Below are 232,576 nucleotides of genomic sequence, written 5' to 3'. Positions count from 1 at the left end.
TAGATCAAAATGACCAAAGCACTTTCACATCTGAGGTCAGTGTGGGTTCAGCCCCCTCAAATGTTAATATACACCAACTCAGACACATGCTCCTCAGTGATGCCGCTGCGGATGATTATGGTGAAGATGAAGGCTATTACTGTCGCTTGACCTACCTGCTTATGGCGAGAAGAAGAATCAAAGGACCCAAACAGACCCCCCTCCGCTCTCCGCAAGCTGTTTTCCAAGACGGCAGAGGCAAAGTATCCAGATTATTACAAATATCTGCTCCTTCTATAGCAGAAGAAATAAGGAGGCCTCATCCCCTGCTAATGCTCCCTGCAGAGGCCTCGTTTGTTTCCCATGAGATGGAGGAGGATCCGCTCAAATAAAAGCTGACCTTCTGGAGTTCACAGCATCCTCAGACTTTCAGGCTCCTTGTGCAAACAGAACATGAAAAATGCTTTTTGCTGGAGCCGTGCCCTAACATTCATATGCGTCAAGATTCATTTGTTATTAAAGCTTCCTTTTGAACATCTGAAAAGTCTCTTGCACCACATGAATGTAAGAGTAAAAAAAGGCCAAAGTATTAAGATGTTATCAGCTTTTATATAGTGAAATCCCCACTTTAGTCTGATTAGATCATAAATATACTTTCTCCTTTAAGAGCGTCTGAGCAGCAAATCTAATAGTCGTGCTAATCAATCATCTGTCAGCGCCAACCCCCATCCTAATGAGGTAAGACTTTCATAGACATGCCTCTCCAGAATTACAGTATATTAAATTAATCTGTCAAGTGTTATAAATCAAGACCCCTGTCTGTGAATAATGCCATGTACACTGGAGCTCCAACTCAGTGATTCACAGTCCTGCAGCATCACAACTGAAACTGGACAAACATGCCTGTTGTATGTGTGCTAACTCACTGTTAGCATGTTTCAGGAATTACACTCATTCACTTTTTCACTCCCATGCTAATACACATGCTAATGATACGCATGTAGTTGCAGCTAGAGGACATTATCTTAGCTTAGCCATAGACTGTATAAAAGAAATGGACGTAACCATCCTGACATCACATTTTGGTTTGTGGACTGTAATTCTGGAGACTTGACTTTGGCAATTTGGCCGTCACCAGAAGTGACCATATTTAGACGAAGAGGTGGAGCTGTGGAGGAGTGAGGGGTGGATCTGACTGACTGACTTAAAACAAGCCACTGAAATCGTAAACTCAACAGGAAAATGTTAACTGAGGTAATATATCAAGTGAGAAGTCCTGACATTTTCTCATAGACTTCAATATAATCTGACATCTTTTTGCAACCCTTGGATTCTTGTCACTGAGAAATTGCCAACAACATGTTGTAGGGGTTAAACAAATGATAAATAATTTATTAATTAGTGAATTCAAGAGGTGCTGGTGGGTAGATTTTTTTTTAAATTTGAACTGAACCAGGGAAGTCTTCATGCTGCCTTCATGCTAGGCTAAGCTAACAGGCTCCTGGCAGGAGCTTCATGTTTACCCTGCATTTGTGTGGTGTCGGAATAATCAGAAAAACGTGAACACCACCTCAAGTTGGAACAATAACTCAGAGAGTCAGCAAAAATTCTGGTACGAGTTCCCGAGTTGACTTCATATGTGCAGACTCATATGAGACGAAAGTGTTGGGTTGATGGTAATGAACTTACTGTGTGTCAAGTTTTGCTCACATGTAATTTGTAATATGGTATTAGGTTGTGACTGTTAGTTGCTGACCATGTAGAGTTACCTAGATTAGTTAGAAAAGGCATCTGTCAGGTAAAGCAATGTTTAGTAGTTCTGGGGGAAGTGTTGGTGCAGCAACAAGTCTGGGAGAAAATCCATTTGTAATATAAAGCTTCAAACTGTTTCACCACATTTTGGATAGCAACATGAATCTTAACTGTGACGTTAAATGCTCTTAGCGTACATAGCCTCCATGTTTTCATCACATTACGACTCAAAACCTTATGACTGCATCGTAGTCGGAAGAACAACCTTACCAACTTGAGAAATGAGACCAGTCTACAGATATCAGAGATATTGAACTTATCGCAAGTCAGCAAATAAGCCTGTTTCCCCAAAATGTCAACAGCTAAATAAAACACCAGATCACTCACTTAACTGATCAAATAAAGGTACAAAGTTTCACAAAGATGTCTCAAGTGTTGGGATATCAGGCAGATCACAGAAACCTGAAGGAGAAAGAGAAAAAGAAAGAGAGGTGAGAACCAAAGGGTGGCTTTACAACGCTCAGCGGGCCCCCTGGCACAATTGTCTGGAGGCCTGCCAAGTGCTCACATTCCTCCCTTTCTTTTGGGACTCAGAGGTCTGCGGTGGCAGAAAGTGGCTGGGCGAGCCTGGCATCAGGGTCACGGTAAATCTGCAGGCAGAGGGTAAGAAAGGAAAAGGGTAAACAACAATAACAGGTGGGAAAGCGGCTTAGAGAGGGAGAGAGAACAGAAGTAGGAGGCAGCTCAGCCCTCCCTTGCCTTCATTGTCATCGACTGGAGGGAGGTGCTCAGCTGGGAACGGGGAGAAAGACACCAGCACTGAGGGAGAGGACTCACACACACACACACACACACACACACACACACACACACACACAATGTGAGAGACATGGGAGTGTGATCAGAGCTGGAATGGGTTGGTCTGTACTGTAGGTTGCTCTGCAGACCTGTTTCTGGAGGGAAGCAGAGGGGCTGGACACAGGAGACGGACACAGGAATTCCAGGTCACAAGGGCTCCTGTGGCAGAGCACAGCCTCGGCTGGGCTGGTATTCCAACCTCTCCCTCTCACGGTCATGAGTGTGACGGACGTAGAGTAGAACCACGGAGGAACAGATATTAAGAAACAGAAAGTGGTGTGGTGTATTCTAGGGAAACTAAGAGACTTTACCTCAAGGGTCTGGACCGACCCCTCATGATGGGATCCTCTGTGGAGTTTGCCTGCTTGCTGCTGGTGGTATCCACTCTGGGAAAGAACCACTTGGTGTCTGCGGGTTGTTCAGGGAAATGCTGCCGGGGCAGAGACTTGAGCTGTCTGACCACCGACTGGAGGATGGACCGTGTGTTCGGGACATGCTTCTGCGATGAGGGTTGCGTCAGGACCAAGGACTGCTGCTTCGACTATTTCAAAGAGTGCCCAGGTGAGGGATGAACGGAGGAACCGTCGCAAGTACTGTTTGTTTTTGTGCACACACCTTGACTATACGATCCCAGCGGGAGATAACCTGTCGCATGAGATAACCTGAACTCCTGCTGAAGATAGATTATCGGACAGACGATAAAGATAGCTGAGGAAGAAAGATTATTTTCAGTATCAGGGTTGCTTATCACGAAGTGTATCTGCGATGATAAAGTTTGGGGTGGATGTGCTCCAAATCCACCCAAGGCATGTGAAATCGTCCGTGCACATTTATCACCTTCTAACTTCTAAAAACGATCTCAGCCCTTATTTGTCTTGTGCAGCATGCGACATGGCTGCTGCATCACAGGTCAGTTCGGCTCTGGGTCTAACCTCATTTCAGTGGACTGGCCCACATAATGGAATTAGCACAAATATTTGAAGAATGCGATTCTGTCAATCAGATGTAGCAATTACAGTTCCAGTCAAACAAGCCGAGCGTACCTAACGTGTGTTATAGGTCGGTCGTGACTAAATCTGCATGCTTAGCGAATCAAAGCTTGATCATCGAGCACAGACAGTGACTGAAAAGAGAAATCACAGGACTTGGAGATTGAATGGGCTGCTAACTTGGCATGCTCTCAAACCACTTGTAGTAGAGCAGGAAACACTAATTCTACAAGTCACAATCAATGCTTCATTGATCTTAAGTTATTTCCTGGATATTTAGCTCCATGACACCGTTTCACAAGAAACTTGTAATTATACAGTCTGCAAGAAGGCTGCAAGGTTTTACTGTGAGTGTCACCTCTGCACACACTGAGAACTCCAGGAATCAGAGTTAGGTTCAACATCGGTGAGTTTCAAAGCTGTTTGATTGTTTGCTACCACAGAGGATATCCTGTAACAATCTTTCTCCAATATGGGTGCCAACATCCAGCTCAGGACTGCGCTGTGAGCGACTGGAGCTTTTGGAGCGGCTGTGCCAAGCCCTGTCAGCCTTCAGTGCGAGTCCGTGTCCGTCACGTAGAGCAGCAGCCCAGTCACAGCGGAGAGCCCTGCCCCAGCCTGGAGCAACGGAGCGGCTGCAGGGAGTACAGAGACCACCAGGGCCGACACTGTGGACTCAACTCAGGTATACAGATACACAACTATTCTCTTGCTCTTCCTTTTAGCACCTTGAAAATACTAAAAGAATATTGTTTATGATCAGGTCCTGCCTTCATCACCAGCATGGAGTTTGGCAAGGGAAGGCCCAAACATGACAACTATGGAAACCCCCTGCAGCCTGGGTAGGTTTCACACCACGCTCCCTAAGTATTCTGAAACTGCACACGACCTCAGGTATCTTTAAATTCAAGAGTTGAAAAGTTCATGAATGCAGCCAGGGGTTAACCTCATTTTTGCATTATGCTGTGTAACCCAAACCACTTGGGGAAAAAAAAAGATAACTTTTCCACAGTGTGCGTGAGCCACCAGTAGGTGTTTGCTCACCTGGAGGTCTGTCTACAAAGCTTTAAATATAGCAAATGCTGAGAGACTGGCCACAGTCCTTTGAAATGTAATACTCAGACTTTAATAAGGACTGTCACATGAAAAGCACATGCACAAAAGGTCTAGATGACAGCAGGTGAGTTATTGTGTGCAGCTTACTGGGTACTCATTGGCTGAATTATTATTTTATAAGGGGCGTGTCCAAACTGCAGACTGGTGAAGCAAATTATCGCAGTCCCAAGATGATGCCCTCCTATTGTGTACATTTACTGTAGTCCTATATCTTGATTCACTGGCTCCAATATCCCAGGAGTGACTGTGACCCTCGTGACCCTGCTCCCACTCCCCTCAGGTTCTGTGTGGAATTCACACTGGAGTCCCGGACGCCCCACTGTACAGTGCAGAACCGGCCACACACACACTGGATGCGCTACATTACAGAGGGCTTTAAAGTGTGTGTGGCGTGTGAACCTCCTGCCATGCGAAACAACAGTGGCAGCTGCCAAGGAGATGGTCAGGAATCAGACAAGTATGGACCTTTGTATGTGTGGTCTCTCAGGTTCACACAAACCTGAAGTACTTTTTTTTCTTATTATGTCATTTTATCAGTCTTTAATCTATTCAAACAAAAACTTGGGTATTTTTCAACCCTATTTACCCATGTTTTTGTGTCTAAGTGACTGATGGGAAATTGAAATTGGTCCTGTGATGACACCATTGCAGCTGCAGCAGCAAACAGGCTGCAATGTAATCCTTACAGGCAACTGTGTACCGTCAATTTACGTCCATTTAAGGTTCTTGTTTTTGTCACCGACAGATTGTTGTCAGAGGTGTCTGAAAACATTACGGAAAAACCCCCACAGAGAAATTAAACTCTTTCCGTAAGAGGCGGGTTCACCCTGGACAGGTCGCCAGACTATCACAGGGCTGACACATAGAGACAGACAACCATTCAAATCTACGGACAATTTAGAGTCACCAATTAACCTCTATGTCTTTGGACTGTGGGAGGAAGCCGGAGTACCCAGAGAAAACCGACACTTAAGCTCCCTCAGCCTGGGGATCAAACCTTCTACCCCAGGGTTCAAACCAGGAACAATTTTGCTTTGAGGTGACAATGCTAACCACAGCACCATCGTGCCACCACCATGAGTCAGTTTGTTAATGTGGAATAAAAGTATTGCCTGCACACTTACTCCACGCCACACAAGTTTAATGAAGACAGTGTTTCGATCTTTCTGAGATCTTCGTTAGATCAGAATGTTTGAAAGTTTGAAACCATGCCTATATTTACACATGATGCTCAGCAATAGGCTGACAAGTTCTATGATGGCAGGTGTGGTTTACAACCAACCACTAAGGGTGGTGAAACAATTGACAATCAACAACTCAATAAACTACGTAGAAAACACATAGAAAAAAGTACATAGTGAAATAACTGTAATGCAAAGTCCATACTACAAAGGTATGAGACACATGTCTCAATTAATATAACATCATAATTTTATATCAAAATCACCTGCAGCCAAATTGTATTAATGAGTTAGAGGTGGGACTAAACAAAACTCTAATACATGCAAACATTGGGTCTAAAACACCTTTCTAAAAAAAAATAGATCAGTTTGATAAAAATTTGTCTATTTGTTACTATGACCATGTCTTGCTCTGCAAAAAGTCTCGTTTTGAAATCTCACAGGAGTTGTTGCAGGAAAAACAACAGCAGAAACATCAGTGACAGTTAGAAAGAGGAGTGCCAGGAAGAGTGTGCGTTGTTTTGGGAGTACATAAAGTGTAGCTTAGTTTCTAAAACATGTTTAACACCATGGCTGAATATTTAGCTAATTTCTACACTGTAGAAACATCAGCAAGGTTTAAGAAGAGACCTCTGGAAGGAGATATAAGCAGGATTTCTACTTTCTCTATGCAGAGCCTACGCCATCGTGAGAATTTATACTTGTGCTGTGGTGTGTTTGTGTCACTCCACGGTTACACCTCCAAAACACTCGTCAGCGGCGGGGTTTCTGTGCAGTGCTGTAAAGTTACGTTAAATCAAAACACACATTAACCATGGCTTAATAGAGACAATTTCAAATAAGTTGGTTTACTATACCTCGCAGCATTCACAGACAAAACACTTGTCTTTCGCTGGACACATTTTCCCCACAAATACAACATGCTATCATTATTAGCACAAGCCTATGGCATTTTACATTGTATAAATTAGCCTAGCTACGTGCGGAGATTACCTCTGCTCTTATGAAGCCAGGATAAATCACACACAAGACTTAAAATGCTATTTTTGTGGAGGCTTTATAGTCTTCACAATTTATTGTTTATCTGTGAAATCAAAGTAAATAAAAGCTTTGTTTCCACTGAGGGAAATGGTGTCAGCTTACAGAAACAGACAGGAGGTCTGTGTCACCGCAATGTGTAGTTACATATCTGAGGAGGTGCATGTCAGGCTACGGCGTAGGTACACCATCGATTCGACACAGAAGTATAAATGCTGCTTTAGTCACACACAGACCGGATAAGTGCAGGGTATGGAAGAATGTTTTATGTCTCTGTAAAGTCTGGTTTCTCAGTTGCAGTGGCCAGTTTTAAAATGTTTTGCCTTCATCAGTCACTCAGACACAAAAACATAAGAAAATATGGTCCAGGTTTAAAAATACTTAAGTTTCCCTTTAACATTTATAATCAAATAATCTGAACTATTGTGCTGCACAGATTAATGTATAAAACTATGCATGTGGCGATGTGAGAACCATAAACACTGGGGGCTGTGACTGTGTTGCAGAGAAACTCTGCTCCACTGGCAGGCGGTGGGGAACCATCAGTGCAGCGGGACGTGGAAGAAGATCCAGAAAACCCAGCAGTGCGACTGTCCGCCACAACACAGCTTCATCTTCATCTGATCCAAACAAAGCACCCACAGAACATTCTGTGTCCACAATAACATTTCAAAGCTGCCCTCATCGGTCAGACTGAAATACTGTGCTCGGACCAGATGCCACAACACTGCAGGCTTTCAACACAAAGCAGAGACTTGATGGTGGTGCAGTGCAATTACGTCTCTAATATATATATAAGCTACACACTGATATACAGCATGAAATCACCATGCACATTGTTCTCTATAAGTTTGCACCACACTGATGTATCTTGTACAGTATTTCACCTGTTTTTTAGAACACATTCAGCACCTATCAATGTTGATTTTGCATATTTTTATTGTAATACACCACTGTTGTGTTTGTTTTTTAACATTTTTCTGTAAAAATGTTTAACTTAAAATTCTAAAAATGTGAGCTGATTCTTTTTAAGGGTACAAAAACATGATTCCTCATCATACAAACAAAACAGCCCCGATCATTGGTCTGTGTTGAGCGCCCTCTGGTGGTGATATTTCTTTAGTGCAATTAGAGCAGAACACAACACAGCTACAATATGACGGACCAGTTTGGACAGTGGGCTGAAAGGTGTTAACTGACCAAGGTAACCAGTACCAGGTTTCATTGACAGGTAACTGCTACAATGCACAAGTCAAACATGCACACTTACAAACTTTGCAAACTATCAGAAGCATCATATAATAAAAACAACAAGCAACAAACCAAAATCACAAAGGAAATCTTCGGCAATTAGCCAACAGCTGATAACATTAATTCATTATTAATATTTACAGGTAAAGTGCTACACTGTACAAATCAAAAGGGTCGCTCTTCCCTTCTTCAGCCTACTTTATCTGCCCTCATCAGAACTCTCCAGCGGTCTTTGAGCATGGTGCCAGTGCGTCCTTCAAAGTCATAATCCTTTAAAATGCGAGACCACTTCCCCTGGCCGTGACGTTTAACTCCATCCTTGAGGTATTTGTCCAGCTGGGGGGTCCATTTCTAAACATAGTTAAACATAAGGAATTTATATTTTGGGAACCTAGACAGAAGGTAGTATTTGAGTGATGATGCATATATTCACATGATTTGGGATTAAAGCTGCAGTTGGTAATGTTTTGCTGAAACTGTCACAAAATCCACACAGTTGTACATGACACAAGGGTTGCAGCGATACACTGGTTTTAAGGTAAACCGTGATATCAGAGTTGATGGTTATCATACTGTGTACATTTGCTGATCTAGGATATTGGGGAAAAATGCAGCTGGACAAAGAATCTCCCCTTCATTTTACTTATTTTCAAAAGGAGACTTTTACACATACTTCCATTAACAAAATGGTTTTAAGTTTCGTTAGTTCAACCAAAAATAAACCTCATATTTGCATTCCTTTAAGGGTCCACAGAACAGAATTTATCTTATTATCAGTCAGAATGACTGATAATAAGATAAATTCTGTAATACCGTGAAACCGTGATCATTTCTGAGACAGTTATCGTACCGTGAAAATCTACATTGCAACCCAACATGAGACAGATGATCTGTGACCAAAATCATGTTCCTCCTCCTCGTAGTGCTTCTAAGGGCATTTCCAAGAATCCAACACAAGTTAAAGACAATAACCAATCAGAGCTGAGGAGTCTCTAATGCAGCTGTCAATCACTCCATGAATTGTGGTCAAACCGTCAAACCAGACAGTGTTGATCAAATATGAAACAAGACTGTTGCTGTAGTGCCTATTTCTCCTCTAAAATGTTTTCAGAGACATATTTCAGTGTACTGTTTAGCTGTAAAATGAGAACGTTTGTTACCAGGCTGACATGTTGAAAAAAGTTGAGCCATAAGGAAGAATTGCCCACTGGCTGGAGCAAACTTACTTATTGCCGCAGTGTCCTCTGTATGAGGTTTGCACGCCAGAAAATGAAGCAACACCCCTTTCCTGTGCAAGGGCTCCAAATTTGTTGTAGTGTTTGGTCGCTCACCTCTGACTATTTATAACTAGGCAACAACTGCGCTATTTATTTCAACCAAGGAGTTCAATAGGCAAACAGAAATCTCCACACCTCTTCAGTCATAGACCACACTCAGGGACAAATGGCCTTAAATTATTGGACATGAAAAAGAAGAAGAACATGAAATACCTCGAGTGGTGACCCCAGGGACACAAAGTGATAAATTATTTTGACTTGGAGATAAACAAGACATAATTACAGTACACAAATGAAATGTTTAGGGATACGTTGGTGTTTACTGCTGTTGCCAGGCAGCCCAGTTTTCTAGCACATCGTTCCGTGTGTACTTTGTGCTTATCTACAGAATATTTTGTTTGTACGACGCCTGGCGTTTCAAAGCACAATGCAACAAACGACACATTGAGCATGAACAGGGGTGCTACATCTATGCTGTTGGAACACGCCACAGTCTCTTGCACTATTATAAACAAAGCTTAGAGACTCCTCGGCTCCGTTTGGTTGTTTTCCTTCAGCTGTGTTGATTTCTTGCAAACACCATTAGAAGCACTACGAGGAGGAGGAGTTTGACTACATACACTACAGTGGATATATATAAAAGTTACCCACTGTATCTTTAATAAGTAGACAGTGACTGAGCTGCGTGGTTCAAATTACCTGAGGTAGTTTCCTTGTTTTCTGGATCGTTGAGGTGTCCTCTGACTTCACAGCTGTCATCTGAGACACCTCTGGTGGCGAGAGGTTTAACATTCTCTTTAGCCTTTATTCATGCTCAGAAATGTGTATGAAATATATAATGTGGTGGTGAAGGTATTTCTACATTTTACAGAAAACTACTCTTACATTAGATTAAAGCAATATACATTTAGTTTTTAGCAGAAAAATCAAAGCCAGAGAAAAAATACAACTTACCGTGCATGGCGAGTCTTTTGACAGAGACAATGGGTGTCTTGCAGCAATCAGTTTGCCATACATCTGTAATTTTAGTTGACAGTAGTTTCCGTTTTGTCCTGTGGAAGTGTAATACAGCGACAAATTATTTGTTGCTCCACAGCTTGCTGAATGTCTACCTTTACCCAAACTGACAGCAAAAGCCAAAACAATATATTTCTTATTGAAAAGACATTACTAACCTCAACTGCACAGTGCTCTTCTTTTTCCTGTAAGGACGTAAACAGTACAGTGTATTGTTCAGTACAAAATAGAAAAGGATTTGGAGTAAATTCCAATACACCCAACTGAACTGGAGGAGTTAAAGGTTATTTCATACTTTCTCTCCACCGCTGATTTGTTTTCTTCCTCTGACAGAGCGCTCTCCTCCTGCGTCACCATGTCCTCCAAGCCGTCAGTGTTCTGTGACGACTGCACCACCTTTGTGGCTTCCTGATAAATGAAGAGGCAGACAGACAGACATAAATTACCTTCCCAAATATTACCTTTTCATACTCTTCCAAAACAATTAACTTTCAGGCCTAAGTATTGCTATAATGTGAAAGCAAAACTAATGAGGCCTGTCATTAAAACACCCTTCTAACTTTAACCTTGGACGCCAACCTCTATGTAAATCACTCTTAAAACCTTCATGAATAAGCGGGTCTGTTGGACGCTGAGGAGGACTCCGCCGTATGTAGCAGTTTGCCCTTCCAACTAATTCTGATGACAAATTGTCAATTAACTATGACTGATAATGTCACATCAGCACCTTCGGTTGGTCAAAGCGCCATTACTCAGGAGGGGCGAGAGCAAAGCCGAGCAGGTCCACACACAAGATCAAGAAAATGTATTGACTGCTGTTTGTTAAACCTTGCTGTTAGCTGGAGCGAATCATTGGACACCTGATGTATCAGCCGAGTACATCGTGTGTAACTGAAGATCATCTCCTTCTCACAAACAGCTCATCAGCAACAACCTTGTTTCACTTGTTTGGATCAACGGGCAGATGTTCTGAGTTAAGATTAAGTAAACACGCCAACTATATTATTCCTCCATGAGCTAGGAGGGGACTGAACCTCTTCAGTGTTGATGTCTCGCACTAAGACAGAATGATTTATTGCACAGCTATTCTTATTCCTTTACCTTTCAGCTTTACAGAGTTGATCCTTTGTTTTACCTTGGCGCTAGTCATGCAGGGCCAGCTGTACATAAATGTTTACTCTCATCATTACCAGACTGAATAAATCCTACACTGACAGAAACTTCAAGTAAGAGTCTTAAGAGTTGAAACTTGCAGCTACTTGCTATGTGCCGGTCTGCAACGTTCTGAAAACCTGCAACTTCACCAATCCAACTACATGACACTGTGTATTATCTCGATCATTTTGAGTACAAGTAATGGCTGTCTTTTTGAGTATGCGTGTATGACCTGCACACATACACCCAGCAGCAGCGACCCACTGTGAGACACCGACATGTCAACAGCCCCCGAGATGTAAATGAGCTGGACTCAGCAGGGACAGACGTCTGTTGTCAGAGACTGACACAGCATGCAAACACGCTGTCTGCTGACAGTTTGTAACTGACTTGACAAGCTGATCGGCTGTGCTGTAAAACTAGCTGCTGGGGACTTGACAAGCAGAGTTGTAGGCGACACAACCACTGGGCTTGAGTCGAGCTGAGACTGCCAAAACTTTTCCTTCCAACATTCAAAAATGGTTTCATTTCGCGGCAATTCTTTGGTCTGATCTGGGCTTTGGATTTGTGCTTTGCCTTTCGGCTGTTGTGACCCCTGTGCTTAACCAGCAGTGTCTGAATGTTGAAAGGCTGCTCCTGACTAAGAGTTTTCCTAGTCGACCAATAGTCGTCATTTAGGGCCATTAGTCGACTAGTTGCCCGGATGTTTACGATATTAATTTAATTATTAAATGATATATTTTGGGCGGGGCAACACAATGGTTTGAGTTGAAGGTGTGAGAAAGAATAGTATCAGTAACATTGTTAACACTGTGCTACATTACAGAGAAACACAAAACCGTACTAATGAACCTTCATTAATATAGGCCTATATTTTATCTACAAGTGCACGTCACACACTGAGCGAGCCGCCTGTTAATGACGCTGTGGGCTAATGGGCATGTCGCTACTTCCATGTTTCAGATGATACGTCATGTTTGTAGTCGACCAATGAAGATGAGTTTAGTGTGGAATAACCGCAGGTACCAGCCCTGTATGATTGTACTGTATGACCTACAAATTGCGATCTCTCAGCTTTAGTACCTTGAGAAGGTAGTCACAGGGATTCTTCTCCAAGTAGGCATCCAAGTAAGACTGTATCGTTTCCAGCAAACGGCTGAAGCTGAAGCTCATGAGGAACGGGTGGTAAGTGTCCCTCTGTGCCACTACTGTCGACAGCTTAACTCTCAAGTTCTGTTGAAAAAAGTCAAAGGTTAAGAATAAATATCAATCAGTCTTGGCCACCATATATTCCTGTATTAACTCTGTGCTTTTGAAAAGAAAAGAGACAGTTTGGGACAAACAGACCTGTGGGAATTCATGGTTCTTGTCAAGCCACTTGAGGACAGAGGAAGCAGACGATCTTTGGCCTTTCTCCAAGCACACAGCCACAGACTGGAACAGGGCAAATGCATCAGACACTTAATTGCAATTAGGACTAAGCATCATCAGGACTTTAGCATCGCTTATTCTTGAACTAGTAGACTGTAACTTTGTCCAGAATTACTTTTAAATCCTTCAATCACACCAGGACACATTTAAAGCCATCTCTCCGTCGATTCTGCGTACATACACCTCCAAGCAACTTGTGCGATTACCTGGACAAGCAAAAGAATGGTGATGTTTTTGAACACATTTTCATCTGCCACAGTGTGCTGTAGGCTTGACCATACTTTGGCAGCGGACATCAGAGGCATCACATGGTCATCTTCCTCAAACAGGATATCTGGGGGAAAACAGTGTATTACGTGGAAAAAAATACACCATTAAAGTGTTTTTGAGTGTGTTTACATTTGTACTTTTGTGAGTATGCAGAGTCACAAAGCAGAGGATTCATTTTAAAATCATGAGTTTGAGTTTTGAGTTACTTTTCTGGTGTTGTAGCAAACTTTGTCATCAAATCATTGGCTCCATGTTTCTAATATCTTTGCATTTTTACGTGAGCTTTACTGTCAGCTGGGATCAGTTTTGAGTGGTAAACATCCTCAAGCATAAACTGTAAACAGATCCCAAATCAGTACTTCAGGGGGTTGTCTAAGATGGAGTCTTTGAGCGGCGGCCAGTTAAGTGTCTCACACAAGAGTAAGAAAGATTATGAAAAAGGAACTGATGAACAGTGATTGCTCATATAAATGATTTCTGTACAAAATTTACAGAGTGGTTTTAAATGTTTGTATGTATTACATATATGTTTTTTGTGGTAATGACAAATATAACAAATGGCTTTATAATAATAAGGTGTTGCTGCTGAGAAACTGCGTCAAGTCATTGTAGTTTCCATAGGAATGTACTGACCTCCCTGCAGTCCTAACTTCCACTCTGAAGAACCCACACAGTATGTGTACACAGATGTCTCAGTAGACTGTGACAACTTACCCAGTTCCTTTCCATGCATGACTCTTGCCAGGAAGGCACATATGAGTGTTTTCTCATTGTGGAGGTTTCCTTTCAGAGATGAACTCTGACAAAGGGCTAAAAAAGCAAAGATAAACAAATTCACAAAAGAGTGTTAGCCACTAAGTCTTCAAAGACTCTATAAAGATATGAGGAAGGTGTCTGTAGCAGCACTGATGTAACAAATGAACGGTTTCTTTTCCTCATTATTGATATGGCAAATTCCACTGCAGCTGGGTGACCTGTTCATTATGTATTTTAAGTAATTAATAGAGTAATGTTGTTGTAGCTGGAGGAAATAAACATTTACTTCAGGCTGTTTTGGCTACTTGGCTCGGTTTTACAATGGAGGCTAGCAACTAGGCTATCCCATATAAAGCATTTAGTTGTTGCATTAATTTAATCTTGCCTTGCCCCCTCAGCACCACTGTTCCCTTACAATTTTATTTCTACATATTTTCATTGGTGGAATGTAAGTACCTTTGCACAAGTACGTAGGTAAGGACAATTTTGAGGTAACTGTATTTCACATGAGTATTTCTACTTTATTTTTCTACTCTACATTTCATATTTGATGGATGGCAAGATGGCGGCACCTGCAGACACAGTGGTTGAGAGCTCACATAAATAGGACTGTACTCTGTTTAGTTATCATATTTTAGCCTTATCCTATCTTAATGTGTGGGTATGTGAGTGTGTGTTTGGCCAGAGTGAGTGGAACAGTTTTTTCCTTTTCTGGGAGACAGCGAATTTCGTTGTATGTGAGCGTGCAATGACAGTAAAGGCATTCATGTTTTTATTTTCAAATATCATACTTTTTACTCCACTACTTTAATTTCAAAGCTTTAGTGACTAGCTTCTGTGCAGACTCATCTTATCAAGACTACACATAGATCAACTGGGGCTGCTGTTTTTAATGTTAATTTAACCAGCAACAAGGTATTTGAAGTAATTACAATGAGCTTGCCATTTATGTGTTACAACATTAAAGTGATAATGAATACATCAATAATTATTATCCAATTATACACACTATTCTGAAATGGATTATTCTGCAAAGGGAGTTTCTTTACGTTTGGCGCTTTAGGTATAATTTTGATAATGCTGTACTTTTACTTAAATACACTTTTGAATGCAGTACTTTTATTGTAACAGGGTATTTTTACACTGTAGTATTGCTAACAAGTAAATGTGAGTACGTCTTCCACGACTACGGCAACAGCTTTGGTCCCTGTTTATTTGCTTTTTATCTGCTGCATCAACAAACATTCAAACAGGAAGTACAAAGAGACCCATTTAAAATGTTTATGTTGTCAGGTTAAGCTAGCCAACCGCCACATCTCATGACGTATGAGGTTGTTTATCCTTTGAGCACAAGCTAATTTGAGTTAACGAACTTTAAAAACTTTTACCTCTTCCCAAGATATCTCCGGACTCTGAAGAAAAGCTGCCTAGACAGAAGTACAGCAGTTAGCTAACTAAGTCAATGTTAGTTAGCTTTAAACAACTCACCCTCGAGAGCCGAGACCGTTTTACTGAACTCATCAAACTTTCCCTCCTTGAACCGTCGACACAAACTGACGAACATAAAGTCCAGCATCCAGCCTGTAGCGACGGAGCTCACACGGGAGAAACTGACACTCTCATCTACATTAATCGCAGTCGTGGCGCTTCTGTTGTTAACTTCAGGCTCCATGTTTTCAGTTTTCAGTATCGGGTCCTCCTCTGGAGACATTTCTGCTGCTTCTACTGAGGAAGTTGTTTGATTTCCGCGCGCGCTCTTTTGTGCTGATTTGACGTCATTTGAGAGCTCGCAGCGCCCTCTGGTGTCCAGGAGGAGTAACTACAAATATAGCTTTTATTCAAATCACCCATATATTAGTGACTTAAATAAATGAATAAAAAATAACTAAAAATGAAATAAAATAAATTGAATTAAAATAAATTAAATTAAAATAACTGAAAATAAAATTAAATTAAATAAAAAAAATTAACCCAAGAGTACAGAAGCATATTGCATCCACTTGACAAAAAAAAAAAATCTGTTTTATTGAGTATTTTTTTCTGTTTTTCAGAGTAATTTTTTCTGTTTTTCGTGGTAATTCTTTTCTATTTTTCATGGTAGTTTTTTTTTCTGTTTTTCGCGGTAATGTTTCTGTTTTTTTGTGGTATTTTTTTTTTGTGTTTTTCGGGGTAATTTTTTCTGTTTTGCTGAGTATTTTTTTCTGAGTTAAGAGAGCAACAGAACAACAGATGCTTTCATTCCTTTCTTGAGAGCTCGATATAATGGAAGCAAACATGACCCGCTTGTTTAGTTTAATCCAGTTTTACTTTGTTTTGGGTTTGAGACACTGGGAGATACTCTTGTCTTTAAGTCATATAGATGGTGTTATCATTAGTTTGTCGACCTTAAGCAGGCACCGGTCACTTGCAGGTGCCAGGTGGGAGCTTCTCGTGAGATTTTGAAGTATCTCGTCCCCTCGTTCAGGAAAAAAAATTACCACGAAAAACAGAAAAAAATTACCACAAAAAAAAAAAAAACAGAAAAAATACCACGAAAAACTGTGAAAAAATTACTCAGAAAAACAGAAAATATTACTCAGAAAAACAGAAAAAAGTACACCAAAAAACAGAAAAATAAATAAATTACTCTGAAAAACAGAAAAAAATACTCAGAAAAACAGGGCTTTTTTATTTGTCAATGCCAGAGCAATGACTCACAACTTTATGGCATTTTTTTCAAGTTTTGTTAATGTGTTGGGCTGCATTACAGTGAAAAAGTTAGGGGATAAAGTCTTATTTTTCAGAGAGCCAGTAGTCCACAAAATGAGATTAACCCTACTATGCCACTTGCCAAAATGCAACCCAAATGACACATTTTATGGCTTAGGGTTGCACTGCAACAGAATGCAGCTAGCTCATGTTCTAAAACTATTTTTAATTTGTTATTGACAAGGTGTCTGTACTCATTATACTCGAGATAAGACTTCACTTTGTGACTACGCCTGGATCGTGGTCTACCTGATTGCTACTGCTACTGCTATTATTATTAGTCATACTTCTACTATAATGATACACATATAATAACGATTGTCACATACATATACTATCATATATTATATATATAGTACCAAATATTCTATTAAATTATAACTAAAATAAATGTTGTTTAGCTATTGTCATAACAGTTTGCCGTGCATCTCTCTGTCTCGGTCTCTATTAATGTACGATTTTGTCATATGGATCAGCGTACATTTATAATGTTGATGTGTTCTGTACACACAACATTTATTGCACGTCCGTCTGTCCTGGAAGAGGGATCCCTCCTCAGTTGCTTCTCCTGAAGTTTCTGCCATTTTTTCCCCATTAAAAGTTTTTTGGGGGTTTTTCCCTCTGAGGCAAATTGTGATTTGTAATATTGGGCTTTATGCATAAAATTTAATTGAATTGATCCCGAAATCAGGAGAATTCATACATTACAATAGCTCAGGAGTCAGACCCTAGAGAAAAAAATAGAAAGTGATTGAAAGACATACAGGGATTTAAAATGAAATAATATAAAATCTATAAACACTGTAACATACACCTCTCACTTATACTGTATATATATAATTGGTAGTTCCACAGAATAATTGTAATACACACATGCTGTGTCGTATTATCACTGAAGATATATAGAAATAAGTAAATATTATTGCACAGTAAGAGGTAATATATTGCACATTAGGAATGTTTACCAGTGTGAATATAAAGGAATCCAAATTAAAAATGTCCCTGGTGTGTAGTCTTAAAAACTCTTAAAGATATAAGACATCCACACATAAAAAAGAAAGTCAGGACATTTCAGATGGCACCTTTCAGGCATTGTTTTCATTACATGGGGGGATGGTAACAGTTTACAGCTACACCAGAGACAAGTTTGGGATACTGGAATAAAAGAAGGCAAACATCCTATTATGTATTTACACTTGTTTTGTAACAGATACTGTAATTATAATCCTGTGTGGCACAATGGATGTAACAGATACCGTCATTCTAGCCCCATGTGATACAATAATTAGAGTGAGAATAGGCCAACACATCAGTATGATGCACAACATTGATCCTTTCTTTGAGCTTCTTGTTTTAAGGTTTAGGACGCCTGCATGGCTGTTCATGTTCAGTATCACTGTTTGGCAGCAGCACAAAAGCAAAATATAGAGATCAATTAATGCATCTAATGGAATGGAATCCATTTCTCTACAGTGATAAATGATTTATCAGCCGGTCCTGCCAGTTGCTGAGTTGTCTGCACTTTTGGATATGAAAAACAACTTTGCATACCTTCTTGCTGCAAATGCAATATCTGTATTCCTTTAAACTCATATCTGTATCACTGAATGCATCCAGGAAATGCAGATTGACCTATTTAAACAGCTCGTTTGTAGAGTCGAGAACACCAGACACACAAACACTTGAGTTATATACACATTTATTTGTTATTCTGCATATGCTAATAGACGTAATGGGGAACAATGCTCTACAGAAATGTTGACATACATGTACCATAACAAAGTGTTCTGTGGTCACATAATTGTTCGGACTACTACATGCATACAAAGATGTCGCTTTGTACAGAAAACAGTCTGTAGCTCAGAATGTGCTCCAAAGCTGAACAAAGAGAAAAAAATAAATCAAAATCTGTAAGAGGCAGAATACACAGAGACATAAGAAGAAAACAATGTCGCATTTTAGGGGAGCAAGGTTCGGTAAGCACGCATGAGTGACACGGACAGTACCCATTCTCTCAGAGAAAATAAAGACACAACCTTTCCACTCTGTACGGTATCACACATGATAATGCCATCATGAGACAGTAAGACAGAGCACGGTCCTCTCGCTGTCAGCTCACAGAATTAATTTCAGTATCCACACAAACATCATCCCGCGGGAATATAGCTGATCAATCCAGATCCCTTGTTTCTCTACCCTACCTGTCAAAACGAAGGATTACATGAGGCTAACACGGAGACATGATCACTACAAACAAGGGATGACAGTAAAGTTGAACGTACAGGTACAGAAATAAAAATAGCTTTAAAAAGAAGGTTATCATTGAACCTTCCTTTGTAAAGAAAAACCCCAAACAACAACAACAACAACCGCCGGCCTACTCTGGAGAGTACCAATCTGTTTCCAATGAGGGATCAGTCATTTCGACAATAACTCCACGAGCTCGCACGTGAATCTCTGATTGCTGAGTTAAATGATGTCGGTCTGGGCGTACGGTGTGTACACAGACAAACGGAAATATGGACCACAACGGATCACTGATGTGATGGAACCATTTGGGAGGACTCCATTTCACCTCTCCTCTTAACTCTCAAAGCTTTCCCTAATCCTGGCCTTCCTTTCACCCATTGATCACCGTGCCTGAGGGCATGCCATGGGGTTAGAGCCTCTGAAGCTGTAGGGATTGGAGCACTTGGTGGTGTCAGCATGGGAAATAATCAGATGTATCAGCTCAGTGACAGTAGGGATCTCTCGTTGCCTGCAAGTCAAACTTCTGTCCCTGCGTTTGTGCTCCTGCCTGCCTCACTGAAGACTGATGGGGGTGGATACTGAATGGTGGTACACAGATTACCCAGGAGGAGGGAGAAATATTGCCGCTCCTTACTCCAGGAGCCAAGACATCAATGTGGATTTGACAACATCACCTTTTCAAAAAGTACAGAAGGAACTAGTTGACATTAGCTGTTAAAGAAAAAACAGAGAATCTATCCAATCGGAACATCAGAGAGTTATAGAAAACCTGAGAACTCAATAACATTACTTGTATCTATTACATAAAGACCTGATTTCTCCTATAAAATTAGAATTTTCTGTACAGTGCTATATGAACAAAGCAAAATGACTTGCTACCTTCTCATAAACAGCGGTGTTATGAAAAGGCACGCATCATTTCAACCACCATATGGCAGGAAATTGTGGTCGTGCTCCATTTTGGTTTAGAAAAAATAGAATCATTCTCAACGTTAATTCACAAAAAACATAAAATACTTTGTGTGTGGCCATTGAAATTAGATTATCTTAATATTTTCCACAGACATTTGTTAGATTATCATGTAAATCCAACAGCGATATAAAAGGCCCAAAGTGGTCAATTTGGATCCCTTTTCCCACAGATAATCAAATTTGAGGTCCATTGATAAGTGGCGTTAAGCGCGAGACAGCGCAACGCCAGCCACGTAATACGAAAAAGTAAAAGTCAAATTCTCATTTGCATTGTTTGTGAGATTCTGGTAGTTGTAATACTGTTTTGCCTCATATTAAAGATATAACATTTGAAAAATACAAGTAATTTCTGCCTGTACACTTACAAATCCCATAGACAGAAAATAAAGTGCCACAATTCTTGGCCTGCATAGATTGCAGTATGCGGTATTGCACATTCCACACCTCTCTGTGAGAACAAAAAACATGATAATAAGAAAAGAAATAACCAATTAAACAAAACAAAACAAACAAAGAATTCACCCACGTACTTCCTGTCAGTACCGTTCTGGTTTGTGTGGCTTCCACAAACGCACCACTACTGTAGCACACTCGTCCAAGTGTCATGCTGAAACAATGAAACAAAATATTCCAGCAGTAAAATTGGAATCAAAGGCAACATACAACAGATATTTTCAGTCAGTGTAAAACAAAAGCGAGAAAGAAGACGAGAGAAAAAGAAAGAACTCCTTTGGGTTTAAGTTCGACTGAAAATTTTGTTCACAATTAAAACACAATAAATTACAGTCCAAGACACTACGGATGTACAAAAAATAAAAGATGCCTTTAACTTGTCAGCAGGATGGGATAAACTCGCAGTAGTATGGAACAAAATGTCAACGACATCAGGGCGCCGAGGACAGGACGATGAACACAATGCAGGTAAACAAAGCATAAGGAAAACAAAAACATAACTACTGTCATAATACATGTCATTACTGTATATGTTACTATGCAGCTGAGATAGATGAAAGCCTGTCAGTGTGCTTGATTTGGTCCATTGATATCAGAAGGAATATTGTATTTTTTTTGTGGTTATCTATCCCTTTTTGAATTGCCGAAATAGATACTGTAAAGCTTACATGTGTATTAATGACCAGATCTACTGTGCTGAATAAATAAATAGTCTTAACTCTGTTTTATGGAGTCTCACTTACCTACTGTAGAATTTATCCTACAACCAATCTAAACCTACTTATTTCATATTTTATTCTTAAAACTACTTTTAGATGTATATATCTGATGTCGGAGAGTAAATAAGATTAATTTCAGTGATTTGGATGGAATCAGAAGATCTTAAACTTTAAAACCTCTGACGCCACATGATAAATATCTTCAGTAGCGGTAGTATCTGATAGTTCCTGTCCTTACTGGTTACATACGTATTTGGCAACTACAGGTGTATGCGCTTTAAGGGGGGATCAAGGTGTTTTTTGTCCTTCTTGCCCACTGCTTTAATTCATAGACTGAATATCAGATGCTCAACTGAAAAAGTTCAACAGTCGTTATGAAAACCAAAAGCAACAATGTCAACGTTACAGTTTCGTACACCATTTGTCACACGAGAAAACATTACAGGGTCGTCATGGGAACACTTTGCATTTCCACAAAAGGTAATGATATGTTTTTTTTATAGGTCGCTACGATGCAACACCCAGTCTGAGGGCTCTCAGTTCAACCCCCTCCCCCACCCCTCCCTTTTCACATTGCAAATATTTGTACCTTCAGTGACAGTTTTCCGATGCCATCCTGTGCATTGTCATTGCCTTAGATGTCCTAGTATTTACAGTGGAGCGCTTTCAGCAAACTAAGCACCGTAAAATATCTGTCTTTTTTGAATGCATGCTTTTTACAGATTAGTCCCTCTGTGCATTTCCTTCTTTTGCTAGAAAAAGGAGACTGTCACTATGTACATTGGGAGGACCAAAGTGTCTACATAAGTTGATGAATTCTCTCTGCGTTTCAAGAGCCTCCTCTTCGAGCCCACTGTTTGCCCCAGAGTCATTCTCACATCTGCAATGGAGCACTGCAGTTTCTTTTTCAGCGATACACAACAACACAAGTAAAAGGGACTTGTCATGCCATGCAAAAATATCTTTTGTCTTTTCTTCCCCGCTCTCCCACGCGCCAGACTGAGGTTGCAGTGGGTTTATTGTCCCTCAGAGCTTCTCTTACAGTCACATGCTGGTTTCACAGGTCGGAGAGAGGCTGCCGTCCCCGGGTATCAGGTGGATATCTGTTGTAAACATGTGGTTCTCTACTTTGTGTCCACTTTGGTTGCTGTCAGCCTTGACTTCCTCGCCTGCCCCGACCACACCTTGGGTGCAATTTTGTGCTGCTGTCTTGGGTGACAAGGGCGCAACTGCGGCGCCCGCCACTTCCATCAGATGCTTCTCCTCGTGGTTCTCTGTGGCTTGATCTTCATCACCAGGTGGAGTGTCTACCACCAGCCGCTTTGGGGACAGCGGGCAGGTCTCCTCCTCTGTGACTGGGAGCAGCTTCTCTGTGCTGGGGATGAGCGGTGACGTCTCTCCATCCGGAGACTCGTCTTCCAGGATGCTGGAGCTGATGTCTCCAGGAGAGGTAGTGCTGGGCGGTGTTAGCGGGCCTTCAGCTGAGGTCTTGGTGAAGTTGACCTGCAACCCCTTTATATTAAGAGGGTTATTCCCTCTTGGAGAGCTCTGGATGTTATCCACGGCACTGTTAAAGCTCTCCCCTTCCTCTATGTGGAGCTCTGATCCATCACCTGGGTTGACGGATTCATAGAGGCCATCTTTGAGTGTGATGTGTGGAGAGTTGTCATCACTGGCCCTCAGCTGGCTAAGATCCAGAGCAGGTGGTGCTTTGGGGTGTCTGAATTGACAGGGACCTTCTTCTTCTTTTTTATCTGAGCTGGAGCCTTGCTCTCTAAAGTCTGCTGAGCAGCTCGCAAAGTTATCTGGCGAGGAGGGTTGGACCTCCTTCATCTCCAGCTCGACTTCCTCTTTTAATGTAAAGTCAGGGCTGTGGCTTTTCTTCGGTGAGACGGGGGCGGTCATGGTTGTGCTCAGAGTGCTCATGGAGCTTGTAGTGTTGAGGTTAGTGAAGGACTGTGACTTGGTCATCTGGTTGTACATCTCCTCCAGTTTCTGCACGTTAAGGTGCTGCGGGGTCCTGTGTGTCCGCTGGGGACTTCCAGTGGTGGTGATGGTTATGCGGTGAGGGGAGCTCTGCGGCTCGAGGTTTCTTTTATCTGGAGATTTCAGGTTTGTCTCGGAGGAGGCGTGCCTGGTGGAGCTGCCCCAGCGGTTAGGCAACAGGTGGTTGTCCAGAGTAGTTTTGTTGTCTCCTTTCTCCACCACCACATCCATCAGTTCCATACTGCGGGCGAAGGCATCTTTTAGGTTCATTGACACAATGCTGCCGTTCCTCTTGGCTCTCTCCAGCGCCTCCCTCCTCTTGATGGCCTTCTCCTGCCTCTTCTGCTCCTTGTAGAACTCGGAGAAGTTGTTGACAATAATGGGGATGGGCAGGGCAATTACCAGCACTCCTGCAATGCAGCAGAGCCCACCCACAATTTTTCCAAGTAAAGTCTGTGGGTAAATGTCACCGTAACCCACAGTAGTCATTGTAATGGTTGCCCACCAGAAGGAGGCAGGGATACTGGTGAATTTGGTGGCATCCTCATCTTTCTCAGCAAAGAAAACCAAGCTGGAAAATATCATAATGCCCATGGCAAGAAATAAAATGAGCAGCCCCAGTTCATTGTAGCTCCTTCTCAAGGTAAACCCTAGAGACTGGAGCCCTGTGGAGTGCCTGGCCAACTTCAGGATCCTCAATATTCTCATGATCCTGAAGATCTGCACCACGCGGCGCACGTTTTGGAACTGCAGCACGCTCCTGTTGGACTCAGTTAGGAAGATAGTGACATAGTAGGGCAGGATGGCTAACAAGTCAATGACATTCAGCGGGCCTTTGAAGAACTTCCACTTATTGGGAGAGGAGAGGAAGCGAAGGAGGTACTCCATGGTGAACCAGGCTATGCATACAGCCTCCACGTGGGCCAGCTGGGGGTTGTCGTTGGCGTTGCCAAACTCGTCTGTGACCTGAAGCTCTGGTAAGGTGTTGAGAGACAGAGCGATGGTGGAGAGGACGATGAACAGGATCGAGATGATGGCTAGAATCTGAAAAGAGAGCACAGACAGGAACAAAACATTAGCAGAATTCCAAGAAACTCAAGTGAGAAATGATTTTAATTGATTATTTATTAACTGAAAAACAGCATAAATACTAAAAACTTAAATAAATACACACTACAAATGCATGAGCCATAAAATGCTGAGTCAAGATAGAGATCACAGTCGAGCCATCACTTTGTCTCTCTCAATCAGCATCAGCTGTTTGTGGCAGATGGGGCGCAAAGTGTGAATAATCATAGGTGTCTGATTTAAGTAAGGGACAGAAAAGGTGTGGAGTATAAATTATATGATTCTAAAGGAGGGTCTGTCTTTGCATCAAAGGCACTATGGGTCTGTTCTTGAATGTAAATGAGCCGTCTTCATGCATGTCACAGTACTGTTTATAAGGACAAAGGGAGGTAACACGGTGATCTAAAATGACAAAGAATGAATGCAACATTGCAGAAAAGATTAATGAATGAGGATAAAATTCAAATCAGGGGGAATAACTAGGCCAGAAATCTATTTTGGAAGCAGAGGAGTGTGTTTGTGTGAACTCATCTACAATAGATAAAAGGATTTTGGCTCCACCTGTTGGCACAAGTCTGAAATTCCCCCGTCTCAGAATATAATTTATTGCTTTCGCCGATAAAAGAAAAGTAACTGCAAACAAGTTTTTTAAAACTCCTATTTGTTCTTGTGAAATTTGCAACGCTTTGATATAGTTTCCTGCGCCCGCTGCTCAGTAAAGCGATGGGTAAGAACATCCTGCATAATCCTATAAGGTCAGAGCAGCATGAGGCTGCGTTTCAACTGCAGCGCTTTACTTTGGCCAGGATTTATTGACCTGGATAGATTAAATCTGACCTTAGATGTTCTGACTGAGGTTTTGTTTTTATGAAACGCGAGTGTGTGAGAGTTTGACTGTGACACCATGTTATGTGCTGAGTGTGTGTGTGCCTTGTTGGTGCAGAGTGAGAAGGACTGCAGGGTGCTCTCATCATTCGGCTCTTTGCTTCTTCAGTACCTCTCCATGTTTTATCTGTGCCTCTGCCTTACACCTGAAGAGAGATATAACTCCTTACAATTCTGCAGAGATTAGCTGATGTCCTTTTTTCCACAGCTCAACTCTGTCTGCTCAGCCCAGAGCCTCAACCCATACAGGTGAAGAGTTTCTGTCCTACAAACTATAGTACCACAGCACAATCTCAACGATCAACTGGAATCAAGTGCTTTAAAAAAAAAAAAAGCATTCCTTTGCCCTCTACGACCTGAGCAATATAAAACCTATTAAAATCTAATGAACAAAGATTGAAGAGTCTGAATAAAGACAGGGAAACAAGGCACACTGAATACTAATCACAAACCACATCAAGTTGCAGAACACACTGATTATCTTACATAAATTGACACAGTGCAGTCTGGAGACAGTCGCTGCATGTCCTTTGAGACTTCCCCAGTCGAGCAAATATCACCTAACAGTGAAAATCATGCAGGGATGGAGCTCAAGGATTTTGCAGAAGTGTTCAGGGGTCAGCCATTTCTATAGTCTATCCATTAGCCTCTAGCTACAATGATACACTGGGAACAAAAGCGTCCATACGCTAGTGACACCATCTGAAAAAGGAGTAAGAAATTCCCTCTATTAGGCGAGAAAGGGAGACAGATAGCAAAATAGAGACAAGGGGGTGTCATGGCTCAGCAGAAGAAGTGTTATCACTAAATGAATGCTGCTGCTGATTAGGTTAAACCTATTAGCAGCTAAGTGAGGCAACCTGGGCCGGGCCTGGCAGCGAGCTGAAAGACTGTGGAGTCACAGTAAGGACGCACATTGCTTCCATACCCCTGAACTTTTTGGCAAGCGCATTTGACGCTCACCCCTTGTTGCCAAGCCACTCGATCAGAAGACCTTTGCTTGTGTTCCTGTTGCTGAACACCTTGGCACCAAGTCAGCCCCAATGGTAGAAGAGTAGATTAGAGCGTGAGATAATGATTTTGATCAGTTTATAAGCTTAATTGTGGTGAATTGCGTCGCTTGCGCAGCTGGATATTTCAAACACAGGTTCAAAAATAAATAAGATTTATTAAAAAAAATACACACTGAAGGTTAATCATTCTCTAGAGGTCAGCTATTCTTTATTTAGATACACATTAGCTGCCACAGAGGAGGCAGTTAATCTTCTTCTGTTTCACAGTTTGGAGCAAGCGAGCCCTTTAAAACTGCAGCTGAGTGGATGGACTTGCACACAAAGACACTCACAGACGCAGAGAGAAAGTGATTAATGTTTTCACTGACCCACACCCATGCAATCTCACCTTCCCACACACCCATGCACCCCTTGCTCACGGACACCAGCGAATGGCATTTGAGCATGAGGATGAGCAATGCTGAAGTGGCTTGCATTAACCTACTGTAATTGAGTGGGAGTAGTTAAGAAGATCAATTACTTGGACTCAGTCTTCTTTGCCCCTGATTTGCATGTGCGGTGGCATTAAGTATAGCATCACATGCCGTGAGGGCTGGATTAAAAGACGGAAACAAGCGCAGCCACGTCAGTTGACCTGGAAGTGACCCAGGGGAGGAGAGCCAACAGAGACAGGAAATGAAACAAGATATTTCACGGGACTGGACACTTTCAAATCTCTGGACAGGAGTACAAGAGTGAGACAACTGGGATAAAAACATCACTAGTGCCCTGATCATTTTACTGAACTGATCAATGCTACCTGCTGACCAAGCTGTCTGCATACATACCTACAGTGCTGTCTGAGATGCTGCTTGTATTAAAGGTTATTGCTTTAATCCTGCATAGTTAAAATAAAAAAGGATATTTGTGACTTGATTTCAAGGCAAACAGCTAAACAAATGGAAGCTGTCATAAGTCTGCCATAAATAAAGATTATATGTAAGCCCTTTCCCTCATCTTCCTCTCTCTATCTTCCCTGTTCCTGTGACGGTTTTGACCTCAGGATGCGGTCAGGTCATGGTCAGGCCAGTCATGGGACCTGATTGGCTTAGACAGGAAGGTAAAGTCTTCAGATGATTAGGCGATGTGTGACATGCTGTAGTCGTCCGTGGCTACTCAGGTGCTTTCACTTTCCCTCCCCTATATTCTACTGCACAGACAGCTTAGCATGACTGTGCTGAAAAACTGCTTCACTTTGAGACTCACAATGAGATGAGAGACAGATGGACAAAGAAAGAGAATTATCGGATGTCACATGACTTTTATTTTTATACAATACTCCCAGGATTTCCCTGGATTCGTTGGTCTTTACTCCTGAGCACATTATAAAACACAGCATGAAAAAAAAAAAAAAATCACTTGACAAATGTCCTAACAAACAAAAAACCAACTGGCTCAATCCCTCAAGGGACAGCCTAAAAAAATAGTGTCGGCAGTAGTTTAGTAAAATATCCTTTGCGCATCAGGGGAATGAATGCAGCTACAGACAACCATCCTCACAATTTCAATTCCACAACACCTTTGAGGTACTATTAGATCCCTTGGGAGACCTGAGTAAGGAGTGTGAAGTTGATCCAGAGGAAAGAACACACAGGAGTCACTGAGTTAAGAGCTCTCTCGAGGCTCTTCTCTGTGCCTCTCTTGATTTCCATCTTCAGCCACCTGTCATCTCAACCACTACTCTTGAAACTGTGAGAATCACCTTTCCCCATTCTCTTTTCGTTCCCACAGGAGGCAGTCAATAGGCCCACTAACTCCTTTCTAAATGTCCTGTCATCAGTGACAGCCCTGTGATCGCACGGTTACACCCCTACTTCTGCCTGCATTGCCATCATTCCTCAGTATGAAGGAGGAAAGGTGCTGTGGGAAAGAAAAATAACCCACACCACACCGGTGGCCCATCTGCCAGCTTCGGGGAGGCTATCGATTGTGTACACATCACATTATGGACACTGAGCCAAGACCAGTGAGCCCCTATTGATCTCCTTGCTCAGAGCTCTTATGGACCATGATCCACCTCTGAGGTCCCCACTCACTGTCCCGCCCTCCCCTTGTGTCATCAATTTATGCTGGACAAATTGAGCCATTCCTCAGGTATGATAATTTTTTGCTGCGGAATCAATCCAGGCGATTATGGCTATGGTAATGTGGATTGATCCCGGGACTTGTGCACTACTTCATCTTCTGAGACTGTATCTCTTCCAGTGGGACGACCCAATCAAAGCATGCATGAGAACTGGGTGTCACATTGCTGCTCATGGCTTGTGCATGCATTGCAACACAGGGTAAGTTGTTAATTTAATGAATTATCGTACTAAGTTTACATGAACCAGTGGGCGATTTCATTTCATTATTCAGACCACTGGCTCCATATGCTGGAAATGGCAAAGTCTTACTCCTAAATGTGCACAAATTCTGTCAGCAAGCCAATACCAGCAATTAATGAGAGCACTGAGTGAATATGGCACTTTTAAGGAACCTGGCACACACGCTTTGAGAGATTTCTAAAGCATGGGTAGTGAGGGTATGACTTGAATACATGCATCCTCAGAGAGATTCATGATTAATCAACAAAGGAGGAAAGACATCTTCCCTCCCACTCTGTCAAGATTCTGCTGGTCGAGTGCCTTTTCTATGGCTAGTTTCCAAAGACTTCAAAGAGAGAGAAAGGCAGAGGGGGAATGTGATATTTGGTGGACCTCCACTGTTTTGTCCCACAGCTCCTCCAAGGTTCAGAGAGATTTGGAGAAATGCCACCCTTATTACAATTTGGGCCTCAATTCTAAAGCCATTAGTCTGTGGACAGGATAATTGAGTTCATAAAGCACTGGAGAGAAAAAAAATGCAAAACTGAGTCCCTTGAAATGGCCCCAATATGTGTGCAATTGAAATATGTCCCAAGCTTTTTCCTATTCTTTTTTTTTTTTACAACTTCTCAACAGAATCTGATAAAACAAAACCACTCCAGTGTCCATCTGGCAAACTATTTTTGGCAACTCCAGTGGGAGTTTAGTGCATAATAATAAAGGTTTATTATTTCAAGAAAAGCTATTGAGCTGTTCATATAGCTCCGACAGCTCTCAGTGCGGTCAATAATTGCAGTGGATATAACCCATTTGTCTTGCATAACGCAGCATCATCATACTGTGTCACTTACAATTTAATTTGTCATCAGTCAGCCCCACTGTATTACATGCCCCTCTGTGCTTGGCAACCTTAATCAGGGGTATTGGCATGATGCGAATAAAGTCACAATTTCAGTGTCAATCTCGGCGAGGTGCCTTACAGTCGGCATTAGAGGCAAACTTTGTAAGTAAATTATCTTGTTGTTGTTTTTGTGGAGCGCAAACCTTTACACACAGAACTCTCCCCCACTGTTATAGTCGCAGGGAGGCATTCAACAGCAGGGGTTGTGAGGGTTTCAGCAAACGCTATATATACTGAGGGTGTGAGGTTCACTCAGCGGCCCTAAAATTGGTTGAGTGGGCTGACAGCCTTTGAAAGGAACCTTAATCAATAACCAATTCTCATCAGCAGTACTGCACGCCACCCGCACCCCTAGCTTCCAGAGTGCTTGAGTTAATTTTTAGCCACATTACTATGGGAAAGAAAACAGAGGATAACCAATAAATAAATGACAAAAATAAAACTTTAAATGGCCCGTCTACATTATTGAGGAATGTCCCTCCACCTTGCACGCATTGTTCTACTGTTCCTACTCTCAGACTGTCCTCCCTTCGTGGCTACTGTACTATGTTTCCTTTGATCTCTTCACCAAATTGTGTCCCCTTTTCTCCCCGTCTTGTAAACACATTGTTCGTGTGCAGATATTTGTTTGTGTGTTACTTTTTTTGTAGCCAAGGGGAGGAAAGTGGGCTAGTATGAAATATTTATAGACTGCGTTCATTCGTCGGGTCGGTAGTTGAACAAATGCACCTGCACAGAAAAGGCAACACGGGTGTGTGTGTCAGCTCAGATGAGGTTGAGTGATGCGTCCATGATTAGCAGACTGAAATATCATGCATACTGTATAACGTTACATATTAGCTTACTGACAATGCCCCCGTCTGTGTTTGTTCAAATGACACATTACCAGAATCCCATTAGGACTGTTGCTAATTCACTGTAACAATAACATTGGGAGGGAAATGTGCCAGCGTATGAATCCCTATGAGTCCAGAGTGTTGGCAAACATAGAGAAGAATCTGGTTTTGTTTGTGGTGCTGCAGCCACATTGTGGTGGTTTGGAGGACAAAACAGAAGTCCCTAGTTTTCAGAGGAAGAATGATACTGGTAGAAAGTGAGTTTGAGACAAAAGATACATTTTCCAAACTTTTGCCAAACTCTGCAGTCACATAAAATTAAACAAAATATGAACAGGAACTTGGAAAGTTCAGCCAAATCAATGCAGTGCACCATTTGTTCACATTTGCTTTCTACCCTGTCAAATACGAACACTAACTGAATGCTGAAAAGTCCAGCTGAGGCGAAGGTTGGCAGGCTCATCCAGAGATTCTAAAACAATAAGTCTGTGAATTCAAAAGGTTTCTCACTTCAACTTGACTTCCACTTTCGTCGAGGACAACGGTTTGCTTGCAGATTTTATTATCTGTAATAAGCTAGCATTTGCTAATTAGCTGACTCCGTGAGTAGGCTGAAAAGTTTGTTTACAGCAGACTTTTAAATATTTCCAGCTGTTCACTTTCAGACAAAAGTGCTGTAAAAATGCACCTGACAACATGATGCCCTGTAGTACAGTATTTTACATTGAACAAATATTTAATTGCAACAAAAGGTGTGCCTTGGGCTTGTCACAAAAAAACACTTCAAAATGTCCACTAAAGCCCCGTTTAAACACTTTCGGTAAAAAAAAGAGTAACCCTTCAGACATGGTACCTAGACCCTAGTGTTTCCACCACAAACAGTACTCTTAACTGTGGGCAGGGTTTTTGTCACTCACTGCTCTGTCCAGCACTCACTGTATTTCCTCATTATCGGTGACACAGATGGTCTACACCTCGTTTTATTGTCCACAGAGTTACACGCCGACGTTTTCAGAACAAAATAAAACAGGCTGCAGTGAGAGTCTCTCCATCGGATGTTTAAAAGTAGCAGGTTTGTGCATTTAGTCCTTCTCAGGCAAGCTCTGGGGTTTAGTGTTGCCGGAGCCCACAGGAACAACACTCCATGATGCTTTTTTTTCTCCAAGTGAGGATTAGAATATATGCAGTTCACATAACCCGGCCGAAATTAAACAAATGCTTGAAGATCCACTCATTACTAAAGAGTCTGTCATATAAAAACTAAAATGATGGTCAAAGTTGTTCAAGTGAAACTTAATGTGTTTCAGATTCAGATTCAGATTCAGAATACTTTATTAATCCCCGGGGGGGGAAATTGTTTTTGTTCCAATGCTCCGTGCAAAGTAGAAATAGAAATACAGTATGAATGGAAACAAGAGATAAAGATGAAGATATAAATAAGATACTAAAATAGACTGAAATAAATAAAATAAAATATTAAAGTAGACATTAAATAAAATAAAATATTAAAGTAGACATTAAAATAAAATAAAATAAAATAAAATATTAAAGTAGACAATAAAATAAAATAAATAATAAAATAGTAAAGTAGACAATCTGAAATATATACAATATACAATGAAATGGTTGTAGCGTTATAAATGAAATAAGAATGAGTAATTATATTTTGTGTTTTGTTTTATGTTTTGTTTTGTGTGTTGATGGATTCACGCCCATGGTATGGACAGTGGTTACATGAGCCTCAAAACCAGCCACAACTCAGCCCTGAGCAGAGTGACCGTCCGTTATTGACCAATCAACGGACTGCAGTGTTCACAGCTCCACCTTTTAGTACTAGATCTGTGTGCTAGGTACCCCAACAGAGGGGGGGCCAAAAATGGGGACGGTACAGAACAGTTCTATTGGTACCATCCACAACTTTTCACAGTGGAAATCTATGAGCTGCTGCCCTTGAGCTGAATGTTCATTTCACTGCCAGGGGACATCTCCAGTGTCATTTCTGTAAATTTGGCAGTACATCCAACCATCATAACAACAACGTGTAACCACACTAGCCCAAGAACACACTCATTCTGTGTATATTAAAAGTCTTAGATCTTTCACTTAAACCTGTGAAAATGGGAGCAAAATCAAAAGCGTCGCATTTAAATCTTTGTTCTGTGTAAATAAACATGAATAAAATGTTAATTTTTAAAGTAGCGCTGTGTTACTATCAAGGGGGATAAGCTAGTTATCTGGGCTTATATTAAAGCAAATAAATGCCCTGTTCTTCTTATAATTTTCCACTTGTGTTTCTTTAGTATAGATTAGCAAAAGACATGGCCCTCCAAACTCTTACATATTAATTACTGTTCTGTAAAATATACTGTGGGTCAATGTAAGTGTAAAAAATACTGAAAATATCCAATTTAATACTATGATGTTGATTTTTTTCCCATCCAGGTTTGTCAGTAGTTACTGAGACTAGTTACTGAGAATATTGTATTCATCTACATTAATAAGTAACCAGGAAGGCCAGCTGCCGGGAGAGTGACATCCATCAGTGCTGACCAGCAAAGCTTTTTTAGGCCACAGTGCAACACAGCACAACAGCACTCAGGTAAACTTAAACATTTATGAGTGGAGCGCCACACAAAGAATTCACAGTCACACTCGCATTAGCGTCGCTAAAAATGCTAAACTTCACATCACAAGCCAGCAAAGCCATTTCTGGACTCAACCTTGAGAGAAATTCCGCAACTCTCCTTCTCAATCAAGAGTATTGATGAATTTATTTAAAGCTCCGATAGAAGCCTTGAGCCATCTGCTGACTGAAATAGATACCTATTGCTTGGTCCATCCTATTGTAGATCCTGTAACATAGCCCTCTTCCTCTCTTATCAGATTTCTACTCCCAGTATAGTCTTCGGCACAGATATGATTGCAGTTCAACAATACTTCATCAGGGTATTAAAAAAAGATTTCCCACAGTGTGGCGAAGCTATTTCCGTGGACGACTCAGCAGTTTTGTGAATTAAGCGTTGGATGTAAAAGTGGCTCCAGCTGAGACCGAGCCTCCCAGGAAGGGCAGTGAGGAAAGTCACACACACTGCACCACTGAGCGTTTAATGCAAAGAACAAACTGAGATTTAGGACAATGTCTTGGTAAGTCTTAGTGAGAGCAACACTTTTAGCTTTTTTCATTTTACGCAAACTTCTAATCATGTTAATCTTTGCCGCTCCCTTTATCTGGCCTTCTCTGTCCTTCCTCTGTAATCTGTCCATCACTATTGCCCTCTTAGCCACCTTGCAGCCAATCACTGCTTGTGACTTTCACAACACAAATGTCAGGAAAAAAACAGAGAGAGCGGGAATAGGCAGTCACAGGCAGACCTGACGCTGCAGGAGGGAGCAGGCTGTGCTAACCGTAAGGCAGACACAAAGCTGTACTTCCTATTATACTGTCAAAATTACAAAGATATGGGCGCAAAATTCATTAAGGAAACAAAACTCATTTATAACAAGTTTAAAAACTGCAGTAATAAACAAAATATATTATTCCTAGTGGGAGAGAATCCAATAAAAGTGATTCCTGTAGTGGTAAAATATGTAAGAACTCGCCATGAGCTATGAGACAGCCAGAGCTGAAGGTTTGCTTGTTTCTGTGCCGGTTTGTTAACATTACTTTGTTGCTGTGTAATTGCTTTGGCAATGTCTTACCATGACGATAAATCTTTCTGATGACCTTAGTATGTATATATATTTACATTACAAACCAATTTAAACAATGTCCTTCCTCCATGTCCGCTCCCTGCCAGGAGAGGTGGTGGAGGATGTGGAAAAAGTGTGCATGTGCATATGTTTCTGTGCATGCACTGCCTGGTGTGTGTGCGTGTGTTTCTGTGGGCGTGTGTGCACGTTTCTAGAGAGAACAAGCCTTCGGCCTTTATGGCGTGACAACATTATTAACCTATATGCCTCTGACTCTCCCCTGGGAGAAGAGAACAGCAGGCAGACCAGAGATACAGCCAGTACCCTCTACACACGCATGCACATGTACATGCACGAGGGCTTTTCCACTATGCATATATTTGTGCACATTATAGATCCAAAAACATGCTCATTACACTGTATCTGCATGTGCAAAAGACGAATCTTTCAAAAGGAAAAAAGGCCACAACACCAAAGGCCAACAACATAATGACTATAGATAACTTTATGTTTTGAGTAATTTTCAGCCGAGCAGCTCTGTGTTCCCGCAGGGGTGTGTGCCTTCATGTGTGACAGAGAGAGAGCACCAGAGAGAGCAGTAAACAGGCCTAAGTGTAATTACTGCTAAGTGTGCTAGCGCCTGCGACTGAGTAGCGATCACTGTGTTAATCACCCGGCCAAGGCCCCATAATCAACACTTCCTTGAGCCACAGACCAGAGGAAGGAAGGAGAAACAAACACGCAGCCCTGGACTCTGTAGCGGTTAATATTCATGATGTTCTGAGTGCTGCAAGTAACTCGCTGGGCGTTTGGCTGCTCTGGATCTTCGCCTGTACGTATGCAGATAACAACACGGGAAGGATCTCTTACAAGCTCCTCTACCCCTGAATCTCCCGATAACATCATCCATCTGAGCTCGGAGGCTGAGAGAAGAGGCGTGTGTGTGTGTGTGTGTGTGTGTGTGTGTGTGTGTGTGTGTGTGTGTGGTGATATTCCTGAAATTTACTCAGAATAAGAATTACTCTCCTGTCACCTCTCTGGGGTGCTTTTCCTTCACAGATAAGGCTGGGAAAACCTCTCAGGAAAAACTCGTCTCTACACCTCCCACACACACACACACACACACACACACACACAAAACCTCACTAATACATACAGCACAAATGCTTGGAATGCTCCTCCATCCTCACCTCCCTACCTCCACTTCTTGCTCTCTCACAATCCATTTTCTCTCTTTCCAAAACACACTGTCACATTCAGCTGCACTCAGCAGGCTCCTATAGCTATCGGCGCTACACCCTCACATGAAAAAGAGAATTCCCCTCACTCTCTCTCTCTCTCCTCCTCTCCTCTCTCGCACCTCTATCTCTTATCCTCAATGACTACGCGTCACCTTGCTCTCTGAGTCAAACTCTGTAACCATGGAGACGTCTCCCAGCACTACTAGCGCAAGTCGAGCAGAAAGCAGCTTTGTGACTTAAACATTGTTTTCCCTGTGATGCAGAGCCTTTACCATTCAGCTGAGCGATCCGCAGAAGGCCTTTGAGCGCCGGGATGACGCTGACAGATTTCAGGGTAAAGAGAGGTTACTTGGCGCATTGGAATTCAAAGCAAAAAACTGTCAGCTTCAATGAGCGCTATCATGAATTCCAACAATATGAGAAAACATTTGCAGTTCAGGGGAAACTTTTGTTTCCCTGCTTGTGCTACAAGTGGAGCGCAGAGAGCCTCAACACATGGCGGTATGACTCCTCTGGTCACACACACTGAGCTGTAAATGACCTCAGACACATTATGACTGTTGGGCTGTTGCGTGAGAGTTGGACAAAGAGTAACTACGCCCACAAGAGGGAGCTCTTCCTCCCTGTGGTGCTGAATTAAACTAGTGAAAATGTCTTTTTATGACTTTGTGATGTGATTTCTTGCACCCCCCCCCCCCCCCCCCCCTTTTTTTTTTTGCAAGGAGGTCAGTTGGAGGTGGAGAGAAAAACTCCAGTTTCAAGCTCCTGAGTTTTGATGTGCGAAGGGGAAGTGGCCACAGAGGAGTCAGTTTATCCTAATCAAGTATAAAGAATAAAGCAGCAACCCTGAGCCCTGATTGGCATTCCCCTTCATTTATATTCCCCACCACAGCAGCATTCAGCGTTTACCTCAACACCATCACTCCAAAAAGGTGGAGTGTTTGACTAGTGGCTTCAGATGTGCACATTGTGTCAATCTCAATTGTACCTCTCACAAAGTCTCTTTTAAGTTATGTGCTTGCGGTGCAAAACTCTCCAACGTGGCTTGGGCTGATTTATTGTTATTCAGCCTCACTTCCAAGGACAGACCTGTGCTTCTATCACTGTCTGCCTTAAACACCTCACTCACACAACCGCCACAGACTCATAATATCCCTGACACACACACATGCACACCACACATACTTTTTTTTTGCATTCCCCGATGGTTTTGAATATCCTTTTCTGTCTTTCCTGCAGGAAACCGGCGTGAACATGAACCCAAACTCGGGAAACACACCAAACTGACAACATGGTTTCCTTTTTAATGAGATTCACACTGATGATGTTTGCATGAATATATGCATGAGTGAGACGGACACGGGAGGAGAAACAAGACATTCACAAGAGCAGCCAAGTAAGTGGAAACATAAATGAAGAGTCAAAGCAAAGCCAACAAACAGTAAACCAAATTAAGAAACAGACATACAACCTCCTCCTCTGAATCTTGCCTTATGTGTATTAATATATCCACGCCTAATCACGGCTGCAGATGCCTCCAATCCCGCACCAATATGGTATTTAAAGGGCCTATTTTATACCAATTACCAAACAACACCTTGACATTGCCATCTGCTCCTGGGGAAAGAGAGCGGCTTAGCGACCATGGTGTCAACAACGTATTGACGCTCGTCTCCGTAACCATAGAAACTTGTGAATGGAATCCCCGCTTCTCACATCTGAGAGGCGGCCGTCATCACAGGAAAAACTGTGATATTAGAACAAATGTTGTGCTCACCAAGGCTTTGGGGATCTTATTTTGCCAGTGGAACTTGCATAGATCAGCTGAGTGATTATCTTAGCTGGGGCAACCCCCTTACGCAGAGGAAAACATGCTGCTCTCTCCCTCGCAATGTGCCATGATGTTTACTTTAGTAATGACTCATGCTGGATCATACTCTGTGGTCGTCAGCAACAAAAGAACAGCCAACAGACCACAATAGATATGTGACTTTGGAGGAAAAAAAAAAGCACCATATGAATGACTGAGCAATTGAGCTGAGTGCTGCTTCATGGCAGAGGCAAGCAGGGAGCGCTGATAAGGGAGCTGTAATAACAGACAGAATTTCACAGCCTTTGTTCCCCTGCAAATGAGAGTGATGATCACCAGGCTTGGGAACGGCACTGGGTGACTGTTTCCATGGCGTTAGAATGAGGTATGCCTGAGTGTATGTGTGTGTGTGTGTGTGTGTGTGTGTGTACATCTGAGTGGGTGGTAGTATGTGTGTAGGTTGGGGTGGAGGCTTGGGTATTATTGATAGGTTGCCTGTCCTTGAGAAGGCCAGATTGGGACGCCCCCACTCTTCACGGGAGATTTCCTTTAATTAATCCAAATGAGGACACGCTTGCAATACACATAGGCACACACACACACAACACACACACAAACACACACAGATGACTGCATGCAATCAGCACCACAGAAGTGAGGGAGAGGATGTAAGAGCGGGACAGTATGTATGAATGTTACAGATATTATTCTAAAAGGCAAATAATGAAATTAATTATGAAGTATTTTATAACGCTAAAGCCCTATTCAGATGGGACTGGCATTAGCAGGGGACCTCATGTGATTTGGAAATTACGCCTGTGTTTTGTGCAGCGCATTCGCACAGGAAAAGTGAGGTCTGTATTTTACTTGAATTTACTGACATTATCTCCCGGATATGATGCTCACAGTTATTTGTAACTCCACTCTACACAGCACAGAAACACTACACAGCAACACCAGCAGTGATGTACAGTGTTAGCTGCCTTTTTTTTCTTTAAATGTGGCTTAAAGAAACAGAACCGATTCTACCCACGCATAATCACATTTAATCCATGTCATCATCTTTTAAGATTTAGCTCTTTCGATGGTTGTGAGCTTGCTCTCTCTGTGACAGGGTCTTCATGCTCCATGTGTAGCAGGATGAGCCTCCTGCACCCAAAATGCTGTCAAAGTTAAATTTATAATTGCCAGTGCAGCTACTGTAATTCTCTAAAAATCTAGACACAACCCAAAGTCACTGAGATGGCAAATCCTATGGGACTGATATTATCACATGACCTTTGTTTGGCTAAATATGGTAGGTAATTTGCAGTGGAATTTTTACCCCATAAACTAATGCAGTTGCAACAGATTTGTATGGGATTATAATCACAGATAACCTTTGCAATTATTACAAATTATTAGTGGTCCCTAGTTACACTATAGCAGTGTTAGCAGCTCCGTGAGGCTGTATAAGCTAAATGCTAACATCAGCATGCTCAAATGCTCACACTGACAATGCCAACATGCTGCTGTTCAACATATATTTACCAGGTTTACCATCTTAGTATGGTGTTTTGGCATGCTAACATTTGTTAGCACTAAACACAAAGTGCAGCTGAGTCTGAAGAGAATGTCATGTTTGCAGGTTTTTGGTCAAAGCAAAGTATTTATTTATTAACAAACTAAAACTATGACCTGATGATGGCACTAGAAAAAAACTAGGGATTTCCCAAGTTATGACAATTCATCCTGAGGTAAACATAAACCGAATTTCATGGCAATACGTCCAACAGTTCTCAAGATATTTCCCTCAAAACCACAACTGTCAGCCTCATAGTAGCACTAGGGGAAAAGTCAGGGCATCATCAAAGTCAGCAGGCCTCCCGCTCAGGGAATCAGGAATGTGTGCACCAAATTTAACAGCAATCCATCTAACAGTCGTTGAGATATTTCAGTCTGGACTAAAGTGGTGGAAAAAAAGGACATTGCCATCCCTAGAGCTACACTTCTAGCATGGCTAAAAACAAAACATCCTAAAAAAAACAAGTTCAAAATAAACACTCTGTAGGCGGCTGTGTTACTGTAAGCAGAGTAGTATTTTTAACATTTTGACTTTGATGAAGTGATTTGTGTCTCTTTCAGCTGAAATTTCCCATTTTTTGTCTGTGCGTCTGTGCCGGTCGCTTGTGTTGGCAAACATATCAGTGTGATGTGAGTCAGCGTGGCCATCCGGCTTATGGCCCAGTCAAATCAGGTAATCAACACAGCTGCGTCGGAGCAGGTATAGGATTAACAAATCTGTGTGTATAAGACGATAAGCCCCCGCAACATTTCCGCAAACACCAGGAGTGTTTCCATGCAGGTGAGGGGGGGTGAGCGGCTGAAAATGAAAAGCTAGGTGTGCGATCAGATTATTTGTCTATTACATCTCATGTGAGGGAAAGAGTGAGTAACTGCTTACAACCCTCTTTATATCCTTACTAAAGATAGACTTCAAATCCTATTACAATTATCCTGAATCATCCTCAGATTGGATGGTATGAATGCCCCTGTAGATTCAACAGCCAAAACCACAGGTCCCTGCAGAAGGCAGAGGAGAAGTGAAAGGACAGCCTCTGGTGTTGCACCAACAAACGGACAGTGAATTCTCAACGCTCAAGACATTTTCTTTATGCAGCATGGCTTAAGTACACTGTTGCACAGTTATTACAGCCCAGTGTGTGGGCTGATGGTGGAAGATGAGAGAATTGGAGGGTTGAACATACGTGAGCAGACACAGCAAGAGACAAAAATTACAGCCGAGCTGTTGCTGATAATAGTATTCATCGTGCCCCAGGGCTGATTTGCTTGGAGTCGTGCAAATCAGAACACATGAAAAATTGACAAGTGGTTAGTTAGAAGAGACGCTGCCCTTCATGCAGAAGACCCATTTTAAGCCCACATGTTGGCAAGCATCTGAGCTGCTGAATGTGCAAGACATCAAAACCCAACCACGGGCCAGATATATAAATGACATATGCAGAAAAAACATGTGTGCTCCCTTCCCCACACATAAATTGGTTCTTATAAAGGAAGAATGCACGGTGAGATTGTGCATACCTCATGCATACATCAGACCAACCATACATGCAGGTTTAGCTGACATAGCTGCAGGTAATAAGATAAGGAGGAGACTGAATAAAAGTAAGAAATGGGTAACACAGTTTTTTGTTCACTTGCCAATGTCACTGACTGAGTTATTTTTGCAGGCTGCACAATGTTCTGTAAAATGTCAATCAAAGGTGCATTTATAAACTTAAAGGGTAACTTTGGTATTTTTCAAATTGGAGCCTATTTTGGAGCCAGCAGCAGCAAAACAGGCTGCAGTGTAATCCCTGCAGGCAATTGAGCACCATCAATTTACATCTACTTAAAGTGCTTGTTTTGCCATTGGCAGTTTTAGATGACTATTTTAAATATCTGACAACAATATGGAAAGGATCCCTACAGAGATAGAGCTTTTTGTTACAGAGAAAGATCCGTTTGTTTGAACAGAAACAGCCCTGAAATCGCTATCACCAAACCAACCGGACTCCATGCAAATAAACAGTAGTATCATCATCGTAAAACACACTTCATTCAAAGTCAACAAAAACACAATTAAACAAAGAACATATTGGTTCTTCTTTCCACGATTCCAACAATCACCAACTCTGGTTTGGCCGAAATAAATCCAAAATTAATCCAGCTGGATGTGACAATATGCTGGTTTTATACAAGCTAAAATTACTGTTTATTTAAATGGAGTCTGGTGGCATTGGCAGCTGTGATTTTGGGGCTATTTCTGGTTAAACATAAAGAATCTTACTTCGTAACAAAAAGGTCGATCTCTGTAGGGATCCTTTTCATAAGGTGTCAGACATTTATGATAACAATCTGAGCCTGTCAGTGGCAAAAACAAGCATCTTCATTGTACAATACTGGACAAATGTCAAAAACTGTTTTTCCCTTTAGACACTTAGACATAAAAACATGTGGAAGATAGGGTCCAGGTTGAAAAATACCAAATTTACCCTTTAATTATTTATGAGGGATGAATTTAATCACTTTTAATTTACATTTGAGCCATCATCTTACTGATCCTTTAATTCAATTGTTGTAAAGCACTTTGTCAAGTTGGCTTCAACATGAGCACTATGAATGAATTTTTTATCATCCTTCTGGTGTCTGATAAAAGTTATGATTGAGAAGATGATGGTTTGTTGAAACATGTAATGAGTTAGTCCTATAGACGTACCAGTCTTGCACTTTCTTTGTCATTTTTCTGAATGACAGGTCTAATAAGTTGTGCAGCGCTCACAGGTATCTATATGCAAACGGTAGTTTAAGAGCGTTTCTGCATCAATTTATGGCTGACTGTGGGAGTGGAAACGAGGCTATTGCATGTGCACCCAGCTCCACAGTGACTGAGATTTATAAAACAGAATCAGGCGCGTGCACAGCTTTATAAATCTGGTGGAAATGATGTGTATGCACATGTCTGCCTTTTTGTGTACTCACAGTTTTAGTCATAAATCTAGAGTTTTATGCATCTGGCCCCAGCTCTGTAGCTGACCATGACCCTTGAACTCCCACAGGAGGGAAGTACAGGCAGTATTAGTGCTAATATAGTAGCATCTCTCACAGGCTGTGTGTGGTACAGTAATAAATCAAGATGAAATCCCATAACAGCCTAACGAAACAAGTCCAAACTGAGAGGATGAGAGAAGCCATGAGTACATGCAGACTAACACTGTGAAAGCTTAGTAATAACTGGTCAAAAACCAACAACAATGTGGATTATTGATTATTTTTCAAGCAAAAATACCTAAGACTCTATAGTTTCAGCTTCTCAGATAAGAGAGTTTGCTGCTTTTATATCATTGCAAATTACTATCTTTGGATGCTGGTCGGCTTTTACAATTTTCCGCTATTTTGTAGACTAAACAATTGATAAGACAAAACACAGTAAGTAGAATCAATGATGAAAACAATTTCATAGTTGCAGCCTTACTACAGTAATACATTTACTTGTCACTGCAACACCATATGTAAAACAAATTACAAGATGCTGCAGAGCAGAATGAATACAATAACACAAAAACAGAGGGTAAAAGAATAATCAGTGCTCATGCTGCTGGGAAGACACAGTAGGAGGGTGGGTGGCATATTGTGCTCATACCAAAATCCAATGAAGAGTGAACAAACAATTAAACCTTTCAACACTGACATTCTTGGATGTGTAATCCTATTACTGAAGAAACTCCTGTGCTACATTAGTGGACTGTGAAGTGGATCAGCTGTGTTGACAAAAACAATATTAACTGAGGAAATAACATTTGTACAGTCCTGTCAGTGACTGAGGGTTACACTTAACAGAAAGGGATGGGTACAGACAGAACAGAGACAGTGCTGCTGGTGGCTGACGGTGCGAAGATGAGAGGAACACGAGCTCTATGCGAGCTATTTCTAATGCTGCCAGCTAGCTCCTGAGAACCTAATGCAATCAGGGATCATTATGACCCTGGTGCTGGCCCAAGATGGCCTTGAAGTATGTCAAGCCAAGGTGTCTGCTGCTTCCAGATCATCAGGGTTACAGAGGACACCCTCTCTGTTGCTATAGAAACTCTTGAAATCCTCTCTAAGTTATGTGAATCAGCAGTTCTTTCAAGTCTTTATTACTGCTATAAGTTAAAGGCAAACTCAACTTGGACCCTAATTTCTATGGATGCACGATATGTATCAGGCCAATAGATTATTAGCAGCTAGTGGGAAATGAATATTATCATTTATTATTCCAAAACTAAAATGATAGCTGATAAATAGAGCTGATATTATAAAGCCAAATTTCTTTCATTGACTTAACTGGTGCAGCATCTACACCACCAATGAACACAAAAGAGGAAGTGGAAACGCTGCATGCTAACTGGAGAGCCAAACATGTTGTGACCAGTGTTGATTTTTTTCACTGTTTCAGAGGAAGACAACACACTTGTGCTGGAGGTCTGGTCCCCTTCTGTTGGTGCCATTATACTGGTTAGACCCAGCCGTAAAGGACTGTCCCCGGAGCTGCTGCCTTCCCAGCGAATAGTCAGTTCAACATTTGCTTGGTTAGTTCAAGCTAACACAGCAGCAGCGGTTGAAATCCAACACCGAGCTGTTTAACGGTCCCAACAAAGTACAGCGACACCAAAACAGCTCCACTTTGTCGTTACACCACTTACTAACTGTTAGGTAAGATTTCCCATATGGTGACATTAACCCATTAATAACCATTAGGTAAAGTTCGCCATATGATGTCAGTTAGCTCTATCACTGTGTGTGTGCAGGCAGACTGTGGGGTGTGCTACAGTCTTATGACATAAAGGGATTAAGAGCGGATCAAGGAGGGGCTGAGAGAATCACCACCCTGCCTGCATCCCAACAATAAAATCAGTTTACCCAAATTTAGAAAATCAAAATTTGGCAGGGCAGCGTCAATATTGCAGCAGGCACTCGCATATAAATCAGTGTATGGGAAATATGAAGCTTTTGTTTTTGCATTGGATGCACTTCCTTCAGTTGTGTATATGCTGACATGTCTAATTTGAAGGATAATGTCGAAGAATATAATTTTAAACTCTGACAAAATGCTCTACAAAAGCAAAAGTATGAATTTTTTGATGTACTTAAGAAATAAATGAACATTTAAAGACTGTTTTCTGTGAACTGTTTATTTGTGTTAACAATAGTGATGTCAGTTAGATTTGGTTAGGTCAGAGGTCAACCCTCCAGCAAAACCGGGTACAATATCACCACTTGGATCAGGTCTGTCCTTTAATTTTATGCCCATTAAAAGTGCTTATTTTTGCCACTAACAGGTTTAGATTGTTATAATGAGCGTCTTACAACATGTTACATTCTGTTTTGTGTCCAAGTCTCAAACAAGAAAAATCTTCTTGCAGCAAGAAAAAGGTAGAAGCACGAGTGAGAGTCAGTGAGAGGAGTGCTGTTAATAGTTTGTCGTGTTGGAGTACAGAAAGCGTATTATACTCTATTCTAGTTTTTAATGTCATGGCTGAAGAATCAGCTGATTTCGACAACACAAGTTTTCAGAACGTGACTTCTCCTTTAGGGAGACTTGGTCACAACACAGACCGAGAAAAGCGAAGGGTACAAAACAACGTTTAATTTCTCTGTGGGGTCCTTTCCATATTGTTGTGAGACACTCATAATAATGCCAACATGTCCCAAATGGTTACATCCTAGCCTGTGTTGCAGCTGTGAGCTGCAGCACTCTAGCTCAATATAAAATTGTTGCTCCCACTAGTCACAAAAAAAATATAAAAATATGGTCCAGGTTGAAAAACACCAGAGTTCCCCTTTGAAAAGATGTCATCCAATAGGCCTGTACAGAGCTCTCCTAACATGCTTTTTCACTTTGTAAAGGTGTGTGATATCATGATGAGCATATACATATCTCTATAAGATAGTATATTTTGTTTATGTAACGATGCACTTCCAGGGTTTGTTAATCATTCTTACTAAATAGACTAATAAAAAGCAAACACTGCTACCTTGTAGAGTATAATCACATTTTTAAAAGCCTAATAATTCCTATGTACCAAAGAGAGAAAACACTATAAAATGGGCTAATGTGGGATCAGAGGTATATTACATCTTGATTACAAAGCAGCCAGAAGCATTTCTTCTTTGGCTTGCATACTCGCTGTAAAATAGAGACCTTCTTCTGTGACCTAATCCCTTTTAAATCTGTAAGCATCTGTAAAAACTGTCCATCTCAAACGGCCATTTCCAGTGAGGTTGATTTATATACAGCAGGTGAGTTTTTGTGATGAGCATTTAATTTTGCAGCTGCTGTTTCTTATTCACATCATAATCCAATGTTTGTTTCTGATGCAACAGCTACGAGATACGTTTTAAAAAAATAAATATATTTGCTGTGTTATTAGAAAATCTTTGTGCTCTCATGAAAAGTTTAACGGTTTAGTTTAGTGAACTCTGGTATGTATAATTTATAACCATGCTCTCAGCTCTTACTGAGCATGTGAAAAAGTTGAGAACTGTTACACTTTTATAACTTTCGCACTTGCAGTAATTGGTCTGCTTTTTAAAGTTTTATTTTTCGCTTATTTGCCCGAGCCCTGCAAATCTAAGTAAGAAAACAGCTGGACGACACTTCACACTGTGAAGCTGCTCTAGCTGCCTTCGCTGGAGAAACTCAAGGTCAAAATAATTGGCCGCGTCTCTTATGGTGTCACTTAGCGTATTCCTTTTTCCGCTATGTTGCCTCGGCTGTGTAGTAGCAGGTAAACAATTTATTAGAGTTACCCCCCAAACAACAGGGGAGCTCTTCCTCCTCATAATTTAAGCCAGGACACAGGAACACAAGTCCCCTCTGTCTTACCCTGCTAGTGATCCGCATCGAGCTAACACCTCACAGAGTGATTCTTCACCGAGCAAACAAACATAACCGCTCTCCCCGACACTTAACTTTACACGATTGATTTGCTTGGTGCGAGTCTTAGGAAACAGCAGGCTTTCTCTTGCAGAACACACACAAAAACTGAATAATGTACAATATAATGAGTGTAAACCTCTGCCCCAGGCTTACAAGGTTGAATACATTCACATTTTATTATGAGAAATAGCATAGCAAAACAACTCCCAAATTACTGAAGTCATTATACCATGAGAAATACTGTTACAGGATATTTATTGAAGGATTCGATTCTGTTTCAGTGTGACTTAATCGCACAATATTTACAGTATGGTGTGGCAGAGCTGAATATATTGACAGGATCATAATTGTCAGTGTGAGAGAAGTACGTGTATATCTGCTACTGTGTTAAGGCATATGTGCGAATGACAAGGACAAACCTGCTGTAAACCACGCAGCTCTTAGCGACTGGCCCATTAACAACCAGTACTAATGAGCAGCATTAGAAGCCTCTTACTTCCTGTGTTGATCTTACTTCCCCTCACTGTTCAGCTTCATGCTCCAGTTAAAATACAAAATTTATGCTACTAGAACGGCCCATCGAGGCACAGCGTACTCTCAGAAAATCCCACAATCAATGTCAAATATTGATTCTTTTTCATTAAGTCCAGTCACAAGCCCTCCCAGTGTGCGGCTTTTACTCTGAAAAGCCCATCTGAAATTTTCATCAGAATTAATGGGGGTTGGTTGGTAGGGAAATGTGGTCGCATGAAATGGGAGGGGTGTGCATGGAATAATGGATTCAGGACAGTGGTGTGAAAGCTCAGGTGTACTACAGGGATTAGTGGTCGTACGAGTCAGATTTCTTTCCCTTCTATAAATCACACTTTAATCCCTCTTCATGATGACTTCCTCGCAAAGCAAACAAATCATGTCTTTGTTTCTCTCAGTTTGCGCCCTCTTCTTTGGTGAAGAGAAAGCACTGGTTGGGCTGTGACATGACACCGGTGTAACACAAATAACATCGACTGCACTTGTCGCACGTAAATATGATATTCCTGTAGGGATCCTGAATGCCTGTGTACTTGTGTATATGTGTGTGTGTGTGTGTGTATGTGTGTGTGTGCGTGTCTGTGGTTTAAAAGCTTTCCTGTGCATCTGAATGATGATGTCATTGCTGGCATCAGTGGTTGAAGCTTGACAAACAGCGACAGTGGATCCCATGGCTGCCAGTTTATGTGGCTAAATTAGGCTTGGGGACAGCAGACCACACATTGATGTCACTTGGGGTCTAAGAACAGTTGCCACATGAACAACAGTGGCTTTAACCTTGGCACCCAGATAATACTGCATTCCATGAATTTCCTTCGAACTATCCCCTCACTTTCTCATTCTCATTCAACTGTCCTGCTACAACTACTCTAAAAAAACCACACACTCCTCTACTTGTCCCAGATTGACTCGCTCTATGTTTCATTCTTTTTTTACACTGTGGACTGTCTGTCTAGCTGGAAACATATTACTGAAACCCAAAGAAAACATAAGACCAATGCACACATACATACATTTTTCATTTTTTCAGAATGAAGCACACTGCTGTTAGATTACCCTCCAAAACCCTGCATCCATCAAATAGCGTTTGTCTTAATAATTAATGGTCAAGGCTGTATCATAAAGGCTAAGTGATGGTGTGTCTAGACAGAAGAACAATTCGACAGAACCCTGGATTACAATTCAATTCAATACCAAGTCTTTACATCCAGTGCCAACACTTTCAAAACTCTACAATATCAACAATATCTGGCAACTACAGGGGTGGACAAAGTTAGTGAAAGATTGTGGAAATGGCAAATAAACAATAGTTTGTATGGTAAGGGAAAGGCAGACTAGAAAAAATCAACACCTTTTATGTGGATGTCCAATCAGTGTTGATGATAAATGTAACTGATTGAAACAATAAAGTCCTTAGTGCGTGCTATATTGACCGAGAAAGCAGTATAATAGTTCGCAGCTATCAGTTGACGTGACAGTGACATAGTTGGAGGCATGGAAGAACTATCGGCTATTTCAGCTTGGATTTTTTTGCCTTTGGCTGTGGGTAGCCAGGTTGTGTGCTCTAGATGCCACTCAAAAACAGAACTTCCTTGTTCTCGTCACTGGTATTGCAAACTAGCTACGTTCCCCACAGCAAAAATGGCATCCTATCCCATCCATTAAGGGGAAGGAAGTTATGGACAAAGATACATTAAACAGTGTTTTGGCTGACTTAGATATTTAGCAATGTTTATTTGAGCCCGAGTATAACGCCAAAGAAATGCAGTAAAGAGCGGCTGTGGCTGCATTAGCCATGCAAGAGAATGTGGCCAGTGAAGCCCCTCCATGAACCTGAACTTTGATTTGATAATCAGTGGCAAAGATGGCGGTGCGTATGGATGCAGCAGTTTGTGGGTCTCTCGAGAATTAAAAGCAGAACCAACAGACTTACAAACAGTTTCTCTCCCTGGGCCATCAGAACTCTTAACTCCTAAATGCCCTAACTTTCATTTCCAGTCTGGGTGACATTATATACATGAACATCTGCCTCTTATTATTATCATTTATCGTATTTCTATTTATTGTAGCTTTTAAAACATTTCATTGTATTGGTGCAATGACAATAAAGGACTTCTATTCTATTCTAACTGCCAAGAGCAAACACCCACCAATGGTGCCTTTGCCTTTGGGCATCAGAGGCTCACATGCAGCTCATCCTGGTATATGTAGGCACTGGCCGCCAGCTCCATGAGCAGGAAAACTCACTGAAGAATTTCAGGGTTTCCACACATTCATTTATCTGCGGTGGCCAGCCACAATTCAAACATCTGCTGCCACATTTTTATTCTCTACTTTTGGAGCTGAACCATTCATTAGGTGTGCTGCTGGAATATGTATACCATTTGGTTATTCACTGCCCCACAGTCTCACAGCGCAGAGCGTACTCTGGGCACAGACGGAGCAGCAAAACATTAATGAACTTAACCGTTCATTGCGCTGGATCCAAAAGTTTGCTTTTATTCACAAACACCTGCTCCCCCCGAATACACTATTTGCCCATCCAATTCTTCGTCACCTCCCTTTCTTTTACAGAGCTACATAAAAGGCATAACTTAAGTCTGCTAAATACAGATATGCTTTGGGTGTCATGAAATGAATCCCCCCCTCTAAATATTAAGGTGTCTCCTATCTTTCCTCTAAATTCAGGCCATCCTCACAGCAGTGTCCTTTATCCAACTACCAGATCATCACTTCTGTCCGATGGACTGAATGAAGAATCAACACAGCGTGACACTGTCTTTGTTTTCACCGACGTCTCCGTTCAGGACAAGAAAAGAGACAAGTTGCTGAAGCCATCTGTAGGAGGATCAAGAGCAATCCCGCCTGACAAGCAAACCCCCTAATGACTCTGTGTGCCACAGTGAAGTTTATTAACAGCAACAAGGCAGATATTGATGATAGTAAGTGGCAGCGCTCATATGCTGCATTGCGCTGGAGTGTGTGGCTCCACTGTGGGCTGCTGGATAAACAAGCCATATTCTTTTCACTGATGTGTGTGTGTGATGATGTGTGTGTGAGGCTGTGCCGGGATGTGAGGCAAGACGGAGAACATGGAACATGTGGATGCCTCCGGGGTGAAGGGGGTTGCAGCATTTTAGGGCACTTAGATGCCTCTATACTCCCTTGCATGCAAAAACACACAAATAAGAACGCAGTCATGCACACACGCAAAACACGCTAACACCATAAATATGCTGAAACATTCATTTCTTCTGGTATATTCTAATTGCTCATTTCCTTCTTTTACATTATGCTCATGTTGTTAACCCTACGGACCTTTAGAGGATCAGAAGCATATGATTGGAGACAAATGAGCAATTAAAATGGAATTGGAGAAGCATTCCTTACTCCATAATCAATCTCTCTCAATTATTAATTTGAGACGAAAACAGATGCAACTTTCTTTCTTTACCTCCCAAGTGTGCAATTACTTTGGCCTTAATGGACACCCAGACATATAACGCTGATCCCTCCTGTAAGGAAATGTTGCAAATACCCTTGACTGGCTCTATCTTTATTTGGAGCTGCCTGTTCTGGGTCAGCACTTTAGACAGGTAGGCTATTTACAGGAGTGTAAATGTTCAAAGACTTTTCATTGGTCCCAGAGGGAGGCTGTGGAGAGTGGATGGTGGATTAGGTGGATGTCTGAGGGACTAACACAGTCTGACCATTAGTTGTTTGTTAACAGTGAAATTACAATAGTTTTTTTTTTTTGCATGTATGCAAAAGTTAGCATTTCATCTATATTTGGAAAGGGGTGTGTATGAGTGACAGTGCAGAGATTTATGAATGAAGTATGAAAACAATCCACTGGGAGTGTAAGCCATCTCTAAACTCTTGAATGCTTCTGTGAACAAGGGGTGCAAGAAATCTAGAAAGGCGAGTGTCAAGAGAGTGAATCAGAGAAAGATGGAAGAGATGAGATCTTGGGCACAGCTGTGTCAGGAAATGAGTATAAATATCCTTGGCAACTCCTTCTTTCCCTCAAAAATAGGCACAACTTTTGAAGCAAAGTTCCCCAGTCTCTCATTTCAGATTCACTTCCTTTGTAAATTCCGGGGAGTACAGCCATGTGACCAAATACCTGCTAATGAAAGATCCTCAGCGTGATAGACCGGGCTGTGTGCATGCACTCACGTACACAAGTGTGTGTGTGTGTACGCCAGGAGGAGAGGGGAGTCACACGTTACCACAAAATGCTGCAGATGGGAGTACGTGTGGGAGGACCACGGAATCTCCCCAAGAGTCTGCGCCGCATCCACACCATATTTGGTGCTTCACAGTATCGCTGTCAGTCAAGCCAAGCTTCAAGTACAGTGTGTACGTCCAGTGGACCTTGGATAAAAAGCCTTTCCAAATAATTTCTGGTGTTTGTTTTACCCTGCTTGGACAGCCTGAAGGTTGGCATTTACACTATCAGCACTATTGTGATGTGCCAGATGTTGATGCTCACAGAAATGTATATTAAACTGACTTTAAAATACTTTCCAGGGATCTCCTAAACTTGCTACGACTCCAGTTGGTGCGAGGTGCCTTTGTGACAAATCCATCCCATTTGGCACGTAAAATACAACAAAGTCAGCTCAAACAAACCATAACAACCCCTGTGTGACATTAAACCACCCTCAGCTGTAAATAAGAGGCCAGACCGAGCGTGCTGACCCTCCTGGAAGAGCCACTGTCCTCCCAGCTGCTATAAGTATGCTTCAGGCATCCTGTAGCTGGGCTTATGATCCCTGACCAGAAACAAGTACAATCCCTGATATCTACTTTATGATCTACAATTCCCAGCACACACACACACACACACACACACACACACACACACACACAAACTCCACACACAGTCATCCCTCTGTCTCACTGTTTCAGAGCAATAGCTGAGTGTAGGAGCACAAGTTAGTATCTGTATGTGTGTGTATACTGCAGAGCTCCTCCTGCCTGCTGCTCTCTCTACTGATCTGCAGCAGCGTTGGTGGGGCCGCCTACACACCTTCCTCATCATCAGTTGCATCCTGACTCCTCTAAAGTAGTAAGTCCTGTGAGTGAGCCCATTACCGATGCCAACATTTTGCCACCGTAAGCCTTCACAGTGGATGTTTGGAGGGTTGAGAGTAACTTGACATCAGGGAAGCTGTTCCATTTTTAGGTACTTGCATAGTCACAGGGCATTGCTGCTCCTCGGTTTGTACCGAGCGAACTATCATTTCACACGGGGATACACCTATGCAGACTGGAACTGAAACCTATAACAGGAAAACGCCGTCTGTTCTCACACAGCAGCAATGAAAAACACCCTGAGATGGTGAGCTCTTGTTACTGCTGGCTCTAAAAGCCTGTGAGATGGAAAACATGAAATGAAAGGGGGGATCTATAGCAGCGCGGCTGCAGCAGGGGGAGGACAGATCCTGACACAGACACATCGCCTCTCCAGTGATGCATGGAGCACTAAGTCCCAGGGAACCTCCTCTTGACTTCCATCAACCCTTTATAAAGACAAAAAAGAAATCCCCCCTGGATGACCTTGCTTCCGTTACCTCCCATCCTTTACCCGTCCTTCTCCTTCCTTTGAAGAGGCCACCTTTAACCCAGCAGCCTGAAGAGGATCCATTGTTTTCCTCCCTCGTCCCCCACACCTGTCACTGCTCGTGCTTACAAAAAGGCCTCAGTGATGGGGAGATTGCTGCCTTTCATTTGTCTAGCCCACTGCACTGCTTACTGCAAAGCTGTAATTAGTGTCAAGAACAAATTTGTTGGTGCTAATAAGGCTGCAAGCTGTGGTGCTAGCACGCACAACATGGCTACACACAGAGCAGAGGGACCAGATGTAGCTACTGCTGGCTGATAAATAGGTGGGCGCAGAAGCTGGAATTTGAGGAAGTGCCATGCAGCTTTTAGCCATACTAGCTGCATGACTCTAGGAATAGCAGCGTCGGTCTGACAGTCTGATGGCTGGACTGTCGGTCCACCACTTTGATCCAGACTGAAATTTCTCCGCCACTATCTGATGGGCTGCTATGACATTTAGAACAGACATTCATGTTCCCCTCAAAGTGAAAGCAACACCTTAACTCTTTTTCCAACACCATCATCAGGTCATTTTTAATTTTAAGTTTTAATTTGGTTTATGACAGAAGTACCTGCAAAACTAATGACATTCCCCTCAGCTGTCCTTTCTCTCACACACACACCCACTTCAACAAAAACTTGTAACTTATATTATGCAGCTAATGGCACTATTCTTGTTGCAGCTGTTTGTCTTGCATTTTTATTGCAGCTGGTGGTTGTTTTATGTCAACTTTTACTTTTAGAACTTTTTTTAATGAAACAAGGAGCATCTTTACTAGTTCCTAGCTGTCTGCCTAACTTTAAAGCTCTCGTAAGTACAAGGATGAATGAATCGGTTGTTTCTGTGTCATTGTGCGTATGTGTTGTGATATTTCTGCATGTTACTGTGTATCTTATATGATTTTTATTGTGTTGCTGTTTGGCTGTAATTTTTTCGTGTGCTGCAGTCTTGGCCAGGTCTCCCTTGTAAAAGAGATTGTTGATCTTTTAGGGACTTACCTGGTGGAATATGGGCTAAATTAAGATTAAAAAATTAAATTACATGTGTGATACTTCCGTCAATTTAATACTACTCTCACTTTCCTGTCTTTGTGCTTGTTCTGTGTCTGAGTTTTATTTGTTGTCTTTGTCCTGTTTTGTATACGAAGAAACTAACAATAAATTCTATCCTGTATTTTGTGTTTAATGCTAATTAGTAAATGTTAGCTTGCTAATAGGCTTGAGAGGTAGCACAGTATTATGGTATACCAGGGTATTTAGAAATCCTAACAGTATGATTTTCAATACCGTCAAAAATGCAGACGCTCATCTTCTATTACTAAACTCATATGGAAAGGCTGTAGTGAGGATGTATTGTATGTAGGTGCACATGACGCACCACCAGAGGTCAATATCTACTGGTGGAACAGACAGCTGAGCTGACAGACATGGCAACTGGCTATGAGTGGTGGGGATAATGTTACAGGTCTGTAAATAGCTAGCCTACAAAGTCAAAGAGTGGCCACAGGGACAAAACAGCATATTTTTGGGTAGGTAGCCCCAAACACAAATACCACCATATGCTATATAACCTGGGACATTTCAGGAAGGTATGAAAAAACAGACACTGCTTAAGCCTACATGCTAACATACTAAACTAAGATGTAATGTTAGCAATGTCATCGTGGGCTTGTTAGCATGCTGACATTAGCATTTAGCTAAAAAAAACCAGCCTCATAGTTGCTAGCATGGCCACAAACTCTTAGTATTGTTTTTTTTTTTATAGATATTTTTTTGGGCATTTTAGCCTTTAATTGATAGGACAGACAAGCGTGAAGGGGGAGAGAGAGAGAGAGAGAGAGAGAGAGAGAGAGAGAGAGAGAGAGGGAGAGAGGGAGGGAGTGACATGCAGCAAAGGGCAACGGGCTGGAGTCGAACCCGGGCCACTGCGGCAACAGCTTTGTACATGGGGCGCGTGCTCTAACCACTAATCCACTGACGCCCCAAACTCTTAGTATTGTTAAAGAAATTACTGCCTTCTCACATGACAAGACACTAAATCTACAGCAGCCAACAACATAATTTTGTCTCCTATAAGATGTAATAGCCAAATTAATCATGTCCATTTGCAGTGAGATGAGATGTTTTGTTTGATCGCCTGTCTCTTTGAGCTCCCCTCCCAAAAACACCCTGTCTGCTCTGATTGGTTGGCGTTTCCACATCTTCCCCATTTCAGCATCTCTGCACTGCCAAAAAATTCACCAATTAAAACTTCTACACTAAAATCTTGACAACGAGACAAGTTCCAGCAGGGATATGTTTTGAAATTGGGTAGATATAAACAACATTAGCAACAAAGAATATATTTTCCCCTGACGGTAGTATGTAGCTACATGAAGCAGTGTACTTGCAGCCCGGAAAAAAATCACCAAATAAGCTTCTAAAAACAAAGTCTGTCACAAGCTGACATCATCTTAGTAGATACATTAGTATACTATAGTACTTACAGAGCTGCTAGCATGGCTACAAACTCTTAGGCTTGTTAAAGGAATCACTGACCTCTTACATGACAAGACACTAAATCTACAGCAGCCTATACTAGTCACAATGGGTCGCAAAGGTCTTATTGTAACAAGCATGAGTCGGATACAGCCGGAATTGAATCGGTGATGAAAGATGAGTCTTTCATTTGGATGTGACAAATACTGTACAACGTAGCAAAACTATCCAGTGTGATATATTGGACACCCCACAGAGATTTCACAGAAAGCTAGTGAGAAAAAAATAATAATGCTGCCATGGGATGAAGTATGTATATGGCTGACTTACTTGATTTAAGATTACACTGCGCTGCAGACAGGAAAGCCTTGATGAAAAGATTTATGTACACAGAGATTTTCTCTAATCCATATAATCATCCACAATGAGAACGCAGCACACACGCTGGCTGAAACCAGACAATCTTAATGGAAACCCTAAAAGGAGATTTTTCCACAGTCTGGGGCAGGAAAACATAATTTTATTTCCTATAAGATGTAATAGCCAAATCAATCATTTCCATTTGCAATGAGGAGGAAAAATACAGGCTTAATCTATCTCTCTTTAGAGCTATAAGCTCTTTCTACTCAAGAAACTCTCTTCATGCCCTCAATATAGCTTGCTCGCCATGAAAACAGATCCACCAATTTTTCCAGCAAAAGCGATACCAATGTCACACCTATAGGCCATCTCACAGAGGGACGTTATCAAAAGGGGGTATTACTCCAGCGTATTCAGAGAGAGATAATCCATACGCTGTGAGCTCTCAGCAGATATATGCCTTAGGAAAAAGCCATTTCAGACACCTATCACAATTTTATTGCTTATGAAAGAAGTACTGAAATCCTTTACTCTGGACTGCGGTATAAGCTCCTGTGTGCTCGATTGAGCAAAAGCAACATTGTTTGTGCAGCTCACTTCACCTGTTATTTGGGAGATGAGCGTAATTCTTAAATGGGAATATCAACTGCGCTGTGCAGGGTAATTCTTTAAAACAAAACCGGGCTTACTGGTTGACATAACTCAATTACTATAATTCACAAGCACCGTTAAATACATAAAAGGGTATTCATGCAATCTCTCAATCTTCTCGAATTCTATACTGTATGCTCAATGAATATGCTTGATTGTCTATTCTTTTTGCCTCCCTTCATGCCGCCCACTTCTCCCTCCTGTCCTCCTTCTCTCCCTATCTGATGTCCCTGTCAGCACTGTCCACCTGAAATAAAGTTAGCCTGTTTATCAGATAGTGGAGAGCGTGTAAGGGCTGATTAAAGCTTTGCTGAACAATCTCTATTCTCAGGAAGGCAAGTTGAGCAGTAGATTACAGCCAGACCCCCTGTCTGAAAAGAAGGGGACTACTATATGAGAGACTATATGTTAAATTACTCTGTGCATTGGAAAATAATGAGGATCAGAGTGTCCCACCTAGACACACAGTGTGGCTAATCATCTGGCATTCATCATTACTTACACAATTTTGGTTTCCTCCTGTTGATTAGAGTCTGAGATCTCTATCAGGTGAGGAAATGGACATTTTGCTTCTTTGTCTGTGCTGTGCGGTTAATTGGAGGGCTGAGGGTGTCTCAGTATCTCTTGGTTACACAGATGGAGGAACAAAGGAAAGGCCTTTTACCTTTTATTGGCAGCAGGTCCTGTAAAATCCAAGAGTTTAACCTATCCCTCAGGCTGCACTCTCCCATTACACAGAATGCTTAGTGCACAGTTCTCTTGGATAAGGAAAAATACCCATGCTATAAATGCACAGAGGCAATGAAGAAGAACATAAAAAAAAACAAAGTGCTGTGATAGTGGACGACATGGGAGGAGACAGGAGAAAAGGAGAATTTTAGTATGTAGTGAAGGTGGTTCATGAATGAAATCTGCCATCATGGTGAATGTAATTTCCATGGAGCACAGAGCAATACATTTTCCTTCAAAACTTATTTGGCAAAATCATGTACTATTGGCGTAATATTTAACAGAGTGGGCTGCAAATATTCCCAATGGCTGCATAATCACAAATTTGTAATGTGAATATGATAAACCAAACATGAAATTAGGGGGCCTATTATGCTCATTTTCATAGTTCATAGTTGAATTTTGGGTTTAGATGCTTTAATGGTCAAAAACACTTAAATTTCCTCATACTGTCTGTGCTGGATCACCTGTATTCACCCTCTATTTGAGATGTTCTGTTTCATTGCCTGTCTCTTTAAGCTGCCCTTCCGAATAACCCCTGTCTGCTGTGATTGGTCGGCGTTTCCAGATCTTCCCCATCTCAGCATCTCTGCACCGCCACTGCAGCTGGGATATGACTGTAACAGAGATTGACAGCAGTTTCTACTATGAAAACTCACCATTAAACACTTCTAAGCCAAAAACTTGACAATGCGACATGTTCCAGCGGGGATTTGGGGCAAAATAAACAACATCAGCAACAAAGAATACATCTTTCCCTGATGTTAGCATGTAGCTACGTGAGCCAGTGTACTTGCAGTCAGGAAAAAAAATCACCAAATCAAGCTTCTAAACACAACAGAACATATTCCAGCAGGAATCTTGTCTGAAAGTAGGGAGAAATTAACAACATCAGCAACCAAGACTAAATGTTTCCCTGATGTTAGCATGTAGCAGTGTACTTGCAGCCAGGAAGAAAATCACCAAAAAAGCTTCAACACAACAGAACCTGTTCCAGCAAGAATAACATCCAAAAGCAGGGAGAAATTAACAACAGCAACCAAGACCTAGGGTGTTAGCATGTAGCTACATGTAGCAGTGCACTTGCAGCCAGGAAAAAAATCACCAAAACAAGCTTATAGACACAACAGAACATGTTCTGGTGAGAATATTGTCCAAAAGCTGGGAGAAGTAACAACATCAGCAACCAAGACTAAATGTTTCCCTGATGTTAGCATATAGCTACATGTAGCAGTGCACTTGCAGCCAGGGAAAAAAAATCACCCAAAACAAGTTTGTAAACACAACAGAACATGTTCAGCAAGAATACTGTCCAAAAACAGGGAAAAATTAACAACAGCAACCAAGACCTAGGGCGTTAGCATGTAGCTACATGTAGCAGTGTACTTGCAGCCAGGAAAAAAAATCACCAAAAACAAGCTTCTAAACACAACAGATATGATTTCAGCAAGAATAATGTCCAAAAGTGGGGAGAAATTAACAACAGCAACCAAGACATAAGGCGTTAGCATGTAGCTATATGTAGCAGTGCACTTGCAGCCAGGAATTTTTTTTTTACCAAAACAAGCTTATAGACACAACAGAACATGTTCCAGTGAGAATATTCTCCCAAAGCAGCGAGAAGTAACAACATCAGCAACCAAGACTAAATGTTTCCCTGATGTTAGCATGTAGCTACATGTATGCTACATAATGTAAACACCTGGAGTTGTATGCCTGGAGCAGAAGACCATATAAAGAAATCCGTCACAAGCTGACGTCATCTTGTAGCTAAAGTAGAAAAAAATATTGGAAACAGGGTATTCAGAACATTGTGACATTTTATATATATGTATATATACACTGTATATATATATATATATATCAGAAAATAAGGAAAAGCAAAATAGATCCTATTTAATCAACTAGTGCACTCGCAAAAGATCAGAAAATTGTATCACTTAAGGCTGAAATGTAGCCTTAAGGATTTGGAAAAGAACATTTAAGATATATATTGATATTACAACCCAAGCTAGATCAATAATTCTAAACGATCAAGATTGTTAGAAAATATATATTATTGGCCAAAATATTGTTTTTGATAGTCCAGCATATATTGTATTACATGTTTATTTGGTAAGTCTCTTGATCCAGGTTGTCTCAGTGGTCAACGCTGTAAGCTGTCAAGGATGAGTAATTTTCTAGGGCACAAAGACAGACTCTGAGCATTGCTGGCATCACTGGTGAGTTATTTGTACCCCCCAGGACCCAGATGGTTGGTGTGGATGGAAAAAAACAAGAAACAGAAGCAAAGATTTAGACAAGGTGGCTGGAAGGGCAGAGCAGATTATGTAGGGGTCTGTTAGTGGTAAGTAACAACTCAGGGGCAGCGATGAAGTTCTGATTCCCCTTGTCTATTTATTTCTCTGACCTGTGCCCCGCTGCAGACTCTCCAACATCTGCCCACAGGGGAGCTAAGCAGATTAATTGAAAGATTTGGATTTCTTTTCATTTAGCTTGGCTGACTCCAAGACTTTCTCCTCCTTTCTCTCCTTCTTGCTCACAATCCCTCGACCTTTTCTCACACAGCTCTCTCCACCTCCTCCAGCTACACGTATCGCTGTTAAAGACTGAAATGAAGAAACCCAAAAATACTGTTGCAAGATTGTTTATAGCAACATATCCCGCTGCAGATTTGGAAGTCCTCCTCTGCCTCACGCTAGGAGTGGAGAATTATGTTTATCATTTATAGGAGAGAGATAAAAACAAGCTGGCAGGAGAAATTACAGGCCTGCGTGTCTGGGTGTGCGAGATGAGGACACAATGAGCTATATAAAAAATATCAGTCATAAGGGACATAAACTTATGATCAATCCTTATGTCCCCACAGTACAATGAAAAGCTAGTTTTCCTCATTGCGGATGTGCTAATGAGATTTTATACGATAGTTTCTGAAACAAAGTGAGATTGGGGTTGCAAAAAAATGACATCACTCATATGTATATGGCTCTCGACTGGCATCTCGCACACACACAGCGTCCAATGAGACTGAAGGACACAATTCTTAGGAGCATTTCCTGCTTTCATGGCTTTGATATTCCCAGACAGCAAGGGTGATGGGTGTCGAGGACATGCATGCATTACGGCAAAGGCTGATGAAAAAAGTGGGGAACAGGGGAATAAAGAGAGCTGAGGAAATCATAGGAGAGGAAGAGGCAGGTACAACTTGTAATCTGGAGTTTTGAAGGTGAACCTTAAAGGTAGCTATTACAGGCTCTGGGCACTTGGCTGAACTCTATTCTTCCTGCTCACACGTGATCCCCAGTGCCTGCGCACATACACAAATGCAAGTGCATGCAGACCTTAATGCATGCACCCACATGTGGGCACATACACACAATCACGACAACATTTAAACTATGTGTAAAGGTTCGATTTTCCATGAAAAGGTCAAGTTGCTTGCTACCGTTTCCGAGTCAATTGATTGTCATTTATTCAACATTTAGAGGGCATAGACTAAAATTTGCTGATGAACTGAAGAATGGTCTCAAAGAATGTCAAATGTTATGGCTTATACAAATGACATTTTGCCTGAAAATCCTAATTTCATACCATATTAACAGCAATGAATTCCTTGAAATGTCAACTGAGACAATCCAGCAACCTTAAACTGCCTTTAATTTGGTATGTTCTGTGTGAGCTAATGTCTGAGCAAATAATTACACTACCAAAGTGAGATATGAGCACGCAGGTACGTACAATCACACACAAACACATAAAACGCACAAACCTTGACTAACATTATGCAAAAATGCTCATATATATATACACACACAATAAACTACATCGTTCACAAAAATTTCATCCTGCATGGCACCACATGTGCAGACTCCGACAAAGCCACACACACACACACAAAGACACACACATGCCCATGGGTGCCATAATGAGACTGTCTGATTTAGTGTATTGATCAGCTGCTGTAAGCTGCAGAGGGTCCTTGGAGAGCGTGGCATCACATAAAAGACAACATTACAGCTTATCAGCTGGGGCCAAACACAAGGTGACCTCTACTTTACTGCCTCATGGTCTAGCCTGTTACAATTAGTCGCATGGGTGGAGAGATAAGTGTGTGTTCCAGGAGTTCTCTGTGTGTGCAGTCTGCACACATATGTCAGAAGCACTTTTACAAGTAGAGCTTGACAAAAAGGTGGAGCAGGTGTAATACTGAGAAAATACGCTGAAACTGCAAACTATGTGTGTGTTTTGGGAACATTTTCTACTTTTGCATACGTAGCAGGACATTTTTTTCTGTCTGAATTATGCAACCACTTAATTTTTATGGCAATATCATGCATATTTGAAGAAGAAATTGCAGGGGGGCACAAATTTCCCATTTCACCACATTTTACATTATGAAAACTAAAAATCATACAGCCCATACACGTATGCACAACTGGAGACACAAACGTATGCAGCAACACACACAGTTTCATTCTTTCATTTGTGTTCATATATTCAGGCATAAAGAACATGTATGTACATTTAATATGAAGCTACAGCCAGGAGACCACTGTCTTTACTGAGCATGCAGACTGGAAGCAGGGGAAGACAGTTGGTGTGGCTATTCAAAATTCAGGCATATGCCTACTAACGGCCCTAAAGCTCACTTATTAAGTAATTATATCTCATTTGTTTTATCTGTACAAATATTTGTGTGTATGAGAGTTATGTGCTTGACTACTTTCTTGTAAAACCACAAAATGTCATTTTCAACATATCGTCATACGTATGATATCTTATGAAAATGCACACAGGCTACAGTTATATAGGTTAGGTTTTGGAAAAGAAACATGGTTGGGCATCGGCACGTTACGTACTTAACGTAAAGATTAGTAGGTTTGTTTTAGATAAGTAAAGTTACATAAGTTCTAAGTAAGTAAGAAAAAGAAACATGTTGATGATGTACCATAAAATAACTCAAAGTTCTCTTGGTTGCACACGGGACACAAACACTGGTCTCCTGGGGGAAAGTCCGATAACTGTTGTACTCATCCAGAATCCCAACCTGCCTCCTTACACGGACTTGCTCTTTATACTACTTCCATCTTTTCTCCTGTCATCACCTTGATCACGGGACCACACCTCTTCAGATTACATGGGTATTATACAACTAACTGGTGCATTACTTTTCATAGGTGTATGTGCATGTGAACATTTTTATGCTTCAGACAGAACCATCCAAGCCGTTTCCACTTGATTTCAGTCTTTATGCTACGCTAAGCTAACAGTCTGCTGGCTGTAGGTTCATATTTCTAGATATGTGATTGTGTGGATTTTTACAACTCATTCTCTGCCAGAAAGTGAATGCTATTTTTCAAAATGTCAACCTATTCCTTTAACACTGCAGTTACAACAGGTGTGTGCACAGTTAAATATGCATGTGTGAAACTGCATACAGCAAGCAACCAGTAACCCTGACACAAAGAGAAACACTGTGCACATTCAGTTTGCACATTGTCCCAGCAAAGCACCGTGCCTGCCCTCACATCGTACACAGACTGGGCTGAACAGCTTGTCCATACAACATCCCTGCACAACAAACAGCATAAAGAAGCATCATTAGCCAGCTACTGCAGGAGGGCTGAACAGGTTTGCTTTGCAGCCTCCTCTCTTGTACTTTTAAATGACCATATGGCTTATGCATAATTGTGTATACATTTTGAATTCATCACTGCCGCAGAATAATCTTGTTCCTCTCCCACACTGTGATGTACAGAGTCAGTGCAGAACAAGATGTTTCGACTTATCCAACCAGCAACTCTTCATTCAGAATCTCACTATGTGTCACTACAAATAAACTCAATGTCAGGCACCAGAGAAGGCAGAAATATAGTCACAAATAGAATAAGATATAATCCTTGTGGCATCTCTAGTGACTGACACACTGTAGCCTATTTCCACATGAAAGGAAATATGGGGAGGAGAAATATCTCTCTTTCCTCGACCTATGCTCTGACAGAGGTTTAGATCTTCATCTCTTTATAACCCCTCCCTGGGAAAAGACAGATCTGAGCAGTCCACGGGAGAAAACATTTTGACAGGAGACCATAAAGATAAAATATCTGTGCTGCCAGTCAGAGGTTTAGGTGATTTTATTGATCATAGTTCTACGGAATATGCTGCATTTCGTGTTTGAAAGTAAATTGTGTCTGTACAGACTGCTTTAGGTACTGAGGACCTTGTTGTACAAGGAAATGATACAGCTGTGATATATATGTAATATGGTTCAAATTTATTGCAACACATTACATAAAAATCTTTACCACTTAGTTGCTGTTTCTTTTCAGCAAATTTTGTTCAAAAGTTCTCCTTTTGCTGATTTCCCTAGAGGAGTTGATTAAACTTTCATCTAATCTAACAGTGGTTGGAAATATAGACATTCCTTCAACTTTCATCCATCTTGATTTTTCCAAACCCAGTTAATTATTTATCAACTGTGCAGCAGGCTCAAGGAATGTTCCTAAAAGGAGCTACAGCTTTATATTAACATAAACCATTGACCTCACTCTGGAAGACATGAAAGCATTTACATTTGAAGCTCTCAGATGAAAAAATACACAGTCCATATTGGCGTAAGAATTTAAGTGCACATCAACCAAAAACACACGCAGCTGAAACGATTCAGATAATAGGATTCGCATCCATTTTCCACATTTCTAAGATCAAAACGTCCTAAAACGGGATGATAGCATTATTTGACTGCAGGTTTCTTTTAGCCGGTCTGGTTTAGAGGGTGAAGGCTGAAGGATGGTGTATTTTGGGGGAACACGTTTTGAGTGCTCTGTCCTCCAGAGCAAGAGGCCGGTACTCCTTGCCAAAAACGGAAGAATACCGTGATCGATACTGCCACAGCTATTCCAGGGACAATGACAAAGTGGGGGTATTGAATTTTCCGCATTTTGGTCCAAGAGAGATGATACTATTGGAGAAATATCCAAAGTGTTTCCCTGGAATGATTCAACAAGCGCTTTTTTAAATATGTATTTTAAAATAGCAAAGCCATGGTGGAACACGGCGGCTTCAGCGAGCTCATTAACTATGATGTCAAAATTGCACCTGTCTTGCAGATGTAATATATTTGTTCAAAGGCATTCAACTGCACACAAAAATATCCCTGACCTGACATATCACTGCTTTCAATACCTGTAACTACTTACTTAAAATAACTCACATTTAATACTGTGGTAGGCATTTATGAACTCAGAGTGCTTGTGAGTGTGTAGGTGTATACGCATGAGCATGTGCGAGTGTGTGTGGTGTTTTGTAGAGCTGTAAGGTTGTCTCCTCTGCTGTGATTTTCTTTTCTCTTCCTCTGCTCCTTTAATGAGGTGACCATGGTTACGCTTTTCTGCAGCCCCCAGTGCAGGAGGATGGATAAGGTGTCCATAGTAGAGCAGTATAATCTATCGTGTCTTATGAACTGGTGGCTATAGTCGACCATTAAAGCCTGTAAGGATGACCAAGTATCTGGAATATGGGCTGTGACAGTCATATTTCTTTATATGGTCAACTTTCTATTGCCTTTTCCTATATCATGCTGCCAGCAGGGTGTATGTGACTATGAGGTAATCTACTCTATGAGGCTGTGAGGTCGAGTGCTTTTTCTCCTTATACTCTTACCTCTTTTCATTTCGACTGAATGGAATAAAAGTAAAATATGTCAACTCTGAAAAATGATACAAACAGCTAACTTGCAACATATTGTAGTAGTACCCTAAAAGCACACATATGGCTCAACTGCTCAATACACTGCCCCCCTACTATGATGCAGGCATCCCAATCACTGCAGGATATCCACATTAAACAGACTTGATTCTACTGATTTTTAGTGGAGGTCTTTAGTGGAGAACTGACCTGGGACCCTTAAGCCCCATTTCCACCAAGCAGTGTGGAAGTGTAGAGTGTAGAGGGCTGAGTTGTGGCTGGTTTTGAGGCTCATGTACCCACTGTTCATACCGTGGAGAGTTTTATTAGTAAACTGTTAACTGTAAAATAAAAGGATGTTTTGCTGCCTCCTGCAGCAGCTGCAGTCAGAGAAAAAATAACTTAATTCACTGGGTCGACTGCCAGCGACTTTTGAGGTGGAACATTAACTTGTAATGTTACTGTTAATGCATGAGATGACGACTTGAATCCATTGACACACCTTAATTTTCACTGTGACAACTTTGACCATTACATTAGTTTTTATATGACATAGGGCTCTAGTTTTGCAGACCGGGCGAGGCGGGGGCGCAGTGCACCTGCGCTTCGCCAACTGGGTGTGGCCAGGCGGATTTTGCAAGTTTGGCACACCGTGCCCCTGGTGCAGCTACTCCTCTTTCCCACCTCCGTCCCTCCTACCTGCGCAAGTCGGAAAGAGGGAGGAGAGAAGGCGTGGAGTGGGTTTTACACACATCACACCAGTCAAATGAGCCCCTCTCCTCGCCCTTAAATGCACCGCGTGAAGGCATAATGAGAGTTTACTCAATTCGCCATGGCAGAAGAGAGCAGCAGCGTCAGACGGCCAAACTTCTCCCAGGAGAAAACTGATGTTTTGGTCCGGGAGGTCCAAGCTCGCAGTGTCCGAATATACGGAACTGTGAGTTGACCTCCACGGGCTGATGATGCAAAGGTAGCCTGGGAGGAGGTCACCACAATTGTAAATCAATGTTGCGTTTCTCTCGTGTGCACGCGCTCTCTCTCAGTTTCACTCTGTTTCTTTTCTTTTGACTTTTCTAAGATGACAGATGCTGAATATATACTCCCTATCTGATGCTGTGGCTGTTTGTGGTTGGCTGAGAGGGATGTGAACTCATTAGTTTTGTTAATCAAATCAGGTTGGGTTTCCATTACACTTGCCAAACGGTGCCAATCCCCTTTGATCTGACATCAGATGTGACGGGACTGTCGGTATAGAGATACATTTATGTGCTGATTGCAGATAGTTGCACTGAATAGTGTTTTTTTGGGTATTTATTGCATGTTAATGTGCCTGATATTCTGGAAACCTGCCTGTGAGGTTTTGGTGACGTGTGCGCACTGTCCGCCGGTCAGCCAAGCTTCGGCTTACACCGGCTGCGCTCCGCCTGCGCTGACAGTAGACCTGGTTTCAGCTGGCGAGCTTTTAGCGCACCTTCGGCGAAGCCTTTTGGCACGAAACTGTCACTGCGCCAAGCTGCATCTGTCGACACCTCCCGCTGCTGCGCCGCCACACCCATCTCAGCGCACCTCGGTCTGCCAGACTACCAAACTGAGCGCGCCTTGAGTTGCACTACTCGAAACTAATTCTGCGTGGGGTTCGCCACCCTGCGCCACGCCGGGAAACTAGAGCCCATTCACTTTAAGTAACAAGTGGATCCTCAAGTGTTCATATATATTCATTTTGGCAAGGTTATGTGAACTGCATATATTCTAATCCTCACTTGGAGAAAAAAAAACACGTTGTGGAGTGTAGTTCCTGTGGTTCCTATGTGTAATTCTCAAGTGAATCTGAGAAGACCTGTGATCAGTGCATATGACCAGAGAAACATATGAGCAATATGTGTAACTTGCATGATGATTAGGCTAACCTAGGATCAGATTACAAGAGTGAAAGTAAGGTTGAAAAAAGTTTGAGCAATAAAACAGCATTTTTAGTAGCACCTTTAATTACTGAGTTAGACCTTAGAGCAATGACCCATCTGGGTTAAGGGCTTCTTATATCTCAAGGACAAATGGGTGGGGTTATATATTCTTGGACCGGTGAAGACCTCTATTTTGCAGGGCTGGGTGATATGATCGAAACTGAAAAATACCATATTAAAAGAATATTTATCAGTATTAGTAGGCCATATATATATATATATATATATATATATATATACATATATATATATATATATATATATATATATATATATTATGATAGGCCAAATGTTGTAATGGAAATAGGTTAAATAATCATAAGTGCTTTGAACTTTAAAGTGCATCCTTAACTTTAGAAATAGTAATTGGAAAAAAAAAAAAAACCTTAAATATTCACTCAAGCACCACTTACAAGCCTTATTTATATTAGATGGACTTATAATCTAGTAAGTGGAGCTTGCATGAATTTTTTTAGTAAGTGAAATTGATGTTCAGCGCAATGAACTGTGTTCCCCTTTTCTGCATTACGTAACGTAATATTCTTCACATAATATCTCTTTTTTGTGTTAAATCATAATTTGCTTTGCGTCACTAATTAGGGCGATTCAAGCTAATTTAAAAACAGTGTTATTATATGATTCCACTGACACACCCTCCATCAGTTCAGTTAATGTAGTTTTTAGAAACAGACTGCTTAAATTCCTCACATTTCACCAGAGTAATAACTGTACTGATTTATTAAAAATGACAAATTCTAACCCTGATTTATGATTGGAATACTTTTTAAAAGCTGTACTAAGCGTTTTTTTAACAACCACAGTTTAAAAAAAAAAAACAACCCAGAACGACCCTTACACTGCATCATCACCTTAGGTAACCTTCAGTCCATTTATGTGGGCTCCTGCCCTGGGAGTGGCTGTCCTGAGCTTTATAGGAACTGGCATTAACTTGGTTTGTTGATTTTTACAGGGAGCCATTTGACTCAGTGTCGATTCAGAAATATAGCTTAATGCAGCTTTAAATATCAGAGCACATTGCCAAGACACATCATCCTTCCAGGTTTTGTCAATACCGGAGCAGAAGGACAGACGGACAAACACTGCTCAACTCTCAAACCCCAGCACCAGACGATCATAACATTATACAGTTGTGATAACAGCCATAAATACAGATTTGTAGCATCACTGTTAGTTACTCCCTATATAGTACTTTTATCACCTGCGTATATCTGGATCAGTTTTTAACTCGTGAGGCACCGCAGGGCAAAATAAAACACTCAAAGTGGTCTTATTGTTTATACTGAAAGGTCTTTATGCTCTATGTAACTGTATCTCCATTTGGCACAGCCTTGTTTCAGTTTAAATCAAAAGTGATAGGTTATAAATATTACACACCCAACCAGCGATATAAATAGAATAAGTAGACACAGCTATGACTCTTCATGCCAGCTTGATTTGCATATAAATGCTGCGTAAAACTGCCTTATTTTATAACGATAAGCTTGTCAAAACCAGCTTGAAACATGAGGAGAAGATTAACATTAGTTCTTACTGCACAAAGACACAATTCCAATTCAAAACAAAACTTTGAAGTTGGGTCAAAAAAAGGAAAACGCTGCAGAGGCATTTCTTTTGCAGGCTGTGGGTGTTAAATACAAAGAAAAAGACTCCTGACGGCTTGCCTGTCTTTGGGAATACACTGACGCTCTCTGATATTATCCTGTAGAGAAATGTGTGTGTACGTGTGTGTGTGTGGTCCAGTCATGTTTACTCAAAAGCATAATCACAAAGAGGCCTGTGGAAGCCCAGTCAGTGACAGTTAAAGAATGATAGGAAGACTGCAGGAAAGCAGATGGTAGTAGAGTAAATCCGAGGTGAAATGAACCCTCAGGCCACAGAGTACATGACAAGGTAGCAGGATGAGGTGGGTCAGATTGTCATGGACATGACTGCAGGGTAGTGATTAAGAAAAGACAGTCAGCAATATGGAAATGGGAAAAGGGTTAGGATGTTGAACTGTGCTGGCTGGGTGTCTTTAGGTAGGGCGAGAACTGTGCAGAGGTGAAGAGAAAGGGATCATTTCTGGGTACATGAAGAGTTGAGTCAGATGAGAATTTGTAATCAAATGAAAAAAGATGAAACAGCTGTAGCCTGATTCTCTGCATACAGTTAATTTTTCATTTAAAGTCAAGTCACAGCACAAAGTGTGACTATGAAAATCAGACGTGTGTCTTCTTGAGATACGTGATTCTGAGCTTGGTGATGTAGGGACTTCTCGCTTAAGGCTAGTTGGCTAACAACTCTAGCTGGTGAGCTACCTGCTGACAAGCAAGGCAGCTAGGATCATGCAAGCACTAGTCAGTCACAATAGTGCCCCCAGTGTCTTTCTATTTTCTCAGTAATGGGCTGTTCACTACCCCTGGCCTTGTTGTTCTGAGCATTTTACATAATTTGATTCAATAAGGATTTATTAAAGAGGGAAAGTGCTCTCCTGTAGGCTTAAGCAGTATCACGGTATAATGGTGTACCAGGGCATTTATAAATCCTGAAGGTTTCCTGGAGTTTCAACACCATCAAAAATACACTCTCCTCTTTCTATTTAACTGATACAGAAAAGTTGTATAAAGGTGCACAGAATATGCCACCAAAGGTCAGTCTCTAGGTAGAACAGGCAGTTGACCTGACAAAAATGGCAACTGCGAGTGGCGGGGATAACGTTACAGACTAGTGAAAGCCATCCAACAATGGTAGAGGAAGGCAGCGAGGGAAAACAGTGGTAGGGTCAGCATATTTTCACATCCCCTGAATTAAGGGGTTTGTTTCAACCAAACCAGAGTGGTGATTGCTGGAGAAATGGAAAGAATGGTGGGTTTTCTTTTGTTTCTGCTGAGTTTGAGAGAAGTGTGTTTAATGATGTTTTATGACTATTGACAAGGCAACTAAGCTAGTCTTAGACCCCCATCACACAGAAAGCGTTTTAACAGCTGGAGGCGGCTTTTGTAATTGTTTTTAATGAGAATGAAGCTTTTTGCTTGCGGTTTTTGGATTGTGTTTCTGCGCTCTAGGTACCTGGTGTTTTTGCCGCAACACTGTAAACTCCTCGAGTTGAAAAAACTTAGAGTAGAAAAGCGTCCTGCGTCATCTCCTTTTTCCCTTGTCCAATCAGATGACTTGAGAGGCGGGCCTTCTGTGGTGGTCACGACTACAAGTTTACAGTTGGTAAACTATAGAGGAGAACCTAGTGGCAGTGGTTGCTGGATACCCAGAACTATAAGGTGTGACGATAGTAGGTTGTCAAACTGCCCCTTCCTTTATCCTAAAATATGCCTGGAAGCGGCCATCATCGAGGAGAAGGTCCTGGACCAACTGGTGGTACTCCCTGAGATCCACCCTCTGTCTTACGGTCTCATGTACCCACACAGATCTCCATTTCCCTGTGCTCAACAAACTATTCACCCTCAACCAGAGAGTTCTGCCTGAAGATTTTAGTAACTAGCTACTAATTACTGTGAAAAAAAAAAAAAAAACGATCAAAGAAGATTGATTACACAGCAAGGTTAGCATAAGGACATGATGGGGTGGTAGCCTGGCAACATTCAATTAAAAAAAAAAGGCAGCCTGCAAAACACTGTCTGTGGGATCAGGGCCTTAGTTTGATAGAAGAGAGATACTTGAATTCAGAAGGTGCACGGTTGTATTTTTCTGTTCAATATGAAAAACAGGTGTATGAATATTTCCTTCCTTGTAGAGTGGAATGAGCTCCAATGAATTTTTATTTTTGTTTTTTTGGTTTACAACAATACTGTCAGAAACCGTATACTCTGGTGAAATGTCATATCAAGAAGGTATGAAGGTATGAAAAAATAATACTCTCAAAACCTACTCTCCGACCTAACAAACTTGCTAATATAGTTTAAGTTTCTCAAACAGTGCAAAGTTAGATAAAAGTGGATGGTAACACAGCTAATAAGCTACAATAGCGTCTGGATTCTCTAGCTCTTCGTTTCCTCTAAGGTGAGCAGTGTCAAGATGGCTTGCCAGTGGTATAATACAAACTTGCAGGTCAAGTTCACACATGTTTAACTCATCGTGAAAAAATAGCGTTGTTTTATTTAAGAAATCCACTTGCAGTGATTCCATTGGGATTTCTTGACTTCACAACAGACTTTTAAGTGAGCAGACTTCAAGTCTGCCCGCGTGTGACAGCTCTTTGTTTTAGGTAATGGGAATGATGTATCATCCCTCACTCTCTTTGTCTAAAAAACTCTGTGCACTACCCGAGAAAACCTGACATAAACGAACCATAATCTGCTGTGACACCCTGCACATTTCCTCCGCCATAACACGGCTTTTACGTGATTACATTACAACCTCTCATGTATGTGATTAAATTAAGAGTCGAATGCAGCTACTGTCACTCCGGCTTTGTGCTTGCTGAACGTCCATGCGGCGTCCCATGAGACTCTGATTAGCCGAGTGTGTTTTGCTTTGTAGGGAGGGACAATGGTTCTGTCCATGCATACTGAAAGTAATAGAACTTTTTTCCCTGCTTTAGAGTGACAGCAGGATTGTGATGATTATGCCACATTTACTAAGTTTGGTTCATTTTTCAGCCCTTTTTAGTGGCGCAGTGAAGAAACAACATGACGTGTAGTAGGAAAGGGTTCTAACGCCTCCTCCCAACTTCCTAATGCAGAGGGCATTCTTCCTTCTCTCAGCTCACACTCCATGAAATTGAAAGATAAATAATCAAATTGATTAGGAGCCGATCAATGAGTTTAAAAGTTGGCAGAGACAAGTTCCCTTTGCTTCCCACACTGCCACCTTCTATCAAACACTGCTCCTGTGCTTTGAAGTGAAGACCAATTGGGAATGTCATGTTGTCAGCGAGCACCAGCACACGCAGACAAACATTTACGCACACAAACACACACTTCCAGACCAGAATTAATGAGGTAAGAATGCCAGCTTAAGGCTCGCTTGGGATAAATCCATGTATAGATGAAGCAAAGCTGAGGAAATTCAATCTGTTGTCCTAACCTTTACCACCAAGGCTAACACGCAGGCTTTCCTCTCCTCCCTTTTTCATTTGTGATCACTGGCCATCAAGCATTGGAGAGTTTAGCCGATACAGCCTCCATCCATCAAGTCCACTCTAGTTATAGAGGGGGAGCGACCAACCAAAAAAGAACCCAAAATCTAATCCGAATATCTTTCGACTGGCTTACTGAGGCTTACACTGGAAACACTCCTCTGCACCATCTCTTAACAGTGATAATAGCATTATAGTTTCAAGAGGGTGCCATAGAACCTGAGCAAGAGAGAAGAGGAAGTAAAAAGATGGAAAAAAAGAGGTGCCTTTTACTTTCAAGACAGCAGTTCAGGCACACTACAAGTTTGTTGCATAGCGAGGTCTTACGTAAGCACCATGTTGTTGTCAGTCAACAAGTCCAACACTGCACTTGAGCGCGAGCATTCAGCTGAGGAGTTATAGAATACTGAAGTGAATCTTATAGTCATGGGGTGGCTCCACTAAGACCCTGAGCTGCCCACAATCAAAAGAAAATCATTTATTCAAGCCGTGTTACTAAACTTTTATGAGAAGCAATGATGTGTAACAGTGCAGCGATGGTATCACATTCATGACAGGTTCTGTCAAGTGTTCTATTGCAGAGATCAGTTTCAGATCAGGAAGCCAAATAAGTAATCTAACCACATTCTATTAAAGGAAACGTAAATGTGCCGAGGAGCTTATTACGCATTGCATCTCATAGATACTCTCCAGCAGCAGTTTCAGCTTCAAACTGCTGCAACTGTGGCTGAAAGCTATTGAGATCATGATCGCAGATGAATAAGAGGAAATTAAAAACCATGCAGGTCAAACACAGCCATGACATGTAAGTCTATAAGAAGCTTAAGGTATTGTTGAAATGTTTACATGAGGGAGCTTTCTTTTCTGGGAAGCTTTCTGCAAACATCTGCCCACATCAGGCCAGGAAGAACAACTAAGCTGCTGCCTGATGCACATGTGCACACACACAAGTGAACACAAACTCAAGTACACACAGGTACTTGCTTGTGCACAACCACGCTGCTTGTACAATCCACAACCACAAGTTTTGCCTCATATTTTTATTTCCAACTTTATTTCATGCTTCTGCACACCACCGGGGAACCTCTCCATCGACCAAGCGGCAATCCAAGCATTACTGTTAAACAATGGACATTTCATGGTTCCATACTCTATGGAAACAAACTGCTATATCTCATCTTTGGAAATCAATGGTCTCCTGGGTTCATTTCACCAATCACCTTCTTTTTGCCCTCCTTACCACTGTGCCTCCCCACTGCTGAAAAAAAAAAAAAAAAAAAAAAAGAAAGAAAGAAAACCAGCGCTACCAAGCGTATCTATGGATATGTATGCATGGCAACAGTTGCCTGGAGTTACCAAAGCTAAGAATAACTCAATTTTGGAGCAAGGGCTACAGAAAAATCATTCACAAGAAACCTTTGCTATTCCAGTTAATGAGTCTCTCCTCTCATGCTGACAGTTCATTTTAATGAAATGCAGTCATTTCAATTTACATAATGATCCCTTCACAACAAAATTAATAACAATGATGCCGAGAATCAATCACTCCTAATTACAATATCAGAAAGTCATTTGACTCTTTATCTTTATGTAAATATTCTTATTTATGCAGGTGGTGGCCTTGTTGTGAGCAGTTTAGGGCACAGAATACAAAGGGCAGAGGAGAGACTCATTTATGGATAAAAATTTTGAATGGACACATTATTTCTAATTAAAAAAAAAAACAAAAACAATTCTCAGATTGTTTGCGAGCAGTTCAGTGTTGAACACAAGAATAGGTGAGCACACACCAGCCCAACCCTGGACTTCTATGCGCATCCACAGCTGTCAAGAACTTACTGTGGCTCACAGTCGGTAAATATGGTACATGACCATGGCAACGGCTAAATGCCACAGCGCAAGTGGAGCACATTTTACCCACTGGGAACTCACACCACAAATCCAACTAAATGTCAAAAGAATATTCGAATTAAGTATCTCTTAACTCTGGGGAAATAAAACAAACACTGCTGTCCTTTTTTGCTGTCTTTAACAAATCTGGATTGTGAATTGATGTGCCAGGTCTCTGACAAATGTCTCAGGAGTGTACGGTTGTTTCAGAAGAAAACAAAAATGCACTAAATACTGATTATTCAGGATGTTTAACAGTGAAATAACAGCAACACTTATTGAAAACTGATGGATTATGAAAACCATAAATCCATATAAGCGTTGATGCTGTTGACCTTTCGCCATCTGTCCCTTTTTTTCTTCCACCCTCTCTTTTCCTACATCTTTCTTGTCCATAGATGTTTATCCATTGTTGTGCTGACTCCCCATGTGGCTGGCTACTGTCTGCTTGGTGGGATGCTCAGTGAAGGTCCATGTGACCGAGCTAGTGCCTTTGGACCCGCTCATTTACCAGTGCGAGCAGACGAGGTGAGCACACAGCTGACTACCTGGCTCTCCTTCTGTGCCCGTGCTGCTATCATTAGCCTGTGCCTTTGTGAGAGAGCTGACCCTCGTATCCCACTACCCGCCCCCTTACCCCTGCCTCCCCTTTGCTTCCCTATCATTCACTCACCCACACTCACCCACACGGGAGCAACAATTAGGGAGGCATTACGCTGGTGAGCCAAACCACGTCTCTCCATGACCTGCCCATGGGGAAAGCGGGTGAGCCAGGAGAGAGCAGCGAGAGGAGAGCTGAAAAAGCGCCAGCACACAGCTGCACCCCTTCCTCGAAGGCTCTAACCTCTAAAAAAAACAAAAAAAAAAAAAACCACACACCCAGATGAACAGGAGAAGCTGGCTGGAAAAAAGACAGAGAGGGGTGCATGACACAGTGGCTGTCCAATTGTCAAACCGTGTCCACAGTGGAGCGGAATTCAAGGGGGTGAAATAACTCACAGCCGCTCCAGTCTATCTGGCCTTGCTTGTCTGTGAGTACACCAGCTGCAGCAAACCTGACCACAACCTGACTTGAGTGGTTGGTGCTTTTTTTAATCGACACATTTTGTTTATGTCTTTTCTGTCAGGAATTCAGGTTTTTGAAAACAAAGGATGAAAATTACTTTCATTTTTGTTGATTTCAGGACAACTCAGAACTCGACAGTTTCCAATTTCCTACTAAAAAAGTACAAAGGAACACAAAAGTCAGAGTTCCTACAAATTCGGGGCAAATCTATCTACCCCAATTTCTCTGATGTCATACACAGGGTTCCTACACATTTGGAATTTCAAAATTCCATACTTTTCCATACCCTAATTTCCAGACTTCTCTGCATTTTTTTTTTTCAGAGAATATACGACATCTGAGTAAATATATCAGTGTATCATATTTCACATCATATTTAATTACTCTTAATAGGCGATTGTAGCCAAGTACCATAATGGCATGCAAATAAAAACTCAGGTAAGTTCAATGTCTGGGCTGAGGCAAAAAGGTTGGGACTCTGGGTGCAAGCAATGCAGTAACGAGACGTCTGTGTTTTTTCCTTTCATGTGGCTCAGAATCGCCTTCTCCCCCATGTTGGCGATGTCAAACGATTTCACACAAAGCTTGCATCTAGCTCTGTGTGTGAATTGGGAATCCTTGGCCAACCAGTATTTATATACGGTATTGTCAAGCCATCCATCCAAAAACTGCATCTACCCATTGTGAACCATGTGAAACTCGTCTTCTTGTCGAAGATGCAGTATTGGAGTGAAATTTGATACCTGGGGGGCTGGAGGAGGGTCATGGGGCAGCGGACTGGACATATCACTTGTCAATCAGGTAAAAGGGGCAATATGTTTTCTGAGACGTTTGCTCTCACACAAACTGTGCTTGGCCCGGCATAAAACACAATCCGGATTGATTAAATTATTTTTGGAAATACCTAATTTTCTATTTTAGAAAAACAGTATTTTAGAACAGTGGTAATAGTCTGGAAACATAAATATTTTTCCATACTTTATTTTTCATTTTCCATACTTTTTAATACCTGGAAATTGATCAAATTTATTTCCATACTTTTCCATACTTTCCATACTTGCGTAGGAACCCTGCATACAACAATGGCAGCACCCATGGAAGTGCATATCAATAGGGGAGGGGGGTAGAATGCATATATAGACTACAGTATTTGTACTAGGCTAGTGAATGTCACATTGAGATACTTTTCTCATTATAAGCACCATGAAATAAGAAGTATAATGGTGTCTGTTACCTCATGCTTCATTTGTCCTTCTCTGTTTTGTTTATATATTCAAGGAGGCTGCACTGCTGAGAGATTTTGTGCACACTCACCAAAGAAACATCAGTTTGTCACGGTCAGCCATGTTTTTTGTTTACATTTGGCGTTGCATACCTCGAATGCTTGGAATTGTTGGGAATTTCAGCTGGGAAATTCTGACCTTTGACTTTGACTAGAACGCAGCATCAGTCTTACAGAAATAACTAACTGTATAACAACAATAGACGTGTGTGTAATCTAAATAAACGCTAGTAATTGGGCCAAACTCAAAACTTAAAAATCAAATATACACACAAATAAATAAAACCAGCATGAAACAAGGTAATTATTGATTGATAGGTGACTTCACCAATTAATCCACTGACTACATTGTTTAATCAGACAATTACTTTACTAATTATGCGAGCATGATAACCATGACGATCGAGGTTCAGCTTGGATCTCTGAAAATATAGAGGTTTATCTGAAAGTGTACGCACTGTGTCAAGAGCAAGTGAGAAGTTACTTGCTATTCTACAAATGAATGCAGCCCTGAGGCTCATTTCCCTTCTCTGCATGGTTCACCCCTCTATTATTTGGGCAGGATTTGAACAGCATCAAGAGATAATTACAGGTGAAAGCTTTCCTTTGCTGTTATTTTTCTCGGCAGATGCTATGACCTACAGGGATTGCCCTCCACCACCAGCCTTAAATCTCCTCATTATTATTAATCTAGCATTGATTGTTGTCTGATATCAGTTCGCAGCTTGTTATGTTATTTATGTTTATGTAACTGTTCACATTTACATATTATTATAAACAGGGTTCAGCTTACTCATGGACAACCTTAAATGACATGCGTAAACCCTAACTAGTCATACATGTGACCGAACTCCCCCATGTCTCTCCCAAGCTGTGATGCACATGTCGTCATATACATAAACATGAGCACTTGCCCAGCCATGTGCAGTCATACCCATACACACATCCCACATCCCACCATGCAGATTTTACACCCTCTTCAGGGGAGGAAGTCCAATTTTTTTCAATGCTTTGGAAAACACTCAAATGCCCCCTGACTTTGTGTTGACTACGCTGGAGTTTGAGAGCAGGTAACGAAGATGCAAATCAGCAATAAAGAGAAATCTAAAGGCAAAAGAGGATGGAAAACTGACAGCGTAAGTGCAAAGACAGATGATGGGCCAAGAAATGAAGGAGAGGAGAGAGGAGGAAAAGTGGAAAAGAACATTGAAGAGTAGATAGAGGAGTAGAAGAGTGGGTACAGTAAAAGCTCTCCTCTGTGTTGGCATGCCGCCAGCCCCTGGACAGCGATGCAGCTCGCTGCTCCCCGCCTACTGACCGCCTCCTCATCTGAACGCTCACTCTGCATTAAGGGCCCCAATCAAATATTCATTCTCCAAAACCAGCACTTATATAACCAATACAACAAGTGTGTCTCCATGCTGACCTGACTGAATAGAACAATGTGGAACACCAAGCGAGGAGCAAACAATCATCCGTGCAGCAAGCAAAGGGTCAGCAGTGTTGGCCCACTCAGAATAGATGATATTCTTGCACACTGGCTAACAAGCTCTGCCTCTAAAGTGCACTGTTGTAGCTAATTAATGGATAAATCACTTCAGAGGCAAAAGAGGTTCAGTGCATGAAACCGAGAAATGGGTAAACACAGCAATGCCGAGGTTGCTTTTATTTGCTTTAATAATGAGAGCAAAACAGCTCTAAATTAATGAAGAGGAAACAGAGAGGAAAGAGTTGTTTTCTTCTTACAGGTGAGATGAATGTGTTCTCTGTTACAAACCAATTCTCACTCAAAAAGACATACTGTAGTGGTGTATCCTTGAGGTCTAACAAACGTCTTGAATACACTTCCAGTAAGGAAGAAAAAACAAAAGAGCGCTTAGTGAGCAACTTTCATAGCAGAAAAAGGAATGAATGAATTGAATTAAACACATTATCCATTTCTCTTAAATACATTCATGTTTCTGACCCCTGAAATCACCGGTTCAGTACTTGTGCTTTTAAAAGACTGTTTTTCATGTAGCATCTTGTCCCTTTAACAATGCAGCGCCGTAAATGACTCAGTCTTATCACAAACCCAATCATTACAACAATGGCAGAAGTCAGGAGCTGTTACATTTCGTCACCATGGTAACTAGCCTTATCAGTGCACACAATTCAACGCCTTTGTTGTTTGTCAATTGACCTCAATTCTTCTCAAGGATTTGACCTCTGCGGTGATGTTGTCTCAGCAGAAAGACACTAATCCAGGACAGGAGCCCAGGCTGGAAACGACAGCGTGTAACCTGCCAAATAATAACACTTTTCTCTGCAGATCATTCCTGCTGATGAAAATTCAATAGCTCATGGGAAGTGGTTTGACACTGTCCTAAAGCACAAGTGGTCACCAGAGTAGGTTAGTTGTAGAGCTGGGGTGATTTCCAGTTTTGCCAATCCAGTGCGGTATACAAGCTTCAATTGATTTTATGCTGAAACGACATTTGTCATTATAACACATTCTTGCAAATTAAAAAATAGCCTACATCAGCAACCTGGGGCGACGGCATCACAGTGCTAAATCCAACTTAACTTGTTTGTTTATAAATGGACAAATATACAACGCACACATTACTAGTGCTTTCTAAACAATAACAACGGCATTACATGGCAATAACAATCATTTATCGTCTTTCTTTTATGGGGGCCGATCTTGTCCTCTGCTCAGATGGTAGGCAGCACCTGGACCTCACTGTTTTCCCAATTTACAGCCACTGCTATTCTTTTCGGAGTTAGTCGCTAACTGCTAACAGCTACCTTTGCACATTATAATCCCAAATCATCAGCTTTGTCATAGCTACATATTATGTGCTGGGTATCTTCCTGTGACTGCTGTTGACATTCCAGGATGCCGCAACAAACGGCAACAAAGTGTCAACAAAAAACATGGTTAGGTTTTGACAACAAAAATCAGTGGTTAGGTTTAGAAAAAAAACATTGTTTGGCTATACATTCATACAGGAAGCGAACAGTGGGTTCCCTTGTGAAAGTTCCCAGTTTGCTGGACCCATCCATATCCCCTTCCGCCCGCCCTTTTGGAACTTTTCAGCTCCTTATATTACGTTCTTACCATGCATACTACTGCGACAAGTGTCTTCCAGCCAATCGGCAGCATTTCATAACCCAAAAGGTTCCTTCCAGCTGTGTTACAAACTGACTTTGTGATGATAATGGGCTGAAACGTCACACCGGTGTCGCCCATGATCCCATTCTGCCCAGTTGTCCTGTTCATACCATTTTGGTTCTGTTACTACCTCCTGTGGTGGCTTTGAGGTGTCTAACGGGCCATGTGCTATACTGCCATGCCAAAGCCAACAACATAAAGTGGGGCTGGGCAATATTAAAACAATTAAATACTACAATTTTTTTTTACCAAATACCTTAATATCAATATTTCAGTGACATTGTAGGGTTGATTATTGGTGCATTCTTAAAATATTTACACAGTGAGATTTTTTATATGGATTTAATGCCTAAGTAGGTAAAGGCATGTAATAGAGCAGCTAGAACAGTTTGGTAGCTCTGAAAATTACATCACTTCACTATAATGCAGCCTTTCAAACCAGGAAAAGACAACACTTACAATATTACGATTTACAAAATCTAAGACAATACTAATCTCATACAGGGTTTTCCCTGGGTTTTTTCGAGACCAAAGGCCTGTGGCCCCCCATTAAATATGAAAGGAGGCCCCCACATGCTTGAGCTTTACACTGCTGACTTGTATAATCAGAACAGACATGTCCCGTGATTTTCAGCCTTCTATGATTATATTTACCCTTTACAGCAGGCACATCATGACAGCTGAGAATATTACTCTCTTAAATATGAAAGGAGGCTGAAAATCACAGGACATGTCTGTTCTGATGATACAAGTCAGCGGTCCTGAAATGTGTGTTTCTCTTCTATAATACACATTCTACACATTCTCGGAGGCGACGTCTTTCCACATACAGGCTTCCTTCGCCTTTCAAACGGGGCATAGCTCCGTGGGAAACAATAGGAGAGACACAGCCCGAGGGGGAACTGGGATCGGACACAACACCGGAGGGAGAAGCAGGTCCGTGGAGCTGTGCGCCGGATGAAAAACAAGCGCGTCCCACCGAATGCTAGCCGCTATGGCGTCACTTTGGGTTGTGAGCACGCATGACGTGCATCTACACTGAAAGTAATGGGTTTGTGCGCGCAAAAGATGCTACATCTGAACGCTCCCCATGCACACACACACGCTGTAACCAAGGCGGCGGCCAAAATCACCCAGGTGGCTCACCTTTGTCTTAGACAGGCAGGGAAAACCCTGTCATAGCACAATATCCATATATTGGCCAGCTCTATCATCAAGGAAATCGAAGGTCAGAGGTCAGCTGGGATGTGGGAAGATGATCACAGCACATGTCGAGTTTGTTATGGCAACATTTTGGATTTGGAGCCAACAACAGAGGTGAGGTAAAAAAACGCAGACAAGGAAACACCACCAAGTCGACTGGAGTTGCTACACTCACAATTATAAGCTCTCTCAGTCCCATTATATTCCACTTGGGAGTAGCCTCTGAGTCAAGTGCGATGCTTAGTAGTAAAATTCTCACCAGTATGGCCCAGTGTTTTGTTTAATATCATGTCGATTTGATTATTTTTGAACCAGCCCAACCCTGGTTTGTGGTCGAGTAGTTAACATGAAAACCAAGGGTGCCATGTAATCCTTCATCCTGCTCCTGGTGATTTGTGGGTTATATTTAAGAAATACAGCTGAAATTACTGACAAATAAATGCGCCACTATCCTCGCCCGAGCAATCAACCACAAACCACAGCTCTGATGTTTCCTAATAACCTTAAGAGCAATTAAATCATAATATGAGTCTAACTTTCCAATGCAATGTTTCCTCCAGTTCTGCCTTTATGTTACATTAGAGCATTTCAAGTCCCAACAGTAGACTTTGGCAGCTTGATGTGTATTTCTTAGTTTTCTGTCTCCAACCTCTGCCTCCGGAAAGTGGATGGAATAGAGTGCCTATCATCTAGACTTTCATAACCTAGATGCAACTGTGTGGGGTGAAAGCCAAAGTCTCCACTGTTAAGTGGTCAGTAATGGCAAAGTAATTCAATCCGAGTGGGTCTTTCTCTATCCACTCAAAACTTCCGGTACAATCCCTCCTTGTTATGCGGGTGGGCAGCTTTCCGGAAAACACACCAAGACATCTTAGTGAGTCTGCCAACAAGCCAATGATGCAATGGCAATTAGAATACAATTAGGGTTGCAATTGTTCTTTAATTGAATTGGGTTTCGGGCTTAGAGAGCTGTGAGAATAAAGCATATAGGCCACATCTTAATCTTGAGACATAATGTGCGTGGAGCTGCCAGCTGAGGCAAGACGGTGATGCCAGGGTTTAAGAACTGTCTGAATTTTGGGCTAATCCCCCATCGGAACACAAGATTAGGGTTGTGTAGGATGAGCTCCAAGGCATGGGAAGAGAAAGAGAGACAGGCAGACAATGGGGGAAAAGCTCTAAGTTCAAGAGGAAACAGACGCATTTTTTGTTCTTGCACTCACAAAGGTCATAAAGATTCTTCTCTCGCTCTGACTTTTTTCATGCACAAATCACATTCTGCACAAATCACCTCTGCCACAGTAACACAAGAAGACGGTTTCTCTGTGTTTGTTAATGCCATCTGCCACACTCTCTTCATTTTAAGACCTAACTCTTCAAGTCACATTGGATGACACAGACTCTGATGAGATCACTTATAAACCTGAGCATGGATTCATGGATGTATTACTGAATGGGCCTACCAGACACAGACCAAGGGGCTGAAGTGTCTGCGGCCCCCCTGGCCTCCATCTGCAAAGTGTCACTCAAAGAGACATGTACCGACCAAGAAAAGACTCAAAATAACCACAACAAGAAACATTAAAATGACTACAGAGACACAAAACAATTACAAAGAGACGCAACAACAACTACAAAGAAACATACAATGACTACAGAGACACAAAACTACAAAGAGATGTAAAATGACTACAAAGAGATGCAAAACAACTACAAGGAGACACAAAACAACTACAAAGAGACACAAAATGACTACAAAGAGACTCAAAACAACTAAAAAAAAAGATGAAAAACAACTACCAAGAAACATTAAATGACTGCAGAGACACAAAACAACTACCAAGAGATGCAACATGAATACAAAGAGACACAAAACTACAAAGAGATGTAAAATGACTATAAAGAAACAAAAAATGAATGCAGAGACAAAAAACAACTACAAAGAGATGCAAAATGACTACAAAGAAACATAAAATGACTAGAGACACACAACTACAAAGAGACACAAAACAATGACAAAGAGTTGCAAAATGACTACAAAGAGACTCAAAACAACAAAGAGACACAAAACAATTACAAAGATACAAAAAACAACTACAAAGAGACACAAAACAACATCAAAGAGACACAAAACAATTACAAAGAGATGCAAAACAACTACAAAGAGTTGCAAAATGACTACAAAGAGACTCAAAACAATTACAAAGGGACACAAAACATAAACAATATGAGCTCAAAGAGACACAAACCCACAAAAAGATGCTTAACAACCACAAAGAGATGCAAAACAAGAACAAAGGGAGGCTAAATGACTGTAAGGTCTGTGTGTCTTGCTCCTGTGTAGGAGAGGTGTTGGGGCCTTTTTATATCCATGCCCAGGGGCCCACTGTCTCATAATCCGCCCATGCATAGATCCATCTTAAAATGTAACAAACACAAGTAAAAAATACCTTGAGGAATAGCTTGATTTCTTTTGCTTTGCTTAGCTTTAAGACTGGAAACATGGGAAACAGCTCGTCTGTCCAAACAACAAAATCTGCCTACAAGCCTTCCAAGGCTCACCAATTAATATGTTAAGTCTCCTTTCTAAATATATATAAAAAAAAAAAAAAAAAAAAAGTGTAAAACCATACACTGGCATTTTGACAGCACTGATGACACTCTGGAAAGTTACTGTGCGTGGCCAAGAATTAGTCTGACACAAACCCCAAGTAAACCCACACCCTGTCAACATCACACTTCTTTTTTGGTACAGATTAAAAAATAGGATATAACATGTCAATTGATGAGCTTTCAACCTGCTGCTTAACTTTGTTACCTTTGTAACTTGATTAAAAACAGAGGTGATTGCTGCAGAGGTCATGCTCATCCACTGGTAATAGTTCATAGTTCACACAGGTAATACCTAGCTTGTCACAGGAGACTGTTTATTAGGTGGCAGGCTGTCACAGCAACCCTGACACTTCCAGCTCACTGAGCTGAAGCATTCTGCAAATCTAGAAGAAGTGGTAGGATATCAAAGTTGGAGCCAAGAAGCGCATTGCTGTGTACCGACAAAGCATAGCTGCCACTGGTTCAGCGGACACCTGAGCTCGGTCCCCTTCTGTGGTGTTTGGCTTCTATAATTGGAGACAGTCTCATCCGGGGTGTCGTTCCACTGAAGGAGGGAGGACACAGATCTTTTAATGGATGAAGTTGCTCCGAGTGTTAAAAAAAATAAGCAAGAAAGCGCCTAATTACACACTTCACAGGTTCCTGTCATTCATAAATTGCTTCTGGAAAAAAAAAACAGTCTAAAATATTATCCTTAGGAGGATTAGACACATTCTCCTGTTTTTTAATAAACTAACTTTTGCATCACAATTACAGTTCCCTCTCAGAAAGATTGACTTTTTTCTCACTATCCAATACTTTCTTTTTGAGAACTTTCAAACCAAACAGCAAGGCAACAAACACTGCCATAACCTCCCCACACACATACACACACTGTGTGGTGCAATCCCATTTAACTAGATTAACCTCAGTCAAATACTTAGTGAACATGCAACACTGACTCAGACAGGCTGTAAAGCAACTCTGACCGTGATGCCTGTTAAACATGACCCAACTCTCCCTGTCACACACACACACACACACACACACGTGCAAAGAGAAATCAAAGTGAGTGTCCTTCTGTACATGCGTAATGATGTTATGAATTATGGATGTCCTGCGCCATTGTCTGAAGTGAAGGTGGAAAAGGCAATGCAGTGCCAACTGATGTGTCATATCTCAGAAAGGGTGGGCTGAATGTTTTTTTTAATCTATGTATCCAGTTTGTTTTAACCTTCTCTATATGTACGTATCTACAGTGTGTAGATGTATACTTGCATGTTATTTGTGCATAATTGTGAAAATGAGTTACTATACACTATGTTGTTTTGGTGACTTCGTCACACTGTGCGCATGTTGGGTGTCGCTTTACATTAAGCCTCAGTAAAGTGACAGGTAGGCTGGATGCCAACACCCATCCTCTTATTAACTGTCATTGTAGTCAGTCCCAGGAGGGCACTCAGTACAGTACACACACACAACACATGATGAACTTGGAGACAGCATGCTCCACTGCTCCTGCCTCAACTGTTGAGTCTGAGAGTCTTGTGCTCACTCAAAAAGTATGTCATGACACTTTCTCCGTAAACTCTTGAAAGTAACCGAACGAGGAGCAATGTAAACTTTCCAGTGTTGCTCAGAGAATCACTCAATTCACAGATGAGTTTATGCACAAAGGGTTGAGCAGTTCTTCACACTGCAACACAGAAATACAGAGGAACTAACAAGGTAATATCTTGACAATGTAGCCTGAGAATATCTTGATTATACTAGATTTTATTTTTCATGATAGGGCAACAGTGGGGAAATATATCTCAAGATAATAATGGAAAACTGACTGTAATATAAACGTAGTATCCTAATGAATAATTGATGGGTCAATAATGAGCATAACTTTTAAGTTGTAAGTTTCTCCAGACATGTCATATCAATTCCTTCCAATCCATTACACTTCCCCCCTCCGTGCATCTCTTCCAACAAGCGTATTTAGCTTTTGTCTGAAGTCGTAGCGGCGAGTGAGCAGGGCCACGTGCGGTGAGAAAGATTTCCCCTGTGATGGCAGTCATCTCTAAGAGCTTTTACCATCTCTATTTCCCAGAACAGACTTGAGGGAGGCTCCAATATCTAACAATTAGCAGCTTCCTCACAGGGATATCGGAGTGTATCATTAGTATCCACAAAAACATTTTGGCCAGCCACTGCATATGAGCTGATGCTAATGCGCGTTTCCATATGGCGCACGTCCAAATGTGATATTGTACACGAACCCAGAAGGGCAATTGCCTTTACATTTACAATTATTTCATAGCTCTTCAAGGTAAATACATTCAAATACATAGCGTCACAAAAATCTGTGCCAGAGGCAATATGTGGCACACCAGGAGAGGATGCTACACTAAATTTTGTGATGTATAAACAATGTGAAATTCTACCATAAAAGCAAATCGATACATGTTCAGAATATGATTTATGAATGCAGGCAGTTACAGGGAGTGTGCCAAACTCCATGCACGCTGCATGGGTTTGGATAAAGTAGAGCCATGAATCATTTTCACATGGCAAAAGCCACGGATAAATCATAATTGGCTCGCACTGAGTCACACGCCAGTGCTGGCTACTAGACTGGATCTGCAAATTGCTGCGGAGATGGACAACGGTGCTGCGCTATGATGATAGCTTGCTTCTCCTAACTTCCTGAAATGGGCCTCATCATAGGACACAGACAAACTCTCTGTCTCAGTTAACAGATCCTTTCACGCAGTGTCACACCTGCTGTGCTGTGTACTGAATGAGCTGGCGCATCCTATATGTCAGACCATGACAAGACCACACACACACATTAGACACCTTGGATCTGGATAAGAGGAAAGTCATCAAGTCCTTGACAGTTGCAAAAATTATTTTCCCTGTGGACCTTCACACACGTCCATGCTCGGTGTCCGTCCCATTCTGATAAGCATCACCAATGATAATGGCCTTGTTAATGAAGTGAGACATGCTTGAGACCAGCGGCTGATGCAGCTGATGGTTATTAGTGGGTGGAGCCGTCAGTGGTGCAGTAATAAAGTCAATATTTCCTGGGACGCACTGCTGAGACAGGGATGAGCCCCACTATGTACTTGCACCTTAACTTTGCAATCTGTGTCTTTATATGTGTAGTTTTGGTTATGCAACTGCCTGCGTAACATGATAATCCTGGATGATAATGACCTAATGAACACATGGTGCATGTGCTATGTGTGTTTGCATGTGAATCTATAAAAAGGAGCATTGCAACTGAGTTATCCCGCTCTGCTTCCTGCAATCAGCAACAAAGCGTCATTCAGCTGCTCACGTTAATGACGGCTTTCATGTGGAGTACAGCAAATTACAACATTCAATAGTAATAGGAGATCACAGCAGGGCCTCTCAATCATTAGTAAGCCTGCCAAACACACATCACACATATTTAACTCCCATCATTTAGAAACAACCACATAGAGGAAGTTACCTCTCCTCAGAGCCAGCAATTTGACGGGATGTGAGTTGTGGGAATGTTCTATAATGTCTTGGTTATATCAGGCTCCATATTGAACCTCATTACATCTCTCAACCCCTCGTTAAACGACAAGATTGCTAATAGCAGTGAACCTTGCTTTCATTAGGCTATGGGCGGAAGAACACACAAATTCCGCTCACGTCCCCTTGTCCAGCGATGAAACCCTTCAGGTGTGTCAGTGTGTCATATAATCAGCCCGCGTTAAATTAGACCAAGGCTAATGTCACCCCAATCTCAACAGGGTTGCTAATTACTGTCACCCATCTTCTCATCCCCCGGAGATGCGAGGTCAAAGGGAGGGTCAGAGGAGGCAGCCAATGTTACTCCACCAAAAGAGCTTCTTCAACAAAACAACAAAGTTGAAGGCCGAAGAGTTTGAAAGAAGGAAAACTGACTCATTTCATCACCCTATAATATGAAACCCGAGGACGGACTATGGATCTGGCCTTACCCATCTGACAATCGTAATATATTGTGTTTGAATTTTGCCAAACCTTGGGCACCACAGCGTTCCCAAAATGTCGAATTGTACTGATGGATTACACTGATAAATCCAAAAGGGGCACATAATTTATTTGCAAATCTGTAGATCATACACAATATATCAGACAGCTTTGTATCTATCTATCTATCTATCTATCTATCTATCTATCTATATTCTGTCGGTCTGTCTGCTTTACATGGTGACTGGCACCCGTCTGCCAATATCCACTCCTGATCCCAATCAATCACACCTTCTCCAAGCATTATGCCCATTAGGTGTCATCAAAAAAGAGGGAAAGACACATCATTCACCCAATGCTCTGCTGTTTCTGTCAAACAGAACAAGCATAGACAAATGGAGTGAGGCGATATTGAAACAGGAGAGAGAGGAGAGAGGTGAAATGAAGGCAGGAATGTAAGGGGAAAATGAAGGAGATGTGCACACCCATATAAAGCCCCCATTAATCACAGGGCTGTCCTGCACGCCTCATGTGACAAATGAAACAGAATAATGGTTTCTGTGAGGAGGAAAATATGAGATAGAACGGTCCTCGTACTGTAACGTTTCCCCCATCCTCCCTCCATAGCTGGATATCAAATTAATACCAGCTATAGGCGCCTGCTAAAAGAGTCTGTACGACCCTTTGCCACGCTGGCCTTTCTTCATGGCTTAAACAACTGCATCACATGTGTGACAGAATTTATATGAACTCATTTGCCAATTCTCCTCAATTTTCAGCCTTCACTGATGACTGCATTTGCTCCCCAAACACAAGTAAATTGTTGAGCGTAATGATGATGATAACAAATCACTTATCACATGCACCTGGCTTTCCCAGGGAGGGCTGCAACATAAAACTATTACAGCAAAGAGACAGGCTGTACTTCATTTCGCTGCAATTCACTGAGTTGTGAGAGGTCTCAGGAGATACACAGTGTATCTTAGCATTAATGATGTTATGCCCTCAGGCGAGAAACAAACAAAAATCCACACCAAAGTAAGGGTTGCTTTGAAATACTGCAAGTTTAAAACCAAGTAAGACATAATCGGACGTAAAGACCCAACACCTCATAACTTACACTACCTTTGAACTTCACATCCAAGGGTAGAAGTGAAAATGGAAGTGTTTTCTGATCTAATTCAATTAAATAAAAATGTGATTTTATGTAATTTAGCATATTTATCTCCTTTACCCTTAAACCAGTTTTAGCCAAATCTGAGCTCAAGCTACGGTGTTAACTATGAAAACAGAGAGTAACGTGCTCCTCAGTAACGTAATGTTAAGTAACGACATTACACTTTGTAATGCATTTAATTTCTTCATCCAAGGTAACACTCACTTATGTTGACACTTTGGGTGTTGTCTCGTTTGTTGTCTTACCAGGAGACTGATGGATGGTTGATCTTAATATGGTCTGTCTTCATTAATGGAGGAAGTGGTCCAGTAACGTTACGTGTTAGCTAGCCGGACTGATTAGCCTAACTGCTAGCAAATAAAGAAAAAGCAAATCTCTAATGAGACATAGCCCTCCTGGTAATTTCATAATAGTCTTATTTACACTTTAGCTTACCTAATGTCTACTGTCCATTAGCCAACATTCAAAATAACCTCAGGGTTGGAGAGTGTGTCAGCCCCGCAGCTTCTCTGTGAGGATGGGACGTCTTAAGTGCGAGCTAATAGCGCTAACGGTTAGCTAGCTTAATAAGCTACGTATGCTAACGCTTAGCTAGCTCAGTAGGCTACATAGGCTAACGCTTAGCTAGCTCAACAAGCTAAGGCTAACTCCAAACTTTAGCTAGCGAGAGGCTCGTTAAACCATCGTTTCTCACAAGCAGCTTGCCTAAATATCTATTTATATAGGTATTACATACAGAACACAGAATGATATGTTAACATTTTGACAGGAGCGCCATCTTGTGAGCATAACCGTTACCTGTACCTGCTACTGTGGTCAGCAGCCAAATTTGCAGTGGTGATCCTAGACTCTGGGGGGGCCCCGGGCACAAAAGCCCACCAAGGTCCCCCCTCCCTCCTTACAATCAAGACACATACAGATAGCATTTATTCATTGACAAAGAACCCACGAACTGTACACACAATAGAGTGGTGCAGGAATTATTCCAAAGACCCTCAAATTAGTTAGCATTTTTGATGTCCTGGTCCCCTTTACTGAAGTCAGTGGGGGTTTTTTTAATTGATTTTTTGCTTTGATCCCTGAAATAAGATCTGTGGTTAACACAGGCTTAAGGGAATGTCATGCTTTGTTCTACAACACAAAATACATCAGGAAATACCTCACCTGTGAATTTTGAAGCTTTTAACTGTCTTAGGTGGCGATTGCTAACAAGTGGCTAAATGAGATTAAAGCACGTTATCACGGCGTACACACCTTTACAGCTTTCTTGTGGTGGTGTCATTAGTAAAAAAAAGTGGTGCTCATTTGTAAAGATTATCTTGCTAAACAAAATATGTAAGTATCAGATTTTTGTTAGCCTCAGAGCTGATTTTCTGCAATAAATCCAATGGGAAAATCCAATAGGCTTTTTGAGGTTACAAGGGTGACACTAGCTTCCACAACAGCCTAAAAAAAAAAAACCATTATCCCTGAAGCTCCGGTCGCTGCTGCCTGGTTGTTACATCACTAATACATACCATACCCACATTCTCTTTCTCCCTCTCTAGGGGGCCCTACTTGGCGGGGTTTGGGGGCAGTGGTGATGCACTATATAGTCTTTATGGGAGATTTAAGGGGGTGTATGAGTGGCCATCAAGGGCCCCTTTTTCCCAATTTTTCCCTGGTTTGCCTCTCCTGATGGTGCACCTCTGAGTATTTGACAAACTAATCATGATAAACAAAGATCCCAGCCCAGGGGTGGATTACAGAGTGCATGTACTTTGGTGATAGAGATAACAAAGCATGTACCTCACAGGATGGCACCCCCATATTTTCTATATGTGTGTTTGTGGAGAATTTGGAGTTGATGAAAGCCAACTTAATTGAGATGGGTTGAGTGACCAAAGTAGCCTAACCTAATGTTAATAAGTACTTTTGCTGGTGAGTAATTATTAAACCAATGCAAGTACTTTATGTAGCCTAATAAGTAACTGTTTTTTATGTAACTTGTTCAACACAGGCTATGAATATACACTACTGTGGATTCTTACAGAAATTGCAATATTTGGCATGGCCCTCTTCTACCTGCATGAGGTGAAGCAAGTAATTCGGAGGAGTCTGGGGAAAAACCATTCATCCACACTACACAAAGAATAACAAATTTGCCAACTCTCCTCTCCACTGTATCATATCCAGCTGTTCAGCATCACATCAAACCCATGCCTTTGTTCATAATTGATGGTCTGCAGCATTGTGGGACTTGAAGAGGAGAATACAATACAGTCTCATTGTTTGGTTAAAACATGAGGATGGTGCTCTCAATGTGTTTTAAGTGGTACATTACATGAGCTAACAACAGTGAGAGGTGGGGTGAGACAGGGAGAGAGAAGCGGTATACAGATTGGACTTTGTATTGGATGAGAAAGTGAGAGATATTACAGTGGCTTCGCGCACGGTTCACAGCTCCCGGTTCTGTCCTTCCTGGGGGTTTAGGATGAAATGTCAGCGTATTATGAGGCTTGATGAGGTGAGGGAACATATGTGTGTGTGTTCACCTTGGTGTATGAACATAAAAGAGAAAGGTAATAGGGCCATGTGCATTTATGCATAGAGTACAGTTATATGATCTGTTTAAATATATCACAGATTCTCTGCGGCACATTGTGGGAGCTTTCATGTATTTCTACATAGAGATGTGGGTGTTTTATCTGTGTAGATCTCTCTGTAGGTCTCTGTGTGTATGTGTGCGCCCCAGCTTTGGTCAGGTCATGTAATATAGAGTTATTGTTCTCCGAAGTAAATACAAGCGAAGGGAATAATCTAAGAGAGATTGCTTTTCAAACCGCCAACACCATCTCACTGAAAACAGGTTAGTACTCCAGTCAGATAAAGTGTAGCAGAAAACACACAGCTCCTTTTGCACTTTCTCACTCATTGCCCCTCTGTTATTTGGACAGGTTCACTGATCCACATGCAAAAAAGAAAGAAAGAAAGAAAAACAACCCAATAATGAGCCATGATGATGTTGCAAATGTCACTAAGTAAACATCCACAAAGCTTCCCTCAGAGTGCTTCCTCGCACTCCCACAGAAGTCCATTAGCTTGTCATTCGCTTTCTTTACAGTCATTCAGCTTTTGCACATGGCCCATGGCGGTGTGGAGCAGCTTGCTCCACATGAATAACAATATCTGATTATTCAGACAGAAGCCAAGTGACTCAGCTGTCTCTACTGTATTCTATCATCTCATCTCTTCCTTTCTTTTCTTTCTTTCTGCCGCATATCTGTTCAACCACTTAGATTTTTTCTGTTCTCTTCCTCTTTTCCTTTGTCTTTGTCCTTTATTAATCTTCCAGGTTATGGTTCACGCCACTTATTGTGTCTATCTCTCTTTCTTTCTCTCCGCCTGTTTTGTTTTTGTGTGTACATTCTCTTATGGATGCGGAAAAGCTAACATTGCCAACGGCCATGTCGGCTTGCTGTTGTGTTGGCGGGATCACAGAAGAATGAGGGGGAGTCTGCCACATTCATAGGACAGGTAGAGCGCAGTAAAGTCAGTCCTGCTGTCGAGACATAAAAATAAAACCTGGGACAGAGCGCCCACAGGGATAGCCTTGTCTGTTTCCACCTTATACATATATTTAGACCGGGCGGGCTTGTTCATTTTTCTCCTTCTCACATTTTTGCTTTAAACTATGAATGGCTGACCAAACAAACACAAGCTAAAACACTGAAAAAAATGCAAGCCTATAATTAGCTTAATTATTCAGCCACTGACTACAGAGCAGGGATAGACCTCAATAAGACAAGGCTCATCAGCTTCAATAAATTCCAAGATTTCAGTCCTGCTTGCTTTGGCAACACCTTTACTGGTGGTAACAGCAAGTGCGGTCCCAGGATTAAAGTGACAGCAAACACTCATTGAGAAGCTTGGCCATCATAAAACTGTAATTTGATAATTTGATGCTGGAAATGCTCGGTTTGCATTAGGAGGAACTTAATACAGCTCTGATAGGGCTGTTGAGTAAAAAAAAAGAAAACAGTGAGGCTGACATCAGTGAGATGAAATTACACAGAAAGAGTAACACTAGATTTCAAGCATGCATCATTTCCTGTGAATCCCTTGTGTATATTAATCCAGCACAGAAATGGCAGGCTCCGCCACTAAGAATGAAAACTACGGAGAGATAATGCATTGAATCCATATTATTGTAGAAAATGATGAGTTGGTTCAGGCAGGGTGATGTCAAGCTCACTTCACATCCCAGCTACATCAGCTGATCTCAAACAGCCCAATCAACTGATTCAGGGCGCCCTAATTAAACTGCTCTGCCCTGCCTACTGTTGCTGCTTCCTCTGCAAGCCGCTTTGCAACCCACCTCCACCCCAGCTCCTCCTTTTCATGCTGTGTCTGACTTATCAATGTCATTTCTGTTTGTCATTGATGCTGCTCTGTTCTATTCCTGGGGGGTCTTTGCTGCTGCTCTTTCTGCCTTAGGCTTTCCATGTAGGCACATGGAAGGGCAGGGAGGTGTGCTCTCCCTGCCTCAGGCTTTCCTCATATGCACATGGAAGGGCAGAGAGGTACGCTCTCTCCGCCTTAGGCTCTCCACGTAGGTGTGTGGAAGAGGCTTTCTGCGTAGGTGTAGAAAAGGAAGAGAGGCCACAGAACATTGCCATACCGCCAAATATAATACTGCAAATGGAAGAGGTCCTGAATGAAATGGTACAAAAAAATATTTTAATTCATGAAAATCTCAACCACTCAAACTTTAAAAAGTGTGTTCAGTTATGCAAGCAAATAGTTGGATTCAAACAAAGAAGAACAAAAAAGTTTCACTGCCAGGCATATCAACAAATCAGCTAGAGCAAAGTGTGGCGGTCCTCCATTGCGAAGGCAGAAATGGAAATGTATGAAACGCCCGTCCTATTCTCTTGACTAGCTTGCATAAAAGCTGGATTCATTTAAATAAACTGACAGGGCAGACCGAGTGCCAGCCCCACAGTCATGGTTTCTAAGAGGTAGCGCTCTTTGATAAGGAAATAAGCCTCACAGGACTCCAAAGAGTTGTCCGAGTCAGCCTGTTTCAGATCTGGGCAGAGCACACCTGAACAATAAAGGTGGGCTTCTCACCAGAGCCAAACCAACTCTACATCAAAAGACCTCAGTCCTTTCCTTTGCCACTCTTTCTCCTTTCTTCCCACCCTCAACTTTCTCTCTCTTCTTTTTTCCCTTCATCAGCCAGTTTTTTCTTTTTCCACTGATGAAATATGACCCCCCTCCCCTCTCCATCAAACACTGCAAAGTAGGAAACGTCTTTATTAGCATAAATGCAAGGACAGATAATCCCCCTACCCTTTCAATACACACCCGCCCTCCTTCCACTTCTCCCTCAATGCTCACTTTTTCCCATGAGCCCCCTTTAACATCCAGTGTCTTTCATTTCACCTCATCTGGAGCGCGAGACCCGGGGACCTGAAACATAAAGCTTTAATTGTGGTGATGGCGTGCCGCACTGCAATGATAGAGGCCACAGGAATCACTCTTGCAGCTGGGACACTGTGTTATTAGCAAATGAGAAGATGCAGGGGCAACAATTGTACGGCAACAGAGACACGGACATGCAGGTGTGAGAAGTTTCTGATCCTACAGGAGACACAACCAGAGAACTAATACTGAGTCAGGAAGTGTCTAATTAATAGAGGTACTGTATGATAACAGAGCTATCCTGCTCTACCAAATGTTGTGTTCCAGTTCTGTGTCTTGGGGCTCTGTTTGATAATTACCCTGCTAATGAGAGTAAGGAGGGGGGGGGGACCAGATCAAATCAGTGCAGATAATAGGGGTTAAGTGAATTGTAAAGACCAGAATGTCCCTCTGTGTTCTTCAGATGCACTAATTACTACAGTACTCGCCATAGCAAACACAAACCCATATCATAATCTCTGTTGTTGTTGCTCTCTCCAACACAAAAGATGACAGCGAGGCAAACATGCGGATCAGGATCTATCACAAGGTATAAAATGTCATGCAGGAACAAAAGATTCAGTGGAGTATTCTACGGTAGGCCGGATGACATTTGGAATATGATATACAGGACATGCACCACCTTCTGACATGAAGGATAGTCAGACATTTTATGCAGAACTTTTCATCTAAAGGAGACCTATGATCTATGACTGTCACTCATGGATCAAGTCCAGCTGGCTGAAATCAGTAGCCGTGCAATTCTTCTGGAAAAAGACATCAATAATGGAAAGGGCCTGAGAGATGAGACGAGTAGACAACGTCGTTTCTGTTGCATTAACCATGAGAGGGTCTTCCTCCTTTGTCTTCCCCTAGCTTACTTTTCTTACCTTGGGAAATTCAAAAAAGAACAGATGGAAATCAGACCGGCAAAGAATGGAGAGCAGGTGCCTCGGCTTCGTAGAAGGGCCAGGGATTGATCGGGGAAATGGAGGAGAGGCCGTGGGCACAAACCAAGGCCTGGGCCAGTGGCCAGAAAGAACGCAGCTGCACAATTCCCACTGTCCTGGCCATCTTGTGCTCTGTGTGTCTAACACGCTTGATCTGCCAAGAGCTCCTTTTAATTAACTACTCCATACAGCTGCATAATTACTCCTCTAACCTTCCCTAATCAGTCGCTCGCTGGTGCATGCCATATTTTGCTGCCCTTGTTCATTGTTCATTACCTTGCTCATGTTGCTCATCCTTAATGCAAAGCCAGCAACTCAGGGTTGACTGTTTTGGACAACAAGGAGAGCAATCTGAGCCGTCGGCAAAACACTGCTTGGTATAACTTTGGCACAAACTTCATACACAAGCAGCTTGGAGACCGAGACTGGTGGAATTATTTTACGAGGCGTTATTGTCTGAAAGGTGTTTACATGCTGCACACTCTGTTCCACAGTCGCTTCTGTTTGGATGTATTCACCAGCTTGTGCATGTTCTGTCTCTATAATCAGGCAGCTGTATTGCAGTAAGGGAAGAGACATAATTGTATGCTTTCTTTTCCATTCAGCCCAATCCAGTGTGAAGTGTGAAAGTATCCACTGTTGTCTTGGTTACATCTTCCCTCTTGTCTTTTCTGCCTCTATAAATAACACTGAAGGGTCTGAACTCAGAGGAAGCCCCCATTGGTATGAGTCAACAGTTGGAACACAGTGTGAAGCATCAAGTAGCAAAAATGAATGGCAGGATGGAAATAAAATGACATTTGAAACTAGGTAAACTGAGCGTCCTCATATAAACCGTATTGATCCAGATTAGGAGGCAAGTTGGGGACACAAGAGATTAATTCAAGCCACGCAATCTGTCACCGTATCAATAACGAGGCTTAGTTAATGAACATTAACATAATGTATGATAACGAAAACAAAGCAACATGACACAGTGGCATGTGATTCCCATACTTGTGGTCGCATGACCTTCTCTTAAGCCTGTGCATGAGCAATCTGACACTGGAACCGAGCCGACGTGGATTCCAGTGCATTGTCGCTGATCCTAGTAGGCAGGTAGGATTTAGCACAGAATTCTAACTGCATTTTTCATTTAGTCGCTCTGCTTTTAGTGTAGGTGTTGATGGTCGAATGTGTCGTACTGAGACTGCACCTGTTTTCTGTGAAACACAGGAAAACATACAGAAAGATTCAGCAGCTATATTCTGGATGGCAGTCCGGATGAGGTGACAAGGTGACATGAAGACACAAGTGACAGGAAGGTATCCTTACAGGCACACAGATAAAGGTTTGACCAAATATTGCGATGTCAGTAATAATGTCATTCCATTATAATACATATTATATTTTAATGAGGCAAATTTATGCAAAATCATCTGAACAATCCTCTGAAAAAACATCACACCTGCAAAACATAAAAGTAATCTCTCAAGTGTTCATCAGACATCTGCATAACAGCACAACACAGACATATCATCCAGAGCTAAAATAATGGATTAATTAATAGAGTAATCAATTTAAAAATAAGCCACAATTTTCTTCGTCAAATAATCTCAAATGACAGTTTTTACTGTGTTTCTTCATCTACCATGATTGGTAGATATAGGGCTGCCCCCAATAGTCAACCAAACCGTCGGTAAGATTTAATTGGTCGCTTAGTCGTGAAACTCTTTTAGGAGTTGTGTCTTGTCAAAATAAATCAAAACCTATATGACTGGACCATGTGGGAATTTAATTTGAAAGGACAGAAACAGGAAGTGGCCATGCTCAGCCAGACCGGAGTCAGGTTAATTTCCAAGGCTGGTACCTGCGGTTATTCCACAGGCTAGTTAATAACATGTCAGGCAGGAATGGAAGTAGCTACACGCCCATTAGCCCACAGCGTCATTAACAGGCGGCTCGCTCAGTGTGTGACGTGCACTTGTAGATAAAATATAGGTCTATATTAATGAAGGTTCATTAGTACGGTTTTGTATTTCTCTGTAATGTAGCACAGTGTTAACAATGTTACTGATACTATTCTTTCTCACACCTTCAAACCATTGTGTTGCCCCGCCCAAAATATATCATTTATCTTGACAGGTGTTTTCACTTTTTTATCATGTTATAGATCAAATAATGAATTAATTGACTGAGAAAATAACCTGCAGATTTATCGATAATGAAATGAACTGCTTGTTGCAGCCCTTATGTCATCATTATACTCCACTGAAGGTTAGTAAATGATTTTCCATTATAGAAATATCAAATTATCTCAACAGCAGATATGTTACATACTCATTTCCGCTTGGATAAATTGAATCTGAATACTAACTGCAACCACACAGATGATATTTCCTCTGATGCACAGTCCAAAAACACACGCGCATGTGTTCATATAATATAGTGCAATACACACAAGACATGCATTTCAATAGTCAACACGTTTCTCTACAAGTTAAACTACACCAGCACAAGTGAAAATGTTCTTTTCCCCCAGTGTCACGTGTAAAACATGCAAAGCAGCGGTAAGCACGCCTTAACCACAGCGGTTGCAGCATCCTGCAGAGCGGCTGCTCCCATCATTCCCTCTGAGAGTTGTAACTGCCTGTCTAGGATGGGTTGATGATGTCACTGATGCTTTCCGGTGCGCTGCTCCTGTAATGGAGTCAATTTAGCTCCACGCTGAGCCATTTCTGTCCAGCCTCACCCCATGAAGGACACATTAGTCCCGCCGCCCTCCACCCCACCAATCTCGTGCCTTTCTCTCATCTCTCTCCTCCACTTCCTGCTGCTTCCTCTGATCTTTCCTCTCAACGCCTATCTTACATTCTCACATTTACATTTTGTTTTTTCTCCTCTCACCTATCCTGTCCTGCAATAAATACCACCCGACAATGATACGGCCCTGCGTGAGCACATAAGCAGAATTATATTATTGTTAAATGAAAACTGCAGCACACAGAGATTAAATGCTAATCAGTGGCACGGAGAGTAGCGATAGAGCTCGGAGAAATATTTACACCGCACTCACACACAGACACAAGCTCATACGCATACCCCAGTAGCCTGAGAGTATATTTTGGAATAAAGTAAACATCACTTTCACTGGGTTGTTCAGTTCCTTGGAAGCAGTTGTGTGGGAGTGCGTTGTGTTTAAACGCCCCACTATCTGAGGCGAGCACTCCCTCTGCCTCCTTTGAAGCTGCCTCAACTTTAACCCCAGACAAGTTTCACATTCTCTCTGAACATTTTTTGTAGGAAAAAAAAAACACTGTTTTAACCAGGAGCATAAACACAGTTCGCCATTCATCACCATCAAAGTCCTCCGTGGTCATTCCCTTTCCATTGCCTTCCTGTATCAGCAGAAGTATGCAGTATTTTCCTTCTGCTCTGCCCCAGCCGGAGTCTCATGAGCTTATTAATACACCCTCACACCCATCCAACCTTCAACTCCATCCCCTCCATCTCTGCCTCTTGCATGACTTCACAAAGAAGGGATTAAGTTATCAGGGTGATAAAGTGATATCCACACACTTCTGTAGCTGCGCTAAATTTGACTTGTCGCAGTGGAAACTACACTTTAAATAGCCCACTCTATGTTTATGCCAGATTAGTACCGCCGCACACACAGCTCACTCGCTAATTTGCCTAAATTGTTTTACGCGGTGGCGTCAGATTAGGTGGTGTGATGACTTGTACTCTCGCTGCACGGGCCTGTGGGTTCTGTCGTTCAGAGTTGATTTAGGGGTAGAGGATGCACACAAACAGGGTCAACGTCTCCAAAACAACAGATTCAGGCACCATTTCAATTGCATGAAATATTAAGCAGCTCTAAGCGCAAACGTAACCTACTCTTTGGGCTGACAGAGGTTACATACAGTGTCCTCCACAGGGGAGAGGTAAAACGCAGGGCAGTTTTCTCTGCTGGATATAGAGGAGCAGAGGATCGTGGGTGGGCGTGTGGGTGGAAGCAAATAGAGGCCAGGAAAAAGGGATTGGCATCAAGGGAAGAAAACGAAGAGAAAAACAGATAAAGCAGCAGGATGGAGAAGAGATGAAGAAATTAATGAGAGGAATTAAAAAGGGATTCAAAGCACTGATGTTGCGGCGTTTTATGGCGTTAGGGAAGTTGTGGACTGGGTGCAGGTACAGTGGATCGCTGCCCCACATTCTTGATTACATATTCCCTTATGTATAGACAGCTCGGTGTCCCCGTTCCAAACTAAACCTGACACCTTAACTTGGCTCTGTTTGTGGTACTCTACAGTACACCCTGTCATACTATAAGCTTAGTCAGCCAAATGCAAATATGCATCACATATACATAAACAGAGCTACGAGGTACAACCTAAAATCTGAACTTCAAAATAAGAGGCGCCACAAGGTCATGGACTGGTCAGGTGAATAGGAGCGGAGACACGTAACATGGGAAAGTACTGTACGCTGCGCTGTCTTTCTATCACGCTACTGTACAAAACAAGAATGGATCATGTGTTTTGCAAAGAGTGGTACACTTCAAGGCGCAGGCTGAACACACATGGTCATTAAACATTTACCTCCATTTGCAGTGGCCAAGAAAGAGAAAGAGAAAGGGGGGAGTCTCCGGCTAACATGGCCAAATACAACATTATTTCATTTGACAGCATTATTGATGGAGCTCTCGGATCGAACCGGACATCAAATAAATAGAGTTAGGAAATTATTTAGGGACTATTGATTGTACCTCGGTAGTATGCTTTTTCCTCCCATGTTCAGTCTTCTATGTGGCCTAGCAACAAACAGTCTGTGAGGGAGTCTGGCTGCAGCTACAAGCAGGAGAGGAGACGAGCCCTGGAGCTATCTGTAAAATCTTGTGGATAGGAGCCACCTCCCTGTTATGGTCACAGAGTCACAACCTTAGCCAAAGCACCAGCCCTGTGAAGCTGTGTCTACCGCTCTTCTTCATAATAGGCTTTTATCCCTCTAACTGCTGCAGTCTGTTACTCTGATGCACTGTAGCTCACCTCTCTATCTCTCTCTGCCGATGGTATTTCCCCATCCTTGCTCTGTCTTTTTTCTTTTCTTTGGACAAAACTTCCTGTTTCTGTCTGCGAGCACTTTGTTGCAATTCAAGTAAATGTCCTGGCTATCAATATTTCATATTAAAGTGCATCTCCCTTGCTAACTTCTCCTTTATAATAGCGCTTCTCTGGTGCCACCAGATACGAATGAGTACTTTATCAGAGCACAGAGCAGATATCTACGGCTGATGAGATTGGAGATTTCATTATCATACCATTTAAGTTCCTCGGAAAAAAAGAAAAAAAAAACTGTCTCAGCAAAACGTTAGCTCAACCGGAGCTCATGTTTAATCAAAGGGACGAAGAACCAAAGGGAAATTTGTTTGACATTTGCTATTGAGATGGTATTTAATGTATTCTTGTAAATGGAGCTCCACGCCTGCTGCAGAGCACTTGAACTGCAATGTGCTTTGCATGATGCTGTCCATGCAATGTTCTACATGGCTGGCTACAGTGTGCTGCATTTGCAGTCCTACACCATCATGCACGCACACACATGTACTATAGCCACATGTATGTAGCGTGCACTAATGTAATCTGCAGGCTGTGTGCACTGCATCTTTCAGTACATTGGCCCTGTGGGGACCAATAGGAAGCCCCTTTTTTTCTGCAGGCATGCAGACTAACCACCTGAATACAGGGCACACACACACACACACACACACACACACACACACATATGCTCAAATACAAATGGACATGCATGTATGCACACATCTTCAAATATGTCTGAATGTTTGCTGTATGAACAACCATTGCTGGAAGGGATTTTGTGATTCTGTAAAATCCAAAAGCAAAGTTTAGGAGAAGATTGTGCTGACTGAAAACAGGGATTATTTTACACATACTTAAGGTATGGCTGTGGCCGGGCAGCTCAAACACTTGCTTAAAGTAAGATAAAGGTGATGGTTACACTGAAAAAACATTGACTATAAAGGGGTTATGAACGTTGCTCTTGAGGATGATAGTAAGCATGGCTAATGTGTTAGCTAGTAATTGTCTATTTGCACATCCAGCAGACACAGAGCCATATTAGCATAATTGTAATTATCTGGCTCTTTACCTGGTAAAAGCTCCTCTGTGCTCAGCGGCTTGTCTCTTTGCTGTTAGGTTCTGGGCAGGTAGCGTAAAGTGGATTTTTAGAGCTTTTTTGTTAAAACGGATGAGAGCAGTGAGAGTGAGCCAAAACAGCCAAAGAAAAGACTATTGTGAGCAGAAAAATTTTCCTCTTGGTTGCTCTGCAAATATTGAGCATAGTGTTAGTTCAGGTAGGACATGATGTCAAACTTCACATTCCAGCTACATCAACTGATCTCAAACAGCCCAATCACCTGATGGAGCAGCTGATTGATGGAGGGGAGTCAGCTGATAGATCACATGATTCCTTTCTATGCAACCAATTAGCGAATCTCATTCAGGGCGCCCTATTTAAACTGCTCTGGCCTCTGCCTACTGTTGCTGCTTCCTCTGCAAGCGTCTTTGCAACCTGCCTCCACCCCAGCTCCTCCTTTTCATGATGTGTCTGACTTATCAATGTCATTTCTGTTTGTCATTGATGCTGCTCTGTTCTGTTCCCTGGGGGGTCTTTGCTACTGCCCTCCCTGCCTTAGGTTTTCCATGTAGGCGCATGGAAAGGCAGGGAAGTTTGCTCTCTCTGCCTCAGGCTTTCCTCCTTTGCACATGGAAGGGCAGAGAGGTATGCTCTCTCTGCCTTACTGTGCATTCACACCAAAAGCGTCATGAGCGTCATAAGCGGCCGGCAGCCATTCATTTTCAATGTACGCTTGCTACAAAGGGCGTCTGGGGCGTCGGCAGCAGCGAGCAGCGCAATGCCAGCGACCGGAGCGTCACTGTGAAGTTGAGAGAAGCTCAACTTTATGCAAATGAGCAGCGCTGCTGTTGAAGCAGCAGCGAGCAGTAGTCAATTGCAGACCGTGAATATTCACAAGGCGAGACAGTGAAAGAAAGAAAGAAAGAAAGAAAGAAAGAGATCTTCTGCAGCGCAGCTTGAAAGCCCCGCCCCTTGGCAGCCTTCTGCAAGCCCTGCCAGAGCTGCCAGGCAGCGGGATGCCAGCGGGATGCCAGCGACCTGAGCGACGGCTTGCGCTCATGAAGCTTTTGGTGTGAATGCACAGTTAGGCTTTCCATGTAGGCGCATGGAAGGGCAGGGAGGTTTGCTCTCTCTGCCTCAGGCTTTTCTCATTTGCACATGGAAGGGCAGAGAGGTGTACTCTCTCCGCCTTAGGCTTTCCACGTAGGCACCTTTCCTGTATAAGCCCAAGGAAAGTATAGAGGCCCCAGAACAGAGCCATACTGCCAAATATAATACTGCAAATTTTCTTTGACTAAAGTGGCCCTGACTGAAGTGAAGTTGAAAGGGACTCAGACACTGATGAAACACATATTTTTGACCAAATACAAACTTAAAAAGATGTTCAGTCATGGTGCGTTGTTGAAAGTAACAGACAAACACAGGCCTGTGACGATTAATGAGCATCACTTGAGCGGTGACTCGGCAAAAATGTTTCTGCTCAAAACTGTTGCGTTGTCGCTTGTAGCGTGAACGCAGCATTCAGAGAAACTACTGAGCAACATCTTTCACATTTAACATAGTCATCTGACTCACTGTTAATAAAAAAAATATTGATTAGCTCAGCTTCAAGTTTAAGCAGCAACCAGTATTTAAATTTATGTCGACCGCCACCTGTGCCTGCCCATGTTCTGATTTTTGTTCAGCCTGGAGACAGAGAAGCCAACCGGTCCAGATTAGGCTGTGAACCCCGGGCAATGCACAGTGTCCCTCAACAACTCTAACCCTCCCCCATTAAGCCTCAGCTTGGCCTTCTATTAGACAAGCTAAACAGACAACCGTTTTAATGAGCCCGCCTTTGGCCCTGTATAGCCTTAATCTGATATATGCCAGTGATGCTAATTGATTCACATTGATGCACGTGATTGTTGCGATGACAGGCAGGCGGAACGTCGCAGCTGACACTATGTTACAAGGCTGTAAATTTCTGTCCTCTGACTCTGTAGTGTCATCAGAGGAGATTAGGGTAGCAGCACATCAGGTCGGGGGTGTGTCTGCACCGTCAGACAGACAGACAGGAGGCTGGATTTATACCTCTCGACACCAGAGTTAATCCTCACAAGAAGACAGACTTGGGCTTTCAATTAGGAAAAGAGTAATTTGTGGAATTTTCTTGTGTTCAGCAAGACAAATTACACGGCCATGATTAAATCTGCTGCCCTCTTAAACACGGCGAAATGGTAAACATTTTTAAATTAATATTTATTAAACTTTTAAACTATTAAACATAAACAGCATTCCTCTGTCACAACTTTCCACTGCCAAAGTGTGTGCTGTTTCTCCAGGCACATTCCTTCAACTCTGAGGAGATCCATCAGCTGTATAAACCGTAAACTCCCAGATATAAGCGCAATCTCGAGTGGCGGAATGAGACAAAAACAAGTAAATAAATAAAAGTTTTAATGTTAAATAAATTGACATGTCGAGGGAAACACAGATAAATATTAATGTTTTGATGAATACATTCCTGTACTTCTTCAGCTGCCTGAGAGAGAAAGTGATCTTTCAAGTGAGCAAAATTGCTGTCTAAGGAATGGAGATGAAACTCACGCCATGTTATCTTTTCGGTCTTTTCATCTGTCTTGTTTGAATATTCCTCAGTCGCTCGGTGGAGACTGTGCATACACGTGTATCCGTGTGTGTGCTCCTGTGTTCTCGAGACTGCTTTAAAATTCAATTAATATGCCTTCTGAGACGAACATACCCATACACACACAGGCACACGCTGCCAAAAGGTCACCGTGGAAGTGCGTCACGTTATAAAATTCCACATTTTAACCGAAATTAAAGGGCAGGGTTTCATCAGCTGTGACATGTGAAGAAAGGGAATAAATACATATTGAAGTAATAACAGAGGAGATGAATCATTCATCCAAGGGTGGATGATTCACTGCCTTACCCGCTTTAATGCCTCACATTATAATCCGCATTAGCCTTTACCCATTCACAATGCAGCTATACGTTTAAATAAGACCTCCTAATCTCTCCCCGTATTCCCCGATGCTAAACACTGATGATAAAATCTAGATTTCCAGGTTATATTCTCTGCATGATTGCACGCTGCTGTTTACTCTCTCCTTTCTGTGTTTCGCTGTGCTGTGGTGGGACTGGCCACCTTGTTGGTATTTTTAGAAGTGCGCTTTCCTTTACATCTGCCTCTAAGTGTTACGCAGTTTAATGCTAAGCTTTATGGTGTCTATCCATGGCATAAGATGACTTTTATGGCAACATTAATGCAGTTCTAAAGCGGTATTAGTGTGATCCAAATAGAGCGAGACGACTTACTGTACAGTGGGTGAAAGCAACCACTCAAAAAGGCGAGAATAGCAACACTGGAAATGTGACAAGGGCCGGTGCTACTTTGCCTTGTATCAACAGTCATCCATCAACATTAGTATTGTTATTCGCTTTCAGGCACCTTATTCAATACCTTGGAACAGGAGGCGAAAACTAGGGATGCTTAAGAGTGCTAGGTGGCCTTTAGATACTGTCACACTACTTAAGGGGGATTTATTGCAAAACAAGTATACTCTAAAAAATCTTTAGTTGGGTGTTTGCCAGAGGCTGCGGCCAGCACCGGTAAGTCTGCGTGCAAGGCAGAACTGACTTCACGAGAGTTTGGCTGATTCATATACCAGCGTACATTGTAAATTAAATACATATAGGTGGAGAAGGCCCATAAATGTTTATTACTTTTGTATGAAAGTGCATCGGGAAAGATAGAAAAGAGGAAATTTAGGAGGAAACAAGTGATTAGGGAGCAAGGGTGAATGACTGGAGGACACCAGGGTAAGATAAAGAGTAGAGAAGAAGAGGTAAACAAGCACATTTCTCACCAGAGATGTGGATAATCAAAGAAGGGTATAAAGAGAATCAACTTAGCGGTGAGTCACTGAAGGTGAATCACATAAAGAAAAGAGCTGAGCTGCTGTAAAAGTAGCACCAAGTTCAGAAAAATAAATATAAGGAATCCAGACATAAATAAACAATATCTGCCGGAGCAGAGGGAGCGAAACAGAAAATATCAGACACACGGAGAGCGTTTAAAAGCAGTGCAACCAGAGTGCGCCTGGCCAGTGGTGTTTTTTGGTTGACACCTGCACTGTATGTACTACACAGCCTTGTGCTCTGAAATACAAGGAGACAGTTGCGCCTGTCAACACAGTGGTCAATACCTGAGAGTCATCCTATCAATTGGCAAGGCTTCAACCAAATGTCAGCACCCAACAGACCAAAATCTTCCCTGATCCTGCAATAATGGAAGACAGATCCTTCTTTAGCTGGCAGCGCTATAAAAACACAATATGTGCTGTGATATGTTTGACAGCCCTTCATAAAACGTCCAGAGTTACCAGTCTTGTTACACACATGCATGTTTGACAGCAGACAAAGGATCAGTCCCACATCTGCACATGGACCTGGGAAATCACAGAAGGCAGAGTGACCTTTCAGGTGTGTCCGATGCTGATCCCTTGGCCCACTGCTTGGCTTTCTGACATTGACACGGGTCACATGTGCTGAGTGTGTCTTCGTCCCTGTGTGCCCTCGGGCCTGCTGGGTCTTTCCCTCCAATGGCAGTAAGCTGATTACAATCACACTCGGAAGCAAAAGGACTGTATCAATGCCTCTTGTCACCTCACCTGACTAGACACACAGATGGACAGTTCCAGTTGAGGGCGTGTTTACTCATGTGTTTGACTGATTTTTAATGAATGGCTTGGGTACAAATTAAATGGAAGAGGAAGAATGGAATGAAAAGAACTTACAAATTAATTCATTTTTTTCCTAAAATTTCACACCCTGGCTGTTAGGGGGATTAAAGTTGTGACCTTTGGGTTACACACAGATTTCAGTAACTGGTGGAGATGCTGCTGCTTTGAGGAACTGCACTAAATTTAGCCATTTAATCAACTCTTTGTAATGTGAGTGTAAAAATTAGAAAGACAAAATTCCATATGTATTTGAATACTAGTGGTGTAAGTAAGTGATGTAAAGCAGATATAATGTTTACCACGTCCATCATCTTTACTTAGTATGTTAATATCTGCTATGTAGTGGCAGGCCCATTACCTGTGCTGTTTGACCACGGGGGTCAGAGGGTACAGATGACCTCGGCACAAGGCGGGCCATGCAAAGGTCTTTGGTTAACCATTAAATGGGTTCAAGTACAACAATTTACCTACTGACTAATATCACTTACACTACAAGTTCTATTTATTTAAATGATAAATAAATGTAGTGTAATTATCATGACATATTTCAGCTTGTCATCTGATACCCCACCCCCTGCAGTTATTGTGAAAATGGTGCAGTCCAGTTTCGACTGCAGCAGGTTTGCCACCCATTGGTACCAACCATGTCATGCTATCTTGTCGGGTAAATAACGCTTCAAAAAGAGAATAAAGATAGGCGAAGGAAGATGGTGTATTTGAATATGTCTGCAAACTGTACTTACTCATGGAGGGCATTTTTCTTTCTCTCCTTGTCTTGTTTTTAAAAGGCGAAATAGGCCATAACTGTCACCATCTTATTTGAAAGAATTTTTTCTCTGTGTTTTAAAATAACTCAACCTTTTGTGCTTTATCATATTTAATAACATGTAACAGGGTCAATTATACAGCAGTAATATGTGTAACAAAGTCAAATGTGCACTTGTAATATTAAGTGTTATAATTACACCAAATTTGTTTCAGTTGTTATTACCTGACACACTTAGGCCTCCGTACTCAATATGTGGAACGTTTGATACTCAGTTTCTGTACCCCTACGTTCACCTTTGGGGGTACCCCACCTATGAAGAGGTGTCTCCCGCCTTACCTCTCCTCTTTTGCTGTTGTGCTCTGTAGGCGAGGTAAGCCACATTGCTCTTGTTTTAGTGCTGTTAAGCTGTTTATAAGTTCATTTTATGGTAACATATTCCCGTGTCACTAAATTTGTATAGAGTTTGTTTGGTTGAAACTGACGGAGGATTTTGTTTTTACCTCTTGCTGTCAGCTGTCAGGAATAAACGGAGATGGCCTACAAAGATATCCACGGTCTGGGCCTCTTCGTATCAACACAACGCAGACAACACTAGAGTCCACTGGTTACATACATGTTTGGAAAACATAGTATGGCCTGAATGGGGCTATAACACTGGATCTAGAAGTGGTTGTTAGAGACTCCATCTCTGTCCCTACAAGTTAACGGCAAAGAGCTTATTTGAAATTGCACAAGTTGGTATTAAAGCAAAGGTTGGGTGGCGGTGGTGGAGAGGTTGTGGATAAGGGGCCCAATTTGGAAAATTTTGTCCCCCTGGTCATAACTCCTAATGGCTAGCCTGTTAAGCGGTAGAAAAAAGTTGGGAATGATAGGACAGGTGGAAATTTTGACCCGCTCATGGCACTAGAGTAAAAGTCAGGGAATCACCAAAGTTATTATGCTTCATCCTCTGGACATCAGGAGTATCTGTAGTTTATCTGTAGTAGGGATATATCCACTGGATCAAAGCAGTGGTCCGATCAGCAGAAAGTAAAACATATTCAAGTAAAAAAAAACCTTGAAATAAGCAGAAATACTGTATCTCATCCCACAGGCAGAAAACCTTAAATATTGTGCTTAAACTTTTATGACTGAATATGAGAATCCACTATTTAAGATGAACCTTATGCATAATGGATGTCAGATATAGGAGAACTGATATTTGAGGTGCATTAAAGCATGTGAAGCGTGGCAGAGTTACTGTGGTCAGCTCCGAGGAACTCCTGTGGCTCAGCAGAAGACGCGGGAGGTCCACACACACAACAAAGAGCAGGAGATATAATAATTCCTTCTGTCACTTTCCCGCGGTGTGGGGAGACAGCAAACAGCTGGCAGCACAGCCCACAGTGACGCCAACAGCATGATGACACAAGAGAAAAGCGGAGCCAGAGAGAGGGGACGACGGTGTATGAAAATGGAGGCGGTCCAGCAGAGGAGCTAAAATAGGAAAAAGACAGGAAAAGCTAAAGAGGAGGAGGTGGTGAGAGGGACATGTGAAGAAATGCGTTTGCCCTATAACAATAGCTTCTGCTTCGTCACCCAGTATCCATGAAGCAATGGCTGAGAGGTGGCTTTAACCCTTCTAAACCTCCCACTGATCCGCGCAATCCATCTTTTCTCTTATACGTCCTCGGAGGCTCCTTCGTTGAGCTGGGGTTTTTAATTACTGTCTTCTGTCCTACAAAACTGAGTCCCTGCTCTGCCGCTGATGCTCTGGAGACCCTCTCGTTGGCCTTGAGAGCCTGGCTGCAAGAAAAGAGACACCACTCTTCCTTTTTCTTTCGCATAAACAGCAGCCACTGAGCTGACTTTGAACTCCGCCACACAATAGCTGGTAATTTCAGAGTCAGTGAGAGCTATTAAAGCATTTGGTCGAAATGACACAAACGGAAAATGACCAAAGACACTTCATGTGGGAGAAGGAAATCATCCCAGTAACGGAGCGTACAAGTTAAAGTCAGTGAGACTGACCTGATCCGCGCTGACACTCCACAGCACAAGTGTCTCCCTTACATTTGCATTAGGGGTTGGTTGTGGGGGCTGAGGTACCAGCTGCTCTGCCTCTCACACAGCCTGTATAGAGATGAATTGCTCCCTGGGTGTCGATAAGTCATCATGGCACACCATGGTCACCATGGAAACTACGCAAACACGGCATTTCCGAGGAAACAAGTAAAATGAAGTTGATTACACACTCCTTTTTGTTTTTTTCCCTCTTTAAGAGCTCCTTGGAGGGTTTTTCTTGATCAGGGGAGACTGCCAGGGCTCCGAAGGATATCCCTTTTGTTAGCCAGGACTCTCTGTATATGCACCACTTGGTTTAGCTCCTCCGCAAGTCATTTTTCAAGGTGTCTGTATTGTTTGTATCGCATGAAAAGCTGCTCAGTTTTTCTATCAAGAAGCAGCAGAGCACCACCACTGCTGCAGGAAGTGGGGACCCCTGAGGAACTACTTCTCTGACCAGAGGTACTGAATCACAAACATGATTGATAAAGAGCCAAATGTAAAAACCCCACAATGAATACCAATGCAGTCTCATATCACTGCTCCTATGATGGAACGGTGGGCAGGGTCACAATTCAGCTTTCACCACATAAGTAAATAAAGCAAGAAATGCGGAGGGGACGGGAAAACAGAGCGGAGAGATGAAAGGGTGTAGGGGGTCGGAGATATGAGGGGAAATGGAGGATTGTAGGGCGATGGTTGTAAAAAAAAAAAAAGGGAATGTAAAGGGAGGCTATGAAAGCAGCTGGGGTGGTAAACAGGAAGAGGAGAGGAGGTGAAGGATATTGAAAGAGAGAAGGCATGGGGAGAGTGAGGGAGACAACAGCGTGGCACTCACTATGTTGTGGCACCCACAGAAAGCTAGGTCAGCAGTATTTGAAGGCTTTCGGATAAAGAGGTGTGTGTGTGTGTGTGTGTGTGTGTGTGTGTATGGGCATGCTCGTTTGTGTGCAATACTTACGGAGGGCATTAACGTGTGTGCCATTGTATGTATGTGCAGAGGCATGGAAGACCGGCTGTGATAGTGTGTGTTTGTGTGCGAAGGGGGTTCACTGAAGCACGTAATAGAGACCTGGTGTTCGTAGCATTTAGAATGATGACTCTCTGCTCGCCACCGTCCTCTCTCCCCCTACTTCTGATGCCTCCTGGGACAAGGGGAACGGCAAAAGACAGGGTGAGCAAACCTCACGAGTCGGCGGTGGAGGTAATGAGCAGGAGGACGGGGAGGAGATGAGGAGCGCAAGAGGAGGAAGGAACACATTAGCCTCTTACCCAGAGTGTCACTCAAGCTGGCAGTGCCAGCCAACGCCGCTCGCTGCTGGGCCACCGCCACTCCCAGCCTTCAGTGGGATTTATGTCTCGCTTTGACGGTGCTCAAACCTGGGGCTTTTTGCCAGTTTACATCTACTGGACTTTTTGCAGGGTGAACAGGCGTGATGTGTGCGACTCATAGAGAGTGTGTTAAAGAGGCTATAATCACTCATTTTCTTTTAACAATACATCACTACACTCATAATGATGACCCCACAGACAATTAACTCTTCTTTATAGTCATTGTTTAAGTCTTCAGGCTTGCAACTTTACTGTTTTGGTTCACTCTAACCACTCACATTTTTGGCTGTAAGGGAAAAAACTTCAACTGTACACTACCAGCTATTCACCAAACAGCAGACAGATAAAGTTAGTGACTATCTGGTGGACATAGCGGAGCATTTAGCAGCTTAAGTGCCACATATCTCCCTCGGGGGTGGGTGGAGACCAAAATAAATTTAAAATAAGTAAATATTGGACTAACATTCATCAAGTCGACACAAACACAACTCCAAATGGATGTGCAAACGTCCAAGTGTTTGCTAACAAGTTGGTCATCAGTTGGTGTTATGTTCACAACTGGTTTCCAGGCAGGGTACACTCTGGACAGGTCACCAGACTATCACAGGGCTGACACATAGAGACAGACAACCATTCACACTCACATTCACACCTACAATTTAGAGTCACCAATTAACCTGCATGTCTATGGACTGTGGGAGGAAGCTGGAGTACCCAGAGAAAAAACAGATTGACACAGGGAGAACATGCAACCTTAGCACCACCCCAGGGAACCAGGAATCCTCTTGCTGTGAGGCAACAATGCTAACCACTGTACCACCATGCCACCCATAAGCTGATGATAGATAATCAAAAACATACAGGTATGTGGAGATGTTGATTCAGTAAGTGACAGGAATCATAATTGATTAATCATTCAAGTTATTCATCAAAACAAAATGCCAGACATTCTCTAGTTCTGGCTTCTGAATTATGAGAACTTGCTGCTCTTGATGGCTCTGCACCTGCATCAGCTGTGGCCAGAGGGATTGTGATTTCGAGCTGTCTGTCCAGTCGTACATACCATTCTTGTGAACGCAACATCTCAAGAACACCTTGAGGTAAATTTCTTCAAACTGAGCACAAACGCCCACTTGAACTCAAGCATGAACTGATTAGAATTTAATGGTCAAAGGTTAAGGTCACTGTGACCTGGCATGCATCTCATTCACATGAATGCGATATCACAAGAACACCTTAAGGAAATGTCTTCAAATTTGGCACAACATGAAAAACATGAAAAAAAAGTCTGCATGTTATAGTTCCTTGAGTGCAATTTATTGGCACATCCGCAAGGGACATTTCAAGATAATGTTCTTCTTCAGAGGAAGTCTGGCTGGAAACGTCACTTGTGGATGTGCTAATAAATTGCACTTAAGGGAGCTGCAGTGTGCTGACCTTTTTTCATGTTGTTTATTGCTATGTTTTATTGATCCAGCATCTGCCTTGAATGTCTTTGGGATGTGCACAACTACTCTACTTTTTCAAATTTGACACAAACTCCCACTGGGACTCAAGGATGGACTGATTAGATTTTGGTGGCCAAAGGTCACTGTGACCTCACAAAACATGTTTTTGGCCATAGATCAAGCATTCATATGCTAATTCTGACAAATTTTCAATGGATTTAAACAATGATATCTTATATCCAAAAGGTCAAAGGTCAACATCAGTGTGACATCATTGTGTTAGACAAAACACATTATTCAGCATTAAAATCAGGAACAGAAGGGGAGACATTTGGTCAGATACTGAATTGGTGACACTAATCTTGGGTGTTCACCTTGAACTGTGCTGATTGTATAGATCTTCTGTGCTGATGTGTGTGTGTGAAGCATCCACATTTTTGAATATGTGCCTTCTGTACAGCAACATCTACTGTCAGGGATACATGTGAGTCTGGACAAACATGAGTGTTAACTGTGACTGCAACAACCGTGAAGCCGTAATTCTAGTTTTCTCTTTTATATCAGAATTAAATATCTTTGGATTTGGATTGTTGATCAGACAAAACAAGTGAATTAATGATCTCACCTTGGACTCTGGGAAATTTTACACACTAAATGATTACTTGAAAAAGAATCGACGTCTTAACTGATTAAGAGAATAATCCTTTGTTGCAATACTAGGCATAACAGATTTGTCCACTTAGGAAATGTGAGGGTGTATTCTGGGGATGACAGTAGAATTACTAATGAGGTTCCAGCCATCAGGCTTCTCACACCATCTGGTCACTCATTAGCCTTGGCTTGTATTGGCCATGTTGTTTGTACTGGACTTGTGCTATAGAGTGGTGAGTTCCCCTTGTTCCCCTCAAGTTACACTCAATCCAGTTTGGCTTGTAGCTCCCCCCCGTCTCTATTCCTGAAAGCGTGTGAATAATATAGTGTATATTAGACGTGGCTCGTGCATTTCACTTAATGATGTCTTCATTCATGAATCACTACATGCATGGTCAAGTGCAATAAGCCTTCAGACAGGCCAGTGGGCTCTGTTGGGACACCACTGCCGCTAAGCTGCGTCCAGACTGTAATTCCTCTGCATGCGAGCTCCCGCTGGTAATCATGAAAATGGAAGAAAGCAGCAGAGGGCTGATTGTGCAAAGCAAAGCAAAAAAAAAAAGACAAGCGGATGGATGTGTGTTGTTGCAATTACTGCACACATTAATAAACAAGCATTTGTGGAATTATTAAAAATGTACGACGGCATGTTTTCAACAGATCAATTTTAAGGGTCAGCAGCATCGATAGCTTTATCTCGCTTCATCTCCAACAACTTCCTGTGCCTCACTCCAAATGTTCCCTTTCAACCCTGTGGGTGAAGCTCACAGATAACAACGCTTTAGTGAGATCAATAACGGGCTGCAGTGTCCTAACCTCCGCTTCATTTTAAACATGACCTTGGGGGACCTCTGCTGTTAAAGCCAAATGGGATCCAGTCAGGCTTTTAAGAGTGAGAGATAATCTGACACAAACATTTTCAGAGCATTTAAAATTAAGAAGTGTTTTTATGACATAAGTGTTGATAACGTCCCCTGGGTATCATTTGCAATATACATTTTTACTGCTCTTCATACAGTGGTCCATCAACACAATCAGGAATCAAATGCACACAGTATGGGTATCAAACTGAGCTACAAGACTAACTTCAAAGTACTTTCAGTGTCTCACAGTCAGCAGATATCAGAATCCCGGCAAACGTGCAACACTGTTGTTATGAAAGTTGATATTTGCTGCTTAGTAACATAACTGTGAATTCAAACAAGCCAGCTAAACTGTGGAGAGTGGAAAGTGCTCTGTCCACTGCTCACACCCCTCGTGCAGTTTGTTGTCCATATGAGGAGAGTCGTGTTTAGAGTGAGTAAAAAGCAGAGCAAACTAGTGAGTATTTGCTGTGTACACGACAAATCAACCAGTTTCCATACAAACAATATACGACACAGACATATACTTTAAACAAATCAAAACAGCTGGAGTGTGTAAGGGTGCATTTGATATGCTTTCTCTATCATTTTAACGCCAATAATGTTCTGGGCTGATTTTAATTTAAGATAATCCTTATGTTGCAGTTGACTTCCAGAGAGCAAAGAAAGACAGTGATGGACTGAGGGGACGGCGTTAAATTGCGTCCTGGAACATCCAGATGATAAATGCCGCTCCCTCTGCCTGTGCAGGCTATAAGAACTCATGCCACCTATAATCTAGGAGGTTCTGTCTTATCTGATTATGATTGTGGGGTAAAGAGGATTTAGGTACTGGTGCCTAAACGCTAGGCTGTACTGATTAGAGGCCCGATGGAAGGCTTATGTAACCAGGAGGCTGCAGGAGTGGAGAGGGTGTGCTCTACCTATATGACAGACTCCTCTGCTGCGATGCATCCTGATAAGTCACTAGGGGCCAAATAAGTTCATGTAGTTCAGTAATAAGTATGGAGTAATGATCAGCTGCCTCTTGCACAGACGCATTCCGTTGACTTATATACATTGAGACAGGCTCTGACCCACAGACAGCAAAATCTGATTTCAGCAGTCAATGTCAGCATCCAGTGGGCAGGCTTTTTACGGAAACAAGCACAAAATAACAAGCTGAGAACACTTCTTCCATAACATGCCAATGCTATCGATTTAACCTTCTGAAGACTGACCGCAATCCATGCGGCGATGAAAGCATGATGATGAAAAAAGTGGATCTAGTGCTTCAATTTGACCCCGGGGGCACGTGCTGTGCAGAACATTTGACTTAACGCTGACTAAAGGCCTCTCCTTCACTCTCCCTATCCCCACCTCTCTTCATATTTGACTCTCCCACTATCAGAAACTACATCAGCACACACACACACAACACCAAATGCTTGCCTCAGTGCTGTAAAAGCCTGGAAGGAAACAGACGGATGGAGAGTTAGAGGCTGTCTGCAGTGATCTGACACAACAGGCAGCTGTGTGCTCCATGAATTTGCTCCCGTCACTCTTAAAGCTGTGCATTAATATTTCCACTTCTGCTGATTTTATAAATCAATCAACAAAATATTACAGTGTGTTGTGCATTTTGCAGCTACTCCACATGAAGACAGATGACTATGACATTCACAAAACTGCCTTTTGAGGTGCCTGTTACAGTACCTTATCATGCTACAGCTTCCTCACATTGTGTCATCATCATCAACAGTGTCTGTGGTGGACTGGCTTTGGCTGCTTCCAAGCGTGGGAGGACCAAACAGCACGAAGTCTGCACCCATGCAGGCCCATTGCTCAGCATTCCCAATAGCTAGACTAGATTATTAGATAAAGGGGAGAGTAATGGTGCACATCCACATTAAGAGCGAGCACGAGGCTGGACATGGCTGATGTAGGGAGGGAGGGGAAGGGTGGGGGTGGGGGTTGAAAACCCAACTTGAAATGTCTGGCAAGTAGAAACATTGATCTCTTTAAAATGCTCTGAATCCTTGGCCATTATTTCCCCCAGCTGCCCAGACTCTAAAGTGAAGAAAACCTAAACAGGAGGGATGTTTTCTTATCTCGAAGCTTTGCATGAACACAAATCAAAACAAAAAGATGCTGCTCTTGCAAACCACGCTATACATATATTAACACAGAGCACTGTAGGCACGCATGTAACGTCTAATAGCATTAATTTATGATCCTGGGAACAGAGCCTGACTCATATGTTAACGTTGAAGCTCTTACTAAATCACTAATTGTGTGGCGAACGGTTGGTCAGTTCCTGATATTTATTACGCACGTTCTGCATATCGTCATGCGTCTCTGACTACGGAAAGAAATGCATCTAATCACGTTTCCCGTCACGCTGACAAAAAGCACAGGCAGGGTACAAACTACATTTACATACATGCACCAAGATCTTTGCAGGAGTGATGCCAGGTAACGGTAATACATTTTACACAGTGAAATATAAAAGCAGAAGTCACTGTAATTTAGTCTCCTTACAGCACTCCAGCAATTTGGATATGGCTTCCTTTTATGAGCTTGTGCTAAGTGTATTTGCTGTACAACTACACCCGTGACTCATTGTAAACAAAAGAGGGTCAGGGCTGCACAAATCCTTCTGGCTCAATATCAAGGATGACACGTTCTACTGGATTAATAGAAATTATAGCCCACAGTAAGGAAGCAGAAGCAACATCCAGCTGAGGTTTTTTCGAAGACATGAGAGCCACTCTCATCTTATATAATTTAATAGCACATGGCAATATTTTACCAGTGGCTGAAAGCTGTGGAGACACTCAAACACAACAGACATGAGGCACTTAAAGGGACAGTTCACCCCCTCAAAAATATATATTATTCCTCGTACCTGTAGTGCTACTTAATAATCATGATTAGGGCTAGGTGATTTATCCTAAAAATTATATCACAATATTTTTAGGCTATATCTCAATACACAATATATATATATGGATATTTTTAAATTATTAATTAAAGCACGTCATCAATGCTAGGACCAGGAGACAAAATCAAACATAGTATTTCTGACCCAATACCTTCTCTAATGCGACAAAGCTGAAAGGATGACTATTGTTTTGTTTGTTTGTTTTTTCAGAAAACTAACACAATGAGATTTTTGATCAATAATCATCAATAAAGCATTAAAACAAATAGGAAAGTCTGGTAAATTGATACATCACTTTACTGTAATGCAGCCTTTAAAACAAGGGAAAAAACACCACTTATGCCACATCATGATACAACGACATCCAAATCTAAGATGATAGATTCTGTCATATCTTGATAATGATATAATATCTGCAAATGGGCCAGCCCTAATTTACATTGTTTTGGTGTGAGCTGCTGATTGTTGGCGATTTTGGCCATAGAGATGTCTGTCTTCTCTTTAATATCGTGAAACTAGATGGCACTGGGCTTGTGGTGCTCAAAGCACCAAAAGAATACATTTGAAAAACTCAACAGTAATGTCTCTTTCCAGAAATCATGACCTGGTTACCCAAGATAATCCACAGACCTTGTTGTGAGAAGTTTCATGTAGGAACTATTTTCTTTCTGCTGATCTATGCCCACCAACTGTATCAGTGTACAGAAGGAAGTGTGCATCTACAGCTAGCTCACCTAGCATCACTGAGCTAGCTAACATTACAGCTCAGCCTAGGAGGACGCCATTATTGTTTTCATCAGTCACTAGCACAAGGCTCTCATCCATGAGTAGATGCACACTTCCTTCTGCACAGTGATACAGTTGGTGGTTGTAGCTTGGTAGAAAGAAAATAGTCCCTACATGAAACTGCTCACAAGAACTACTTTCTTACTATCAGACGACACCTAACAACTGTATCAACTGTATATTTACTGAGCTACAACTGTAAAACTGTGCAGAAGGAAGTGTGCATCTACTACTAGCTCACGTAGCACCACTGAGCTAGCTGACATTACAGATCAGCCAAGAAGAACACTGTTTATGTTTACATCTCACGCTGACACGAGCCTTCCTTCCATGAGTAGATGCAAGCTTCCTTCTGCACAGTTTTATGGTTGTAGCTCAGTAGAAAGAAAATAGTTCCTGCATTAAACTGTTCACAACAAGGTCTGTGGATTATCTTGAGTAACCAGGTCATGATTTCTGGAAAGAGACATTGCTGTTGAGTTATTCAAATGTACTTTTTGGTGCTTTGAGCACCACAAGCCAAGTGCCATCTAGTTCCATTATACTGAAGAGAAGGCAGACATCTCTACGGCTGATATCTCCAACACTCGGCAACTCACACCAAAACAATCTAGATTATTAAAAAGCACCACAGGTAAGAGATAAAATATGTATTTTTGATTTGGGGGGTGAACTGTCCCTTTAAGAAAGACTGCTCTTGTTATTCTATTTTTAAAAAAGTTTCCAAAACAGGACATGATGAAAATTCAGCCGAGGTTTTCAGGTGTGAGCTCCTGCAGGTGTACACACACAGCTTGCAATATCTTGTTGTGACATGAACTTCTCACTTTTCCCCCTGGACACCTGTGACAAGCTGAGCACCAGATAGAAGCGGACACTATCCAACCACCCCCCCTCCTCCTCCTCTTCCTCCTCCTCACACTATGAGGTCACTCAACCAAAAGTCACGCAGTAACACAGAGAAGCCACTGCATTAGCCAGTGTCCTTTTTGTTTTGACCATTTCATTCATTATTCATTGGGAAAGGTTTGCAAAGATCCAGCTCAGCATCCTGAGGCGTAACTTACATGACTGCATCTCTTACATCACTCTCTCCTCTCTTTCTCTCTCTCTCTCTCTTGCAGGGCTTTCCTCTGCCACTATCTCTTCCGTCACCTCTCCTCCTTCACTTGTGGCTTTCCTCGCTCAACTCTCACCTCCCTGCTCCTTCCTCCAACCAGTTTTTCTTGATGAAATGTGTGATTAGTTTCAATCATTTCCAATCTGCAGGGGCTTGCCAGTACTTCCAGAGCATGCACGGCTGTTATTGCTGATGAATGTAATCCCAGCTTGATTGACCCTGCTGAAAAGGTCACTCCTCTCATGCTTAACCTTTATTTAAGGGCAGAGAGGGCCATAGGTGCCACAGAGCGGCACAATGGGCTCTTATATCTGATTAAGGCAATGTAAGAGAAAGGGAGCGAGAGAGAAAGAGGTGGAGAGGGAGAGAGAGAGAGAATATGCCAGAAGACACTGTGATTGCATTTGACAAAGGGCTCAGGTTGCTTTGTATAAAAGCGCACGGCAGTGTACCAGCCTAGTAATGGCATTTGCTTGGTCAAGGGCTTTCAAGGGTTCTCACTGCACCGTGCGTGCCCCATAAAAGGCTTCCCTGACCTCAGGGAGCTGCCATCTGACAGTGGAGCAGCCTCGACAGTCTATTTCCAAATGTTCTTTCAGCTGTGGATAACCTTAGTGCGATCGCAAGGCTGAGCCATTAGAGTCACGTTCAAGTTCTCCTGGTAGAGCACTCAGCAGAATGTCAATTTGAATTAGGGGGGGGATTTCCCTTTAAGGTTTCGCAGGCTTCCCCCATATGCTGGTGAACAGGTCAGCAATACCGAGATGCGTCTATAGAACGAGGGACTGTATTGAGCAGGTAAATCACTTTAAATATCACACACCCTATCAAATTACCCAACTGCTGTCACCTGGGTTCGCCTTAAATTGGATATTGGCAGCCTCCTTATAACTGATTCTTGTGATATACAGCTCCTCCGTGGGGGCTGGGTACAATTATTAAGCTGAGGCGGGATCCTTGTCAATCACAAATCACTAGTTGATTCAGGGAAAACAAGCTACGCAGGAATAATACAGGAAGGGAGGGTAAACACAGCAGCTCTATTAAAGGATCTGAACCTCATGTAGTCAGTGTCATTACCATATTTTTGCCATTTTTAAAGTGGGCTACTGCACTATAAATTTAGCACAAGGCATCAGGGGTTTGAAATTGAATCTAGCAGGATATCCAAACTGTCTAAACCAAAAGGGAAACGTCCTTTGCCTCAAGAGGAGAGGAGAGGAGAGGCGTCAACAATGCACCACACAGCATATACAGCACTTTAGGAGCTGTGTGAGGGGATGATGTTAGTTTGATCACACACACACACACACACACACACACACACACACACACAGAGGAGGATCCTGTGTTTATGATCCTCTGACATGGAATATAATCCCAGGCCAGCCCTGCCCTGCACTGCCACGATGATAAGATCAGGATACTGGAGACCAAAGGTAAATTACCAGTGATTGGATTTCGTCAAGGTTGACCTACCTAATTGAGGAGCGAGTCAGAGCGGGATGGGACGAGGTGGAGGAGGAGTTAAAAAGAGATGTCATCATGTTACCAAAGACAGCCTGGACATTGCTACACAGTCATTTGATTTCTGTGAGATTTATCATCCTTGCATGAAAACTGCACGTGACCAATGCAGCAGTTTTCCAAACATGTGGTACGTGGGAAGGGAGAAGCACTCGTCACTACCTCGTCAAATCGTATAAAAGCGCCCAAGGTAAATATAGTAAAGGGCTCGAGAATCAACAGTTTTCATCGATACACCTGCAACAAACTTTTGACATCATCCACGTCGTCTCTCTGACTCATCCAATCAGTGAGTAAGACTGACGCGAGAAAATAGACTTCACTGTGTCACAAGTCCCTGACAGATCTAGTCTACACTGACACACTTTATCCCTGCAAAGAAAGCAACACCAGCAGCTGACGCACCCACCAATTATTTTGTCAAAGCAAATGGAGTCTAAATCCAGCTCCTGCAGTGATTCCACCACTAATTTATACAGAACTATAAATTCTACTTTCCATTATATTTGCATGCACATCACACATCTACTTCCACTCCTCATCGTCTGCTTCTGTTCTCCCATTACATCCACACACATATTGTTTCCCAAAGTCTGCAGCTTTCTCTGTATTTAATCCATCCCCTAACAACTGTTGCTACTTACGAAGATGGAAGGCAGACAGATGGCACAAGAAAGCACCTGACGAGAGTACAGTGCATGCCTGTTTAAGATTCAAATTGATGAACTTGTGGTTATTTTTTTTACAGGTGGGAGTAGGCCTTTAATAAGTGCGCTTGTAATGTGTTATGATCCAGGCAGAGTGTTGGGCTTTGAATGCGATCGGGATATGTGAGATGGGGGCGGTGTGATCACACTTCCAGATTCGGTTCCCTACCTTGGCAGCCACCGAGGAGCTGGGCTTCTCCAGGAGATCCCACAGCTTCTTTCTCTTGTCTGGGCAGCAGGTGTTATCAAACTCTCCCTCTCCCTCCCTCTCCCTCATTGTCTCTGCCTCCCTCCGCAGCTCCTCATTCATCTGCTCCTTTTTCTGGTGGTAGCGGGCCTGGCAGCAAGACTCCAGGTAGATTTCGTCAATCCCCCAGTAGTCTAACTCCTGGCCGAACGAAAGGGCGCACATCTCCTCCATCATGTGTAATTTGCCTGTGCGGTAAAAGTTCAGAATGGAGGTGAAGGCCCCCGGGTGCCGGTCGAAGAAGTACTCGTTTTCGTTCAGGCTGTAGTCGTCGCAGACTTCCATCAGGGACTCGTGGGTGTTGCAGTCTCGAAGCTTGCCCAGTCGGGTTCTGGGTAGCCTGTCCAGGGTCCGCCACAGGACTTCGTGATTCAGGCCCCCGACGTTAAGGCGGACTCTACGGGAGCGGGCTTTGGTGCGGATGATGTCGATGGGCTCGGGGGGCAGGGAGGGAGCGGTTCGGATGTTGGTGGGCTTGAGCCCTGCTGGTCCAAGCTTCTCAGCCATGGTGGAAGTAGAGACTTTTTGGGGAAGATGTTACGATGACACAAAAAAAAAAAGGGGTAAATAGAAAAATAAAGTCGAAAATGTTTTAATTATGTTGGATCTTCTTTAGGCAAGTCCCTCCATGGCTGAGAAAACAAAAGAAACAGTTTGTGAGATGACTCAGTGACCGATGACACACAAGTTAATTACCACCAGTATCGAAAATTGGATGTATCACAAAATGTTCTTTTCTTTTCTGCTGTGTTAAGCACATTTCAAGGCCAATAAATAAATAAATAGCTGAATAAATAAATAAATCGGTTCTTTTTAAGCACTAAGACAGTCACCTGTTACTTTGAATTGCCAGTCAAAAATAGTAACAGCTGCACCGTACTATTGATCCCTTCCATCACATTTCTAAGAAGGTGTTAGGCAGAATCAATGATTTTGTTTTAACAGTCAATATGGCTGCTTTGCTTTTCACTCCGCTCCAGCTCTGTTGTGGCTGTAGTGAGGCAGTGAACTCCTGCTGGAGCACTATGCAGCCTCATCAGTCAAAAAAAGGGGGACTCGGTGGTAGGTCAGGAAGCAAATGAACTGAAAGAAACCTTCATATTCATTCATGTCTTCTCGGTATTTGAATGGAGGAGGTGTGTGTGACAGCAATTTCTGGGGTCTCATTTAACTTGTCATTTTCAAATACCCTTTCCCTTGCTACTCTGGGTCATTATGATCACATTTTCTGAGAAATATGACCCCTTACACATGAGAAAAGGCAGTGTGTGGAGTTATAATTTAACAGAATGATTAAAATGCCCTTCACACTTGGAAAAATCCTCAAAATTATATATAAAAAGTTGCAAATATCAGAGTCTTTAATCATTTATGGAGAAAGGTTGCCTTTTTGAATTTGGAACAGGGTATTCTTGATGTTCTTGAATGCAACAGTTTTTGGTTACATTGACACAGGCTGACAATCTGGACCAAACACTGGCTACAAAACAGCCAATTTTACTATGCAAATAATGAGAATGAGTAGATGTGTGTGGGGAGGGGTGTAAAACGGCACCACATTATGAATCCATATGTCCTGACTTGTTCTGCAGTCCTATAAATTCAGAAAGCATTGCAGACCTGTTACGCTGTTGTGTGTTCAGTGAGGTTTTTATAATGCAACACCTGCTATGTAAATCAGTCCAAACAATCCGCACTTGCAACGCACGGATTTTTAGATTTCGACTTAAAGTATCCAAATTAAAAGAAAAAATGTCAGAACAATAATCTGTGCCTCACCTTGCCGGGATAAACCACCTTTTGCATGCAAACTCCTCTTGTTCCTAAGGGAGTAGAAGATGAAAAGGGAGCCGGGATCCCCCTTTAGTCAAGCGGCCACGACTGAGGAGAGCACTCCGCGGACTCCGCGCAGAGAACGCGCGTCCCACATTTTGTGTAAATTGAGTCGAAGAAGAGGAGAAGAAAGGTAAAAAGCGTGTATGCCTTCCTCTAGAAGCGATCAGTGCAACAGAACCGGCGCTGGTTCGCCATCGGAACACTGTGGAAAGAGTCCTGCCTTCATCCAAAAGCTCGTAGAGACTGAGGCTGGCTCTGTGAATCACTGTGTGCTGCAGACGTCGTGCGCGTAAAAGGCAACGGGAAGGAACGGGATAAGCGAACTGCGGAGTGTCCCGCTGTATACTACACAAGGAGGAGCAGAGGGGTGCACGCGGGCTGCGCCACATCCTTGAGGTGGAAACCTGTAATATGCAGCTTATATTAAAGCAAAGCAGCTCGTTGCGTTTCGAGGTGTGTGACTTGGAACTGTGGCTGTGGGAGGACGCTGAAGTGTGGACGCAAAGAGAGTTGATTATGAGATATCATAACATTAGGCTGTAGTACAAACACACACCCTCACACACACACAAGCACACACACACACACATCTCTATAAAGGCTGCTGTAGAAATGATATGAGGTGCACACTTTGCCACAGGCCACTTTTAGTGAAATGACCATGAAATGCTGCACAACTGATAGAAAATTATTATATTTACTCCAATTTTGCTTCTCATAAGAACAAAACAAACTGCTTCCTCCACCCACTCACTCTCACACTCCAGCACTGTTGCCAAACATCACAAATAAAACAGCTAAAACCTGAAAGGTGACAACTAAGCAACCATTTCAGTGAGTAACCTGATCCAAGAAGACGGCCGAACCCTTTTAGTCTTGACCACTTGAGAGAGCAGTGGGCAGTGATAAACTCCTCCAGATGCACCTTATTGCCTCCAAGTAATCAAACCCATCTTATCTATAAGCTATCAATATATAATGATCTCCCGCTCCCTGGTCTTAAATGAATAAATAGAGATATTAAATTATGTATCCCTTATTATACCTCAGATCGTTACCTGCACTGCTGGAGTGTTCACTCCTCTCTCTCCATCTCACACTCTCAGTCCACATGCGTAGGGTTCAATACAGCAATGTGGAGCTTATGTGTCGGTTGAAGATTTCCCCTTAGCCAAGCGTTTTTCACCAGAAATTTGATTATACACTGCATATGTGTAATTGATTTCCTTGCCATGTTCCTTCCTTCCAGTGACAAGTGATCAATACTGCCGCATTGACTAAGCGGAGCCTCTGTGTGCACATATACTGTGTCTTAACTGTGCGGGCGCAGTTGTTTGAAGGTCAAAGGCTTTGGCACTGGACAGATGTCACATGTGGATGTGCAGATATGCATTTATGGCAATTACATATGGACCTTATGAATTATTTGGATGTGACTTAAGCTCTGCACAGCACATATAGGCTGCCTCCATCTCTGCCATGCAAATTTGATTTGGATATAGCAAGAGGGTTATAGGAGTTGGGTAAAAAAAAAAATGCATCTAGTTTATTTCCAGCAACACAATGTTTACCAGACAGCTACTGCGGTTCATTTTCCCACAGCGCTGACATTTATTTGACAGTGCTCAGGAGCAGCGGAGCATCCCCCTGACCCCTAATTGACAGACGTAAATTATTCTCTTGATGACAACAAAACTGCTGATGACACCGTCGTTAATTACTTAGGGTTCAGAAAAATGATTAAGGGCAACTGACTGTGTCCTCTGTCATTGATTATTATCAAACTGACAGTCAATCAGCCACCCAACTGAGTCATGATGTACGAGGAAGCTGTGATGTTGGTGCAAAATAATCAGCAGAGCAGGGCTGTGCACCACGGCAAATATGCTGTGTGGAGTAATGTCATACTTGGTGCTGTAGATGCTGCCAGCTTTATACTAACACCACCTTGCATGCACGGGTACTCTGGGGAGTCGAAGCCAGCCCGGGTCCCACCATGTGGGTGGAATAACTCTAGTCAGCAGCTTGATATCTGTAATTACTAACTTTCCATATAGAAATATGTTGATGCACTGCAGGTTAAAAAAGACTACAAAATTATTTTATTTCTTCCTGGAGGGTGTTCACAGAGATGAGAGTTGTGCAGGTTTTTTTAATTCCTGTGTACTATGTGGGCATGTGTGCTTGTGTGGGTTGTTGCCATGGCAACCCAAATTGTAGCATCATGCTGAAGGAACACTTTGGGCCACGGAGCCAGATAGACTTGCGAGCTAGTGTGGCTGACAGTGATTGAGTCAACTATTTTGGTCAATTAACCTTTGCTGTCTGTATTTATCAGAATGTATTATACACGCTGACGGTGCTAATGTGACGTGATGATGGAGACTGAGTGCCATGCAGAAGTTTTCAACATCACGTGCCGCGCATAAAGGCAGAGAAAAGTAAAGACGAACTCAGGAGCTAGACCAGCAGCCACCTCCAGCTTCTCTCTGCCTCTCTTTGTGAGCGTGTTCCCATCAGTCCCTCTCCAAAAAGGGTTGACTGACTACACTGGCTGCCTCATCCCTGAGCCGTCACTGCCTGCTCTATTTTCCCTTTCCAATTTGTCATAAAATGTGTCCACTCCATCATCCAAACAACACCGCAGACACACTCGCACCCCACAGCTCCTGCTTCTGACGCTGTCAGCACATAAAAGAGACACACCATCATCTGTTCATAACGCCTTTATTAGAGAGATACACTAACTACTGTCCTGGGTGTGAGTGTGTTCGCGTATAGATCAAGAATATAAAACTGCCATTGAAGTAGGGTGACCATATTTTGATTTCCAAAAAAGAGGACACTCGGCTGGCCGCTACATAGCCTACTTAAATCATACTCGCAGTTTACTCAAAGATGCCTTATAATTTTAATATATTTAAAATTTATATGTATGGATAGAAAATTCAGTTATATTACAAAATAATATCTCTCAAAGACAGAAATTCAGATAGGCCCCAATAGGGGACACACACACACACTAGAGTGTGGCGATCCGAGCCCGACGGTACCCGACAGGTCGGCCGGGTTTGGTCAAAATGTAGCTATAAATTGTATTCGGGCTCGGGTCGGATTCGGTCAGCTTTCAGTGAAAATGTAGTGTAAAAATAAATAAAATCCTATTGTCTGTCCTGTTTATTGCTTGGGCACTGTTATTTACGTGACAACACCTGAACATAACACACACAGACACACACTGGCTGTTTGTTTCTACCTCTCCCCTCGCTGGAAGTCTTGGACCTCCAGCCACCCGCCTCCGCCTTGATTAAACGCTGAGAATAAAATAAAAGAGGGAGACAGGTTTTTCCTATTTTATCTTATTTTGTTTTATTTCTCCCTCTCCTCTCGCTAGAAGCGTCGGACCTCCCGCCTTCCGCTCCCGCCTTCCGCTCCCGTCTCAAACACGGAGGTCTCCCTCTCTGCTGAGCACGCCCGGCCTGTTAAATAGCCTGTAACCGTAACAACTGTGTGACACAAACTCAGTGCTTTAGTCATTAAATAATGTCGGGCTCGGTTCGGGTTCGGACAGAAATGTGCGGCCCGTGCCGCACTCTAACACACACACACACACACACACACACACAAACACACGGAAAACCGGACGTTATCATCAGTTTATAAAACCCGCCCGGACGCCCCGGACGGGATGTGAAAAGTGGACATGTCCGGGCAAAAGAGGCCATTTGGTCAGCCTACAATGAAGGTGCTGTATTGCATGAAAAAGATATTCCTAAATATGTTGAGAAGAATTAAAGGTCCAGTATGTGAGATTTAGGGGGATTTAGTGGCATCTAGTGGTGAAAATTGCAGATTGCAACCAGTTAAACCTTCTACCAGTTAGAATTCCTTCAGTGTTCATTGTTCAGGAGGTTTTTACGAGGAGCTGAATTATCTGCAGAGGTCTCCTCCTCTTCAGAACAAACAGACCAGGCGATTAAAACTGGTAAATTCACTTAATAAAGCAGGATAATGTTTTTAATTAGTGCTACTCCCATGCTGTTTGGCTCGTTGCAGATGGCCTGCTGGCCCAGCGCCTGCTAATGTGTGCTCACATTTTTCCTCTGATAACTTAAGATCCAGACATTCAAGAAGAGGAGCCAAATTATCTGCACTGATTTAAACCGCTGAAAACACTGAATAAAGCAGTTTCATATTAAAAAAGGAAATCAGTCTTACTGCGGTTGCTGATGCGAAAACATAAATAACCCTGTCTAGAGCCAGTGTTTGGTTTGTCCACTCTTGGCCACTGTAGAAACATGGTGAAGCAACATCTCCACAGACAAGGACCCGCTACCTATATGGATATAAACAGCTCATTCTAAGGGTGCTTTCAGACCTAGAGTTGCCTCCTTTGGTCTAAATCAGGGACTACTTTTATTACAAAGCTGCTGGTTCGTGTTCAGAGGTGGTCAGAATTTCCATGTGGGGAAAATCCAGGAAGTAAACAAAACGTTGAAGAAGAGTACACTTGCAAGATAAATGCGACACTTTCTAATGTCACAATGGAGGGACAACTACGCAGGTTGATTTTAGCGCTGGTCATCGTGGACTATATTGCTGTCATTGTTCATTTTATGAACCTCTTCAAGAAGGTCTCAGTCCAGTTGTTTTGCTGTGCACCCAAGTACGATTGTTGTGTTCACACCTGCCCAAACGAACTGCATTTAGGGGGGCAAACAAACTTGAGTTTGATTGAACCGAACCAAACAGAGTAGGTGTGAAAGCACCCTAAGGTAAGGGAAAGACAGCACCTCTTATTTTCAGATGATTATACACTAAAGAAAACATACTTATTATATTGTATACAATTGCTGCCAATATATCTCCCTAAATCCTACACACTGGACCTTTAAGCTAACAAGCCATCTTGACTTTCATGTAAAATGGGTCTGTGTGTGGCAGAGGAGGAACAGAGAGAGAGAGATGTGGCTGTGATTTACTGTGAGCCTCTGCAGGAGGGGGAGAGCAAAAGTCACATTCATTTAAATTACAATAATAAGCATTCAATCAATGTGGGCTAGCTTTCTATTAATAGAAAGCTGCAATACATTTGAATACTTGTATATAAAAAGAAAGAAGACATGGGTGGGCCAGGTTAAAAATGCATGCTCCCTCTCCCACTCTGCTCCTCTGCTGCCTACTGCCAACACATGGTATTTCAGAGGTCTGGATGTAACATAATTTTCAAAGGTGTCATTTATTATTCTGTGAAATTTAAACTGGAGAAGGCCCGTGACTGAGGCCACCAACTGTGAGTTTGAAGACTGTGTAAGTCAGCCATGGTTCAGTACAGCATGTACAGTATGTGTGTGTGTGGCTACGTCTGTACGTGCTTGTGTGTTTTTGTCAATAACAGGGAGGAAACACGCCATAGCACCAGCCTGTTTATTCTCTTTGGCTATTTTTAGCCGCTGGCCATGTCAAGGTCTACACATCCACCCACCCACAGTGGGCAGCAGTGGCCTTCAATATAATGGTCTGCTGCAGACCCAAGTCATTAATCTATGTCATCTCTTCATTCATGTCACAAAACACACCTGTTCACCTCTGGGGCTTCCAGCTACACTTAATGTGTCAAAAATACACACAACACAATGAACATGCTTTGGTATTTGTTTGTGCGAAATACGACTATGGTACACCGGATGTGCGAGGGGCTTATCGGTCTAAGTCTGTACAGTGTAACCATGCACCCACTAAATCCTGGTTCACATCCAACTGAGGACCTTTGCAATATGTCACCTCCCTCTCTATCTCCTTGTGTTTATTGTTGCTCCCTACTGCCATCAATCAAAGCGAGGCAACAAAGCCTTAAAAACAATCTTTTTTCTTTTCTTTTCTAAGAATATACCGTTTTTCCTGTGTATATGTAGTCCATGGCACCCTGGCCACAGCGATGTGTCTGCTGCTGCTGGAGACAAACAAACATGATTGATTACCACTCCGTCCCGTTGGTTATGTTTGCATAATACATCCAGGGCCATGGATCACTAATTGAATGGGTGTTGTTTTGTTTTTATATTTTTTTATTGGGATCTTTGCTGGTCAATTGCTCTGGCAGTCATGTTGCCCAGCACAGCGGAGCACGCAGACTGCCACAGGCAAACAGAAAGAAACACTTTGCTCTGCTTTGACTCTACACCTCAGTATCCTTGTTTGCCAAATACAGACTGCCACTTCCCTTGCAGCACAGCTTCAGCGTAACCTCCAAATTTCAGGGGTTTGCGCCATACTCATCAGCATTCATCAGTGTGAATGATGCTGCCTAGCAGGGTAGACAAGACGCTCAGTGCTGCACCTTAACCCAAAGTGCTTGTGGCAGCATGATAATGTGAATATAATGCACTCTGTCTAATTGCTACGAAAACACCCAGGCTGGCAATTTGACCTGCTACTACTGTGAGGAGTTGTCCTATGAGAGTAAGCATTTATGTAATCAGGGCAGGTGTGGCACCTCTACCGTGTTCCAGTGATCACTGTGTGTTGTACATTGAAATGAAAGACAGGGAAGAGAGACCGCAGTCTGAATAGCAATGAAGTCACTTGTAGTGTAGCTGGCATACTAGCTGGGCCTGGAGTATGTTCAGTCTGCATCTGACCAAGTGCTTGTTCTATGGTATGTACTTTTTGTATACCCAACCACCTGGTTTCCAATGTCATCACACATAAGCGTTAGTAGTGCTGATCAGTGTTGTACTATAGATGTAGCTAGACTTATCAGCTATTTAATGGCCGAGTTTTTTATTATGTGGCGACATGTATATGAGCTGACTTTGATACCAGTAGGTGGAGGGGATAGTGGATGGAGTGACATCTTGGTGAGGCTCCAGCAGAGTACAGGCTCATACCACTGCAGACCTACTACAGACCTGTTGTTCATTAGCGAGACATCAAGGCATTTCCAGCGGCATTTGTACCAACAAAAAATGGGTGCTTTTTAGGGACACATTGGGGTGGTTCCAGGGGCATTTCCAGCTGCGTTTTCAGCAGCATTTCCAGCGGCGTAGGTGCCCCCAAATATGGGTCTTTTTTCATGACCTGTCACTATGTTTCCCGTGAATTTTATATCCCCAAACGTGAGTGTTTTTCAGTGACCTGTCATTGCTTTCCCAATCTGGAAATCCATCGATTTTAAAAAAAAAAAAAAAAAAAAGGATTTTTCTTTTTCTTCCTTTACCTCTGGAGGCACTGCCCGGAGTTTTTCAACTAACGTAAGTGCAGGGGCCTCAGGGATCGCTCAACCCCTTCACTTCCGGCGGTGCCCCCGGGGAATGGCCTTGTTATTTACAAATACTTCCAGGTAGAAAACCAGCAGAGTTTAGCTATATATATATATATATATATATATATATCACATTTTTCACATCACTATATCACCGTTTAGACTAATCTGATGTTTGTAAAGTCTATAAACACAATGATTGAACAAGCATTACTATTTATGTGTGCACGTTTTGTAATTAATAACATGGTTATCGTAGATTAGCTGGGCTAACCGGCTAACTCAGTGACTCAATAAACGATCCGTGAAAAAAAATTTTTTTCCAGCGGATATCTTAGTTACAACACGACTGAGCTAGCAAAGCAGTTTTGTGTTGCTATGTGTGGTATGTATTCAGTTTTGGGAAATCACGATGTCTAGAAAGCATCAGTAGCTGCAGCTGACAGGGACAGTTAGCAAAGCTAACATCAGGACGTCATCTATTAAAAGCCTCCCGTTGTCGGATACGACATGAAACTACTCCAATTAGCTCAATCATATTGTAACTAAGACATCCGATGGAAAAAATATTTTTTTCACGTTGCCAAGACGGCGTTTTGGGTGGAGCAGTCGCCATGGACGCGGAGCTTGCTGTTTCTGTAGGTACACATTTCTTGGGGACACCTGCATGTCTCGGCCATGCCCCCTCCATTGTGATTGGCTAGAGCGCAGCATCGTTCAAACTCAAAACCCGCCCTCCTCCTCTAAAGTCATCTTTCACACAGGGCTGCCAACAGATTCTACAATGTAAATTGCAGAATCTGTCTTGAGAGATTATTGCTTTCCCTGCATGTTTTATGCCCCCAAACATGGATGTTTTTAGTAACCTGTCATTGCATTCCCACTGGCATTTTTGGCCCCAAATATGGGTCTTTTTCAGCAACCCATCACTGCATTTCCAGTATAGTTTGTGCCCCCAAACATGGGTCTTTTTTCACAACCCATCAGTCATTTTTAGTAACCTGTCATTGCATTTCCATTGGCATTTGTGTCCCCAAATATGGGTCTTTTTTAGCAATCCATCATAGCATTTCCAGTGAATTTTCTGCCTAAATATGTGCATGTTTTTTAAGCTACACATCACAGCATTTCCAGCCTTGTTTGTCCCACCAAATGTGGGTGTTTTTTAGTAACCTGTCCTTGCATTTCCACTGGCATTTCTGCCCCAAATATGGGGCTTTCTTCTGGACCCATCACTGTGTTTCCAGCAAATTTCATGTCCCCAAATGTGTTTTTTTCAGCGACCAGTCATTGCATTTCCAGCATAGTTTTTGCCTCCAAATATGGGTGTTTTTAGCAGCCATCGTTGCATGTCCAGTGGCATTTGTGCCCTCCAAAATGGGTCTTTTTTAGCGATGCATCACTGCATTTCAAGTGATTTTCTGTCTTCAAATGTGGGTGTTTTTAAGTTACACATCACAGCATTTCCTGCAGTGTTTGTGTGCCCAGACATGGGTGTTTTTCAGTGAGCTGTTTATGCATTTTCTGTGGCATTTGTGCTCCAAATATGGGACTTTTGAAGCAACCCATCACTGCATTACCAGTGAATTTTCTGTCCCCAAATGTGGGTGTTTTTAAGCCTACCATCACAGCATTTCCAGTGGTATTTGTGTCCCCAAACATAGGTGTTTTTTAGCAGCCTGTTGTTCCATTTCTAGTGGCATTTGTGCTCCCAAATAATATATAAATCTTTTTTAGTGACCCATCACTGCATTTCCTGCAAATTTCTGAGCAAAAACATGATCTTTTCCTAACCATAACCAAGTCGTTTTTGTGCCTTAACATGACTACACGTTAAGCATAGCCTTGTTAAAACATTAGGAAATATAAAGTTTAGTCAACGGCAGTTATATAAGGTGATAACAGCATTGTGAACATACTAGTTAGTATAACTGGAGCCTTCTAACCTATTTCTATAACACTGATAACCACTTTTAATACCTATTCAATAGAGTGATAACATTTGAAATAGGTGACACAGCATCCATCTTAGGTATTAGAAGGATTCTAGGCAATAGGTTTGCAACAGAGAGTACATTTTTTATATCCTGGGCCCTGTTGATACATCTGTATCATTGCTATCAACTTTCTCACTGCTTGGCACCTTTAACCGAAGAAGCCAACATTATCAAAATACATCTGCATCCATGCTGGCCTGCTAATTTATGCAGATGATTTCTGTAAATCACTTGTGCTGATGTGGCACAAAGGATCCCCAGTTTATGCCTCCATAAGTCAGAGAGCTGCATTGATACTGTTGTCACTTGTGTAATTGGGTCCACAGGTAGTGTTATGGTGTTATGAGTCCCTCTGCAAAATAATGTGAAAGATTAATCATTTGGACAGGAAACCAAAACGTACACACTCCTGGGAGGGATATTATGATGAGGAAACTCTTTTCTTCTCTCAAAAATGAAAATGAAGAAAGAAGAAGGAGGTCCATTTAAATTGCCGTGTAATGCTGACTGTGTTTGTATCTTCTCCCGAGTTATCTCACATTTTTAAAACTGGCAGAACTGCACGAACTTAATTAAGAAAATCCAAAGTACAAAACACTGATGAGCTTTATATCCCAGTGTTGATAATAATGAGGTATTTTCCAACATGAACAGGCAATGACGGGGCCATTTGTTAGGGTACTAGCCACATATTGCACTATGGTGTTATGGACCCCTGTTATATTAATACCATACTTAACTGCTAATGGGTTGCAAGTTCAATTATGTAGCCTTCTGGGGGAGTGTTAAATGATTTGCTGGCTGAAAACAACATTTAATTTCTTGTGTGTCCATTTTGGGGTTAAGTTTAATGGCAATGAGCAAAGGTAATAGACTCAAGGGCCCTAACATTAAAATCTTATCGGGTTTTTTTTCAAGGTTTTTCCCACCTGCATTAATTGTTCATTTATTTTGCTCACGCTTTATCCACACCTAATTTACTTGATTTATGTTTTCATGTCTGTGTTCTGTGTCCTACTGTGAACACACCAATAGGTGACAAATGCTTACAAATAGGCGTAACTATTAGCATGTGTGGACATACGCTGTCTGTGTCAAGGCCAGACTTGAGCAGGTGATGTCGCCCCTATCTTGTTTCCTTGTCTGCTGTTTACCTACTGACATGGGGCCGCTGTCACGATGAGGAGATTGGGCAACAACGAGTTGTTTCTAGACTTTAAGTATGGGAGATTGTATTGCACTGACATCCAATGCCCTCAACTGGACTGTGTGTGTGTGTGTGTGTGTGTGTGTGTGTGTGTGTGTGTAAGTGAGTGATAACCTTGGATATTTGCATTAACCAATTTGTCAAGTCACTGGACATACAGCAATCCAACATACACAATGTTCAATCACGATCAGCGTCTGGTGGTGATATGACATCATTTCATCTGGCGTGTGTCCTTCAAGGTTACACATATTGGACTCTAAAGATAATGCTAACTGCTGGAGATGTCAAGGCTCTTGATGGACTCTGGTACATCCTCTCTGGAAGCACCTCCTAATTTAAACCAGTCTATTAAAGAGGTCACTAGTGCTGATCTTGAGTCGTGTCCTTGACGGGAAGTGATCCCCTGAGAGTTGTGACCTGTACCGGCATAGTGGAACATCTGGGATTGGGGACCAAGCCTGGATAACCAAGTGCAATATGCCTACTGCATGTCAACTGGTTTGTGACAGTGAAATTGACAATTTGTTTGGGAATGTGCGCTACATGATAGGAACCTTCCAGAATACTTTACCCACAAAAAGATAATTAGTTTATCAGTAACTTATCCCGTGTTACACTAACTTTGTTTTTTGATTTTTTGCATGCTTCCACAGTGTACGAAGAATCTAAAAATTTAAATTGGAGTCAACAACAACACTGTACCAAAACATGCGTTTACAAACTCTCACACAACTCATGCTGTATAATCCAAGTCTCTTTGCTGATTCGAACTCAAGAGGACAGCAAAGACACATCTGCGTCCACACCTGCGTCTATCATGCGTCTCCAGGTGACCTCTTGTGTTCAGATTTTGTTAGTGCCAACCTTACCAAAGGTAGAAGGTAAAATAGCCCACACCCTCGCTAGCGCGCTTGCTAGTCACCTTAGCGGTTGTGTTGGTACAGCTGGAGACAACGCTGTGAGCAGAATTCAATATGTCGCTTTCCATAGGGGAAAAAAAGTGGAAGGCCACGCCACACATAAAATGGGCTAGTTATAGAACATTAGCATGCTGTCACCAAAACAACCACCATGTCCTGCATTGATGACTTAGTACTTGTTGGGAATGCATCAGAACACATTTACACTACAAAAGATATAGTGTCAAATGCTACTGTGACGCCCCTTACACTGTCTTGGAGGATGTTCTGACCAGCCTCATCAGGCAGCTGGCTAACCTGGGCTTCCAGGCTTCAAAAGCTGCCTCATTTTTTCACTTGCTCTCTCCCTTCTTACAGCTGATGTCCATCCTGCATCTCTGCCTTTTTGGTTTTGCACCTTCAGCACCTCTGCAGCACACCTGACACACATCCATGCTTAGTTTTCATTTCTGACTTTTTTGACCTACACACCCTATTGGTTATTTAAGTTTAGTTTAACAGATTATGCTTGTCACATTCACTGAGCCAGTTTGTGACATTATCCAGACCATCTCGAAGTGGTTTAAGTGTTTGGATCACAATGCATCTAGGTGGTCGCTTACCCTTGTATTTAGCGCTGTCTACCTGTGATCAGATTACTGAAGACACATGTTAATACCAGGTAGGAACAAGGCCAAATATACAGTTGTGAGCTCAGTACTTCCCAAACACATATGTCTTCACTAAAACCTTACTATTTCAAACACTCATATGTGGAAGGAAGCATACGAGTAGCTCACCTGAGCCAACATATTCTCATAGAACGGTTTATATGATATCCTACGAATTAGCGCCTCTCGAATGACGATACATCCAACGTATAGTCACGTAAATAAAGTTACAAAGGATAGGTTTAGGCAAGTTACTGTGGTTAGGGTTAGGAAATCAAACATCGTAAGGACGTATCTTAAAACGACTCAAACTTCACATGGTTCCGAACACACAACTCCAGGGGAAAGTCCTATGTGTAAGTAGAGATGTACTGTTACAACTTTTTCCTCCCTGATACCGATTCCGATCCCTGAACCTTAGGTATCTGCCGATACCGAGAACTGATCCGATACCAGCACATAAAATAAAAATGAATGGGATGTGAATTGTTGTATGTCTAAACTCCTAAAACTCTATGTAAAATATTAAGAAATAAATACATAACAGTAGAATGAATGCATAAAACTTTTTTTTATTATCATTATTATCCAGTGTTGACACAGATCAAGACACAGGTTAAAGTGCAGCCACACAATTTGGTAAAAAAAAAATTTAAAAAAATTAAAGGCTACAGTAGAATGCCTTCTAAACTCCGCTCCGTTTCCGTTTCGTTTACCTGTACTGTAAGTATGTGTAATGACGTGAGGCATTACGTGGTATCGGATTGGTCATAGGCTGTACTTGCCGATACCCGATACCGCATTTTAGGCAGTATCGGAGGCATTTCCGATACTAGTATCGGTACAACTCTATGTGTAAGTCCAGGTTTTTCTGACCCATCCACCACCCCACCCTACCTCCTGACAAGACCGCTCGGGACTGCTTTCTACACGCAATACGTGGGATGCGGACAATTTAAAAATAAAGTTTTGCCTCATGAAATTCAACTAAACATGGTGTGAGTAACTCATATAAAAGATCATGACTTGTGGGTGCAGTATTCCTTTAAGGTGGTTTTATATCTGGATCTTGAAGATAATCAAAATTTAAGACCAATCTTTATATAATTTCTATATTATATCTATATATAGTATATATATATATATATATATATATAGTATATATTAGGGTTGGGAATCTCTCTGTGATAGATGATTCGATATGTATCTAGATACACGGGTTATGATATGATTCAAAAACGATATATTTTTAATACAGAACGATTCGATACGATTCGATATAGTGTAGGAACATTACGATTCAATACGATTCTATGGTTAACATTTGTTGATGTAGACATTAATCATACATTATAAAATAAAGAAGCCAATTCTATAAAAGTGACATTCTTACAGTATTTTCAAATTTGTAAAAGACCACATCCCCAAGCATTGTTGCTGTATGGCACTGGCAAAAATAAAATAAAAAGTCAAACAACAACAAAATCACATGTCAAATGTATTTATTTTTAGACATGGACAAAAAAAGTCTTGCTGAATGAACATCATTTTGTTGGATGGGATCAATATAAAAATAAAAATGAGACGAAGTTTTAAACTTTAAGTGAAGTGAACTTTAAGTAAAATTTAAGTGTTTTAAACCTACCTGTTGTGTTGTTTTTATTGTATTGTCTGTGTTTTTGTATGTATCTTATATGGACTTGAGTCTGGAATAAAGTTTATCATAACGCTGTACAATATAAACATAAAGCAGAATAAAATAATAACATGCAATGTAGGGGCAGAATCTGACATCTCCTGTTATTAGTTGATATCATGGACTGTGATGACTAGCAGCTTATCACTGACAGCATGTCAGACTATTTCTCTGTGTTTGCTACACTCTGTTTGTCATTTATAAAAAGATAAATCACTTTTCTATAATACATCAATGATATTTCAATGGAATAAATTACTTATTGATTTATTCATACTTCAAAAACAGCATGAATAAGTGATTAACATAGGGGGGATCAAAATAAAATAAATAAATAAAATAAAAATCAACCAGCCACCCTCCTCCCCTGACAAGTAAAGAACAGTCCCTAAAGTGCAGTGAGGTTTGTGGAAATGTGAACGGCTCGTTTCTCCTCTGACACGTCACATACCTGTGTGCTGCCAGAGCTCGGCTGGTATTTCTGGCCAGTCATGACACTGACGAAGACTTCTCGGACCTAGAGCCGGGCTTCTCGGTCGCCAGTAAGCCGTTATCATGCGCCGCCGTATTTGACAGGAATACGTATTTCTGTCTGTGTCTGTGACCCCACGTTCAACCCACAACCGGCAGGATTTGCCTTTATTTTCTGCTGCGGCTTGGCTGCTTCCTGGTTTATCCAACCAGCATTAGCTTCTGTTCCTCAGCTCCACCGGTCAAGTTGGCGCTGATGTTTACATCCATTATCGTTGTCAGTGCCTGCTACGAGCATGCCGCCGCCTCTCGCGTTGTTTTTGATATGCAAACTGTTAAAGTCAGTCAACCGATTGCTAGTCTCGCGATACCCGAATCCATGACTCTACAATTGATTCGTCTAAGGATTCATGGCTGATTCGTATCGATTGAGGAGGCTGCTATCGATGTAGCCGTATCTCTTGCTTGTCAAACCGGATATCCGGTCATATCAGTTAATCGTTCCCAACCCTAGTATATATATATAGTATAATTAGATTATACACACAGCAAATTTGGGGCCAGGCAGTGTTCTGGTGTTTCTGGTAGAACTATACACACTACACAAAGAGTTTATTTTTACCTCAAGGCCCCTATCAGGTTATTCCAGCCACGCCAGGGACAGAGAAATAAACTTTTACCTTAGAAAGAATAGCACCACAGGCATTGTCCCAGATGGACATTTAAGAGCCACTTCTTTATCTATGCAAGAGCTGTTTCTTGCACACTTTGTACCCTTAACTCCAAATACAAAGGAAAATGCCTTCCCTTTCTTCTGTGAAATAGACAAATTGTTCCTGTCCTCCTGTGTTTCTCTCTCTGCCCCCTCTTTCTTTTTCAGGCTCGCTACACACAGAAATATAGAAACACACAAAGACGCTCTCAGATTCAACCTCTTTGACCATGATACATATATTTCCCCCCTATAATTTCTGCAGGACACTGCTGGGATTAGAGTAGGAGGACAGAAGCAGCGGTTAGTAACTGAGCCTGACACCAGAACAAGATTGTTTTTCTCTCCAGAAGAAGAGAAGGTTGTGCACCTATTAAGCAGCCACGTAGTCTTAACCAACATTTCTATTCCGAGTAATGACCTAAGGGAACAACTTCCATGGAGAGTGAGCGTTTTACACATTCACACACCTTTAACGTGCAGCATGATCACAGGCTTCTTGCGGCTGAATGTGCAGCCCCGTACCAGTTGGGGGATCAGTGCTGGCTTACAGTAGAGTTGCAGAGGAAATTCAAGGTGTTAATGTTTTTCCCACCCAGATCACTTCCCTAACACCCATCCATGGCGTATGCCTTACTACAAAATACCTATTTAGTGAAGTAATCTTTCATACTGTTGACACGTCATACTCGTTTAAAAATACACCTAACGACCTGAGGGCTTATGTCTGCAAGGACATAATGCTGATACACGTGTCCTTTGGGTACATAGTGATGGTACTTGAGCTGTGAGGCTTGTCTTTTTGGATGGTTTATCTTGTGGTCTGCCTGTGTGACGCACATCTTGAGTTTTACACACAGTTCTTTATGGCTCTGTACGTCAATACACTTAGCCATCAGTAGAAGTCAATAGGGTTTCTCTGTGTGTAAATCTGAGACAGGCCACTTAAGTGTTGTCTTTCTTATGTTGTTATATCTTTGACTTCCTGGGGAGAAAAGCCAGCAAATCTCAATCAAGGTAAGCCACACCTCTTCACATGCCAAGGCCCCTCTAGGTACCACCGACATGCTTCTCATTGTAAATGCATGGGCTTAAATAATCTTAGCCTCAAGATTATTTAAGGCAACATCGCCTTGATTGATTCTTACTGCACTTAAAAATCAGACACTTCCAAATCCCCACTGATGAGGCCAGCTGAACAGATCCTATCTGGAACTAAGACTTCCTTCCCCTCATCCATCATGCCCAGCAACCCTGCGCAGCTCAACACGCCCTCTACCCAGCACACGGGGTCCAAGCCCTTGTCCAAAAGCAGAGTCACGATGAGAAGTTTCAAAATGAGTTATTGCTGTCACCATAAAGGAGAACCCCTGAGGACAGATGGCGGTTCTTGGATCGTCGCACCCACATTAACCTTCCTGTGAAGGGATCAGGCGAGGGTTTACTTTCACAAGGGAGCAGGGGTCATTGTGCTAAGAATACCTTTTCTGGGTTTTGGAGGGCACAGATAGAGACCTGCGTTCAGTGGCTGCTGGCACGTGGACAGAAAAAGGAATGAAGTCCTCAAAAGAAACGACAGACAGGCCCTTGGCAGCGATGGTAATGTTATCCCACGGGTGCTCTGTAACTCACACCTGAGGGAAAGGTTAGCGCACAGCTCAACTCTATTCATTTGATTACCGTGACAGAGGCAGAGGTAATTAAGTTAATACAGTTTAATTATGTTGAGTAGGATTCAATGAATGTTTCATTGTTATCCCTGGTAACTGGCAGCAGTGTGAGATAGCAATGCCACCAACAAGTGTTACTGGATGGCGCTTTGACGTGGTTCCTGAAATGAACACTTCCACAGTCGCTGCACTCACAATGAACATGCGTAGCCAAAAGTCACTTGAGGTGAGCCGGCGATCTGTTTGATAATTCATCCGGAAAATGTATTGTTTTTCCTCACCAATTAAAGTATCTTTGAATTAAGCTTAAAAAACTGCAGCTGTTTGATTTGACAAAGCAATTTAAAAGCCATCATCCTTCACGCTGTGACGATAGATGGGTCCCATTACTGTACCGATTTGTGTTTATACAACACAGTGACTATGTTGTCAAGAACACCATTGACACATTTCTCAATCATGCATTATACACATCATGGGACCTTTCAACACGCCACAGGATGATTCATTTAAATCAAAGTAAACATCACCACTTTCCTCCATGGGTGTGGGGTAACACACTCTTATATAAGACAAACAGTGGTTTCTGAACCCATCTCATCTTCGGTCCATTCTGCTTGAAGGTTGGCTGTGGGTTTACTGTCCATTGTTGGAACGGTATTGAGCACTGTCTTTTTTAATGACTGCATTCATCAGTATAAGCTTTCAGTCATTTGAAATACAGCTCGACCGTGTTCTATGCAAGGTGTTTAATTGTCTGCTCTCTAAGTGCCCTCTTGGTATTTTATTGAACTAATTTATTCTGAATGGAAACCCTAGAGGGTATAAAGCCATCTGTTTGACATTGCCAGCTGGACCCTGTCCGATAAGAGACATTTTTACAGCGAGGTTAAGCTCCGGGGTTTAAAAATACACAATGCAGCAAGGTTGGTGAGTGTGGACATTTAGAATCGGAGGAAGTATACAGCTGAATCCAAACTATGGAGGAGAAGCTACTGAATGCACACTGATTAGATCATAAATTATGATCTCAATCTTGGTGTCCTAAACTAAAGACAGCGTTTGGAGGAATCAATAATCTGCAGCGTTCAGGAAGAGACGCTTTAAAACAGCTGAGATAACAGCTGAACACCTAATAAAAGATAGAGAGAAATTTGTGCTATGCCAATGAATAAATTATTGTCTTTTTTTTTCACTGCAAGGTCAGCGCTGTTGCTCGGCTTCTCCAGGGAAACCTCCGCCAACACATATGAGCTCACACTCTCACACACACACTCACACACACACACACAAATGCAGTCCCACACACTGGTCAATCACAGGTGCCCCACCAACACATGCATCCCTGCAAATGTCTTCCTACACTGAAATGCGTCTTATGTGAGCGCTCAGTGCAGCACATACTGCACATGCATGCCACGTGTATGACAAAGAGATGCACTGGTGCATGAAAACACACATGCAGATTGTAGTGAGTTAGAAAGGGCATCTTTACTGTGAGTCTCTTGACCTGTGCATGTGGGAAGCTGTTTGCTGTGAGAGGAGGAGGTTCAGGGGTGAACATGGCTCTTAGCAGATACACTAAAATTACTGCAAAGAGGAGACAGAGCAGTAACAACAGTGCCACACCAAGCACATTCAGTGCCCTAGGCAGGCTCTTCTACCCCCTATCCCCCACCACCATCCCAAAAAATATTGTTATTAATATATTAGACGATAGGTGAGGGCTGGGACGTAGATTGCCACAAGCTCTAGGTAGTGACTGAAAGAAGCCAAGTCCGACAGTTACAACCGAGTCCAGCCTGACCTCGCCAGACTGTCTGATTTTTAAGTCTGAACCCGACCCACTGACCAATGCAGTTTGTTACCTGACAAAGTTATTGTTACCATGGTTACAGCTTGTCTGTTTACTGTGATTACACATGGACAGTGTGTAAATGACCATCAAAAGGCTGCTGTTACGCACAGTCAAACACGCCGCACACACAGCAGCGTAGCACAGCACACACACTCATTTGGAGCCTGTGGTGCGTTCAGGCGTTGTCACGTAAATAACAAATTCCAGCACTTGAATAGGCCATAGCACAACACAGCAGCATGTCAAGTGGGCCGAACCCGAACCGAACCCAAGCAAAATTTCTGACTTGTTTTCCTGGTTCTGACGGGTCCCGTGGGGCTCGGGTCGGGTATCCACACTCTGTTACAGGCAGAGTTGGGTATAACACGTTACAAAGTAACACGTTAGAGCACTTTGATTACTTTTTGCAGTAACGAGTAACCTAACACGTTAGTTTGCTGTTTGAGTAATCAAATACTTAAGTACATTTTCAAACAAGCCATCAGTTACTTCCGTTACTTTTAGAACGCTGGTCCTTCAGCTCCGAAACAGCAACGACTGTCTTTTGGTTCTAATAACGGAGATAACGTTAAACCTGTCAGTCTGAAAGAAGCCACATAAAATCGTCATAAAATCGTGCCGTGACTTGGCCTACAGACATGACACACTACACGATGGTACTCACCAATTATCCCCAGTCGTCTGTACATGACAAATGTGATGTCATCGGCTTATTCTTGTCCTATTTTTATTACTTTTACTATTATTCCAGTCACTGCTGTTCATGTGCCAGCCAGAATGTTGTTGTAGTCACCTAAAAGCATCAGCAGATGACAGGAGCTCAACCAAGTTCTTACACGTTTCACAATAAAAGCCTTTTTAGAAAATGGAGGGGTTCTCTCAGCTGAGGTTATAAGGGGCTTTTAATTTGAAGGAAAATCAGGAAGTATTGAGTTTGAAATGACGACGCAATGTGTTAACTTTATGAAGACAACGGGAGCGGATAAAAAGTAAAAATATAAAGATACAGAGAGATTAATAAATAACGGACTGTCTATAATGTAGTTTGTTTCAAATGCAGCTGGGAGCCTCTGCAGTTGTGGTGAGTAAAAGCCCCGTTGCTATTTGTTAATGTTATTACTTTCTGTCCGACCGTGAGGATGTAGCATTGTTTGCTAGCTTGATGCTAATGACAGTAACATTAACTCAGCGGGTTGACAAAGTGTCTCTGCTGTTTCACACCATCATTTCCCCCTTTTACTCTGTGTGGTAACATCCCTAGAAGAAATATTAAAAACGCTGTGGTGTTGTTGTCATAGCTACAGTTGTCTACGGCAGCAGATCGTTCTGTGTTTCTACTGGTCAAAGTGACGGCTGTGATGGGAGAATTGGATCTCAGTGAAGGGCAAGTGGTCCATAACTTTAATTTTGGAGACAAAAAATGTAGGCTTAGCTCCCTGTGGTCCATTGCCCAATAGGAAATGTAGAATACTCAAAAGTACTTTAAAAGTGCTTGAGTTACTTTACTCAGGGAGTAACACAGTAAAGTAACTGGTTACTTTTTTAAAAAGTAACGCAGTAAAGTACTTTGATTACTTTTAAAGTAACCCTTACCCAACTCTAGTTACAGGCGTTTCCCACTGGTAGGAGGCCCTGGGGCAGACCTAGAACAGACGGACGAACACACATGTCTCATCTGGCCTGGGAACACCTTGGGGTCCCCCAGGAGGAGCTGGAAAGTGTTGCTGGGGAGAGGGACGTCTGGGGTGCTTTGCTTGGCCTGCTGCCCCACGATCTGGCCCCGGATAAGCAGGTGAAAATTGATGGATGGATGGATTATTGACAGGTATCCCAGATTTGCTTGTGGCGAACAAAAAAAAAAAAAAAAGACTAGACACTGATACTATCGCTGTATATCAGAAGCCAGCTACAAAGCTCGGCGCTGCGGTCTGTCCAGTGTGAACAGCCCCATTGCTCAACATGGTTGCCAAAAGGAAACAGTTAGTGCTCCTCAGAAAATCAGTGCACTTCATGGCATTTTTTGGCCTTTGGCTGAGTAACAAAACAGTGTTCCAGTGCTGCTTTCTCCCAATCCTGCTGGCACAACATTTTTACATTAATGTACAACTTCACTGAGACCCTACGTATTTGAAGGTGACACATGGGGTAAGATGTAGAGATAGTGTGATCCCCTACATTGGCTGTACTGTATGTACTTTACAGTATATGTGAGCTCTGATAAATACCCCTCAAATAAATCGGAAAGGATAGTGAATGATTAAACTTTTTAGGATTATTTATTGTGTGCTGAGCAGACATGCTGGGAGTTATTTATTTGCGGACCATCAAAAACATTTATGAGTCTGTTTCAGCAGTATGCTCTAAACAAGAAGCCATAAATCTACCAGTGTATCCACGCTCCTCTTCCCCCTCTCTGTCGAGCTGTCTCCACCTCGCTATCTCTCCCTCCACCTCTCCTTCCTGCCCCATTTCTCATTTCTCAGTGGCCCTCATCACCCGAGTAAGTGCCTGCGCTCATAAAGATTTGCCATCAGTTTCAAATTCATCAGTCCTGATTGGATATTTTTTTTGGGGGGGGGGGGGGCGGATGCGGTGGAGGCAGCGCTGTGTGATTTGGTGTTGCCTCTTAAACAGCGAAGTGGAACACATTTCAGAACTAATGTCCTTGATACAGCAATTCTAGGAGAAGAAGTGGGATAGAGTGTGGCCACAAGGTAAAAAACATTAATAAGAGGTGCCACAGTTTTCAGGATGATACCGCACTCCACAAGCATATTCGTGCATTTGTCAGATAAGCATTTCCTCTCCACGTTATAATTGAACAGCCTGACTCTCTAAGCACAGTGTGATGTTCAGGTATGGTCCGTCTAAACTGCTGAGGAGTTCGTCACTGACTCCCTCAGCATGTGTGCACCACTCAGAAATCTGTGTTGTCTCCACAAGGTGGTGTCATGCTCATTAGCTAAATGTTGCAGCTCATTTTCACACTGACGTACACTTCGTTGTGTGGGTGATACTACCTCTCTCTCTCCCACATCTACAGCACTAGCTGAGAGAAACAAAGTGGACCTGTAATTACCTCTGATTCATCAACAAAAGTCAAGACATATTTGAGTAAGTGTGCTTCTTCTTGTTTATTATAGGCAGAACTGTCTGTGGGCCTTTTTATCCTGTTGTATAAGGAGCCAAGTGTGACTGTACAGAACTGTTCACTGCTGAGAGCAGTTCAGTCGAGTGAGACGGTGAAGCCAACCACTCATTACCACAGTTTGGAAGGTACCGGTCCATAGAGCCGGCTGTCTTGACCCGTCCATTGACCTTCAAAATAATGGTTGCAGCAGAGTGGAGGCAGTTCATTACCCGCAATGCCTGTCAGTCCACTAGCGCATACATCCTCAATCACAAAATAAGGGCAAGAAAACAGGGCATCCTGTAGTGGTGAGAGCTGGACTCTCATCTCTTTCTCCTCTCTGTCCTTTTTTTTCTACCCGCTCAGCTTTTCAACCTAATCTCTTCTTCCGTCTCTTCCTTCACTCTGTCCTCGCTCATTATCTGAAATCAACTTATCACTTATAGATTATCTCCCCCTGTAATTCCCCGCTGTGGGCAAAACATATGATGAGCGATGACGCAATGCAATTAGAAGTAAACCGCTTTTGCCCACAGAGTGACACATTGCCCTGGTGGTCGGCTCTGGTTGTGGTTGATCTTACCCAGGCATAACCCCCTTGGTGTCAGCAGTTAACAAGCTTTGTCTGGGCCAAGCAAGTGGAACTAATGATGACTCACGATCGGCTTACTGATACAGAACCAGTTACTGTAGAGGTGCTAAGAAAAGGAGCACTGAACTATTAACAGTGGTCAACCTATGTTTAAATAATCCCATGGACTTTGCCAAAATTTCAGAAGCCAGTGGCTCTGAGATCAACTTTTACTTTAGAGCAGCTACAAGGAGCTTTTTTAACAGGTTATGAAACAGACTCTGTTTAATACGGTTACCCCAAAATGACCTACATAAGCAGATCATCGGATCAGATAGAAGACTGGCTCTTTCTATTTATTTATTCTTAATATCTGTCCCCAGGTCAACTGATTTCCAACACAGAGTCGAAGAGCTTTAATTTACATTTTCCCAGGCGAAGTTTTTACAGTTAGTAGTACATCAGCCAGTTAAAAGAAAGTGGGTGGAGATTTTTCTTTAAAGAATTTTATTTTTGATGTCATATTTTGTGGTTATGAGTGATACTGGGGCGGGAAAAAGAGAAAAAGACAAGAACTGACTGAAAAAAAAAAAGCTAAAAGGGACAGTGATAGAGCGCGGGCGAAAACACGAGTCAGCCTTGGCAGGAAATTCAATAGACGGAGACACAGGGAGATTTTAAAGGGTTCAAAACCGATCCTGAACTGGCTCACTCCTTTCTAAACAGGTAGCCCATGTCAGTGGTTCCCAACTGGTCCAGCCACGGGGTCCAGGTTTCTCCTTCGTCATTAGTTCAAGGTCCACACAGTGTAACATATTCAGTGTCATACTTCCATTTGAGAATGTTGTCAAGCTGGAAAATAAAAGCTCTGCGCCAGAAATTCATTGCACTTTGAAATAAAGTTTGTTTTATATAAACTTAACACGTTCGTGAGTCACTTGCGGCCCATTTAGAAAGGACCCAGGACCTACTTTTGGACCAGTTGGGAACCACTGACCTATGTAATATGTTTATTTCATTCCATATATTCTTAAAAGTCATGGTGAACATTACTGTAATACAACTGGCTTATAATGTAATATTTTATGTTTGCCTTGCTGCCGAGCTATATTTTACTGTTGGCTTATTATTATGAAGATATAAAATTACCAGGAAATGTTGATATTTTTAGTTTTCTCATATAACCAAGCAACCAGTTAGTTGTAGGCTGACATGTAACCTACGTGTATGAAGTTTACTTGCTTTCACCATTGTCATATTACAGTTACTAATCTTGCACACTTATAGATACATCCTGCAAACAGCTGTGTTTTTTGTTTAAAAAACAAAAGTAGTACTAAAAATTAAGTTGTGTCTTTCTTTCACTCTCCTCCAATATAAATGCACATGCTAGCCAGATCAAGCTCTTTATGACAGAGGCAGTGGTGCTCATGGGAAACGCAGTCTTCATTCTGGGAAACACTACCACTTTTGTCCACAGGGGCCGCCAAAATCAACACGAACCAGTTCTTATCTAGACATTAGTCATTTTACACCTTTTAAATGCAGGCGTATTTAGCCAAGATTTGCAACAGTTGGCTGATATGAAATATGGCCACCACTTCTCTCATGGGATTTGCTTAAAAACCTGTTTGATAATAATTTTAAATTACATTTTACAGAAATAATGCAATATACATCAATTTTCAAAACCACCAATTTCAGACCAAATTACATGGAGCATCTGTTAGGTTTGCATAACTGGATAGTTTCCACTCTGAGCTAGGTGAATACCACAAGTACTGAACTTTACTTATTTCAAAGTAGTGCGTATATTTTCAAAGGACTGGCAGTTAAGTTTAATATATTGTCAACCCCCCTAAAGGCGTTTATAGAGTTGGTGCTTGACGAATAAATGACACTAAAATGCAAAATACTCACCTGCAAAAATTTCACATTAAAACTACTCACACCAGCAGTTATAAGAATCTACAACAGTTGCAACTCTTGTTCAGTAAAAGATTTTTATGTAAACAGATTCATATTCAGATGCAAATTTATTTATTTTTTAATATATTCTTATTTAACCAGCAAAAGTCTCATTAAGATTAAAAATCTCTTGTACAAGAGCGACCTGGCCAAGACAGGCAGCAACACATTGAATAAAGCTGCAGACAAATGACATAAAACGGTTACAGACAATTATAATTAAAAAAAAAATCAGTCACAGCATACCAAGAAAGCATGTTAACATATCCTGCATCACATAGAGGCAAATACTTTGTCAAAGCATCTACATTGGGGTGCACCTTCCTTCAACTTCTTCAATCTACTTTTGAAAACACTTAAAGACGCCAGAATTTGGGACAACTATGGGATCCTATCCGAGCAGCATCTGGCTGTCTGAGGTAAGTTGTTGTATGGCCAACTGAAAGATATTTTATGGAGTTTCTTTTTAGCAAAATAATGCTCCAAATGAATGAGTTTCCTCTTGTAAACAGTCACACAGTGTATATGTCTAGGTCTTTTATTATGAAAGGTAGGAATGGAATGAGAGAATCTAGTATGCGCTGCACTGTTTTATAATCCTTGTAAATATAGGTGCAATGTGATTGGTTGACGACTTTGTTTGTGGAGCTTAAGCCTAGAAAAATCAAAAATGAATTTTTTTTTTCTGTGTAATATTCACATTCTGTGTGAAAGCACTCATGAATGAGTTGATGAAAAATAGTAAAGAACTTAAAACTACTAACTTAATGTTAGAGTTGGTGATGGTACAGTAACATATAATTGCTTCTGATTGACTATGCTATAGTACAAATGATGCCTAGCTGGAACTGGTTTCCCCAATGAGCTGCAGAAAATTACTAAGAACTTTTGAGGGACTGTATGCACATTAATTAATTTAAAAGTAGCTGGTTCAGCACAATCTAGTGTGTTTTTAACGGTTGACTTCATAAATACAGTTTGCTTGTATTGCCGGTTATCTCAGGACTGAAGCTGACTCTTTGTTGCTGACACTAAGCTGCCACAGATGAGAGCACCACTCAGGTCGGTCGCTGAAGTGTAAATTTAGTGTTAATGATCAGTACAGAGCGCAGCATTGACAGATGGAAGAATACTGTTAAAGAGGATTAAAGGTCGCTCCGGGGAAGTGGTCCTCCAGGTACATCAGGGGATGGAGCGCAGAGAATCACATGAAGGGCATGGAGCGCTTTCCAGAAACAGCTGCTGCAACACACATACGTCTCTTCGTCAGTGCTGGCCTGGAGTTAATGCTGATCTGTGTGGAAATTATATTATATATGGATATTATAAACATAGAAATATTGCTGCAAAGTAAACTTACTGAAGTACAAAATATTAACCGGGGAACCAGACAAATCTGCAAGCGCATGTTTTGAGTTTGAAGTGTATATCTAATATGGGGCGTGTTTTAGACGATGACTGACAACATACATAGCCTTCACGCTTTACGTGAAATACGTAATGACATTGTTTTTGGCTAGCACACCCTCACGCCAGGGACACTACTGCTGCTGAGGCATTTTCAGAAACAACCAAGATGGGTGCAGCTGATGTGGAACTTCCTGTTGAAGTACTATTTTCAAATCCTAACGGCAAAAGCAGCAACATATCGATGCTACACTTTCACAGCTCGTCTCTGCACTATGTGATGCTTTGTTGCTCTGATTGGTTGTAGGTTATCTGAATGTGTGTTGAGGCATTGTGGCCTATAGCCATTGATAACACCCCTTAAAATCTAAAATAAAGTGAGAAATTTCAGACCAACTCGCATTTGCAATTTGGCACTCAGCAATGTCAGGTAAAAAAGTTCAGAACTGAGAATTTCAGGGGGGGACCTGGAATGGTGACAAATCCAATGCTGCGGTAACAAGTGTGTGGGGGCACGGCCTTACAAACTGAGCAGATGGTGTAGCTGGGACGAGATAGGAATGATACTGTCTCTGACCTGACAAGCAGCAGCAGCCTGTGTAGCTCATGATTGTTTTTCCAATTTGACCTGTGCGAATCCACACAGATAATCACAGGCACCGGGATCAAGGATTTAGACCTCGGGGGGGTTCCAGCAGTCATAATGCTCATGGTAGTCTCAAGACAATGCAGTTGAGCTCACCTCAGCTTAGCTGGGACCAGCTGGAGCTTTGTAGAGATAGAAAACAGAGGATATGAGGGAGGGAGAGGGAGACAGAGTGATATAATACCACATTTTTAGTGTCCTGGAGGAAGAGACTTCATTTATCTATCTGTTAGTGCTCATGTCCGGTACAGCTCTGACCTCTCAGCCTGTCACGCACAGATAGTTTGAACATTATCGTTTTACGCTGTCAGAGAGTTTGTCACACAAGGGAAACATTTCAGAGGGTTAGTTTCAGATATACCCTTTAAAACCATCATTCCGAGCAGCAACAGAGGAGACTAGTACACATCCCACTGCTGATACACTGTTATCTTTTCTTAGTGGGGCAGTGGGAAAACTCACGGCTTGCTTGCACAATATCAATGAATAGATAAATGAATGAATAAATGAAGGAATATTTTAATTTTTGTGTCTGCACATTTACCTGACCCATCCTATGGGGTGCCATTTGTAAAGTGGCTCACACTGAAATTAACAGCAACATTTTGCCACATTTAGCTTCAAACAATGTTTAAAAAAGTGGTGTGAATTTTTTAAAGTCACTTTTTTACCACATTTACAGCAATATTTGAAATAGTTAAATATAATGTCCAAATTAAATCTAGATATTAAATGTTAAAACTAATTGTTAAATCTAAATCTAAATGTTAAATGTAAAACCTAAAGTAGTCCATACCCACTGGTAGATTTGTCACCTTCTACCCATGCCAGTCCTCCTATGGAGCCTATGTGCAGTTTCACATAGATTCATCAGTGAGTAGAAAAACGTGGGACAGCCAGAATGACTGACTGACAGAATGACACACTGATAGTTTCCGTGATTATATACAGCATACCATACCATGACTTAGTCATACCAAAAATTAGAAAAAACAAACAAACATTGGTCCACAGGGGGAGCCACAGCGATCGGTCGCATTTTAGCCATTTTTAAGCATTTCTCTGTTGTTAAAGCGCCACCCAGTTGCCAATTAGAGTTAAATTTCTCCAGTCACCTTGAGGCATCCTGTTCTACATATATACCAAGTTTAGTAAAAATCGATAATTGATAAGAAATTAGCTCTCTAGCGCCCTCATTTTGTTTAATCGGGTCAATAATGGAGGGGTCCCCTCAGATTATGTGTGGTCATATGCCTACAAAGTTGCGTGGTGATGGGTGAAACCCTTGAGATGTTATACACCTTTATGTGATGAGCCACGCCCTCCGCAATATTCATTGTCTTATAGAAGCTCAGTTTTAGTAAGTTTTCCAACTTTTGCCAAGAGGGAACTTTAGATATTGGTCCCTAGATTATGTTCACTGAGTTTCATGCAGATCAGTCAAACTTCCAAAATTACAAAATTTTGTTTAAATTAAGTGTTTAAAAAAATTCAAAATGGCGGAAAATCTATATATCGGAAGTTATGGGTTCTTGAGGCGAATTTGTTCCTCATGAGGAGAGGCATCTCTGTGCAAAGTTTCATGTCTCTACGACATACGGGGCATGAGATGTGCCCATTCAAAGTTTGCAATTTCAGTTGGTTGCTATAGCGCCCCCCTTTGGCCAATTGATGTAATATTGCTTCATTCGCATCCTCCCATGACCCTCTACCACTGTGCCAAATTTCACATGAATTGACCAAGTCAGTGAGAAGAAAAACATGGAACAGACACACAGACAGACACACCCACACTAACTCTAAATGTTAAATCTAAATGTTAAATGTTAAATGTTAAATGTAAATGTAAATGTTAAATCTAAATGTGTGTGGTGAAACTAAATATTTAGCTAATATGCAAATGCACACTGCTGGTCAGTGGAAGTACCAAAATAAAAGCCCGGGTGGTCAGATAGTGTTTTTTGCATCAAATAACAATTTAAAACCAAAGTAATTGGAGAAAATGAACACTTGAACATACATCAGCATGATAACAACTACTTAAAATGACAGAAACCATGGGGAAATTTTATTTGAGTTTTTAGTGTCCCATCTGCTAACATGGAGGATGCGGAATTTATGGGTACACTCCACTGTCGGTCACTTTCTCCATGCTCTCCTTGCTTGCCAACATGTCCGGTGATTTAGCTGAAAACAATGGAAGGGCCATTTTGGCGGTGACCTGTCCAGGGTGTATCCCGCCTCTCGCCCAGTGTCAGCTGGGATAGGCTAATAGGATAAGCCGTTATGGTAAATGAATGAATGAAAAATGAAAACACAACAATACTTATTTTCAGGTAATTTTAAATTAATAAACACATTGTTATAAATGTTACAAACCATTTCTGACAATATATCCTACACACTGTACCTTCAAGTTGGACATTTATGTTTTACTCCTTCATCGTCTTTTTCACCTCGTCACCTCTTGGCCCCCACGTACATGGAAGTCAAAGGTGTGAGACACCAGCCCAGTTGTGTGCTGTCTTCCATGGACAGGCATTTGATCACATTAAGCTCACAGACATTCATTATTCATTCAGTGTCATGTGGAATCGTCTCAAGAATAATAATTTCACCTCTGTGCTATTGTTATTAACAGCAGTGTTTCATAATGTTTTAATTACCCCGAGGAAATACACAGAGAAATACAAGCATCATAATTTTTTCCTTTCAAAAGAGGAAATGTGTCTCTCTGGCAGAACTCCATATTTTAGTAAAGCCTGAAAAGCATGCCTCTGAGCACTTCATTATATGCTTAGAAAGAATTTAATCCCCAGTATGACTAAAGAGATTCACTATGCAAACATATTTATGCTGAAATTTGCACCGTCGGTTCAGAGTGACTTACGTTGTTTGACAGGTTAGTCATTGTCAGGCAGGAAAATCACTGAAACCAGCACAAGCGTTATAAAAAGTTTTGTCACTTCAGGTTGCTTTAATGGGAAAGGAAGTGATGTTTTGTGTGAGTATAGTTCAGTGACGGTGCATGTGAGAAGTCAAACATGCTGACTACCTTTTCAGCAGGGGACAAATAGAGTGTCAAAAAGCAGTCTGGCAGCCGGGCCTGCAGCACACTCCCCAAGGACACCACCTCTCTTAAGAGGTAACCTCATTTATAAGTGATGGAACACCAACGCAGTGCCACATGTAACCAGGACCACACACACACCCACACACACACACTTACACCACTTAGGCTGTTGTGAACTTCTGATTGACAGCTCTGCGGGAAAAGCACTCTGCATATTGCTGTTCTCAGCCACTTTTGCGTACAGCAACACGTTAACCTGTGCTTTTCACACTTTGTAAACCAATAAAGAGGCTTTTCTACTGCAGGCAGCTTTAAATAACTCTTATGGGTGACGTGCATCACAAATTATCCTCCATGTGAGGAAATTCTGGTGCTAATAAAACGCTCAATTTTAAATCTGTGCAAACATGAAAAAAAGTATCAAACGCGTGTAGGGGAGCCTGTAAGAAATTGCATATTTCATGCAGTGCGCGGTATGTCCTCTGCATGATGGCATGAATGTATAATTTAGTCCCCAGTAGCCCTTTCACCACTAGAGCTTGGTAACCGACTCGTCAGCAGTTGCCACCTTGTTCGACAGGTGCAGAGGAGCATGCTGGCTAAATACACATGCCCTCATCTGAACGCCAAAATATTCAAATTCTAACATCATTACATAACCATTACATATACAGACACACTCATGAAGTCAATCCCTGAAACAAATTTAGTCAAAACACACACATGCTCATCACTTTCTCACCCTCTCCTCCATCTCTGCCTTTGTGCATTAATACATCACCCACCGCACATTTCCAGAACAAACACAGCCTTATTGTCTGTAGTTCTACTCATGTTTATTTAGCTAATACAACCTGATCCAGGCAATTCATCAAGCTCAGCTGGAGATAATACTTGCTTTGTGACACTGGCTCCGCTTCTGCTGCATGTGTGGCTTTTCCGCAAACATTGCTTGAACAATAACAAATCTCAAAGATAACCCGTAAGAACAATAACCAGGCAAATATTGGTTCTGAGGTATTAGACATCTGCTGGGTTTGGACTCTGGATCTGAATAAAGTTTACCTGGTGACATTTATTGTGATGAATTATTTTGTGCTTTATTGTCTGGCAGCAATATAGAATTTTAAGATCTTCAATAAATTGGAAAATTGTTTGCGTATTTATCGGTTCATTAATTATTATAGGGCTGCTGTAAATCAGACCTGCATCAGTAGTTGCAATTCATTATTAGTGTTTTGATTCAGTGGTTAAGTGGGGAAGGCTGATACTATAAGGCGGGAAAATACATGCCAAATATTTTAAAGTTTTGGAAGCTTTAAAAATATATTGTACAATTTACAAACACCTATCAAACTAAAACAAAACAAGTCATGTTAGCAGCTCTGTGAGGCTGTACCTTGGCAAAGCAGCGTTAAATGCTGACGCCAAAATGCTTACACTGACAATGCTAATATGCTGATGTTTAGCAGGTACAACTGTGGATGTAAAAAGAGAACTGGATACCGTGTTGGGCCCTGATCCTTCCTGTGAAAGTTGCTCCGAGGTTAATTAGGCTAAAAGAGGTTAACTTCCCAGGTATAAAATTACCCAGACCTTCCTCATCGTGGGGCCCACAGAGTAAGTGCACCAAAGACTTCTGCAGGTCGAGCCAGCTAATTTTCTGATGACCTCCACTAACTTGAATGGGGATAAAATCATCTTTTCATTCTTGTAGACCTTCAAAATGTCAGACTGAGAGTGTGACACTTAAAAAATGTACCCACTGATTCACAGATGTCTCCTTCACAATGTAGGTCTATGGAAAAGGGTATTTTTGGGCCCCCGGCACTATTTGTGGGGGCTTGGGTACAATGTTTGCCATGTTCACCATTTAAGTCTAAAGTGCATGGCACAGTAAAATAAGGGTGCATCCAACTCCATTTTTGCTACTTAAATAGTAACAGCAAATAATCTAGGCGCAAATTAATGCCCAAGGGGCAAAAGGGTTGTTTTGAGCCTCTTAATTATGGATGTGTTTTGGTTGTAATATGGATTCAATCAGAGTATCATTTCCAATTCCCTTTAAAAGCCAGGTGCACCTGCTGAGAGTAATGCAGTAAAAGCAGTACTGCAGCAAATACCGTAAGACGTTAAAGCAGCTAAATTAAAAATTGTAGTTATAAACTTGATAGGGCAAAAACAGAACTAAACTTTTAGCTTCTGTAACATAAACAAAGTTACACTGCTCATTGTGCTTAAATGCTAACAGTGTCTCTCTTAATGGAAAGTTGGACAACAGCTCTGCTCTGCTTTCTGATATATTCATATTTTAGAGAATGTTATCAATATTGTCCTCATCAATGATGTATTATGTCACCCTGCAACCCATTCGTACATTCTTGTGTGTGAAAAGCAGAGTGGATTAAGTGGCATTGTGAACCCGCCTATGTAGGTGCTTCTTATTATCTGAATAATTCATCCATTCATTCATTTTCCATAACCCCTTATCCTGTTTAGGGTCATGGGGCTGACAGCTGACACTGGGCAAGAAGTGGGGTCCACCTTGGACAGGTCACCACTATCACAGGGCTCACACTTGGAGACAGACAACCATTCACACTCACATTCACACCTACGGACAATTTAGAGTCACCAGTTAACCTGCATGTCTTTGGACTGTGGGAGGAAGCCGGAGTACCTGGAAAAAACTCACACTGACCCGGGGAAAACATGCAAACTCCACAGGATTCGAACCCCACCGAACCAGGAACCCTCTTCCTCCTATCTGAATAATGTGACCTTTGAATATACTCCAATGTTTCTGACTTCAGACCAGGGTTTTTGTTGGTCAATAGCACAGTTGTTTTCTGCTGCCTAAAAATAGTAATATGTCAACAATGCATCTGACCGCAGCTTAATGTAGGACCTGAATGCCCATAGGTGCACAGATAGGTGCAAGTACATTTGCTACTTTGAAAACATGGGTCCTAGCCATGAAGATGACAACTGCATCAGTCGGAAACTAGCAATGACAGTTGCACTGTGCGTTGCTTAACGCCTGGTGTAAGGAAGGGCCACTACTGTTTACAAGTATCACCATCTTTGCTCACAGTGTTAGCGTGTTAGCATGCTAACTTTGCTAATTAGCATTTAACCCAAAGTACAGCTGCTGCTGAACTTTTTAAGTCATTTACTTAGATATATTTTGACCTGATGATGGCACCAGATGAAATGTTACAAGGCAAGCTCACCAAAGTGATTAAAATTCACCCTGATCGGAATATGAATTTCTGTGCTAAATTTCATAGCAGTCCATCCTGTTGAGACATTTCACAAAAATCCAAAAATGTTGACCTCATGGTGGCACTAGAGGAAAAGTCAGGGGAAACTCATCAGGATCTGTCTGTAGATCATGAATCTTTTTGGGTTTTTTTTTTCATTGCAATCCATTCAGCAGTTGTTAGAATATTTCAATGTGGACCAACACACTGGTCAGAGCAGCTAGCTCTCAGTGACTCATCTATTTGATGTAATGTTCTTGCACATGTATATTTGCTTACCTTTTAAAATAAGATTTAAAATTCAATAATGCTAGCACGGCATCTAGAATAAACATTTTCTTTAGTCAAAGACCATCAAACAATCTCAGATGACAATTACTCCCTTGATAATAGTGCTGGTAGAAATACTAGTATAATCCTCAGTTAATGATATACCTTATCTGATAATCCTGCATGATAAAGATTCCCTGAGGAATATTCCTTAATCCCCACCATCAACAAGCAGGTCTTAGAGGTCGTCTTTATTCTATCCTTTCAGTTACTTCAAGAGAAAAAGCAGCAGAACACAAGTGGCAAAGAAAACAGAGTAATGGTTTGATAACTGGTAAAGCTACAGTGTGTTTTGTGCAGCTGGTTTGTTAAGTTTCTTTCTTTGTGTTGAAAGGTCAACCCTGCAAATTTGAATTGATGGCAAAGTTTTGGACATAAATGCTCTGTTTCCTCTAGTGGGAAGAAAATGTCAGGAAAAAGGCTCTTTTCATCATCATCTTGTAAAAGATGAAAAATCACATTTCACACTCTTTCTCCCTCCTAAATACAGCATCAAGCATCCAGCCACATTAACCTAAACTTATTGTGAGAGAGACAGCAGTATCGTGTTTGCTGCTTAATGTATTACTGCCAGCTCTCGTGTTACTACATGAGCTTGCCTTTTTCTCTATGAAAACATCAGGAGAGTCATTTGGTCACAAGGGGCAACGTCTTGCCTGCATTAGGAGACAGACTGGGTAAAAGCTCGCTCACCACACTATTTAAAGCCCTTTTGCAGTGGTGAGGAGAACATCCAGATTTGCTCAGCTCATCACAGAAATACAGTAAGTACATCATGTCTTCAACTTTGTCTGTAATGTTTAACTTTATTTATCAGAAGCTACGAGGGTGAATGAAACTGAGGAATGCTTTGAATACTGAGAGATGTTTTAAGTGTGCAAAATATGTTGAAGTTTAAAGCTTTAGCTGGTGTTTCACTTAAAAGTTTAAATAAATATATTTGATGTAGTTGGACTAGGATTAGATAAGTATTGTGTAGAGTGTGAGTTACATTCAACAAGTGTCCATGTTGAGTGCAGCAACAAACTTCTTATCAAATTTGCTCTTAATTCATTTGAGCTAATCATTTATTTATCAGTTGATACATTAAGTTTTATAATTATTTTATTATTTAATTTTTATGTTCCACAGTAGTAATAGTCGTGTGACACCTTAATTTTCATCATAGTTTTTTCACTGTAAAAATCTATTTTTATTTAAAATTAATAAATAAATAAATTAATTAATTAATTTAATTAAAATAATTTATGTAAATCTATTATTAAACTCTGATTGTTTTAGGTTTTCTACGGTAATTAAGCTTTTTTTTAATTAATTTAATAAGCAAACATTTACCCCATATGTGTCAATAATACTGCAGCCTGTAAAATATAAACAATATAAGACTAAACTTGCAAATCCTTTGCATGCAAGGATCTTATTGATAAATGTAATCAGATCCCCAATTTGTTCTTCAGCTGCTGAAATGTGTTTACCAGTGCCCATTAGTGCACTTCCTGTACGCTTCTGCAAACACGAGTGGCAGGCTCGGTTACAAAAAACACAATGACACTTATTTACCACTGCTGCTCGGAAACGATGGGGAGGATGACATACAGCAGGTCATTATCAAATTAGAGGAGACCGAGGCTGCAATGTGCGGGTTTTTTTACTGTAAAAGCGAAGTCCCATCTGGACTACAGAGGAGATGAAGTGAGGTACAGTAGAGGCATTCACTGAGAATCATCATTAACTTCACATTGTGGTGAAGACTTAAGTGCACATCTGATCAAAGTATAAGCAACACTGAATTATTGATGGATCATGATGGGAACATTTTATCAACTGGAAATGTTTTTGCAGTGTCTTATTACAAACATCTGTAACATCTCAATAGTCCTCATGTGTACCTATGTAGAGTCCCCTGAAGCACATGTTGGAGTACGAGCTACGCTTCTACTATATGATTATTTTCCTTAATTTACTGGTTAGAAAAATCTATTACTAATCTGCAGGGCTGCCTGAGGAGAAGTTAATTAAATTGATCGCCACGGTGACCACAGCTCACAGAGGTTAGAGTTAACTATTGATCCATAGAGAGTCTTCCTGCTCGTCTTAAAGGAGACAGATTAAGGCCCTGTTAGAACCTCCATCCAGGTGAACTGACCCATGCAGTATTGTTTGAATGTTTGAACACTGTAAATGAAGTGAGCAATGGAGACAAAATTTAATTTCCATAAAAAAATGACTTCCATCCACACAGGGTAAAACTTAGCCGCTGTTTTGACCTGAGAAACAACTGTGATCAGTCACGGTATACACCAAAGGACTGCCGCCGCAACGTAAGGTCGAGGGGGTTTTCCAATGAGAATTCTCCGTAGTAATTTGCTCACCAAAAAATATCATTTGTTGTTTGGCCTTTTGATGTGACTGAGGGCCTCGTACGATACAATTACAAGGTCTCTCTCAATCTCCCTCGCCCAGGATCTCACCCAAGGACACCTGGGACTGACTCAAACAAGCTGCCCCCCAGCTGCGAGGAACATAATTGCTTTCTTCAACAGAACAGCTTCAACCTCCAAACACTCGGCGGAACTGAATGCCCTTCCGGGTAAAGACAAAGTCATCTGTGCCCGTATCCCCTCATGTCGAGAGGAGCCTATGGCTTAAGGCGTTATCTGCCCTCTCGGTCATATAACACTCTGTGTTCTTGTAGCTTGTAAAGTAGGCTTTATATACTCCATGATTGAGACTGCAGTGGATTTGTTTTCTGTTTCAGTAATTTGCTGTTGCCTGCATGCAGATATGTGCATTCATGTGTATGTGTGTGTGTGTGTGTGTGTGTGTGTGTGTGGGTGGTATGTCTAGACACGTGTCATTGCTGTTACCCTTCATGTCTCCACTGAGGGTCGGTTGAGTGATGAACTTCAGCAGGGAAGTGGCCCGACAGACCAGTTGTTATACATACGTGATAGAGGATGACGATCAAGCCCTGGCAAGACTAAATGTATTTGAGGTGAGGCTGTCACCAAACTGTATGATTTTTATTTATTTATTTATTCATATATTTTTTCTCTATTCAACAAGGACAATGCACATCTTCTTAGCTGCACCAATTAGCGATAAGCTAATTAACATCTGTAGTCCCTCGGCAGGAAACAGGGAATCTCAGTTTCTTAATTTCTCATGTATTAAATGACAAAAGTCAACAATAAGGCATTTTAAAAATGATTGATTGCTGAACTGGCTTACACAGCACAGGCCCAGGGGCCCAAAGTGTAAGGGGGGGGCCCTCACTTGCGTAAGTGTCTCAGTGTAAGTCAGTCTCACTCCAAAGTCATCGAAAACTGGCACTTGGTCAGTGACTTCCTGTGGTAGACACCTACAAAAAAGCAGTCCTTTTACATCAGCATGATGTGCATTCGGTTGCAGTTATTGTTTGACGGTACCCAGCAGCATTAGGGGGAAACGTGGTGGGACAACAACGTAAATAAAGCCGGCAAAAGTCCGAGGAGGGTAGGCTGGAGGGGTGGTGGATGGGTCCAAGAACCACTGACTTTCACCCAGGATGCCAGTGTTCACTCCCCGTATGATTGTAGAGTCAAACCCCTGAGACAGAATGCGAACTGTATATTTCCTGTGAAAACGGAAGTGTATTCTGAAAATTGACAATGCATGTAAGAGGCTGAAGTTGTCCCAGAACCCCAACAGTCAACGCACCCAGGGTCCCTTGCACGTCATATCTCAACACGGAAAGTCCATGACCAGACGTCGATATGTGACGAGGTTGGATAGAGAATGTGTTGCCAAGTCTCACTCAAATTAACATGTACTGACCAGGGAGAGATTCAAAACAACTACAAAAAAGTGCAAAGGAACTCCAAAGAGACACAAAACTACTACAAAAAGATGCTTAACAGCTATAAAGTGTGTGTGTCTTGCTCCTGTGTAGGAGAAATGAGGCAAGCCTTTTGCATATCTGTGCCCGGTGGCCCATTGTCTGATAATCCTGATTTTAAGACATGGTGTCTCTCTTCAAGAGTGTTTATATAACACCCCGTCAGTAATCCCAGCCCTGTGTAACCTTAAACAAAGTCATTGTGAAGAGCTGAACAGAGACCAAATGACATCTCAAGTGTTGTGTAATACTGTTATGAGAGTCGTAGTATTTAAACTGGCCTGAAAGTTTAATAAATAGACGTTACGTCATCCTTGAATTACTGCAGCAGAAACAAGACACTGTTAATGCCTATGAGCATTAATGAGTATTAATTCTCACTATCATGTTATCTGTGAGGAAATCAGAGACGCACTAATGGAGACGTCTACATGACTAACAGGGTCTTCTCATCTCCTCACTCTGCTTCTGTAATATTACTTTACTATTTAGTTGGCGGAGAAGGGCGACCTGGCTCTCCTGGAGAACCTGGTGAGGAAGAGCCCAGAGGTCCTGAGTGAGAAAGATGAATGTGGAGCTAGTCCCCTTCATCATGCCGCTGCAGGGGACCACGTCACCCTCATCCAATTCATCACCACTGTCATAGACTCACAGGGTAGGCATGCCTCTGTCATCGATCATAAATTGCACTCCAGCACAGGTAAAATATGCGTGTTGTGTATTTCCATAATTCTTTAAGTTGCTGTAAAAAGCGATATGTCTGATAGGTCCTGAGTTCGGTTAGAGTTGACTGCATCTATATTCATCCTTATGTAACTGCATTTGTGTGTGTGTTTGCATGTGCTCTCCCAGATCTGAACAGCTGTGATGAGCACGGCAACACGCCCTTACACTGGGCAGTGGAGAGGAACAAGGCAGAGAGCTGCAGGGCTCTTCTGGACCTGGGGGCCGACCCCAACATCCTCAATGTGGGCCTCCTGTCCCCTCTGCACGTGGCTGTCAGCCAGGGACACAACAACCTGGTGGAGGTGAGGAAGACAAAAGTGTCCCACTGAAATAACAATTTATATGAAGTGGGTTTGCCCCTGTGGTTTACTTACCGTTACACAACATCATGCATAGATACTGATGATGTGAAAGTGCTTTTTCCTTGTCACAGGAGATGACACTTAAAGGGATAGTGCACCCAAAAATGAAAATTCAGCCATTATCTACTCACCCATATGCCGTAGTGATCCAAGTGTCCTGAAGCCCCAACATAAAAAGTTGTTTGGAAAAAAAAAGAGGCAGTTAGAGCTAGAGGCTACAATGAGGCTAAAAAGAGTTCAAATGACGTTTTTCCAAACAACTTTTTATGTCGGGGCTTCAGGACACTTGGATCACTACGGACAAGCAGTATGGAGATATTTTGTGGTTTCAATTATGTGTTTTTGGACGTATGAATCTGGGGCGCCGTAAGCCTCCATTAGGTGGAGTTGTGTTGCTACCCCCTCTCACCTTGGATCTCCGTAAGTGTTGTGAGGACTCTAAAACTTCACCTGAGCCTCCATCGGCACATGGGTGAGTAGGTAATGGCTGAATTTTCATTTTTGGGTGCACTATCCCTTTAACACTAATAATTATTTGTCTTTTGTGATGTAACATTCAGTTCAGGATTTTTTGTTTTAAAGGACTATACAAAAATTATTAGGGTGGGTGGGAGTCTAAAAGGGGACTGTCATTTTTATTTTGCTGAAGGGATGGTGTCCAAACCTTACGAGTCATTTATTTCTGTTCCCGAGATGTGATGTAAAAGTGTTTTTGCAGATTATTATGATGTGATGATACCCTATGACCTTTTGGATATAAAATGTCACCACTTATCCTTTTAGACATTTGTGTTAAGTTTGGTCACAATTAAAGTATGAAATCTTGAGTAATAGCCAAAAACATGTTTCGAGAGGTCACAGTGACCTTGACCTTTGACCTTCTACCACCAAATTCTAATCAGTTTCTCTTCTTCAGTCTATGTGGACATTTGTGCCATATTTGAAGAAATTCCATCAACGTGTTTGTGAGGTATCATGTTCACGAGAATGTGACGGATGCAGGGTCAAAGTGCCCTTTGACCACCAAAATCTGATCAGTTGACTTTTCAGTCCATGCGGATGTTTGGGCCGAATTTGAAGGAATTTCCTCCTATTAGTGAAATACCATGCTCACGAGAATAAGACAGATGCAAGGTCACATTCACCTTGACCATTAATCTATGGCCAATAATATATAATCAGTTCATCTGACTGAGTTACTTTCGTGTCTCTGATAGGCCCAGTGTGCCAATTTGTTTTATCATCCTGACTTCCTTCTTCATAAAAAAGATAATGGGTTTCTAAAAAGGATATTAGACAATCATATTATCATACCACATCTTTTAGAGCACAAGGACTTGTCACTTATAGCAGCGCCGCTGAACCCTAAAGTCAACTGACAACTATTTACGTATCCGACAAAACCTGACTCAACTGTCTACTTGGAAAGACCTTGTCCCGCCGTCCCCATAGCATCTGGCTGCTGTCCACAATCTGACACGGTTGCAGTACGGTGGAGGATAAAGGAGGCAGGCGTATCTGTGAGAGAGATGAGGACAGAAGTGTGATGGAGATCACTGTTCAGTTTTTATCTGTGCACCCCTGCAGCTGCTGCTGTCCTACAGTGCCACAGACTGCAATCTACAGGGAGACCTTGGGAACACCCCGGTTATACTTGCCTGCTCCATCAATAACTGTGAGGCTCTCAGCACTTTGGTATGTACAAGAGTGATGCATTCAGACTCATGTTTTCATCCTGCTGCACTGTCTTCCTGCACCATCAGTAAAGGATAACTGTCCATCTGCACAGCACAGATTATGTAGCTGTTCTTTATACTGTCTGCCAGCCCTCTGCAGCTTTGTCTCTGACAAGAGAATTGTGTCTTGTTTGTCTTTCTCTCCATCCATTCTTCTATCTGTCAAAGTTAAATCATGGAGCCCGGCTCTGCCAACAGAACAAGCTTGGCCATTTCCCCATGCATGCAGCCGCCTTCGCAGGTGCAAAGAAAGCCATGGAAGTGATCTTGAAGGCCGGTATGACAAAAAGATTGATCTATCATCAAAAATTTAAAGTGCTGACAAAAATGAAAAAGTTTTTACAAGGCCAAACAGCACATTAAACTGATAGATAAGAGGAGAGTTCACCTCAGCCCCCGGAGACATTCAGCAGAATGTGCTACTTTGTACACAGGCCAGATGCCACACACTGACAGTGTGTTTATCCGCAGTGGGAGGTCTGCTTGGCAAATCTTCTGTTGCTGGAGAAAGGTTTAGTCAGAGCACAAAATATTTATGACATTTCTGTAATTGCTCAGCAAGGGAATTAATGGGTATTCGCATTCTTGTGCTGTTTGGTAATTTACACAGACAGCCCACCATAAATGGACACAATTACTCATAACTTCCTTCCACTGAAAATAACAAAGAACCCTAATATTACAGCCAAAGAGGGAAGGTACTAAATGAGAGCCCTGCAATTGAAATTCGCTTGAAAGCTTGTCAGTGATATAAAACAAACAAGCTTATACCAACAAGCATTAAAACCTTTGTGGTGAGCCTTATATGTATTCAGCCCATCAGTCACAGTTGAAACAGTTGATTTAATTCTCTGCTGGCAGGAGAGAAGTTAGGCCACCAAGCCGAAGTCCACATCAACTATTTAGACAAGTCCAAGAGCAGCCCGCTGCATCTGGCCGTACGTGGGGGGAATATCGAGACCATCCGTCTCTGCATCGCCACTGGGGCCAGAATTGACCAGCAACAGGTACTGACATCACGAATCAAAAGAACAAACAAAACATGTGAATCTCTGCACTGCGTTTTCCATTAATCTGCAAACTGGCTGTTAAGAAGGGAGCACATTCATTTGGTTGTTGCCACTGTTTTGTCAACCACTAAAGCCTAATTGCTCTCCAGCTGTCTATTCCATGCTTTGTCAGATTTGCATTGTGTTTTAATGTCGATCTCATTTGCCTACACCTGTAAAGCATTTGCCCCAGTAAAGGGTCTCTGTACTGTGAGAGCACGTCAGACTTATTCCACCCATCTGGGAGTGATCGTTATGTCTCGCTCTGGGGTAGTGGCCAGAGCTACAGCAGGAATAGGGAGCACAGTAATAACTTGGCTTGGCTAAATTGATACAAATTACCTCCACTTACACTGTGGAGCTGAGAGGAGCAATCACTGGCCTCCTCCTGCCAGTCCTGGTTATCTCATTATAGGCTTGTGTTACAGCCCCCAGTGTTCAGCCAGTAAGTCCGGGAGATACTTTGCTGATGTTACACTGGGGGAGCGTACAATATGTATGTGTGTAAGTGTGCATGCATGCATACTAATTGCTGTGTGTTTTTACATTCTGCTCTGTCTAACTCAGTGTGTCAAAGCGTCTCTGCGTGGAGCAGACATAATTTGTGTTTGCAGAGCTTGTGAATATTCATTACATTGATTCAGAATTCATCAGTCATAATGAAACTGTGTTTGTTGCTGCTCAGAATGACAGGTCCACACCGCTTCATTTGGCCTGCACCCAGGGTGCTACTGAGGTTGTCAAACTGATGCTGTCCTCTTTTGACCAAGTGGAAGACATCATCAACCTAACTGATGGGGCGTGTCAGACCCCCCTGCACCGGTGGGCATTTGTTTTGATATTATACATTTATTTTGACAAGCTGGTCTTTATAGCTGAGCTTAGAGCTTTCCATTTATGACTTACAGGAATAGTTTGACAAATATACCTGTTTGTTTTCGTGCAGAGAGTTAGCTCGATAACATAGGTCAGAGTTCTGCACTGGATCAGGTACCTGCAGGTAGAGCCCTGCGTGGCACTGTTTTCCCAATCCCGCTCCTGTTGGATTTCTGATCATTACCGTCCACTCCCGCAGAGTCAGCTCCCTCCTCCATCCGTAAACAGTCTGACCATACATGTCCACCAATAGACTAAACACAGTGATTATCAATAGAGAAGACAGTGAAAATGTTATTTTACTGAGGGAAAGATATGCTTACCTGTCATATATAAATTATGTTCTAGTGCAGTGGCTCCCAACTGGTCCGGCCATGGGGTCCAAATTTCTACTACTCATTACTTTAAGGTCCACACAGTTTAATATATGCAGTGTCAAACTTGCATTTGGCCATGTCATTGAGCTACTTTGCTGTCCCTGCCAAATATCTGTTGGTTAGTCACTCACTCAAAGCAGGAAGCGGCACTTCAAATTAAAAGCTCTGCACCGGAAATTCACTGTACTTCAATATAAAGTGTGTTTTTTACAAAGCTGACATGTTCGTGAATTCCTTGCGGTCCATTCTGAATGGACCCGCAACCCACTTTGGGACCGTGACCCACCAGTTGGGAACCGCTGTTCTAGTGCATAATTACCATCATAATTACAATCACTTCGGTGTCTCTGGGAATCAAAGAAATTCCATAACAATTCCGATTTGCCTTGCTTTTCTTTCGTATTCTAATGTCCTGCTTTTATCCTCTTTTCCGCTTATTTCATTGACGTCTCCATCCTTCACCTTAAGTAATCTATGGGACCTGCAACTTTTTTTCTTTTTTTTTTTTTTGACCGCCTGCTCCCACCTGCAGCAACAATTAAAGCGCCTGTTCACCAAAAAATTTGTGCTGGATCCTGCGGGACTCTCAGGATCCTAATCCCAATGCATTCCTCTACCTGCAGGTATCCACTGAATATTCCCAAAACATGTAAAATGATTAAAAGAATAAAAAGATTACTAGAAATAAAATACAGAAATTAAAAAAAAAAAAGACTAAATGAGTGCCAGGAGTGGTGAGAACAAAAGTAATCACAGCTTTCCAAGCTGGCTTTGTGGATTCTCAGCAATGTCTGCCTGATCTCACAACTGGCAGACTAAAATATGCAGAGGATGTTTGACAAATATCTAACTGACTGATAGAAATAGTGCACTACTATGGATATGTGGATGCATGATTACCAGAAAATCAGTCACCTTTGTTTGACTTAACATCACATCAACAACAACTGGAGCCGACTAAGCAAGTGCTTTGCACATCTGGATGGGACAGGACAAAAGGCAAAATAGCAAAACTGCAAAAGGTTGTGTTTAACCCCATGGGTCCTAGGCCTTTTGGGGGTATTTTTACTGCCTCTACTTTTAAGCTCAAATCACAGTCATTATAAAGGCTACATACATCTTGGGGTTTTTTTTTCAGGACAATCTGGGCTAACCAGATTTGCCATCATTTCATGTCCTCCTATGTGCCTGTATTTTATATTAATTTTTATATCAATGAAAAAAAAAATCCGTATGACTAAATTCTTACATTTTTACATGTATCTCACCATAGCAAGTTGGAAGTTGACATATTCTGCCATATCTGAAGAGGGGAGACTCTCTGGAATCTGGCATTATAAGAACCATGATGGTGGGACATTCTGTCACTTCACAGCTGTCCAAAACATGTGGTTTGTGCCAGGCGGACATGATTGCCAGTATTTTTTCATTATTGCAAGAAATTCCATTGACTCATTCACAAGTCAAAAATGTGTTTTATCTGAAAGAAACATGCAATATTTACATCTAAGATAATAGAAAAATAGTCAGTGGGGCAGGTCGTATCTGAGTAGAGATAATTAGGGGTTATTGTACATCTCCACTGCTGGGCCTTCTGGGTGCAGGTGTTTGCAGGTTTGAAAAGCCATCCAAGATCCATGCAGGACTCTGCTTTCGACCTTTGTATTTTGTTCAGATTAACAGGGATCCCGCGGGTCATGGAAAACCTGAAAAAGTCATGGAATTTCACAATCATGTTTTACAGGCCTGGAATAGTCATGAAATTAGTAAAAAATAATCGTTTAAAGTTTTGGAAAAGTCATGGAAATTTTTGTTTTGTGTAATGAAATTGTAACAGTAATCTTTCGTGGCTGACCCTCCACGTAATGGAAAATTCATTTTCTAAAGCTGATGATGTAATGTTGCTCTAATATGTGTCGATTTGTGACGTTTTGCTTACCATCACATAGGTTTTTCAATTTTCCTGCCATGTTCCACCTCTCTCTTCACGAATGCTCGATAGCTGAAATTATGTTTCAGTAGAGATTGAATCTGATACATTAGAAAAACGCTGGTGGGACAAGGGGACAAAATGCTGTTAACAGTCCTTGAAAAGTCATTAAATAGTTTTGAAATTTTGTCAATGAAAATGTGTGGGAACCCTGAATTATACAAATGAGATAAAACACATTAATTAGTGAGCTTTAGAGGTGCTGGAGGTGGATTTTGGTACCTCTGGCCAGACCTAGCTGTTTTCCCATTTCCAGTCTCCATGCTAAGCTAATCTATCCAACTACTGGCTGTGCTGTATTCAGAAATACTTTATATGATTAAAATTCCACAATTTTAAGTCATTCTTTGAATAATAAACATTGTTTAAACCAAACTATTCATAACCAAGCCCTTTATGTAGATGTGTAATATCTGTGGTCACCGCCTCAGCTGCTTACTCACACGGTGTACAGATCAATCCATCTGCATAGTATCAGCACTATAACACTGTGACAAACAAGAGGAACACAGATATGAAACCCCTGGGTATGGCTGGCGGGCTAATGGGCTTTAATTAGGGCCAATAATAACGATATGAATACATAATAAAGATGCTTGCCACATTGATTTTATCTAAAAGCTATTTGCGTTGGCACAGGCAGCAGCAGAGAGCAGAGTAAGACCTTATACAAAGACAGAGGGAGGGAGGATAGATCACTGTGAGTATACATGGAATGTCACCAGAATACCAGGAATTGGTTCTTTAAGTGCGTCATTGAAGTGAGCCATTACAATCCAGGAGATAAAAGATGTAACCGCCGAGGAAAATCCGGTTGTTATATCATACTATGACAAGGCAGAATTAGAATTAGATCGTCCTTACTTAACATCTCACGGCATTGACTCACATGTCGTGTGTGCTGTGTGACTGGTTTACGACATCTGTGTTTACTTTTCCAGGGCTACAATATTCGACCACACAGAGCTGGCAAAGTACCTCATTTCTTTGGTAAATAAGGCACACACACACACACACACAAACACACACAAACACAGCCAACAGCTGCTACTCACAGGACGTTCCCTACATTAATAACAGGGACTTTGTTATAAATCTCTTGCCTTGAGTGCAGAAATTGCATTAAAGTCAGCAAACTGCTTTTTTATGTCTTAAATGCTCCATTTGTGCAAATTAAAAGGCAAATCATCAACTTTTCCATCTGTGCTGAGGGCTGTCCTCACTGCTCCTTGGATTCAATTGGGTCACCCGGCCATTACACTATGTTTGCAAGTTCAAACACACCTTGTCTTAGTAAATGTTGAGGGTGCTACCCATTGTTTGTAGACCATCTGTCACCATCTGTTGCACCTCATCGACCGTTTTAACAGAAGTACGTTGCCAGGAGAAAGCCAGGGGTCCAAGTTTATCTCCTGTCAACTCATTCCGTAAGCAAACACAGCAACAGGAAATAAACTCGTACACACTGAGCATGTTTGTCTTTGAAATCATGAAATGGCCTGCAGACACTGACATCACTTGGCACCACATGGAAGCTAATTGGTTTGAGATTTGGCTCTGTGTTTGGTTTTAATATGCTGGAAAAACCAACCAATCAGGGCAGTAAAGAGATAATTCTTCAAGTGCTTTCATAACTGCCCTGTTTGGTTCAGTTTCATCGAACTCAAGTTCATTTGCCCCCTAAGTGCGGTTCGTTTGGGCAGGTGTGAACACAGCAATCACACTCGGGTGCTCACCAAAACAACCTGACCAAGACCTTCTTGAAAAGGTGATCTGGGTCCGGTTACAAACGAACTCTGTGGTGAGAATGTGCTCCGACCTCAATCCGAACCAACAGCAGTCACATGATACATTGTTTGAGTTAAACATGAGCATGTTACAGTCCTGGACACAGTTGGGTAAGGTTTACTTTAAAAGTAATCAAACTACTTTACTGCATTACTTTTTTGAAAAGTAACCAGTTAATTTACTGCATTACTCCCTGAGTAAAGTAACTCAAGCACTTTTAAAGTACTTTTGAGTATTCTACATTTCCTATTGGGCAATGAACCACAGGGCGCTAAGCCTACATTTTTTGTCTCCAAAATTAAAGTTATGGACCACTTGCCCTTCACTGAGATCCAATTCTCCCATCACAGCCGTCACTTTGACCAGTAGAAACACAGAACGATCTGCTGCCGTAGACAACTGTATGTACTGTAATATTTCCTCTAGGGATGTTACCACACAGAGCAAAAGGGGGAAATGATGGTGTGAAACAGCAGAGGCACTTTGTCAACCCGCTGAGTACTGCCATTAGCATCAAGCTAGCAAACAATGTTACGTCCTCATAATGAAGACTGACATAAAGTAATAACATTAACAAATAGTGGCGGGGCTTTTACTCACCACAACTGCAGAGGCTCCCAGCTTCATCTGAAACTGACTGATGGCAATTATGCAACTTAGTAACAAACTGAGTCCCTGATTCAGACCAAAGCAAGACAACTCTAGGTCTGTTGTTTTTTTAATTATTGTATATTTCAAAATCATTCACATTTTAACTTCTGCTTCCATCTTTGCCTTTTAGATAAAAATGTAATAATTTATGTCACTAAACAAGATTTTGATGTCCATATTTATGCTTATTTAATTGACAGCTCTTTAAGCCCAGCTCGCCCCTTAGCAACTGTTGCTATGTCTACCAAGTTTTGATTAGCTCAAGCTAGCAGGCTAATAAGGCTAATGTTAGCTGAATGAGCTGCTTGAGAACATTGCATATTGCTGACTTTTTAGCATCCTCATCATAATTCATGTACAAGAGAAGAGGAAAACAGCAAAGTTCTTGTACTGCAGGGTAGAATAGTGCTAACATTCAAAGTATTTAACTATGTCAGCGGACTAGTGCATTTGTTTGTGAACGCTATTTCCGATAATGTTCGCTTGAGTTGCTGAAGTCTAAACTTCTCCAAATTTAGCAAATTTGAGCAGGATAGAGCTGCTAACAATAGCTAACATCTGTTTCTGTTTAACTTCTGTTTCATTTATTTATCGACAAGTAGATGTGCTTGTCGCAAATGGGGGTTTCTCTGAACGGAATCTGTAACTCAAGAAAATGATTTGCACTTTTGCTTTGGAAGTAACTTCCAAATTGAACTTGATGCAGACAAACCAGCATGCAGCAAACATCAGATTGTTTTGGTGTTTTCAAATGAAGATGTTCCCTGGCTCTACTTTGGCAAAGCTGTTGCTTAGACTTGCTCAGGGATCAGCTGGCTCTCTGAATGTGGTTGTCACTTATAGTATCTGGACACTTTCTTGTGCTCCATTCGCCAGAGTTCACTTGTTCTCTGTATGTTAGGAGGATGCGTATCACTTGGTTAGCCTACAGCTGGAGCAAGGACATCAATAAAGTCTAACTTAATTAAAGCAGACAAACACACTGTTTAATCCATTCTTTACACTTCTGCTGTTGTATTTTCCCGTGCCTTGTTATGGCTGCTCCGCTTGAAAATCTTAAAAATCAATATCCAAAATTTATCTAATGTTCATTTCATTATCCGTGAAATTGTGCAAGTGACACATGCCACACTACACACCTCACATTACACATCTGATGTGACATTATGGGAAACTCAGGGAGCTTTATTTGCTCTGTAAAACAGCACCCTGCTCCTGGTTTGTTCAGTATAACAGTGCACAGTGCTCTCTCTATGCAAACTCCACTCGGGTTTAACAAACACGTGAAATGCAGCGTAGAATTTAATACACTGCCAATTTTCCACAGTCTCATTTGTTTGGAATAATTGCAGCAATGTGTGTTAAAATTAATGCAGTAATTAATGAGGTAATTTTAAGCTTTTAGTACACTGTTTCCTCAGGGTGCAGACCTTAACAGCATTGATTGTAAAGGACACTCTCCCTTGCTGTTGGCTACGAGCTGTGGAGCATGGAAAACTGTGGCTCTGCTCCTGTCCAAAGGTGAGTACTGTACCTCACCCTCAGCAATGCTCATATTATTTATAAAATGCCAGTTAATGAAGGTTGTACATGTGTATATGTTTAAATCTTTTAGGGGCAAATGTAAATGTGAAAGACAGATGTGGTTGCAACTTCCTTCACCTGGCCATTCTCCAGCCGAAGGGTCTGAAAAACCTGCCAGAGGAAGTACTGCAGGTAGCCTCAATCAATACAGCCTGTTTGTGACTCATCAAATGCACTGCATGCTGCTTAGACAAAGACGTCATTAAGATTGGAATTTAATTACTGCAATGTCCTTGATCAATTTGCCTTGAGCATGTATTCAGGGCCCAGATGATGAAGTTCATTATACTCTCACTAAGCCAGATGATCCTTTAAAACATTGTAAGCTTTACCTAAAGCTACAGTGATGGCTTCACAATGAGCCACAGAGGAAGGCTGATAGATTTACACTTGGTAGTTGTTTACAGGGTATGAATGGAGTCTCTCTGTACCTGTGTTCAAATATTATTATTTATATAATCTCAGCATGTGTATGGGTGTACACTCACCAGCCACTTTATTAGGTACACCAAATCCATGATGCGAATCTCTTAATTTAAGAAACCAGTTTGAGATGATTTGAGCTTCGTGACATGGTGCGTTATCCTGCTGGAAGTAGCCATCAGAAGATGGGTACACTGTGGTCATAAAGGGATGGACACGGTCAGCAACAATACAGCAGCCTGAACCGTTGATACAAGGCAGGATGGATCCATGCTTTCATGTTGTTTACACCAAATTCTGACCCTACCATGTAGGAGTAGGAATTGAGACTCATCAGACCAGGTGACGTTTTCCCAATCTTCTATTGTCCAGTTTTGGTGAGCCTGTGTGAACTGTAGCCTCAGTTTCCTGTTGTTAGCTGACAGGAGTGGCACCTGGTGTGGTCTTCTGCTGCTGTAGCCCATCTGCTTCAAGGTTGGACGTGTTGTTGGTTCAGGGATGGTCTTCTGCAGACCTTGGTTGTAACCAGTGGTTATTTGAGTTACTGTTGCCTTTCTATCATCTTGAACCAGTCTGGCCATTCTCCTCTGACCTCTGGCATCAACAAGGCATTTTCACCCAGAGAACTGCAGCTCACTGGATATTGTCTCTTTTTGGGACCATCCTCTGTAAACCCTAGAGATGGTTGTGTGTGAAAATCCCAGTAGATCAGCAGTTTCTGAAATACTCAGACCAGCCCGTCTGGCACCAACAACCATGCCACGTTCAAAGACACTTAAATCCCCTTTCTTCCCCCTTCTGATGCTCAGTTTGAACTTCAGCAGGTCGTCTTGACCATGTCTACATGCCTACATACATTGAGTTGCTGCCTCATGATTGGCTGATTAGCTATTTGTGTTAAAGAGCAGTTGAACAGGTGTACTTTATGAAGTGGCTGGTTAGTGTATGTGTATGTGCATAACTGTAGCCATGGTAAAAGTTATATACAGTATGTGCCCTTTATGTTGCTGCAGCAAACTTTGGTCTTTTGCATTTGTGCTTTGTTTAATACACAAATTAATAATACATAGTAATGTCTGAGTACATAAATGTGTTTGTAATGTGTCTAACTTCAGACGAGCAGTGTGAAGGCACTGCTGAGCTGTGAGGATAATGAGGGCTGCACGCCACTGCACTACGCCTGCAGACTGGGTATCCATGACTCTGTGAAGAACATGCTGGGCCTCTCGGGGCAGGTCGGCCTCGAATGCAAGTCCAAGGACAAGAAGTCTGCCCTGCACTTTGCTGCCCAGTGAGTTCGATTGGTCCCCGAGGGCATGACTTTCCATACCATTGGATTAAACAATGCTGATTTGACCTGAATTTCACTCGAAGTTGCTCCAAGTTTGCAAATTTGATCAAAGAAGTGCCAGGAATGTCACTGCTGTTGACATTGACAAGTTTGGCATGCAGTGTATATACTTTATTTTATTTCTGTATATTTTGTTGTTTTAAAGCTACAACAATCAATTTGCAGAGAAGCAGCAAACACAGAAGAATTTCATACTTTTTATGCTGGGGAGAACAGCTTTATTATAAAGGGGGGAAGGGTAGCTACATACAGTGCCCTCCAAAAGTATTGGAACAGTGAGTCCAATTCCTTTATTTTTGTTGTAGACTGAAAATATTTGGGTTTGACATCAAAAGATGAATATGGGACAAGAGATCAACATTTCAGCTTTCATTTCCAGGTATTTACATCTGGATCTGATACACAACTTAGAAGATAGCACCTTTTGTTTGAACCCACCCATTTTTCATGAGCAAAAGTATTGGAACATGTGACTGACAGGTGTGTTTTGTTGCCCAGGTGTCTCTCAATTACATTGATTATTCAAACAATAAATAGCACTGAATGTCTGAGCTCAGTTTCAGATTGGGTACAATAGGTTTTGCTTGTGCAGACTGCATTTAGAGGTGGAACCAACATGAAAACCAGAGAGCTGTCTATGGGTGAAAAAGAAGCAATTGTGAATCTGAGAGAAGATGGACAATCAATCAGAGCCATTGCACAAACATTGGCCATAGCCAGTACAACCATTTGGAATGTCCTGAAGAAGAAAGAAACCACTGGTGTACTAAGCAACAGACGTCGAACAGGTAGACCAAGGAAAACATCAGCAGTTGATCACAGAAACATTGTGAGAGCTGTAAAGAAAGACCCTAAAACAACTGTTAGTGACATCAGCAACAACCTCCAGAGGGCAGGAGTGAAGGTATCACAATCTACTGTTCGCAGAAGACTTCATGAACAAAAGTACAGAGGCTACACCAGAAGATGCAAACCACTCATTAGCAAGAAGTATAGGAAGGCCAGGCTGGAATTTGCCAAAAGGTACAGAGATGAGCCTCAAAAATTCTGGGAAAAAGTTTTATGGACTGATGAGACAAAGATTAACTTTTTCCAAAGTGATGGAAAGGCGAAAGTTTGGAGAAAGAAAGGATCTGCTCATGATCCCAAACATACAAGCTCATCTGTGAAACATGGTGGAGGTAATGTCATGGCTTGGGCTTGCATGGCTTCTTCTGGGACGGGCTCTTTCATCTTCATTGATGATGTAACACATGATGGCAGCAGCAAAATGAACTCAAAAGTCTACAGAAACATTTTGTCTGCTAATTTAAAGAAAGATACAACCAAACTGATTGGGAGATCCTTCATCATGCAGCAAGATAACGACCCAAAACACACTGCCAAAACAACAAAGGAGTTCATCAGGGGCAAGAAGTGGAAGGTTTTAGACTGGCCAAGTCAGTCTCCAGACTTAAACCCAATAGAGCATGCATTTTACCTGCTGAAGAGGAGACTGAAGGGAGTAACCCCCCAAAACAAACAACAACTGAAAGAGGCTGCGGTGAAAGCCTGGAAAAGCATCACAAAAGAAGAATGCAAAAGTTTGGTGATGTCAACGGGTCACAGGCTTGATGCAGTTATTGAAAGCAAAGGATTTGCAACTAAATATTAAGTCTCATTCACTTTAATCTATTTTAAGTTTATATGTTCCAATACTTTTGCTCACCTAAAAATTTTGTGTTCCATTACAAATAATGCTATCTTCTAAGTTGTGTATCAGATCCAGATGTAAATACCTGGAAATAAAAGCTGAAATGTTGATCTCTTGTCTCATATTCATCTTTTGATGTCAAACCCAAATGTTTTCAGTCGACAACAAAAGTAAACGAATTGGACTCACTGTTCCAATACTTTTGGAGGGCACTGTATCTTCCTTGTCTTTGAATCCCAGTAGTTACTCTGAAACAAATGTTGTCTATTGATCAATGATACCACAAGAGTATAAAATATTAATCAAAAATGGCTCCTCAGAGGACTTTGAGTTATGATCTTCCTTAAGCCAAGACTTTTATCTATGTAATTGAACAAAAGTGGTCAGATGAAAAATGAACAGTGTGCCTACATTTATTCAGGTCAGCTTTATTTATATGTAGCTCATTTCATTCACAATTAAATGCAACACAAAGTGCTTCACATTTTACATTTAAAACTGTCTCCTCGCTGCTCCGTTGTTTTAATCTGTCAGGCCATTTCTGTGCTCGGAAGCCTTTTGATGATTAATGGCTGTGACATACCTATTATACAGTGACCCAAAGGAGCTGTCACAAGAATAGAATTCAATTAGCGGTGCATGTGAGAAGAAATGTCACTAATAGAGTGAAATGAGCAGACATTCAACAACACTGTTATCGATTTTTCTATCATGTACACCTATGTCATTAGAATTAGAGGGCAAATGAAGGCCGCACCATGATATCATACACTAACTCTTACAGACACCTCATTCGCTTTCCCCACTGGTCCTACTGCACCGACACAAAGTGCTGCTGACCTTCTTTAAAAGGTTCAGAGACAAAGAAAGATCATGGCAAGCCAGTGTGTCACTTCTGTTTATGTCCTCTCGGAGCTTGCAGCACCATCAGACATTAACATTCCCCGACAGTTTTTGACGATATTTTACCAACAGGTTCAAGACCTGCAACAGCAGTTTTAAGTGTTTTTGAGCAAGATACTCAATCGCCAAGATAAACTGTGCTGTAACTGCCCTTGGATCTCTTGCTTTGCTGTGCTGTGGTCCTTGCACAGAAAGCATTTCTATTTCAGAGATCAACAGATCAGAGCAGTGAAAAAAAAGTTCCACCATAACGTACTGCCTCTCCTCATCCCTCTCTTCTTTAAGGTATGGGCGCATCAATACGTGTCAGAGATTACTGGAGACCATCACAGACTCTCGTCTGCTAAATGAAGGTGACGAGCGAGGCCTAACACCACTCCATTTGGCTTCAAAAGAGGGGCACACCAAGGTGGTACAACTGTTGCTGCGCAAAGGAGCTCTCTTTCACTGGTAAACATATGTGCATACAGGGACAAACATTAAACATACAAACTGTAAATACAAAAGCATGATGTGATAACCTGTCATCTATGTTCTGTTTAGCTATACTTACCAACCCACAGTTGTTGCAGTGTCATCAGGAGTGATAGATGGATGAAGTAAAGATAATTGGTTAATGCAGATTACTGTATAGGCGCTTAGACTCTACAGCAGGGATACTCAACTTGCCTTGCGTGGGGGTGTTTCTAGGATTTAAGGACATTCGTGTTATGGCACTTCGATTTTGGACCAAAAAGCAAGCACAACCTGGACACAGAGAAAGGTTTAGGACAGTTTATTGTGAAATGTTGCTGGAGGGCTGAAGACTTGGCTGAGGCAATTAGGAGTCTGGCTGAGTGGGGCAGACAGAAGAATTGATGGCCGAACAATCTGATTGGGTAGCAAGGGACTGAGACGAAGCGGGTCATGGTAGATTTTCTGGTAGAGTAGGTGTGGAGAATCTGAGACAGAGAAAACAAATTAGCTGATGCCCAAAAAACACCACAAAAGCAAACCAGCAAAAAATTCACAGAAAGATGGCCTTGATGTCTGTACCACATGGGAGACTGAATGATCTGGCAGGGTCTGTAAAGTCTGAGCCAGGGTTTTGTGCAGTGGTGGCTTAATTGGTGGATGAGGTGCAGGTGAGTAGGAACAGCAGCTGCAGAGGATCAGGTGGATTGGCAGGAGGAGGGAACCAACAGTCCACACCCAGGAACACACAGAGACAGACAAACATGAAACACCAGGGAGGGGAAACAACAGGAAAGACAAGGAAAGGGATAGTCAGAGCCAAACTTTGACAATTCAGGGCTTAGCATGGACCTCTGTTGGCAGGTTCCAGGGATCCTCCTTGACACATTTTTGATACACAAGCTCTATTTTGATGTTTTTTATGCACTCTGGTACCTTCTTTCCATTACAGGTACAAAAATCCCCAATGTGAATTAGTGTATCTTAATTGGAAATTAGAAAATGGTTTGGGGGGGCCACCTGGCACCCTATCGTGGGTTAGATTTGGCTGAGTATCACTGCTCTACAGGGAGATTTTGTAATCGAGGGGCATCTGCCCTGAGCAGCAGATAAATCTCCCCATGGGGTCCGGACACTGGTGGTGGCTGATGAGCCTGATGAGGCTGATGAAGCTGATGAGTCTGCAAAGACTAGAAGGTGATGGGGAGGTGACGGGTGTGCACAACTGCAGTTTGGACATACTAAAGACAGAAAGAGAATCCATAGCAAGATGATAAGCTAACAATGGTGTGTTGCTGTGCTATTGGTTAAATGTGATTAGCTGATTGTACAGCTGATAGCTCAGTTGATAGGTCCAGACAATAACAGCCAGAAATTGTGACTGAGCATGTGTGTGAGGAGTAGATGGTCCGAGAAATAAATGAAAGACCTAAACATGCAAAAATATAGTCTTCCTGAATGAGCTTTAAAGCTATAGTGCGTAACTTCTGTCGCCTCCCAGCGGATAATGCGTTATTACAACTAATAAGCCGGCGGCACTTCCATGTACACAGAGTAACACTCGTCAGTCACCACACACCGTACACAGAGTAACACTTGCCAGTTGCCACACACCGTACACAGAGTAACACTTGCCTTTGTGGTAGGATCCACTTCTGAACCGTGTCTCGGCTGCTTCTCCGTCATGTTGCTTTCTCTTTCTACCTGTGCTCTACCTCTTGCTATGACACTGTCCGCTCTTCCTCCCCCTCCCTTCTTGTTGTGAGGAAGCATTTGTGCGCCAGCGCGGGAATGTCGCCGGTCGACACGCATACTAAAAATGATATATATTGAAAAATACCGCGAGATGTTAGAGGAGCCGATCGGCTTAATCAGCATTGTGTCATCTCCTCTAGTAGTGGCTTGGGTGAAATGGACATTTACGGACCTGTAGACGTTACGCACTGTAGTTTTAATTAGCTGGTCAAGTCTTTAAAATAATTTTAGAAGTCAAAACTTAAAGAACAACACTGTGGTCAATAACGTTGTTGCTAGAGCTTTGACCTCTTCAGACGTTCTATCTTCTCATGGCACCTCAGAAGTAGGTGAAATTGTGCGTGAGATCTCTACTCTGCTTTGCTTCTCGCTTACAGTGATTACAAGGGGTGGACTTGTCTGCACCATGCTGCATCTGCAGGATACACACAAACTATGGATATTCTGCTGTCAGCCAATCCCAAGTTACTGGATAAAACAGATGAAGATGGGGTATGAATTAATGTATTCAAAAAAAGTTCAACATTATCCAAATCCTTAACTCATTTTGACAATTTGTGACAACAATTCTGAGACTATAGGTTTATTTCTACAGTTTGTGAATAGTTAACAGAATTCAGTATATATTCAGGTGTTTTCCAAACATTGTAGCACTAATAACTACAAGTAGCACTGAACACATCACACATCAAAGTTCTACAGTGAATGCAGGGTATTGTCTCCTGTTACATGCTGATATACCAGAGCACTGCCCTCCACATCGCAGCAAGAGAGGGACACGTGGCTGCAGTCAAGCTGATGCTGGCTCGGGGAGCAGAACTCACCTTAAACAAGAATGACACATCATTCCTCCATGAAGCTCTGCAGAACGGGAGAAAAGATGTGGTCAATGCTGTAATTGACAGTGACAGGTATGATATTAATACAAGTGTCTATTCCAGAGAGGAATAAAAGTCAAGTAAAAGTAGAAGACTCAGCTTAAAGGTACAGTCCATCTCAAAATTAAAAAGACGTATTATTCTTTTAACCTGCAGTGACATTTATCAGTCGAATTTGCTTTACTATGGGTTGCCAAATGTTGGAGATACTGGCTGAAGAGATGTCTGCTTTCTCTCTCTTATGAAACTAGATGGGACTCAGCTTGTGGTGCTCAAAGTGCTAAAAAAATACATTTAAAAAAACTCTTCCCCTTACTTGTAAGGGATTTACTGGTCCATCCCTCCCAACCCTCACCTATGGTCATGAGCTCTGGGTAGTGACAGAAGAAATGAGATCGCAGATACAAGTGGCCAAAATGAGTTTCCTCCGTGGGGTGGCTGGGCTCAGCCTTAGAGATAGGGTAAGGAGCTCGGAGTAGAGCTGCTGCTCCTTCGTGTCGAAAGGGGTCAGTTAAGGTGGTTCGAGCATCTGATCAAGATGCCTCCTGGGCGCCTCCTGTTAGAAGTGTTCCAGGCATGTCCCACTGGTAGGAGGCCCGGGGCAGACCCAGAACCCTCTGGAGGGATTACATAACTAATCTGGGCTGGGAACGCCTTGGGGTCCCCCAGGAGGAGCTGGAAAGCATTGCTTGGTAGAGGGACATCTGGGGTGCTTTGCTTGGCCTGCTGGCCCCGCGACCCGGCCCCAGATAAGCGGATGAAAATGGATGGACTATTCTTACCAACAAACTACATCCATAAACCGTATCACCACACAGCAGGAAGCTTGCATCTACTCATGGACGAGAGGCTCGAGCTCATCACAGCACGAGATGTTAACATTAATTTGTGCTCCTTAGCAGAGCTGTAACGTTATCTAGCTCAGTGGTGCTAGGTGAACTAGCAGTAGATGCACGCTTCCTTCTTCGCGGTAATATGGCCAGTGGGTGTAATTCTATAGAAAGAAAATAGTTCCTACAAGGAACTGCTCGCAACAAGGCCTGTGGATTATCCTGAGGTCATGATTTCTGGAAAGAGACAGAGTTTTTCAAATGTACTTTTTGGCACTTTGAGCACCACAAGCTGAGTGCCATCTAGTTCCATTATATTTAAGAGAAGGCAGACATTGCTGCAGCTGATATTTCAAACACTCAGCAACTCACACCAAAACAATTTAGACTGATAAATACAACTACAGGTAAGAGGAAAAATATGTATTTTTTATTTTGGTGTGAACTGTCCCTTTAAAGTAACTTTAACACTGCAGATTGTTCCTCTAGTTGCATTCGTCATTTGAATTCTGGCAGTAGTAGTGCAGGTTGCTGTTTGAGAAGTACCACTGGGCACCACCAAGGCTCCCAAGTCTTAAGTTATAGTGACATTAAGATTCATTTGTGCTTTTCGTTTTCCAGATCTACTGAGGCTTTGAGCCTGTTCACCCCCAGCTCTGGCCAGCGAAGTCCCATACTAGACATGATTGAGTTTCTGCCCGAGACCTACAAGGTTTGCCACAGGCAAAGAAAAAAAAAGTCCTCATAAGATGTCTCTCTCTGCAATTTGCTGTCAGTTCTAGTTTAGTATTCAGCAAGTGTAAAGCCCTTTGATTCTCTGTCACTGTGTGTCTCTGCTTTCTTCAATAGCACCTGTTGGACTGCTGTGTGACAGAATCGGATGATGATCACAACAGTCCTGACTATCATGTAACTCACCAACAAGTTGCATTATAAAAACAGTACTGTATAGAGCAGATGCCAGGCAAAAAAAATTAACAATATATTATGTGTTGTAGATTGAATATAATTTCACATGGCTCCAAGCTCCCCTTTCAAAGAGGAGCAAAACTGAAATCAAAATGAGGATTCAGCCACTAGCTGCACTCAACGTAAGCAACTTTAATTTTGTTTCTCAAATATGGTTTTATATCAGTGAAATGCAAGTGCTCTACTTCCCTATGACTGATGAGTATTAAAGTTAGATTGCTGTCACGCATCAGCATCTGATGAGGCTCTGTAGGCTCACCACTCACCTTTATATATCCAGGGGCTCACATTTTACATGTACAGGCTCATGTGATCAGGATTAGGATATTCATCCATAAGGGACAGTGGTGACACTTTTCTGCAGTAAGAGTTCCAGCTATATAGCCAAGGTTTGTGGCTTTGTCAGATTGTTATTCCTCTGGCTGCCATGAAAGGTTACAAAAGAACATATCCCAGCTGTCACTGCCCTCCAGGGAGAGAGGCCTAAGAGCAGCAGGCTAGCAAACTGCAGTGTGGAAAGGGCGAGGCCCACTGCTCGGTGCAGACTGTGGATCAGTCTTTCTCCTCAACCCCGACGAGGGGCCACTTGGAAATGAGCTGTGAGGTCAAGCTGCTGCTTTCCTGTTAACACCACCATACATACATGTTTATGAACAAGCTGCTAAATGTGGTCCCAGTGGTCAACACCTTTTATCAGGCAGAGCTGTTACCTGTCAGCAGTGGATAAATCAGGGGACAGCTTATGGGAAGATGAGACAGGGTCACAATGTCAGCTCATCACTGAGTGATAGGCATGTGTGACAGGGGATTTTTGTCTTCTTTAAAGGCGTGAGCTAGCTAAGCCTATGCACAGAATAAAAAATGTTTTAACATTTTGTCAACATACATCTATGGCCTGGCCCCTTTTTCTCTAAATTCTTGTTGACCTTCAATAGTGATAGTTTGGGCCGGTCCCAAAACCCACACTTCCCCTAGAAACACCCACTTGCACTTTGTTGTGCACATTCACGTTTAGGCAAGTGGTGTCCCAAAACAGAATTGAGGTTGTGGAAGTGGTTACAAACACTTAAAACCCACCCTAGATTTCAAGGGAGCCCCGACCCACACTTGAAATTTTGCTCAACAACTTCAGTACGTTTTGGAAAACAATTTGTTACTGTGCGATCGGAATGTAGGCTACACAAACAACAGATGGTTGGACTAGCGTAAACTCATCAGCAACTTGGTTGAACACAGCGTCAAAATATTTAAACAAATCGACATACCCGGACAAAATCAATCAGAACTAGAAGACATCGTAGGGCACGCAATACCAAGTGGAAGATTTAAGGGGTAGAAATGGGACAGGCCCTTAGTCTTGAGTCTCCCTGGCTAGGCTAGCTATAGATTCGAAATCCATAAAAGGAAAAGTTTCAGAGGAAAAAAGATAATTTGATAGTGCATGGGCAGTTTTGTTTGCTTTCACTGCCATCACTGCAAACTTAAGGTACAAAAAGATCACCACCTTTTGACAAAACATGTTGCACAATGTCCTTTTTTCCATGTTGATCATGGATAGATTTGGTTAGGTTGGATCAACATAAGCAACTCTACCCAGGATCAACATGTTAATGATGGTCCTTTATCAATATAAACAAATTATCCAGGGTCAATATGGTGATGCTAGCTCTGGATCAACATGAATAAATTATCCAGGATGAAGATGAGAACGATGGTCCTGGATCAACAAACTGATCATCCAGGGTCAAAATGACAGTGATGGTCCTGGATCAACACGAGCACTGCAATCTTGCAAAAAAATAGTTTTGAATAAGCTGTTAAAAAGGAGGGTAAAAGCGTCCTTTGCAGGTCTTTGCAACTGTAAAATGCTATTTTCCTCATTCTTAATGTTAATGAACAATAGTTTTGGTCTATTGGCAAGCTTACTTGTTAGCATAGCCAACCTAGTTAGCAAGCTAACTCGCTAACCCTGCACATTGTTCAACACATTAATGACTGCACATTTAGACCTGTTCGGTTTCCTTTCAACATAAAGCTCAAATATATTTTACTATATTACTGTGCCACTTTTTGTTTTTGCTTTTGATAAAAGCCCCATTTTAATGTCATATTTTGTCGCAATGCACATAAAGCTAGCATGGCATCAGCTAACTTAGCTGAATTAAAGCACAGCTAGAAACATTGGATTGGTTGATGCACCACTGCTATAAAAATGCTGCAAACTTTGAGGCCATCCACAACGACAGTTGTTGGTGTCACTTTGTAGCTTTGTGTCATTGCCTTCCATTGAAAATGACTTCCAGCCTGTTGCTGTGTTGCTTGTGGTGTGAACACAGCATAAGGAACAACCTACTTCAAGCTCCATAGAATTCATCTGCATGGAAATTCATTTCGTGATACTGGCTATTCTCATTTCACAGTTAATTCAAAATGGGTTAAATCTGCATGAGAATGTTCACAGATATGCTTTAGTGGGTGTGCTAGTCTAATAGGGCTGTGTCACATCATTGAACTAAAGGTACATTATGTAATCTTTGTTATATGGTCATTCACACAGCAGCTTTCACTTCTACTTTAATAACACAGTGGCATGGTATTACAAAACCACCAGCAATCTCATCTACCACCAAATATTAGAAACACTTCCTGGCTGCTGATGTCATCCTATATTATGCCCACAGGAGATGAATAAGATGCACATACTGTACTTTAAATCTTTTAGGCTTTAGCTTTCCAGGCTGGTCTTTACTGCTTGTAGAAAATGTGCCATTATTCTGTAACCCTTTCTGCAGGCGATGGTGCAGTACAACCGCATTGAACTCCTCAACCACCCTGTCTGCAAAAAGTACCTGGCAATGAAGTGGTGCGTATTCAAGAGTGGTTTTTCTCATTCTGACATGTTGTGACTACTAATAAGAATGCAGTAAAGATGAGTTGCTCTGCTGAATGCACCAAATACGAATGCATTATTTACTATCATGTCGTTCTCCTAGTAAACCCTCTCTGCTTTTATCCACAGGGTGGCATATGGGAGCACGGCTCATGTGCTCAACATGTTTTTCTACCTGTTAGGCCTGCTGCCCCTCACTCACCTGATAGTGACTCTGAGGCCCAGTCTGAACACCACTGTGGAGGGCACACACAACATCATCATGGTGCACACATCTTTTCTACAGGTACAAATGACAGTGACAATCAGTATTAAAGAAGTTAAACTCCGTTTGCCAAATGTATCAACATTATGATGCAATCAACCAAGAGAAAGTAAATCTCAATACACTTCATTTTACAGCAAAGTTTGTTCTTGAGCCTCTGTATGGTGATGGTGTTGGTGATGAACGTGTACTCCATAGTGAAGGAAGTGGTGCAGATATCACAACAGGTACTGTAACTCAAGTGTCATTACCTCACATGAAGCATGAGCTCATAAATCTGCTCTGTGTGGACACACCAGCAATCAGGTGTGAAAGATGAGCGGGATCGCTGAATGACCATAGTCAGAATGTCACCTCCACACTTTACCTTAGTCATTTGGATTATACCTATAGGACACTTCCACATAGACATGGTATGTAAGTAGTATACAGTTAAAATTTTGTTTGTATGAACATTTGTCTAAGAGTACATCAGGCTAATTGAGCTGAATTAAAGGAATATTTCACCCCCCAAATGATCATCTGTATATCAGTTGCTCACCAAGTGTTATGTTGAATTTGTAGAGAAAACGCATGTTTTTCTTGCATGCCTCCTGTGAATGAAGAATACAAAAACAGAGAAAATTCTTGATGAACTGAGGTAAATGGGGGCCGCATTTAACAACAGCAAAACTGCATCAAAACTCCTGCATTATAATCCAAGTCTCATTTATCCAGTCATGTGTTCAGTACTTCACAAACAGAAATCCCTTTTCGATGGGGAACTAAAAGTTAACTTGTCTATGCTCTCGTAAAAGCCGGACTCCTTTGACAAAATAGTAATTCAGTCAGGAACACTTTATTTCCATTTGCAGTATTATATTTTGCACTATGGCTCTGTTCTGGGGCCTCTCTGCCTTTCATAGGCCTACACAGAAAGCCTCTTCCACACACCTACGTGGAAAGCCTAAGGTGAGAGCACACCTCTCTGCCCTTCCACATGCAAATGAGGAAAGCCTGAGGCAGAGAGAGCAAACCTCCCTGCCCTTCCATGCGCCTACATGGAAAGCCTAAGGCAGGGAGAGCAAACAGAAAAGGCCCCCCAGGAACAGAACAGAGCAGCATCAAATATACAGAAATGACATTGATAAGTCAGACAGCATGAAAAGGAGCAGCTGGGGTGGAGGCAGGTTGCAAAGCAGCTTGCAGAGGAAGCAGCAACAGTAGGCAGGCCAGAGCAGTTTCAATAAGGCGCCCTGAATGAGATTCACCAATTGGTTGCATGGAAAAGAATCATGTGATCTATCAGCTGACTCCCTTCCAGCTGATAGATCACATAGATAGATTCCATCAGCTGCTCCATCAGTTGATTGGGTGAGCTGATGTAGCTGGGATGTGAGCTGAGCTTGACATCGTGTCCTGCCTGAACTAACGCTATGCTCAGTTTTTACCTTGCTGAACATGGGAGCTGCTGGTTTACTGCTACCATGGCCCCCTATGACTTCAATTCATCAAGAATTTTCTCATGTTCTGGCTTCTTTTCACTGAAGGCAAATGATAAAAAAACGAAGGTTTCTTTACAAATTCAGTGTAACAGTAATTAATATACAAATGGTAATGATGTTTGTGGGGGGGTGAAGTATTCCTTTAAATGCCTGCCAGTTGTTGGTCTGTCTAATTATTCCATGTTTGTGATGGGTTTTTATTCTTGTCATTTAAAGCGCTGGAATTACTTCAAGGATTATTCCAACCAGAGTGACTGGTTTTCGGCAGTCTTCTCTCTTCTGTTTATCATTCCCACCATGCTTAATGTAGAGGGTTCTTTACACTGGCAAGCAGGGGCGATGGCAGTTTTATCCTCTTGGATTGGATTTCTCCTTTATCTTCAGAGGTACTGTTCACTCTGACTTAATAGTGCTATTTAAACATAATGTCTTTTTTATGGCACAGAGGCCAATAACTGGTATAATTTTATGTTTCTCCAGGTTTGAGGGTGTTGGCATCTATGTGGTAATGTTCTGGGAGATCATGAGGACACTGTTCCGTATCGTGATGCTGTTTTTGTACCTGATGTTAGCATTCAGTTTGGCGTTCCATGCCCTAATGCTCAACCAGGTAAGAGAGCAATAATCAAACCTCATTAAGACTAAAGCTTTGTTATTCTCTAGTGTTTTGTCATCATTAGATGTGGAAATAAGAGCGGAGTTTATACTTTGGATGGATGAAAGGCCATTTTGTTATTAAAACCAAAGGCTTTATCCTCTTGGGAGCATGAATGCACTGTGCTAAGCTAAGCTAACTGGTGGCTGGCGGTAACCTACGGAACAGACATGAGAGTGGTGTCAATTGTCATCTAACTCTCGGCAAGAAAGCGAATAAGCACATTTCCCAAAATGTTGAATGATTCATTCAAATTGATGATGGCAGCAGTAGCGACAAGAGTTTGAGAGACTGACCAAATGGCTAAGTGTGCTTCACACCTGTCCTATTGGGTTCGGTTCAATCAAACTCAAGTTTTTTTGCCCCCTAAGTGCATTTTGTTTGGGCAGGTGTGAACACAGCAATTGCACTCGGGTGCGCACCAAAACAACCGGGCCGAGACCTTGTTTAAGAGGTGGTCTCAGTGCAGTTACAAACAAAGGCTGGTGTGGTTCGTTTGTGGTAAGAATGCGTTCCGACCTTGATCCGTACCAACATCCAATGCATCAAAACATTGTTTTCTAGTTGCTGCGCCTCGTTTTCAAACTGTATGGTTTGACTAAAATGAACAATGACAGCAATATAGTCCACGATGAGCAGCGCTAATCTGGTCTGCTTGTATATGCTGCTGTGAGAGCACAACTCTAGGCAATTATGCAACTTTGTGACAAAATTAGTTACTGATTTGGACCAAAGCAAGACAACTCCAGGTCTGAAAACACCCTAAATCAACAACTGACATCATCATCTTTATTCCATGATACATAAAACTGGTATTCTCTCTTTTTCACCCTCAGAAAGAGTTTGACAGCGTGCCACTCTCAGTGATACAAACCTTTGTGATGATGGTCGGGGAATTGAACTACCAGAATAACTTCTTGGATGCTTATCTGAAGCGTGAACTTCCTTTCGGTCTCCTGACTTACGTCATTTTTGTGCAGTTTGTTCTGCTCATGCCAATTCTTCTGGTGAACCTGATGGTAAGTGTGCTCTGACAGGGGCGGAGCCAGATGTTGTACATATTCGGGGCTTTACCTGAACCTAGGAGGGCTCGAGGGGATACTCCGTCGGGGAGATTTTTTTCTCATGTACAGCAGCTATACGCAGTCTTTTACAAGACATTTGAGGTAATAGAATACCTGGAAATCTGGAAATCATTTGGGGAAAACATGACAGAAAACATGATAGTTGCTAGGAAAAAAATCATCTTGTAGAGCCATCATCTTATTTTGCATTTAATTGTTCTCCAACTGTCTTCATCATCATCCTGAATCCATAACACAACAAATGTTGAGGATGACTCATTTTCACTCCTGCTACCTAAAAAGAGACAAAAATTGTCTTTTGTTACTATTCTTTAGTTATGTAACTTAGGTAGGGTGAGATTTTGGTGTGAAAAGCATTACTTATCTTGAATCCTGTTTTTGTTATACTGTGCTGAGGAAGAGTTCACAGAATTAATGTTTATCTGACAAATCTGCTACATTTAAATCCATACCATAATAATCTCGGCTGCTCTAATTGAAAATCAAGGATCCCTAACAATGCCAAATAAATGTGGTTTTCAATACTCTGAATTGAATATTAGATGAACAGGAGAACATTTACGTACTCATCTAAGATTTCTTGAGGAAGTAGCGTTGTATCTACCGTCTCTGTGCTCTGACAGCCCGTTCTGTCCATTTTCATCAATATCTACTTCTCACATAAACACTACTAATTGCTACTATTGAATTTCCGGACAGATTACATGTTTTTTATCTGTTTTTGGTCATGTTGTAGATTGGTTTAGCAGTTGGAGACATTGCGGAAGTACAAAGAAATGCTGCCCTAAAGAGAATAGGCATGCAGGTATGTATATCTTCCCTAGAGCTTTTATTCTTTTAATGTATTTTGCATTTTCAAACATAGAAGCTATTTCCATACATCTTCTATCCTTTATATCCTGTGCCTCCCTGGACTGCTATGGCTATATTTGATGGACACATAACCACAAGCACAGCAGATGACAGTTGACTAAGTTTGTCATTACAAGGTTCCTCTTTAAAGTGGCACATCTGACTGAAAATCTGAATTTCTGACCCCAGATTGAGCTCCACACCGCTCTGGAAGACAAGCTGCCTTATTGGTTTATGAAACGCGTTGACAAACCCTCCCTCGTCATCTATCCCAATCGCAGATGCTCCAGAGTATTCTCCATATTTACATATTTATTTTCTATATTTGCCGCTTAAAACACTATACAACATATCAGTTTGTCTTTGCAACCTAGTTCAGTTCCCTTTCTTAACCCTTTCACTTCTATTGACAGAACTTCATAAAGCAGCTATTCACAGGTGAGGAGGACCCAAATGACACCTGGAATCGTCTGCAGGTCAAATCACAGGCCTGTACTATGCTGGAGGGAGAGCTCCAAAAGCAGAAGCGGAGGTAGAGAGCACTTAACCCGCATGATATCACATGAGAGTCAGATTTCTGTTCCCTGTTATCATAAAGATACGCTTACTGCCAAGATCATGGACTTCAAACACAGTGAAATACCTCAAGGAATGAAACAACTGTGGTATATTAACCAATTCCATAGTAGTTTTTTATGCATGAGTGGCCCCTAGTGGTTGCAAAGAAGAACACCCTGTGACCAGGTCACACAAAGATGTGACTCACTGTATTCCTTTCTATAATAAGCACATGAACTACTCAGCAGTGTCACCCCCAGGACGCCTGATTATAAATCTGCTCAAGTTTAAATGAAGAGCTTCACTATGATGTTTCCCTCCGCAGGATGAAAGAGGTATTGGGCATGATGGAGAAGCAGCACAGCCTCCTGAAGCTCATCATTCAGAAGATGGAGATCACCTCGGAGGCGGACGAGTATGACGGCCCTGTGAACGTCAGAGGCAACATGTGGCAGAGCTTGAGTAAGGCCAAACCGAGAGGGCACAGCATATCGCGGTGGGTCCCGCTGATAAAGGCCATCGAGTCCAAAAGGAACTGAGGAGGAGGAGACAAATGTAACGTCTCAGCACACCAACAACAAGTGAATTATCACTGCATTATAAAAGCATATGTATAGCAGACATAATCATGTGATGACTGAACAATGTAATTCCTTATGCTAAGATTAAGCACTCATATCCACTTTAAATATAATGTAATAGTTAATTAAGTGCCTTTAACTGCCTTATCTTGACTATTGTGTGGTTTGATAGGCTACTAAATATTGGTGCATATTCAAACCTGTAGTATTAGTCGTGTTATTGTCAAATGTTTCATTGTAGACTGAAACAGTAAGTTACCCCAGTGACCCACTCATAGACACATGTTTGAAACTTATGTTGTGGTGTGTATTCAGTGTTGCCATACTATCTGAAATGTTGTAATGTGTCTTTATGTGCAACATGTGCTCTTATATCTCTAAAATATGATGCTTTGCCTTTCTTAAAAGTCAGTAAAATATCCTTAAAGTAAGAGGAATTAGTTTTTCTTTGATTAATTATCATTTTGAGGCACAGACAGAGTTTAAGGCTGCACTAAGAGCTGAGCAGACGCCTGTGGCATGTTCATTTTAACAGGGATTTCTAGGAAGAACTCAGAAAGCAAAATTATGTATCTCTTCACTGTATGAAATCTATACCAATATGCATGGATTTATTTATCTATTTTATTTATTTAACCTTCATTTAACCAGGAAGTCCCACTGAGATTGAAAATCTTTTACAAGAGAGACCTGGCCGAGGTAGCAGCCAATTAAAACACTGACATTGATATCAAATCTGGATATATATCTGTATGTTGAATGTATCTATATATATATATATATATATATATATATATATATATATATATATATATATGATATATCTATATGTGATCCACTGTTCTTCAAATAGGCTAGTTGTCCTTTTCCTTAAAATGACAGATATACCATTTTTTTTGTTTGTTTGTTTGGAGGATGCAATTTAACATAGTTCCAATACAGAGTATGAGACCAACAAATTCTCACTCAGACCTCGTCACATATTGACATGCTTGGTAATAGACTTTCCACGCCCACATACGACATGCAAGGTACCCTGGGTGTGTTGGTTGTTGACGTCCTGGGACACCGCGTCAAGTTCTGCCTGTTACATGCATTGTCTTTTTTCAAAATACACTTCTGTTTACACAGGAAATTTAACATTTACATACAGTCTCTTTCAAAATAAACACACTATGTCGGTACAACATCGCGATTTGACGTTTTTTTTCTTCAGCAACAAATGCACGTGGTTGGGTTTAGGAAAAAAGACCACAGTTTGGCTTTAGAATCCTACAGGACATGAACACCACTCTCTCGGCAGAAAGTCGGTGTTTGGTGGACCCATCCTCCACCCTTCCTGCCCGCCCTATTCAGACCTTCGCTGCCTTAACTTTCGTCCTTGTCCTGCCGCGTTTCCCCCTGACGCCAAGGGGAGCTGATAAACTATAATGGCAACTGGCAGCGTATCATGCTGACATCAAAGTATGCCTTTTTTCCTTGGTTTCTAACGCCACAAGTCACAACCCCAGCGCTGGTTTTTGACGACTTCGGAGTGAGACCCTGCTCAGAGAGTTTAAGTTTTAAGGGAGACTCGTGGGCACCCATAGAACCCATTGTCATTCAGATATTTTGAGGTGAGAGTTCAAGAGACCCCTGTGAAAATGGCCTCCCCAAAATTTAGCCTAACTTTCTAACAAGTTTTGCCGACCAGTGCAAAACCAGTGGTACCAGTGCATGCCATAGGTTGTTTTGTTTCAAAGAATACCACTACCTTTGCTAGCTTAAAATATGAGTGAACCACAGCCTCTTAACGACAGTGACATCTGCCTGCCATGGCCCCCTCAGGCCGTCCCTTGGGAGGTGCCACTGTGCATGTTCGATGATTGAGAGATTTTATTGCTAACCTGAAGTATGACTGAGTGAATTTGAAGTGTTTAATTTGGCTATATTGTCTCAAAAGCAAGTTAAAAAAAAGGCAAGATGCATTATTTAATTAGCAGTTACCTTAATGTTTCTAATATATGACATTTATACATGCATTATGAGTAACCTGTGAAGATTATATAAAGATATATAAATGATATGAACTGATTTCTGGACTCTTTGTAGTAGCGTTTGAACATGTCTGGGCTGGGCTGGGTTAATGCATGACACACTGATAGAACAACTTGATGTATTATTGCCTTTGATTTGTGCACTGCCCTCTCTTATTGCTGTCACACACCAGCTTAAAGCTTCAGTGGCAATCATGGGAATCACAGGAGGTTGGGAGAGAAACAGAGAGAGGCCTCTGACATCATGAGCCCGCACCTGTCCCTCTGCTTCTCCGGCACAGGGCCCCGATAGAGGTTGCGACCCCTGAAAGTCTCTGCTGATAGACGAAAGCTAGCGCTCCCTTCAAGTCGAGTTTTAAGTGATATTTATTACTGCTGGGCCTGAATTTAATTATTCCCAGGGCAAATACAATAACCATGTAACCATCAATTACACTGATGTTTTAAACAATATTTTCCACTTTTACTGGAGGAGCTACATCTACTGAATGACTAATGAGCGGTCTTGTTTCGTCTCAGCCTCCTTCTTGTTGACAGTGAATGAAGCAGCAGGTTGAGATATGTGTCATATAGCCAATAACTTTTTCGTGTTATGTAAAAAAAAAAAAAAAAAAAAAAAAAAAAAGATGACAGCTTATGAAATGAGGAGTAAATCCAACAGCAGAATCCCTTAGCTTGCACCTTCAAGTGTGTCAGTCAGGCGATTCACCTCGCTGACGGACGCAGTGACGGGTGGGGGGGTGAGATGGCAGTCTGCCTGAAGCTCTCTGTCTGTCTCACCAGCACAAGGGGAACTTAATATCTCAACCTCGTGACACATCCAAGGATGAAGTTAAGCATCCCTCCAAGGTCCAGCTGATGTCAGGGCTTCTTGTGCATGGAAGAGCGGGATTGTGGGAAGCATGGGAATGTGTCCTTGGATTAGAGAGCATTCTTGCTCTGTGAAAGAGGGAAATTTGAGCAGTGGAAAAATGCAGAGCACTTCAAAATCACAGTGACTTTCATTTTGACACTGAAAAATTGAAAAGGAAAATCAATATAAAGAAGTAATAAACAAGTACACCAGGTTTTAAAAGATATGAGCAGTTTAGACGGCTGGACTTGAGCCAGCTGTTTGGAATAATTTACACACCGTCCTGGGAACTGTTGGAGCACAGTGGAGCATTCAGCCCAGTGCAGCGTACAGTAGTTTTTCTCTCTAGTAATCCTGGCATGGCCTGCTACCAAAATCAAGCATGCATCTCAGCTGCAGTTAGGTAATTCTTGGCAGAGTCTTGCTTTTGTCATAAAAAAAATCTGAATTTCACACATTATTTCTGCACATTAAGTGGAGTAATAGCTAACAGGGACCTGGGATTTTCTGGGAATATCTTGAGAGAGTAAAAGGGGGCTCCTCTATGGACACAAAATCCACACATCCAAGCTTCTTTTAGTCTTCTCCAAAGCTTGACTTGTATTTTTGAATATAATATGAAATGTGCTCACTGTATTTGACTTTGTGATGTTTGCAAATCTCACAGGCTCCTCAGATATTCTGTCTGAAGGTTAGAGACATAGACTCTTTTTCAGAAACCTTTCATGCAGTATCTCTGCAAAAACAATATTTTTGCAATCTTGTATCCTCAGAGGCCAAAAACAATCTTCTCCTCCCTCTTTGTTAGCTCCTGATCCCAATCCACATTAAAATGTGCTCCCCTGTCTGATCTCTATAGGTGGATGATCTCTGAAAAGTTTGCAGAATACAAAACAAGTTGCACAGGAAATTCAAAATGATTGCAACACTATGGGAATGAAGATGGTGCCTCCTCGCCTCTGCCACACCCTTGTCATGCCAACGCTCCAGATGTCATGGGAACCGATAACAGCTGGGGCTGGTGCACGCAGGCTGCGTGTGAAAGGCTGCTCCATCTGCAGAAACCCAATCCCTCTGTGAAACCAGCAAAGGATTAGGCACTTTTGATAAGGTCCTCAAGACATTTCTATTACCAAAACACATCTGTGGAACCGACAATGTTGGGAAATGTTTACGATATGTGCGTTTCTTAAAAGTTGCAAAATGCTGTTTGTGTTATTATCAGGGAGGTTATGTCCAACATATCTGAAGGAGTAGCTCTGTTTGGTCAAATCAATCCTCAGATGTTTGGAATTTTTTACACCTCCCACAAGATTTGCCCATAACAAACCATTCATTTACAGGGTTTAATGTAATTATGGCTGCAGATGAGCAACGTATGTCTTTAACAGTGTACACAGGACACAAGAGACAGAGCTGTGGTCTAACTGAGGTCATGGTGGCTTGCAGAAAAAGGGGGAGGAGAAATGTTCAGGGGAAAAACTGCACAGATGCCAAGTCCAGGACACTTAAATTAGAGGGGTAGCAAAGCAAGGAGGCATGTTTCAGTTTTAGAGAGAGCTGCAATTTCCAGACTTGACCTCAAGCAGTGGCAGCATTGTCAGGTGGTGACATCTCAGAGCGAAGGAAGTTGCAGGGGTTACCAAATGGGAGTTCAAAAGTGATCACAGTCTGATTTTTAATCTCGTGTCCTTTACAAAAATCTCATCAAGCTGAGAATCTACGTTTCCAGTCACTGCTGTCCCGAAAGTGTCACTGCGCCTCCAGGGCACAGGTGGAGCAGCCATGTCCACTGGCTCTGCTGCAAGTGATGCTGAGGACTATGAGACGTGTCACAGGAGGAGAGGAGCGCACGGAGCTTTGGAGAGGACTACCTGCTTTAACCCCAGCAGGTATTCGGATGAGGAGTTGGAGGATGACGGCGCGGAGGGGAGGGTCAAGCACGAGCGCAAACTCTCCAAAGCGCACCAGAAGGAAGCGCGGCAGACGCAGAGAAACGCGGCCAACGCCAGGGAGAGGGCGCGGATGAGAGTGCTGAGCAAAGCGTTCTCCAGACTAAAAACCAGCCTGCCCTGGGTACCGGCGGACACCAAGCTGTCCAAATTGGACACGCTTCGACTCGCCTCGAGCTACATCTCGCACCTGAGACAGCTGCTGCAGGAGGACCGGTTCGAGAACAGCTTTGCGCACCCTGTCAACCTGGTATGAAGACGTCAACAGTGAAATATCTCAGTGCTAACTTTTAACAGATTACACCATCATGTAGAAAACAACTTTAATAGTCTTGAATTTTATTATTATCTCATGATATAATGTTAATCCCACGCTCCTTTGCTTTAACAGACCTGGCCGTTCATGATGACAGGCCGATCAGAGGACAGCCAAGACATCTCAACCACTGTCAGACTGTGTGGAGCAACAGCATAGGACCTCCCTTCCCCACCTGTCCACTGTCCATCTTTGGAGAACTGTCTGCTTAACTGTGGCTCTTCCTGATTGTCCCAAACAATGACTTTGAACTCAACCTTTAATACACCTGGACTGTGTATTTTAGAGCATGACAGAACAATAAAATCTCCATATTGTTTTCAGATATAGTTTCTTGTGTGTATGTTGATTATGGTAGATTTACACTGTGTGTAAGCTCTACTGGTTTTAAATTTGGATGGCTTCCACAAACTTCATTCCCACTACTACTTTGTGATTTCATTGACTATTGGAAAGTGTTATCAGCATTCTGGTTGAGCACAAAACAATACTGATGTCTGTATGGTATTCTTAACTGCATGGATTGACAGGGTTAGGATGCCTTTCGCAAAATTGCCTCACAACTCAGAATGCATTTTGCTTCTTCGACATGACTGTATCGAGTTGAAACATGCAGCAGGATTCCTCTATATTGTAGATCTACAGTATTTATTGTGTTCGTGATATGTTTGTCCTTTAATGTGTTTGCATTTCAGATAAAAAATTTACTAAGAATGGTTGTCATCTTGCCTTGTGTTCAATCAAAAATCACAACAATTTCATCTATTGAAAGAGAGCACAGGCTGTCATGTGACTTGAAACACACAGAAAACACCCAGCTGGTGGGCCGTGGTCCAAAAGTGGGTCGCAAGTGAAAAAACACACTTTATTTTTAAAGTACAGTGAATTTCTGGCACAAGGCTGTTATTTCAAAGTGCTGTTTCCTGCTGTAGAGTGGGCGACTAATGCAGCTACTCAACAGAGACAGTAAACTAAATGTATTGAGCTGTGTGAACCTTGAGCTAATTACTACGGAGAAATCTGGACCCCATGTCTGGATCATTTGGGAACCACTGGTTTAGATAATGTCGGCACAGCTCTAGTGGTGGCTGCAGCACTTATAAGCTGTAAAAGGTTTAATTTGTGCATGTAACCTAACCAAAGGAAACTATTAACATTGATATTTTATCAGAAAATAGTCTGGTATGGTTTCATCCTGTTATAATCAACCAACTTGTAAGACACCTCACAAAGAAATCACAAAATATTTAATGTATTTCTTGTCTTTAAGATATATTTTATTATTTTTCTCACTGAAAAAGAAACCTGCTAGAACAGATGCAACTGTATTTGCCCTAAAGCTTGTTCAGCGGACAGTACTCTATCCACCATACACGCCATCATGATCGTTAGATGTGCAAATCTTCCATATAGTCATTAAAAGCACTGCAATATTAACAAACTCTCAAGTTGCTGCAGTTTTTCAGCTACTTATCAGCCAGCAGGACTCCAGAGATCTGGAGCCATGTCTTCAGATGGGATGCAGTTGTTCATGTTTCAGTCAAAACAAAAAACTTCTCAAAGCATTGGTCAAAAGTTCAGGGAGGAGCAGACGTTCACACACACACCCCCTTCACACACACACACACACACACACACACACACACACACACACACACACACACACACACACACAGAGCCAAACATGCACATCACACTTGCACAAACACAGACACACTCACAAACATCCACACTTAGCAGCCAGAGAATAATGCATGACAGTGATCTCTTGATCTACGAGTCCTTTTATTCGGTTAAACCCCCAAACGATGTGACTACAGATGGATGGAGATCCAGGCCCAGAGGGGCAGTCTGCTGGGACACACTGACAAAGTGTTTGAGATGAAGAAATAGACCAAGGGAGTAGAAAGAGGAAGAGTTTTCATCAGGTTTGGGGTAGAGTCGCAGCTGTTGGCGCGTTGGTGAGTTTCCCAGAACTCTGAACTGCTCTCCTGGGAGAAAGCAGCCACTCTGCTGGACCCGCACAGCTAATGAGCTGACTTCTCACACTCGGTCTGCCTCCTTCCTCGCACCATCCACTTCAAATGTGGCACCAAGGGAAAGCAACTTGTAAATGCCCCATGTGCATCTTGACTGCACTGAAAATGAGATTCCATCAATCACAACATGTCAGCAAAATGATGATGTTTGGGACTGGTTCATGCACAGTGAGCTGAGCTCAGGTCTTGAAAAGTGAAGTTTCTGAGTTTTTTTTAACAAATTAAACGATAACAGTTAGTTTGTGCTAATATATGGAAACTCTGGCTGGAGCAGCAAAGACACTGCTGCTAAGAGGAGAATTATGTTGCAGCAAGTTTCACTGAAGCTCATGCAGTTTGTAATGTTACACGAGTGGCATCTAGTGGTGAGAAAAGTGAACAGCAAACCTATATTGGTCCTCATTCAGCTGAGCACAACAAGAATGTGAACATTTTGGTCAGTTTACTTCTGCTGTTAAAAATAGTCACTTTGCAGAGTGGATACCATCTCTGACTCTTTCAAGGAATACTTCACCAAAGAAATGATCACTTGTATATCAGTTACTCACCCTGTGTTACGTTGAATTTGTAAAGAAAACTTTGATTTCCTTGCAGGCCTCTGGTAAATGAAGAATCCAAAAACTGGGAACATTTTTGATAAACTGAAGTAAAGGGGGGCTGTGTTTCACAAAAGCAAAATTATGTCTGTTTATAATTTCTCGCACAACTCCTACAGTATATATTATTATCCAGTCACATTCTCAGTACTTCACACATGCATTTTTTGCTAAATCCTTACTATTTAAAACTAACTAAAAGTGAAACTTATCTAAGGAGAAGATATGCTATAATCCCTGAGGGGAAATTCAAATTTTTTAAAACTTTGTCATATACACACAGGCCTGAAAAACACACACATGCACAAACAGGACTTATACATGCATTGAAAGAGATGTCAGAGAGATGACAGGGTGAGGAAGCTGCCTATGGACAGATGCCCCAAGCAGTTGGGGGTACGGTGCCTTGCTCGGGACGCCTTGGCGGTAACAAGGGGGTGAGCTGGCACCTGTCCAGCTATCAGCTTGCTCCATATTTGGTCCCAGTGGGGACTTGAGGCTGCAACCCATCCCAAGTCCCTGTGGACTGAGCTACTGCCACCTCCAATACCATCGTACTCTCTTCAAAGCCAGACTCCATTGACAAAAACAGCAATTTTACTTTGCTGAACACAGGAGATACTGATGTACCACTGCTTCAAAATCTGTAGTTTGTTTGTGTTACTGTGTGACTTTGGTGAATCTGAACTAACCCTTTAAAACACCAACGTCACACAATAACACAAACTAAGTAACTGACAGTTCCAGCAGTAGATCAGCAGCTCCCATGTTCAGCAAGGTAAAACTAGTGTTTTTGTCAATGGAATCTGGCATAAATAAATTTCACTTTCAGTTTGGTTGTAAATCGTACGGTTTATGCAAAAATGCATGTGTTTGGGAAGTACTGAGTATACAACTGGATAAACAAGACTTGGATTATACTGCATGAGTTGTGTGAGAGTTTGTGAATGGATGTTTTTATATAGATTTGTGGTTGTTAAACATGGATCCTTATGACTTCATTTTATCAAAGACTTCCTCATTCACCAGAGGCATGAGCAAAAAACAAAGTTTTCTTTGCAAATTCAACATAACATGAGGTAAGTTACTGATATACAAGTCGTCATTTAGGGGATGAAGTATTCCTTTAATAAAGAAATTAAATGATAATTTTTTTAAATCTCATGATGAAAAGTCACTTCCTTTATTATTGGGTTTCACCTACAGCCCCATCTGTACAGTACCTCTTCTATATCTGCAAGTCAGCATCAATATTTATTACACTAAGCAGAGTTCATTTCATTCATTTTTAACCGCTCATCTCGTTTGGGGTGAGAGGCAGGGTACTCCCTTGGACAGGTCACCAGACTATCACAGGGCTGACACATAGAGACAAACAACCATTCACACTCACATTCACACCTACGGACAATTTAGCGTCACCAGTTAACCTGCATGTCTTTGGACTGTGGGGTTCAGGCCCTCCACCCCTGGTTGGAGCCAGGGACCCTCTTGCTGTGGGGCAACAATCCTAACCACTGTAGCACCATGCCACCCACTAACTAAGCAGAGTATTAAGCCTAAAACACAAAGTAAGTGTCCTGAAATTAGAACAGTCATAACTTTTATCACACTTTTTTATACACAAGCTCAAAGAATTATGCAAGTTGATTCAAATGACAATGTTTTATTGTTCTAAGATTTTTCTTTTAGCTTAATTTTCTTGAAGATCAGTCGGAAAATTAATTTCATGTTGTTTTGTTTTTCAAGACAAATAAATCCTCTGGTTCAAATAGTTGGCAGTTTGACTAGTAGTGTGAGATTCTAAAGGCAGACACACCAGAAGACAATCATGTCACAGTAGTGAAAGCACAGGTGTAATTGATGACACTGATGACGGCTGCTGCTTCAGTGTCACATGAACAGAGCAGAGCCATCGTTAGTGTGATCAGTAACGCCTGTGTTTCTCTCACTATGAGAAGTCTGAATGTCTGCTGTGGAAAGGCTCATTGATTTCTACTCTTTACCAAAACAACTGTCAGAGTTCGCAGCAGGACGAGGGAGGTTTGTAGGTACAGAGAATTACAGACAACTAAAAAGAAAATGCATGAGAAGTTTCCTTATTTTACATTTTTAAATGTTTAAATACAAATTTGAGCATATGTCAAACACAGGACAGCAATTTGTGGCCTTGAACATAGGGTATGATATCTTTTTGTCCAGCAGAGGTCAGCATATCTTCACAATGGGCCACATGGTCACAGCAACATGAGACACTTACTGCTTGTACAGTTTACTGGGATTTCAGAAGCCTCAGCATTAAATTGTTTTCCTTGTTTTTTCCTCTGTACATGATCACTTAATAATAATAATAATAACTTAATTAACCTATATGATAAAACAAATATTGGCGCACAACAACAGCACATTTGTCCTTTTGCTCCTTGTGTTCTTTTCACACAGAAATATCTTGTTTAATTATCATTATTTCTTCTTAAATGTTTTCAGATATTAATTTCATTCAGGCAGAACACGTTGCTTTGATATAAAATTGCCTCGTCAGCCATCAGCGCTCAGCACAATCCAGCCCTTTTTTCCCCCTTTCTGTACGACTGAAACATTTTTCGTTTGTACAAGAATTTCCATGAACAGGAAGGAACTATAGGTCCAAAGCCAACATTGGGGGGTTCAGCGAGGCTGCCTTTGTAGCTGCCCCAAAAGCACTAAGTTTAGGCCTTTACAGCCTGCAGGAATCCAGCCTGGATGCTTTGAGCTTTCCAAACCCGCTTTCACCGTGTTTGTTATTCAATATCCAGTCACTCAATACCACTAATGAGAAAAGGGATATGTAAATCCTAAAGTATTTCAATCACGTTTGCCTAATGTATACATTTCCTCGTGGGGAGATTACTTCCTCTGCTGCGTCCAGGCTTCGTTTAGAAAATACATTCTTTCCAGGTATGAAAATTTTGACCCCCTGAACCTGAGCTGTCATCCCAAAACAGACATGTAAGGAAACAGTAATGCAAATTGCCATAATTATAATTATTGCAGTGGGATTGTTTTGCAGCATGACCTGTTTGTTTTTTGATAACCAGTATCCACTCTCACTTAGTGTTGCCTAAATAAAACCTCTCCAGGAATGTGCCCATGAACTGAGAAACCACAAGTTTGATGCTTGCAGCGGAGCCAAAGCTGAGCTTGGACTGAACAGCGTGGTCGGGGAGAGTGTTCCTTTTACTGAAGATCGCTGAATGATGCTGACACAGTTCTGTGTGAGTGCAACTGTGTAATCATTTATACGTCATTACATTTTATTTCAAACACATACACATTTCTGTGAATGTTACACTGAAACACAAATATTTTTGCTGTTTTTGGGCAGGAAAAAAATAATATTCTCACTGATCCGATACAATTAGTTATTAAAAAGGCTGGTTTTTACTATTAACAAATCCCACGAAAAGACCAAAACCAACAGTGTCACACTTTGCCAATGCTTTTTGTTTCTTTCCTAAGTTTGTCTGTGACACTTAAAGGGATAGTCTGCCAATTTTCAACCAATTTCCTCGCCTGTCCACCAGCCAAAATCCACTGGATGGCACAAAATGACACATTGCATCATCCAGCAGATTTTTCCTCATGGCATGGGCAGGGAGCTCAAGGAGCTGGCAGCAGCAGGAACACCTTGACACCATTCATCTACACACACTCCTCACACCACGGTGACACAGTCCTGGTTGAAAATCAGCAAAGGTTCCCTTTACTTCATACACCCATTCATTGCTACTAAAGATTTAAATCTTATATTTAAATCTTATATTCACACTTTACTAACCCTAAACCATCCCCCTTTATTTTACTAATCTCCCTAAAATAGGCTCATTATTGAGCAACTAACAACTGGGGACTGTAATTACATCAAGGTTTGATGGAGAGAAATACCAACAAATCAAGTCAACTTTATTTATATAGCACATTTCAAACGACAAGCGTAAACTCATTGTGCTTCAGAAAATTAAAGGAACACTTAAGTGACACATTAGATCTTAATGAACAAATTATTCAAGTGTAAAATCTTTACTGATGTACATTGTATAATTTGTTGAGAACAAAATGGTGTAACAACGGTCAGTGAAAACCAAAATCATCAACCCACTGAGGGCTGGATTCAAAATCACACTGAAAATCAAAGTAAAAAATTGATATCTCAGGCTGATCCAACTCATAATGTGACTCAGTAATGTGCACGGCCCCCATCTGCCTGTATGCACTTCTGATAACCTTTGGGCATGCTCCTGATGAGTCGGAGGATGGTGTCCTCAGGGATCTCCTTCCAGAGCTGGATCAGGACACTAGCAGAACACAAAACTAGAGAATCAGTCATGAGAGATAAATAAGGAGAGAGCAACTGTCTGTGGACACCACATGTAAAACCATTCCCTATTTGGGGGTTGTCTTGCTTTTGCCTCTCCATTGCACCTTTTGTCACTTTCATTTGCACCAAAGCTGCTGAAACTGATTCACAATCACTTGTGCTTCGTAAAAGGACAGATTGATATCCCTGTGTAACTGACTTGGTGTTACACTGTCATGATTAGGTGTTCCCTTATTTTTTTGGAGCAGTGTACATGACAAACATTAAATATCATATAAGATAATTAATTTAATTATGTATTACATATATTTAAAAAAAGCAGGACGTGATAAAAGCGAACATAATAAGAAGGTAGTAGCTTTAACATTATTCTTAAAAAGGGGGAGATAATAACTAATAAATCTAATTCCTGAAAAAAATAAAAATACACTTAAGAGCTTGCAAAAAATATATGTTTTTTTTTTTTTAAGAAGATCTTCATTTCATGAGCTGTAGCAATATAGGAAGGGACAAGCACATGTGGGTGAGTTTATCCTTGAATATGATGCATGTTTTACAGTTTTATTTGTATTTATTTACTTTCTATTGCATGTCTTAGATGTGTTACACTCAGCTATTTATGACCCCACACCTTATTTTAAGCACTTCAAGGGAAAGACCTTAATTACTGGCTATTTATCACTATGTATTATTTAGTGTGGATGTTAAACCTCATGATTTTGCCTTTGTCTTTATTGTGACTTGAATTTAATTTATTTTTATTACCTTTTTATTTATCATTTAATCCAAACCCTAACTATCTCTTTCACCCTAATCCCAGTCTAACCCTAACCCTAACCCTAAAAAGGGTTATTATTTCCTAAAACAGCCAGGCACCATGATTGTTAAGCAAACGTCACTCTAATAAGTAAACTGTGCATTTGTAGGAGATTATTTTTAGCCACTGATTATATTTCCAGCAGCAGCTCTCCAAATTAACTACAACAAATAGTTTATTCTTTTTTTCAAACGTGGTTAAAAAAAAAAGAATAAACTAGACCAGGCTTTGGCTACACAGACAATTCTTGTTCGTTCTGGTCTTTTCATTGGATTTTTTTGACATCAACTAAAATATAGAGTATCACCATCCTTATCTTTAAAGAACACAATCATATCAATGTAAACCTATGTGTCACGCATTAAAAAATACCCTAAAATCAAACGTCATGCTGTTTAGTCCAGGATATTGGTAATTTGCTGTCCATACATGCGTGTATGCATGTATGCCCTCTGGTGAGTCAGTGTGACTGAGAGCTGGAGAGAGACGGAGATCTGACTTCCTGTTACTCTGTGGAGATGACACACTCTTCTGTTAGATAGGTGATTGGGTTACAGTGCAGGACTGGCAGCCTCCTCTCAGGAGAGAATGGAGGCTCTTTGTGGCAGGATGAGCTGGACACTCTGAAAGGGAAGGTCGAGCCAAACAGAGGGAGGGGAAAGAAAAAAAAAAGAGTAGAAGAAGACGGTGGGGAAGATGCATAAATTGGCGAGGAGGGGTAAGGAGGGCACGAGGAGGGGAAGGTTGATGAAAACAACATCCACACAAGCCCCGCGGCCCTCTCTCGGGCTCGTCCTCCATTGTCTCCCTAACTGGGCGACGGGACGGGAGGTGAATATCAGCTCGGCGCTGGTGTTTCTTGGCTGAGGCTGTCGCTGAGCTGCTTGGGTGGTGTCCTGGTTCCAGAGTGTTGCCAGCGGGAGCCCAGGAGAAACAGATATTTGTGTTTGTTCTCAGGGCATGTGGAGCCATCCCAGGCCTGTTTACAAGGACTGGGCGGTGTCCCCCCTGGCCTATTATCTTGTCCTCGCCTTTCTGTCTCTCTCACAAAGAGATTAACACCAGCGGGTTCTTTCTATGGGCTTGTTTTACGTACACACACTGCATATTTCTGCCATTGTGTCTGAGTTTCTGGATGTGTAGGGTTGCTCTAAGATACGCTCCTGCAGGCGTGCAAACACAGTTATAATGTACATAAAAAAAGGTAAAAATCATGAGAGTAGTCAAAGATTTTTATTGATATTTTTAAAAGTATGGTGATCAAATTATGGGGGAAAACTGAAGTCCACATACCTTGTTTACAGCTATTTTATTTAGATGAAAATATCAACACAAACACCTTTGTTGTTAGATTCCTTTGGGACAATGAGGTCACAAGAATTTGTTTTGAGACAAGGTTTTAGACCAAAAACCTCTTAACTTGGCTGAATGGCATTCACACACTCTGATCCTGCTCTGTGGCTGCTCCAGTCCCCCCTCCGGTGGCATATTCTCCCCGAGTTCATCTTCTGACATTACAAAGACAGCCACAACCTGACAATGGAGATAATATTTTCCCCTTCACAATGGCTCCCAGTCTCTGCTCTGGGCGAAGGCTCAGTGGCTGTAAGTAGCCCGGGTTTTCCCATCCCTGTCAGACGAGCGGCCCAGCCCAGTGGAGAAATGAGTCCCCAGGTTGCTTAAAGGCCCAACCTGTCAGCGGTCCAGAGGGATTAGCCATTCACAGCCTCCGTATTGTTCTCCAGGCCACAATAGGCTGCATGGGGCCCGGCCCTTTGTCATCAACTCTGTTGTGAACTTCTGCTGGGGCAACAAAAGTGTAACACACCTGCAACTATGGATTAGGACTTTTTTTTTTTTACCCTCTTTTTTCTCCTCTCTTGTCGTTTTCTTTTTCTTCTCTGACACATTGCCCATGGCAGTGTTGGCCACATCAAAAGTGATCTTCCAGACAAAAAACAGGCTTCCCTGGTCAACACCCAGAGCAAAGGTGGACACTGTGATTTTTTTTAATAATAGTTTTATTTTGTTAGTTCTTCATTAATTGGAAAAATTGTTTCCATCAGTTCAATCAATCCACGAACCAAACCTTTTTACAACTCCAAATAAATGTCAGGAAGGATTTCTTTCGCAGGCATCACTCTTATTTTGACATCCCCGCGTCACCTTTAACCTCGTGGAGAAAATATTCTGTCGAGGGTCTCTGATGGCCACGTCCGAGCAACTAAACCCCAAATCCAACCTTTTTTTCTAAGAGGCTTGAACTTTCCATGACCACACCAGAAATCAAAGCGATTTCACGGTCATCGTGTCGAACGTGATGTCCTAAAAAGTCTCGGTGGAAGAGAAATTTATGGAGATGTGGTCTCAGTTCTTGTTCTGCACAGGTGCAATGAAAAATGTGGGACTTTTATCGTAAAAATTTGAAAATTGATAGAAACATTTTATGTAATTTCAGTGATAACATTTGTTTGTCATAAGCGGCTTTACAGAGACTTCCTCGTCATTACAACATTTCCTGTTAAACCATATCAAACATCTTGGCCGACAGGAAAAACACTCCCATTACTCATTTTAATGTCGTTGAACTTTTGTGCTGAGTTAAGGTGGAGTCTTGTAACATAGGTGAACCTAAACAGCAGCATGAATAGCTTAACACCACTATTCAAATGGTGACAGGAAATCACACACATGCACATATTTCACAATTCATATCAATTTGAATCCTTCACATGGACATTTTTGGAAGTAATTTATTTAATTTTCCTGTATTTTTGTTTCTAAAACAGATAGAAGCATGTTAAAAGGGACTATAGGGGGAGTTAGAGTGTTTAGGTTTTTTTTCTTTCTTCTTATCGAGCAAAACACACTTTTTGATATATTTACAGTTTATGATTTGTTTGGTGGTTGAAATAAACTGAACTTACATTTAGTTTTTACTGATCTAGCTGTTAATTTAATTGTTAATAGATAAATAATAGCTTATGTATGATAGGAAAATACTTATCCTTATACCCTGTAGACTCATCATAAATGAGTGTGTCATTATTTAGTTTTTAAATTGAAAATATTAAATTAGTAATATTCTCCCTAACTTAAAAGGACAGGTCCATCTGGGTTCTTTTTTAATTGTTTTTTTTTTTTTTAATTGGAAACACATTAGGCAAGTTGGCAAAAAGCTGAGATGAAGATTATAGTATTGTATGAGGTAATTATCATTAGGCTGTGCAATTTTTTTTGCTACTTTACTTTGCCATCAGACAGCCCTTCTTGATGGGGAAGCCGTGATATTGCTCTCTTCAAAGCCACGATACTCCTTTAACAATTAATTTTACCTAGCAGAATACAGGAGTTGCTGACTACCCCTGCCTCGATTGGTTAGTCTGTGTGTGTCATTGTTTCCGGCTGTGTGCTTTGGTGTATGTTATGTTTTATGTTTTGTATCGTATGCTGGTAATGTTTTTGGTTATGTGTTTATGTCATTGTTTTATTAATAGTGCTTATGTCTTCTTGTTTGTGTTTATGTGCCTTGCTATGTGCTTTTGTCTATGGTTATATGCTTGCTCTGTGCTTATGTGCCCTTCTATGGACATGCTATCAATCCGCTTTTATCTGTGCTTTTGTATGTTATTTTATTGTCTTGTGTATACACATATACATCTGGCACATTTACATGACTTAAGTGATCATGTTAATTAATGTGTATTGTGCCTTTCTAAATGAAATAAACATAAACATTGTGTGACTTTTGGATCCATACTAACATGGCGTCCTCAGCAGTAGCTAAGTTGCTTAGCTTCAATGCTGGTTAGAGGGTTAGATGAATATAGCTTATTTGGAAAATCAGTGATGCACAATTCTCAAAGAGGGCTCAGCACATTATAGGGGGGCAAGGTGGTTTGTATGTGGCACCGTCATTGTGCAGAAACCTACGACAGGTCAGGTGGGGAAACATTTTTAGAATTGCTTGGCAAAATAGTATTTTGACACTAAAACGTACATACGGTGACTAAAATTTAAATATTCAGATTTAAATACATAAGGAACACTCCTTGGAAAGCAAATAATTGTATACCCTAAAACTTCAATTAAAAGCCTAGTCCCTTTTACTAGCCCGGTGTGGCTACACATTTTGACAAATAAAGGCCTGTCTCAATTAGAGGCCTGGTCCGGTTGCTAACCAGTTCATTTTTTCATCTTCAATCAGACATTCAGATGTATAAAAACCTCAAATTATGTGTCCATTCCTCTATTACCCTGCAAGTTATTCATATTCCTTTCGTCAGTAAGGGTCCTCAGATCAAAAGAATCAAAAGGGTTTTTCATGAAAATTAATCCAAGTTGTGAGTATTGTTTTAACAGGAGAGAAAGTGTGTGTCGGTGTGTCGGGTGCCATAATCCTTGAGTGCTGTAATTCACTCTCTGTCTGATGTGCTGTCCGTCAGAACTAGATCAAATGTATGATTTCTGAAGCCTAATTTTTAAACAAGTAAAGTTCATACTGGTTTAAATGAACAATTTGATTGTATTTCCTGATCTTTGCTGAACAATAGTTTCATGTGAAAGGCCTGTCCCAAATATAGGCCTGTTGATTTCAGTGATTTAAATGTAATATAATCATATATATATATCTACATACATACATAAAACAATGTATCCAGGCACTAGTTTGTATGACTCTGAGTCAGTAGATTTCCCTTTAGGGCAACAGTTAGAGACCTTCAATCAGACATATCTTCTGGATTAGTTTTATGGTGCATCCAGTTCCAAATTGCTGAAGAGGGGATTGCCATTACGGCACATGATGGTCTCTTTGGGCTAACCTCAGGGTCACCATCATACAACGAGCCACAGCTGACAGCGACACTCGGCCAGTTAACACCGTTTGATGGATCACCTGTGCGTGTAAGCGTGCGAGTGCGCATGCAAGTTTTGTGCGTGTGTGTGGGGGAGATGTGTGCGTGTGTGTGTCCCCCTGGAGAGCCTCTGTGGCCGGATGGTGTATCAGATGGCACGTTAATTACTCAGCCTTCAAAAGGGGGCTGTCCTGGGTAGAAGTGAGTGGAGGGCTGATGGCTGTGCGGTGGTCAGAGAGGCTGCCCGTGGGGAAAAGGCGTGGGGATGAGTGGCAGATCTGCGTGTGTACACGGTGATCACACAGACATGCGAACACTCACACAGGTGAGCAGTCAGGTTAGACTCATCATAAAGAGATACAAGGCTTGCTCTTTGTATTTGTTCCTGTATGTTGTTCTTTATATTTTGAAATATCAGTGGCACCCTCATAAATTAAGATAAAACCACCCTGAGTAGAAAATAGAAGAAGTTTGTGTATGATGCCACAAAATAATGCAGATATTTAGTGGTTCAAACCCGCAATAGCTAATTATTTAACCACCTGGGGGCAGAGGGAACAAGCTGCAAACACAGCACTGATACAATATTAGTATAGTATTATAATATTCTAATACCTGAACTTGTTTATCGGCCAATTCCAAATACCGATCAGATATCACTGCAGTAAAAACCAACAATACCAACTCTGTATGAGTGTGACATTATTGCTGTCATTATTTTCTGGCATCACTCAGGTTAAATCCTTAACTGATGGGACTTTCTGGTATAAAATATTGCCAAATTTCTGGCATTTTGGCAACACCTTAAGTTATAAAAACTGGACATTTTATCTGGATTTGAAGCTACTTTAAAGTTTGTTAATGGAAAATTATGTTGTATCGGATACCCAAATACCCTCCCTGATACTCAATCCAGCATTTTAAGCAGCATCAGAGGCATTTCTGATACTGGTGAGTGATAACATGAACAATTCTAATTCTAATAGACACATAGTAGATTTGGAGTCATCTTTCTGGCCACATGACAAATGTATGTTCAATGTTTACTCTTCTTTTTGCCATGTTTTGGTCATTTTTTGTATGTTGCTAGGTAGTTACTTCTTGGTTACTTCTTGCTTTGTACATGACTTGAGTTGTTTTAAAATCCACCAGATTCATAAATTTCTGTTCATGTGACTTCAAAAACAGGTTATTAGTGTGTTCCCGATATCCAACATTCTTATGTCTCTTTTTTGCAGTATGAATAATGGTTGTAGGATGGATTTATAGGTGTCTCCTCATACCGCAACACTATAATTTAATCGTGGCAATATCAGAGAACAGTACAAAGTTTATAATGCTTTGTAATCCAGTATGTGTCTGACTTTTCAGCTTTGTCCAGCCCATGCATGTTCTGTCCGAGCCCGTCCCAGCCCGTCCCAGCCCGTCCCGAGCCCGAGCCTGGTTTACACCCCAACATTTTTTTTAAGGATACGAACGTGAACATTAAAGGCTGACTCTCGTCTTTCCTTCCATGGCAACCTTCGTCATGTGCCTCTTAAGTGTCGAGGTCCCCGTCTTTTTGCTGTCATATACGAGCATCGTGCTGCACTTGGTACACTCGACGAAGCCGAGCATTAGTTTGGTTTTGCTCAGATTTAATGAGAATCTGTTTGAGTCAAACCACATCTTTAATTTAGTTCATTCTGATGTGACCACCTCCAGAAGCTGCTGCAAACTGTCCCCAGAGCAGGAAATATTTGTAATCATCTGCAAATAACATGAATTTATGAATGAATATATCCCTAACTTTGTCTGTCTGTTATTTGGTGCTGGGAATTTAGAACACAGTGGGTTTTTGAAACTGAAAACATCTGCCATGCTGCCTGAAAACTACAGTCAGAGTGGATCAAAACATTTAAGTTTAGGGCTTGAAAACCAAAACACTGAGCTGAAAGATGCTTTACAAGCTAATGGAAACTGCGGTCATGTAAAGGAGGCCAATTAGGGTGAAAATATGGAAGGTCAGGTGATAATTCTCTGTGGGATCTTCACTGCAAGCGACACCTTTTACATTTCACATGGTAATTTGATCCTTTGGTACTGTAAAAATATTGACTATAGCAGCTTTAAACTCTATGTGTCCTGATATATGTTGTTATATGTTTGACTTAGTGTATGCTTGTTCGAGTGTGTGGTAGGTGTTCTTCTGTAACAGGACAGTCAAGATGGACATCGGCCTTTGACCCCACCTGACCCGAACCATCCCCCTGCCTTTCTGTCTGTTACCCCATCACACACACACACATACACAGAGCTTAGAGTTCCCAAAGCCCTCTCAGACCCCCTTCTTCTGTCCGTCAGATCAAAGCTTGCCGGGGGTTGAGAGGGACCTGACCCGTGGGAGAGGCGGAGGACCCTGCTGTTTGGCTAGTCGGCGGTGTGGAAAGAGACAAACAGGCAGCTCCAAGGACAGCCAGAGAGCCCCCGCCCACCCCTCTGGGCTGATGGAGGCCTAAATCCATGGAGGTTTCTCAAGGCCATGCATGACAGAGGAGGTCGTTTGTTCTGTCATCATAGAAAGACATACTCGCACACACACTTGAAAAGACACACGCACCGGGTTTCTCCCACTGTCTGTTGCATCAGCGAGACACACACTCTATCCTCCTCTGTCACTACATCACAGACACGCTCAGGCGCTCTCAGTGCCTTCTTACCTTTTTTTCTTTTATTTGTGTCACATGGTTACCATGCAGACATCTTTCATCCATCATTTTCTCCCACTGTCTGGGCCTCTGACACTGATTAATTTGCGTCATATAATGGAGACACAACTAATATCAGGGTAGCTGTTCTACAGTTGTTTTATACATTGTGATGCAGTGGAGGAACATTATTAGACATTTCTCTGATCTAGAAAAGCTTAGAAAACTGGATGCAGTTTAAAAATGTTTAAGGTCCAGCGTGGAGGATTTAGGGGGATATACTGGCAGAAATTGAATATATTATAGTAAGCAGTCCCTTTCAAAATAAATGCACTACGTCGGTACATCAACGTGGACTGACGCCTTTTTTTTCGCTACCAACTAACGCATGTGATTGGGTTTAGGCAAGAAAAGCATGTGGTTGGGTTTAGAATCTTACAGGAAGCGAACACCGCTCTCCCGGGTGAAGGTCGGTGTTTGTTGTTGTCCACCCTCATTGGATTTTTGCCACCTTAACTTTCATTTTTGCCCTGCCATGTTTCCCCCGACGCCGTCAAGCGCCCTTAAACTATAAAGGCGACTGGCTGCATATCATGCTGATGCTAAAGAATGGCTTTTTTCGCCAGTGTCTGACACTGTAAGCGCTGGATTTTATTAACGACTTCGGAGTGAGACCAGGTTGTAGGGAGCAATTCCTCACTCATGGAGATCACCATGTTTCTACAGTAGCCCAGAATGGACAAACCACATGCTGGCTCTAGATAGGGCCATACGTATTTTCACGCCGGCCACTGTAGTTAGCCGAGTCTCCGTGACGAGCCGAACAGCATCAGAAAAATACAGATTTTTAACATGAAACTGCTTTTTTCAGTGTTTTTACCAGTTTAAATCATCTGGTCCATTTGTTTTGGAGAGAAAGAGACCTCTGCGGATAATTCGGCTCACAGTAAAATCCCCCTGAACAACAAACACTGAAGGAATTCTAACTGGAAGAATCAAAAGTGGCTGATTGCAGTCTGCAGTCCTCATTGCTAGATGCCACTAAATCCCCCCAAATTTTACATAATGTTCCTTTAATACTCACTTTCCCCAAAATTGATTTACCAGTCAGCTCTACCTATTTTGACTTTCCTAATCCTCATAATTGATATAATAATCTGTCACTGGAAGGCACATCAGATAAATAGTAAAATAATATAGTAATAAAATACAGCACATTGTATCCTTGGAGCATTAGCGATGTGAGTTATGTGTGTGTCACTGCCAGATTCAGTGACCTGCAGTATTTCTGATCATTTCATCATACTAAATAAATGCTCATATTTTGCCAAACACCAGTAGCTGCTTCACCTGCTTCCAGAGAGCTGATCCAAAAGGATTTTTGGCAAACTTTATGAATTCAGTAGTGAATTTAATACATCAGAACTACTCAGATAATGTGGAAACATTGTGCTGTGGTAAATTTATTACATAACTATGTGTCTGACTGATATTTTCTGAGCTTCTTTTTTGTGTTTTTTGGTGTGTGTGTGTATATATATATATATGCACAGAGTACATACATACAATGGTATGTGTTCTTGTTTTTGACCTCATTATGAATCTTCCTTGCACCGTGAATCCTTCATCAGCCTGCTGCCTGAGGCTGTGGCGTTGATTAATCTGCGTGATAATGAAGACACACCACAAACCCTGGTGGGTGTGTAATCACCATAATCATTTAATAATTATGTTGTATTCATAAGGAGCGGATGTTTCATGATCTGTTTACTGGCTTTATCTCCGCCTGATTAGATCTAATCACTCCTCAGTATAATACAAAGTTGTTTTTTTTAATAATAATTACTTGTAGCTCCGGTGAATTTCTAATTTGCTCATTCCTTTCCACTGAGGTGTATGTATGGCGATGGCTCATTTGCATCTATATTGCAAAAAAAAGAAAACTAAATAATATCTAATGTCAACAATCAGAGGCTTGTATTTCACAATCTCTCTTAGCTGAGAACCATAAAATACAGTTTTACAGCATGAAATTTCCTTTGAAATCCCAGAGACACCTGATGCTTGTTTGAGCTACTTCATGCGTCTCATGCTAGCCTCCTCCGCGTTTTTATTAAGCACCGTGCAATTTCAGAGCCCATGTTCCCCTCTCCCGCTCCCTCTGCCTCTGGTGTGCAACAAAAAGACATACTGTAGTACCTCTCATTGACTTCCCCACGCTTCCCTGTCTCTCCTCGTTGGTTTACAAGGTGACAAAGCTTGCTGCAGTGTCTCAGTGCAGCTGGCATCCCCAGTAAACAGGGGGCTCCCATGTGATCTATCTGCATGGTGCTCATGTTATCTCCAGTGAGGGCATTTAAAGCTCTATGTCTTTTCCACATGGCCCCAGACTAGTTTAATTACCCAGCCTCAGCTGTGACTGTGAACGCCCACCACCGTGGTTCACGATGTGGGAACCAGTATGGAGGAGGTTAGGAGACGGAGCTCTGCTGCATTATGCATTAATATTTATATGTTCTTATACACTTTAATACAATATATTGGCAGAACAACAAAGACTGGAGATAATTGCACCTTCAGTTGCATTATAGGCCCATTGTATTCTAATCTATTCTAACTAGATATACACGTCTCCATACACAGTGTTAGTGTCACTTGATGTCTTTATACAACACATTATTACTCCAAACTCCTCAAATACGAACGCTAGGTCAGTGGCCCTAAGGATTAATCAGTGTAGCTCCCCTCGTGCCTCAGTTTTGGATGCTCAGGGACGGCATGTCCCTTTCACAATAAATGCACATTTTCTCCTTTCACATACACACAGTCTCTTTTCAAAATTAACTTGAACTAACATAGGTTTACTTTGTTTTTAGGTTCAGGCAACAAAAGCACATAGGTTTAGAGAAAAAATCATGGTTTGCATTAATGTGACATATTATATTATGTAGCTAGAATAACTCAACATTGACTTTTGATTTCACAGGGGACACAAACAGCGGTCTTCTGGGTGAAAGTCCTGTGTTTGACCATCCACCAAAAAAATCCCTCCCACCATTTGCAATGTTTCTCGTTCTTTACAGACGCTTAAGGGTGCCTCAGTGCACCAATATCAGACACAGAGGCCACTGACCAAGCATTAGTAATGAGTTGGGAGTGACGAAGGGTAGTTTTGATAGTTTCCAGAATAAAAAAATATATAGACAAAACAAACATAGTAACATACGCATACTTGTGCATGCACATGTGCATATTAGATAGACACATATGTATATATAGTAGCTATGCAGGCACATACATTACAGACCACCCCACTGGGTCTTATAATGATCAGCCCTATCTTCTGAATTCATTTTTTTCAAATGAGCCAACCTTGTTATGGTTTTTATTTTTTAAAACATCAAGTCTCAGTTGTGGGGAATTTTTGAGATTTCAGGGCACTATTGGGCAATTAGGTATTTTAAAGGAGTAGTACGCGCCATTCGGAGGTCTATGATTCAGAGTCTGGGCTTGGAAAGTCCTGAGGAGGTAGAGCCAGCAGCTAGCACGATGCTAACTCAATAATCAGCGCTAACAACAGCAAGAATGCTGACAGAGCTGACACTGCTACCTGAAGGGCTTCCATGACAACACCATGCCCATATCAGTGGTAACTGCCATATGAGCGTAGTGCAGAGGGGTGGCGATCAGCTAGCCAGTCGGACACACACACAGGGACTCAAATGCACCAACATGCACACACGACTAGTGCAACAACACACAGAAAAAGCAGAATTCTTACATACACTTGTCATTCTCTGCTTAGGATACCATTTCTTTACTATATCTTACTTTTGCTACTACATTTATGTTCTGAATGAAACATACAGCTCCTTTCATTTACTAGGAATGCTCTTATAGTCTACTAAATTAATCTGCAGTGATAATATAAGTCACTAATTCACAAATATTTTGACTTGTGAGCCTTTAAAACAATAAAAAGTCAAGTTATGACTCTTTATCAAAGGTGGCATATTTCTATTAGCTATGAGCAATTCAAGCAAAAAGTGATTTGAGTTTAATGTGACCTCAAGAGGTCAAACTATCCAGTATTTTATGAGAAAAAACAAAATATATATATATGAACATCCTAAAAAATTAACATAACTTAATAGATTATCTTGTTAATCCAGTTTAGTTTAGTTTAAAAGTCCAGCTTTCTGTCTGAACTTGGCACACACAAACACTCATATGTACAGTACATGTGCAAACGCAACAGAAGAAATTTCAGGGTAAAAAAAAAACTTGTTTGCTCTAACAAGAACCACCCAGTGTTGTGTTCATACGATACTGCGGGCTCGACTCTGCCTGTGTCAGGCTCTGAGCACTATGAGAAGGTGAGACACTCTAATAGGATCAGCCAGTATGACCTTTTCACTCCTCACCTCTCTCCTCCACTGCCCTCCCCTCACCCCTGTCGCCCTCCCCCTCCATTCCCTCCTGGCACCGTTGGCGCTGGGTGGCACCCAAGAGCCACTCGGCCCAACGGGTAGGGTTACCCAGCAGCCGGGGCCTCGGCTCACATGTTTTAACAATTTCCTCTGTCCTCTGTGAAATTATGCAAATATTTTAGTCCAGTTTCCTTGAGTCTGGAACACCAATTAAGAGTGTCTGTTTGGTTTTCATGACAGCTGTTGAGGAGGCTTGCAGACAGTCAGGCTATGCTCTGGAGGTGAAGGGCTCCCACCAAGCAGGCCAGGACCCAGATGTGCTGATATGCAGGAGAGCCGCAGTGCACACGGAGAAGCGCTACTGATGAGGTGAGATTGGGGCATAAAAAGGGGGAAACGCTGGGATGAGGTTGAAAAATGAAGGTTGAAAAATGAAGTCTGTGAGATGGAGAAGTGATGATGAGAAGGAAAGGGGAAAAGAAAACATACTTATGACGACAAGGACAGAAAGAGATGGGGATGTGGAGTGGATAGGGGAATAAATATTTTCCAAAGCTAACATAGATTATAGAAGAATAACAGACCCTTGACTTTAGGTTTAATTCAAAGAAACCTCCTGTGGGTGGCTTTCAACACAACGACAGAATGGAGGCTTATCAATCTGCTGTGATGATGTTCCAACTCTGCTCCTCCAGCAGCAGGTAAGGTCATATCTGCTATTACTGCCATGTAAAAGCACAGAGGTCAAAAAATTTAACCAGGCCTACTGCTGGGAGTACGGGCTGCTTCTGCGATTCTAATCAGTCCTCCAACAATGCTCTGTCTGACTTATTTTTATTCCCTCTTCTTCCATCTCTATAAAGACTAACTACCGCACATGTCCAGCACAGAAAAACTCGATCTAAGGTCTAAAAGGCTATCAACCTCACTGGAAGTCCATCTTTGCTTTAAAGACTGCCGGCACCAAAAAATTCTCCATCACCCTGAAGAACTTGATCCAGGGGATTGTGCTGTCTGGATAAATGTTCACCGAGCTCTATAAGGGGAATGGATCGAGGTCACGGCACTAAAGCATCTCCCTCAGTTCAAAGGTGGGCACGAACGTGAGTCCCCAAGACAGATTCATCTTGGTCAGCACAAAACCTCTTGAAAAGAGGGCATGTAATCGCAATGTGGAGCGTGACCGACCATATCGTTATTAAACGGTATTGTTAAAGGGAACAGGAGAGAGGTCAAATTTGATGTAAGCCGCCTTATTGTGACATGTGAGACGGGTCCTTCACTGATGCTGATGATAGATATAGGGTTAGCTTTGATGAGCTTATCCATCACTATAAATAATAGTGTGGAGGACGATGTCATTCTGGGGTAAAAAGGTACTTTACATTATTCATGCTGACTTTACTTTCAAAAATGTTTTAGACTAAAATTCAACAGAGACTATTTTAGAAGAATAGTCATTTATTATAATAAGATCTCCTAACTATAGGTCAGTGTTATTCAAAGTGCTGGCATTTTTATTTTATGGTATCTTTGTTTTATTTTATTGCAAAACAAAAAACTGCCTGGTCATATTATTACTGTTCTTAGAGCAATAGTTCAACGTTTTTGTAAATGCACTTCTTCGCTTTCTTGCTGAGAGTTAGATGAGGAGATCAATACCTCTGGAGTTATACTGATCTTCTCGACAAACTCTCATCAAGCAAATAAGTGCATTATCAAAAATCTTAATGTTATCTTAAAGGTCCAGTGTATAAAATTTAGGGGTATTTAGTGGCATCTAGTGGTGAGGATTGCAGATTGCAACCAGCTGAAACTTCTTTCGGTTGGAATTCCTTCAGTTCTCATTGTTCAGGAGTTTTTAACCAGGAGCCGAATTATTCATAGAGGTCTCTTCCTCTCCAAAACAAACAGACCAGATGATTAAAAGCAGTTAAAACACTGAATAAACCAGTTTCATGTCACAAATCGATGTTTCTCCTATGCTGTTTGGCATATCTTAGATGGGCCACTAGCTCAGCACCTGCTAATGTGTGCTCACCTTATATCTCTGATAATGTAAGATCAAGATGTTCAGGAGGTTTTTACCGGGAGCCGAATTATCCGCAGAGGTGTCTTACTCTCCAAAACAAACAGACCAGGTAATTAAAACCAGTAAAACCAGTGAATAAACCAGTTACAAATCAGTGTTACTCACACCCTGTTTGGTATGTCGCAGATGGGTGGCTTACTCAGCACCTCCATATGAGCGCTCACCTTATTTCAGATCCAGGAGGTTTTTACTGTGAGCTGAATTGTTGACAGTGGTCTTCTCCTCTCAAAACAAGCAAACAAACAAACAAAAAAACAGATCTGGTGATTAACCATTAAACACACTGAAAAAAAGCAGTTTCAGGTTACCAATCAGTAATTCTCTGGCACTGTTTGGCATGTTGGAGATGGGCCGCTAACCTAGCACCTGCTAATCTGTGCTCACCTTTTGTTTCTGATAACTTAAGATCCACATAGGAGGTTTTTACCAGGAGCCTTATTATCCACAGAGGTCCCCTCCTCTCCAAAACAAACGGACACGATGATTAAAACCGGTAAATATACTTAATAAAGCAGTTTCACAAAAAAAATGTGTTTTTCCAACACTCTCATTGTGGAGAGGCTGGTATCAAAGGTCTCTAACATGAATGGCCCTATCCAGAGCCAGTGTTTGGTTTGTCCATTCTGGGCTACTGTAGAAACATGGCGGTGTAACATGGTGATCTCCATAAATGAGGACCTGCTCCCTATGCAGATATAAATCTACAGTAAGGGCGGCAGTCGCTCAGTCCATAGGGACTTTGGTTAGGAACTGAGGGGTTGCCAGTTCAAGTGGCTGTCCAGACCAAATATGGAGCGTGGACTGGTAGCTGGAGAGGTGCCAGTTTGCCTACTGGGCACTGCCGAGGTGCCCTTTAGCAAGGCACCGAACCCCCAACTGCTCGGCAGCCCTCTCGCTCTGACATCTCTCCATTTAATGCATGTATAGGTCCTGTTTGTGCATGTGTGTGTGTGTTTTTTGGGCCTGTGTTGACAACAGAGTAAAAAATAAAAATGTAATTTCCCCTCAGGGATTAATAAAGTATATCGTCTTCTTCTTTAAGTGGCTCATTCTAAGGTAACGAAAAACACAACGATTCATATTTTCAGGTGCTTAAAGAAAACAAAGTTCCTCAAAGATGGCCTGCAACTTTGTCTCAGCTGCCCAACTCTTTCTATTCCTTTTCTCTCGTTCAGTGCCTCACTTCCTATCCTTTGTCTGTTTCTCCATCTGACTCTTCACTCTGTTCACCCCCTCACCCCTTTTATAATTTCCTCCCTCTCTCCCCCCCATTCCCAAACTCTCCTCGCTGCGGTGTCTCCCAGAGATCTTAGTGCGACCCAGCTTTCCTGCTCCAGGTGGTCTGCAGCCGAGCCACCTGTGTTGTCTTTGTGGCGCTGTCATCTGTCTCCGGGCAGGCTTTGTGGGGTTGCCAGTGTGAGGACAGGCCTGGTGAGCGCCGATGATGGAGATAGTGCTTTCTGCTGCTGCTTCTCCCAGACTCTCACAGGACTCCAGTGTTGCCGGACACAAGGAGCAATGTTTACACCCCCGGCCAGTCCTGAAGAGAACTCCTGGGAAGAAAAAAGTTTCACTGCAGGTCTTCATGGCTGATTGTTTGTGGAATGGTGTTAGAGGAACCTTGAACAAGAGTTTTAAGAAAGTGTAGCATCACATCAGGTCGTTAAACTGTCATACTTTTACATGCTACTGCAGCTTAGCACCCCACACACGTGAAGATACAGGGATAGACATTTGAAAGATTACAAATATGATCTCAAAAACAAAATCAAGCATAAAACCTGATCCAGAGCCATGAGTTATATACAGTCCTCTGCACATGCATCACAGTGGGGACAGCTGTCAGCCCCAAACTAATGCATTTTTCTTAATCTCCACTTGAGGGAAACATTATGCAGCTATGGCACCTCTTTGTTTCTCTAACACACAGCCTGGAGTAAAGACACGTCTGATGAGAAGGAGCTATTGCAGATTTTAAATAAATAGACTCCACGTGCTTATTTGTGGCATTATTTATTAAACTACTGATTATTTTCCTGGTTAATCCATCACTTATATGATTTAGAAAATGTCAGAAAATAATGAGAAAAATCTATTTTTTCCAAAAGCCCAAGGGGATATTTTCACTTTAGAAGCTTGAACTGCAAAATGTTTGGTATTCTTGCTGATCCAAATGACTCCATGTTGAAATGGTTATCATAATAGTTGAGACTTAATTTGCTGCCAATCCATTTAATGATTAATCAAATGATTATTTCAGCTCTGTACATATTCCTGTAATGTTTTCATGGAGTTCCTATTGAGATGAAGGCTCCAAAAAGGCCACTATTAAAGTGTCTTAAGTTCTATTTATACAGTAAATCTAATAGTCACTGCAGCATCAATTATTTGCTATATAGGATACATTAAAGTACCCCAAATATAGTGCCAAAATGATGTGAGATATTTACAGGAAGGAAGGATTTAAAGAAAATATTCAATAAATAAACAACATAAATTGATGACTGCTTGGAGGTCACACTTGAGGCACTTCTTTATTTACCATTACACCAGTGGATATGTTCAACATCCCTGGACACCGCTCCATATTCAGAGTTTTATTTACTCCTCATCCGGAGGGCAGAGTGTTGATAAATGACGGCGCAGCGCCCTGGGACTCTCCTGTTTAAGGAGCGCCGGGGCGATTTATGAGCGCGCTCTTGCAGGCTTCACTGTGATTAATCGACGCCGTCCTCCGCGGCCACAGGCGGGGCAGGGGCAGCCGGCCCTCCACTGTTTGGATAGGGAGATAACATCAAAGCAGCCTGCTGCTTGTGTTAAGAAAATACTGCATTCTGGGTCAGCGCAAATGAATCCAGGAGGAGCTGGAAACTGTTTTTAATGGCATTCCCATCGATATATTATCACTGTGCAGAATTGGAGCATGCAGATCACAAATGACATTTGCAAATGTCTTTGGTCTATAACCCCAGAGCTTCACTGAGGCTATGGCTGATGATTTAGCTGTTTATGTTGGGCTGCAATTATGAATGAGGAGTGTGTTGAGGGTATTCTGACTGAGGAGATTCATCATCTGTGACATAAATGTCTTTTCTAGATTTAACGTTTGGGTTTATAATAATCCCAACCTTCAAAGTTCATACATATTTGCTCCTAATGAGATGTTAAAGGTGTTAGCCTCTGAGATATTTACCTGCCCTGGTGTCCTCCTCCACACCTGCACCATTGATCACAGGTCACGCTGTGAGCTGGTTGCTTCAGGGCTGACACTGCTGCTGCTCTTTTGATCTCTCCTCAAAATGACCTGCTCACCACCAGGCCTCAAAATCCCTCTTGTCTCTTGTCAGATTAAAAAAAAAGTTTGTCCCTAAGGGAAGTGACGCACTGTTGAAATGATTGTGTATGTGTTCGCTGAAATTGTGCAGTTATTTGAATTTACTGAATATATGATCAGTATAGTTGAGTTTTATTAAAGCATGCAGCAAAGTAAAGCAGTTCAAGCCAAAGCCTCTTTTTTCTTATCTCATTTACACATCAAAATAGTTTCTCTCCTTTCCCATTGTGAGAGCACCATACTCCTCAAGCCAACTGGGAATCACCGGGCGAATTTCCGCTCTTTATTTTCCAGCTCCAACTGCTTCCCGTGGTTCCTAAAAGGATACCAATTTAGCTGAATTCAGGCTGAGTTGAAAGGCGCACTGTTACCTGTCCGCTGGGGTAGAACCTCTGCGGTGGCTGCCCTTTCCCATGCTTCCACTACGGGACCTCGACCACAGGCAGACAGAGGGGACACCTGTTCCCTCAGAGAGGTTGGCCAGCATCTGAAATCTTAGCGTCGGCCCTGCCTATTGAGAGTGGGCAGCACTATAAGGCCCCCGCGCTGTGATGGGGTGTAGGAAACCCAAGGAGAGAGCAGGAAAGGGGATGCCTATAGCCTGATGAATCTGGTGCAATTTGCCAAAACACAGTGCCTCCCTCCACAAGACGATTACCCACACTTGCAATAGAAAAGCCATTGTCTGGTGCGAGTCTCCACTTATCTGTGTATTCTTTATCGTAATGCAGAGATACAATGGTCTTCCTGTGCTGTACTAAAGGACAAAGTTTAATGCTGAAGGGAGGAGGTGAAATTAAATGTTTTTGTAGCCACCGGTGTAAATCAGCACAATTATAGTCCAGTAGGAAAAACATTGGCTTCTCCTAGAAATACCTTTGACTCCCAATCATAAATTATTGGTGCAACAAAAAAAAAAACAGAAAACACTTAGGAACTATTTGCGTGTTTTTGGCTCCGCTCTGCCACTATTCATCTCCTAAAAAAACAAAAGATGCTGTGAGACCCAAGAATGGGTGCACGCCTCACTAAACATGATAACATTTTAAATATGTGGTTAAAACAGCGACGGACTGAAAGATGAACCTGATCCCTTGTCTAATGTTTTCTACCTCTTATACTCATGAATGGATTGCTGAATGAGCCTACCAGGCCCAGGCCCAAGGGCCCAAAGTGTCAGAGGCCCCACTGGCCTCCATCTGAATGATGTCACTCAAGGAGACATGTACCAGCCAGGAAGATATTCAAAATAACCACAACATATCTTTGTAGTCATTAAACATAATGGCTACAAAGATACAAAACAACTACTATGAGATGCAAAACAGCTCACAATGAATATGAAAAGGGGCAAAGCAACTACAAAGAGAATCAAAAGGACTACAAAGAGACACAAAACAACTTCGAAGAGACACAAAACTACCAAAACAATACACAAAACAACTACAAAGAGACACCAAACAACTACAAAGAGACATAAAACAACTATAGAGCGACACAAATGACTACAAAGAGACACAAAACAACTACAAAAAGACATTACACAACTACAAAGAGACACAAAACAACTACAAAGACACATAAAACAACTACCAAGAGACACAAAACAATTACAGAGACATAAAACAACCACAGGGCGACACAAATGACTACAAAGAGACACAAAACAACTACAAAAAGACATCACACAACTACAAAGAGACACAAAACAACTACAAAGACACATAAAACAATTCCTGAGAGACACAAATGACTGCAAAGAGTCACAAAACAACCACAAAGAGACACAAAACAACTTCAAAGTGAAACAAAATGACTACAAAGAGACATAAAACAACTACAAAAAAATAAATACAGACACAGAGAGACACAAAACAACTACAAAGACACATAAAACAATTCCCGAGAGACACAAATGACTGCAAATAGTCACAAAACAACAACAAAGAGACACAAAACAACTTCAAAGTGAAACAAAATGACTACAAAGAGACAGAAAACAACTACAAGGAGACATATAACAACTAGAGACATAAGACAACTACTAAGAGACACAAACCAACTGCAAAGAGACATAAGACAACTACAAAGAGATGCAATACAACTTCAAAGAGAAACAAAATGACTACAAAGAGATGCAAAACAACTAAAAAGAGACACAAAACAACTACAAAGAGATGCAAGATGACTACAAAGAGACACAAAACAACTGCAAAGAGACAGAAAACAACTGCAAAGAGACACAAAACAACTACAAAGAGATGAAAAATGACTACAAAGAGACACAAAACAACTGCAAAGAGATAAAACAACTACAAAGAGGTACAGAATGAATACAAAAAGACAGAAAACAACTGCAAAGCGACACAAAACAACTACAAAGAGACAGAAAACAACTGCAAAGAGACACAAAACAACTACAAAGAGATGCAAAATGACTACAAAGAGACAGAAAACATCTGCAAAGAGACATAAAACAATTACAAAGAGGTGCAGAATGACTACAAAGAGACAAAAACAACTACAAGGAGACATAAAACAACTAGACAAAAAACAGCTACTAAGAGACACAAACCAACTACAAAGAGACATAAGACAACTACAAAGAGACAGAAAACAACTTCAAAGAGAAACAAAATGACTACAAAGAGATGCAAAATGACTACAAACAGACATAAAACAACTACAAAGAGGTGCAGAAAGACTACAAAAAGACAGAAAACAACTGCAAAGAGACAGAAAACAACTACAAAGAGATGCAAAATGACTACAAAGACACAGAAAACAACTGCAAAGAGATAAAACAATTACAAACAGGTGCAGAATGACTACTTTCAGGGGCAAAATGACCAAAGAAAAACTAGAAAAAGTTCAAAACAACTACAAAGAGACAGAAAATGAGGACAAAGAGACACAAAACAGCAACAAAAACAGGCTAAAAAACCATAAAGTCTGTGTGTCTTGTTCTTTTGTAGGAGAGGTGGTAGGGCCTTTTGCATGTCCGTACCCAGGGGCCCATTGTTTATTAATCTGCCTATGCTCATGCTTACAGTAGGAACCAAGGCCATTCCCACCACCTGACCTTGTACTGATAATGGTTTCTGTGCCTTTTCTGTTAAGAAGTAATAGTACTTCTCCTTTCCTGCAATGCTGTCAGGAAAATAGGTCACAAGGGCAAACACGGTGCAGTGAGAGTTTGTCCAAGAGGTTTCCGCACAAGCCCCTCAATGAGCCTCATACCGTCTCCCTCCTCACACCATATATCAGCCTCCCCTGCTGAGGGTGACTCACCTTCCTCATACCACCTTTGATGTGCTAGAAAACCTGAAGCACAATTTGTGATCACTGTTGGACCGAACCTTGTGGAGGCCCCAGTTGACTGTGATCTATAAGATTGTTTTAATCCTTCCAGCTTTTTATGGTTCTCTCCTCACGTCCGTTATTGTAACATCTCACAAGTGCACCCTTGTTGATGTGGTGGAGTTAAAGCACGAGTTAAGGCATAAAAATGTCAAGCGCCTCGGTACTCAACTATGCTGAGGATGGACATTGCGAGGCGGGATGGCCACCAAGGGGCCATTACTGAGGCCTAGGTCAATGTCTTTGTGCTGCCTTCAGAAGCCATGGGGAAACAAGCAGCGGCTGTGGTGGAGGGAGTGAACCATCTGAGAGGAGCCCAGATGCACTCCTGAAATCTTCAAAGATTCCTTCCTTTGACTTTCACTATCGAACATGTGTGCACTAAGAATGGTTTATATGATGGTCAGATCTGTGAAGGAGGAAAACTTGGAGATTTACACAACAGCAGGGTTAAGTTTTAAAAAAAAACAGGATGCCATTTCTTGAACGTGCATTTCTTGGAATATGCTGTAGGCCTAGCTGTGGTGGTTTTGTTGTTTGCTGTGGTTCAGTCTCCTTAGTGGCTGTGGTTGATCCAAGCAGAGATATATGACGAAAATCACATTGAATTAAAACTTTTTCCGAAAGCTGCTAATGTGAATTAATCTTAAAGTGAAAAAAATAACTCTACGTCCTGAAAAACAGTTTAAAAATCCAGTGCTTTTTGTCTTTTTTAAAGCTTTTTATTTATGAATATGGCTTCAAGTTGGACCAGTTGCTCAGTGTGGTCTCTGAAAAGTGTGCTCACATGTGGAAAGCTAGTCTGTGTTGCTGGGTGACAGCTTAATGTGGCTTCCTAATTTATTCCCCCACTCATCCATTGACTCAGGGCAGAGGGAAAAGAAGTCTCTTTTTGAAGCAATAGAAGAGGGCATGTTATTGGGGACAGTCCGTTAAGCTGTCCTCACCTTTCCACCTGACCTGCGCTTGCTTGAGATGTTTTCTAGCTGAGGCATCCTTCCTGCCGCAGAAGCAGAGGGGTGATTAATGGCCCAACATGTCAAGAGGGAAATGTAAGGGCACCCGCCGAGGATTATCGATCCTGGGAATCAGCAGTGGAGAGAGATAGGAGAGAGAGAGACACACAGGAGACTGATACAGAGGGAAGAGAGGGCTGTACTATAATAATTCAGGACGAGAATCTAACATCTGCCAAGCCCTTTCCACCTAACAGAAAAAAGTATACAGTGTTCTTTATGGTCAATATTATTTACATGCATATGCATCTCCTGCTTTCATATAAAGCATGATTAAGGGTTAATGCTATTCTTGTTTTTTTAAACAGAAAATACCATAACAAGCAAAAGTGAATAAATATCAGCAAAATGCACTTCAAGTATCAAAAGTTAAAATACTTAAAATGCAGGAAATGCCCCCTGTGACTGGGTTAATATTATTGCTGATGCATATATATAGAGAGAGAGTTTTAATGTTTATTGTGTTGTCATTCTTTACTGACATGTCATATATGAACATCAGACTTAAACTTAGTGGGAAAAATGCAGCTGGGGTCAAGAAGTGGGGTAGCCGGGGCGTCAGTGGCTTAGTGGTGGAGCGGGCGCCCCATGTACAAGGCTGTTGCCGCAGCAGCCCGGGTTCGACTTCAGCCTATGGCCCTTTGCCGCATGTCTCTCCCTCTCTCTCTCCCCCCTTCACACTTCACTGTCCTATCAATTAAAGGCAAAAAATGCCCATAAAAATATCTTAACAAAAAAAAAAAAAAGAAGTGGGGTAGCCAACTCACTAACTGTGTTAACTACAAATTAACACACAAATGACATTAACTAGCATAAACCATCCTGCTTTAAGCAGACAAACCATAGCCAATAACAAAAAGATGATATTTGCATTATGGAACAGAAAACAGTAAACATACCAGCAACAACAAACTACTCCGCCCAGCATGCTGGGAAATGTGGGCATCGCTACACTATTTTATAAGCTCATATATATGGTCTAATTTTAATCTTAATTTAAAAAGTAACTAGTAACTAAAGTTGTCAAATAAATGTAGTGCAGTATTTTTCTCCAAACTTCAATGTAAATACTCGTGTAGAATACCTCAAATTTGTGCTAAAGTTGGAGTGCAAGATGTTTGAATGTAGGCTAAATGAATGTCTGTTACATTTAAGCTTTTGCTAAATGTGTTCACACAATGCTGATAAAGCCTATCAGGGCAGTAGTCATCATATACATTGAGGGGGGCACGCCCCCCCCAAAGTTCAGATATGCCCAAAATGCCCCCCCCCCCCCCCAATATATAACTGAAACTGAAAAACAACAACAAAAAAAACTTATTTTTTTCATTGCTATTCTACGATAGGCAACCACATACCACCATCCGAAATAATGTAATTATCATAATTATAACTAAACATAACAAATCCCTGTTATTGTTACTATTGGTTCAAGTATTGCAGTTCTGCATGTGGTTTGTCTTGTTTGTTTCGTTCCAGGCAGGCAATGTAAATTTGTCTCTCTATTCATTACTGAATAAAAGTGGAAAATGAGAATGTAATATGAGCGTTACGTAGGCTATATTGTAACTGTTTATTGTGATATTGTAAAGTGTTATGAAATTTTGATGTCGTGAATGGTTATTGTTTTTTATAGTGTTAGTGAATTTGTACATATTTTACTATAGAATTTCAATGGCGGGACGTAAGGGTGTGTGTGTGTTTGGGGGGGTGGGGGGCGTGCAGATTTGGTCCCCCCCAATGTTGACTCCATGGCTACAGCCTTGAAGCCTATCGCCACCAAGGATGCCCTCTGTATTTCCCCCTATACTTGAGAAGGCCTATTGGTTTCTGGTGTCTATGGCGACTTTCTGGGGCACTGGAAAGTGATGCGTTTTACGTCAAGAAAGGATGGCAAAAGAGATACCCACACTCCGATACAAGTGGGCTGGACAGCCACAAAAAAGGTTCATATGCTGAGATCAATGCAACAAAAAAAGTCAATTTATTTAGAAATGCAAGAATCAGTCAGCAGATACCGCCAATTAGATGAGATCAACTCTGAGGAGCAGAGGCCTGACCACCAAATTACAACGACAACTAACACAACTATACACAGGAGGTAAGAGAAAAAAATCAATTAAATAAGATAAAATTAAATAAACAACAAACATATATATACATATGCATACACATATACAAATAAAAAAAGGAATGAATAAAAGAATACAAAAAATAAATAAATAAAATTTAGAAAATTAAAAAAGTAAAAAATAATAATTAAAAAATTGATTAAAAAAATAAGTAGGCGCATTTTCACAGCAGCCCTAAGACTCTGCAGTACGTTTTACGTCAAACACATGGATCTAAAGGGGGCAGGAAAAGGGCCGAGACGGTAGCGATGGAGCAGCAGCTAGTAGTACGACAGAGGCTATGGCAGAAGAAGCCTCAAAGAAAAGTGTCTGGAGTGGATGTTCCTGATAAAAAACGATACTCTGCATTCATAGGAAGGATTTAAGTCAAGATTTTTGCACGGAAAGGCATGAGAGGCGCGCTCCTAAGGGCAGGGAAGATGCAGCGAGTTCACCTGCAGGCATACATAAGAAGCACATGTCGACAGAGTTCAGCTCCAGCTTGAAGTACAAAACTAGAGTAAATGTACTTAGTTACATTCCACTACTGCACGTCAGGAGGAGTAGCTGAGATACAACAGGACTTTTCTTCTTCGGACCAATCAGCTAGCCTGGAATTCTAGCAGCTCTCCCGGCTGTGGTTGTACTGCGTGCAGCGAAGGCCATTAGCCTCTTCCCTGTGTTTACAGACCAGGCAATGATGGGTGCTCTCCAGCAGAAAGAGGAGGAGTGGAGCAGAGGAGGGACTCTAATAGGATAACTCCCCCATTAACCCAGGGGAGCTGCCTCTCAGAGATGCTATCAGTCCCAGCACACGTCTCCATCATGCCTGCCACACTGTCGCCATGCAACGGCAACACACACACACACACACACTCCGGGAGAAACGGCAGCATCTGTCTATCATCCAGTCAGACAGCATGTAGGTCAAATCTGCCAGAGAAGGACGCAGTCTGATGGAATAAAATTAGCTTTATTGTTAATCTCGGAGCATTACAACTAAAGAGGCAAAGTAGCAGAGGTGGTAATAGCCTGCAGACCTTCTGGGTTTACATCATTCTAATATTCACTATATGTTTACACTACAAACATCTGCGCCGGGCTGCCGAGCACTTAAGGAATTGTGCCTCTAACAGGCAAAACGTACACTTGTTTTCTTAACGTAAACATCATCTCCATGGTGAGTGTGTTTTTTAAAAGGTAACTGACAGTGCCCATAAAACTTCATGCGATGCCATTCTAGCCCCCCGATTCAAAATATGATGTAATCAGCGTCTAATTTGGTGTGTTTACTCTTCGCTCGCATACAGTACAGCTCCTTTTTGCCAGACGTTTAACTGCTAAAAAGGGGATATTTTGATTGCAGAGAGGAGGAAAAAGATCCAGCTTAGTATATTAGTATAACATTATGTGTATGGGGGGGGCATTTTTAAATACTAGAAAGATGTATTTTTTTTTATCTTACCGAGACAGGCTTCTTCAGCGTGGTACCCACTTTGATTGACTAAGCCCCTCACTCTATTGTTTACTGGAAATGTATTAAGAACGAGTGTCTCCGGACACCTTGAGTGGATAACCATATGCTGTCACAGTAGACCAGACGCGCCTCATATTGAGAGCTCTGTTGACCTGGGAATTGTGTGGGAGGTGGAGAGCGGGGGTGGAGGGGCACGGGGGACTTGTGAGAGTTTTCGAGAGGTACAAATCAAGGATTTAACTACTGCAGCCCTCTCTCCTACTCAAAATGTATAGGCCAGTGTTCACATGTTTGTTATTGTGTGCGCTGTTGGCGGCTCGCAAATTACATTTACAGCATAGAGAGACAGAAAGCAATCACACACAGAGCTGTGTGGCGGAGATGATACTTTCTGAAATCATTTGAGAGCGAAGGAGTGTGAGAGACAGACAAATCTAACAATAGATAGAGACAGAGAGGAAGGCAGATATTGTGCCAGTGCCATCGGTCGTCATTGGGCCACACATTAAATCCAAGGCAGATGTTCGTTCCCTTTGACCAAACCACATCAGCTGTCGCTCCCCTTGTTTCCTAGCCTCCCAATTATTTCTCAAACGGGACAAACCAAAACCAACTATCAGTAAACATGCAGACTCCTCAAATTCCATAAACGTCAAGCAGCACGGACAACAAGCCAGCCCGCCTCTGTTTGTACAACTGGGAAACCCCTCTCCTGGTTCTGACACAGAGCTACGGCTAGCACGCTAGTTTGGGGGAAGTGTTATTATGGTTTAACATGCCAGCAGTTCTCCCTCATCACGAAACAAACCCACCAGCCTGTCAAACAACTGCTGCCTTCTTAAGGAAGCACATTGTCATGTTGCTCTGCTGAAGTCTTACTTGTGGTTGAGTGTTGGTACCGCAGAAGAGAGTCAGTTTGTGAATTAGCAATGCAAGCGAGCAAAATACAAAATGTTCCTTTGTGATTCAGAGTGAGAATACGCAGCAGCAGCGGGGGTCTGGGAGATTTTTACATGACGCGCTTTTGCAGTGATCAAACACTCGTAACTCGGAGATGTGTCACTCTAAACTACGGCGAGCGTGGGCCGATGTTGCTCGCACATATCTGGCAGCAGGCTGAAGCTGTTAGATTAGAGGTGAACCTTAAAAATCATACAGAAAAACCTTCACAAATCCATTTCTACTTATATTTTCATGGGAGATAGAGCTTGTTCCCTCCCATTACTTTGATTGCATCTGTATGAAAATGTAACATTTCAAGTGTGCTGCATATTTAGCTTTTGCTTGCCCTAATGGTGCCCAATCAGTTCCACCAGGTCCGTTCCAATGGGGTAGGCGGCCTCTACCCTGATTACGCTGAATTGTGGGTATTTCCTGCCTCTAAGCCTCGCATATGGATTGAGTAAGGCAGTGGCTGAGGGACTACCGTTTCTCTCCACTACATCTTCATTTCTTTTCTCCCTCGCCTTTTCTTTTTTTTTTTTTTCGACGGAAAAGCAAAACACTTTTGTTTTTTCTGGCTCCGCTGTCAAAATACTGAGCTGGGCTTTGGCTCAGCGTCTGCTCGCATGTAGCCAAGGAAAATCCCATGAGACAAGTGTGGCTAAATGCAGTTTAATCCACATGATCACTATCCGTCTGCGGACTCAACCACACCTATCGCTGACCTATTGCTACGAGGCAAACACATTTTCATTCAACGTGTGTTCCCCACTTCAGGATAGAGATGTTTTCAATACATTAAAGCAGCGAAGGTATATGTGTTATGATTAAGTCCACTCCACCGCATGGGCTGTGGCCTGTTTTTATGGCAGAGTTTACTTTATCTTCATTATAAAACAGCAGGGTGGATGCTTTACAAATCCAATAAGTCTTTTCCCCTTAAAAGAAAATTATTACATCATCATGAAATACAACCTTCTAGCAAAAAATGCCATGATAGTACCTGTAAGTGACAATGAGCACATAAAACAGTCTGCCAGCACTGTTTTTTATATGTATAATGTTTTATAAAAGCGAGTACTCTTGGCCTGAGCATCTACCAGTTATTGTATTATTGTATAAAACCACAGATATGTAAGGCAACCCTGGCAGAAAATGGTGTCAGTGAGTGAGATTTAAGACGTTGGTTGCGGATGGCACATCAGTGGAATCATATTATATCCAAGAAGAGCCAATAAGGTAACTCCTCACCAGTATTCCTTATGACATTTTTTAACCTTCACGCACATTATTCCCCCCAAAAGCAATTTTCTACCATGAGCCAAAAGCATTCTGGTGTGGTGATAATTTAAAAAGCTAACATATCTCCTTGCAAACGTTCATATGTTAAAAAGCTCACCACCAACTTTGCCAAAGTTCAGAAGATGCCTTTTTTTATTCAAAAAAGTGCAGCCCATAAACCATCATGACTGAGTAAAAGGCGAAGAAGAGGTCTCGTGCTCGGTGCCAGTTTTCTTCATGACATATTAAAAAGAATCCACACATACTGGGTAATTGTTCTGAGCAGTTTTGGAGGACTACAAATTTCCCATACTTTATGCTATCCCACTGGACCGGGGCTTCATAAGCTCTTTTTGTGGGAGATTCTGGCATTTGATGCCGGTGCTTGTATGTTTGTATTAAACATTTTTTGGAATGGGCGGCTCATTATTTTGCGCTCCGCTCTCAAACACTGGCCATACTTCCTCTCCAGCATAACCGCTGATAGAGGACAGATTGAAGTGCATTTTTCAGGGTTTCACATACCTGCAGGGGTATTTGATTTGGCAACCGGACAGCCGTCACCTCGAGGCCATATACCACCAGAGCAATGAATCAAAGTGTTTTGGTTGTTATTGTATTTGTATGTTTGGGCAGATGTTGAGCAAGTTAAACATATAAATACCTACAGATGGCGATTAATTACCCAAGGACTCACTGGGTTGTGTTGGGTGGTATTACAAAAATATATAATTTGTGTTATTTGATAAGCACTTATATCTGGATCTTATATATTATTTCTTTCCCATGATATAGGGACTCGTGAGGAATAGCAGGGTTGTTTAATGGTTATAAAAGCAGAGGCTTTTTAAAGGAACAATCTGTGAATGTAAGCAAAAGGGTACTCCACCCAGCACAATTTAAAACACCAATTTCATACATCTTTACAAAAATACGAGTACAACAGCCAATATTTACAGTCAGTTAAGGGACACATTGAATTTAAATCTTGAAGTCAAGCTTCAATCAGGATTACAGATTGGCAAAGCTGGGGTGAAGTCGGTTATTTCAAGTCACAAGTCAAGTCCCAAGTCTTGAACTTTGAGTTTCAAGCCCTAAACAAGTCTTAGGGCGTTTCTCAAAGTCAAGGAAGGATCCTGCAGAGGCACATTTAGCGCCCCATCTCTGCTGCGAATGACACATTTTAAACTTTTATGTTTTATCTAAATCACGTTATTTCAAAAAATCTCATTATTCGGCAGTGGAGACATTAGAAAGTGTAAATTATGAGGTTTCTGTCAATATTTTTTTCATGCTTGTATGATAAAAACTCGTGCAGACATTAATCTAAATAAATGACATCGGCCTATTAATCAAAATCCCGCAGAGCTCCACTGGTGCAGGTTTCACTAAGGAGGCCCCGCCCTCACTTCCAGCAAATCGTGTACTGTGCAAAGCATTGTGGGGATTTTATACCCGTCGAATTTCTCTGAAAGAAGGATTCAGTCCTTCATGAAACTCAGAAGGATCCTTGACATTGGAATAGTCCTTCGGCGGGGGTCGATGACGTAACGTCCTTCAAATTTGGCCATTTGAGGATCCTTCCTTGACACTGAGAAACACCTTTAGTGTGCTTCCTATTAAATTTAATGCCATTTTGACAGAGAAATAATATATTGAATTTACAAAAATCATGGCTGCTTTTTACAATTTATATTTATTTGTTGAAACAAATGTGACTGAACTTAATCAGTCTTCCACTTTCATAGCATATAACACTATTAATGTGCCATAATAGAATGAATTTTGATTGTTTCTGTCCTGTTTTGTTGTAATTAACTCATCTCATATTGGAAAACTTTGTATAACTTTGCACAAATTGGCTTGGTGAAAGTTATCAAGTATTTTCAAGTACAAGTGCAATCATGAGTCAGTGGTGTTTAAGTCCAAGTCAAGTTGCAAGTCTTTTTGATTTCGTCTAGTTGAATCTAAAGTCCTCTAAAGACTCAAATCTGACTCGAGTCCACAACTGAAGATCAGACTTCCATGTTGCTGTGTTTGCACGCTGATTATGTGTCGCTGAGCTGGTTCTTTAATACCTGCCAGCCTCACTCTTTGTGTCTGGGGCACAAACTTTAAGCATGCTCCCCTGCAGGGGTCAATAAAGTATCATATTGTAATCATATAAAAGATGGATCAAATTCCTGTTTGTAGTTTTACTGCATATAAAATGTGTAACTGTCTTAAATTGTGTGTGATTGTCGTTCAGCGATTCATATAAACCACATAAAACGTTGCATAATGTGATTTTTATGTGTCTTCAGCTGTTTGAGAAGCATTTTGTTGTCCTGCCTCCCTCTCTGACTCCCACTGCCGTCCTGTGGCTAACAAAAGAGATAGTGTGACACCTACTAAATTACTGGTGTGCAGAATGTGATTGATTGACTTGTTGTTGGCCTGCCATGACCACTGGAATGCACCTCGTGAGAAAGGTGCCTCCAACAAACACACTGGTGCATACCTCCTCAGGTTACCTGGGCGGCACACCAGGTATTATAAATCTCATTGTGTGATGGGAAAAAAATGAACATTTGAATAAAAACATTGCCTTCGTCCTTTTATGTATCAAAGAAAATATGTGCTTTTCTCCAGGTGTGGGTTATTTCACTTTGCTTGTAATGCGATAGGAGACTAACACAAAACACCTGACCTCAAAATGAAATGCAGCATATAATGTAATAAGGTGCATTGTCTGATTGGTTATGGTAATTCTTCATTTAGCCACAATAACCTTAAGCTCAGCTGCCTCAAATCCAGTAAAATCACTTAAAACAGATGTGGCTCAGAGGTTCCAGATAGATCTATGAAAAATGTGCCTCACGGCAGAGGTACCACCGAAAACCTGGTTCTCAAACGCGTAGGAGTATCTTCATGCAGAGAAAGCATTGGTGCATTGTTATATTTTACTGTTTGGCATAAATCAAAAATTATAGAGGTGCTGAGAATAAAAAGCATCTGACATTTTTAGCGTGACAGTTCCGCCGTTCCCGTGTTTAAGTGGCGGTGGGAGCTTTGTGGCGCTCGGCCGAGATCTTCTCCTGTTAAGCACACATCCTGTAGGCTTTGTCCCCTGGCAGTGACCTGATCCAGCAGGAGGAAGCAACCAATCAGGAAAATATTAGATCAGCTCCGGGAAAAATTAATAAAATTCTCTCAAGTCTGCCTCACCTACTGTACTGAACCATGAGATTCATACTCAAGAGTAAAGGCGTGCACTTTATGTGCTTTCATCAGAGCGACTCCATTAAACCGCCCCCCCCCCCTCCAGGTTCAAATGATCTATGGGCATCATGATACGCTTGTGGAAGGTGTTGTGTTCCTTACAGCCGATGTCCAGACAAGGGTGGTCTGTGCAACCGGATCCTTTGACATCACGGAGAACATGAAAACATGAAACATAGTTATTGATCACAGAGTCCGCACTAATCAAATAGCACCCTGGTTTGTTTGAAGTTAAAAATGGTTACAGTGGGTGTTTACCGTTGCACTTCAGGACCCTCCAGCCGCACCCCTCTTCAACATACACAGACAGAAGTGTTATTTGTATTGTTAAATTTACATTAAGTCCATTTTAATTGCATCAAGCCACTAAACAGATCTTACAATAATGGGCCTGACAGAGAAAATTGCAATCATCTGTGAAGAGCCTGCGGCGGTGTAATGGACAAACCTGATTAATTTAATCTTGTTGCACTCCATTATGGCTGCACTTTATCATTTCAACAGATGGAGCACCAAGAAATTAAAAAATGCTCTCAAGGATATGTGGCACTTTCCATCCACTCGAAGCCCTTTATCTGAAGGTGTGTGGGCTGCTGTGCTGAAATGAAGGCCTCGACTGGAACCTTTGGATGAGTGCATTTTCCACCCCAAATGAGATTATGTGAACAGTCAATTGATGCAACAAATCATCAGAATTGTCTCGTGATGTATTGCTGAAGGCTGTTAAGGGCCGTTAAGGGCTGTCCATCCAATGGCGTAGTCCGATTAGTTGATATTATCAAAAGAGTGGCATGACAATTGCTTTAGGCTGCTATATAAAGGCTGATTAGGCCAGCAAGAATGCTGCATTCAGACATTTTCACTCAGAAACACTCTTCCTGATATATCCTGTTGTGTGCACTGTAATTGCGAAACAATAAAGTACAAGTTTACAGTTGTTTTTTAATACCAACAAGTGTCACTGGAGCTTTAACCTCTTTAGACGTTCTCAAGACAAACTGAAAGCAGATTAAGTTGTGCCAGACATCCCAATCTATACTACTATATCATACCATATTATACAAATGCATACAATAATTAAAGCAGAGGTTCCCAACATTGTTGTGCATGTGACCCCTGTGATCCCTAACCATAGGACATGTGTCCAAGATGTAAGCAGTTCAGACAATGATTAAATTTCCCCATATTTTTTGCATTTCTCAAGAAAAAGCAATGACATTAATATATTTTTTCCCCCATAATAATTTAGGTGAACATGAAAATGTTTTTTTTTACCTGGGTCCAGACTTAGTTTAGGATCCACTGAATTAAAACATTTTTTTTTTAAATTTATTTTATTTTCGACACAACTTACAGGCATACATTCACCAATAACCGCTGTCAGTATCACGACACATGTAGATATCAGGGCAATGACAGGCAGTTAAATTAACAAAACAGAGCATACAACAAAAAAGATTTCAACAAAAACTGTCTGACCTTCTCTTAATGACATCATACCTCATATAACACAGCTCTACTGTTGTGACAAAGACAGTAAAAGTCATTCCTCAACCCTAACCTTCTTCGTCCCAATGGGTCTGTCTCTCAATTCTACTATACATGTTTAAAGTTCTCAAACATGCACTATAGGGTACAAATAAAAACAAAATACAAGCTCAACAAAAATTCCTCTCTCCTGTATCATTACTGCAATAAAGCTATTACTAATGTCACGGAAAGGAACAACAGCTCCAACCTACAATATGTGGCTACATGACCGAACCAGTACACTACACTTAAAGGAAAGGATAAGATACATCTTAAAGGGCAGACCCACTATATATCACAACCTGGCAACTTCTCATATCACACCTCCACTCCTTTACTATATTATTTTCTGACAATAAGTTTATGAGCGAGATGAGGAAAACAGACAGGGGGATAGAAGGGGTTAAAGAAGTCCTGTATCTAGACCTTTTTTTATTATTATTTTAATTTAACTACATTTAATACACCGATGTTTTGTCTTGTTTACATGTTTGTGTTCATATGCTTCTACATCTGTGAGCTTATCATTTCAAAATTCTGTAATATATAATGAGCGCTGACACCACTGCATGATATATGTAATTTCATCTTTAGCTCAATAAAAACACTTGGAATGTAAACATAAATACAAATACCACCATACCATTTGTCTAGCTAAGTTGAGTACATCCTTCCTAACATCAAGCATGATGTAACCTGGCCAAAAAGCATTTAACTTTTAATATTTTTGATAGATTCCTGCCAGGGTAAATACTCTAGACGAAGATCCCATTCACTCCGAAAATCATTTTCATCATCATTATCAATTTTTTTTCTTTTGTAATTCTCTTTTTATTTGTTTATAGAGGCAGTATTGAACATATGTCAACAAAATCCAGAGTCAATTGAACATGAAGACCTTAAGCAAAAAAAAAGAATAAATTAATAAAATTAATAAGAAAAAAGTAAAAATGAATAATAATAATAAAATAATTATTATTTTACAAGATATAACATAAATAAAAAATCATAAAATAAAATAAAAAATAAATAAATTAATTAAAATAAATTTCTTTGTTTGTTTGTTTTGTCTTTCTTTTTTTTTCTTAAAAAAAATCCTTGCTAAATGTTTGGGTCATTTCTTCTTTTGTTGCTTATTCCCTTCTTCCCATGTTTTTAAAAGAAATCAAGCCAATTTGCTCAGGTTTCAAAGAGTTAAGGATTTCTTACAAGCCATCAATAATATTCTCAGCCGATATTGATCACCATTTAACAATATTAATGGTTGTATGGGGGACCAATAGGTGGCGCTCTGGTTCATATCGAAAGAGAGGAAGAGATGAAGTTAAT

At 41.7% G+C, this 232,576-nt stretch overlaps 5 protein-coding genes across 5 annotated transcripts; 3 read left to right on the top strand and 2 right to left on the bottom strand.

Annotated features, from left to right (window-relative positions):
• Nucleotides 1–2,530: 2,530 nt before the first annotated feature.
• sbspon (somatomedin B and thrombospondin type 1 domain containing) lies at nt 2,531–7,928 on the top strand. The gene is made up of 5 exons (XM_033638371.2): nt 2,531–3,150; nt 4,069–4,263; nt 4,342–4,420; nt 4,975–5,151; nt 7,420–7,928. The coding sequence occupies exons 1-5, from the start codon at nt 2,925–2,927 to the stop codon at nt 7,535–7,537; spliced, it is 795 nt and encodes a 264-aa protein (XP_033494262.1). The 5' UTR covers nt 2,531–2,924; the 3' UTR covers nt 7,538–7,928.
• On the bottom strand, nt 5,819–15,807 carry terf1 (telomeric repeat binding factor (NIMA-interacting) 1). Its single transcript, XM_033638370.2, has 10 exons — nt 15,559–15,807; nt 14,029–14,124; nt 13,251–13,378; nt 12,961–13,047; nt 12,697–12,846; nt 10,754–10,866; nt 10,617–10,643; nt 10,396–10,493; nt 10,141–10,211; nt 5,819–8,515 (listed from the first exon to the last, which is right to left on the bottom strand). Exons 1-10 carry the CDS (start codon nt 15,779–15,781, stop codon nt 8,354–8,356), a joined length of 1,155 nt encoding a protein of 384 aa, XP_033494261.1. The 5' UTR covers nt 15,782–15,807; the 3' UTR covers nt 5,819–8,353.
• Nucleotides 15,808–22,106: 6,299 nt separating this feature from the next.
• Nucleotides 22,107–120,725, bottom strand: kcnb2b (potassium voltage-gated channel subfamily B member 2b). The gene is made up of 3 exons (XM_033638861.2): nt 120,371–120,725; nt 118,514–119,223; nt 22,107–24,242 (listed from the first exon to the last, which is right to left on the bottom strand). The coding sequence occupies exons 2-3, from the start codon at nt 119,096–119,098 to the stop codon at nt 22,257–22,259; spliced, it is 2,571 nt and encodes an 856-aa protein (XP_033494752.1). The 5' UTR covers nt 119,099–119,223; nt 120,371–120,725; the 3' UTR covers nt 22,107–22,256.
• A 33,180-nt stretch (nt 120,726–153,905) lies between these two features.
• trpa1b (transient receptor potential cation channel, subfamily A, member 1b) lies at nt 153,906–186,335 on the top strand. The gene is made up of 29 exons (XM_033638858.2): nt 153,906–154,027; nt 155,727–155,853; nt 156,111–156,258; nt 157,633–157,795; nt 157,993–158,168; nt 159,816–159,923; nt 160,133–160,241; nt 160,826–160,971; nt 161,699–161,835; nt 165,198–165,246; nt 168,117–168,216; nt 168,311–168,411; nt 169,818–169,993; nt 172,935–173,099; nt 175,235–175,349; nt 175,602–175,768; nt 177,187–177,277; nt 177,415–177,474; nt 177,564–177,656; nt 180,327–180,397; nt 180,554–180,710; nt 180,827–180,916; nt 182,390–182,559; nt 182,654–182,783; nt 183,665–183,847; nt 184,650–184,718; nt 184,955–185,056; nt 185,179–185,297; nt 185,649–186,335. The coding sequence occupies exons 3-29, from the start codon at nt 156,163–156,165 to the stop codon at nt 185,860–185,862; spliced, it is 3,357 nt and encodes a 1,118-aa protein (XP_033494749.1). The 5' UTR covers nt 153,906–154,027; nt 155,727–155,853; nt 156,111–156,162; the 3' UTR covers nt 185,863–186,335.
• Nucleotides 186,336–190,282: 3,947 nt separating this feature from the next.
• Nucleotides 190,283–191,775, top strand: msc (musculin (activated B-cell factor-1)). Its single transcript, XM_033639304.2, has 2 exons — nt 190,283–190,995; nt 191,137–191,775. The coding sequence occupies exons 1-2, from the start codon at nt 190,579–190,581 to the stop codon at nt 191,218–191,220; spliced, it is 501 nt and encodes a 166-aa protein (XP_033495195.1). The 5' UTR covers nt 190,283–190,578; the 3' UTR covers nt 191,221–191,775.
• The last annotated feature ends 40,801 nt before the right edge of the window (nt 191,776–232,576 follow it).

This window comes from Epinephelus lanceolatus, chromosome 20 (genome assembly GCF_041903045.1).
Source record: "Epinephelus lanceolatus isolate andai-2023 chromosome 20, ASM4190304v1, whole genome shotgun sequence".
In the NCBI taxonomy this organism is placed as follows: domain Eukaryota; kingdom Metazoa; phylum Chordata; class Actinopteri; order Perciformes; family Serranidae; genus Epinephelus; species Epinephelus lanceolatus.
This window is presented reverse-complemented; position numbering and strand designations above follow the sequence as displayed.

Coding starts and splice junctions, on each gene's coding strand:
- msc (XM_033639304.2), top strand. CDS start 190,579: ATGTCCACTGGCTCTGCTGCAAGTGATGCTGAGGACTATGAGACGTGT. Junction 190,996..191,136: donor TTGCGCACCCTGTCAACCTG/GTATGAAGACGT, acceptor TTGCTTTAACAG/ACCTGGCCGTTCATGATGAC.
- terf1 (XM_033638370.2), bottom strand. CDS start 15,781: ATGTCTCCAGAGGAGGACCCGATACTGAAAACTGAAAACATGGAGCCT. Junction 10,644..10,753: donor AAATCAGCGGTGGAGAGAAA/GTATGAAATAAC, acceptor ACGTCCTTACAG/GAAAAAGAAGAGCACTGTGC. Junction 8,516..10,140: donor AAACAAGGAAACTACCTCAG/GTAATTTGAACC, acceptor AACTATGTTTAG/AAATGGACCCCCCAGCTGGA.
- kcnb2b (XM_033638861.2), bottom strand. CDS start 119,098: ATGGCTGAGAAGCTTGGACCAGCAGGGCTCAAGCCCACCAACATCCGA. Junction 24,243..118,513: donor GCTCCTCGGTGGCTGCCAAG/GTAGGGAACCGA, acceptor CTCTCTTTTCAG/ATTCTAGCCATCATCTCGAT.
- sbspon (XM_033638371.2), top strand. CDS start 2,925: ATGATGGGATCCTCTGTGGAGTTTGCCTGCTTGCTGCTGGTGGTATCC. Junction 4,264..4,341: donor ACACTGTGGACTCAACTCAG/GTATACAGATAC, acceptor GTTTATGATCAG/GTCCTGCCTTCATCACCAGC. Junction 5,152..7,419: donor GATGGTCAGGAATCAGACAA/GTATGGACCTTT, acceptor ACTGTGTTGCAG/AGAAACTCTGCTCCACTGGC.
- trpa1b (XM_033638858.2), top strand. CDS start 156,163: ATGAACTTCAGCAGGGAAGTGGCCCGACAGACCAGTTGTTATACATAC. Junction 165,247..168,116: donor CAAAGTACCTCATTTCTTTG/GTAAATAAGGCA, acceptor CTGTTTCCTCAG/GGTGCAGACCTTAACAGCAT. Junction 173,100..175,234: donor AAAGGAGCTCTCTTTCACTG/GTAAACATATGT, acceptor TCTCGCTTACAG/TGATTACAAGGGGTGGACTT.